The sequence below is a fragment of the Ctenopharyngodon idella genome, chromosome 17 (assembly GCF_019924925.1).
Source record: "Ctenopharyngodon idella isolate HZGC_01 chromosome 17, HZGC01, whole genome shotgun sequence".
In the NCBI taxonomy this organism is placed as follows: domain Eukaryota; kingdom Metazoa; phylum Chordata; class Actinopteri; order Cypriniformes; family Xenocyprididae; genus Ctenopharyngodon; species Ctenopharyngodon idella.
Genome location: NC_067236.1, coordinates 33,860,122 through 34,107,878, shown reverse-complemented (window position 1 = coordinate 34,107,878; position 247,757 = coordinate 33,860,122). Strand labels below are relative to the sequence as shown.

The window sequence follows — 247,757 nt, the reverse complement described above, 5'->3', positions numbered from 1 at the left end:
GTTAAGTTTCATAACTTTATATTTTTATTTAACTTAAACCCTGTAGCCTACTAACTATATGCTTATAACTAGAGTTTATTTCCTATTGTTCAAACTTCTTATACTTTTATAATGGCTATTATTGTTCATTTAAATATTATTGTTCAATAAATCATATTTTATTATATATAAATAATATGCCCTATTTGGTATTGGGAAAAGGGTCTGTGAAAGTTACATTATTACTCATTATATGGTGTCAAAGACTCTCTTCATGAGTGAGTCAGTAGGAAAGACTTTTATACTGAACAAGGTTGTAAACAAGGACATTATTTTTACTTTAAACAGATGCAACGAACAAATGCATTGACTAGCGCTGTCATGGGAAATCCCCTTAACCATTAAAAGGATACTAAGACAAAGATATCGCTTTTCTAACATTCAAACAAATTTTTTATTATGAATATAAGATTGACCCGAAGAATAAATGCTGTATGAGATGCAGGTAATACAATCGCTTAGTCGATCTCTCTCTCATAATACTCTACATAATACAGTAACCTTCAATCAAGCAATTTGGCGTTCCTTCGCTTCTAGTTTAAAGTGGTGTATTAGAATTAGTAACGAAGGCTTGGTCACAACTGGTAAAAAATGTCAACCTGCATATTGATTACGCTTGTCTTCGGCAGCTCGTTTGAAGGCATCTTGAGTAAAATGTATCATGTACAAAAGACCTGAAGCGATGCAACCTGTTTTACAGAATATGAAATTTTGTTGCGCATAACCCATATTGCATACAATGAGGCACTGGATGTAGTAATTACAGTTTTCAACCTCCAAAAAGCATTCTTGATTGTTTTTGAGATTAACATCTATTCTGTATATCAAAATGTCTGCCTTAAAGGACCAAAAAGGAAAATTCTGAGATCATTCCAATTGGAGAAGATATACTTTAAGCATTCATAGTTGTAAAACGTACTCCAGTAATCTTTAATTGAGTCTGGATTAAGGTCCTCGTTTCAGAATGACCTAAAGGAGCCAGTATATTTCTTCATAAATTCATCTTGACCTCTGTCACTGCTTCACTAAGGTTGTGGTGTATTGAAGCTCAGATGGAAACTGCACTGAGCTCTGTGTGTCTCAACTGGCTGCAAGCTGGTCTCTCTCAGAGAGCGTTGCAGTCACATGACAGTGAGGAACAGCTGCAGCGGGAGCGGGGATGTCCTCTGCAGCGCTGCAGGGGTGTGAGAGGAGACGGTAGGTGTGACTCGATGCATCATTGTGTGTAAAATGTGCTGCTGCTAAATGTGCACAACGTTTGCCTTTTATTAAGATTCTAACTGCAAATTGAAAATGCATAACAGCCATTTGATTTTACTCTTAAAATTGATTGACTTAGTCATAATAAATAAGGTTTTAATACAACGTTGCATGCATATTTTCATGTTGCCTGACAAAACATCAATGGTCACACTTTAGATTGAGTACTACTATGTACTTACATCAAAACCAAAAACCAAAAACATTTGTTAAGTACGATGTAATTGTGTTGATGTTGTAAAACACTTGCTGCTACTGATGTGGGACACGGGTAAGGTTAGGACAGGTTTAAGGGTGGGTTAAAGTGTTAGTACATAGTAGTTAAAGACCACAAGTGAGACCACATGAACTAACATGGAAAAATACTTCTAAAGCATTTATTAATCTCAGTTAATGTTAATTTTATCATTTACTGAAACATGTTTAAAATCAAAAGTTGTATCTGTTAATGGACCTGAGATAATTGAAGACACGATGATGATTTGGATGAATTGTTTCCTCAGAAGAACACTAATTGGTGACCAGTTTGGCACGGCAGTTTATGGCACTGAACACACTTCCCTCCTCTGGTATTGGATTGTGTTTTATGGTGTGATTCATTTCCCATCAGGCCTCCCTCCTCCCCGGCACTTCAGGCTAGAATTTATGCAGGCCGCATCACAGGGGCGGAGCAATCAATCACCTGCAACCCCAGCGGCACAAACACACTCAACAAGAGTTCAGCTCTACGCAAACACTACGGTAAACCTCTGAAAGCCTGTGACAGACTCCCTTCTTTTTATACATATATACTTTTATCCAAATGATTATTTCCGGCATGCCTGGATATCCCTCGAGGACGCTGCACACATCTGTGCCTCAACCTCTATGAATATTTCTGAGAAAATGATCACTCGCTTTTGTCATTTACATTGCTTCCCTTTGTAAAATTATGATTATCTTGATGCAAACGTTACAAATATCGTATAACTTATTTTGAAATGGAATACATGAATATAAATAAAAGATTCAGAGTATTTTTATACGACTACAGGAATCATGTGTCCTTCCAGCATCTCTTCCTGTATGTCTCTGTAAAGCAGGGAAACTTTGACCCAACTACACTTGTCCACATAACATACACTTTTACATTATTAAACAAACAAACTGACTATAACTTGAGTTTTATGACATTGGTAGACATGTGCAAAAGAGCCAAGCATGAAACAGACCGTGAAATCACGGATAAAACATTTATGACTCTAAATAAACAAAAGAAACAGAGAAGGAAAAAACACAAAAAAAGCTCAGTCTTGCATAATAAAGTAATTTGGAATCAATATTTCATGTACACATTTATTTATTTGGTAAGTAATCATGTAATAAGCAGGATAAAGTCAGTCAGTCTGGTTTATTTTGCAATAATTATGGTTCACTGTACTTTATGTCTTACATTTTCTACATTAAAATGACTTTATGATGAAGGGGATAATGAAAGGGCATGAGTAGTTAGTAAAAGTAATATTTGACAGGAAAATGTGCTTAACACCTTTTGTGTTCCTCATCAAAAATGACAGTGTAAATCGCTCGTTATGCTATATTTTCACCAAATATCTTTTTGTCAACTTGTTTAAAAATATAAAATAATGACAAAATAATAATAATCCAATAAATAAATAAATTGAATCCAATATTTGGTGATAATATAGCATAACAAGAGATATTTTTTTGTAGGCCTGTCATTTTTGACTGGGAACACCACAAGTGTGACTTTGTGCCATTTTGCACACTATTGTGATAAATTATACAGAATATTTTTAAATTTTATTCAATATTGTCAAAATTACCCACAAATATATGTTGTTTTTAGTCAAAAGGTTTACATCATTGAGGCTTATGATCAATCAGATCCAAAAAAGAAATACAAAACCTGTGCTAATTGAAAGAAAACAAATTGACAAAAAGATTGAATTCAATATTTGGTGATAATATCAAGTAATGAGAGATAAGCAATTTTTTGTATTTGGGGATTTCAAATCACAGACATCTCAGATTACTAGTGGCGTGCCTCAGGGCTCAGTTTTGGGCCCTCTTCTGTTTATTATTTATCTATTGCCTTTAGGGCAAATCTTTCGCAAATTTGGTATAAATTTGCATTGTTATGCTGATGACACCCAGATCTATATGTCTTAAAAGCCTAATTCAACATTACCACCTTCCTCTCTTTTGCTTTGCTTATCTGAAATTAAATCGTGGTTTACATGTAATTTTCTTACCCCTGGTTTCACAGACACAGCTTAAGCTAGTTCCAGACTAAAATACATGTTTGAGCTGTTTTAACTGAAAGTAACTTGTACTGATATATCTTAAAATATATCAGTGCCATTGTTTTGTCTCAAGATGCACACCAGTAATGTTTTTTTCTAGTGAACGTTTATAAAAGCTACTGACATGCGTTAACTGAACTAAGGCTTAGTCTTAACCCTGTCTGTGAAACCGGGCCTGGAGGTTAACAGCGAGAAGACTGAAATTCTGTTAGTAGACACTAAATTAAAATTGCAAAATTGTGAAAGTTTTACACTGACTCAAGACATATATAATAGTTCTAGTCTTTCAATTTTTAAATCACATCTTAAAACTAATTTCTTTAGATTAGCTTATTCTGATTTATTGACATAGCTTTTTGTGCATTATTGTTATTATTATTTTTTCCTCATTTATTGTGTATTTTATTAATTGTAAGGTGAGTGTCTTGAAAGGTGCCCATAAAAAAAGAATAATTAATTTGATCATTATTTAATTGACACGACACTTTGTTCTTGACGGGTAACATACTTCTGAACAGGTATATTCATATTTTGTTCGTCCAAAAGTTGCCTCTTGATTCACTTTCTCTCTTTCCTGTCATAACCATAAAAAATTATGCTTTTAGAGCCCTGATCACATCCCCATAATGCAGCATGTCAGTGTCTGTATTTCCTTGACTCATCCCTTCTGTGAAGCTGCTGAGTCATGTGCTCGTCTCACCGCGCTCACATAAACTCCACAGCTCAGGCTGACAGTCCCAAAAAACACAGATTACTGAACCTACATCTAAGCTGCAGTATCTCACCAGCTCACAGTCAGCACTGCTGCTATTTAGGGCACAGCATTGTGCTGTTCTGCCTTTATACACTTATACACATATCTCTGGTGAACAGAGCACTCCATTTCCTGACAGACATATTCTGAGTTAAATCCAGCTAATGCATCAGCCTTAAAAACTGAAAGCTTCAGAAAATATTAGTTGAGAAATGACTGAAGTATATTTCAAAAATGCATAATTGAGGACCAATGATGTGTGACGTCTTAACTCGGATGACGTCTCTTGATATGGCGTGGCTGAATTGAACACAAAGATTTGACACACACAAAGCTATTGTACACTTGTAATACAGAACTCGAGTTGTGTGGACTTTAATTTATTTTTGGAGTTTGACAGCCTTTATTTCATATTGAAAATAAATAGGCTGGCTTGGACATCTCAGTATTTGTCTTTCAAGACTCAAATACTAGAACACAAAGTAAATGATGACAGAATTGTAATTGTTAAGTGAACTTTTCATTAAACATTAAGAAATGGAAATTTCTAACCCTTCACTCAGAAATTACTATTAAATTTCACAAATAATTACAAAGAAATGGCAAGGAACACATTGAAATAAAATCTTCTTTTTTTTTTTGACTGACTGACTGACGGACCACAGCAGTACAAATACTATAATGTCTCTTAAACCAGAAATATTATATATATATATATATATATTTTTTATACTTTATTTATCCAGGAAGATCCCACTGAGATATCATAATCTCTTCTTCCAGGGAGACCTGGTCAAAACGGCAGCACAATATATATATATTATTTTGATACTAAAATCTAGTATCAAAAATCTTTACTGCTAAGCTGCTGTGATTGTTTGGCCATATACAAGAACAAGTTCTACATGCAAGGAAAAAATTAAATCATATCCAAAAACAGGTATAGGACATAGGGAGAGGCCTATATTTCAGCGAGCAACAGGCCTGATTTTGTTTTGCATGAGGTTTGTAAAAACTGTAAAACAATTTGATGTTGCTTCTTCTAAGAAAGCAAGTCGTCACATTTATTCATATAGTGCTTCATACAATACAGATCGTAAACAGGAAATTAACAGCAAAATTCTTATTTATTAAACAAATTCAAGTTCAGCTATAAAGCAGCTCTACAGAAGACCAATGTTGTAAGAACGTTTTGCAAACGTTCTCATTAAATTATGAAAACGTTATTTCTGAATGTTCTCTGAAGTTCCATTTTTTTGAAAAAAATGTTTTAAAAAAAGTTTCTTCTTGGTTGTACAAACATTAAGGAAACATTCCATTTTGCAAGCATTATGGGAACGTTACTTTTGAATGTTCTCTGAACATTCTGAAACATAGTAACAATAAAAAAACATTAGACATCCAACTAAAACCTTTTTTTTTTTTTTTTTTTAATGCTCCATGAACAATATATAAAAAATGGTCTTGTAGTCACAGATCTTTAAAACGTCTCAAAACACGTTCAGCTACTATATGAAGACAAAATGAGTGCCAAACACTGTTACATCCCAGCTAACTGGGAACATTTTCAGAACTTTAGCTAACGTTCTGGCAAGGTTCTCTCAAAGTTATATACCAACATTCTTCCGGTAGCATTACATAATGTTCATTCATAATGTTCAAGTTATCTGGTCTTTAATAACGTTCTCAAAACGTTCACACAAAAACATTATTTAAACATTGTTAATGGAACATTTTTACCTGAAACATTTAGTAGGACTTTCATCTAACATTTTTTAAATGTTGCTACTTGTTTCAGAACATTCAGAGAACATTCAAAAGTAACATTCCCATAATATTTGAAGAATGATACAATGGAATGTTCTCTTAATGTTCGCCTAATAACCCAAAACAAACGTTTTAAAACATTTAAAAACAAAAACAAAAACACTGGATGTTATGAACTTTCAGAGAATACTGAGTAATAATGTTTTCATAACTGAATGAGGACATATTTTTGTTTAGCTGGGATGCTAGGAGTTTGTTTAAATCACTAGCCCGATATACATAATAATAATAGTGATGTTTCACTCAGAAAACACCACTAATAAGAAAAGAATTCATATCACCATTGATGTAATCAAAACACAGCTGTGTTTAGGCTCAGTATTAACTGTAGCTAAATGAACTGCAGACCGAGGCTCTGATAGACGTCATTTGGAGGATACACAGCAACGCAGAGAAGTGAATTTGTGCCATCCACATGTGTTGGGTCTGCAGCACAGGCTCCTGTAGATCTGCTCAGATCTGCTCATCTGGGCCCTCAGCGGGAGTCTGGCAGCGATCTCTACTGCAGAACAGAGCTGAGAGGAGGGACAAACACATGAATCACCACATCAGATGCAGGACAGGAGGGGAGAGAGAGAGAGAGAAAGGAACAAAGAAGGAGGTGAAGATTTGAGCTTAAACAACTGGATGATTCCTCAAATCAAACCATAAATATAATTCAAGAAAAACTGATCAGTTTGGCTGTAACAAATTAGTGTTTTTTTTATGTTGATCCAAGGGGATATATTAATATATAAATGGTAAAATGTAAATATCTAGTTATATTTTATCTGTTTGAGAGCGCTCTCTCTTGGAGTTTTAAATGTTGAATGTGCTGTTCTTTATTCTGTGACAACAGTAAAATGCTGGCCCTGAAAACCGGTGTTTCTCTCATCTTAGTTCTGCTTCCTCTTCAACGTTTTCTTCGTCACTGGATTTCCTAGAACCAGCAGCTGCTCTGTGTTGGCCGCGGATCCATGTTTTAATGGTCTGAAGAATCATGCTCTATTTATTCTATCCCAATTATTACTGAAGCTTTTGAGAGAGTGAATGATGGAGCTTTGTTTTAGCTGCAGAACTGCTGACACACACACACACACACACACACACACACACACACACACACACACACACACACACACAATTCTCTCTCTGGTTTACCTGCAGATTGGCCGCTCAAATCAATAGAGTTTATGAGGTCTGGCTCTTCCATTCATCATGAGGGTGATTGGGATCACAAACAACAACATGTGGAGGGTCGAGAATGAGCAGCGTGACACATTTAGACTACGCAAGTTACCTTCTCTAAAGGGTGCATATTAGGCTAACGTAAGGTTCTCTCAAAGTTATGAACAAATAATTTATCCAGTAACGTTAATAGAAATGTAAGTGGTCTTTCAAAATGTTCTCAAAACATTAGCAAAAAAAAAAAAAAATTATCATTCATCCCAGATAACAAAAATATATTCTAAGAACCTTTTGATAATTTCCCCATTAAGTTATGAAAATGTTTTTTCCGAATGTTCTCTCTGAACATTCAAAACATCCAGTTTTTTTTTAAATGTTTAAAAATGTATTTCTTATGTGAACATTAGGAAAAAAAAAAAAATAAGTGAACGTGCGCAGCTAACAAAATTAAATTCTAAAAATGTTTTTTTGCAAATGCTCACATTAAGTTATGAAAATATTATTTCTGAATGCTCACTAAACATTCAAAACGTTCAATTTTTAAAATGTTTTAAAAACTTTTTTTTCTTGGTTATACGAATGTTAAGGGAACATTCCAGTTGATCATTTTACAAACATTATGGGAACATTTCTACGGAGCCCCACACATGACATGCAGGGGAAAAAAAGTAAAGCGTGCGCATGATTTAGCCAACTATTTTTTCCTGCATGTCATGTGTGGGGCTCCGTAGAAATGTTCCCATAATGTTTGTAAAATGATCAAATGGAATGCTCCCTTAGGCCGGGTTCAGACTACACAACATTTTTGTCTGTTACAATAGTCACTGTATCAGATTATGCAATTTTGACTCCTAAATTTTTGTTGTGTCACGGACAAGAAACATGTCAGACTGTTTCTTCCCGACCAATCATCGCTTGCTGTTGTCAATGCGTGATGTCATAGAGAAGACGGAGCTAGCAGAAAAAAGAACCGTTAGGATTTTTTTGGGCCGATACAGATTTTAACAAACAATTATCGTCCGATTCAGATACCGATATTTGCTACTTGCTCTCTTATTTAAAGTTTTGTCATTAAAACAGTGTTTTGATCATGTTCTAAATTAGAAAAGTTCAAAGACGCATTTATTAAGGTGTACTGTCTAGTTTATTGCTACATCATCAAATAATTTCTAGTGAACATGGATTGGATCCATTTAACATTCAGCAGATCATCATAAATACATAAATACAACAGAACAAAGATATGAAATAAACAGTGCTTTTAGGTAGGTTTAACAGTAGTTATTAGGTACAGAAATAAAGTAAACAAAAGTTAAATAACAGCATATTCTTCACTGTATAAATTAAATACATATTAATCCTTAAAGTTACAAAGTTATTTAGTCAAGAGTAGTGAGTGATTTTTTTGTCTTTTGTTGTTTGATTAATATTAAATCACAGACAGCAGCGCAGCTGGAATATTAGACTGCTGTCACTTTAAGAGCTGCACAGATCCAATATACTGATACACGTGTGTTTTATTTCTCAGCTGTTTACATTCATTTAAGACAAAACCAACTATGTCTACAAGGATACTCACCAAGAAGGCCATTTTGATATAATTTTGTTTTAAGTAGAAGAAGTGAAAGACAACTCTATTCAGTAAATTAACGCCCTGTCTGAGAAGCCATGGTTGTAAATCGATCAAAAATCAGCTGATAAATATTGGCGGTCCATACATCAGTGCATCTCTAACAAGAACGTGAACAGTCTAGCGAAGCTGCGTGTTAGCTTAATGCTAATTCCAGTACCTCCGCTATCATTTGCCAGCATTTATCCTTTTTCACTCTGTTGTGGTCGTCCCTCCACGAACCTTTCCTCCATGTCGTCCACCTAGCAGCACCAGGTGTGCCTCATTCGTCCTGAAAAGTGAAGCTGCGAGCTCTTTGATCGCCCCCTGGTGGCTGGATGCAGTACAGGTCATAAACCCCCCCGCCCCATGCAAAACAAATGGCACTTGAGTCAAAATAAAAAAAAATAAATTACACTTCCAATAAAATTTTCCGAAAGATGGTTTTGATCATTTAAGGTAGTTGTTATCACACTGATATTTGTTCAGTTGTTTGTTTTTGTGATAAGTTTGATTTTAGCTATCAATTTGATGCTATAGAAACAGGGCGTGTCCTTATGATTGACAGTTGTGATTGACAGCTTCTCTGAGGACTGTCGGAGCTTCGAGGGGAGATTGAAGATATATAACTAACTATTAATTTTTGATTTCTGTGTTATTTCACACTGACAAAATGAGCTGTTCAGCAGTAAACTGTACTAACCGACCTACAGGATCTGACGGATCACTGAGCTTTTTTTCGGTAACGTTAAATGTGGGCTTTATAAGCTAATTAATAAATGTTATTAGTTAAGATAACACGCCTAACGTTAGCCATGACGAGAAAAAGCAGGTGATCGTTATCTGGCAGTTACTAATTATTTTTATGGGTATAAAACTAAAACTAATGATAGCCTACTCTAATTAATCATAGAGCACTGTCTACAGCAATCCATCTCCTGTAGCGTTAGTTCAACTTGATTTAAAATGGCAGGACTGTTTCTGATATTTTAGAGTTGTTTCTATTGGCATATTAATAAGTTTATCTACTGAATTTGCTGTTTCAAAAATATTATTGCTCTAGAAACAAAATATTATTTTACAGGTAGAATTTTAAATTGTGTATAATTTATATATTTAAAAATACATCAATTACGATATGTTGTTTTGACCTAATTATCACTAGTAATTTATTTGAAAATGAACAACGTTCAAATAAATGTAAATTCCTCTTTGCCAGATGTAATTAGGCCATTGTTTAAGGCAAATGAAAAAAGGAAGGAAAATTAGAAAAATATAATAAACAATAGGTAATAAAACAAATGATCTGATCTTGATGATGCAGAAGTTTGATACCGCGACTCCGCCTCCGGCTCCACTGACGATTCCTTCTGCGCATGCCCAGGCTCCAAACTGACGTTTTTGCGTAACATGTCAACGGCCATCGTCGTACGTTTTACGTTCAGTTCATTACAATGGAAGGAAGCGGCGTCGCGTCGTCCATCTTTTTTTACAGTCTATGAGCAGCACTAATACTCTCTTCCGTTTACCCATGTTTGAAAGCCGTGTCCGGAAGAGCTTCTGTGCTCTTATTGGTCAATGTCACAAATGTGACGAAACCTGTAGTGAAAAAAATTAAACACGCTAGTCTTTCTGTCTGGACATCATGAAGAACATGGCATCGGTTGTCGTCCACTATAACACACTATACGAGATGAAATGATCGATTCTCGCGTCTCGACGGCCATCATTGTTTCTGAATCATAACAACACTCTATGCCAAACAGATCATGCCAAAACCGGGCTGATATCATGTAGACTGAACCCGGCATAAGAAGAAAAAAAAACTTTTTTAAAAAAGAGAACATTAAAAAATGTTTTTAGAACTCAATGAGAATGTTAGAACATATAACATATTTTTGTTAACTGGGTTCTTAATATCCGTATGGATACTTTATAGAACATACTTTTTGAACAGTCATGAAATAAGTTCTTTATCAAAAGTACACCCACACAGACAGTATGAAATTTTGGACACAGTGAGAGTGTCTGTGTTTTATCTTTCTCCAGAATCACTGGAACTGGGGTTTTGTCATCAGCGAGCAGGGAGCTGGACATGGAACCAGAGTGAGCACTGAATGCACTGAGCATCCGATCCAGTACTATTCGTTTCTTGCCAACATGCAAAGCCCTGGCTTCTTTCAGAACTTGCCCATATCACACTCACAGTTATGATGTAGTACTGCATATGTGCTGAGATTCAGAATGACAGCACTCTTGCTTGTGATATTGCTTAATAACACTGTGTACCCACAAATGCATATACATTTTTAGCTGCACTAAAAAAATGGTAATATTTAAATGAACTGGTTTTATTCAAGTCAAAAATTATTTAACATCACTGAACCAACCTATATACATAAGTTTATACCATCGAAACCAGGTAGAATTAGCTCTTGGCAGGTTTTAGCGTATTTTCATGCCAAAATGCAGTTGATATGTGACTGTGACAGAACATTAGTGGTAAGTCATTATTTTTTTGCATTTTGATCAAACAGGCTTGATGTCGTTCAGTCAGTGGGGGTCTTTTTAAATGAGAACAGACATGCATCAAGACATTCAGCAAGGGATTCCCTAGAGTGCAGAGACAAAAGGTGATTATGCATTTTTAATTATATAGTTTGGCTGTTAATCAGTATGGGGCTCCAGGAGTACAGCAGGGAGATTCTGGCAGCCTGCTGGAGGTGGAGGGCAAACGCAGGCCTGAGGGATCTCCACAACACTGGCAGCCTTCCAACGGCTCAGTTCACTCAAATTCACCGTGCTTCATGTTCACAGAGCGGCTCTGTGCCTCCGAGTGTAGTTATAGTTGTGTGTATGCATGAGTGGATCTAAAAAACTCTAGTGTACTTGGAAGAGGGTCCAGCTAACAAAACTTTATGGTTTTTCCTTGTTTTACAAGCACAATTCAGTCCTCAAATCTGCTCATTTAAAAGCTCATAAAATTCGTATTACAAGTAATATAAATTTTTTTAACATTAACTTAAAAGTAAATAATTAATGCTTTCCTGACCCATAAGAACACAAGATTTAGATCTGAAAAAATCCAGATAATCAGAGCACTACCTGACAGGATTAGGGTTAAGGTTCGGAACATCAGGATTAGGGTTAAGATTAGATGTATTTATCCAACGTCCTCATAATCCTGTTCGCCTCATCACATTTCATTCAACAAACAGCAACTCAAAAATCAAACATTATTTCTCACATTTCTGTGCAACACACCACTCATAAGATCTATTAGAAATGTAACCTATATGTACATCAAAAGATGTGTGCAAAGTCAATCAACATGTTCATATGTGATGATAAAGAAATTTCTTTTTTTTTTTTTTAATTTTAGAGCTGAGCCATAATATAGTTTACATTTTACGACAACACAAGCAATCAAGCAGTTGAGATTTGCTATACACTATAGTATATATCACTTTACATTAGTGTACTTTATGTATGCATATAAAGTTAGACATACTTATATATCCAACTTTACATAAAGAGCTGTTTGATAATATAGTTGCATTTTGTGACGATATAAACAATCGAGCAGTTGAGATGTTCTATATAGTATGTACAGTATGCAGATTATACAGTACCTAACTCTAATATGAGTGTGGTTTGAGCGCTTTACCTATGGAAAATATCTGACTCTGTCTATATTTCTGCAAAACCTGAAACATGTTGCTCCAGATACAATTTGCTGAAATGTCTACTAGAGTGATATTGTTTTTTCTCCTTTGCAGATGTGGGTTTATTAATAGCTAAAGCTGTAAATAATGTTTAGTTATTTTCCGTATACACACATTGTTTGGTATTAACCATTAAGTCCAACCTAAAAAAAAAACTAAGGCAAATGATATGTTAATTAAAATGTTACTCAAGGCTTTAAGTATATAATCAGTCAGTCCTGGTGTGTCCTGAATGTCACTATGTCCTCCGTCGGCTGCCAGTGCACTGACCTGAGCAGAGATGTGACATGAGAGGATTTCCAGAGGGCTTTTAGGTGGACTGTTCCTGCAATTAATGTAGTCTTTATGGATGAAAAGCATATTTTAGATGACTCTGTGCCCTGAACATTCACTCCAAGCCTTTGGTGTATTCACACATCCTTCATCTGTGAGGCTTGAGCAGTGCTTGTATATTTCTGTATCATATTAAGTAGTGCAGTACTACATCCCAGAAGCAGATTCAACGTAACTCGATGGAAAACATGTTGAAAATGCACTGTTCAATAGTATTATCCTATTTTTTACAGTGAAGGTTTAGTCTTTCTACATCAAAATTTCATGTTTAATTCAATGGGCCCTATTTTAACGATCTAAGCACATGGTCTGAAGCGCAGGTGCAGGTGCACTTAGGGTGTGTCCGAATCCACTATTGCTAGCTTAACGACGGAACAAATTGTCGGCACGCAGGTGCATGGTCCAAAAGGGTTGTACCTATTCTCTTAATGAGTCATGGGTGTGTTTTGGGCGTAACGTGCAATAAACCAATCAGAGTCTCATCTCTTATTCCCTTTAAAAGCCAGTTGCGCTCACAGCATGACGGATTCGCTATTTACATGGTGGAATTTGCAAGCGGAAAGACTGAGGGGAATCCTTTTATTTTTAGCATTTGGCATGTTTGTGTGCTGCTGCTGTGTGTGTAACATCAGAGTACGCCTATAGGCACATATTACTAACACATCCTTTAAATAAGACAAAAATACTGCGCCATTGACTTTAGAGCAGGTTTTTTTGGTCAATGGTGCAGTCGTTTTCAATTCCTCAAAATAGCAACACGCCAACAATGCACCTGAACACACCTTGTTTTCAGACCAGCACACCCATGGGTGAACAGATGGGCGCGAGTGCAATGTGGAGCTGGATGTGAAAATGATAACTGTGTCGGGATGAAACTAGCAAAAAACACTTGCGTCGCGCCTGCCGCCGTATTGTGCCGGGTGTATGATAGAGCCCAATGTGTTACTTGCCATTTCTTTGTAATTATTTGTGAAATTTACCTGCAAATTCTGAGTGAAAAAAGCACCCGACTAACAGGGAACATTCTCAGACCTGTGACTAACATTCTGGCAAGATTATTTCAAATTTATGAACATTCTTCCAGTAACTTTGATAGAATGTTCGCTATCTGATCTTTAATATTGTTCTCAAAACGTTATTTACACAGTACATCATTCATGGATCTTTTTTCTGAAACTTTTTAGTTCATAACATTGTTTAAATGAATGTTTGAATGTTCAGAGAACTTTCAAAAGTAATGTCTGCAAAATGATAAAAGGGAATTCCATTTTTTCTTGGTTATACGAATGTCAAGGAAACATTAATGTTCCCTTAACTTTTATATAACCAAAAACAAACATTTTTTAAACTGGACATTTTGAACATTCAGAGAACATTCAGAAATAATGCTTTTTAACTTAATGGGAAAGTTAGCAAAATGTTGTGAGAACATATTTTTGTTAGCTCAAGAATGTCTACGTTAATCCGGAAACATCTGAAAATAGCATTTTCATTTCAAAATGATCTTCATACACACTAGCATTTTCCAAAAGATTCTCATCCACATTGAAACATCAGAAAATGCTAAAATCACCTTGCATCAGATGCACAAAAAAAAAAAAAAAAAAAAAAAAAGCTCACTGAGATGATACTGAGAATAATAATAAAGTTCTTACGCTATTCTTCTGGCATGATCATTTTACTAGCAAAATATCTCACCTGTTACCAGCGCGTCCAGGTCGCACTGAATGTCTGGTCTAAAACACATTCATGTTTTGTCGCAGGACAGCAATTGAGAGTAAATTTTCTGTCATCCTTGCAGGAATGTAATATGAAGATTGTACAAAGTAACATTTATCTTTAGCCACGCTATGTATAGCACAAAGCAGGCACACGTCGTTATAAATATGCAGAATTATTTTTAAAATACCTCCATTTTCACAGCACACACTACAACTCGAAAATGCTGTTTTCAAATTGATCCACTTGTGAGAGCGTCAATGTGTAGATGTAGCCCTTTTTTTCACTGTATTTATCAACATAATCATTTGAAACAAGCAACAAAAAATATAGCAATAGCATTGTTTGAAAAAATATGTCTGTTGGGCTTGATGCAGGTTAAACACAGTGACAGGCACACTAACACATTCTGTTCAGTAAACATCAGTGAATCCAGATGTTTTAAACAGTTTATAGCTCCACTTTTGCATTTGATTTCATCATTTGGATGTAAATGTTACCGCCTCGTGAAATATTCATTGCAGTAGCAGTAGTAACCCAGAAATTACAGAAACGCTGTCAGCGTGAAGCACAACACGACCCTGCTCTGGCAATTTATGCTCAGATGCAGGATGTGTGAAACAGGCCTCAAGCTGATGAACTTCATGACATCAGTGATGTTCACACTGAAATGGTGTGACTTATTAACCTAAAATATCTTGTTGTGGAGTTGACTTCCTACAGCAGAAAGGGATAGAGGTCTCATTAGTTACCATTAGTTAATGAATTAACTAACATTAACTAATATTAACAAATGGAACCTTATTGTAAAGTGTTACCGAGAATTTTTGTTTTGATGGTTTTAATTCGCCTTTGAAAAGACATATAAAATTAATTAATATTCATAAAAGTAACTGAACTACTGATGGCAATATAACAATTTGTTGCTTTGCTTATATTGTAGGACAGGAATGTTATTATTGTATTTTCTTTCAAAAAGGTTATGTAATTTTCCTAAACAGATTGCACATTTGTCTTCATTTTACATGCAAAAGCATTTGAAACACTTTTTCTGGGTCGCTAATGCACACACACAGCACAGGAAATGCTATTTAATAAATTGTTCATACAACTACTGCGTCATGACTGCGTCATACAACTACTGCCTCTATAAGAGAGGTCACCTGTGGAAAACCAGAGCAAACAAATAATGAGGACCCTGGAGGAAGACGAGAAGAAAGGGAAAGATTTCAGTGCTTGAAAGAGTTGAGGAAAGAGCAAGAGAAAAGGAGAACAGAGAGGAAGAGGAGAGAAGATAGGACACAGAAGAGGCTCTAATGAAGTGAGTCGCTCTCACGGAACGTGTTATGAATGAAAGAGAGGCTGGGCTTGGGGTTCAGTCTAATGTGAGCAGATCTACAATGACCTCAATTTCAACAACAAAAAAAAAGGAAAAAAAAGAAGAGGGAGGAATGCCATTGGTCAGTTTTTCACAATCATTGCTGCTGGTCGCCGAGGACCCAACATAACCATCTGTGTTGTGTCGTACTGTCTCTGGGCCATAAAATATTGTTAGAGTGCTAAAAACAAAAACAAAACAAAACAAAACAAAGCTCACTGGATTGTGTTTTACAAGAAAATCTGAATCTGGAGAGTTGAGGCATGTTCTTATCTTAGACATATTGCTCAGGAAAATATAACATTTGTTGTGCTTAAAATGATCTGACTAGACAGAAACGACAGGCTTGGTGAGCAAGTAAATGCTGCTTAAGGATTCACTTCTACTTCATCTTCCCTGCTTGCAATGTACAGTCATTTAACCATGTATTACAGAAGATTTTTGTCTTTCAAACACATTAAAATGCACAAATTGTCATTTTGTATTTAATGCAGGGATTCCCAAACTATTTTGTCAGACAAACATCTTTGAATTAATATATTTACTTGAATAACTCAATAAGGTACGTTATTTGCATTACAGTTTTGTGATCTGCGAGACCCGATTGAAGAGTGCGGCAGTGGACAAGTTTGAATTTCTGAGTGTGGATGCGACAGTAAGTAATCAGCACTGCCTACATGCTCCGACCTTAATGAGAACAGTCCCACAAAAACAACACAACGTTCATATAGCATAGTCTACACAGAGAAAGCATATTAGTCAAATTCCTCTAAGCTGATCTCAGCTGGTTAATCCACTATAGACTTAGTTAACTGAAGCCCAAACAGCTTATTACAATCTCTTTGTTGGCACAGACCCCATTTAAGGTCCCGGCATTCGCATAATATACTGCTATGAGAAACCATGGGGCATGTCTTGTGTCTAGTCCAGAAATATTGAACTCCGGTCCTAGAGAGTCACTGTCCTGCAAAGTTCTTTCTTTCTTTCTTTCTTGCTTTCTTGCTTTCTTGCTATCTAGCTATCTGTCTAGTTTCATGGATATGTTAGAAACTCTCTTCCAAGCTGGACCTGTTGTTTCTACATAATTACAATAAACCTGACTATATCCTGAAGGCAGATGGCTGTTGCAGTAATATGAGATGTTGCCATCTGTAGCTGTAAGACTGAATACAGGAGAAAGTCATTCTGAGAAGTCAGATCAAAGCTGCTGGAGTTACACTGTATGATTTACACACATTATGGAACACACTCTCCTTTATAATATGTATAATATATAATGTTCAGTGGGAAAGATTTGTTGACTAGTAGTCTGAAAATATTACAAATAATAATAAGAGCTACATGAAATCTGCTTATGCTGTAATTTTCAAGCCAGTCTGGACCAGCCTCAAAGCACTGTTACTTTCATTAAAACTTATATATATATATATATATATATATAATTTCATTTTAGCTAGTTGCCAAGGCAACATTTCTCATGGAAAACTGAAGTATTGGGTCATCTGAGTTTACTGAGTTTACGCTGCCTCACTTGGTTCTCAGTCTGCACCTGAGAGGGGCCGGCGAACTCCCGTCACCCTCCCTCACTTCGCTTTTCTCATAGGATTCTACATTAGCCCTGGCCAGAGAGTTGGCCGGTAGCGGGGGAGGTTAATTGGTATTAATTTTGTAATTTATGAATATTTGGAATTTAAGGGCTCGTCCCAGAATCTCTGGCTTGCAAGATGGGACCTGAGTGGGCCGGGAACACCCAGGAGCTGGGTTTTGGGAATTGGAAGCCTATTATCATTATTATTAGTGGCGTTAGGAGTAATAGTAGTAGTAGTAGTTGTTGTAATTAGAATCTAAAGGTTAGGCTTAGAGGGGGTCTGAGAAAGAGGACATTCTCTTGGGAGGATGATGCTTGGCCAGGATTATCGGGCCATTACTCTTTGGGTTATGGTTTGATTCGCTGGTCCCGAGCCAATTCAGATTGAAGATTTTGTACTCCTGGGTAGGGATATGAGGAGGTTGGTCATTTTTGGAGTTTGGAGTTTATAGGGTGAGATCTGGGTAGGTTAAAATATGAATATGGTTGGGATTTTAATCATTATTTAATATATATTGACAGTATGAGTATGATTGTAGAAATAATTACGTTAATTGTAGTAATTAATATGTATTTATTTAAAGAGATTATGGGATGATGGAACTAAAGGAGTTCTTATGTTATAGATTGCAAAATGGACAGAGATGAGTGTTTCAAGAGCCTTATCAGGCTAATGCACAAGTATATAAAGATGGTCCATCATCTGAAAATTTTGAGGGAGACCGAAGAAGAACCCAGTCCAAGATCCTTGCAGCAGGTGGCAAGATGGCTGGGAGTGGTGATAGTTCTGGAGGCCCCCGACACCAACTGTACGGTGGCGTAAGAAGATGGCTGTGCGAGAGCCTCGAGATTTTGAAGAAGCATTATTTGACGGTGGAGGGGGTAGTGCAAGCACAGCTGTTGGGGATGGATCTAGCAGAGGGAGAGAGAGCGCTGGAAGTGGCCAGAAGATGGGCCAGAAGAAACTTGAGGAATAAGAGGGTCCTGGGAGCAGAGGAGAAAACCTTTTCAAATGCTCAAATCTGGGAGCCTATGATCAACTTCAACTGGCTATTGTGAGAGGAAGAATGTTGCTAAAGCCCAGAACACACCAAGCCGACGCCGACGAACTAGTGGCGACGAAAGCAGACTGCGGGGTTGGCTCACGTCGGCAGCGTCTGGGTCCAAAGTTGCCATGACACACCAAACCGACGCTCGACACCCGATGGCCAAGTAGCACGTCCGTTCTGCGCATGCGTAAGAAGAAATGCCTTTCCGTACCAGCAGGTGGCAGTAGCTGAATAGCCAATCAGAATGATCAGATGGCCCGACTGACCGACGAGCTCCGACGCGATTGTCGAATCGGCCGAAAAAAAGCCGACAAGGACAAACTTCAGCTGACGGTGCGGAACACACTGAGAAAACTTAGTCAGCCGACGAACAAAAACTGACGGCCGATTGTCAGCTTGGTGTGTTCCGGGCTTAAGAGATCTGAATTGGCATGGCATATACCACGGAGAAGGCCATAGAGACTCTTCCGGCTGACCTAACCCACTGGCAGCACTGGGCAAGGCATTTAATCTGTTAAGGAAGAGTCGCCTTGTTAACTCTGGTTACTGTACTGAATACTGAGACTGTTGGAGTTCAGTCTCACGAAGAATGACTTTGAGTTCCATAGCCAGTATTTTCTGCAGATTAAAGGTACGGCCATGGGCAAAAAGTTTGCACTGGCCTATGCCAATATTCATATGGCAAAGTGGGAAGAGACAGTATTCCCTAAATTTAGCTAACTACCAGTTCAGTACTGGAAGTATCTGGACGATGTAGGGGGACGGGATCTGTGAGGGTACAGAGGGAAAATTCAAATAATTTGTGAACAATTTAAATCACTCCTCCATTAAGGTGAAGTGGGAATTTAAGCAGAAGGATATTGATTTCTTGGACATGACTACGTACAAGGGTCCAGAGTCTGAGGAGACGGGGAAGTTAGGCTTTCTTCAAGACCACAGATACACATGCCCTACTTCACAAAAGGAGTAACCACGACCAACATGTTTTTAGAGGGATAGTTAAGGCAGAGTCAGGGAAGGAGATAAGATAGCATAGCGGTTAGAAGGAGCACGTTAGGGAGCAAGATCGGGTTCAAAACCAACACCAAAACAAAGTTTTGTTTTAGATAAAGGTATGGGTAAAACTAAACAGCTGGGAAATAGGTTAAGGATGGGAAACAGGTATCGGGAAGACAGTGAGTAGAAGTTTCGAGCTAAAACAGGTGTTTGTTTTTTTTTTCTGAAATCCGGATAGAGGTTGATACCATTCACGGGTTGGGTTGGCTAGAAGGAATTGTTTATTATAAAGGGTAGAAACTGTGCAGTGGTGGGAACAAGTACCGACTTGACAGTGGGACAAAGGTTGGGTTGAAGGGAGAATAATTGTCGGTATGAATCTCATAAGGTTAAATATTGATAGAACGGTTAGATGGAGTTGTGTCGCAAAGGATTGTGGCTAAGGGTATTATGGGTTCACCAGGAATGTGATAAGAGGGGAGGGAAGAAATAGAGTTAGTGAGGAAAGAGGTTACACCGAGGTGAGCGTGATGTCTGTTGAGGTGCGCATTTACCTTAGGGGAAAACAATTGGTAGAAGCTCGGTACTTAGATACCTGCCAATTGTGATCCTCGACGATACAGGCCCCCTGGATACCTTGCAGTGTTAACGAAGGAGTCATTTGGGAAGGGAGGTAGGTATCCAACCACTCTGGATCCATTTGGACAGCACACAGAGAATTAATTGGAACCCAGTCTTCTATCGATGACTAGCATTAGTAGGTTTTTTATATTAGGTTGGTAGAGGAGATGGTGGAACATTTAGGTGTGAGAACCATGCAATAATGATGGAATAATTAAATAATCGTAAGTATAGGGCTTAGATATTTGAGACACACTGATCCCCTATGGCGGGCCGCCTGAGAGGAGGGTGTCTGGTGTTTAAAAAGCTAAAACACCCAATAATTCAGGGATACATTCAAACCCGTTTTTATTCAAACCCACTGGAGATGGTCCAGACTAAGAGCTTAAAACAAACATGTCTCCCAAAACTAGCACTTTAATAAAAAAGGATGGATCCTGACCCTAAACGGAGACAGTCCTGGAGGAAAAACCTGATCTAACCCTGTATTGAAAACAAACATTCTAACTACCCCTTACAAGGAAAATGGACTTAATCCAAACTCAATTAGGCTACCCTGTACCTGGAACAAGCACTTTCTCAAAGCAGGTGTTTTCAGCGGGAAAGTTACTGTATATAAGCATGAATAGTTTTTGGAGGCATGGCATGAAGACACATAGCCTACTGCACACAGAGTTAAACTCTACATTACAAGTTTAGACAGTATTTGATCATAAAGCTCAGAGCCCCTCAGGTGGTGTGTGAGGGGTGTAGTGTGATAGATTTGGTCCTCAGTATGGTTTACGGTCGTCATTCCCCTCCAGGCTAAAAATAGCAGAAAAGCCCCAGCAGAGGTAAATCCCTGCAGATTAGTGACCGCAGCTTCATGGTCGCAGTGACTGTGTGACTGCATCATCTTACAACAAGAGGTGCATGCTGTACTCCTTAAATGTAGTGTGCATTTCTGTGCAACCGCACGCTTCTCTCTGGTCATGTGCTTGTGCTAGAAAAAAGAAAGACCAGTTTTACCAATGAACTAAATATTTGTGTCTATTTGATGGTGAACGTTGTTTTTACAATTTCTGTAATTGATCAATGACTAATAATGATGTTCAAAGTGATGAAAAGAAGAAATCTTAAAAAAAAAAAGTTTAAAGTGCAAGTGCTTTGTTTTTAGAAATGTAAACTTTCTACTAATGTGTACGGTGGCCAAGAGAGCTCAGTGCGCTGCAACTGAAGAAAACACTTACAAAATAGAAAAAAAACAAATTAAGAAAACATCATGTTTAACAACACATGTGCTGCAAATAATCACAACGCAACTAAATACAGGAATGCACTGCAAATAGCATAGACCACAATGGAAATGTTTCAAGGGGACACCAGCAAGTGACGAACCTGGCTGGGACATGCTTATTGTTCAACGTCTGCTCGTCAGTGGTGTTGTCAATGACCTGAGAAGACCTAGGAAAAACCCTGAAGCCTCCATGCTCAGTTGTTTCAGAAACAGGGACTCTTGCATTAGACCAGTCTGAGCTACAGCTACAGGACAGCCCAGACCTCCTAAGAGCAGAGCTACTATAGATGTAGCCTCAGCCAAGTCCACCGCACTACATCTACTACATCTATCATATCTACATATAGTAACTCTACCAGACCTAAATACAAGGTTAAGGGAGCAGCGTACAAAAGGGAGCATGCAAAGGAAGACTTCCTTAGCTTCTAAGAATAACCAGAGTAGGAGGAATATCAGGCTCACAGATGTAAGACTGGCTTTCCTGCTAAGACAGAACACAAGATCAAAAACCTGCAATAAAACAACAAAGCTCACTAATCTGGAGAGAAGATCTCAAAGAATGGCACAGGACACTGCCTTGGCCAAACTTCTTCCCTCACTTATCTATCAGAACTGGCGAGTTTGTGTTCGTGAGTTCACAACCCGGCTGATGTGAGACTCTATGTGACATTGGGTCCCTAATGAAGTGTAAGAGAACAATTGAAGTGTAAGGGAATACTAGAATAATCAAATATCTAGATTAACAATGAAACTAAAATTAGTAATAATCTCAGTCTAAGCTTTATAGTGATTTGGAAATGGAGTCAGATTAAGTATGGAGTTAAAGTAAAACTTAAACTAAATTCTAATAAATTAAGTGAAATTTACAGAACGTAAAAGACCTACACATTTTATATCTTCACCCACGCCGTTGGATTCCGTCGTTGGGCCAAAATGGCTTGTGCGGGATACACTTAAAGGGTTAGTTCACCCAAAAATGAAAATAATGTCATTTATTACTCACCCTCATGTTGTTCTACACCTGTAAGGCCTTCGTTAATCTTCGGAACACAAATTAAGATATTTTTGATTAAATCCGATGGCTCAGTGAGGCCTCCATAGCCAGCAATGACATTTCCTCTCTCAAGATCCATTAATGTACTAAAAACATATTTAAATCAGTTCATGTGAGTACAGTGGTTCAATATTAATATTATAAAGCGAGGAGAATATTTTTGGTGCGCCAAAAAAAACAAAATAACGATTTATTTAGTGATGGCCGATTTCAAAACACTGCTTCATGAAGCTTCGGAGCGTTATGAATCAGCGTGTCGAATCAGCGGTTCGGAGCGCCAAAGTCACGTGATTTCAGCAGTTTGGCGGTTTGACACGCGATCCGAATCATGATTCGACACGCTGATTCATAACGCTCCGAAGCTTCATGAAGCAGTGTTTTGAAATCGGCCATCACTATATAAGTCCTTATTTTGTTTTTTTTTTGGCGCACCAAAAATATTCTCGTGGCTTTATAATATTAATATTGAACCACTGTACTCACATGAACTGATTTAAATATGTTTTTAGTACATTAACGGATCTTGAGAGAGGAAATGTCATTGCTTGCTATGGAGGCGTCACTGAGCCATCGGATTTCATCAAAAATATCTCAATTTGTGTTCTGAAGATGAATGAAGGTCTTACGGGTGTGGAACGACATGAGCGTGAGTAATTAATGACATTATTTTCATTTTTGGGTGAACTAACCCTTTAACACTAAACCACTAAAACTGCAACCTGAAGACAACACACAAAGGTACTACCTAAAGAAGACACACAGAAACATGTTTCTCTTAATCAGTCTGAATTCAAGCCCCTCTTTTAGACTGCAGGTTATTATTGCTGCTATGACACTATGGATATGACACACAGCATTCATGTTGACTGAGTGTTCTGGTGTGTGCATAATCAGGTCGAGCAAATGACAGTCTGATCACTACAGCCTGCTGTTTCCCTGTCAGCAGTTTCCCTCCATCACACTCTCGTCTCTGTGGATACCTGACTCAGTCCTGTTCACAGACACACACACGTCCGTTAAACATAGACCCTCTTATAATGTGTCAGTGAAAGCTGTGAAGTATGCAGTAGTAATTTTAAATGAATCTTAAATTGTACACACAGTGCTTTGAATTGTGTAACAGTGGCCAACCCTTTCTCAATGGGTGAAATTAATTTAGGTTAGTTCAGGAGCCAGACCAGATCAAAACTAGTCAGAAAGGGTCAAAAATTCTGCACAAATAGCTCAAATGCCAACTGTTACACAATAAAGGAAAGAATAACAACAATACATTTTTTAAAATCACAAGGAAACATTTCACCAGTATATAGTGTTATAATTCCAAATCTCACACGTAACAATAATTCTTCAGTATTGCATAAGTCCTATGAATGACAGACAGAAAAAAAAAAACATCATTAAAGAAATCAAGAAAGCAAATTCTCAAAACAAACAATAAGAGAGGAAAGGATGGATATATAATAAATCAAACAGAAACATGTAGGAGAACTTCAGGAAGAAATCACAGAGAAACACAATCATGCTACCATAAAAGATATGGGACAAAGAGCTAAGAAAAACTCAGGGATTAAATACATGGGGAGAAATGAGGATACTAAATAAACAACAGGTGAATGAAATCAGTAACTATGGGAACAAACTAGTGAACTAATGACACAGGCAAACAGAACAGAAACAGAACATGCACGTTACTTTAGTTAAGTTTTAGATTAATTCTTGACTGTAACTATGAATACCAACCTGAAATATGTCCAGTGCCTTGTTTCAAAAACTGTGAAAGACTTTACCTGTGAATACTTACCTGAGTTATGTTTGATTCCTTGTTTCACAGACTGTGAGATCTGAATACTTACCTGAGTTATGTTTGATGCATCATTCCAAAGACTATGAAAAGGTTTACCTGTGAATAACCACCTGAGTTTCATCCTGTCCAGCTTCTGCTGAAAGCGTTCCTGCTTCAATTCTGTGTTTCACCCGTTGTTTCGTTTTCGATTCGCTCCAGTCAACTTGCTTGTCCTATGTTGATTTTAGTAAAACTCCTGGATTACAACCTGATCTTTCTTACGTTTTCCCCCCGCTCCCTTTTAAACTCTTTTTTACTTCCAATAATCGGGGTTTCTCCTTCCTCTGAAGTCATGCAATTGTTAAAGGTGCAGACCCCTGTTTTCGCCACAATTTCAAAAGCAAAATGCAAGTTTTGAGAAATAAACTCCAGTTACAATAAATTTTTTATAGAATATTTATTTCTACCTTTATTTCACTACACTTCAGAAAACAATTACAGATACATAAATCAAAATATAAAAACGAGTCTTAAATGTATCTAATTAATTTCTGTGCCATTTGTTTTAATATAGATCAGATTAGATCAGGAGCATTGTGCCTTTAAACCGCCCCTCTCCCATCATCCTCATTACATGCACACATAAAATCCCATTCTCTCCCCTTCATTATCACAGTCACGTACACGTGTGAACCCTGCTGAGTTTTACAGATGGTAACGCCTTATTAAAGCCAGTCTAGTAAATTGCTTTGTGCATTTCTTTACCGCAGCATAACAGGGTGCTGCAGAAAGCTGTACGTCACCAAACATCTACAAATCTCCACACACAGATTCTTCTATTAGCACAGGATATGTGATCTAAACAAAGACCAGACACATGGATGTATTTTCTGCAGTTTGCTTGTGATGGATGAGTGCTGCAGCTATTTGTTGACCTGATAAAGAATTCATTGGTTGTTAATGAGAAGCTTCCTCTCTTTCTCCTTCCCTCTTTGTGTTTTCAAGCGTTTGTTTTCCCTCTGCCTGAGGAGGAATTGAGAATATGAGCCCCATGCTTTAGTTTTATCCTACAGGAATCCCTAAATAAAGGTCTGTTTTATGCATATTTCATAAATATGTATTACATTTGCTCTTTAGCTGCAGTACAGACTGAGATCTTGTAAAACATCTGTTTAATTCACTTCAGTTTTTTTTTTTTTTTTTTTTTTTTTTTACAGTGTACTATTTTTGTGAGCAATATAAATTAGACAGGTAATGAATGGACTGTGGTGTGTCCGTAGCTGTGCCATCTGGTTATAGTGTAAGCTCAAATAGAGATCACTGATCAGCTAATCCTGATTACTGATGCCTAATACAGATGACTAAATCCTCCGACTGAGCACAATGAATTTCACATACATATAGCAAGACTCTGACCACATCCATCATTAATAACTCCTAGGACAGAAGGAGGACAGAAGGAAATTCAAAGAGAAGGGACAGACAAAGAAGGAGTTTTGTGGGATTGTGGGATATTTTTTGTCCATTTCATCATCAACCAAGCAAAAATTATTTCTCTTAAAGAAGTATTATCAAATCTCTCAAGATTTCAGGAATCATTCATGTCTGTAAACAAAGTTGAATAGTGTTAGATGTTTGTACAAATCATTAGAATAGATCTGAAAAATAGTAATAGTGGTGCTATTCACATCACTACTAAAAATACCCTCAACATCCCTGGACTACGCATTTTTTCTTTACTGCGCAATGTCACATATATTTATAATGCAAAGGTCTCGGGTTACTTTGAAACTGACCTCATGGGACTGAAAGAGAGAGAAAGGCAGAGAGAAGCCGAGAGAGAGAGAGAGAGAGAGAGAGAGAGAGTAATGCACAGGCTGCTGACACATAAACATGTTCAAAGGTCAAAGCATCACATGATCTTACACAACACACAAACCTCTTCTTAAAGAAATAGTTTCAACACGTTCTCACTCCCAACTCACATATTGACACTTGGTCAGGACCCAATTTTGTCTCTTTTTATTGGGTACCCCGTCATTTTTCGCCGTGCAGGGGACGCTAAAGGAGAGCCCTGTGTGTTAAAAGCATCAATATATGACGAGTTGGGAGTGAGAATGTGTTGATGGTTTACACTGTAAAAAAAATTATTTTGAATGATTTGAAGTTGTAAATAAAACAAAGAGTACTGGAGTAAGTACAGTCTTTCAACGTCAAAATTTCATGCTTAATTCAACATGTTACTTACTGTTTCTCTGTATTTATTTGTCAAATTTACTAGCAATATCTGAGTAAAAGATTTCAAAATAAATCCAAAATTCTTTCAGTGTACTCAAAGATGTTTTTTTTAGACTAATATTTTATATTCATGGATAATCTAGAACAGAAAGGTAGTCCTAATGATTTTTTCCCACATCAAGCTTTTTTCCTATTTTCTCACCCACTGAATCAATTGCAGTGGTTTAAAGGGTTAGTTCACCCAAAAATGAAATTTCTGTAATTAATTACTCACGCTCATGTCGTTCCACACCCATAAGACCTTCATTCATCTTCAGAACACAAATTAAGATATTTTGATGAAATCTGAGAGGTTTTTTATCCTCCATTAAAAGCAACTAAATTACCGTCATTAAAGGTCTAGAAAAGTAGTAAAAACATCGTTAAAACAGTCATGTGACTGCAGTGGTTCAACCTTAATATTATGATGCGGCGAGAATACTTTTTGTGCACAAAAACAAAACAAAAATAATGACTCGACAAATTCATCCCTGTCATTCTCATACGCTATTAACATTGCAGCGCTTCCAGTTTCTACGCCCGAGCGCCGGCTCAGTATTGGCCGGCTCCTGCGTCAGCATCACATGCATGTGTCGTGCTGATCACATGACCATTGTCGTTATTTTTGTTTTGTTTTTGCGCACAAAAAGTATTCTTGTCTTCATAATATTAAGGTTGAACCACTTGACTATAACATTATGAGCACCTTCCTAATATTGTGTTGGTCCCCCTTTTGCTGCCAAACAGCCCTCACCCGTCGAGGCATGGACTCCTCAAGACCCCTGAAGGTGTGCTGTGGTATCTGCACCAAGATGTTAGCAGCAGATCCTTTAAGTCCTGTAAGCTGTGAGGTGGAGACTCCATGGATAGGCAGTTACCATTATGTATGAGGCTGATGACAGTAGTGTCATCTGCAAACTTCAGAAGTTTGACAGAGGGGTCTTCGGCGGTGCAGTCGTTGGTGTACAGGGAGAAAAGCAGTGGGGTGAGCACACATCCCTGGGGACCGCCAGAGCTAACTGTGTAGGTGTTTGACATGAATTTCCCCATTCTCACTAGCCAGTTGCCTATCTGAAGTAGCCAAAGTGGAGCCCTGACTGACCTCTTGGGTGGAGCCTTGGGCTGAGGTGCAGCCGGAGGCCCGGAAGTCCACAGTGAAACCAGGGAGATGAGAGATCAAGGTGGAGCTGGAGGGACGACGGAGTCTGGTGCAGCCTTAGTTGTAGCGGACCATGGCAGAGCTGAGGGAGTGTAGAGCTGAGGCAGAGCTGATGTGCTGATAGGCTGAGGTGGAGCATTGGCCTGGAGGCCCGAGGTGAAGCCAGGGGATCCGCTTCACACTGTCGCCCCAATGGTGAGGAATGTCCGAGGCGGAGCCGACGAATAATTCCCTCGTGCGGAGGGAATCCAGGGAATTTGATGAAGTCAGCAGTGAGGATGGCGACAATAAGGTCATAAAAAGTAAGGACATTGGGTGGGACCAGGTCATCCATGATTTAGTGTGTAGTGGACTGAGGAGGGATGTGCTCAGGGGTGAGGACACGGATGCTGGCTCCATGGTGAAATTGATGAGCCAGAGCTCCTCTACTGGTTCTATGGTGGACTGTTTCACCAGCGCTAACTCCTCCATAGACCTGGAAATCGTCTCCAGCCTCGGGATGAATGCGGCGACCGGCTCTGGCTCCGGGGTGGACACTGTGGCTGGCTCTGTCTCCCTGGATGGAGGGGCCGGCTCCAGCTCAGTCTATCAGCACTTCAGCTCTGACTCAGCTCTACACATGTAATTAAGTATAAAATTACATTCAATTTGCACTTAAACATTCTTTTAAAGTATACAATAAGTACTGGTTTTGAAAGTATGCTAAAGTGTACTTTGTTTTCACAAGGGTTTATTTTGTGATGATGGCTGACTGTTACATAGTGACATATTTCAAGCTATCACATGGAGTAAGAATACTGTTAATTGTTTTTGTCTTTTTTTCCTTTTTTTTAAATTGACATTTGCGGTCACTAAGAACTGTCATTGTATGGAAAAGAGTTGTGTGAAGATTTTTCAAAATTTCTCTTTTTGTGCTCCATGGAAGAAAGGTTTGGAATTAGATTTTAATTTTGGGGGTGAACTACTCCTTTAAAAAGGAATCTAAAATCTACTATCAGTGTGTGTGTGTGATTATTTATGTGTGCTTGTTAGAATCCCTAAGGTCCCTGTGTGTGCTGACCAGTGTTTAAATTTAGCTGTTCCAGCACGCTGTAAGTGAGCGACTGCTCCCACGTGAAGCTCAGTACAGTGTGCATTAATCACAGAGCTGTTTACCCATCAGCATACCTGTCATACTCTCAGTATATCTCTGCAAGTACCTGCACTGGAACCCAATGAATCTACATTTACTTTTCTTACATATATATCCATGATCACATATTATTGGAGCTCTTTTCCAAAAACTAACAAGCTGCCTTGCATGACAGCGACCTTCTAAGACTGTGTCCTAACCAGGTGTGATGTCAAGATAAGCAATTTGTCTGCCTGTACCGAACACAAAACTGCATGACACAGCACAATTACAGCCAATCAGAAGATATTTAATGTGTAATGCACAGTTATGAAGAAGAAGAGTGAAATTAAAGATAATTATTATCAACATTTCCCTAGCTTGCTGCAATACATTCTGGGATTGTTTATCTGTGAAGAACAATTGTGATGCTACCTTAGATTTTGGCCACAAAATGTTGACAATGTTATTGGTAACAGTGCATAATCGGATTGACTGAAGTAATCGGTTAAATGTTAGTATTTCACATAAAAGGTAACATTGATATGTTTAATAAAGTAATTATTAAAAAATTGCCTTTACAATGATAAAAAATGTCCAGGGGGAAAACATTGTTGTCTTAGAAGGCAGCATATTTTTGCTGCTTGCTGTTTGGTACAGCCTTGTATCTTGAGAATGCGTGATTTTTTTAAAATGCTGACTAGGTAGGCAGCTCAATAGGCTTTGTCACAGGGCTTTAGGTTACATACATCTCTGTCTCTCCTGTTTCATGCAGTTATCATTTGCGTTTCACCTCTCTGTTTCTACCGAGTTACATCTGCAGTAACATTTCAGCTGCAACACTGACTCATATTTCAGGCTTGCAGCACTGTGATGTTGCAGGTATCGACTGTCAGAGCCTTCAGCAGAGACAATCAGCTGGTCTTTTCTGAGAGCAGTCGAGCGCTGGGGCCAATCAGATGAAGAATCCAGTGGACGTCAGAGACACCTCTGCTTGAGTCCCTTGCTGAACAGATATTTTGAAGGGAAAGTGTCTTATATTAAACTCTTGGAAAAACGTACCCACATAGCCTTTTAACTGTAATTTGCCTCCATTCATTTAAATTGGTATTTCATTTTAATTAGCCCATGTCTGTAACTTTGAGGTTATCAGTTTGTTAGTGTACTGTTAAAAGCTGACAAAATAAATCATTGTAGTGAGTATGTTTGGAATAGCATGCTAACATACTTACTATCTCTGCCGTGCATATACTTTCCAATGTACACTGTGCATAGTAATTTTCAGCATGCATGGGATACCCATGGCATAGTACATCTGCTAAAATGTGCAGTAGCAGTACATTGCCACTTGACCTTCCATTTTTGAATTTGATGAATCAACCAATGAATGAATACTATTTTCAGTTTCAGGTCAAGCTGAACGTATATATTATACATATAAAGCTGAACTTTCAGCATCATTACTCCAGTCTTCAGTGTCACATGATCAGTTATTATCAATTATTAGTGCTCAATTATTAATAATGATTATTATTATTATTATTTGTTGCAAACAGGTTTTGCTGCTTAATATTTTTTATTCTTTGATTAGTAGAAAGTTCAAAAGAACAGCATTTGCTTGAAATACAAGAATTTTGTAACATTGTAAATGTCTTGACTGTCACTTTTGATCAGTTTAATGCTTCCTTGATGAATAAACGTATAAATTTCTTCTCTTTATTTTTCTTTTTTTTCCCCAAACTTTTGGATGGTAGTGTATCACATTTTCCACAACTGTTTTCAACATTGATAATAATCTTAAATGTTTCTTGAGCATCAAATCATCATATTAGAATGATTTCTGAAGGATCATGTGACACTGAAGACTGGAGTAATGATGCTGAAAATTCAGCTTTGCCATTTCAGGGAAAAATTACATTTTAAATTAAAGCTGCAGGCAGCATTTACAGGGGTTCATGCGTATTAAGACCTTTATGCCATCTATGGTGTTACCCTGACAGCAACATAGTGTCAGCACAGATCCGGCCCACATCTGGTCCGTGTATAATCCACATGTACCAGATGTGGGCCAGATCTGGGCCAGACAATGTTGCTGTCAGGGTAGGGTCTAGGCCGACACGAAAGCATTTAATATTTATAGGCTTTTGGGTACATTTGGAGATGGCAAATTTCTTAATGATCCTGTTATGGCTATCCAAATGGTAAAGTTCAACAGTATAATTATTGACCTAAAAAATCTAGAGAATTGTACTGCAGTGGTTTTGAGGTTGAGTGAAACACCTAAGTTATAGAGAATGAGGAGATTCAACATATGCTAGGAATATGGTTTATGCGTGATACATAGTGCCACCCGGTGGCTGATTTCTTTAATACTTCACACAGACCGCTAGAGTCAAGAGTCAAACAGGCCCACCAAGTTTCCTTTTGATCGGCCTCCGTTAACCTGGTCAAACAGGTTCTCAAATTTCATTGGCCAATGGCAGCCATGTTTTTTGAGAGATGTGAAGGTCCTTATAGATGTTCATGGCACCTTCGACCAAGACACTGCATGTCAATTTTCAAGTCAATCGTACTAACGATTGCGTAGTTACAGCTATTTTCATGTTTTTTTCCTGTTATAGCGCCACCAAGTGGACAATTGCTTTACCATCATGGCAACTTGGACAGTGCATGCCAATTTTCAAGTCAATCAGACTAACTGTTGTGTAGATGTAGTGGTTTTCATGTTTTTTCCCTATTTCAGTGCCACCAAGTGGCCAAACGCTACAATTTTTTTACTGTGACCTCAGACTGAGCTTGTACACACATGTACCATGTTTGGTGAAAATATCTCATTGCAATCAAGAGATTCTGTTGCGAACCTGACTCACCAATCAAAATTCTTTTGATAACTTTTTGCCATGAGTGTTTCTAGATGGTGCATGTCAAGTTTTGAACAGATTGCACAAATGGCCTATGAAGAGTTCGAAAAAGTATATTTTTCAAATAATCGCAAATGTTTAACGAACAATTTGAACCAGCAGTGGTTCTTGAGGCAAAGTTGTTCAGAATGAGGAGATTCAACATGATATGAATATTGTGTGAATGTGTGATACGTTGCATGATATATAGGGTCTAAAACACAATTGCACCACCCAGTGGCTGTTCTCTTTCAAACTTCGCACAGACCCCTAGGTCATCCCCATTGGCCTCCGTTAACCTGGTCTAAGAGGTGCTCAAAGTTTATAGGCCGATGGCAGCCATGTTTTTCGAGATACACGAATGTCATCATAAATCATCAAGGCAACTCGGACAAAGACAGTGCATGCCAATTTTCAAGTCAACTGGACTAACAGTGGCATAGTTATGGCTGTTTTTATGTTTTTTTCATATTATAGCACCACCAAGTGGTAAATCTCCGCAATTTTTTTAAAGTTTGGTGAAAATATCTCATTTTGTTCAAGAGTTATGACCATTTAAGTGAAAGTTTTGACGTTCCGTCACGAGAGTGAATCACCGATCGAAATTCTTTTGATAACTTTTTGCCAGGAAGGTCTCTAGATGATGTATATCAAGTTTCGAGTGAATTGGACAAATGGCCTATGAGGAGTTCGAAAAAGTAGATTTTTCAGAAAATTCAAAATGACGGAAAAATTTTAATGTTGGAAATGAAATATGAAGATATGAATATGAATGAAGATATATTTTGTTCGTCTTGAGCCAAGGAATCCAATGATATAAGACATTTGAGTTTACAACAAATGGTCTAGGAGTTAAGGCGGGTGCACAATGTGCAATTTTGGCCACGATTTGGTCGTCTGAGACAAATTTTGCAAATCCTAAAAGATTCCTATAATCCTAGCCTAAAATCTGTAGTCTTTGATCACTAGTTTGACATGTTCAAAAAACAGCCGATTAATGACTGCTGCGATAAAATTTTACCTCAGACCAAATTCTGGCAGTGTCAAAAGATTTGGCACACAGTCCTGCAGTGTGACGTCTACGACGAACGTCAAATTGTCTTCGTTTTTCAAGATAAGCCGTGATCAAAATTAACGCTAGAGATTTCTTTGTTAGCCACCATTTCAGTCACTGAACATGTGTGGGTTGATGATGTAAAACTCTGGACAAGTTTTAATGCGTGCGTCCATTTTTAACGTGTGTTGACTGTCGTACAGTCTGACATATAGGACAGCTGAGATCCCACAGAGTGACATGAGGATCATGAACGTACAGTCTGACAAGCAACAATCATAAAGGACTATTATAAATCGCACAGTGTGCACCCGGCTTTATGAGCAGTTTTGCATTGTTGATCGCTGTAGCGCCCCCTATTGGCCAATCAGAGTCATACCTTGTCAGGCTCTCCCCAAATTGAAACCTACCATCTGGTCAGGTTTCAAGTCTCTAGGCCTTACGGTTTGGTCTGCACGATCAGTTTTACGGCGGAATAATAATAAAAATCTTAACAATTACAAAAGGGTTTTAGTGCCACGCGCTTGAACCGCTAAATATGTTCAAATAGAAAACAGTTATTTTAAACTGTAACTCAGACAGCAACATGGTGTGGCCCAGATCCGGCCCACATCTGGTACATGTGATTTACACGTGGACCAGATGTGGGCCGGATCTGGCCCGACACTATGTTGCGGTCAGGGAATAATATTTCACAGTATAACTGTTTTTACTGTATTTTGATCAAATAAATGCAGCCTTGGTGAGCAGAAGAGACTTAATAAATAAATAAATAAATAAATAAGGTGTCTATTTTATTTGCAGAGGTTCCCATCTCGCTTAAACAGCAGTGCGATTAACCTGTATTTTGGTGATATCAACATTACTGCTGTGAGAATTACAGCCTTGCATTGTGCGTGAAGTCCAGAGAAGGCTGAGGTTAGGAGGAACAAGATTCATTGTGACTTATAGCTAAAGACGCACACGTTTGAAAATTTATGCCTCACAGCTTGGCCTTTCAATCCTGAGGCCTGATGAAACTCTAGGATCAATGTACAGATGTCAAGTAAAGCGCAGGCAGAGGTGGATTCATCACACTCTGTTAGTCGGTCTGCGTTGGGTTCAGATGCCATGGACACCATTAATTGTGCTCACAGACAGAGGCCTCTTTCAATCATGTCTTAAAGCCAGCCAGAGGTAACACTTTCAGTTCATGGCAGCCATAACATCACGCTCAAAGTAACACACCTCATAAACACTCTGTACATGCTACTTATTCCACGTGGATCATCTGTTTGTCTGTTCACTCACGCTTGTGGGCACTTCATTTAATATACCATGCAAACAGACTTGGCTGCTTGTGCAAAACCCGCTGCCACAATGCAGTTTTGCCAGAGCATTGATATGTTGCTAAATTGCTCTTGGTGTTTGCTTACTGGCCCAAGTCGAAAGAGCCAACCCCGAGAGCCGATCAGACAAAAAACATGGAATATATTAGCAACTCAAACAGTCAGACAGTCATTTCATCAAACATTAGTGCAATTATGCTTGTGATGCCAAGGTCATGGGTTTGATTCCCAGGGAATGCATGAACTGATTAAATATTAATCTTTAATGCAATGTGATTCACTCTGGATAACTGCATCTGGAAAATGCATAAATGTAAATAATTATAAATGCATAAATGTGTAACAACTAACTCTGCATTAGGAAAACTGATTTCCTTGGGCATTATTCTTAAGGTGGAGTAGTGAAAACTTGTAATCTTGTGCAAACCACCCAAGGCTGATTACACAAATAATACATGCAAATTAAACTAGTCGAGACTGAATAAATTTGGTATTGCAAGTACAACAGTTCTGTCTAAGCAGTGGAAATGAAGATGTTGCACGTATCATCCCAAGTGTCACTTATTTCAATAGCTCTATATTTTTATGAAAACTATAAATGTACTCTTCATAAGTAGATATATCCCAGATATTCCTCAGTATCTACAGTGGAGCCTCATCTTTTTCATGATAATGACAGATCTTGAAGTGTAATGGATTATCGAAAAAGAAAAAACCGTAGGGAGGCTCTCGGTTCTATGCATCAGTTGTTGATTGGATTTTGAGACGGATTTTGAATTAATGTGAGATTGTGGAAGGGCGGGGTTTAAGCAGATTAATGATTGAAGAAGTCCAGCGAAAGTGCAATGTAGTGTTGTCAACGATACTGAAATATCTGAAACACTTCCAATACTCATTTTCCACAGAATAGATACACGATACCAGCTGCTCTCTCTCTCATCTCTCCGACAGCGAGTCAACACACAAACCCACCGTTTCATTTGCTAAAGATGAATATTGTTGGTGTTACAGGGCTTGAATTTCAGCGTGGGATTGCAAGTATTGCGTATAATTTTACTCATTCCTGCATATTTTGTGCTCACATCCAAAGTGCGCCACATAAAGCCGCCTCTCAGTACTAAATTGAGTTCTTTTTCACTGCTTATTGAGCTTAAACAGTCAAATACACACAACATAATGTCAATATGGCAGTTTTGGTAAGTATTCACATAAACACAGTCAGTAATGTTTGAAGTTAATGTAAACAGTTGAGAAAGAAAACACATGTGTAACAGTATAATGGATCCGCGCGTTAGCTCTTAAAGTGACAGCAGCCTAATAAACCTGCTGTCAAATTATGAGATAATATTAAAAATATCTATATGGCAGTTTTTCCCCATGGTATTGATGTCAAAATTGTGGTCAGTGAAAATGCTGAGTGGCTAGTAACTTTGGAAAACCACTAGCCACAGTGACTGGTGAGCAAAAAACTTCATGTCAAGCCCTGAATATGACAATTTGATTAAGCAATACAAGGTCAAAAAACAAACAAACAAACAAACAAAAAACAAAATAGAAAATACCTGGATGTACCAGTTTTGTTTAAATAATGTTTTTGCTTGATGTGCAGAACACATACTGGCTAGCTTCACAGACTGCAGAAACTATTGTGGGTTTGTGTGTGTTAGTACAACAACAAAGACAACACAACAAACATTAAGATCTTTCGAAGTTCTCTATTTATAGTAAGTAAACATTGGCTAATAAAATGTTTTATTTTTATCTTAAATGTAAAATTCGACTAATTCGCTAATTTAGCTTTTGTTGGTGAAATTAAGTTGTAAAAAGCAAATAAATAAATATATTGAGCTACATTAAGAAACATTTGGCTTATGTCTAAAGGAATTATATTGATTAAGTATGGACTTTATAATAAATATTCTTTTTACTTTGTTTGAATGCTTACGTCTTTGGGAAAATAAATTTGGCTGTAACAAATTAGAGTATTTTTTAAAGTTGGTCCAAGATATCTTTTTTTTTTTCTCAGTATAGTGCACAGCAGTCAGGAAGCACAGGTTTTTATTAGTGCAACAAAGAAGTTGTGTTTACAAGTTACTGGGCAGAACTAATCAGGTTTATTTTTGTTTATTGTGCTCCATTGTCAGTCAAATGGTCTCTTCTTTGTTCTTGGGCAAAATAAGTTGCAAATTTTGCTGAGCAACGGTAAATGTGACCACTTCTACAGACTAATACAGGACAGATTTGCCCGTCTTACCCATGCTAACATGTATAAAAAAGAAATGAGGTCCTTATATAAATCAGTTTATTAAAGGTGTGTGTATATATATATATATATATATAAAGGATTATTTTGTCAAAATTCAAGCTTGCGATTGCTGCTTATTACCTAATTTCTTGCCATTGGATATTTTGCAAATATAAAACTTCTGTATGAATTCACTTGGTGCCGTGCCTCTGTCTAAAGATGCATGAAGATAGTTTCTTTCATATCAAGTGAATACAAATCATTCAGTAGATTAACTGCGATACTAAGAGGGATCAGAGAAGCATCTGGAGATGAAATCATCTAGCATACAATTATAATTAGATATTATATCCATTAAATTACATATTGTGTAGGCATATCTATTTAAGAATGGAGGTGGAGGTTTGATTAGTAATAGATTTATAAGAACATGAGTTCTTCGCTTCAAAGAAGTAAATGAGTCTGTCTAATGCCCTTCCATTAGTCTATTATTATATCTGCCCACTGCAATACTCATCCGGGTTAAGACGGCATGAATCTAGACCTGTGTGTATTGAGACCAATGCAAGTTTGTATCTGTATCTATGCATGTACAGATGAGATCCCAGTATGTTTGGATTTAATTACTGGCCATCATTTGATAAGCAAAAACCTCAAAGCTAATGAGTGTTCCCACCTTCTCATCAATGACAGCCTGGAGAAAGATCAAAGAATGTGTGTGCAGTGCCAGGATTCTTGAAGAACATGAAACCCAATTAGAGCAGTGAACCCAACACAAACACCTGGCCTGAAATCTCATTACACAGTGATACACACATTCACATGCACACTGCCGAGAATCCCCAAATATCATGTCAATATCAAGAAAACCACCTCAAAGAAAACTGCATGCCTACCAGAAACAGAACAGAGCTTTGTTCCAAAACCTAATGAGCTGCTGACTACCTAGTAATGATCATGGACACCATAGATCGGTAGAGAATCTTGAGTAAGCCACAGAAACTGGCAAATGTAAGCAGGTATTTGTGTCATAGATCCTACCTGTCAGGTCATTAACACATTCAACAGAAACTGTCAACTTTATCATTAAAGGGGACCTATTATGCCCCCATTTACAAGATGTAAAATAAGTCTCTGATGTCCCCAGTGTTTGTGTGTGTGTGTGTGTGTGTGTGTGTGTGTGTATGTGCGTGTGAAGTTTCAGCTCAAAATACCCCACAGATAATTTTTTATAGCCTGTTAAAATTGCTAAAACATGCCGTTTCAGTGTGTGCCCTTTAAATGCAAATGAGCTGCTGCGCTCGGCCTAAGAAGGCGGAGCTTCAAGAGCTCGTTCTCCGGTGTCAGGATTCAGTCAGGACGCACTATAATGTCAGAAACTGCAAATATATGCTGCATGGAGATAGAACAGGTATAGTTGAGTTTAATTATGGTTATAACTTATATTGTCTTTTTGTTTTTATCCATTATATTAGTACAAGCCTGTTGTAGTGGACCCCGTCTGAATGATGGCCAAAACTATACAGATGAGTTTTATGATGTTTACTGTACTTTACACAAAATATGAAGCGTCCGTTTTCACTCTAGAAAATCACTGTAAGAGCTTAATAAAACACAGTGCAAGTGTGCATTAAAATATTATCCATAAACTCTCTCTCTCTCTCTCCCTTGCATTATCATCAACATACATAGCAAATTACACAGAAACGCTCTTATACAGACCTTATGCCTTTTCGGGCGGTCCTTAATAAACTGGTAAGTTTTATATCCGTAAATCAACTCCAATGAACTGTAATAAAGTGCTCTCACCTTCATTACTGCCGTATCCAGTATCACTCTGGAGATTGTAAGCAGAATCACGAACAGTTTACAGATCTATCCTTGAGTAACAACTTTTTAGCACAACCTCTGTATTGTGTTTATATAACATGTTAATCTTTTGTGCAAATCCAGCGTTGAATTGACCCTCGTTTGTGAAGCAGTCCGGCGTAAAATGACGGCATGGTTGGGAAGATCATTCCACCGGCAAAGAACAGTGAACAAGAATGTTCTTGAGAGTGATCTGTGCCTCTCTGTGATGGCCGCCAAGTGAACTGAGTTTCTTTTTGACTCTATGGACAAAAAAAATTTAAAAGATCTATAATAATGAAGAGTTCTATCAAAATCTCTTTGTAAGCAGCTTCTGCTCCAGACTTCACATCATCAGAGTTTTAGAGGGAGCCAGATTTGATGACTAATAGATCAAAGCTCTGGCATCAGTAAGAACTGGTCTTTGTCACGCATGAGCTTCTGGAAGTGTATCCTCTCTTATTAATATGCATCGCACTCAGTTATTCAAACACTAAACAGTACAAAGTAAATCCTGGCAATAATGTATTTTATTTATTTATTTTTTACAGTGGAGATGACAGCTCAAGAGGTTAAAGAAGAAACCAACCAGCCAGACTGAAGGCAACAGGAGTCACTGCACCACCAGCCTGCAGAAAACAGCATGCATATATACTCAGGGATTCAGGGACATAAACTGGCACTTTGGCCTTATTAGTCACCATCAGCACTGCTCCACTTACAGAAGACCACCTGGAGCGATTAAGCCATGGCAAAAATCCCACCGAAGGAGGTTGAGTCAGAGAAGATAGACTAAACGACTGAAAGATAAAAAAGCCAGCTTTAAATTGTGCATTCCAGACTGCATGGTCACATTTGAAATTTTAAATATTTATGTTGCCATTTTTGCTGTGCTACGTACTAAAGTCTACAATGAAAAATGTATTCAGAAATATTCCAGGTGTTTCTTAATTTTTAATTTATTTATTTATTTATCTCACCAAAAGATTTCAAACAAAACCCGTTTCTTTGGAATATTGGTATATATTTTTTTCAAGATCACTTTTCATCCTCTCAGTCTTTTGTTAAAATAAATAAATAAATAAATAAATAAATAAATCCCTTTAACAAACATTAGCCTGTCTCCTTAATGACATTGTCATGTTCTTCCTGTCCTTGCCTGCATCCGTAATTGTATTCTTCCCTACTATATTGTAGGTGAAAAAACGGTATATGGGACAAGCAGTGTTGGGGAAAGTTACTTTATAAGTAATGCATTACAATATTGCATTACTCCCTAAAAAAGTAAATAATTGCGTTACTTAGTTACTTTTTTATAAAAAGTAATGCTTTACATTACTTTTGCTTTACATTACTTTTGCATTATTACTTTTTCCTCACCTGGGCTGGGCTTGCTTGTTTGTTTTTTAACAACAAAAAAGTTCTATTTTTGGTAAATGTTAAGGTCCTTTCACACCAAAAGTGAAATGAATAAGCCTCAGGCTTGAAGGAAATGCATATTTACTCCTGTACAGTAGAGGGCGCAGCTCAAACAAACCTTTCAGCTGTGCTGCCATTCTGGATTAAAGAAGAAAAGGATACAGGAGGAGGAAGTTCAACACTCTTATTTTTAAATTTAATTTTTGCTTATTAGTATGGTTGAATTAGATCATTGAAGGTCAGCAGCAAAGACATTGGTTAATAAAGTGAGATTAAATACATAAAGTATATTTGTGTTATTTAACATAGTTATTGGAAGTTTGTGTGATTTTCTGAGTTTGCATTTCACTGTTTTTGTTCATTTTGAGGAATACTAAATATGTTTTTGTGCAAGTGAGATGAGTAAATGCATGTTCACATTTAGTCTAGAGCTACGACCCGAATTCCGGAAATGTTGGGACGTTATTTAAATTTGAATAAAATGAAAACTAAAAGACTTTCAAATCACATGAGCCAATATTTTATTCATAATAAAACATAGATAACATAACAAATGTTTAAACTGACAAATTTTACACTTTTATCCACTAAATGAGCTCATTTCAAATTTGATGCCTGCTACAGGTCTCAAAAAAGTTGGCACGGGGGCAACAAATGGCTGAAAATGCAAGAAATTTTGAAAAGATTCAGCTGGGAGAACATCTAGCAACTAATTAAGTTCATTGATATCAGGTCTGTAACATGATTATCTATAAAAGGGATGTCTTAGAGAGGCAGAGTCTCTCAGAAGTAAAGATGGGCATAGGCTCTCCAATCTGTGAAAGAGTGCGTAAAAAGATTGTGGAATATTTTAAAAACAATGTTCCTCAACGTCAAATTACAAAGGCTTTGCAAATCTCATCATCCACAGTGCATAACATCATCAAAAGATTCAGAGAAACTGGAGAAATCTCTGTGCGTAAGGGACAAGGCCGAAGACCTTCACTGGATGCCTGTGGTCTTCGGGCCCTCAGACGACACTGCATCACTCATCGGCATGATTGTGCCAATGACATTACTAAATGGGCCCAGGAATACTTCCAGAAACCACTGTCGGTAAACACAATCCGCCGTGCCATCTGCAGATGCCAACTAAAGCTCTATCATGCAAAAAGGAAGCCATATGTGAACATGGTCCAGAAGCGCTGTCGTGTCCTGTGGGCCAAGGCTCATTTAAAATGGACTGTTTCAAAGTGTTCTATGGTCAGACGAGTCCAAATTTGACATTCATGTTGAAAATCACGGTCCTCTGGGATGAAGAAGAGAAGGGAGACCTTCCAGCGTGTTATCAGCATTCAGTTCAAAAGCCAGCATCTCTGATGGTATGGGGGTGCATAAGTGCATACAGTATGGGCAGCTTGCATGTTTTGGAAGGCACTATGAATGCTGAAAGATATATAAAGGTTTTAGAGCAACATATGCTCCCCTCCAGACGACCTCTATTTCAGGGAAGGCCTTGTGTATTTCAGCAGGACAATGCAAAACCACATACTGCAGCTATTAAAACAGCATGGCTTCGTCGTAGAAGAGTCCGGGTGCTGAATTGGCCTGCCTGCAGTCCAGATCTTTCACCTATAGAGAACATTTGGTGCATCATTAAACGAAAGACGACCACGAACTCTTCAGCGGCTGGAAACCTATATCAGGCAAGAGTGGGACCAAATTCCAACACCAAAACTCCAGAAACTCATAACCTCGATGCCCAGACGTCTTCAAACTGTTTTGAAAAGAAGAGGAGATGCTACACCATGGTAAACATGCCCCCGTCCCATCTATTTTGAGATGAGCTCAAAATAGTTGGGATCAAATTTGAAATGAGCTCATTTTGTGCATAAAATTCTAAAATTTCTCAGTTTAAACATTTGTTATGTTATCTATGTTCTATTGTGAATAAAATATTGCCTCATGTGATTTGAAAGTCTTTCAGTTTGCATTTTATTCAAATTTAAAAAAACATCCCGACGTTTCCGGAATTCGGGTTGTACAATAACCATCATGTTCACACAAAACGCCTTGGTACTTATGATTTCTCTCAACGGACAGGAGAGCTCATTCGGACAGGAGAGCTGTCAGTCAATAAATGTGAAAAAGTAACTTGTGTTACTTATTTGAAAAAGTAACATATATTTTGTTGTAAATTGAAAAAGCTTTAAAAAAGTGTTTTACTAGTAACTTGAAAATGTAATCTGATTGCGTAACTCAAGTTACTTGTAATGCGTTATCCCCAACACTGGTGACGAGATAAGTATTTCTGAATTCTTTTGGCATACTCCATTCTTACTCTTTAACACACATATTCTAATCTCACATAACTATTTAGAATGGATAGTGTGCACATGGGGATGCAGGGTTTGTCTCCAGCAAAACTTTACAGGCATCATCTTCCAGAAAGAGACATCATTTTGGAGGGAAAACAGCAGCACAAATGTCGGTAGCGATGGATTTGATGAATTTTGTTATTAGTTTTGTGTCGCTCTAAACATTTTTATCATAAAAAAATATTACGTTTGAAAATGAAGTTGAAATTAAATCGAGGTCCTCATGTAAGCTCATCAAACATTCATGGTAATTTCAGCTTCAACTTCAGTGATTTGTTTTAGGTCAGGCATAATGGAAACATTTTCCTGCCAGAATTAAAAAAAAAAATAATTATTAAATCTGTTAAAGCTATTAAATCTGTGGTCATGTCTGGCCCGTGTGATTTATTGTAGCAGCATTGGCAACAAGAATCTTTTACTCTGAATTGTTTGCAAAGTTTGGCTGCACAGTCTATTTTAATAGGGCTCATTCACCCGTTTTGATCATACCGTGTCAAAATATGTGGGATTATGGGATTTGGATTGTTTTCAAAAGCATAATACTATAATAGCAGATTTCCGAGGCATGTCAATGACTGTGTGCTGTACTAATGTTTGAGCTGGGCCAGAGTTGGAAGAGCAAGCGTGTAAAGATTATTCCTTTAGTCTGTTCTGTGTTCTGTGACTCCAATGGGATGATAACACAGCTACTCGGCTTTGTCATTTTCAGCTCTTTCACTGTGCAATAGTTGATTAATGTGTCCGCTCTGTATGCCCACCACCCCCTCCGGCCTCCACAGCCTACTACAGCCTGCCTTTGATTAATGGCTGACTCAGGGATACGAGGGATGGGCTTGCAAATTACCTCACACTACTTTAAGAAAGAAAAGCAGGTTACACCCTGAGAGGCTGAGGTGAAACATGCACAATTTCTCTATTTTTAGTGATGCACGAGAGCTCAGCACCTCAGTGTGAAAGCACACCAACCCTTTCCACATCTGCAGATGCAGATACAGAAACATGAGACCTGTGAGATGGGTATATTGTGCTCTAGCCCATCATTGTCCCCTTGCACAGAATACTCTCAGATTTGTTTGTGTGTGTCAGCGCTGTCTGAGCTATTTCAGGTGTGGCAGCTTTAGCAGAATCAATACTCCAAAAGCGAGAAAGACACTAGCATTCACCTTTCTCTGCAGTGCGGAGGAAAAGAGCTACTGTTCTTGACGACAATGATTATAGCACAGCATAGATAATGCATAGCAGTGGTACCTTTGGGAAAAGAAGCGTGCTTGAATGTGCACTTGTAGTGTACTTGTAAAGTATATATTAAAAAAAAAACTACTTGCAAATAGTATAATATTAATGAAATAAAAGGCCATTAAGTGCAATGAAAGAGAGTACACTTTCATGAATATGTTTCTTAACACACTTAAGTACACTTTTAAAAAGTGCCATAAATGTTTGTCAGTACATTCAGCAGTACTCTTTAACCACATTTCAAAGGCAATTTAAGTAATTATGAAATTACATATAAAAATGTACTTAAGTCCCACAGAAGTGTGTCAAAAAAGCACTCTTAATTTCAACTAATTGTATTTAATATAAATTTAAATGAAAATACATTTTATTTAATTGTAAAGTACATGCAATTAAGTGCCCAAACACATTACAATCACTTTTTAATGTTTAAAGTATATTATTTCCATAACAAGTACTCTTTTTAAAAGTATGCTAAACTGTAATGCTTTTTTTGTTTTTTTGTTTTTTTGCAAGGCTATTTTGCAATTCAAAATGCTTTTTAAAAAAATCTATTCTAAATATAGCTGCAAGCAGCGATGATGGACCCAAGAGAGACAAAAATAATGAGAACAAAATATGTACAGAGTTTGGTGACTGTAGGTAAGACTAACCCCCCAACTTTTGTCAAAAGGTGGCCGTATAGAGCTCCTCCTTCCCGCCCATTTCTAAGGCTTTGCCCGTGTCTACTTGCCAACAGCTTTGATGTGTGTTGAGTTTCATGCACTTTTGAAGCATGCTAAGAACTTCAAAAACACCCAAGAATATTATAAAAGTTTGACGTGTTGCCATGGCAACAGTATTTAAGTTATCAAGAATCCTTTCACAGCTCTACATCTGCCATGTCTTGACATTATTCTGACAAAGGTTGAAGCAATTTCAAAATTCTTGTTGCCAGTTGGTGGCGCCATGACTTTGACTCACAATAGTCACATCCATGTCAAAATCAGAATCCACTTTTATTGCCAAGTACAACATGTATAAGGAATTTGCTTTGGTATGCAGGTGCCTTAAAAAGAAATAAGAAATAATAATAAGAAGAATCTATCTATCTATGTGATCGGCCTCATACAATGAACACACAGCTGAAGTTTCATCAAAATTAGTCAATGTTTGCAGAAGTTATAACACACTTCCTGTTTCCCTTTTTTCACCATAAATACGTTGCCTCATCATGGCCAAACAGTTTGAGATATCCAACATCCGTCTGCAATTTAGCATCCTTAATGTCTTGACTTCATGTTGAAAAAGTTTGGTGTGAACTGTATGCCGACCTTTGGAGCAGTATTCAAAACTGAGAGCTTGGTTCAAAAAATCCACATTCAAACAAAAATAGCTGACTTCCTGTTGGTTGGAGCTAAAGACTAAATTAGAAAGTTCATTAAAAAAGAAAGTTAAAGAGAACAATATATATACCGAGTTTGGTGACTGTAGGTAAAACTAAACCTTAACTTTAGTCAAAAGGTGGCGCTGTAGAGCACCTCCTCCACGCCCATTTCTAAGGCTTTGCCCATGTCTCCTGGCTGGAAACTCTGATGTGTGTGTCAAGTTTCATGCAATTTGAAGCATGCTAAGTGCCTCAGAAACCCCCATAAAGAATTCTAAAGTTTTTTGCGTTGAATCTTTTCATGCATCTGCGGTGTCTTGACATTATTCTGACGAAGTCTGAAGCAAATCGGGTAAAAATAAGAGGGCTATTTCAAAGCATTTTGAAAGTCACACACTTCCTGCTGCCAGTTGGTGGCGTCATGACTGACTCACAATAGTCATGTCCATGTGATCGACCTCCTACAATGAACACACAGCTGAAGTTTCATCAAAATAAGCTTACAGAGCCCCTCCAATTCAACCATATAAAAGGGTGTGCCACATTGCGAGATTTAACATGCATAGAAACCATGACAACCAAGGAAACAGGAACTAAATAGGAAATGGGAAACCAGGAAAAAACGGAACAAAATAATCTTCAAACTAAGAGTCTCTGAACACAAACAAGCAAAACCATGACAGTACTAAAGCAGTGACATCAGTGTGCACCTTATTGGGTGATGCATACTATATAAAGTCAAGTAGATGTGCCCAGAATATGAACGCACCACACTTACTTGCAAGTTAAGTATTTTCTCAATGAAAACTATTATAAAGAAAATGCTTAATGTGCAATTTAGCGCATTGTGTTCATATTCTGGGCACATCTGCTTGCCTGTATAGTATGTATCATCCAATAAGTTGTATATTGCATTTGATCTTTTAATACCACTGTCTTAGTACAGTACATTAAGCCACATTAAGCAATTTTCGTGTGAAGCGTTTTGAATGTCCCACTGGTTTTAGTGACTGAAATACTGCAGCAGGTGCTGTTTATGGCTCACATGTGCCCAAAACTTGCAGTATTTTTCTCATATTGTTTTTCTTTTTTTAAGAGGTGATCTAAATATTTGAAACAGATGGAAAATGTACAGGCCTTTGCTGCTCCAGTCACATGACTGAAACTATGAATTGAAAATTATGAATTGAATTTGAACAATGTTACTAGAGCTTGGTTAATAGTGAATATGTGTACCTTAATATTAAGTGTTACCAAATATTTTTAAGTAATTCTTATATATCTGGGAGGCCAGATTTATTAGGTTTATATATAGTTTTTTTGTTGGTTAATTTTAATTCATTCTCTCTGTTTGTTCTTGCATGTTTTATTTATAGTCTAGTCATTGTTTTCTTTGGAAAATACAACAGGAGAACAGCATGTACAATTTTTACTGTCTTATATGGTGCTGTCACTAAAACAAATTCCTCATATGTGTAAACATACCTGGCAATAAAGCTCATTCTGATTCTGATTCAACCAACATTACCAACACATTACCATTTTTAATGTGTTACATTGCAGTATTCTGAAAGGATTTTAGCATTGTGGATGATTCTAGACAATCTCTGCACTGAGCAATGCATATTTAAAGTCATTTTCATTATTTCAAGGAGAACATGCTAATGAACAATGATTGAAAGATGGGAATGGGTGGGAAGTGTATGGGAAACTTGTCTGGATCATAATTTTTGCAATTCCATTCAGCAGTACTAGTGGTGCAAAAATTCACACACTGCAGCTTTAAGATAAAAAAAACTGCTGAATGAAAAGATCCATAGCAGTATACAGTGTCTCGATTTCCTGCTGTACACCATAAAACCACAGGGTTTCCACAAAGCCTGCAGATTTCCTGTCACCACAATCTATTATCATGCTGCTTGTTCCTATTTTGGGAAAGACTGTCTCATGTTCATATATGTTACGTTTATCTGACTGTGTCTGTTCCCCTGTGAACCTCATGTTCATTACATTGTGTCTGTTCCCAAAGAAAATTGGCTAAGAGCAAATGAAACGTGACCTTCCTGAATAAAGATAAGACCACAGAGAGAACAGTGAAAGAAAAACTGTGAAAGAACTGTGCCTACCGAGTAAGGTTTTTTAAACTGTTTGATGCCAAGAACCCCCAAAATACGATGATTCAGTTGACTGTGAGTCTGTGAATTTTTGCTGATTTTTTTCAGTTAAAAAAAGCAATAAACATTTAATTAAATATCAAAAATTTTTCAAGAACTCCTGGAGGTCCCTGAAAACCCCTGACATAAGTAACAATATAACCCCTCAAAAAACATATTAAAATATATATTAATATTCACAATTATAATCAATTGTTTAAGCCCTGCTAAAATGTTCCTGGGAAGCAGTGAAAATGCATGATGAAGTAAGAGAAGAAGGGATGAAGCAGGGGGTTCTAGGGCAAGGTCTTATTGAGGGGTCGGTTGGCAGTGCTGGCGGTTGTAATTAATCTTCAGGTGGCCAAGGAGGTAAAGGCTTAGTGTCTTCATTGAGGCTTGTGCTTCCACTCTTGACGGTACACCCTCAGGGCCCCTGGGCTATCCTTCATTCTTATTTATGAGTTTCTGTCCTGCTGCGGCACACCGACACATCAATTCCTCAAGGTCGAAGAGGAGACACAGCTCACTCTAACATGCTACTGTACACTATATACAAAGAGAAGGCCATAGTGTGCCTACTGCTGCATTTCTAATGCAATAACTGTGGGAAGTCACTGGAATTGAGGGGCAACTGAGGTCTTTTAATTCCAGACCCCCTGGGTCCTACAAATTCAACTACATTACATTAAGTTTATAAAAAAGACCTTAAGGGACCATAGTGAATGTACAAGGACACAGTTATCTACAAGGCACTAAACTGAATTATGACTAATCTTTCACATATTGACGTAGACAGTACAACAAGGCTAAAGAAGGAATCAAATGTAAGAAGCTAATTTCATGCTCATGAATGACTGTTAAAATTGTAACATTCAGTTGCTTATGTAACCCCTCCAGTTCTACTCGCACCACTCCAAGGTGTCCTCCATTACACTTACCCCCTCTAAACCTCACTCCCATCCGGGTCATGGCACCAATGTAACACCTCCGGTTCTATTTGCACCTCTCCGAGCAGGATTCGAACCGGGGTTTCCAGCATGGGAGGCGGACACGCTAACAAGGACGCTGAAGACCACAGCCTCTAGCGTTGCTCGCTAACACACCTGTTGAGGCCAGGGGAGTGAGGTTTACCTAAACAGCTCTCACTAGCTGGCCTCTATTACACTTACCCCCCCTAAACCTCACTCCCATCCGGGTCACGGCACCAATGTAACCCCTCCGGTTCTATTTGCACCACTCCGAGCGGGATTCGAACCGGTGTCTCCAGCATGGGAGGCGGACACGCTAACAAGGATGCTGAAGACCACAGCCTCTAGCGTTGCTCACTAACACACCTGTTGAGGCCAGGGGAGTGAGGTTTACCTGCACAGCTCTCACTAGCTGGCCTCTATTACACTTACCCCCCCTAAACCTCACTCCCATCCGGGTCACGGCACCAATGTAACCCCTCCAGTTCTATTTGCACCACTCCGAGCGGGATTCGAACCGGTGTCTCCAGCATGGGAGGCGGACACGCTAACAAGGATGCTGAAGACCACAGCCTCTAGCGTTGCTCACTAACACACCTGTTGAGGCCAGGGGAGTGAGGTTTACCTGCACAGCTCTCACTAGCTGGCCTCTATTACACTTACCCCCCCTAAACCTCACTCCCATCCGGGTCATGGCACCAATGTAACCCCTCCAGTTCTATTTGCACCACTCCGAGCGGGATTCGAACCGGTGTCTCCAGCATGGGAGGCGGACACGCTAACAAAGACGCTGAAGACCACAGCCTCTAGCGTTGCTCGCTAACACACCTGTTGAGGCCAGGGGAGTGAGGTTTACCTGCACAGCTCTCACTAGCTGGCCTATATTACACTTACCCCCCCTAAACCTCACTCCCATCCGAGTCACGGCACCAATGTAACCCCTCCGGTTCTATTTGCACCACTCCGAGCGGGATTTGAAACAGCGTTTACGGCATGGGAGGCAGACACTATAACAAGTACACTAAAGACCACAGTTTCTAGCGTTGCTCCCCAACACACCTCTTGAAGCCAGGGGAGTGAGGTTTACCTGCACAGCTCTCACTGGCCACTGTTAAACTTATTTTATTCATTACTCTCATAAGAATCTTTAAGGAAAGGTTTATTCTTTGATAATACATGACTGAGGTGTACTTGAGCAAGGCACCTAAACCCCAATTGCTCCCCTTGGCGGCGCAGCAAATGGTTGCCCACTGCTCTGGGTGTGTGTGTCCACAGTTTGCAGTGTGTGTGTGTGTTCACTACTCACTACTCCTAATGTGTGTGCACTAACTTGGATTGGTTAAATGCAAAGGGCAAATTCCGAGTATGGATTACCATACTTTGCCTTCATATGTCACTTTCTTTAAAAAAAAAAAAAAAGATGAAAAGTGGGAGGACAGATAGACCTTGGTGGTGGAACCTACTGAAACTTTGAGGTCCTTAAGTCCATTCCACACAGTCTAAAAGCTTGTAACTTGATGGAACTACTCATCTCCAGGAACTAAAACCACCAGAAGGTGGTGGCAAATCATTGTCTTAATGAGTGTGTCATTGAATCATGCAGTCAAACGATTAGTTCAAAACGGCAGATTCATTCAAGGACAAAGCAAGAGACTGTCTTTATGAGTGAGTCATGGATTCTCACAGTAAAGAAATGTGTTGCTCAGAGACCCGTAATGGATCGACAGTGGATTTGTTTGGAACTATTATCTGGAAAAGACTGGAAGAGTTTGGTTCGTGTTGTTCATGTTGAGAAGACGCTGTTTTCTGCTGCCAAAGCAAAATCCACTTTCAAAGGATGAGATTTGTATGGTAAAACCAACACCATCTGTACTGTTTGTATCACTGTGAATCAGGTGCTGACAAAGCCTCCAGAGCTAAAATTCAAATTTGTCAATGGGTGTTTGGTTTCCGACACATGCAGTTAGCGGTCAACCAATCACAACAGACTGGTCCATTAGACCAATCAGAGCAGAGCAGGCTCTCGGAAAAGAGGGGATAGAGACACCACATCCTTTGTCGAACAGTTACAGACACTGTGAGAAATGCAATGTATATCATGAGAAAATTAAAGTTTTTTTTTTTTTTGACCTTGGGATGCATGTAAACCTATTGTAGGAGACACCAAAATTAGGAACGTTTAAAATAGTATAAAATGGGCACTTTAAAATACATGTCACACCAGTGGTGATGACATGCTGAATCATAGTTATACTCAGTTCAAAGAGTGTTAGAAAGCTTTGCCTCATCCCTAATTTGGCATATCAGACCACTCTGCCATTTTCCTGAATATAAACAAAAGCGCATCCCATTTAGTATACTACAGCATTTCATAGTATAGGCAGTGTTAGTATTTTAACACTGAAAAAAATGCAGTGACTTGCATTTTTGGAACCAAAAAAAAACCTTTTCCTGGGGGATGAGCTAAACAAGCTAAAACTAGCAGCACAAATCAAGTGCATTTGAAATGTAATTTCTTTCCAATTGAAGGTGGAAAATGCTTCTGTGTAGTAAAAACATTAAGAATCCCTTCTAAAATTCATACACCACATGGCAGAACACATTTAGGAGTATAGTTTGAAGTGCAAAAAAAAAAAAAAAAAAGGTCAAATGCTATTTCTTTTTGCATAAGCAATGTTACAGGTATGAAGGAAATGATGTTAAGAGCGTGTGACTGGGATGAGTTCTCAGACAGCGATGACAGCAGTGTCCTTGTTCATGATAGATATGGCCTGGGGGAAGAAACTGAGCAGATTGACTCTGGATTTTAATGCTCTCAATTTTTGTTTCCACTCAGAGGGAAGAAGCTGGAACAAAAGTGTCTACGATGCAAAGACATGATTTTCTATAGACATGTATAGTATAGTATCTGTAAGGACAGCAGTAGTGTAGCAGTAGGCCTATATTGAAACAGCCAGGCATAGAAAAGGAAATAACTGGTTCGGTTATGGAGAATTAATACCAGAAGCATTTTTGGCAGGCCAATTTTTTAAGTTGTCACAAAAAGTATATTTGAACTGATCTTTCTATTGGTTGACATTTGGTGCAGTAGAAAGGGGAGTAATAGAGGATGACTTGGATGTATGCTTTGAAAATGGTAATGAAAGGTATCCAGATGTTTTTAGGATACTGATGGAAATCGAAGGGGTGGAATCTAAAGAACTTGATAGTGACAAATGTAGAGATGAAATGTAGGGAAGAAAAAAAAGTGTATTGTGATCTCTTCATCCAATGTAAATTCAAGCAATCAGGAAGATATCTTTCACGTTTAAAGAGTGCATACTTATTTTTTCCTTATGCCTAATTATCTTAATTTTTATATGCCTCTTCTTTGCCAGAACATAACTTCCCCAACACTTCTGTGCACAAGTGATTTATCAGAAATCATGAATTGTCCTGACCAGAAACCATGAAGACCAAAAAAAAAAAAAAAACATTCAGAGGCACTATTTCCTACAACATGAGGCCTGTGTCAGGGGACATGATTGGTTACAAGCAGACCTAGTACGACCTGCGCAGAACAGTGAAGGGTACAAAAAGTTCACAGTTTGAATCAGAACTATCTGGTATAACTGGTGTATCTATGCTGTGTGGTGGATAGGTGCGCTGCCTCCATGAGATTTCATGTCAAATTGTTGTGATACTTCTGATTAATTATGGGAAGCAGGTGTTACAGACTCCCCTCGGTCACATGAATGCGTCACTTGTGTTGCCCAGGGCTTCACTGACGTCCACACAGAGGACTCACAATGACAACACATATTGTGATGCTTATTCTCAGAGCACTCGCAGATGAAAAAAAAAAAAAAAAAAAGTGTTTACTAAATAGCCTGTAATCCATCATCATAATTATGAAAGGAAAATAAATTAAGTTTTTTATTACTGGCTAAAGTATTATTAAGTTGATGCACATATATGCAAAACGATATATCTGAGAGTCCTAGAGATTATGTTAAAAGGTCTATGCATAAGCTTGATGCATGTGCCCACTTTCTATTTTTGAGGCAAAAGGGGTTTTAATGGTAATTCTGCAATTTAAAAAAGGTTCTGCAATTAAGCAGATAACCTGTCATGCATGTTTGTACTAACAACTTGAATGATGGGTAACACTTTATTTCGATAGTCGACTTTAGACATTCTACTAACTATAAGTCCCTATGCAAGTACATGTCAACTTATGTTGCCTTCACATGGAAATTTCCTACTTCCCAATTTTTTAAGTTGTGGTTATGAGCTTGGCGCATTCAAGCGCTTTGTTGTCGGTAAGAACATGAATCATGGAGGACACCAGGTTTATTCTTGCCTATTTATTGGGTAAATCTTATTAAAGCCAAAATGATGTTTAGCGTCCCATTTATTGACAACCATATAAACATTCCATGGACCAACGGGTGAAATGCTCATGACAAGAAAGAATACCACTTGGCAAAGACGTGAGGCACAGGAAGCGGCAAACCGTGGCACCTCCCACATGGTTTACAACATTGTCAATGATCTTTCAGGATGGGGGAGGTCCCTGAGTTTTCCGGTCAAGGACCGAGCTGGAAAGCTCCTTCTAACTCAGGCCGAACAAGATCAATGTTGGGTTCAGCACTTCCGAGAGGTTCTAAATCAGCCTGACCCACTGATCCTATACGTCTTCGACGGGGAGATAGCTCAAGAAGATCTCGTTGTAGACACTGGCGAAATCATGCCCGAAGAAACAAGATCAGCGATCCACAGGCTGCGCTTGGGGAAAGCACCGGGTCTGGATGAGATCGCCCCGGAGATGCTCAAGGCGGGAGGCGATGTGATGGTCGAACATGATTTGTTTTCTGGCTCTCTTCAGTGTGTGCTGGAGGTCGAGGCAAGTCCCAGACGAGTGGCGAAATGGCGTCATTGTTCGGTTCCCCAAGAAGGGGAGTCTCAAATTGGTGTGGTATTACACTACTGTCTGTCCGTGGAAAATTGTTCTGCACCATCCTACTCCGTCGACTCCGAGTGGCCCTCGACAAACAACTCTGAGAAGAACAAGCGGGTTTTCCTGCTGGACTATCATGCTGCGACCAGATCTTCACCCTCCGAAACATCATCGAACAATGTGTCGAATATCGGAACCATTAATTTTGTCGACTTCATCAAAGCATTCGATAGTATCCACTGTGATTCCCTTTGGTGCGCCCTGAGGCTGTATGGCGTATCGGAGCCATTTGTCAACATATTTAAAGATCTTTATCTTCGGTCATCATGCTGCATTAAGAACAAATCGGGCTGAACATATTTTTTCAACATCAAGACGGGTGTCCGACAAGGATGTATTCTGTCCCCCATGCTGTTTCTCGTAGTGATGGACTTCGTTATGAAAAAGTCAACTGATCATGTTGGGGTTGGCATCCCTTGTACTGACCATGACCGCTTGGCCGACCTGGACTTTGCGAACAATGTAGCGCTACTTGCAGAAGACGATCCGCAACTACAAGTAGCCACGACACATCTGACCCAGGAAGCAGCAAAGACCGGGTTGCGAAAAATTGAAGTCCATGCCGGTAGGCCTAGTCGACCCAATGGGGTGTGTGACTGTCAGCAACTCACCCCTTGAGAGCGTAAATAACTTCACGTACCTTGGAAGCGTTGTCTGCAGGAACGGAGACAGGATTGGAAAAGCCTCCATGGTCTTTTGCCGGCTGCAGCTCGACCATTTCCATCAACGTCAAATTTCGGCCATAAGACTCTATCCATTCTGTCAACTGTCCTCTATGCCAGCAGAACCTGGACCATGTCGGCTCGTGTTCGGAATAAGGTAAACACCTTTCATCATCGATGCCTCCGCTACACTGACCAAATTCAAAATGAAGTGGTGTGGCGACAGAGTGGATCCGACAGGCTGGACGTCATAGTTGTGGAACGTTGGCTCTGTTTGAAGGGGCCTATCTTCCGCATGCCACAGCAGCCCCTTCCCTTAAGTGGCTATGAACTGAATCCAATCAGGCGGTAAACGCGGACGTGGTGCACTTTCATAGCCGACCTTAAACTCTTCGATATGTCATGGGATGAAGCCGCAGCCACTGCGATGGATAGACGTCGATAGAGAAAACTTGTCGCCCAATGTGCTCGTGGGCACGGGAGGAACTGAGTCTAAGTCTAAGTAATATAAACATTTACTGTGCTATATATCTCAGCTTGCTGACGATTCTATTTTTGGTCAAATACAGGTTATTTTCGCTGTGTATAAAACATACAATACTCTTCAAATGATTATCCATATATGTAAATATGCACTACTTTAATTACAAGACAAGGGGCCTCATTTATAAAGCATGCATATGCACAGATTTGATCTTAAACTGTGCATACCATAACTCCATGCCAATGCTTTGACGTGTTTGACAGGGTCTGAACAGACGTACGCACTTTTCCTTGTCAGAGTACTGCAGGTTTTTGGAAATCTAAGCTATTCTTGCAGCTCGCCATTCTAAATTAAAGGATTTGGACGATGACTAGTGATTTTTTAAATGTAAATGACATTAATTAGGTATCGTTTACAAGGCAAAGAACTGAAACCATTCAGTTGCACGCAAGTTCAAGATCATTTGCGATTTATAGATTTCACATCTGAAAGAGAGGCGTATGCACGTTTTCTGTTCGTACATTCATTCTATGAATCACACGTATGCACAGTTGAGAAATTATCGTAAGATCAAATTTAGGACTGTTTCTATGCAATACCATTCACAGCAGCAATCGTTCTCCCCTCCACCTTGTTTTGGCACACCCAACTTGTGCACTTGGGTATCAAAATTATCCCCGAGCTTCCCAGTGGTAAATATGACTTGAGAAGACGCTCATGTCCGATTTTTATCTAGAAAACTTGTATTTACAGTAATTTCGATAGCATGTGAAGGCAGCATTATTCTACTAAACCTAAGTTTACACTCTTAAAAATAAAGGTTTTAAAGAGGGGGTTTTCATAGCAATGCCTTGGAAGAAACATTTTGGCTTCCAAAAAGAATCTTTCAGTGAACAGTTCTGAAAATAACCATTTTTTTTAGTGTGAAGAACATTTTAATAATCTCCTTTTCCCACTATAAAGAACCTTTTGTGAAATGGAAAGGTTCCATAGATGTTCATTCCAACAAAGAACATTTATTTTTAAGAGTGTAACCCTCACCTACTGTAACAGTTTACTAATACTCTAATGAGAGTTAGTTGACATAAATTTACTTAGCAGTAAGTAGAATGTCTAAAGTGGACCATCGAAATAAAGTGTAAACTTTCTGTAGTCTTCCTGTACCTCAAACAGTAGAGCATGGTGCTAACAACGCCAAGGTCATGGGTTCAATTCCCAGGGAAAGCAAGAGCTGATAAAATGTACAGTACCTTAAATTCAATGTAAGTTGCAGCATCTGCCAAATGCATATATGTAAATTATATAAACGATACTTCTCATGTGTCTTGTCCACTCACAGCATCAAGGGAATCATGCAACATATTGTACAACAAATATAATATGTTTATTTGTTTAATAAACAGATTTTTGAATCCTTTTTTGGAGTGGTTGACAAAACTGATGATGCAGCAATCAAAGGTGACTGGTCATGGCATACTGGAGACAATCAGCAGAAGAGAAACATTGAGGCAAGCGGATGCAAGGCAGACACACCGTGCTGTGTTGGTGAATAAATGATGAACTGTGGGCGGTACTATTGGCCCGGCCTGCTGAGCTTGACAACTCTGAACACTCCGCATGCCACTGTACGTGACTTGTTTGCATTCTAACAAATAACTAGACTTTCTGTCCTTTCCACAAGACAGACTCTTACAGCTCTTATGAAGCCTTTTTCTCTGAAAACCTATTTTCTTTTCTAATTAATTAGTGTGCTTCAGGGGGGTTTCTCTCTTGTTAATTAATTTATGCTTGCTGTGCACACAGAAAATTTTAATGTCTACTTGAGGCAATAAACCGGTAAAGGGAGCTACAAGCATTGGTGAGTACTGTGATGTCATGACCCAGAACAGGGATTTAAATGTGCTTGATTTACAAAAGAGTAAGTTTCTCTCATGCTCCTGTCAGGTTAAAGACAAAACAATGTCTGTGCTGTCTTGTGCAGTAAACAATGTCCCATGTGAATTTCAGTGTGAATTGATCTTTTGAGGAAATGCGCATGCATGATAGTGTTGACGCAGAGGCAGTGGCCTTTCCTCCTTCAGAAGGTGCTGTCAGCACTGCGATCTGTGCTGTCTGCTGACATTTTCACAGGATGCTCTCATGCCCTGCATTCAGGCCTCATCAGCATCTACATCTGACACCCAGACCTGCACTGCTTCCCTTTCACCCTCCAGCCCCACTATCATCCTCCCTTATCCTCTACTTCTCCTCTCATAAACAGTGACAGTCATCCACTGCTGAATTCAACTGAATTCACTCACACAGACTGATTGAAAACAGACTCCTGATGTGCAAGCATAAACAATACAACAAATACTGCTTGGGCATAAACATAATGCCAAATATATTTCTCACTACAGTGGAGCTACGGTGAGAAATATATTTGGAAATTTTCGGTACGCACCCATACTCAATATACCGGCACTTCTATATTTTAATCTGGTCACACTTTAGATTAGGATCCAATTCTCACTATTAACTAACTACAACTTTTGCCTCAATAAACTCCTAATTACTGCTTATTAATAGTTAGTAATGTAGTTGTTAAGTTCAGGTATTGGGTAGGATTATAGGATTTAGAATATGGTCATGCAGAATAAGGCATTAATATGTGCTTTATAAGTACTAATAAACAGCCAAAATCATAGTAATATGCATGATATTAAGCAACTAACTAATAGTGAGAATTGGACCCTAAACTAAAGTGTTACCTTTAATCTGTAGCGTATCCTTACTTTTTCTTGCATACCGGCACTTCTCAATAATTTTCATCAACAGCATGTTTTCACTGACGAAAATGAGATGATAACTAAATAAAATCCAGGTTTTGATGACAAAAATCTATTGACATTTCCATCAACGAATAAGATCTGCTGGTCTACATAGCATACACTTGCTGCACATTTAAAAATGTCAACATCTGCAAGAAAGAGAAGAACAGATATATAGAGAAAATATCACATTTTATGTCAAGAAAAACACTTCGTAAACCACCGTGCACAAAGAAAGCCACCTCTCAAACAGTATGAGTGCTGAATTGAGTTCTCTTTCATGTCTTATTGCATTTAATTTAATATTCATTTAAATACTCTCGATTATAGTGAACATAAACAGCTGGGAGAAAATCGGATGTGTGACTGGATCATTGAATTAGTTTGTCACAGTAGCCTAATAATAAACCTGCTGCTGTCTCAAGTATGTAGTTTCTACGACACTAGTGGCACCTAGCAGAATTACATAAATATTTCTAAACCACCATGCAAATGCCCCTTTCATGCGTCGCACCTAAAACATCACAAACACATGAAGATTGAAATTGTATTATTTTATATTATTTTTCAGTATTATTATTCTTTATTAGTATTCATAATCAGTTGTATTATGTATTTTGTGAAGTTTGAAGTGCATGAAAATGTGTGTGAGGATTACATGTCAGAGACTTATTTTAGCCACATGATGGAAATGATGGAAAATGTTGACTGAAATATTCTCTACAAGGAAGGAGGACTGATGTATACATCTATTTTAAAAATGTTTGTCTACCTTGTAAGGATAACGTAAGTTCCTTTGTCAGCAAAACGCCTAACCTTTGTGTATGGACTCAGAGAAAGCTGGGCATGAAGACAGCATCTCTCTAGTTAATTTTTTTTCTCTCCTTTGTCTTGACAATTAATAATAAATGAGATATTTCTTGACAAAATAACTGGTGTTGGGTCCTGTGATTCAACAACGGGGATAAGAGCTTAATTCTACACACAGCTGTTACGGATGCATGTCTCATTAGGTAAAAATAGCCTGCTTTCAATAAAAGGTCCAATATTTTTAGCTGTGTTGCTGTGCATCATGAGTAAACAATTCAGAAGACTAACACTGTGTCTAGAGCGAACGTGTGCGACTCTCTTAGAATAAACCCATTCAACGTATCTGCACTGTACAAATAGTGCTTCAGCGAGTGTACATTGGATGTATGCTTAAAACCAGAATGCATTGTGGGTATAAACAAGTGAATGGACACCCAATATAGTGCACCTTATATTGTATAAGGAGCAGTTTCGGACACAGCTCTAGTTTCCTATAGTGTATGCCTGTTTGTTCCCTTAAGGCTGGCTCACACTGTGCAATTTTGGCCACGATTTGGTCGTCTGAGACAAATTTTGCAAATCCTAAAAGATTCATATAAATCCTAGCCTAAAATCTGTAGTCTTTGATCGCTAGTTTGACATGTTCACAGACAGCCGGTTAATGATTGTTGCGATCAAATTTTTACCTCCGACGAAATTCTGGCAGTGTCAGAAGATTTGGCACACAGTCCTGCAGTGTGACTTCTCCTACGACAAACGTCAAATTGTCTTCATTTTTCAAGACAAGCCGTGATCAAAATTAACGCTAGAGATGTCTTTGTTAGCCACCATTTCAGTCCTGCGTGTAATGCAGCTCACAGTCACTGAATGTGTGTGGGTTGATGATGTAAAACTCCGGACAAGTTTTCATGCGTGCGTCCTTTTTTAACGTGTGTTGACTGTCGTACAGTCTGACATAAATGACAGCTGAGATGACACAGTGTGACATGAGGATCATGAACGTACAGTCTGACAAGCAACCATCGTAAAGGACTATTATAAATCACACAGTGTGCACCTGGCTTTAGTCACTGATTATGTTCACCTGTTGTTCATTTAGTTACCTCATTACTCCCTGTGTTTAAGCCCTTAGTTCTCCCCAGTGTTTTGTCCTGCATGAACGTTGCATGTTTGGTTAGTATTTACTTTTCCTGTTCCTGTATTCTCCTGAGTGTCAGTTAATTAATGAATATATGAGACCCGTGCTGGAAAAATGAGTCACAACGAGCAAATGTTCAAAAATGCGTTATTTTCACAATCTCTATTAAAAAACCTTCAAAATGATGAATGGTTTGTTGGAGCTACACCTGTTTGAAGTAGACAGAGTCAGCAAAGTCAATTTTGAGAAAAGTTAAGGCTCCAAAACACAATCACAATCCCCTGTGGTGTGTGTGGCAATTGGTGATTGGTGCATGTGATTGGAAGGGAGGATTATGGGAAGTGGAGTCCAGGAACTGACAGGAACAGACAGTGATCGTGACATAACGCCCCCCCTTCCGGAAGGCGCGTCCTCGCGGCGTAAATGGCACAGATAGGGAGGGGGGGTGGGTACATTGGAGACCTGTTGGCAGACTGGAACGGGGTCTCCAATGCAGGTCCAGGAACTCGGGCAGCCACGGCGGGTCAGGTGCCACGGGCAGCCACGGCGGGTCAGGTGCCACGGGCAGCCACGGCGGGTCAGGTGCCACGGGCAGCCACGGCGGGTCAGGTGCCACGGGCAGCCACGGCGGGTCAGGTGCCACGGGCAGCCACGGCGGGTCAGGTGCCACGGGCAGCCACGGCGGGTCAGGTGCCACGGGCAGCCACGGCGGGTCAGGTGCCACGGGCAGCCACGGCGGGTCAGGTGCCACGGGCAGCCACGGCGGGTCAGGTGCCACGGGCAGCCACGGCGGGTCAGGTGCCACGGGCACCCACGGCGGGTCAGGTGGCTTGGGCACCCACGGCGGGTCAGGTGGCTTGGGCAACCACGGCGGGTCAGGTGGCTTAGGCGGCCACGGTAGGTCAGGTAGCTTGGGCGCCCACGGCAGGTCAGGGTCCGTAGCCGGCCACAGCAGTTCACAGGCGGTTGAAGACCGTGGGCGTGTAAGGTCCCCACCCGCAAGCTCAAACAATTCGGAGGCCGCTGATGATCGCGGCCGTGCAGGGTCCCCACCCACAAGCTCCCCACCCTCAGGTATATGGCCCCCCCCCAAAAAGTTCTTGGGGAATTCAACGGAGGCCGTGGCGGTTTCGTGGGTAAGGAGCTCGGGTGGCGCCGGCAGGGCGAGGAGCTCGGGTGGCGCCGGCAGGGCGAGGAGCTCGGGTGGCGCCGGCAGGGCGAGGAGCTCAGCGACGGCCTCCGTGGCCGTATCAGGAAGAGCGGGCTGCTCTGGGACGGCAGCGGACCGCTCTGGGACGGCCTCCGGGCTTACAACGGGCTCTGGGACGGCCTCCGGGCCTACAGCGGGCTCTGGGACGGCCTCCGGGCCTACAGCGGGCTCTGGGAAGGCCTCCGGGCCTACAGCGGGCTCTGGGAAGGCCTCCGGGCCTTGAGGGATGGAGGAAGCCTTCTTCCTCCTCCTCCTCCGTTTACATGGTTGAGGCGGTGGCTCTATGCCTACCTCCTCTGAGGGCGCTGCAGCGGGCTCACGGGTTGGAGCGGACTCGCGGACTGGAGCTGGTTCTGGAGTGGACTCACTGGCTGGAACGACCCCTATGTTCCCAGACACTGGCGGGGCGGCCATCTTGCCCGTGGGCACTGGCAAAGCGGCCATCTTGTCCATAGCATCCAGAGAATTTGAGTGCGTCGCAACCGGCGAGCTTGAGTGCGTCGCAACCGGCGAGCTTGAGTGCGTCGCAACCGGCGAGCTTGAGTGCGTCGCAACCGGCGAGCTTGAGTGCGTCGCCACCGGCGAGCTTGAGTGCGTCGCCACCGGCGAGCTTGAGTGCGTGGCAACCGCCGAGCTTGAGTGCGTGGTAACCGGCGAGCTTGAGTGCGTGGCAACCGGCGAGCTTGAGTGTGAAGCGGCCGGCAGAGGCTTAGGAATGCCAGCCGCTCGTACTGAAGTCAGCGCTGGATCAGCCACACTGGAACGCAACCCACTCCGCTCCCAAACAGATCCAGAGACGTGATGTAATTCTAGAGGATCAACGGAGACTTGACTTGGCTCTGGAAGATCAGCGGAGACATGATGTGATGATGTTGTGGCCGCCATTTTGTGCAGGCTCTCTTTAGAGGCAGCCATTACATGGGGGGACGAGGTGTCGCGTTCCTCCGCGACACCCACAGTAAAAAGTGAACCAACAGTAAGCAGGGCAAAGTCCAGAAATTCCACGAACGACCCTCGGGGACCATTAATAAGTAAGTAGTCCTTCAATGGTTCGTTTAATCCATAGCCAAAGAAGTCAATGAGGGCACAGTCAGGCAGGTCAGAGAAATAGGCAATGTCTAAAAACTTCTGAATGTGGTCCTCGAGTGTACAATTACCTTGCCGAAGGCGGACGAGACGTATTGCTGGGTCCATGCTAAGGTTGGAAGCGCTCGTAGAAGCTGCTGGATCGTTTGATGGCGAAGTCTTCTGTAATGATGGGTCGAATGCGTGAGGATCCATTTGCAGCTTGTTTATTAAAAGTACTTACAGAGTAGACAGGGCAAAGGCAGAGACACAAACAGGGACAGGCAATGGTCGAGGCAGGCGGCAGACAAGCAGAGTAAAGTCACAGGCAATGGTCAGGGCAGGCGGCAAACAAACACAGTCCAATAAACAGTCCAATGGCAACAGAAATACAATCCACAAGAAAACGCTCAGAAGTGATCACCGGGGCAAATCAAGACTTCGCAAAGGGTGTGTGTGTGTGTGTGTCTTAAATAGTCCAGGTAATGATCTGCAGGTGTGTGTGGCAATTGGTGATTGGTGCATGTGATTGGAAGGGAGGATTATGGGAAGTGGAGTCCAGGAACTGACAGGAACAGACAGTGATCGTGACAAAAACACAATCACCTAGAAACCAAAACTTAAAAATCCCCGTTAATAACACCTAATTTTGCACACACCTTGTCAAAACCCATATCAAAATATATACATTCAACTTTTCAATATTTTATATTTTGTGTATATATGTATATCGGGATTGCGCGCTGTCTGAGGCATCTTTGTGCGCGCTCTTCAGATCTGTCAGTCAGCGCGAGTAAGATAGATTTGTTTACAAAACAATCACATTTCATTGGTTTAGACTCATGCCATCAAAAATTCACTATGAATATTCACAAAGTTGGAATGCTGCGCTTTAAAACGATACCAAACTTGGACTAATGAAGAAGTTGCTGAGGGGAAGTGTGAGTGCTGAAGCGAGCAGAGAAAAACAGCATTTTTCATGGTCAAAGGAAAGGTACTGCTCTCAGAAAACATACAAATAAAGATACTTTTAGATGTTTAATTGCTATTTGAAGCATTGGGATCACTAGATGAGAGCTTAATGAACTCACTTTTGTGAAAACCTCAAATTTGACCGTAATTAGCCTGTGTGCATTCCGACTCATTTTGCCAGTACGAGTCACATATATTGAATTCTCCATCGCAGTGTTTACTGACCAGTAACAAGTGGGGGTAGACCAAGAATTATAGTCATACTGAACACTGTGCTTCTCCATTTGTGTTTGTTGCAATAACTTGCAATAACAAAGTCATCTTCAATTTGACTGACTTCTCCATGAGGCACTGACACAGAGTAGGTGTAAATCTACTCAAGAGGGGTAATTAGTGGTTCAGGTGCCAGTGAGTGTATAGTGTGATGAGGGGTTTCAAGCGAGAAGTGATGTGATAGCATGCAATGATGCCGTCAGCATGGCTTCTGATTCCATTTGGAAGCAACGGGGTGTCTGTGGAACATTCCGTAGCTGAGAAGATGGACATTTTTCATAGACCGTGATGATAAATTTCTGCTTTCATTTAGCATGGTAAATGTAGAAACTTTTTTTTCTCTTTTAATATACATTATTTATTTACTGATAGTGTTGTTGAGGCACCATCAGCACTAGTCGGACCCTACTGGCGGCCATGTTGAATTGGTGTTATGCAGTTGGTGAGAGAGATCACTCTTATTTCCTGTTCAGCTTAGTAAACCAGAGAAAAATTAAATGAAGTGACGAAAGCAAGCAAACGACAAAGTGCACACAGATAGCTCATCTAATTGTACCTATTCATCTTACCTGAGCATTCCAATTCTCAAATATTTTCATAATGGCATAGCTGTCTGGAATGAAGCAAGTGAAGACGAGCTGCTAAACATTCATACTTTGAATGGTTATCAAGCACTGCTTTGTTTGCAGTTTGTATATCCACAGTCCTAGTTCCAGTTTCCCTTTTGGAATGACGAATATGACTACTGCCACCTGCTGGTATAGACAGATATTTCCTCTCACGCAGGTGTAGAATATACACGCTAGTTTGCCAATGACTGTAGGTTTTGCAGTGTGTTCAATCGCAACCTCTGGGCCAAGATGCAGGCGACATGAGGCTGCAACACGTGGCTTTTGTCGCCGCTAGTTATTTGATCTCGGTTTGGTGTGTCATGGGCTTTAGGACCCACACAATCTACAGGATGAGCACCCCCTGCTGATCTCACCAACACCCCTCCCATCAGCAACCTTAGTTTTCCCCAGGAGGACTCCCATCCAGGTACTAACACCAGACGAGAACTGGAGGATGACAGCTGTGTTCAATTTTTCAATGTCAAATTTACAAGATTGACCATTCTACTTCGAGACACTGGAAGCTAACATGAGGAGACTTGTTCTGTTATTTTTGCCCTTTGTTTGGCATGCATTGCACAGGAAACGTATTGATTGGCATAGGAAGAGAGAGAGAGGAAAAATCAATAGCTTTTACATGAATGCACGACAAGCAGTATCTGCCCTGTTCTATAGTCAGACCTGAAGAATCTTCTCACGAGCTCTTGGATGTCATCCACAGACAGGTGAGGTCAAGCCTGTGATCATCACCCAAACATGTAGAGAAAAGTGAGGTGTTAGCCACCAACTATTCTGCTCTGTATTAAACAGCAGGTTTCAATGCAGACTGTTTCATGTTAGAATTGGGGGTGTTTTACCACAATCAAACGTGAGGTTGTCTTATTTCAATGCAGATAGCTACATGAATAAAAATAACACATCTAAAGCAGATTTCTATATGCATATTCTGTATGTACAGTATGTCTGCGTGTAGCAATCTGTGAGCAGGAAGCCATTGATTTAAAAGACAGACCCAAGGTTGACAGAGGCAAGTTAGTTAGGAAGAATGATAAATGAGAGGTTAATGACTCAAGGACGCCAGGGGAGGGTGTCTGGTTTTTGTCTTCTAGGTCATATGGACAGTTCAACTGAATAATGACATACGGCACATAAACTATAGCATAGCCATTTTGTAGAATTTTTTTGAGTAAACAGTAACACTTATTTTTAAGGTGTCCTCGAAATTGGTACTGAGTAATATTAATTAACATGTACTATAGGGATGGGTTAAGATGAGGGTTTGGTTTATGGTCAGTGTCCTATAATTCTTCATAATTTACTGTTATTAATAGAGTAAATACATCTAACATGGAACACAGACACTTGTAAAATAGAGTATTACCAAAAATGTCTTGAGATATATAAAAGATTAACCTCTGAGAGAGACTCTTGTCCTGCAGTTAGAGATTACTGTATGTTCTGATGATATACTCTGCAAATTCAGGGAATGTTCTAGACTTTTTGGAGCTTGACATACCAAAATGAGTTTATCCAAATATCCTGAAATGAAAACAATGTATGAATCCATTTTGACTTCTAGTGAAATTTGTTGTCACTGTGTCTGTTATTTTTCCAGACTGCCAAAAATGACACATTCATGGAGTGTTGAATGTTGAAGAGGAGACCGCTGAGTAAACTGAACTCAATCTATAATTTATGTCCTGAATAACCAGCCGGTGTATATTTTGTGATAATGACTGCACATTATCCTGCATATTAAGCAGCAACTTACCAGTTAAATAAATGCATGTGGAATGTGAACAGATCGTAAATGTACTTTCAAGGACAACTCATGGAAAGGCAATTTAGTTTTTTGCCAGTAAAGGTTTGTAGCATTATGGATTTTTTTTTCTTATGTTAGTGTATGTAAAAACAGAGAACTATCAGAAAGTCATGGAAATAGAAATAGAAATTGTTATTATTTAAATCAATCTTTACTCACTCTTTACTTGTTCAGATATCTATATTTCAATCTCAAATACATAAAATGGAGCATATCAGATGAGATACTCCAATAGACATGTCCTAATGTAAAACAGTGGAACATGTACGACAGTATTGTTCCATCAGATATTCATTCAGCTCAGCACAGAGAATGTAAATGAGATGTTCCTTCTCAGACACAACTCATATTAAGTCACTGCAGACTGAAAAGCCATGCTGTTGAATACAACTTCATTATTCCAGGAGCACTAAAGGTCAAAAGAATCTAATTACAGTACAACTGTTCATGTATATTTGTTAGGGTTTACATTTAAAATAGAAATAATTAGCATATTATTTCATTTTACCAGTCTAATTTAAAGCAACAATCAAGATTGTAATATGTTCACTTCAAATTACGCCACACAATTCAGTTTCTAGTCAAATGTACCTCACACTGACCCATGTAGAAAGAGAGAGACTTATTATTATTAAATAATCCATATTTTCTGTCATCTTTGACTGTTATGTGATTTTACACATACCTAATAACATCCCGCTGGTGTTGCTGGGTGTTTTTATAGTGAAGACGCATACAGAGAACTGCACTGAAACAAATTAGACTTATTCTTGAGACATGGGAAACACACAGTGACCCATAACTTTCCCTGCCAGTAATATCAGTATTCCTAATGTGATTCGAAAAAGAAATCGTTTGAGATTTTTAGAGAATTTCTCACACTTCAAGCAGTTCCTATTAATAGAAAGTAACACTAATAAACACTAACATAAAGATACATTATCACACATAATGATAGATTAAACTTAAGTATCCCACTTCTTGCTCTATTGACCCTACAGTACTTCTGATGAATGCATCTTAAGCCAAGATATTGTACAGTTTGTTTTCTGCAAAACACTTCCGGACAACTGAACATCCTTCTTTGTTTTTCTAGGACCAAACCGAAGCCCGAGGCATTGCTGGTTTTGATGTGGCCGATGTCACTGCTCCCTTCCAAAACACTAAAATACTCTGCTGTGATTCATAGATGACATCATTTGTGAGTGTCTGTGAGCAATGTCAAGACAAGGACAAGAGGGCAGGTCGCACTCATCCACCACCAAAGGGAACACACTCATCTCAAAGCACTCATGAAGCAAAATTACCCACAGGTACCAATAAACCACACACCAAAACCAACACACACTGATTTTATTGGAAGCTGGCTGCATTCGCGCACACTCCGTTCGTGGTTTATGCACTGAAAAATAGGTATTGGTTACTGTTTTAACCTCCATTCCCTGATGGAGGGAACGAGATGTGGTGTCAATGACTGACACTAGGGGTCATACTTGGGAGCCCCAATCACCTCTGATATTTTAAGAAATTTGCATGCACCACTCCACCGGATATATGGGTATAAAAGGGGCCAGCATGCATCCACTCAGGGTTTGGCTGAGGATCCAAGACAGCATCCCAGCCATTTCAGCGGGCAGTTTAGCATTGTGGCAGGAGGGACACCACGTCTTGTTCCCTCCATCTGGGAATAGAGGTTACAACAATAACCGAGACGTTCCCTATCTGTCAGTCACTTCAACATGGTGTCGATGACTGACACTAGTGGTCCCCTGGGTAAAACACCATGTTATGAGATTTTGACAGTACAGATGTCGACAAGCCTCCACGTGCCAGTTAACAAATGCACTCACAACATCGCAACCTGCCCAACATAAGCTGCGTAGTCCTTCATACCATGCAGGGACAGAGAGGACAGTACTTAACGTGGGAATAGGTTGTTTCAGCCAGTCTTTTGACCTTTTTGACCTTTTTATTTTTCTTTTCTTTTTAATTCACAACTGTGTGGACCTGAGGAAGTGCTGAGGAAGCATTTCCTTTTTCCACGCAGAAAAGGAACACACATCCTGCACTAAGGGAGGTTAACATGTGGAGAATACATCACATGGACTTACCCACCGGGAAGTAACACATGGAAAGAAGTCTCTGCAGTAGGTCCTACCTTAAGAGGGAGTAACACAAGTACAAGTACAGTGACTGACGGCAGAGATGGAGCTCTGCCTAGGGGAAGACACAGGTTTACCGTCAGGGAAACCATATCGTGGAGGATACCTCATATGGGATTGCCATCAGGGAATCACTACATATGGAGCACTTAGCTCAAGTACGTGGGCTGACCCAAAGAGGCATGCATCATGAGTACTGGGTCTGGGGTGGACAAAGAAGCACACGTTATCACCTCAGGGAGGGGAAAGGCACTATATGCAAGTAGTACACCCTGGCCATTGCCCCTAACTTACCTGTTCGTGTCCAATAGCACACGGGGCAAAACTGGCTCAACCCGGAGATTGTAAAATCTCGTGAAGGTATTGGTTGTAGCCCAGCCTGCTGTTCCACAGATGTCTTTTAGAGTGGTGCTATTCGCTAGAGCCCAGGAGGATGCAACACTTTTGTAGAGTGTGCATGCTCTCCTAATGGGCACAGCACGCCTTTGGCCTGATATGCCAAGGCAATGGCAATCCAGTGGGCCATCCTCTGTTTGGAGACAGCCTTCCCCTTCTGCTGTCCTGCAAAACAGTTAAAAGAGCTTCTCAGAGCTTCTGAAGCTCTGCGTAAACAAAGTAAGTTACTTACTAAGTAAACACGCAAGGCATGTTCTGGACACAGCAACGACAAGGCTGGGTCTGCCTCATCCTGAGGCAGCACTTGCAAGTTCATCACTTGGTCCTTAACCATCTGGAGTCTGAGGCTGATTTGGGGTCCTGGAGAAGTTTTGACATTTGTGCTTTTTTCAGTTGTTTATAAACATATTAATGACAAAAGTGTAATTACACTGTATTCTGCAGAAATTAGGCTACAATAATATGTGAGCAACAAGTATGTACATGTTTGTATTTTTGAGAGAATTACATATATGCGTAGTTTTTGGAAAAAAAAATAAAAATAAATAAGTCACTGAAATAAGGCCTCAAAATACATACAAAAAAAAATTTGACAAGATTTTTGGGAACTGTATATTTTAGTCTAGAGTTTTTGCTTCAAAATGATGTGGAAATTATCCTGCCTACTCAGACGCATAAAACAATGCATTGATTTTACATTTCAAAGACACTTTTTGTTTACACAGGCCGTATGCGAAGAGACGTGAATCTTCATGAATAATGCTGTGATTCACACCCTGAGGAGATTAAGACCCTGCCCCTAATGAGCCGCATAATGAGCCATTCAGTCAGGAATGTGACTGAGTGAACTAAGAAAGAATGCAATGACAAAAGAAATATATAATTTGTTTGAAGTTTATTTAAAATATAATTAACTATATAAATGAGAGTCAAAGACACATTTTTGAGTACACAGTTATACCTGGAAATAAATCATGTTCAAAGATATAAGTGAACATCACATACCTGGCATTTGGTGTTTCTGCACTGGAGAAAAAAAAAAAAAAAAAAAAAAAAAAAAAACATTCTTGCTTCCAGTCAGTGATCTCGGTATCATATTCATGCAGTCCAATGTGGGCCAATATCTGGTCACTATGATTCTCAAATCTGTGAGATAAAAGAAAGAAAAAAAAAAAAACCCTCTGTATTAACAGATGTATTACATTAATATAATGTCCACTCTTAACAGAAAACATGATTTTTGTGATTTCATGCATGTACGTATTATTGCACATCATGTGAAGAAAATTTTGTATAGGCCTATATTTTTAATTACAGTACTGGTCAAAAGATTTGACACATTACTATTTTTAATGTTTTTAAAAGAAGTCACATGCTCTTCAAGCCTGCATTTATTTGATCAAAAATACAGAAAACACAACAATACTATGAAATATTATTACAATTTAAAATAATGGTTTTCTATTTTAATATACTTTAAAATATAATTTATTTCTGTGATGCAAAGCTTTCATCATTCCTTGCGAACGAAAGCTTCATTGATGTGGCACTATATAAGCTATTTTACAGTAAACTCTTCATAATCTGTCCAAAACAGGCCAAAAGAAATATTGTCTATACATTCATATTGCTATGACATTTTATGTATCTTATTTGTTATATTATAGAGCCTATAAATGTTAATGTGCAGTTTAATATGTTGCTAACACATTTTATTACAGTGTTTATTACATATTTCAGTCGATTTCACTCATCTCAGTGTAGCAATATTTTCTGAGAAAAGCCAATAATCATTCACACAGAGACACAGAACATGCAGGATTCATTAAAAGTGGTATTGGGAACTTTGGGCATGTAGCCCAGCCAGGGTCTTAGGATCATGTGAGAGTATGCCGGACCGAACTCAAGTCATGTTTCGCTGACAGAGAATGCCTGCAGGTCCCCAACCCTCTTGATGGAGGAGAGCGAGGTCAGGATCACTGTCTTCAATGAGAGGGCCCTAAGCTCGACTGACTCCAGCTGCTCAAAATGAGCTCTCTGTAGGCCCAGCAAGACCACAGAGAGATCTCTGTGGGTCTTCCCCTTGGGAAGAACACCATTTCAAAGCATACTGCGCCTTGTAGAGGGGGCTCTGGCTTGAGTGATAACGTCTTTCACTGCTAGCGATGGTCTACCGCATTCCGTCCAGGGGCCAGACTTGGAAGTTCCAGAGGTCTGGGCGAGGGTGCCAAATTGTGCCACATCCCTGAGAAAGGAAGCCCTTCCTTAGGGAAATTCGCCATGTAGGAGCTGTTGCAAGGAGCATGAGCTCTGAAAACCAAGTCCAGGTGGGCTAGCATGGCACAACCAACAAAACCTGTTCTCCATCCTCCCTGACTTTGCACAACATCTGTGCAATCACGCTCATTGGGGGAAACACATAGGCCTCAGTCAGGGAATACCACAGTGGTCAATGGGAGGACTCCTGGGAAGCGAACAGGTCTACCTGCACTTCGCTAAATCACCTCTAAATCAGCTGGACTGCCTGGGGATGGAGTCTCCACTCCCCCTTAAGTGTCCGCTGTGCGGTTTCATCCCATGTGAGTTTGCATGGGATGTGATTGGCCCGCAGCGACTTCAGTCACGGATGACTCCAGAGGAGATGGCGGGCGAGTTGGGACATGCTTAATGAGCCAAGGCACCAAGCCAGTTTATATATGCTACTGCCCCCATGTTGTCTGTCCAGTCCGACATGTGCTTGCCCTGGATCAACAGTCGAAACCTCAGCGGGGCCAGCAGTATTGCCAGCAATTTGAGGAAGTTGATGTGCCACTGCAGTTGAGGTCCAGACCCCAGCCAGTCTTGAACATGTCTGTTGTGACAACAACACGCCTGACAATTTTTCATTGGAATGTCTTCAGGGAGTTCAGCACTGACTGAATGCGCTCCTTCATGAGTCCCAACTCCATCCTGAGAAAAGAGATGCTCTGAATTAGTTTGATTCAAACATTAAATTTTTATTTAATTTTAATCCAAAAATTTTTTTTTCACAAAGGCAAAAACATTCAAAGTACAAAGATTTTTTATTATAAAGACCATAAACCATACTTAATATATTTTCTTTCTGACACCAACCAAAATGTTACTAAATATTAGGTCTAAATATTACGGAGCCCCGCACATGACATGCAAGAAAAAAATTTAATTGTGTTCACGATTTACTAATTCGTTCCCTGGATTTACTAAATCATGCAGACGATTTACTAAAACGTGCGCACGATTTACTATTTCGTTCCCTCGATTTATAAATCATGTGTATGATTTATAAATCGAGGGAACGAAATAGTAAATCGTCTGCATGATTTAGTAAATCCAGGGAACGAATTAGTAAATCGTGAACACAATTTAATTTTTTTCTTGCATGTCATGTGCGGGGCTCCGTAATATTTAGATATTTAATATTTATATATTTGCAATTTTTTTCTTGCATGTCTATTTACAAAATAGTAAATCGTGCACACGATTTATCTTACTATTTTTTTTCCCTGCATGTCATATTATTTTTTGGGCTTTTTACAACTTATTTTCACCATTAAAAAAAATAAATAAATAAATAAATAAAATCAGCTATAATATGAAAGAATTTTCACTTAAGATAAAAAGTATGTTCTGTGTATATATACCTCCTGTTTATTTCAGTTCTTAGTCTGATATTGTCAATGTTAAGGTTGGTTTGCTTTTCTCTTGCATTCCAGAGTTTTTGGTTTTGTTTAGTAAAATCTCTTCATTGCCTGCAACAACCTGTGACCTGTGTCGTTTCACTTTTTTTCAGTGTACACTAAATCAATGAGACCTCCCTCCTATGGTGTCTTGCTAAATAATGGACCGCATACTGGCATCCATGTGTGGCCAAAACATGTATCACAAAGCTGAAGCGCCTATCTGCAGGTTTACATGTGTTCTACTGACCAGACAGCTTCTCTGCACACTTCATAAATCACACTAGACAGTGAAAGATTGGATTCACCGGCACATTTCCCAGGCCCATCCTGATCGATAACAACAATTTCATCTGTTCTCTTGATACATTTAATTCATACTTCACTTTGTTCCCTTGCTATCTGTGCCTTGTTTTTTGTAATATGGGTTCTTAATGGAATGCCAGGAGGCAGCAGAAGAAGGTTTTTCAGTAAAAAAATCCTGGAATCAGTGGAATCCTGGAAGGTCCCTCAAAGACACAAATGGCCAGGTGAAGAATGATTCCTTGTTCATGCAGTGTCACATGATTTTCATTCTGTTTCAGTGTTTTTGCAGATGTGCATGTGCACAGGACATTATGTCAGCAGATATTGTCCTTGAAATTTTGGCTCTATTTCAAACCCTAGTGAGCTGTGCTACACTGTCTACATACCCTTGTGAAAAAGAAGTACACTTAATTGTATTGAATGTGCACTTGGAGTGTACTTCAAATCTTAAAAGTACATATAAAAAAACCAAAACAGTACTTATATATAATTTTAAAGGAATAAATGGCCACTTAGGTGTACTTAAAGAGAGCACACTTTCATAACTATATTTCCTAACATGCTTAAGTACTTTTAAAACTTTGTAATTATGTCAAATTAAAGGTTTTACTTTAAAGTATATTTTAAATCATTATGTTTTAATAAGCTTTTGTCGTACTTTAAAAAAGTACACTTATTTTGACATTTACTTGATCACTTGATTCGATAATTTTAACTTCAGTGTGTTATTTAATGTGTCACATTTAAAGGGGACCTATTATGCCCCATTTTACAAGATGTAAAATAAGTCTCTGGTGTCCCCAGAGTGTGTATGTGAAGTTTTAGCTCAAAATACCCCCACAGATAATTTTGTATAGCATGTTAAAATTGCCACTTTTTGGGGTTGAGCAAAAACGCGCCGTTTTAGTGTGTGTCCCTTTAAATGCAAATGAGCTGCTGCGCTTGGCCTAAGAGGGCGGAGCTTCAAGAGCTCGTTCTCTCCTGTCAGGAGTCAGTCAGGACGCACTATAATGACAGAAACAAATACATGCTGCATGGAGATAGGACAGGTATAGTTTTGTTCAATTACGGTTATAACTTATATTGCCTTCTTTTTTTTATTCACTATATTAGTACAAGCCTGTTGTACCGGACCCTGTTCGACTTTACCGATGAGTTTTATGATGTTTATTGTACTTCACACAAAAGATGAAGCATCCGTTTTCACTCTAAAAAAACTCTGTAAGAGCTTAATAAAACAGTGCAAAGTGAGCATTAAAATATTATCCATAAACTCTCTCCCTTGCATTATCATCAACATACACAGCGAAGTACACAGAAACACTCGTTACAACTAACAGTAAACAAATATATAAAGACCTTATGCCTTTTCGGGTGGTGCTTAATAAACTGGTAAACTTTATATCCATAAATCAACTCCGATGAACTGTAATAAAGTGCTCTCACCTTCTATCCAGTATCACTCTGGAGACTGTATGTTTTGTATTTTCCCTTTGTATTGACATTCGTTCACAAAGCAGTCCGGTGTGAAATGATTCACGCAGACATAAATGAATTTCGGTAGAGTTGAGGGAGCATTTTCTTCGAAAACAAAATGAATGCACCTCGTCTTCAGCGGCTCAGATTTAGGGAGTAAATGGAAGAACTATGTGGATTAATCCATCCAGCTACAGAACACCTAAAATGCTTGGGAGACGTTCTCGTCAGTGCAGCAACGGCGGACTCGCTGTGAACTCGCTCAGGGCGGTTCTATGTTAAAACGGCAGTGTCTGTCAACATTTGTGGGCGGGGCCTGTGGCTAATGTGACGTCACACTGCCAGGGATCTGGAAACGGCTTGTTCTGAGACACTGCTTATGATTTATGGGGATTAAAAAAGGAGTGGTTGGATTTTTATCATTATAGGGTGGTTGTGTACACACACTGCCAACACACATTTATAGCCAAAGTGAGTTTTGCATAATAGGTCCCCTTTAAAGTTAATATATGTTAAATATACTAAATTGCAACTTCATCATTAGAAATGTGTAATTACAAATATATCTAAATACATGACATACAAGTGTCAATAGAAATGACATTAAAGGTAGGGTAGGTAGTTTCGGAGAGGCTAGCAATATCAAGCTAGCTTTGAAAGTATAAGATCCCACCCTCCCTTCAAAGTGCTCTCCAAAGCCATGCCTCCTACAAAACAAATGAACGCACACAGAGTCTGCAAAGCTTCACGAGAGATGGTGTTAAATTACCTCAGCTCTGACTTGTACCACCTGACTGCTGCAGATTAATTTCGGCATTGATAGCGTTGCCAAATAAACGCACAATTCCGAGTCCAAGGACATGAACAGCTCTGGGTCGAACGTCACAGATTGCCATCTCTTAATTACGATAGTTATGTTGTGAACGCAGCATAAACTCTCTGTTTTGGTTCAGGAGGAACTGTAAAAGGTGGCTGCTGTTCGTTTGTGACACTCAGTTGACTGTCTGTCTACAACTCTGCATGGCCTTACAGAACGCGCTGATGACGTGTGATGGCATGGAAATACATATGTTGACAGGCAGGTAGGACATCCTATTATGGCATTCGAACTGAATGCAATGATTGGATGAACATTTTTTTGATCCTGAGACTTCCACAGAAGATTTTTTAATATTTAGACCACTTCTGTTATTGATTGCTCAGGATGTGAAGAGAGTTTCAACCAGAATAACAAAAAAGTGTTAATGAAAAAATTTGCCTACCCTACCCCTTTAATGTATATTTTAGTTTACTTTTAATGCTTGTCAGTACATTCAACAGTACACTTTAACCATATTTCAAAGTCTATAAAAATATGTACTAAAGTCCTACTAAAGTGGGTCAGAAAACACTTTAAAATTCAGCTAACTGCACTGAATATACATTTAAACTACAATACATTTTCATGTAATTGCAAATAATGTAATTAAGTGCCTGAAAACATTACCTTCATTTCTACCTTCAGTATATTATTGCCTTAGTGCTCTTTTTAAAAGTATGTTAAACTGCACTTCTTTTCACAAGGGTAGGCAGATGTACACATCGACAGTGATTTGATGTGACAAAGTGACAGGACAAACTGGCAAAAAACGCTGTCATAGGCAGGCTCTTCATCTGTGTTTGGAGCAGAGCCTTAGTGAATCATCACGCAGCCTTTCTTATGTCCCACATACTATAGTAAAATGCTCTCCAGTGACAATCAAACCGTTTTTATGAAAGATTTGACGTATTTGAGCAATCTTCAGTATATGGGGTGAAGATGCTATTATTTTCATGTTACTGGAGATTTATAGATTGAAAGGGGAAAAAAAACCATCCAAAAATAAAAATTCTCATCATTTACTCAAGTCATTAATTTCTAAAGCGCTTTATACAATATAGACTGCATAAAGCTTCACATAAATAAACAGGAAAATAACAGTGTTGCAAAATTCATCAAGTATTTGACTTCAGCGATAAAGTAGCTTTACAGAAGACAATAGTGTCACTTTTCAGCTCAATGTTAATTCAATTCAGTTCAATGACAGTGTCAATGTTGCAAATTTGATCCATCACTGTATGAAACAAATTTGATTCAGCTATAAAGCAGCTCTACAGAAGACAATAGAGTCACTTTTCAGCTCAATGTTAATTCACTTCATTCAATAACTGTCAATGTTGCAAAATTCATTGTTCAGAAGTTCATCATATGCCAATGTTCACCATATGTTTTTCAAAAAAATCGAGCATCAAGCATAAAATATGTTATTTTGCACAATGTCCAAGCTGCTCTATTTCTGAGACCTAAGAGCAGTCAATGAGTGAAATGATCAGTGGCCCGTTGCATAAACTTACGTCTCCCTGGTCTGATTTTCAGGTTTTGAAGTCTCTTGTAATGAGCTGCTGAGCTGAATCAGGTGTATTTAATGAGGGATACATTCAAAATGTGCAGTGTTGAAGGAACTCCCAGAACAGGGTTGGAAATAGACAAACAGTTCAATGAATTCTCCTGACCCAAAGTCTGATAAACCCTCTGATGCTGCTTAATTGGATTTGTAACAAGAACCAGATTAATTAGATTAGTAACAAAAAAAGTATTTTAGCCACAAATTGAGTTTTCCTACTAATCTGTTTAAACAAATTACAGCAGTTTATGATGCATCAGCAGTATTAAGCCCGTTCACACAGACAGAGGTTTAATCACTGGAGGTTGTTGAGATCTGCAGATCTGTATTAAGATGTAGATCACCATCTGCATGTGCTTCATGTCGCTCTTCATTCGCCATTTCACCAACAGTCAATCGCTGGCAAATTGTTACCATTTAGAGCCTTGCGTTCATATTCTGAGCTCATCTGCTCATCTGCATTATGAATTTGGTCTTTTCATACTACTGTTTTGATACATTAAAGCAGTTTAAGTGTTTTTCATGTTAGAACGTCCTGCTGTTTTAGTGATTGAAATACTGCAGCAGGTGCTGTATATGGATCACAAGTGACCAAAACTTGTATTCCATTAACATAATTTTGTTTTTCTTCTTTTGAGAAGAGATCTAAATATTCGTGGATTGAAACAGATGAAAATTTGGCAGGCCTGTGCTGCAGTTCTATGGACGTTTTGCCCTTCAGGTCTCTGCGGCAGTCACATGACTATGAATAGTTAGCCAAATGTTGACATCTTGTCAGTGACAATGATCCTAACGCCTACTGTTGCTGTAGTCATGCGCCGAGGAAGGGATTTTGAATAGTTTGGGCCAAAAATGACAATGAAACTCCATTTCATCTTAGTTTTAGCAAATACATTATAAGCCACCATAAAGCTTAGCAGCTTTCACTAAAAGTCTTGCTGGGATGTATAGTAACAGCTGAGAATTTGACATTGTCAGGTGAGGAATGAATGAAGTCAAGAATATATAAGAGAAAGTAAATGTCAGGAGAAAATAAAAACACTTTTGTTCCACTGAAATGCAGCAAAAAGCTGATCTCCGACCAGGTTAGTGGGTTCAAGCCTTAAGTGAGCAATCAATCAGCCCCTCATGGCCACTGCCGGGACAGACCGCCAACATGAGCAGAGATATAATATACACTGCAGGGTAATAGAGACACCAACTGAAGATGGATATAACAGAGGTCAGGGACTCACTGGATATTTCTCTCTTTTATGGAAGATACATAGGAAATAAAGACTGCAACACTTATTCTGAGGCTCAGTCCCCTATTAACACCCTTTAATGGTATTGATGTTCATTATTGGTCCTGCTGACCGTGTTCAAAGGACAAATTCCAAGCAGCTTGTGCAGCTACAGCTCACTGACAGAAAAAGAAAAATAAGACTGTTTCGGCTGTAAACACATTTTCTGTAAACTGCTTTCTGCTGAGATAAAAATGGGACCCCTGAGTCCTTAAAGATACACTGTGCCCAAGGACTAATGGCACAAAGATGGGTTTAAAATAGCATTGTTGGCTTTAAAAAGAAACAATGTTTTGTCTGATTCAGCACTTCATGGGAGGTTCCCACTCCACCTTAGGGCTTAACAGAGATTTCTCTGTCAAATCACACAGATTCAGATTCAAGTATCTTTACTGGCAATGGTAAAAGGCTTTACATTAGCAAGGCATTGGTCACATTAAATAACAGACATACACATTTAACCCTTGTGCAACCTAATGGACTTTTTTCTTTTTTTTTTTTTTTGCACTGGTGTGTATTTTTATTGGAATTTTACTATTTCACCCCCATTTCCTTTAATAAATCTATTTTACACTAGTAACACACAATAGTTCCTCTCAGGACCTTAAAGGGTTAGTTCACCCAAAAATAAAAATTCGGTCATTAATTACTCACCCTCATGTCGTTCCACACCTGTAAGACCTTTGTTCATCTTCAGAACACAAATTAAGATATTTTTGATGAAATCCGATGGCTCAGCGAGGCCTGCATTACCAGCAAGATAATCAACACTTTCAGATGCCCAGAAAGCTATTAAAGACGTATTTAAAACAGTTCATGTGAGTACAGTGGTTCAACTTTAATGTTATGAAGTGACGAAAATACTTTTTGTGCGGCAAAAAAACAAAATAACGACTTTATTCAACAATATCTAGTGATGGGCCATTTCAAAACACTGCTTCATGAAGATTTGAACTTTACGAATCTTTTGTTTCAGTGGTTCGGAGCGTGTATCAAACTGCCAAAGTCACGCCCCCCAGTGGTGAACCATTGAAATTTCGAAACACTTATGACGTAACGAAGCCTCGTTTACTGAAATCACATAACTTTGGCAGTTTGATACATGCTCTGAACCACTGATTAGAAACAAAAGATTCGTAAAGCTTCGAAGGACAAAAATATCCCCATAGAAACCCATGCAATTTTTAATCCCAGGGCCATTTAACTATAAAATGATGCAGTCTCTGTTAATAGGCAAAGTTTCAAAATTTAAAATTGTACTATTTTTTACCAAATGGTGCCATTTTCTCAGGTTTGGCCTATAAAGCAAATACTCACTTTATTCTTGTTTTCTGCTTCTGCATATTATAGAGCCAATTTGATCAATTCTGCAGCTATAATTGTGTGTGTGTGTTGGTGTGGATGTCAAAGTGTGATTTGTATTTGTGTACTAAAAAAATTGTGTGTAATATTTGAGAGAGAAAAACTATACTGCAAATCACAAATCCAACCACTGTGTGTACCAGTGGAGATTTTTTGAGATATCAACCTCAACTTATTTTTAGATTTATGGCTTTGATTTTTTTATCAGATTTAGAGTTCAACATGTTTTATAAAATATATATTTTATATAAAATAAGGTTCATAAATCATTTTCATAAACTTAAACCTCTATAACTTTTTTCTTAAACTTCATAAACTTTTTTTTTCTTCTTCTTTAAAATGAGACCAAACTTAAGTCTGAGCTCCCAAGCTTCAAATCTTTATGACAGTTTTTTGACACGGACATTTTTGTCCTCGATGGACCAATGTGTAACTTTTTTTTTTTTAATTGACACACAAGGATTAAACACAATAAGAAAATTTAAAAAATAAATAACAACGTGAAGAAAAAGGCAAAAAAAAAAAAAAACGTACACAAATGATTTGTTTTATTGTATATGCTTCTTTACAGTGTTGATGTATTTTTCCAGTCTGGGGTCCTGTTCATGAAATGGTGCCATTTATACCACATTATTATTAATTAACTTTAATTTGAATCCTAATTCGCCTACTTAAACTACGCCCTATAAGCATGTACTCTTTTTGAGAAGAAAAATAGACACTTTTAAGAGTGTAGCAAAAGTGTTTTTTTTAAGGTTAGTTATAGGGTGGGTCAAGCTTTGGTTTTTGTTTATTATTTTGGCCTTGTCTGCTCCTGAAGACTGAAAGTTTGTTCTACTTTCAACAATAAATGACCAGTTTCTCGTCAGTGTTGCTAACTATTTTCAATGAAAAGTAGCTAAAGCCTGATCAAAAAGTCACTAAATGTCTCTAGATGACGTAACTGTCGGCAGTTTATATGTGTTTTCTCTCTTAATCCGCGCTCACGCACTGTCATTTTAATATAATGTATAGCCGAATGTCCAATAAAGCTGTTCTCATTTACATGTTTTCTGTCAGACAACAGAACAAGTATGATATACAGTCAAACCAAAAATTATTCAGACACTAGGTATAATTTTTTATATTTTTTTACTAGTGGGTGCAGGACTACCAGTAAAATTGATAAAAATTTGTTATTATCTGTTGCATCCTCACCCTAGATGGGTTGTAACTATGTAATACTCTTCTGACATAGTAAACTTGTTCAGATACAGCATTGCATTTTTATCTCATGTTTATTATCTTTGAGCTAACCATTATCGACAGCATCTTATTGCTGAATGAGATACAAGAAAAACAATCCCATCAGTTTTAAATTCTTATTGCCTGGACCGGTGTGTTGCGTGGACGGCAGCTCAGTGTAATTAGCTGAAGCAGTTCAGTGACTGTGAGTGTTGACTTTGAGACAATGTCTCTCTCTGTACACGTGTTCTCCTCTCACTTAGGCTTCGATCGATCGGATCCAGAGTTTCCTCCAAAGCCACCGATGCTCTCAAGGTCTGCCCATCACGCCAGCTGGCTCTATCGATTTCCATCAGTGATGAGCAACCGTTAGCATCATGGAAAATGCCGAGCAAAGAAGCCGTTTTTACAAATCTGCAGTAGGTCGATTAACAGACATGTACCTCAACACGGATGTGTTCTTTCATGGAAGTCTTTAAAAATTCATGAAGGAACAGAACAAGGAATATATTTCAAGATGAACATGGTTGTGAGTTTCATAGAAATTCAACAGAAGTCATATGAATTTTCATAGAAATTCAGCAAGTCATAACCCTTTGCCTTAGCCTTGTGGAAAAAGTACACTAGAATACTTTTAAAAAGAGTTCTTATTTTGGAAATAATTTACTTTAAAATAATATCTTTAAGTGAGAACTGAATATATTTTCAGACACTTAAAAGGTTAGTTCACCCAAAAATGAAAATAATGTCATTAATTACTCACCCTCATGTCGTTCCACACCTGTAAGACCTTCGTTCATCTTCAGAACACAAATTAAGATATTTTTGATGAAATCCGATGGCTCAGTGAGGCCTCCATAGCCAGCAATGACATTTCCTCTCTCAAGATCCATTAATGTACTAAAAACATATTTAAATCAGTTCATGTGAGTACAGTGGTTCAATATTAATATTATAAAGCCACGAGAATATTTTTGGTGCGCCAAAAAAACAAAATAACGACTTATATAGAGATGGCCGATTTCAAAACACTGCTTCATGAAGCAGTATATTAACTTTATATTAACATATATTAACTTTAAATGTAATATTAAATAACACACTACAGTTACCTGAGTACTTTAGTATGTAAGTCAGCACATCAAAATAAGTGTACTTCTTTGTAATAATGTCAAATTAAAAGTTTTACAATCTTTAAAGTGTGTTAAGAAACATAGTCATGAAAGTGTACTCTCTTTAAGAATTTCCTTTTATTTCATTAATATTAAATTATCTGCGTGTATAGTTTTTTTTTTTTTTTAAATATACTTTTAAGAATTTGAAGTACACTATAAGAGCACATTCAATACAATGAAGCGCATGAAACACCATCAGTCCAGCCAAACCAAAGTATCAGCTTCTATGAATTACTGTTTGTCATGTAACTGTTCTCTGAATGAATAATTTACTACCTTTCCAGGACATGGAGTAATCTGCATTGCACACTAGACACATATAATCCAAATCTGGAAAGTATTACATTTCCTTAATTATGATTTCCTCCATACAATGTGGCAGCGTAATTCCATATTTTGCATCACATTTTCCCTGTGGGATTTTGAAAAATACATCCATCCATCTTCTTTACCCACATTATCCTCTGTAGGAACGTGGGTGAGTCAGAAACTCAGCATAATAAATGTATTACATATATACTCAATTGAAAATTGGATATATTCTGTCTCCACAGATTTTTAAAGCAGTCTAATTTAGTCTCAGTGATCTGTGGACATGCAAGGCTGAAATCAATGCCAAACAAGATAAAAAGCAGAAGGGTAGACAAACCCTCGTATTAATCAGCTTGAACACTGTTATTGAACTAAACTGAATCAACATTGAACTAAATTGAGCAGAATAATGACACTATTGTCTAAAAACTGCTTTACTGCTAAACTGAATTTGTTTCATAATGGATAAACTTTGCAAAATTGACTATTTTGACTACATTTAATCAACATTGAACTAAAATTGAGCTGAATAATGGCACAATTATTGTTTTATAGTTTGAAAACTTTGAAACTGTTATTGAAGTGAATTGAATCACCAATGACCTGAAGCTGCTTTACTGCTGAAATCAAAGTCATTTGACTGATGGATTTTGCAACCCTTATTTTCCTGTTTATTAATGTGAAGCTGCTTTGAAACAATCTGTATTGTATAAAGCGCTATAGAAATACATGTGACTTGACTTGACATACAACATGTGAAGTATGTTTATCACATTGACATCTGTCAATCATTATCATGTCACTGGCAGTTTGGTTGTGTACCGAGTTCATCTAACTTGAAAGTCACGCTTCAGTTATTTTATATTGTAATAATATTTCACAATATTACTATTTTCACTGTATTTCTGATCCAATAAATGCAGCCTTGGTGAGCAGAAGAGACTTCTGTTGAGAAATCCTACTGATCCTAAACATTTGAATGGTAATGTACATTTCTAAATTCTTCCCACATATGAAAGTGACACAGATGTGAACTGAAAATGTCAGATTCAAAGCAATGAATCATCCAAGAATGGATCTGTGTCACATGTGAGGGGACACATGAGTTATGAAGATAATCATTGATCATTGTAATTTAGCTGGTTTTTAGGCTAGCTTAACTAGTGACCTCAAAGCTTTATAATTACATATAGATACTGTTCATATAGAGGCACAAAAGAGGGAAGAAATATAACATTAAGAACACTTCCATTGTGTTCTGAATGGAATCACTTAAATGCACATCCTGTCATGATTGCTTATTACCAGTGGCGCAAAAATAGGGTATGTGGTATATGAGTGCATAGAGGCGCCGCACGAGAGGGGGCAAAATCATTCTTTGAAAATCTCCTGTGTAAATTTTAGGAGGATCTATTGACAGAAATGCGATATAATATACATAACTATGTTTTCAGTGGTGTATAAGGACCTTACATAATAAACCGTCATGTTTTTATTACCTTGGAATGAGCCATTTCTATCTACATACACCGCGTCCTCTTATATGTTAAGTCGCCATTTTGTGCATGTTTCTACAGTAGCCCTAAATGGACAAACTGCTCTACAGAGTGCGTTTCGTCACTATGTTGTTGTTCTTCTTTTTCTTTGTTGGTGTTTCTAGTGGCAGCTTGTAAAGTCACTATGTTGAATACACACGAAGAACTAGTAGTAGCAGTAGTCGTCTGGTTTATTAGAAGCAGAGACCGTTCTTTGTTAGAAGTAAGAAGAAACCTCATTGCTTGACTGGCTACTCTCTGCTGTCTCAGACGACAACATCTTGTCCTGTGTGAGGCACCGTAGCTTCTCTATGTGCTTACATTTTCTACTCACCGTAATTTAAAGGCCCACTGAAGTGCCTTGAAACGCGTAGCATTATTCAATGTGTTGACATAATTTCCACTGAAACAGGAAGACAGGGCGGGACATATCAAAAAGCTCCTCCCCTTTTTTAAAATAGCCAAGTGTTTTGTTTATATCACAGCTTGGCTCACAGTTCACAGTTCCATAAAGCTGCAGTTTCCTCCTAATCTCTAACCGTTTCTCCTCCATATCGCTTTAAATTACAGCATTCTGTGCAGAACTCAAATGGGTCGATTATGTTTTGTGGTCTGCGCCGACCTGATCACATGATCCGCTCTGTGCTCTCGTGTCTCTGGACCGGAGCAGAGAAACCAGACTTTATTTGCCCCAATGGAAAGCATATTTACACTGTTCTGATTCCCTATCCCCTATATAGTGCACTATGTGCCATTCACCATATAGAAAATAGTAAATGTGTGAACAAGTGACCGATTTCAGCTGCAGCCTTAGCGTCTTTTTATAGTGTAGGGGGCGGGACTTCAGATTCTAGAGAGCATTTGATTGGACAGAAAATCTGATGAGAAGCTGAAGTGCAGCGTGATGTCATCAAAATCACTGTAAGTCATTAAAACATTTAACATTGTTGCCTGAGAGGGCAAACTGATTAATATTAATATCAGTTCATTTCCAAATGTCTCTGGCATTTAAAAAATAAGTTGCAGTAGCTGTAGCCTACTATTTGTGAATGGGTGCTTGATTTACATTTGAGGGAAAGGGTGGAAATCATTAAAAATGTCAGCTGAACCTCTCACCACAAACACAACCTACAGTAGTTATTGTGAGGAAACACAGACGGGTCAGAGGTCACTCTTCCGCCGGAACTTGACTTGCGTATGGCAGTCATAATAGTTTATAAAGTTATAAATATGGATATTTTTCTTACAAAAATGCATCGCTTCGCTTCAGAAGGCCTTTATTAACCCCCTGGAGCTGTGTGGATTACTTTTATGCTGGATAGATGCACTTTTTTGGGGGCTTTAAAATCTCGAGCCCCTTTCACTCCCGTTATAATGCTTGGAAGAGACAGGATATTTTTTTTAATATAACTCTGATTGTGTTTGGCTGAAAGAAGAAAGAAGTCATATACACCTAGGATGGCTTGAGGGTGAGTAAATCATGGGGTACTTTTCATTTTTGGGTGAACTACCCCTTTAACTATGATTTAACCATATGGGGTTTGAACCAGCAACCTCGACTTGGTACTTGAATTTGTCCTGGGACTCTTTAACACCTCAACACAATGGAGCTGTCTGCCAACAAGCAAGGTCATTGACTGACTTAACTGAATTGACAATAACCCAGCATTCAATGATCAAATTTGAAAACAGAATTAAACAAGCATCAATTGCCTTTGGCAAGCAGAAATGCCCAGTCATCCAAAATATCCCTCGACTGTGTCGCTTCCACAGCAGCACTGCCATCTATCAAGCCATCTGCATCACAGCGGTCAAAAGTGACCTGCAGATAACCAGGATTCTGGAAAGGTTCCAGATAGGACATCTCCAGTGTATCCTTGAGTCTCCTGACAGGTTTGTACTGTATGTCTTCTGTACAAATCCTCTAGCAAGCCAAAATTAGGATCACAAGAGCTGCAAATGATGTGCGAGAACACAGAGAGGCCTGTGAGGACTGATTCCAGTCTTCAGTGTCACATGATCCTTCAGAAATCGTTCTAATGTGCAGATTTGCTGCTCAAGAAACATTTCTGAAGAAAAAGAAATCAAAGAGCCAATCACACAGTCACCGCCTGGACTTTACGTGAAACTCACACTCAGTCTTTGCTTTGCACTGCACATGACCTGGACCGAACTGAAATGTGCAGTTTTTGAAGGTGCCATCCGTGTCAGATATAAAATACGTTAATGAAATGTGAATCTATCCAGCAGCTCTTGTGATTTCAGTCTCAATTCAGTTAAACAGTAGCTGTACTCGGATGACTGAAAATGGCTGCCCAAGTGCATTTATAAAATGGCCACAGAATGAACTGACATATCTTGAAAGGGACTTTGGTGTGGTGCAATGAATTGTACGTTTTCTTCATTTTTTTCACTGGTATCCAGAACATTCCCATTTATTATTAAAACGTTTTCGTTTAACAGCTTGCTTTTTGTTTTGGATACAACACAGCAAAATATTAACACACACTGTCTCACACACACACACACACACACCCAGAGCTGCTTTTCCGAGGCACACACACTCAGAGCTGCATTGCAGTGCTCCCTCAGACAGCCAAAAACACACTCGACAAAGGCCCTGTCCCAGCAGCCCTTGTGATCTTCCTCCGAGTCTGCACTTTCGTGACGTAACGCCGCTTTGACAAAGGAGTGTTACGTGCAGACTCAGAGGAAGACCACAAGTGTTTAGGGTGCCATTTGGGACAGGGACAAAGTCTCAGGATTTGTGCATATAATTACTACTAACCTACTTCAGATGGCTACAGAGGGAACAGATAGAACTTCTCATTTTCATTCATTTCTTTTGTATTTAGGGTTAGGGTTAGGGTTTTAGCAGTAATTAAGAATGTGGTGTGATAATTAGCTTCACTGGTTATTAAAGCTGGTGCCCTTGTCTTTTCTTCCCTGTTGTGTGATGTACATCAGAGTGAAACGGCTTCTTGATTTTGTCTGTGGGGATTTGATTGGATGGTTGTGGCTTCCTATTGGTGGATCTCATGTGAGTGACAGGTTGCCCCGCCCTCAAAACAGTAAACACATCATCGGAGAAAAGAAGAGATGCTGCAAGAGGGAGAAGATATTTTGATTCAAGATTATGAGGCACATAATTAAAAAAAAAATGATGTGAACAGATAAATTATTTATAATAAATACTGCAATATTTCATTTAAAAAAAAAAAAAAAAAAAAGATATGTCCCTAACTTCCTGTTTCAGTACAGGACATACTGTATGTCAATGTAAAAAAAGTGGTCTTTTCTTGTCCCATTTTCATTTAAAATCAAAAGGAGCCAAAAAGCAACATTCCTAAAGACATCTTTCTTTAAGGGGGAAAAAGGGCTTGGCACGTGACCATGAAACAAGTTTTTAATGAAAAAATGATCATGTTAATGGTCATATATCATGAATTCAGACAGACTAGAGGGTTAAGGCTCACGTGGGTTTATTTTAACTCTTATATTGTCAGAAGCAGAGGGTAAAAAGAACAGTTAGAGACATACAAAAGTACAGGAAAGCTGACTTGAAAGCGATACTGCAGAGGCAAAATGAACCAGCTCAGCTCATTTCTGCACCCTGTGAACTGTTCTGTGGCCGCTGCCATGAGACGCCGCTGAACTCTTTGAAGCGCGTGTGAAATCTGTTTCCTTGAACACGGCTGCCCCTTGGTGGGGAAAAACAGAAGCACAGAGGAGAGAAAATGCTGAGAAACAAAAGCACAAAGCTTTTTTTGCTGCGCTGTAAGTCAACATAAATCAAAATTTAGCCTTTTTATTACTTTCTTAATACATTCCTGGTCTTTTGTAAATTATTCATCTGTGCACATTATTCCAAATAAAATGGTTTGACTTCATAATCCATCATCATAATGTAATAACTTGCTCCACCTCTGAAGTGAGCTATTAATCAGTGTGAGCTATTAATTATCATAACTCATGGTCAGTCGGTCATTGTTTCAGGCTGCAGCTGTAGGTGTTGAAGTCTTGTTAAAGTCTTGTCAAGCTTCACGCAGTAGGCTAATTTAAGCTGGTTAATGTTGATGTGATAAAGGTTAAAGCAATAAAAGCAAATATTTTATTGCTGCTCTACAACATCAAATCAATTCACATCAATAAAATTAAGTCATGTCCTTCATTTTTTCTTGCTGAATATCCTGTTGTACTCAGAAATATGTCACATCACAGAAGCAAGTCGTGATGTAATTGAAGTAGTGACAGATCTTTTCTTCCATATTGTGATACACATCCAAATGTGATGGATTATCGAAAAAGAAAACGACAACTTTTTTTTACAGTGTCCTTGTTACATGTAGTTACTATAGTAATAACTATAAATTATGCGTAATTGAATGCAACTAACTCTAAACACAACCTAATCCTAATCCCAACCCTATAGTAAGTACCCAAGAAAAGGGCATGGATTTGGGATCACTTCATTTCACAGTCCTGTTCCACTTGTACATACTATGTACTTACAATAACTGGGTAATAACTGGGTAATAACCCTGAACCTACCCCAGTACTTTCTTAGGAAAGTACACTGTAAGTGAACATACTGTAAAATAAAGTGTAACCACTTTATTACTCTGCATTGATTGTTGATTGGATGTTGAGATGTAGGCGTGGCACTCAAAACCGGACGCAGATGAGCGTGAGTTTAAGAGGACTAAATGTTTAGGGAAGTCCAGCATACTATTAAATTGCTAACAGTGATTGTAAATTAATTGCCTAAATTAATACATTATTAGCTAACTGCATTCTCTGAATTGTAATGTTGACATGCACTCTCTGTAAAGCTGCTTTGAAACAATATGTATTGTGAAAAGCGCTATACAAATAAATGTGAATTGAATTGAATTGAATACTGTACGTCACCAGAGAGAAATGTGTCATTTTCACCACAGTTTTGACTAAAGGAGTCATGACATGACATCATATTTGCCTTGATCTTTTGACATATTAGAGGTCTTTGTACCATTAAACATCCTGCAAGTTTCAGAGCTTAAAACATCCTCCTCATTATAAACGAAGCAGTTTTTAATCAAGCTCCAAAAACAGCTTGTTTAGATATTAGCAGACTCGTGACGTCACATGAGCAAATTCATCTGTAAATGACTATTATTATAAATTTAATATTATAATGTATTATAAATGTATTATAAATTTACAGACTGCAGCTTTAACATTATAAGTGAACCTCAAGGAACATATTAAGGTAATAATGAAAAAAAAAAATGTCATGACACCTTTAAACATTACAGTCAATTTTTTTGTTTTAAAGTGAAAGATGTGCAAGGATGAATCTATATAATATGCATTTAGAAAATAGATAATGTTAATTTTAAGGTTACAACAAAACTATGACGTACATAGTGGATTTTCTTTTCCTAAAGACCCAAACAGCCAGAGTAAAAATGCTATAGCCCCCTGTAAGGTTTAGTCCAAGGTCATGTGCATCTGCGCTCGTGGACAGAGGAGCAGCGTAACAGCTTGATCACTGCGATCAATCATGTTTAAGAGCCGGTAGGGCTGATATACAGTCTGAGCCTACAGGGAGAATCTGTTACTCACAGCTAAAACACACATACAGCACTGGACCTCCACAGTCACTGCGCTCTTCAGCAGAGACACTGGAGAGAGGGAAGACACACAACGGCCATATTTATGCATCAAAACCCACAAACAAAAATGCTAAAGTGACATCCTGCATTTGCCTTTAAGACAAGACACTACAGGCAAACCCTTTTTATGCACTGGTTGACATACCTTTGTTTTTACAGCTAGTGGAAAGAAAACATTCAAAATAGACATTTTGCACTTTATCTGAGTCTGTAGATTTAAATTCACATTCACTTCAGCAGCTTTAAATACACTGAACTTTAGTTTTATTCATATTTATGTTCTGAAGGTTTTGACAGAGGGTTTGTTCATATATCATTTGCCTTATTTACTGTATATAAAACTTTATTCCTAAAAAAAACGTGGTGATTTTTTTTTCTGACTGTTGACTGTATTTTATGATTTATGGAGTGATGAAAAAAGATATATAAAAGACTGAACTCTAATATGTCAACAAAATGAGACAAGAATGGTGAACCTGGCTTTATCCAAATGTTCAGATTTTGATGATTTTGTTTGTTATATTTAATTAGATATGATTAGGTGATATTGATTGGTTCAAATCAGGGCTCTGAAAGAAACAGGAACAAACAGAAACGGAAATAAAATCAAGTTTAATTGTTTTGAACAGAAACGCTTATTTGAAATTGCCATTAACCGGTTAATAACGTTATTTTATCTTTCCGTTTAACATTTTAATTTGGCAGTCAACCAATCATGAGCCCAACGCCGGTTTCTGTTTCAGTTTCGCTTTAAATGAATTTGTTTTGGCTTGACGTTTATATAGCCTAGCTGCTGATATTCTTCATTCTTGTTCTGTTCTGTTAACATCAGAGGATGTGTCGTGGAGTGAGGGGAACTATAATAACCTATAGCTGTTTATAGTCTTTATAATGTCTGTAAACATTTCACTTCATTTACCAGTAGGTTATGTTTCATTATTTCTGAATCTGTAATAATAAAATGCAATTTATACACAACTTATCTCTCAAAAACACAATTTTATGTAGAATATTTTTTAACAGCAGCAAATAACTTGAAAAATTACTTTACTAGTTTTTCCTGTCCTTTAATACGTTTGGCCAAAATCATGTGTTATAAAAGATGATGCTGTATTGGCTAGGACTAGAATATTATAATAATAATAATATTAACTGGTATTTTTTTTCTAATCAAACATTAATGTTACAGAATTGCATGAACAGAATTGTTAAAATACGTTTAAAAAATGTTACATTATTTTTAGTTTTTAAGCCCTGGTTTAAATATTTACCTATTCATTGTCTTGCCTTAAATAAGACATTTCTCCTAATCAATAATACAAACTGTAATGGAAAAAAGAGAGTAAAAATTAACTGATTAACTGCATGTTACCTTACCATATACACTGAATAAAACATATTAGTCACAAACTTAAGTTCCAACCCGATCAAACACACCTGAAGCAGATAATCAAGGATCTCTTATAAATCACAGGTTGTGTTGAAGAAGGTTGGAAATAAACTCTGCAGGACAGCAGGGCTGAAGACCTCTGATAAAAAGGACAAAGCAGTAGCTAAGGATTGGCATACAGCCATCAAAATGCCATCCCATAATGTCTGAAACATCACTAAAAACCACAGCTGCCACTTATTTGGTTTTGTTTAGAGAGACCTAAAATGTTTTTTTTTCAATCTGCTGATAAGAAAGACTGCTGAGTCATTTTATAATGCAAACTGAAGCGTTGAAGGACTGATTGATGCCGTTGCTCAGATGTTTAAAGCAGGACGTATACAGCAGCAAAATAAGATCACAGATCACTGCATCGTCCTGCCCTCTTCTCACACACACACACAGAGTATGTTTGCAGTGGACCGACAGCAGTGGTGTGTGTACACTGGATTAATGATTACTCCAGCACGGCTGACATTGCACTCAACAGGAAGCCAAAGGCATGAGCAGATTCTGAGCCAGATATAGAGATGGCATCTGCTCACCGCTGCGTCACATCTCACATCTCCCAAATCATCAGGGTAGAGCTCAAAGGTGACTTCAGCAGTGGCCCGTCCTCAACGCACACATGTGAACAACTGCTCACAGCACACTATTAACCCTACTTTATAAAGCCTACTGTATCATATTTGATATGCTTTAAATTATTAACATGATCAAAACTTTCTGTCGCACACAATCTGCTTCAGTCCTTCTGTCATCTAGACTAAAAGATCTTTTAGTATAACTGTACAAACGTCCTCTTTCAGCTCGTGCTTCACGTGTCTTTCTGCTGTGAAATCTGCACTGATATTTTAAAAACATAAGAATAATTTTTTATATATTTAAAGAGAATCATTGAATAAAACTGAGGTGTTTTTCTTCCATAATCTCACTGTATCAGACTGTGAGCCTGTATCAAATATGATACTCGGCCAAAAAACAAACTTTATTTTTTTAGAAAAATGCTTAAAAAAAATGCAAGAACAATAAAGATGACTATTTCTTGCAATAAATCGATTATTCTGAACTTGAGAATTGAGCAAACAGAGCAATAAAATTCTGTTTTTGAACAAACACTGCCAATGAATGTAGAAGCATTAGAAGAAATATCTGGAAGTTTCACAATCTGTCCAAAAGTAAATCTAAAAGCATTCTTCTCTGTATGTTCAAAACAATCAAACATTAAAATTGAGACGCCAGTTCTTTTCAGTGTCAAAACAATGGCAAATTGTCCAAAGCTTCCATAACTGTGGACAAGTACAGCGTGTAATGTTTGAAAAGACAGACTTTACAGACAAATTTACACCCATTTCATCTGAGACTCCCATAGTGCTACTGTAAGAAAAAGATCCACAAGTCTTTAGACCACAAAACACATACGGGATCTGGATCAACATGACATAAGGTTCGCTGATGCATAATGTGACCATGTTGTATTTGTAGCTTGTTGTTGCAATCTTTGTGAGGCATGCAAGATGTTCATTGGTGAGTGTTCATGGTTGAGAGTTTATGTTTGCAATTTGAGCTACAGTAGCTCGTCTGTTGGATCGGACCACACGGGCCAGCCTTCGCTCCTCACCTTGGCCGCCCATGACCCTGTCACCAGTTCACCACTGTTCCTTCCTTGGAGCACTTTTGATAGATACTGACCACTGCAGACCGGGAACACCCCACAAGAGCTGCAGTTTTGGAGATGCTCTGACCCAGTCGTCTAGCCATCACAATTTGGTCCTTGTCAAACTCGCTCAAATCCTTACGCTTGCCCATTTTTCCTGCTTCTAACACATCAACTTTGAGGACAAAATGTTCACTTGCTGCCTAATATATCCACCCACTAACAGGTGCCGTGATGAAGAGATGATCAGTGTTATTCACTACTGTCAGTGTTCATAATGTTATGCCTGACCTGTAAACATCTCTACGACTGCCTCATTGTGAGATCAAAGCATCGAAGAGAAAGATTTTCAGATGCAGATACTCGACTATCATCCCTCAAGAGTCAAGCATGGGTTCATTCATCACAATGAATGCATTCAGATCCCTTGAGAGCCGAACACGGTCTTTGCAAGCACTAGATTCTAATCTCTTTAGAGAGAATCAAGCAATAACAGAGCCTCTTACTGCGAATAAATTGCAGTAACTCCCTCAAGAGCTGAACGTGCTCCATGTATACACTAGATTTCTATCCTTTGGGAGAAAATCAAGCAAGAGCAGAGATCTTACCGCAAATGCAATGTGATGAGCGCTTCCAGCTCGTTTGAGAGTCGGATGCTCAAACAGACTCTTGTCGTACATGCGCATACAGACAAGCGGCTTCTGAAGACAAAAAAAGCTGATGACGTGTAACTCATGCGCCCTTTTATACTCACCGGCACTCTGCGTGTGACATCGTGGACTGCTGTGTGCCAATGATTATTGGCTTTTGTTTACACGTGCCTCAGACGCCGGTCACAGCGATGGCATTCCCCATAGCGTCAATACCAGACGCAGCGTTGAAGCAAAAGTATTGTCTGCACTGAATACATATCCACTCATATTATTTCCATCACAAAAGTTTTACGAGTGAATGCAAAGTTTCTCAAGGAAATGCAACAGTTTTGCAAGAGAAGGCAAAAACATTGGAATATAATTCCCCATCACCACTTACACTCCGAACAACAAGTGTACACTTATTTTATATACTAAAAATCTAAATTTGCTAGTTGTTCATTTTATATGTCCATTTAGGGATAAATATAAATTAAAAAAATAAAGGAGCTGCTGGGGAAAAGACCACATCTAACATTGAAAGCTAATATAAAAGTGCTTGAACACTTGACATTTGGTAGCCAAACTGAAACCTGTTTCTGATTTTGATATCACATAATCCTGAATGTCTTCTTGCACCAGAACAAGTGTTTCAAATGTACTTACGAGAGCAAGGAGATGTATTATTGTCATTTATTACCTATTCATTATTCCATTTACCACACAGTAGCACAGGCACATTTAAAACGGTTAAACAATATCTTAATGTTCCCTTTAAACAAAAAAGATTCTGACTTACAACTAGCGACAAGCATATCACTACTCTACATACTCAGAAATGTGGTTAGATCACTTCAAACGGGGGTTGGTTTTCATCATGAAAGCATGTGACATGAAAAACATGAACGTCTAGGCCTGGGATGCACATGACAATTTCATAATTCATTTGTTTTTCTCTGACAATGATGACATTCTCTGGCAGTATTCCCCGGCCTTGAAGGCAGACATCAGTGCATCAGAGCTGTCTCTACAGCCATAAAACAAACCATATGACCGTTGATGCCACTTAACAGAAAAGAAGCTATAAATTATGTTACAAATGACAGAAGTAAAACAGTCTTCTGAACACTTTATGCAATTTTAAGGCAGGGTTTTAAGCACAGATATAATTATGTATATTTATCACAAATTGAAAATTTTATTATTATTTCAATCAAATGCATTAAATGCAACACATAAAACGGAGCACTACAGACTTTGGTCACTTTTTCGTAATCCATTAGCTAACAATCAAATGGGGAAATAATATTGCAAAGTATAACATATGCTTTTTGTTAAAGGTTCCTCAAGAGAAAACCAGTTTAAAATGTTGACACAGCTAATTCAGGCTGTTATAAACTGTAACACTTTAAATAATTACTTCAATACAATATGTTAGTTATGTGTAAACATTCATGTTACACCAAATATTCTTATAAAAAGCCAAAGGCAACATAAAAAGCAAAACAACTCAAGGCAGAAATTAACAAGGTAGTGATTTTAATATATATATATATATATATGTGTGTGTGTGTGTATATATATATTTTTTTTACTAAAGTTAAAGAAGAAAAAAGAAAAAAATAAACTGAGAATTTAGCTAATGTGTCATGCTCCTCAGACAGCTGCAGTACTCCCTAGTAGACAAAAGAGTTTATGTTATACATATTTGTAGCATGAGTGCATGTGTTTATGTAGTCGCTCTGGCTCTGAGGACAAACTGAAGTGCGTTAAGAACCTCAGAAATAACATCACGCGTTTATCCAACAGTATAAAATTAAACTAAATTTGTAGACTAGTATGACCATTGCTGCATGATATTTTCTTTCACTGGCGATCAGCTGATCTCCTCTCATTCTGGCACTGCATGTGAATTTAACATCCAGTTAAGGCACAACCCGTCGTGAACTGCAGCGCGGCACTTCTCATGGTCTTGTCATTTCTCAGGGCAGCTCTGTAGATATTTCAACACTTCAGATGCACTACATTATTAAAATTTGTCTTTAAGAACTTTATTTTAATAATAAAAATAAATCAGTAAAATAGGTTGTTGTTTTTTTTTGCATGTGGTGACATTTGAAGAAACAAAATGATGTTAAAAAAAGAACAAGTTTAGAGATTTTTTTTTACAAAATCCTTTTCTGAAGGATTTTTACAAAAAATATATTTTAATAATTTCACACACTAAAATTCTCTCATGATGCTGATGGCACTTATCGATCAATCTAGAAGGGATATCAAATATCTGCAGGAATTTGAACCTTAAATTTTCTACATCTTCAGTAGGAATCTTTTGAAATTATAATAATGATCTGTCAAATGGCAGCACACAGGAATAAGGCTTCGATTAAGCTTGCAATGACCGAAAATCCCATCTATGGTTAGAGAAGGCATGATCTTTTCAAGGCTCCAGCCATGTTGACAGGCCACGGTGTGACACATGTCCTCATTTCTTCATATGATACGTCATGCGCATCCCTCTGATCGCAGGGGTGAGGGATTTATATCAGATTCTCCAAAAATACGGTAAAGGTTTAACACTTGTGCTTCATGGCAAGCTAAAAAGAGAAAAGAGAGAGAGAGAGAGAGAGAGAGAGAGAGAGAGAGAGAGAGAGAGAGAGAGAGAGAGAAAATTTACTGTATAATAATGTCTAAAAAGGTCAGCGAGCTCAATCATAATGGTACACAATCTCCTGCCCCTTGCATGATTTGTTAAAAAATATGTTGGTTAATTTGATAATGCATTAATAAGAGTAAAATACATTTCCATACACTACTGTTCAAAAGTTTTTTTTTTTTTTTTTTAAATAAAAAAATAATTTTTATTCAGCAAAGTGCATTAAAAATGCATTAAAAGCAGCAAAATGCATTAAATTGTTTAAAAGTGACAGTAAAACATTTATAATGTTAAAAAAGGTTTCTATTTCAAATATATATTGTTCTATTCTATTCATCCTGAAAAATCCTTTCCGACCCTAAACGTTTGAACAGTAGCAGTGTGTGTGTGTGTCTGTGCAGTCGCCACATGAAGGCAGCAAAGCAACACAAATTGTTCTTCCAGGAACAGGCCAAATTTTACCTTGTGTGCAGTTTCAGCAAAATGTTGGGCGCTGTTCATCATCTGGCCCGTCTTCTCCTCCACGTGTCCCAGTCTCTCGCCGCGCTCGTTCAGCGCCTGACTGGCCTTCTGCACTGCACTGCTGACACTGTCTGCCGCCTCGTGCAGGATACTGTTACCTACAGAGATGAAGGAGACCAGGTCAGAAAAAAGACTGACAGAACATACAGTAGAAGTAACTGCACTATACTTCTGAAAAGAAGTACACTTCAGCATACTTCTGAAGAAAAAAAAAAAAATGTACTGACAAGCATTTAATGGTAAATTAAAATACACTGTAATGTAATTAATATTTAAACTTGTATGTCATGTATTTAATTACACACTTTTGTAATTACACATTTGTAATGATGACGTTGTAATTCAGTACAGGGGTAATTCACCACTGGCAAAATGGGCTTTCAATAAAACTTGGCTGCCTATACACAGTAGAAAGGCAAAACAAAATGTTGAAATTGGTGCTACTTGACTAGAAAAAAAAAAGGCTGTTGTCTTCCCTTTTGCCAAATAGGTAAGAAAACTTCAACACCCATGATGCACTGGGTATGTTGCCGTCCAGGGTCACTCCCACCAGTCTGCTATGAATACGCTTGACCAGAGTCCGGTGTTGCCAGATTGGGTTGATAAGAGGTCAACCAACTGATCGATTCATTTTTGGCTGATTAATCGGCGCTGATAACCAATTAATTGAACAAACTTTCATCTGTAAAAATGGCTCATCTTACCCCGCTCTCTCATATACAGTACAAAAACAGCCTTTAGAGGTGAAATAAACTATCACTGACTCCACATGGAGTTTGTTTTGACGTGAGACTGTGCGCTGCACAGAGCGGGACACTTCAGATGCGGATTTAAAACAGACAATGAAACGGTATATATACACACTACACTGCATGTTTTCATATTATAAAGTAATTAATTTTTGACTAGATTCTGCATTAGTGGAGAATGTTTGCAGTATGTACAGCAGTATGTTTGCCATATTCAATAAGTTTTGGGGCAGCGCCACCTTACCAGCTTACCTCAAATACTTGCTTTAGTAGGAAATACTTCTTAGCAAACTTTTAGTCATAATTGTGTCGACTTGTATTGTTCCCAAGTGCAAGAATTCAAAGAGTAAACATTTAGCTGGAGTGAGTTACTTTGGGTTTCCAGTGAAAGATTGGCTGAAGGCTGCAAAGAATCATAAAAACGGAGAAAACGCCGCAACGAATAATCTGAAAAACTTTTGTGTTTGTAGTCAATATTTCAAACTGGATGAGCATGAACACAGTGAAAAACTGAAAGAAATTGCTTTTCTGACAGTCCTGACCAACCCCCCGAACGCCATCGCATACAAATAAGAAAGCTATTGCCATAGTGTTCCATTTTTACCATAATGCTGTTTAGTACGATACAATTTTCAGTGATAAACCTTACAATAGTCGATCTGACTGTCTGTGCGCAGAGATACAAAATTTTACGAAAGCCCCGGAGCTGTCAAAAACTGACAAATAAACATGAATTTCTTGGTCCAGATAACACGGAGAACGAGTAAACTTTGTTCACTTTACAATACTTTAAATGTAATATCAAATAACACATGACAGTTCAAATTATAATGAAGTACTTTACATGTGCTTTAGCATGTTAAAGGAACACTCCACTTTTTTTGAAAATAGGCTCATTTTCCAACTCCCCTAGAGTTAAACAGTTGAGTTTTACCGTTTTCGAATCCATTCAGCCCATCTCCGGGTCTGGCGGTACCACTTTTAGCATAGCTTAGCATAGTTCATTGAATCTGATAAGACCGTTAGCATCTCGCTCAAAAATGACCAAAGAGTTTCGATATTTGTTCTATTTAAAACTTGACTCTTCTGTAGTTACATCATGTACTAAGACCAACGGAAAATTAAAAGTTGCGATTTTCTAGGCCGATATGGCTAGGAACTATATTCTCATTCCGGCGTAATAATCAAGGAACTTTGCTGCCGTACCATGGCTGCAGCAGGCGCAATGATATTACGCAGCGCCTGTGACCCACTGCTTGCACAGGGAACGTGCCTTGCAGCCATGGAGACATTTGTGAGAGACGCTGCGTAATATCATTGCTATCCTAGCCATATCACCCTAGAAAATCGCAACTTTTCATTCTCCGTCGGACTTAGTACATGATGTAACAACAAAAGAGTCAAGTTTTAAATAGGACAAATATCGAAACTCTTTGGACATTTTTGAGCGAGATGCTAACGGTCTAATCAGATTCAATGAACTATGCTAAGCTATGCTAAAAGTGGTACCACCAGACCCGGAGATCGGCTGAATGGATTCGAAAACGGTAAAACTCAACTGTTTAACTCTAGGGGAGTTGGAAAATGAGCCTATTTTCAAAAAAAGTGGAGTGTTCCTTTAACACATTAAGATAAGTGTACTTTAAAGCATGACAAAAGATTATTAAAACATAATGATTTAAACATACTTTAAAGTAAAACTTTTTTTAAATTGCACTAAAAGTACTTAAGTGTCCATAATAGGATGTTCATGAAATGCTTCCAGCATTATGAATGCCCACTGACCACAACATGTCATTTATTCCAGTATCTATCCATGGAGTTTTGAGAATGGAACTGGTCCTGTAGTGACATCCCCACGGTTTTCGTCCCACACCTGAGCAGCTTCACCGTATTTGTTTTGCACTGGTGTGAGACTTAGACCGGAGGGGCCAGCAAGGCTCGAAGTTACAGAAATACAGTGTTTTCAAACAGGTTTCCCAAACAACTGCCATCAGTCAACAGATAAATGTACCTCAAAATCATGCCATTGGTTGAGCTAGTGTTGTTGTGTCAGGCTGGTCTGGACGCTCAAACAAACAGAGCAGTGTTCTGATAGCACCAGAGTCACAGTGTCACACAAGATTCAACCTATAGCTTACTCTATACTCTAGAGCGGACTCTGAGGTATGAGAACGTGAATAAATCACCACTTTTAAAATAAATGTTCAAAAAGAACCCTAGAGTTCTTGAATTAATTTTAAAGAAGCCTTAAGCAATGTCCTAATATATATAAAAAAGATTTTTTCTACTGATAAAGTACATTTACGAGCTGTTCAATTCATAACGTTTTATTAAAATTAATAAAATGACCCCATGGTGGGAACCCCTATTATGAAGCACCTGACAGAACGCTTTAAGCTTCTATATAAAACCTTTTAACCTAGAGTGTGACTAAAACATTCAAAGCCATTATATCACGTTCAACTCACTCACAATCAGGTGTGTTCATGTTTGCTCAGCTTTAAATGGATCAGTGAACTGAACCCTGCCAGGCAACAGAATCCAGGCCTCTGAACCCACAGCAACCGCGACTCTATTTCCCACAATAACACAGTCCGTCCTCTCTGTGAGTCAGACCACGACTAAAAGAATAAAGACAAGAAGCAACACTAAAAGCTGTTATTTATTAAGTGGGAGGAATAACTGGCAGGAAAGAGAAGTAAGGGTGCTTCCCCCAAGACACAGTTAAAATAGCATCAGCACCGTCCTCGACAGAAGAACACTTTAATTGTAGCATACAAATGTAAACTGTCTGAGCTTTAGTGGTGGTACTGCATTCTAGAACATGTTCTGATTAAACAAATATACAAATAATCTAGATCTATCCCCACATCAATGCCTTTTACCTTAAAGTGCCTCTATTAGGCTTTTTTTGTTGATATGATCTTACATGCAGTGTGTAATACAGCTGCTTGTGAATGTAAAAGGTCTGCAAAGTTTCAAAGATCAGATAAATGGATTTATTGTCTCCCAAAAGAAAGAAGCAATTCTGAACTGCCTGAAACGAGTCATCCGTAATTCCAGTCTCACATCCTGCTGGGACTTGCGTAGGTTTGTTACAAATTTGCATAATGCCAGCCTACGGTTTTCATTGGCTGCCTGGGAACAACGTCTACTTTGCCTCTCAAACACTGTAGTTGTATCAGAGACTGGAAGAGTTTGGTTCGTGTTCATGTCGAGAAGATGCTGTTTTCTGCTGCCAAAGCAAATCCACTTTACATGCACTTCCAAAGGATGAGATTGATACGATAACACAGACGCCAGCGTTACTGTTTGTATCACTGTGGATCAAGTGCTGAGGAAGAGCTGGAGCTGAAATTCAGATTTGGTAATAGGCGTTATGTTTCAAGTCTGAAAACCTGATTTATGTGATTATGATATACTAGCAATAATCAAACATCAGAACAAGATGCAGAGAGTAAAATTAAAAAGAAAAACAACTGTGTAGATGTATTCCTACTTTCAAAAACACGCCGTTTTGTGTGTGTCCCTTTAAATGCAAATGAGCTGCTGCTCCCGGCCCCCGTTCCAGAAGAGGGCGGAGCTTTAACAGCTCGCGCTTCGGTCGCTCAACAACAACAAATCTGGAGAATCTCACGCAGCCAAAATGAGGATTGTCAGTAACGGTGTTCATCCTTACATTGTTCAAACCGGAGTCGACACTGATGGAGAGACTCAGGAAGAAGTTGGAAGAAGAATGGTGTAATATTTTTTCTCCAAACTATCGCTTGGACAGAAACGCTCCTTTTTTATCAATCGATCTTGCCAGGGTCAACTTCAGGCTATCCAAGCTAACGAGACTCTAAATAGTGTTCAGTGCTCGTCTGTGCAGCCAACGACAGAACAGTTAGCATGCTTTGATCGAACTTTTGCCATGGTGTTAGAACTGGTACACCGCTGTCGCTTGCGAAAACAAAATGGCCGCGCCCTGAGTGGAAATGTGCAGATTATATTATAGGCGGTAATATTATAATAAGATCCCCTTCCTACGTCACAAGGGGAGCGAAATCTTGTTTTTTCACATTCTTGCAGAGAAAGGCTTACCAAAACAAAGTTACTGGGTTGTCCTTTTTCATGTTTTCTAGGTTGGTAGATGCACCGGGGACTCGATTATAGCACTTAAACACGGAAAAAGTCAGATTTTCATTATATGTCCCCTTTAAAACAATATTATCAATATTCAATATTATCATTAATAGTAATTATATATATATATATATATATATATATATATATATATATATATATATATATATATATATATATACACACACACACACACACACACACACACACACTGTGTTCCAAATTATTATGCAAGTGACATATCAGTAGGATTTCAGTACAATAAACAATTAGATTTTAGTTTTTCTAAGAAAGTGTTTGTTTATTTATCCATGTCTTTTTAGATAACTGGTATCAATCTCAGACAAAATAATTTGCCAGGTCTACTTAGGTAAATGGAAACCCTACTTAGAGGTTGTTCCACATTATTAAGCAAGTCACAGTTCTCATGCAATATGGAGAGGAAGAAAGATCTTTCTGAAGATGAAAAGCATGAAATGGTGCAATGTTGTGCAAAAGGCATGAAAACAACTAATATTTTGTGAAAACTGAATGCAGATTATTGAAGTATCAAGATTTGTGAGTGATTTAGAGCACAGCAGAACTCGGTCAGATAAAGGCTTATTAAGGAAAGTTTCTGTCAAACAAAATTGTATTAAAAGGGCAGCTATAAAAACAGAAAAACAGGTATTTGAAGCTGCTGGTGTCTCTGGAGTCTTGAGAAGCTCTCCATGCAGGCTGGCAGTTGTGTGTAAAATTGCATTTTAGCCACCACTAACCAAACCTCACAAAGAGAAACATTTACAGTGGGTGTAGAAATACATTTTCAAACAGTTTTATTGCTGGGGTGTTTTTTTTTTTGCAGCATGGGATAGTTCATAGTGCATTGTATTTCAGAAGGCACTATCCTTCTTTTTATACCATAGCTGAAGATGGCCAGTTATGAACTCCACATATCTTGCAGAAGTCATTTTGACACCATCAGAGACCCTAAAGGGATCTTCCATCTCACTTCCCAGTATTCCAGTCCAAATCATCACCCGCCAGCTCCCTGCTGACGTCACAGTCTTGTTGGAACGTGGTGGCCATTCACCAACCATCCAGAAATCCATCCATTTAGACCATCCATTGTAGTACGGCATTCATCAGTGAATAAATCTCTTTAAAAATTAGTCTTTATATACTTCTAAACCCACTGTAAATGTTTCTCTTTGTGAGGTTTGGTTAGAGGTGGCTGAAATGCATCTTTACGCACAACTGCCAGCCTGCATGGAGAGCTTCTCGAGACTCCAGCAGCTTCAAATATCTGTTTGCTGCTCAACACTGGCTTTTTTATAGCTGCCCTTTTAATACAATTAACTTGTTTGACAGAAACTTTCCTTAATAAGCCTTTATCTGACTGAGTTCTGCTGTGCTCTAAAACACTCACAAATCTTATGATAATTCGATAATCTCCATTCAGTTTTCACACAATATTAGTTGATTTCATGCCTTTTGCACAACATTGCACCATTTCATGCTTTTCATCTTCAGAAAGATCTTTCTTCCTCCCCATATTGCATGAGAAGTCACCAGCCACTTAGGTACACCAGTTCAACTGCTCTTTAACGCAAATATCTAATCAGCCAATCACATGGCAGCAACTCAGTGCACTTAGGCATTTAGACATGGTCAAGATGGTCTGCTGAAGTTCAAACTGAGCATTAAAATGGGGAAGAAAGGTGATTTAAGTAACTTTGCACGCGTCATGGTTGTTGGTGTCAGACGGGCTGGTCAGAGTATTTCAGAAACTGCTGATATACAGGGATTTTCACGCACACAAATCTCTAGGGTTTACAGAGAATGGTCTGAAAATATCCAGTAAGCAGCAGTTCTGTGGCTGAAAGGGCCTTGTTGAGGTCAGAGGAGAATGGCCAGACTGGTTCAACTGATAGAAAGGCAAAAGTAACTCAAATAAGCACTTGTTACAACCGAGGTCTGCAGAACCTTGAAGCTGATTGGCTACAGCAGCAGAAGATCACATCGGGTGTTATTTAAAAAACACACAAAAAGAGCATAGTGAAGGAGAGAGTGTACAGTATGTTTGACTGGGGCTTCTCACCTCCCAACAGTTTGGAGTGGCAGTTGATAAACTCAGGTTTTCTTTCGGGAATGTACCGCTGACATGTGTGATGGAGGATCTGGACAAACACGCACTTCTCTCCAGCTGAACCTGCTATCCACTGGTCAGATCCATTCTCAAATATCAAGTCAAACTCAGGGCAATCCTAAACATTTTTGGATGAAGGGAAGTAGTCAAAGATCAATACCATCAAAACATCTCACAAAGATGGAAATGGAGAAAGAGCCCAATCTACTCACTCGGGTGGAGTCGATGCCGTTGACCTGCCGCAGCTGACTGATGGTCCACTGAGATCTCCTTACAAAAGATGAAGAGCCCTCAAACTGCTTCACTTTTGTGAGGAAAACTTGTGCTGGTTTCTTATTGGTAACTGAAACGAAAAGTAAAACACACTACCGGTCAAAAGTCTGGAATAATTACACACAAAAAATATTATGCTGAAAAATAAACATTGATAATAAGTAATAATAGTTAATAATAACTGAGCATCAAATGTTAGAAATTCTAAATATTAGAATGATTTCTGAAGGATCATGTGACACTGAAGACTGGAGTAATGATGCTGAAAATTCAGCTTTGATCACACACGATTAATCGTAAAAAGATCGCAATCTCGATTCAAGCACCCACACAATCTTATTTTATTAATGACAATGATTCTCCCGCATCTATTAAACCTTTGACAAAATCATACGCTCAAATCTGTGTTCGTGCTGCCAGAGCCAGAGAGAGCCGTTTTGAATCACACATTAGTTATTTCTGTGTTACAAATATTCACATTATCACAGAAGTACTGAGATATAAGTTTTAAGTTAGTATTTAAACACTGATGTCTACGATAGCGATCAAAATAGAGCAAACTACCTTTTGAAACGAACTTGGCACGTCAAATAACGGTTGTATCAATTACATCTTTCACTAGGTGGAAACAACTGACGGTTAAAAAAATTTATTTGTCATTGAATCATCCATTCAAAAGATTCATTCAAACAAGTGTGTCTTAAGTTGTATTTTAAAAACGTGTACGAGTCAGCATCCCTGACATACATGGGTAAGCTATTCCAAAGTCTAGGTGCTACTGCCGCAAATGCACGATCCCCTTTCCGGCTTAACTTGGTCCTTGGAATTTTAAGTACATTTTGAGATGTCGATCTCAGTGTTCTTCCCGTTTGATGTTCAATTAACAAATCTGATAAATAAGACGGTGCAAGGCCATGCAGAGATTTTTATAGGACCAGGGACGGAATGATGTGTTCACGTTTTTTAATATTCATTAATAATCTCGCAGCAGCATTTTGAACCTTCTGCAGCCGTAGGATAGAGGCTTGACTAATTCCTTTGTATAACGAATTACAGTAATCCAGTCTTGATGATATGAGAGCATGAATTGCAATTTCGAGACTCTTAAATGTCAGACAAGATTTAATCTTGGCCAGATTTCTCAGATGAAAAAAAGCTTGACTTTACCACATGATTTATCTGTGCGTTCAACTTCAGAGAGCTATCAATAAAAACACCCAAGTTTTTAACACATTCTTTAAAGTTCATTGACAGTGGGCCAAAATGTAACTCTGCTGCGCCCTTAGCTCCTCTGGGGCCGAACACTACAACCTCCGTCTTGTTTTTGTTAAGATATAAGAAATTAGAAGCCAGTCATGCTTTAATATCAGAGAGGCAGGACATTAGAGGTTCTAAACTATTTCCACTTCCATTAAATATATTTGTAAGTCATCCACATAGCAGTGAAATACTATGTAGTGTTTTCTAAAAATATCCCCCAATGGGACCATGTAAAGTGAAAAATGCGTGGGGGCCAGGATAGAGCCTTGAGGCACACCACATATAAGCGATGTCGCTCTCGATGTCTATGATCCAAATCGTACTGCCATGCTTCTATCAATCAAGTACGATTTAAATCAATTTAGGGCCTTACCCTGAAACCCTACATACTCTTCTAGCCATGAAAGCAGCACCGTATGATCTATTGTATCGAAGGCTGCAGTTAGGTCTAATAAAACTAACACTGCTGAATCACCAGCATCCACAGTCACCAATAAATCATCGAAAACTTTTACAAGGGCTGTCTCCGTGGAATGATACTTTCTGAAGCTGGACTGGTAAAGTTCACTAATCTTGTTCTGTTCTAAAAAAAAAAAAAAAACATGTAGCTGACTAAACACCACTTTTTCTAAAATTTTTGACAGAAAAGATAGATGAGAAACTGGTCTAAAATTTGTCAAGTCAGTTGGGTCTAAGTTGGGTTTTTTTAGTACAGGTTGCACAAAGGCCTGTTTCAGCATGCTGGGAAAAACCCCTGAATCTAAGCTTTTATTTATAATCTGAACAATACTAGGTCCAATAGCCTCAAAGTTTTCTTTCAAAAACCATGGAGGAACCATATCAACAACTGACCCAGTAGGTTTCAACCCACTTACAATTTCCCGTAAACGCTGAAATGTAATAAGTGATTAAAAACAGCGGTCTGTGTAGCAGAGCCTAAAAAGTCATTTGCAGAATCGTCCTTCTAAGATTCTCAATCTTTGTTTTAAATGAATTAAGAAAGTTTTCGCATATTGATGGGGATGAATCTACATTTAATATAGGAGGGTTTACTACTGTATTTATAATATTAAACAATGTTTTAGGATTATTATCATTGTTTTCTATTAGCTCGACAAAGTACTTAGATTTAGCGGTTTTCACAGTCCTCTGAAAATTTTAAAATTTTTATGTATATGGAGATACATAACTGGTGCAAAATCAGCAGGCTCTCTAGCCGTATCAAAGAGCAGTGTTTACAGATCCCACCACACCCGGTTCTGCAGAAGTGAGAACACCCGGTTCTGTAGAAGTGAGAACATCCGGCCCACAGCAGACTGTTTGAGGAATTTCTGATCCTCAACTGTTTGTTTAGGCCTCTGTGTACAACACTCCCTTTTCCTCCCTCTCATTCCCTCCATCTGTGAGAGGTTACTCATGTTAGGGTCATTTCTGATCCATCGGCCCAGCTTTCACCAGGAGACTGTGATCCAGCACTCCAGACTCTTCTTCACGAAACTCAACACTGCACAGTAGTTCAGGGATGCGTGTCTGTATCCTCAGCCATCTCAACACACTCAATATCTTGAAAAATCTATTGTGCAAATGTTTAGTAACCTAACTTTACAAAAAAGCCATGCACATCGTCTCTATCACAGCTTAATTTATTTTCCGAGTAAATCTACGCAAAATTGATACCTTGCAAAAGCAAGAATTGCATATGGACAAATGGCACTGACATTACCAAACCGGAGCTGTTTACTTTGCCCGAACCAGTCAAATGACAAGGAACGGTCGACCCAAACATGAACATTTCCTCTCGTTCCAAACCTTTATGATTTTCTTTTCTTTCTTTAGTATTTTGAAGAACAAACACATTATTTTTATTTTTGGGTGAAGTATCTTTTTAAGAACAAGATTTGTCATTATGACAACAGCCTGACATTAAAGGGTTAGTTCACCCAAAAATCCTGTAAATACGAATCTTTTGTTTCGAATCAGTGGTTGGGATCGCTTATCAAACTACCAAACTGCTGAAATCACATGACTTTGGCCCTCCGAGCAACTGATTCGAAACAAAAGATTGGTAAAGCTTCATGAAACAGTGAAAATCGGCCATCACTAGAAAATCGCCCATCACTAGATATTGTTGAAAAGTCGTTATTTTGTTATTTTTGCCGCACAAAAAGTATTCTCGTCACTTCATAACATTAAGGTTGAACCACTGTACTCACATGAACTGTTTTAAATATGTTTTTAGTACCTTTCTGGATCTTGAGAAGTTCGGTGACATTGCTGGCAATGGAGGTCTCACTGAGCCATCGGATTTCATCAAAAATATCCTAATTTGTGTTCTAAAGATTAACGAAGGTCTTGCGGGTGTGGAATGACATGAGGGTCAGTAATTAATGACATTATTTTCATTTTTGGGTGAACTAACCCTTTAAGTGGACAATGTAATGAAGGATTTCCAGGAAATATTATTATAGGAGACACCTGCATATTATATATTTTTTCTGCATTTCAAAACATAACATAACATAACTAACTAACTAACTAACTAAATAAATAAATAAATAAATAAATGTGTTTAACAATGAAATTATTATATGATCACCAAAATGTGAGTAAAATATATACATACACTTATGCAGTTAGGCTATTTTAAGTTTTTGTTTCCATCTTATTTTTCTTATTTTTTCTGTGAGTGCATTTTAATGTTATGTTAGACCATTGTAGCCAAAGATGATCAATTTGGCACGCGAATACTGAATTGAGTTCTCTTCTTGTGCTTGAATGGAGAAACGCACACAATTATGGTCAAAATATCCTTGTAAACACGGTCGGTAATGTCTTAAGTGAAAGTAAACAATCGAGAAAGAAAACGCATGTGTAACAGTATATTGGATCCGTGCATTAGCTCTTAAAGTGACAGCAGCCTAATAAACCTGCTGCCGTCCGACTTATTAATGTTAATAAAAGAACAAAAGACAAATAAAATTACTCACTGATCTTAACTGAAAATCTTTTGTAATTCTAATAAGGATAAATCTATATTTTATTTATAAAAAGAAGACTATGCAGTTATTTTACATTTGACTTCAGTTTCTGAACTTTGATCAGTTGTATTAATTTGTGCTATTGCTAATTTGCTTAGTTAACTGTTTACTTGTCTTTAATAATGTTTGAAATGTATATTAGTTATTAGTTGGTTGTTCTTGGTATTCAGCAGCAACAGAAAGTTTTGCAAAATGCAAATATGTTTGACTTCATTTTTTTTACCATATTGGAATCAAAACTAGGAATCGATAAGCAGAATCGGAATCAGAATCACTCAAATTTAAACGGTAACACTTTAGTATAGGGAACATGTATTCACTATTAACTACGACTTTTCCCCTCAATAAACTCCTAATTTATTGCTTATTAATAGTTAGTAAGGTAGTTGTTAAGTTTAGGTATTGGGTAGGATTAAGAATGTAGAATAAGGTCATGCAGAATAAGTCATTAATATGTGCTTAATAAGTACTAATAAACAGCCAATATTCTAGTAATATGCATGTTAATAAGTAACTAGTTAAAAGACCCTAAAATAACGTGTTACCATTTAAACAATACCTAACCCTAATGACGTTGCATGGAAATAATGGTGAGACCACAAACGAGACGTTTCAGGCAAGGGTTTTCTGTTGAAGAAATTCACTCTGGCTAGACTTTGTAACAGATTGTTTACATGCACAAACAGCTATGGTACACATTAAGAGGAAAGGTAAAATCAAAAAAGCATGACAGGTGCCATTTACAGTGAGTGTACTTTTCACTTGTTTTAGTTTCTCTCTTGGTGAATAGATCTTTCATTTGTGATTCATTCAATTCTTAGTATCAACAGGCCTTTAGACAGAAAAAACATTCTCCTGAAGCTCAGCAGTAGATGATTTCCAGAAGGCTACTATTAAATGCTTTCAGTGGGTTTCCCCCTTAACAACCCCAAACATGTTTATAAAATCTTCAGGACTCCTTTGATACCTAGAGTCATGTGATGGTCCATGCTGAGCACTGAATACTGAAACAGACCGACTCCTGCAGCACAGTGTTGCTGTGGATCTGTGAGCTGGAATGTTCTGGGTGTGTTTTAGAATTGGTCTGAATGGAAACACAAAGGTCAAGCTGGAGATCCTGGTGATGGGTCTTATTTTCCGCTCTGGACACTAGATTTATTACGATTGGCTAACCACATTTATGCCTAACATATCACATAAACTTAGCTCACTTGAACAGAATATTTGCACAATATCTAGAGATTAAGTGGTCAATATCCTCTAAGAAAAAGTTTACAATCATGCACATTATAAATCATATTGGGGCGGAGGTGAAGTGAATGTGGCTTTGGGTTGAGGATATGATAAATTAAAATAAACAAATCTAATCCACAAAAAAACTGGCGAAATGGAATGTAAACCAAGCAAACACACAAAGTAAAGCTGAACACACACTGTGGGAGTTTTTCCAGTCTTGGATCGCTTATAGTGACTATGGTGGCCATTACTATAACACCAAAAACGGATTCATTGAAGCCAAGATAAAAACTGTAAAATAATCCCAAACAAACAGTGACAGATATTAACTCAAAATCAAGCCCGCCCTACATTTTCTCTTGTTCCAGAAGCTGTTTCACTCGGATATAAACGTCACAACAGTGAAGACAACACTATAGCAACTTCTGTTTAAATGAGACACGCCTATTTGAACAGTGTGTTCATATCAGGAAACAAAATGGCTTTTTATTTCTAAATTATGACAGTAGGATTTTTACATCACAACTATCATTATACAGTACAATTTCCAAAATGTTGACAAGACTAAGTTTAATATAACATCTGTTCAAGTTATAACATGAAAGTAAGGTTAATAATATAACTTAGATTACACATTTTTCAGTTTTACTCAAATTAGGGTATAATAAACAACAAACACTACTACCTCTAGTACTTTGTATGGCCTCCATGATTTTTAATGACAGTCTTCTAGGCATGGAATGAACAAGTTGGCCACATTTTGCAACATCTATCTTTTTCCATTCTTCAAGAATGAGCTCTTTTAGAGACTGGATGCTGGATGGAGAGTGATGCTCAACTCGTCTCTTCAGAATTCCCCATAGGTGTTCGATTGGGTTCAGATCAGGAGCCACTGAATCACTTTCACCCTGTTCTTATTCAGAAATCCAACAGTGGCCTCAGATGTGTGTTTAGGATCATTGTCATGTTGGAAAAGTGCATGACGACCAAGGGCACGGAGTGATGGTAGCATCTTCTCTTTCAGTATAGAGCAGTACATCTGTGAATTCATGATGCCATCAATGAAATGCAGCTCCCCGACACCAGCAGCACTCATGCAGCCCCACATAAGGACACTGACACCACCATGTTTCACTGTAGGCACCATGTGTTTTTCTTTGTGACGCCATACAGTTTTGAAGCCATCAGAACAAAAACATTTATCTTGGTCTCATCACTCCAGAGTATAGAGTCCCAGTAGTCTTCATCTTTGTCAGCATGGGCCCTGGCAAACTCTAGACGGGCTTTAGGAGAGGCTTCTTTCGTGGACGGCACCCATGCATGCCGTTCCTCTGCAGTGTACGCCGTATTGTGTCACGGGAAATAGTCACCCCAGTTTGACTTTCTGCTTCTTTAGATAACTGCAGTGAACTTGCATGCCTATTATCTTCAACCCTTCTCATCAGAAGACGCTCCTGTCGAGGTGTTAACTTCCGTGGACGACCTGGACGTCTCTGTGAGATGGTTGCAGTTCCATCTTTTTTAAATTTTTGTACCACTTTCACTACAGTATTCTGACTGATAAGTAAAGCTTTGCTGATCTTCTTGTAGCCTTCACCTTTCTGCTGTAAAGAAATGATTTTCTTTCTCAGGTCTTGTGACATTTCTCTTCCATGTGGTGCCATTGCTGACAGCATGAAATGGGAAGGGGTTTTAATACCCTTTTATAGTCAACTGTCTGCTGGACACCTGTGTAATGAAGAATTAGACTCACCTGTGCTTGAATTCTTGTTAAATTAGACATTTGTAGTATAAAATTTAGCTTTGCTCCAGAGACTTTCAGTGGGGTGTACTCATTTTTGCATCACCCTAATTTGAGTAAAACTGAAAATTTTGTTCTCTAAGTTATATTATTAACCTTACTTTCATGTTATAAGTTAAACAGATGTTATATTAAACTTAGTCTTGTCAACATTTTGGAAATTGTTTTTGTGTTCTTTGAGATATTGTTTAAAATGTTACTTTTCAAAGGGGGTGTACTCATTTACGCTGAGCACTGTAGTGAACCTCGGGAAACATTATAAAATTTAGAAAATGTAGTTCATGACCCATTTAAGTGAGTATTCTTGTCTCACTGCACCAGTGAAGATGATCAGAGATGTGTTCATGCCTAGAGAAGATCTTCAGAAAATGCCAAGAAGATGGATGTATGTACAGAGCAGAGCTCAGCAAGAGTTCAGGACTGATGAATAGGAACTCCACAGATGAGGCAGAATCAAACAGATCAAATGAGTCTGTGGAACAGCTCCAACCAAACCATTAACCCACCAAGACCTCAGGCTGAGACTAATAAACAACTTCCTGGAGCACAAACACATTATTTGTGGGCATTTAAACAGCACAGCAACTGAACTCATTCACTCCCACTGAAAACTATAGAGAACATTTTAAAGTAGACCTTAAATTATGACTTTCTTTGTCTCAAAAGTTCAGGCTTAAAGAAAAATATTAAAAGAATAACACTGTATTTAGAATGGCTAAATATAGGCGTAAACAGGGTCTAAAACGTTTTGTGACTGGACCACTGAAACCACATGTAAAGTTAGTCTGAAACGCATGTGACCTCACATTGACAGTGTAAACATCTGTCCTGATGTGTCCTGGACCATGGTGCACAAGTAATCACAGGAGACACATTTGGACATGTTTATACCAGGTGTAAATGATAATGCATCTTACAGTGGAGAGTTACAGTAGATATAAAGCCCCCGTTTACATTATTAAGAAGCGTTTATTTCAATTTGATCACAAGTGGATGATGCTAAATACAGGTGTAAACGGGGTCTTAAACGTTTTGAGCTTGTCCACTTTCAACCACTTCCAGAGGTAGTCGAACACTGGATTGCTTTCACAGCTTTTCACATGTGGTCGAATGTGTTCAAACAGCCGCAAAAGACCGTCTACTCTCCAATGCGTAAACATTATGGGAAGTGCTTTAGCTAGACGGGATTTAAACTTTATCGACTGAAGACCCAAGTTTGGTTTGAAGATGAAAAACGTACGAAGCACAATTGGTCTCTCATCATCCATGACTTCTCACACGCACTCACAGTGTTCAGCGTGTTTTTGCAAAAATGTATGTTTCCATGTTTTTCTGTTGTCATCTTTCATGTTCATATGCAAAATTGCGTTTATCTATTCACAATCCAAACAAGATCGAAAGATCTGAAAAAACCCATACATTTACCCACCCATAGACCCTCCCAGGGTCAGAAGTGGTCGAAAGATACGGAATAAAACACGAGGTGTAAACGGGAATGTGTCTCCCTCGTCTGCTTGTGATCAGATCGGCCAAAACACATCTTAATACCAGATGTGAACAGGGCCAAAAAGTCTACACACCCCTGTTAAAACAGCTGGGTTTTGAGTAGAGATGCACCGGTCGACCAACCATCAATAGGAATTGGCCTTTTTTTTGTTTTTTTTGGCAAATCTCTGTTCTGGATTTGCACATAAACTGCATTGCAATCATTTCCCAAAATGTTGTTTGTGTGGAAGTATTACAAAGTCTGTAAACAGGACGTTAACCGAGGCCAGAGACGGGACACGCTGAGGATGGAAAAATATAAATACTGAAATAGAGGTGAAGGGAACTGATTGTCTTCAGAAAAGGTTCAATGGCTTTTTCTTTCCCTCGTATCTCCGAATAATGCTTATTAAAGTAGTGTTAATAAGTGCAGCGCTGCTTTGTGTACAGCGTTTAATCAATGAAACGCTTTATCACGGCTGTTTCACGGGCTTAATTAAAGCCAGAAACACAAGAGTCTGTTCAGGTGAGCAGCACAAAAGAGCCCGTCGATAAGCTTTTGCGACAGTGAAATCTTGGACTAAGGACAAATTCAGGAGGATGAGAAGAAGAGAGAGCAAAAGACAACACTGTTCAGCAGTGAAATATTCTGACATCACCGTTCCTGTGTCCTCCTTCCTGTCCAGGGAAAACACTGAGCTGATGCTCATTCATCACAGGCCGTACAAGAGCCCATAAACAAATATTACAAATATAAAGATGCTGTTATTTTCATTAAATAAACCGTGCAAAATTACTGAAGAGAAAATTATTCTAGCACAAATTAAAACATATTACATTATCACATGTTACTTTCTTTAGTAATAACAGTGAATTGTGCAAAATTACAAGCAACTAGCCCTAAAACAGACCCTCTAAAGTAAATGCATAGTTAATTAACATTACTCAGTACTTATTTGTGTAATTACAATGTAACAATGTTACCTTAAAATAATGTGTAACTAAATGTGTGTTTTTTTTTTTTGTTTTTTTTTATATAACATCTGACAAAAATATCTGTTTTATGTCTATCATGTCTGTGCGTGTACAGAAATTTGCCATGATAACATCATGCCCTGCATTCTATTCATTCCTTTAAAGCCACAGGGACCAACAGCTCCAGTCAGACCGCTGTGTTAACACTCGCTTTACAGCCAACGATCGGGTTCATAGTATGAGTTTGGCTTCTAAATGTAATGGTACAGCTGAAAATGGTGTGAAGGGAGGCAGAGCATGCTTGATTGAGAAAGGAAACCCAACACAACAAACCTGAGAACCTCGGGTTTCCTTCTGCCGTTTTGAGTCCATTACTGTTTTTTATACCGTTTTGTAACTCTTCCTGAAAACCCTCAAATAATGTTCCCAATTTCTTTTTCTAAAGTGTGTTTTTGCACCATTTTACTCAAAGTATGTAGAAACCAGTGTTATTTTAGTATTGAGATACTATTAAAGTTTTATTAATATTTTAAAATAGATTTTTTTAATATATATTTTCCATTTTCATTTTAGTAAAAGTCATTTTCATTAGTTTTTGTTTTTATTTAAAGGGGACCTATAATGCCCCTTTTACAAGATGTAATATAAGTCTCTGGTGTCCCCAGAATGTGTCTGTGAAGTTTCAGCTCAAAATACCCCACAGATCATTTATTATAGCTTGTCAAATTTGCCCCTATTTGGGTGTGAGCAAAAACACGCCGTTTTTGTGTGTGTCCCTTTAAATGCAAATGAGCTGCTGCTCCCGCCCCCTTTCCAGAAGAGGGCGGAGCTTTAACAGCTCGCGATTCGGTCGCTCAACAACAACAAAGCTGGAGAATCTCACGCAGCCAAAATGAGGATTGTCAGTAACGGTGTTCAGCCTTACATTGTTCAAACCGGAGTCGACACTGATGGAGAGACTCAGGAAGAAGTTACAACTTTTAGATGTTTCTGAATGGTTAGTGGATAAATTTATGTAGTTGCTGTGGAGTTGATTCAACTCATCCACTAGTATGTGCCGTCATGTTAATCTTTTGTGCAAATCCAGTGTTGAATTGACCCTCGTTTGTGAAGCAGTCCGGAGTAAAATGACGGCATCAACAACACTCTACTACAACAACTCTTCCTCTTCTCTAAAGCAGCCCAACATGGCCTCCCCCCTTTGTTGTGTGTTCTCAGGGGTGTAAACTAAATGAAAATGTGAAATTTTGCCTAGTTTCACAATGACCAAGTAAGAATAATGACTTCATTTCTACTATATTTGCTTCTAAAGCCAGCTTTTCAAGCAACACATCTTTGGATGCAAACTGAATTTAACTGAACTCAGACAAACATTTTCTTGCACAAAAAAATATACTGCAAAACAAAGCAAGAACATTGGCTTCTATTATCACTCAATCAACTGTGTGTGAATGAATGCAGTGATATACAGCACACTGAATTTGAGGAGTTGTGCTCTAACAATGCCAGTTTTGACTCAACTATTTATAAAGGACAGATGCATGCTGGAGTCCTATTATCCCACCAAAAGAGATCAATTCAAATCTTTGTTTGACAAATCAACATGACACTGACTTCACACTAACACACCCGGGAATCTCACCCACCAGGACACAAGCAGCGGATGAAGCCTGGGACGTCCTGTGGGAGTCGCTGCTTAAGCGAAGAAGCTCAGAGAGAAACGTCTGTCTAAATCTCATCTAACCTTTAGATGTGTTCTGAGTGAACAGCAGGCCGCCGGGAACACAAACCGTCCTGCTGCTCCAGCAACTGACACGCATAACAGCCTTTCACCGACTGACTGACTTTACCTCGTTTGACCATATAAAGACAGTGTCTTTGTATCTACAGTATGTCGGTGCATCCCTACTTGACAACACTGTTTAGTGTCGATTAATGCAGAACCTGAGGTCATAATGTGGGTGCGAGTTCATTTTCAATAATTCACTTCATGGCGCGGCTGGAGTATTATGAGAGAGAGAGACAGATCGACATTTATTCTTCAGGTCAATCTTATATTCATAATAAAAAATAAGTTTGAATGTCCTCTGAGAAAAGCGATATCTTTGTCTTTGTAACAGTTAAGGGGATTTCCCATGACAGTGATAGCCAATGCACTTGTTGCTTGCGTCTTATAAGGTGTTGTTTAAAGTAAAAAGCCTTGTTTACAACCTTGTTTCAGTCCCTTTCAAATTAAAGTCAAGCAAACAATTCATTCAAAAGTACAAATGCAGAGCTCAAGCTAGTGGGATACAGGGTTAAGTTAAATAAAAAAATGAAGTTATGAAACTTAACATTGCCTTTAGACAAATCAGTTTGCTCTAGAACAAATAATGGATTAATATACTTCTTGATATAGCTAAAACAAATTACACCGATTATTCACTCATAATGTTATGCCTAAAGTGAATAACACTGATCATCTCTTCATCACGGCACCTGTTAGTGGGTGGATATATTAGGCAGCAAAAGTCCTCAAAGTTGATGTGTTAGAAGCAGGAAAAATGGGCAAGCGTAAGGATTTGAGCGAGTTTGACAAGGACCAAATTGTGATGGCTAGACGACTGGGTCAGAGCATCTCCAAAACTGCAGCTCTTGTGGGGTGTTCCCGGTCTGCAGTGGTCAGTATCTATCAAAAGTGCTCCAAGGAAGGAACAGTGGTGAACCTGCGACAGGGTCATGGGCGGCCGAGGCTCATTGATGGCTGGCCCGTGTGGTCCAATCCAACAGACGAGCTACTGTAGCTCAAATTGCTCCAGAAGTTAATGCTGGTTCTGATAGAAAGGTGTCAGAATACACAGTGCATCAGTTTGTTGTGTATGGAGCTGCAGAGACACAGACCAGTCAGGGTGCCCATGCTGACCCCTGTCCACCGCCGAAAGAGCCAACAGTGGACACGTGAGCATCAGAACTGGACCACAGAGCAATGGAAGAAGTTGGCCTGGTCTGATGAATCACGTTTTCTTTTACATCACGTGGATGGCCGGGTGCGTGTGTGTCTCTTACCTGGGGAACACATGGCACCAGGATGCACTATGGGAAGAAGGCAAGCCGGCGGAGGCAGTGTGATGCTTTGGGCAATGTTCTGCTGGGAAACCTTGGGTCCTGCCATCCATGTGGATGTTACTTTGACACGCACCACCTACCTAAGCATTGTTGAGACCATGTACACCCTTTCATGGAAACGGTATTCCCTGGTGGCTGTGGCCTCTTTCAGCAGGATAATGCTCCTGCCACAAAGCAAAAATGGTTCAGGAATGGTTTGAGGAGCACAACAACGAGTTTGAGGTGTTGACTTGGGCTCCAAATTCCCCAGATCTCAATCCAATCGAGCATCTGTGGGATGTGCTGAACAAACAAGTCCGATCCATGGAGGCTGCACCTCACAACTTACAGGACTTAAAGGATCTGCTGCTAACATCTTGGTCCAGATACCACAGCACACCTTCAGGGGTCTAGAGGAGTCCATGCCTTGATGGGTCAGGGCTGTTTTGGCAGCAAAAGGGGGACCAACACAATGTTAGGAAGGTGGTCATAATGTTATGCCTGATCGGTGTATATCTCATGTTTAACCACTATCTACATAAGAGCCAGCAGCAAATTCCCAAAGGACTGGCAGAGATAAAGTTTCAAAATGAAAAGCCCAATCTTTCCTTAAAAAGACCTGATGCACAAACATTAACTACAGAAAAATGATATGAATTTCAATTAAATATTTGTATTGATTGACTAAATCTAGTCATAATAACTATTTAGAAAATTACTGTAAATGAGTAAAAGAGCTGGTCTTTGCCAATTAGCAGTGAGGTGTGAAGTGAGATCGGAGCATATGTCAGTTTCATGGTCCTGGTGGGCAGAGGTCTGAACTACAGGGCTCCTGTGGCGTCAGTGTGTGTTTGTGTGTGTTCGTCCAGCTGCTTCTTGTGAACACATTCATTAGAACAATTAACACAGACGTCAGTCATAAAGCGCATTTGAAATATGCAGCTCATTCTCGTTGCCTCACAGTTGTGTAGTATAACGGCATCAACAGTTTCAGAAAATAATCACCTTTTAATTTCTGCTGATTAAAGAACAGATGACAGTCGTATCTACTGTGATGAACCGTCTGACTTCACTGACAGGTGCAGAATCCACAACACTGGTATTAAATGTATTTATGCATGCATTTTATTGAGTGGTTGATTTAAGACAACATTTTTACTTCTATAGCACTTTACACTACAGATTCAAAGCCGCTTCTTATTAATAAGCAGGAAAATAACATTGTAATCTGTTCAGATTTTAAAAGTCCTGTAGTGTATTTCAATTTTTAGTTATTAATTCACCCTGACTTGGTGGACTGAATGAATTTTCCCAGTTCTTTTTCAGTGAATGCTGTTGTTCTCTGGGAGCTTTGAGTGCTGAAAGTCACAGTTTGTTTTCAAAGTACAAGGATTGAATTGCATTCGCTTAGGAGTTATTAGACAGACACAGACCAGTATGTTTCACAGTCGGATAAGAAACACTCTACTGCAGCACAAGAAACGGTGAAGGTTTAGGAGTGTGTACTTCATCTGAGAGTTTTCTTTGGAACAATTATTTTGACTATACCACCAGATGCAATCTCACTATGATGTCAAAATGTATAAATAACATAAAAATTTCCCAGAATCTGCACAGAAATACCAAAAGTAATTTCATATTGTCACCTGTTATGCATGTTGGACTCTTAGAAATGTTTCTGTTTAGCATCACGCTCTTGTAACTCGGGCCACACTGACAAAGTGCACATAGGGAAACGGTTCAGATGCAAAAAGAAACTGAAGGACAAAGCAAGGAAGAACAATACTAGGAAACATCAGAACAAAGACTGAAGAAACAAAAAACTGAGCATGTGCCAAAGCAAGGGCTGTAAGGATGAAGTAAGAGCTTGAAAATCTTTATTTTCCAAAATATATATTTTAGCAGACTTGTGTGATTAGTGAAGGATTTGATAAAATGTCAACAGGACAATTATTGAAGGACTACCACAATTCTCATAATGTAGACTGAACTCAACAATAAGAACTGAATTTTCAGTTTCATGAAACTGAAACACTTTAGGTCAAAATATTTTCTATGAATATCCTTCTAAAGAAGACAGTTAGCTTAGGAATACAGCAGGTCTTTTTCATTGAGCTTGTAGTCCAAAAGCTGGTTTGTGAAGTATGAGAAACATGGATCAGAGACACTTTCATAGCGAAACAAAAAGTATATTCATGCCAGACATGCCAGCATTCCAGAATGTCTGCTGGACAAAGACACTTTGTATGTGTTATCTGCTCTCTATCCCAGTACATATTTGGTGAGGACAATTCTTGAAATGACTAGACTTGGAATTATAAGAAATGGAGGCATAATTCTGAGTTTTTAAAGTAACTGTGAGACATTAACTTTGAATTATGTTGTAACTTTTCTCAAAGTTGCAAATGATAAGATGACATTAAATTACAATAAATTATTCTAAATTCAACAATTGCAAGGCAATCTAAATACTATAATTTTATACTAAATAAAAAGTAATATATTTTTCGGGTTATAATTCAGGATGTAACACCACAAACCATAATACATAATCAAATGGAAAGAAAAAGAAGTCAGTTCGTGAAAAATGGTAGATGACAACAACAACAACAACAACAACTTTCAGTGAGAAGTTTGGTTTCTAAAGTTTAAAAATGAAACATTTCCAAGAAATAAAAAAGACATGAAAGGCACAGAAACAGAGATGGTTAAGAACCACAGACACTCAGGAACTAAAAAAGCCGCACTTCCTCTTCATAGGCAGGGCGACTGGATGACAAAAGCCAAAAGTCATGTGATGGTGGAGGCTGATTTTGCACATTCAGTTTTTGTGGTGATGTTTATCACTTTAATGAGGTCCAAGCAAAACTCAGTCCATCTTCTTTGAGAATGATCACTCAAAAGCAGCTGATCCCAACTGAACATGGACCTTAATTTCTGGCTATTAAAATGTACTTTTCCTTAAAATGAAAATATTTGAAGTTGCTCTAAAGTGACTACAGTAGATAAATATGTAGACAATGGGACTGGTTCAACAACTCAGCTATCTCTAAAAAAAATCTCCACTAGATTACTCAACCTGCTTAAACTAGGAAGTCAAGGAAGCATTTCATCTGTAATCACTGGGTTGATCTTACGTATCATCTGACAGAGAAAACCACATGCTCCACAGCTTGTGATAACTGTTATTATTATTATTAAATATAATATTACAGTACTCAGTTATTTATTAGTTACTTAAAGTGCCCCTTTTTCAGATATTACCTTTTAATGTAGTGTGTAATACAGATATTTGTGAATGTAAAAATCTTTGCACACTGAGTCCGAAATTTTCGCACGTTAAAAAATAAATTCGACCTCACGTTGTGTCAATCACATTTGCTTCTGAAACTTTTGTCCGTCATAAAAAAATTTTGGATCGGGTTAAATTCTCTGCATTTTTTCCTCATCCATAGCAAGCATTTTGAGAGGTGTTTTGACAATTCAGAGCCACCGTACAAATGAACACCAAAAATCCAGACACAAACTTTTTTTTGTCCATATGGTTCAACTAAATTTAAAAGGGTTAAAATTTCTAAATAAATTAGCAAATTACTTGCATACATTCTCATTTTTGAGGACCAATTCTGTTTTAATTCATTTTGAGAGAATATTTGGAGGATGATTGCAAAAATGTCAATGTGGTGTAACCGTAACAACTTTGTAGCAAATAATTGATCTCGTTTAAAAAAGGTGAAATTCTCAATAATAATAATAAAAAAAAGCTTGAAAATAATTCCAAATATTAGGTTAGTTTATATTACATCTTTAATCGGCATCATAGACTAGGGATATTTGACTAAATTGGCCCCTATAACAGAAAGGCTGTCAAATGGTGTAACCGGTTATACCGGTTATACCATTTCAATTTAAAATCAAATTTGACAGGCATTATCATGGACACCTGTGTAAGCACATGGCCTTGGTGGGAATATTTAAAAAAGATAATACTCATGTTACATGATCTTTTTGCACAATTTTAACAAAATGGCTCTTTGAAAGGTGGTTACACCAGCTTGACTCTTCAGGAACTTGACTTGACTCACATGATTCCCCAAATTAATTATAATATCCAGAACAATGGTGTTCCATTTACTTTTATTTACTGAGAATTATTACTGATTGAGAATTTTCTAAACAAGATCAATTATTTGGTACGAAGTTTTCACGGTTACACCACATTGACATTTTTGCAATCATCCCCCAAATATTCTCTCAAAATGAATTAAAACCAGAAATTTTAGACTTTGTCCTCAAAAAAAGAGAACATATTTAAGTAATTTGCAAATTTATTTTTAAATTTTAACCCTTTTAAATTTAACTAAACCATATGAACACAAAAAAAAATATTATATTGCTGATTCATAACGCTCCGAAGCTTCATGAAGCAGTGTTTTGAAATCGGCCATCACTATATAAGTCGTTATTTTGTTTTTTTTGGCGCACCAAAAATATTCTCGTGGCTTTATAATATTAATATTGAACTACTGTACTCACATGAACTGATTTAAATATGTTTTTAGTACATTAATGGATCTTGAGAGAGGAAATGTCATTGCTGGCTATGGAGGCCTCACTGAGCCATCGGATTTCAACAAAAATATCTTAATTTGTGTTCTGAAGATGAACGAAGGTCTTACGGGTGTGGAACGGCATGAGGGTGAGTAATAAATGACATTTTCATTTTTGGGTGAACTAACCCTTTAACTATATTACTATTGTTTATTCTGATAATTATTATTAAATAATTCAACCATTTATTGAGGATTAGTGTCTTTAATCATGTTGATGTGGCCGCCATTTTATAAAAGCAATAAACCGCTCCCTTTAACCATAGTAAAACCATTCTCTTATGCATACTGATACATCCCGTATTATTTTCAAGAAGTCTTGTCTCCTTGCCTTTGTCCAATAACAGTGCTACATTTCAATAGTAGTGAGGTCAGGACTCTTCTATGTTTTCTCTTGTGTTTTTGACTTACTCAACTTCCTTTGAATCAGAGTTCACAGAAACACACACACATTCTGCAGAAGAGTTTCCCGATGTGGTTTGGAATTCATTAGTCCGCCGTGACGGAGCAGCGGAGCCCCACGACATTTACTCCTTCCACCGTGATTCACAGTTGGATCGAGACTTCGCGTTGGCATCGGGAGGGAGGAAACGCCTCCACTCGACTCACGGCTGCCTCGCACTCATTGTAGTAATATTTTTTGGAAAGCCGTTGTTTCCTCGTGTTAATCATAGACAGTTCAGGAGCACAGGTGTTATCAATCACAAGCACACATGGTATAAATCCTTCTGTAGTCTTGCAGAACCACACTTCTGACTATAGACGTGAAGTCTGGTTCACTTATCAGCTTATTCTAGACAAGAACTCACATAGAAAGACGTCTGACTGACATTTAAAAATAACATATTATGCTTTCTTTAATGTTGCTGTTTGACCATGACAAAGTCCCTCCAGCGGGAGTTCTTCTCTATATCAGTGTCAGTGTTTCTGAAACGCCTCCATCTTGAGTTTTCTTCACAATATTCCTCATTTAAATAATTCATACGCAGAATAAAGGGGCGGGGCCTGCTTGAGTTAGTTAGTAGTGTGTTGAAACTGGCGGTTATGGTAAGGGGCGGGACACTTCCCAAACGCCAATCACAACACACTGCCCCAGCCGACCAATCAGAGCACATTGTGCTCTTCAGAAGGAGGGGCTTCATAGAGACAGGAACTAAACAGAGCGTTACTGACAGACTGGGAAGAGAGGAGCTGAACAATGGAGAATATGAGGAAAATAATCAACCTGTTCTAGTAGAGCCAACATCAAGACTTTGAAAGAGCGTAATATGGCCTCTTTAAGTAAGTGATCATTTACATCCAGCCAGTTTTATTGCAAAAGGGTGATCAGGACCCCGATGAGAAGAGGTAACAACCGACTGAATGTATTATTGGAGAATTCAGCAGTCAAACAAAAGCTGCATATCGCAACTGTTGTTGTTGCATTTATAATGTATGAACATAAAATACATTATAAATGAGACCTGTTAACGTCAACTTCATTTGAACTGTAACTTGACATCAGAAACATCATGATTTTATACAAAATTGGACCAAAACTTATACCACTGATCGTGCAGCACTATATTAAAGAAAACACCAATCATTAATAAACCTGATTTGAGGAATCATTCATATCTGCAGCTCAAAGGTGTTGGAGAAGTTATGTGCCATAGTTTAATAGTGATCAAATCACTAAACTGCAGCAGTAATGGTGAAACAGCACTAATGAGGGAAGACTTTACCTGATAGGCAAATGAATGTGGTGTAGTCACCCTGGCCTCCTGTAGCCAAGAATGGGATCTTCTTCTTCGTCCTCCTCCTCACCTGCACGGCTGCCAGCATCCGTTCATCGTTCGGAAGAAAGACCGCCTTGTTGAGGGCCGATTTGGCACTCATTGTAGCCGATGGCACAGGCCGGGTGACAGCAGGGCTCTCTTAACTCTGACGACAGAGAAAATGAGACACAGAGGCCGTTTCTCAATATGCGTCAAAATTTGGTTCAAGAACGCATGAAAGTGCCCAGATGTGTTCTTGATATTGAGGATGCATCGACTGCAGACTTGAGAGAACTGAAGCGTTAAAAATCCCAGAAGTAATTGCAGATGGACGATATACGCTACTGAAGTAAAGATATACTTGTGCAAAAATGTAGTCAAGTTGAGAGTATAAGTTGATAATATCTTTGATACTCAGTACAACTACAAAGTAGCCAAAAAGTTACCCAAGTACAGTAACTAATCACATTTTCTCAAATACTTTACACCTCTCTATTTAACTACATATATCACGTGTTTTGAGCTTTAATGTTCTCATCTGAATCATGCAACTATCTACGCAGCGCAACCGAAAACCAAGTTTAATTTTGCATTAGTGTTGCATGAATCACCAGCACACACCAAAAGTGTGATAAGACGTCTAATCACGACACCCATTTGAATCTATAGAAAATGTAGAAATAAAGAAAATGAAGAAAAGAGAAGAAAACACTGATATGCACCAACATAAAATAGAAGGATTTTTAAACTACTTATGAACTGTAAAGTATTTGGATGCAGCCTGTATGAGGCGTCTTCTGAACATTCAAGCATGAAAACATATTCTAGAAGAGCCTCAAAAAACTAAATCAAGACTTAAAAAAAGGGCATAACATGGCCCCTTAAAGTAAGGGATAACTGGTTATATTGCAAAATAAACTCCGACAGGGTGATCAGGACACAACAACCGACTGAATGCATTACTGGAGAATTCAGCAGTCAAACAAAAGCTGCATATCGCAACTGTCGTTGTTGTTGCATTTATAATGTATGAACATAAAAGACATTGTAAATGAGACCTGTTAACATCAACTTCATTTGAAACATAACTTGACAGCAGAAACATCATGATATCATACAAAACTGGACCAAAATTCAATTCTGAATACTGACCTAACATTACAAAAAGTTAAGACAGACGACTGTCTTCAAAAACCTTCAAGAACCAAACCCAAGCCTGCGGAAACACAAATGACAGCTGGACACTAACAAATTCAGTCTGTCAGCAGTCATTGTGGACTGGCATATGTGAGGCTGAACGAACTCATGATCGCTTGTGTAACAGAACAAAGACTCACAGTTACAGTCACAATGCCTGAAAAAGGGCACAAAGCTCTTGTTAGCAAACAGCAAGCCTGAAGGCAATGGTTTTATTTGTCATGAAAAGGTCAGTGCTGCTGTTGTCTCACCTAAATGAGAAACAAATGGCTTTCAGAAATCAAATTTGTCGTTTTTCCACTTGATGTCAAACTGGCTCGGCTCTTTTCACACCCTCAAAACACATGCATTCCCTCTGTCAGACCATATAGTGTCTGAGCATCCTGACTCCTGGTTTTGAGAACATATTGTAATGTGCAAAAGCACTCTTTTTAGGGGGTCTGAAGCCACGTCTTTCATCTCAGCCCCACACAAACCCTTAAACCCTTACAAATCTGTAACCTCTCTTTATATTTATTTCTGTGATCAAAGCTGAATTTCCAGCATCATTACTCCAGTCTTCAGAAATCATTCTAATATACTGATTTGATGCTCAAGAAAAATTTATGATTATTATCGATGTTGAAAACAATTTTTGCTCATTTTAAAATATTATATAGTGTTATATTGTATTTTTGATCAAATAAGCGGAGGCTTCTTTCAAAAACAAACACATTAATTATTCCAAACTTCTGACTGGTACTATCAATGTACATAATAAACCGAGAGAATACTGAAGGAATTCTCCAGGAAATATGAGTCAACTACAAAACACTGGATAAAATAAAAATACAAACATTCACAGAAAACTCAGTTACATAAAAATACAGAAAGAACAGGACTTGCAAGTTAGTTTGGCCTCTTATAAGCAACAAGCACAAGAGGCAGAAGTACTGGAAAGTGAAGTCAAAGCAGTGTTTGTTTCCCATCAGCCAGTGAAGGGGCTGTGAGGATTTTACACCACAGAGCGGAAAATATGACGATCCGCTCAGAATCCAGAGCAAGGAAGGAAAACACATGAAGCTTGAACTGAAATCCTTAACCGAAAGCAAACAACTGATCCAAAGCAGACAATTAATGGCACAGAGACAGAGGATGAGTAATCATTATCTCACTCACGGATGGAGTATTTTAATCTTTCATCAGGGGTCAAGCACTGAAGGTACATACGCACTTATTGTATCTGTTAGTCGTCATCTTCTTCTCTCCAAAGACTCTTATTGCGCCCATAGAAGAAGAATGTGAGGCTGTTTCTCCACAACAGAAACAGTATTAAGATGAATCTTGGTGCATGCCGTCACAAGCATGACCTGAGGTCACATGCAGCGTTTTGGTCATTGCCTATTTTGAATTTTGTTGTAAAATGCTGATTTTTTTCAAATATATTAGCGTATCGTTACGAAACTCAGTATGCGTCATCGGCACCATGCCCTGGAGGTACTCAAAAAGTCAGAAAGCACCACCTTGTGGTCAAAAATGATCTTATAGGCGGCCCATAGAACCGTATGGTAAAAAAGTTGTGAAATTTGGCACATTAATCACAGCAATTTTGGAGTCCTTAACTCAGTCCCTCTAGCGCCACCAACTGTCTGTGTTTGTGCTAATAACTTTTGAACCATAAGGGCTAGCAACAAAATTCCTTGGCTCAAGATGATTCAATTGCAACCAATGACATCATTTTCCATCATTTTCTGAAAATGCTGCTTTTTTTTCGAACTCATCCTAGACGTTTATTTGATTTTCACCAAAATTGGCTCAGACCATTTTTGAATAGTGCGCAAACGAATTTGACGAAAAGCACACAAAATGGATGTGAGGCTGTATGTATATCTTGGTGCACGCCGTCACAAGCGTGACCTGAGGTCACATTCAGCGTTTCAGCACAGCACCACCTACTGGTCAGGAGATATGAAAAAATGGCTATTTTGCATACCGAGTCGAATGATACCCATTTTTCCCACGTTGACCATTTTGGGCGTCACCTATTTTGACGCTATATTTTACAAACATATTAGTGTATCGTTACGAAACTCAGTATACGTCATCAGTACCATGCCCTGGAGGTACTCAAAAAGTCAGAAAGCACCACCATGTGGTCAAAAACTATAATGAAATTTCAAAAAATGCTATTGATTAATTGATGCTATAGCTTTTGATTAATCTTAATGAAACTTGATTAATCCTTTTGTCATACCAAGAACAATAATACCAATTATGCCATAGTTGGACAAAATTGTTGTCTGCCATTTTGAATTTCTTTGAAAACCTACTTCTTTAAACTACTTTTACACCGCGTCCTATCCAGATGTGACGCGACAAGCGATAAACTCCGTATGTACTTTAAATAATGTTTAAATTGTGTAATATTTATGAAGTACTTGTCCATTTCATTGTGTCGGCTGTGCTCTTGCCGACAGACCCCGCCCACACTCTCTTCTGATTGGCTGTGGTTTTTGATTGATTTTATTGCTTCTCATTTTCGCGTCGTGTCTAGTGTGGACAGTCAAATTGCTCGTCGCTGGAATCTTATCGCATCGCGTCTGGTTAGGTCACGGTGTTAGGCTGTTGTTCCAATTTTCACCAAAATGGTCTCAGATCATCTTCAGACCATGTCAGCAAAAAGTTATTAAAATCTTTTTGATTGATCAAACCGTTCCTGAATAACGCACCAACTGATGGCATGATGCCAAGCTGACTCTGAGGCTGTAACTCTGCAAAGCTTCGGCATATTCAAACCAAACTTTGTAAATGTCATTGTCATCTCACACTGACCACACCACATCAATTTTGGTAAAAGCGCCACCAATTGGTCAAAAGTCATAAGCAATTTAATAATATTACTAGTGATTCTATTTATACTTTTACTGAACCACATAAAAATGTCTTTGTTTACTCATTATTGCAGTCTAATATCTCCTTAGTTTGTCCCTTTTCTAATTTTCCATTTTTATGATTCAATTATTCATTAATTGAACCGCAGGGGTTTGAGAAAGCCTGAATCAGCGCAGATGTAATAGACTTCATCTGCTCTATATCACCTCTTTACTCATTCAGAAATCACTTTGGCTTTTTCTCTGACCCATTCCCAACTATTTCTCTAAAGAGTTATTGACTCTAAAGGAGCATTTACCATATAAATGTTGCGTCAAGTCAACATAATAAATTTATGCTCATATAATTTCTGCTTTTATAAAACACACTAATGATGTTTTGCGGTGACACATTATACTTATGTGGTTTCTCAGGATAAACTGAAACATCTGAGAGGGATATAAAACCTTCTACACTGGTGAGAATGGTTGCTGTTCACTTGGAAATGGTGCATAAATACAAGGGCTGTGTCCATTTGGTGTGATGATTCAGCAGTAAGTGAGAATTATTGCCAAGAACCCAATAGACAGCCATGATTCAAGACACCCGATGTGGACTACATTATATTTAGACCAGAGTTCCTGAACAATCCCCTCATAAACCCTAAATCAGACCAGAAGCATCGGGAGCCCAAAGAAAGAAAAAGGCCAACTCAAGCAGTTTTAATCACACAGTAATGGAGTAGGATTGATAGTTCTGGACAGGGTTTGATCATCCTGTATTTTTGCCTATTGCCGTCAGATATCACCAGAGGAAAAAGTCAATGCTTCTGTAGAAAATACTCAGGACAATTTATTTCTCACTAAGAACTGTGTCAAGTTAATGTCATTTGACAGTCCAAGAAAAATTGCAACTATCAAATATGAAATGCAATAACAATCTGTATTTTTCTTAGATAATGAATTGAAATTCTGTATTAGATATGTTATTCTGTTGATCAAAATATCAAAAAGTAATGCCGCACAGGGGACACTACGTCCTTATTGACTGAAAATGACTAAAAACATCAAAAACCGACATGTTTGGTGAATTATGGGGGAAAGAAGCATTAAACTACATTTGTAGTGAACATATTAAAAATCTTTTACAAGCTTTAAAAAGAAAGCATCAAGTGATTCAAAGAAACACATTCACTTTATATAATTAAAACAGATTTGATTTATAACTTTAAATAATAAACATTGATCAGTGCTTACATAAAACGCATCAAATATAGTCAAAAGTGAACTGTCCCTTTAAGTATATTCATTTATGTCTGTACATTTTTTTGACAACTTCGCAATACACATTAATACGTTTTTTTGTTTTAATGTTAACTTTTGTTAAATCATTTTAACCATTAATTTTATTTTAAATAATTTAACCAAACTAAAATTACAACTAAATTTACATATTGACAGGTGAAGGTGATTTTCACTGTCAAAAACAGAATTTGATCATTATTTTGCATCAACTGATTTTGCATTACACCTAAGAAATACACATAAAAACAGCTCTTTTTGCAGGGATTATAATCTCGACACAACTCTCTCTCTCTCTCTCTCTCTCTCTCTCTCTCTCTCTCTCTCTCTAGACACTTTTTGTAATGTATGTCTGTAAAAATGTACATTGCTAAAAATAAATTAAATTATAAGTAACTTTTTTCTTTTTTATTGTAAACCTACCAGGTAGGTATTTTCAAAACACGCCATCAGAATATCATTTTGGTTGCAAATTTACAAATTTTGGTTTATGTTGTGCTGGTTATTTGGCACACGACAGTCATCTTATAACAGAGTCATTGACGAATAAGGTTTTTAAAAGTGTAAAAAAAACAACAACTGTATCTCCAACATAATGGAGATATAATTAATTTTTACGCTTTATTAAGTGTTAACAATGAGATTATGTGTTTTTTATAATCAATTAACACTGCTTCTGTCATTTTTTACAAGATGGACAAAATTTATCACCAAAAAAGTCATTCGGTTTTACCAAAATTTCGGTTTTACCGAATGACACTTTTGGTTACACCGAATGACGATATTTTCAAACAATGCTAACAGGCTGATATCTAGCAAAAGGACAATCAAACATTTTATATTTAGTACAAGTTTTTAAAATATTACAACATTTTCCATGTTTTATAGCGGTTGTACCGAATGACCTGATGTTTCGGGACATGCGTATGAACAAGTGAAAACATCAATTTTTCAATAGTTAAGAGAGAGTTAGTTACTTTGCTTCACGACCATGTGGTCCTTTGCAGGTGTCTGAATGATGTCACATCCTGTCACATGATATTGACCGCATGACTTGATCCAAAATGGTCCCTTTATATTGGTTACTCCAAATGACATCAATGAAATTAATTTTTCCGGACATTCTTTCTCATAACAAAGCAACGACTTCTACACATAATTTTAACACCATTTTGCACTATGTTGATATATGATGTTATAAAATCATGCCAGAATAAAAAATATATACATTTATTACATTTTAAGATATTTTAATCACAAATGAACGGTTAAACCGAATGACCTTTTGATGCTTCAAAATCTTTATAATACCTTTATGTGTAGCAAAATATAATTAAAACCTTTTGGATTCAATAAAAGAGATCTAGTTGTACTACCTTACATACTTTGGATGTCATATCTGTGTTTTTTACTATTATTAAGAATTTTGGACAAAAAAATGAACCCAATCAACACTTAGCAGTGTGAATATAGAAGCACTGCCGATGCCATCGTAGAAACACTCTATTCAAAGCCAACAATGATGGATTTCTTCCACAATCACATGTGTCCGATATCAGGGTTTAGGGAACATTCGGCCGGTCATGTGAGGCTACTGAAATGACTGGAGGTTTTGAACTGAAACATATTATTTCAAAAACACAGAGTATTAAATCAATGCTAAATTGATTCTATTTTTGTTTGTATCCTGTGATGAAACCAAACTACAACCAAGATACAACATTGACGTGAAAAGGTGTAGTGTTTACTGAGATTTCATCACTTCATCATACAGCAGGGCTGCTGTGCTGTCCAGAAAGGCAGCTGACCAGATGTTGAAACGCAGCCGGTCACAGTGTTTGTTTAATGATTTCTCAGCAAACATTTATTCCTTATCTCAGAATAAAAGCAGCAGCGATGTTGCCTTTCTGTACTAGTAAAGTCAGAGTGGATTCTTGTAAGAGCTGAAATACTTGCTCCTGAAGATCGTGAATCACTCTTCAATCTTCCAAAGAAACTGAAAGAGCGTCGCCTGTTTGTGATTGTCGCCAGACACACAACAGACATCTTGTGTTAGTTCCATTGAGAAGTTTTCTGTTTCTGAGTGTTTTTAAGAACGAGATTCGCTTTCGGTCACATATTAAACACTGACAGGAAAAACTTCACACTTGTAAGTGTTCCTCCTCTCTCACTACTCTCAAACATCAGTAGTGTGAATGTCTGCTGCTTTTCTTACCTTTTACTGTGAGTTCAGCTTTACTCTCTCGTGTCCCGTCCTGTTTTTTCCATCTGCAAACGTGCAAAGTTTGAACGCGCGCTTCTCCTGTCACACACTGGATCTGCAGTGATTAGTGTTCACTCTGTAGTGTGCAGTGAGCGTGTCTCGACGGCACAAACCGCAGCTGCTTCACTGTTCGGCTGTGGAAATGTGAGTGACGTGGATCAGCTGCTGCACGCGCGCGCGCGCTCGAGGCTGTACCTGCTGCTGCAGTTCACTTCCTTAACATCACCCCATTTACCACTACACTGACACTTTTCATTTTTAAACAATAAAAAAATCAGTCCTGGCGTTTAGAGAGAGAACTATTAGACAGCGATCGGAATCATGGAAAACCAAGAATAAGTGGGAATTTGTGTGTGTAGTTTTTTTTTTTAGGTTAAAGGTTAAACTTCCTATTTGACTGACACTTTGTTGAAGAAGAACCAACAAATAATAATAATAATAATAATATATAATATACTCGAGTCGTAGTTTTTTTTTTTTTTTAATTATCTTTGTTAAAGGCACAATATGTAAGATTTTTAGATTAAAATATCCAAAAGTCACTAGAACAGTGTTATATATTTTGTTGACTTGTGTACTTACATTATCCCAAATGTTTCCAAGAATGTTTAAATCCAGAGAAATAAGCACTTTTAACCAGGACACGGACCGTGCTTATCAATGACATCATACCCGCGTTACCCTCGATTTCCGGTTTTATTTTGTAGAAACTATGGAAACATCAACGACGCTTTATTATATTATGTGTTTTATTAGACAGGTGAGCAACTGTTCGGATACATTCATCGACAGAAAATCAATCATGTTATATTGCTCAACACAGTCAGTCTTATTGTTTAAATCTAATTTTCTTGATTTACCGCGAGTACCGTGTTTTACCATGACTAATATCGATCTATCTTACTGCAGCGTGTCTTATAGCAGCCGCCGAGTGAACGCAGAGTAGCATTATAACAACTTTCAACACACAAATGTATCTAATATGATAAACAGCACTGTGTTACCCCACATACGCTTGACCGGAAGAAGTGGAAGCGCCGACTGTGGCATAATAAAAGTCCCTCTGCTCACGCTCGTCTCTCATTAGAAATCGCTCCGGCGGCCTCGTTTCTGCTTTCACAGCACTCGTTCCTGCTCTGCTTCATACAGTAACGTTAATAATCTCATCCATGAACATGATTTCTGCCCGAGTCCCGTCGGATTCTTTTCCACAGGCTGTAAACGTGAAGACAACACATCCCATGATTCTGCGAAATCAAGGCGTCATCAAGCTACGCCTTTGTTTTGAATAAGCGACCTCTAGTGGCGACACTTACATAGTGCACCTTTAACTAAGATTCAGCTGTAATATTTTCATTTAAATTCAATTGATAAAATGTGTTATTTAGATGATATACTGTATCAATAAACATTTTGATCTCATTACACAACATTAGGAAATAATTAGAAAAGACTGTTGTTTATTAACACATGCTATTATAAATTAGTATTTAACAAACCCAAATATATAGACTACGAGTTTAATTCATAGCCTATATTTGGCTGTTGTGAATCATTAAATTTGTTGAACAGGATATCAATGAAAATTAACTGAACTTTAAACTGCCCTATTATTCTATTTTAAAGGTTGTTTTGTCGTCTCCTACAACAGATTCACATTCATCCAAAGTCAAAAAAAACTCTTTAATTTTCTCATAATATCCACTGCAGCATCAGCTCTTTTCTCTCAGTGTCTGAAACGGTCGATCAAGGATTCGGTCTCTCTAAACCCCGCCTTTCCTTGAGTCTGCTCTGCTCTGATTGGTCCAGTCTGTTGTGATTGGTCTGCTCTGCATTATGTAAATCTGTATGTTCAGCAGGAAGTGAGACTGAATTACTGACGACTCGTTTCAGTTCAGAATCGCTTCTTTCTTTTAAGGAATCAATAACTTTATTAATCTGCACTTTGATCTTTGAAACTGTGCAGAGCTTTTACATTCACAACACTGCATGAAAGATCATCTCTGATAAAGCATTATAGGGCACTTTAAATGTACCCATATTTTAAAGCTTTGTATATTTTCTCAAAACACACTGTTTGCGTTAGAAAGAGTCATCATCTCTGACTCTCTCTGCACACTCGTTTCACAGGGTTAATACACATATTCAGCCAAAGACGGCCAGCGATATCTAAACACCTTAGAAGAAAACTTTTTTTATTTTTTGCATTTTATCCACATTAATCTGCAGTAACAAATGAAACAGGTCCTGTCACAATAATATCTGTTTACATTTAGCGAACAACTTTATAATGCAGAAATGACAATGTTTAGGTCAAAGGTCATTCATGATGAGGTGTGGCCACACCCACCGGTGTCATATTACATCAGACTTCATCATATAAAGAAAGTGTTCCTTTAATTCAAGATAATTATATGATCTGACCATGCATTGAGCTCAAGAGTTTCAAGTATTAGCCTATTTTGTACAACGTTCATGAATGTGTCAGCATCCCCTCAGGAGCTCATGTGTGATTTCAAGCACTTTTGAATAAGTTATTTATTTATTTGGTATTATTCTAGGAAAGCTCTCGCTCTTTCATTGCACTTCCAGTCTTCACCACTAGAGCTGGGTTGTTGTGAGCATCTAATTCTTGTAAGTTGAGTGCATTTCTGAAGAAAGGTACATTTATTTGTATGCTATATGTTAATAAAATTGCTGTTTTTCTCAGATTTTAGACTCTGACTTCTCAAATAAGCTTATTATTGGTTTATATTTGAGATATTTAGTTATCTGTTAACACCTATTAACCTTAAATATTTCAGATGATTAACAATCAGACAAAATTATAAATGGCACTCTACATTATCCATAAACCATGTAAAACAAACGCAAGCAGCGATCATTTAGATTCTGTAGTCAAATATGAATTGTACCTATATATGAACTTCTTTACAAAACTACAATTTTAAAATGTAGTGACAGCAGCCATCAGGTGTTCAGGCCACGTTTAAAAGCCTCCTCATGAAAGTGGTTGAATTTCTAGCACTCTTATTAAAAATGTATTTAAAATGAATGTGTTTTGCAGTCAGTTTGGCATAACCAGCATGCAAAATATCATGTCAAAGTGAACATTTTTATGAAAATGCAGGATTAAACAAAAATGGAAATTAAGTAGTTTTTCTTGTATATTTATTTGACTGCTCTTACAGTACATAAATATCTCCAGATCAGAGGAGGTCTTTGGTTAAAGCTCTGTCACAGAAGACCAAGAACATGAACTAGCTTGTTGTGCCATAATTATGGTCATTCAATGACAGAATAAAATATTCATACATCAAACTCAAAGACAATCTGATACTTCATAATCATGAGTTAAAATAAAGATTACGCAGGAACTTCGGTTTCAGACTTCGGCTCTCTTCACCCGTCCTGCAGCGGATTGGTGAGGCTTGTTAACATGTGTTTTAAATAACAGATCAATCAATCATCAGCACCATAACATGACAGAAGCGTGTTAGAGGAATAGGGAAATACCCAGCGCTGCAGTTTTCCACAAGCAGTGTACAAAATAGGGGTTAAAAAACTCTTTAAACAATGAGCAAATGCTTAAACAGAATGTTGTTTGTTCACCTCAGTAAATTTATAAGCGGTTACATTTTCTGTTCATTAATATGCCGTTACCAAAATGCCTAAATAATAACATTTAAAGGGATAGTCCACCCAAAAATCATTCACTCATCCTCATGTCATCGCCATATGACTTTTTTTGAGATGAACACAAATGAAGATTTTTAGAAAAATAACCCATCTCTGTGAGTCCATTTAATGCAAGTGAATGACACTAGACTGATTTACAGTTGAAGTTAAAAATATCAGTATTTTTCTTGCATACACCTATGGTTTTGCTTCAGAAGACATTGACTCCTCCACTGGGGTCGTGTCACAGTCACTGTGTGAGGTTTTCCCAAGCGTCAACCAATCACTTACAGAGATGGAATATTTTCCTAAAAATCTTTATTTGTGTTTATCTGAAGAAAGACAGTGGGAGCAAATGATGAGAGAACTTTCATTTTTGGCTGGAGTATCCCTTCAAAACCTTGATTTGTGCAATACCTTTGATTCAGAATTCATCTACAAGTTGTAGAAATATAAAACTTTCAGCACAAGCCGTGAAGGTTTTTCAAGACTGCTCTCTTGTGGTGAAGACGGGTCACTGCCGCCTGCATGGCTGATGGGAAAACCACGTGAAATAAAGGCCTGTTGAATCATCCTCTTAAGATTTTAAATAAAAATGATTTTATTTATTTATTTGTCAGGTAAATGGCATTTTTACAATCTTAAAACAGCAGGCCATGCAACGCACTGCTGACATCTGAGAAAACAAAACCAAATAAACAGAAAAAAATAATAATAGTCTTCATTTCTGGCTCTGAAACCACCTTCATACGGGAAACATCATGAGACAATACTGACAAGAAGTGATGCGCTACAGACGGCAGAGAACTGCTGCCCTTCATTAGTGTCTGAGCGCTCGATAGTGTTGAAGTGTATGACACACGCTCTTAAAGCCTATATGTTCTCGCAGCAGTGGATATTTATCAGTTAAGGCAGGAGAAACTAAATAAAAAAAGCTCCTTCTCACTGGAGACATCAAGAATGGCACAATCTACATGAATTTATTCCAGCCAGGAGCTTGAGACGTTCTCCACTTCTTCATATGCACTTATATATATTTCTAAGATCGACAGGCACCAATCCTCAAATGTCAGAAAAATGGCTTTTTTTCCCTCTCTTCTGGAAAAAATACACTTCCAAAAAATGACAGAAAAAAGCAGCAACAAAATAACTGTACAATTTCTGTTTTAAAACCTGTGTTTTTTACATTAGATACAAAACAAATCTAATACTTCATTTAGCTATCCTTCATTTTGGAAAGAAATAAAAAGAAAATCGCATGATTTGTGACCTATCGCTGGTGCGTATTAAAGAAATGCTTTTGAATAATACTATACTGGTTCACAATAAAGAGTGAGGAATAAAATATCAGACTTCATAGGAAAATAATAATAATAAAAAGAAACTTCCTACAGTGGGAAAGCAGATTCATAACGTTCTCCTATGTTGCTTCACCGCAAGCTGTTTGCTACAAAAAAGTGGGCGACTCTCCTTCTTCATAGTGTAAAAAAATATCTGTGTCATTAAATGTAGTGTTGAACACATGACAGGACAGAAACGTCAAACCTAACGCTAGAAGTGCTTAGAAATGACAGAACGAATGGATTTTGTAGTGTCTTCTACTCAACGGTCAGAAGCAGCAACACTGAAGCTAGTGTAAATCCTTCTCTACGACATCACATTAATGTGACAAAATTATCATAAAAGATGGCACAAATGAGCACCGCGACATTCAACAATTACCCAGAGAGATGCAACGTAAGTTAGTGACAAATAAATAATTGGCATTTTCGCTGGCGTACTTCTATTCAGGGTGAAAGGTCATAGCTATTGCTTCATCTCGACAATGAAATCATTTCTGGAGGGAAGCAGTAAACCGCTGCACGTTCTCAGAATGTCCTCGCTCGGCACTTCGGCTAGTGTTATGAACGCGTTCATGCGCATAAACAGAATTAAAAGAAACAAGTTTTCAACCTATTATGATGTGGCCACGATGGAGTGGTTAAAGGAGAAAGAAGAAGTGTGAAAGTAAAAGAATAAAGCGGCGCGGAGCGGCGAGCGGCGCTCAGACCCAACCGCTGGTCAGCTTGTAGAACATCTCCTCGTCTAGAGACTCGTTCTGGTCCTTGGCGCGCGTGGACAAGAAAATGTAGCCGCCGATGAACTCGTGCACCACTTTGCAGTCCACCTCCGCACAGATGAACGCCAGACTGGGCTCGTCCGCAAACTCCACCGTGACCTGCCGTGGGAACAGAGCAGATGCTCATGTGTGCAGAAAGAAGGGCTCAAGGTGATGTGTGTGACGCATTTGGATGTTTGATTTGCACATTTGTAAGGCCTCTAAATGAACAACATGATCAACACTGATAAAGCTGCTGCACACAATCTACTACACGCCTTCTGACGTCTGATTGACAGTGAATGAATTATGAATTCAACTGTAAAAGGACATTCCCATCACATATGATTATAATTTAAATAGTTTTAAATGTTTCTTCTCATTAATGTTCATTAAGATGTTATACTTTCTGTTATTTAATTCAGGTTTATTGCATTATTTTAGTGTTGTGTGTGTTATCTTATGCGAGTATTAGTCATGTTTTATGCGATGAACGTGGCTTTCGATTATGCCACTAGCATTATGACAGTGGTTACCAGTAAATTTTAAGGTAAAAAGTAGATTTTGGTACATTACATCACTTATATATGTTTGTAAAGCATACAGACACCAATACGCCATGTGTAATTTCGGAAATACTGTAACCATATTTTTACGGTGAATTTCTGGCAACCAAAGCAGCCAAAGGACTAAATTTAGATTTAGACTTAATTTAACATTAACACTTGTCCGGGACAAATGAGCACAGCACACACAAAGAAACTCAGTTAACATAGTGCGGTGAAAATTCAGAATGTGGAGTTTTTATATTTATAACATATGATACAGTTAAGCAACATCACACAACCAAGAGTGCTTTTTTCCTGAATACCATCACGATTGAAGATGTGGTTTCATTCGACAGTTCAATAAACAAGCAGTTAATATTAAGTCACTTACAATTTATACGCAATATTGACTGTTTTTGTTCTGTTTCAGCAGCGAAAATAGTTCCCAACAAAGATCACGGCAGAACCACAGCGCATCTCACAGCAACACTTTACTGAAAGATTCAGCGTTTTGAACGAATCGGTTGAGTCAAAGATTCAATGACTCACTCATTAAGACGGTCACTTGCCGCCACCTACTGGAGGTTTAGTTTAATGTTTAAAAGTATAATTTTTTCCCCCAACATTTCTTATTTGTATTTTCCAAAAATATTTAAAACAATCTCATAACATTATTTAATGCAGTTGTAATTTTAAGAATTGAAAATAAAAGATGAAGCATACATTTAAAAAGATTAGGGATAAAATGCCCTTTATAAGTGTTAAAAGTAAATATGTAGAGTAAATATCACAAATATGCAGATTTAGATATGTCAACACTAATGAGAATATTGTTTCTGGATAAGTTATATTTACACCACAAAAAAAAAGTTATACTTATTTCCGGACAAGCAACTTTTTTACTTGGACAACTGAATGACCGATTTACTTGCCCAAAGAACAAGCACATGATGAATCTTAATGTCGAACCCTGAACAGGATATTTCATAGTGCGATATGTCTATTAAAATGTCTATTATTCCAGTACTGTAATTCTGAGCCAAATAACACTGTGTGAAATAAGACCAGTAGGTCTTCTGCAATCAAAACAAGCATATTAACAGGTTAGTTCACCCAAAAATGAAATTTCTGTCATTAATTACTCACCCTCATGTCGTTCCACACCTGTAAGACCTTCATTCATCTTCAGAACACAAATTAAGATATTTTTGATGAAATCTGAGAGCTCTCTGGCCCAACGATCCAACGAAACTACCAATTTTCAAGGTCCAGAAAGGTAATAAACACATCATAAAAGTAATCCATGTGACTCCAGTGGTTTAACCTCAATGTTATGAAGCGACACAAGTGCTTTGTTTGTGTAAAAAGAACCATAATTTACCACTTTATTTATGCAGTACTTTGTTCACGCAACATCTGCTCTCACATCAACACATGCTGGAGGTTCATATTTTGTAAATGTGGTAAATTATGTTTTTGAAAGTGTCTGAAAGTGGTAGTTGCATAGGCTGTCAGTGGAGGGACAGAAAGCTCTCAGATTTCATCAAAAATATCTTAATTTGTGTTCTAAGGATGAACAAAGGTCTTATGGGTGTGAAACGACATGAGTGTGAGTAATACATTTTCATTTCTGGGTGAAGTAACCCTTGAACAACACAAGCCATTGTTACAAATTATGTAATTAGACCATTTACATTTACCTGAAGAAAAAGATTAATGTGGAGCCTCGTTCACAACAACAGTCAATGACATCATGGGATGAAGGTGTAACATAAAGAGCATCTTACCATCTTAATCTCCCAGTTGACGTTCCACTGTTTCATGTTGCTGAAGCGCCAGGTCTTGATGGCGTCTCCTGTGCTGGCGTCCATACGGATCAGTCTGTTGTAGGTGATGCCGATCAGCTCATCTTTCTTGCCCCCCTGAAACCTAATTTGATGAAATTTCACAATTAACAACGGAAATCAAGAGAAAGACATATTACAGTAACATGTCCTAGAGCTTTCTATCCCTTCAACACGGACGTCTGTTTTTATTGGCGCTCAAACATTTGATCAAGATATCTGACAGAAACATTGGGTTTTCAAGAAGACACTTACTTGGCAAGAAAATGGGTGATTCCAAACTCTGGCAAGGACTGCCATGCCTGTATGAAGCGCATCTTGGCCTCAATGAGGCTCATCTGCGCCACATTCTGATGAGCTTCCAGAATACGGGCGGAAATCTGAGGATAATGCATATGTGAACATTAATAAACAAGTGCTACAAGCCATCATAACTTAAGCAGAAGTACAGAGTGAGTCATTAGGAAACAACCCCAGAGAAGAATGCAACACCAGACACTTCGATATGACACTGCTGCATCCAATCACCATTAATATCACAGTGAACATACGAGACGCCTCCTGTTATTCAAGCATCCCTTATGATCTGTTACACATGCGACTTAACATACATACACAGAAGCCATTGCAATCCCAGCTACCACTGTTTAGTCCCCATTTCCCCACAACATGAAACATTTTCACATAAAGAAATGAGTGACGTCACTGGAGTCTCCCACTGATCAATGACTTGCCTCATGAAAGTTTCTATCAGAGCAGATCAGCTGACATGCTACAAACCGCCTAAAACGGTCTTTCAATTACACAGAAGCCCCTTTCAAATAACTATTTCTGTAAGATTTTAAATATCCTATTATACAAATAATGTGCTGATTACAGGAGCCCCATGGGGACATGTTGATGGAAAAAAACAAGAGATGGAAGGAAAAATTTTAATGCTTGAAAAGTATTGCACTCCTCTGAGAAACTTTGCATTCTCTTGCAAAACTATTGCATTCCCTCATGAAATGTTACATTTTCTTGGAAAAACTATTGCGTATCCACAAAGAAGTTTGCATTCGCTCGCAAAACTATCGCATTCCCCCCAAAAACTTTACATTCTCATGCAAAACTATTGCATTCCCCAATGAAACATTAAAATTCTCTCACAAAACTATTGCTTTCCCCCAAAAACCTTTACATTCTCACGCAAAACTATTGCTTTTCCCCAAAAACCTTTACATTCTCACGCAAAACTATTGCTTTTCCCCAAAAACCTTTACATTCTCACGCAAAACTATTGAGTTTCCCCCAAAAACCTTTACATTCTCACACAAAACTATTGAGTTTCCCCCAAAAACCTTTACATTCTCACGCAAAACTATTGCTTTCCCCCAAAAACCTTTACATTCTCACACAAAACTATTGAGTTTCCCCAAAAACCTTTACATTCTCATGCAAAACTATTGAGTTTCCCCAAAAAATCTTTACATTCTCACACAAAACTATTGAGTTTCCCCCAAAAACCTTTACATTCTCACGCAAAACTATTGAGTTTCCCCCAAAAACCTTTACATTCTCACACAAAACTATTGAGTTTCCCCCAAAAACCTTTACATTCTCACGCAAAACTATTGCTTTCCCCCAAAAACCTTTACATTCTCACGCAAAACTATTGAGTTTCCCCCAAAAACCTTTACATTCTCACGCAAAACTATTGCTTTTCCCCAAAAACCTTTACATTCTCACGCAAAACTATTGAGTTTCCCCCAAAAACCTTTACATTCTCACACAAAACTATTGCTTTCCCCCAAAAACCTTTACATTCTCACGCAAAACTATTGAGTTTCCCCCAAAAACCTTTACATTCTCACACAAAACTATTGAGTTTCCCCCAAAAACCTTTACATTCTCACACAAAACTATTGCTTTCCCCCAAAAACCTTTACATTCTCACGCAAAACTATTGAGTTTCCCCCAAAAACCTTTACATTCTCACGCAAAACTATTGCTTTCCCCCAAAAACCTTTACATTCTCACGCAAAACTATTGAGTTTCCCCCAAAAACCTTTACATTCTCACACAAAACTATTGAGTTTCCCCCAAAAACCTTTACATTCTCACACAAAACTATTGCTTTCCCCCAAAAACCTTTACATTCTCACGCAAAACTATTGAGTTTCCCCCAAAAACCTTTACATTCTCACGCAAAACTATTGCTTTTCCCCAAAAATCTTTACATTCTCACACAAAACTATTGCTTTTCCCCAAAAATCTTTACATTCTCACACAAAACTATTGAGTTTCCCCAAGAAACTCTGCATTTGCTCAAAAAACATTTGAGTGTAATTTTTCCTCCCATCTCTTTTCTTACTGTCACCATGTCCCTTTAGGGGCTGTAGAAAACAGCACAGTGTCATCTAAACTAATATCACAAAACAATAATTGCAATACTAATAATAATGATAATAATAATGATATTATTATATTTAGGGATATAATCATGCTTGAAATTATATAAAATAAGACTGACAGTTTTGTGAATTTTTCTAAAATATTCACGAAATGAAAGCTTTTACAGCAGTCACACACTCAACATCAGTCAGGCAAACAGCTGTTCTAGCGGAGACACCAGTGACTCAAAACATGATCTTTAAATGTTAAAAACAAACTTGAAATGTGAGCTTTTGGGTTGAGCTACAGCAATAAATGGTAAAGTGGTTAATGGAAGGATTACTGGAGTAAGACACAGCACCAGTGTTAGTGAGTCACGGACATTTACCAGCTGTCAAACGAGTGACTTACCAAGTCCCTGACAAAGCCTGGCTGAGGAGGGTGGAAACAGGAAGAGGAACACAGAGAGGAAACAAGGGAAAAGCAAATAAATGAACAATGCCGTAAACAAGCAGAATAACAATAACCGTTAATGTACAGAGAGAAAGGGGCAGGGTGCACATGTGAGTATACAGCAGGGGAGGTTCACTTTAGGCAGCTGGACAGGAGAGAGCAGGGAAACACGCATGAGACGCCTGCACTGGGATCACATTAGGTCCAGGCGGATTGACCGTACATACTGTGCAGACGCAGAAATGTGTCAATTAACAGAGATCCTGCTATACCGTTGAACTAAAACCAAGCAGAAGACTAGTCTACTCTACAAACTGTGTGGAAGCTGGGCCTAGTGTAGATTCATCCTCACTGATTATAATGGGAACACTCAGTTCAAGCTTTTTCTGCACTGATGTAAGACTGATTCATTTAATAAATCTTATGGGTTATTATGTTGGTTTAACAAAGCCAACATGCTGATCAACTGATACAGATGTCAAGCTATGACCACCAAACTTGGCACAGAGCTTCAAGATGCTCTAACTCGGTACGCCACATCTTCGCTAACAGATCTGACTTTCGAAATTCCAGTGTTGGACTTCCAAACAGGCCCAAATTTCCATACATTTTCACTGAGAGGGTCATACAATAACTCTTATAGAGTATTTATCTATTATTGGTCTAATCACCAGCAAAGCCTAGGACAAGGTGCTAATTCATGCTAGAAACATGCTAAGAAACGCTAGAAACTTGCTAGCAACAAGATAATCACACTAGGAACGTTCTAAAAATGCTAGAAACATGCTAAAAATTAGCTAAAACATTTTAGCAATGTGTTAAACTATGCAACACTCGGATACATATAAAAAATAAGCAAAAGCATGCTAACAAAATATAACAACATGCCAGCAAACATGTTAACTATGCCAAGCAACAACTATAGATGTTTTTTTTAATGAGGTTTCTTAGCAGTCTAATGGTATCTGAAGTAGGGACTTGGTATTCTTTTATTGAGTTTGTATTGAATTAGTAAAACCTTCAAGCTTTTAAAAGTTTTTGAAACTTTCAAACAAGCCTTTTCCCACTCTTCTATTTTTTTTTATATCTTTTAGTTTGTTCATCAAGCTCAAAATAAAAAGACAAATAATGAAATATAAAGAAATAAAAGTAATGTGCTTTAATCTTTTGTGCTGAGGCTTTTAACACAAATCTAGAAACTGTAGGGTTTTAAACATATAAAAGGAGTCCAAAGTTCATGGCTGAGCTGTAGTTTATGATTAACCTGGACGTTTTTTCATCCCACTTCAAACCATACACCCTTGACTCCACAAGGTGGCGCCACACATGCTTAAAACCCAAGAACACTGGAGAGACCTCCCCACCATTTGGATGACTACATCCGCTTTGCTGGTCTTGTTGAGTTTAACAAGTCTGGAAGTGAGAAAGTCATCTATCCTTGTTTCCAAAGCAAGTGCTTTCTGTCCCACGTCCTCTGGGAGTAAAATCCCAGAGGAAGCCTTTGAAGAAAAGATATGGAGCTTGTATTGCATGGATAGTGTTCAGGAATCATCTGAACTCTAACGTCGCTCTCACATTACAATCTGCTGTCTTCTTCCCAGACTCCCTCTCCACATTCCCAGGCATGGCTTGTTTCCTGTATGTTCTTCCCGCCTGTTTCTGAAGACCCCACCCCAACTCCTCAAACTTTCTTCCAGCGATAAGCTGGTGGGGGAGCAAGTGAGATGGGAGGACAGGAAGCCCACCATCCCCCAGCATCACAGAGGCTGGATTGAGTCCAGGGCCACTGTAAGACGACACCAGCAGCACACAGGAGCCGTCTGTTGACTCCCACACACGCTCCCTCCCTACATACTTTCACTTTTCTCTTGTTTTTGAATCAAGTATTACAAAAAAGACATTCTTTTGAAAAATTTCACCAGATCAGCGCATACGTTTAGAAAAAGCTGACTAGTTTGTTTGTAAAAACATGTGGTAACACTTTAGTTCAGGGTCCAATTCTCTCTATAAACTAGTTGCTTATCATCATGCATATTATTAGGATATTGGCCGTTTATTAGTACTTATAAAGCACATATTAATGCCTTATTCTGCATGTCCATATTCTACATCCCATAATCCTACCTAATACCTAAACTAAACAACCTTACTAACTATTAATAAGCAGCAATTAGGAGTTTATTAAGGCAAAAGTCATAGTTAATAGTTAGTTATTAGTGAGAATTGGACCCAAATCTTAAGTGTGACCAAAAAAAAAATTTTTTTTTTACCATTACCATTTACCAAGTACGACTCAGTGCTATAAGTAATATTTAATATACTGCTGTTTATGACTATGTATTGTTATATACTGCAGGTCTGTATTCTGCGGTAGACCGATCTCTCTCGTAGCCACTCATTTACCTGCTTGTTCCTGTATTTCTTCAGGTATCGTGGTGACACCAGACACTCAGGGTTGATGTCGGTGGTGATGGGCTCTATGATCTGAGGATCAGGGTTCATGTGCTGCATCTTCAGGAAGGACAGAATGTTCTGGACCTCCAAGTTGTAGGAACTGTCTGCCATCGTCTTCCCCTTGGAGGCCAAACGACAAGCTGCCATCCACTGAGCGTACTGCTTCTCCTGAAGGACGGGAACAGATGACAGAGTGGCAGTGTTATTTTACTATCATTCAGATACTATTATGGTACTTTTAATATTTTTAATTACTTGTTTAATTACGACTTAAAATCTGAACTGATTTTAAAACTCTAGCATCATACACTTGCAGACTTTGTAAATGTTACAGAGAAAAACTGTTCATCATACACTAAACGACTGAGGATTATAAACTACCAGACTTTCAAAATCGCATTACAAACTCACACAGAAACACACGCTCGTTCTAGGAGACGCACGACAGATGAAACAAACATGGATGTACAGGAGATGAGCGCAGTAGTTGTAGCGACTGAGTCGCACAAGAAAAAATAAGCCGAGCGCATTTGGATGCAGTCTTTAGTGGGCAGATGCGGTCAGTACGGCACAGTCAGTTATTTTACCTGTGCAGATGAGTCAAATATCAAAGCTAATTTGTTATGTGTGTTCTGTTAATTTACTTTTGTATTTTATTGCAACACTGATGGATGAAGGACAGCTGAGGTTTCAGTAGTGACGCGCTGTACACTACCATGTGTGTTCTGAAATCAGCTATCAAACATGTTTTGATTTCCTCCAACTGCGCCATAGTCTGAAGCTAAAACAACTGGGTTCTGTGACCATTATGCACTAGGCAATTTTCTGTGAAATCTGTCAGACCATAAATCTGTAGACTGACGCAGACCTTCGGCAACTATTGTCGACTCATCCAGACTGCAAATAAGGGCAAAAATCTGAGTAAAATTCATGTAGTTTTGAAAGTTTTATGTTATTTCAGTCAAAGTTTATTATATTTGAAGTGTTTTTATTTTTTTTTAATTTTTTTATGGCTTTACATTTATTTAAATATAATAACCCTGCTGAGTGTGCTGGGGTCGGGTCACGTTTTGTATAATTACTTGAAGTAACAAGTAAAGCAAAGTGTCACTTTTTCTTTTTAAAGACACCTGAAGATGTGAGGTGATTTATTATACAATAATAATGTGTGGATATACAATAGAAATCTCACTCACAGTATCACACCGCAGCCAGATCTCATTCATACCATCTGCTACAGGAATTAGCAACTTGATGTTGAATTTCTGACCGGAGATGTTCACATCTGGTGTGACTTCACAGCCTACAGAGAAACAGCAGATGAGAAACAGTGTGGCAAACACTAGGGCTGGGGGAAAAATCGATTCACATATGAATTGCGATTCGCATCGGTTTTAAAAACTTTAAAAATCGATTTTCTAAAGTGTTACACTTCTTTAACGTCGCAGTACTTTATTGACACGTTAGAGTATTATTAATCACAAGAAGCCGTGAAAAAGGACAGACACACAGCTGAAGCGCGAGCAGTTCTCTTTCACAGCTTATTGCGTTTGCATGGTCACATACACACACAATTATGTCAAAATGCACACTGTGTGGAGTATTCATGTAAACACAGTCTGTTATGTCCTAAACGGACATAAACAGTTAGGAGAAAATCAGATGTGTAACAGTATATTAGATCTGTGCATTTCTTAAAGGGACAGCAGCCTCATAAACTGTAGCCATCTGTTTTAGTAATGTTAATAAAGAAAAAAAAAAAAATCACTCACTGCTTTTGACTGAATCATTTCTGAATATTTAATATGAATAATTTTATTATTTAATTTATTTTTTCATTTGATTATTCAATTTCTGTAGTATTTCTTACTACATGTTAAATAAATCTAGGCTACTGTACCTCAAAAGTTAATTATTGTGTTTGTCCTATTGGTTGTTATTTGCTTCTTATCAATATCATAATATCAAAAATAAAATAAAATTGCCTGCTTGCTTAATTACCGAAGACTGCCAGGCATGTGTGTAATGATCGCAGTCAGCTTAAATGGCATTTGTTTTATAATATTGGGTTGAATAAAATGAGAAGAAAAAACAAATAAATTTCAAGGTTCACATTATTTCAGTGGGATTTTTTTCGACCTATTAAACTGTCTTCCGCATAGACAGTAAACTAGAATCAAATCTATGCATACATCAAATCGAAATTTGATTCAAACTGGAGAATCGATTTTTTTAATCATATCACGACCTCAAGAAACGATTTGAAATCGTGAGGTACCAAAAGACTCACACCCCGAGTAAACACGCTTTCCACCAGCGCATCATGTGTCTGTAGCGAGCGCTCACCTCTCAGGTTCATCTGGTGCGCCGGCGTGCCGTGGGCCTCCTCGCGGCTCTTGTAGCAGGAGATTGTGATGTCCTTGAACGTGCACCAGTACTGCTTGTATCCTTTCAGAGTGAGCTTCTTTGGTCTGAGGTATAAGCAAAAGTTAGTCAAAAATCAAAGGAGAATGACTGATGAGAGATTATTCTCTTCTGATGAAAGTAAAGATCAGCTCTTCCACATACTCTCTTTCAATCTGTTATTCAGGCCATTACAGTAAAACAAAAAAACAAATGAAAACATGTTCATTATAAAAAATATAGAGAGTAATTTCTTTGCCACTAGTGTTCAACCACTTCCCTTTGCCTTCCATTGTTTGGTCAAACAGGTCCAGTCGACTCACAGCATTGTTTGAGCCAATATTATGTCACATCGGACCCATCTGGACCACTCATAATCACACTGTAATTCATTTTGTTGCTAATAGTGTTGTGTAAATGACAGAATTTACACTTTAAACAGACTAATACATAGACAGTCTATATGCTTGTTTATTTTTTATTTATTTTTTATCTACAATAATAAAGGCATTTGAGACCAAAATCAATAGACATTTTACCAACTTCAACTCACTTGAAGACTTTTACATTGTCGGCCAGTTCAGGAATGGATGTGATGTCACCCTGAGAACACAAAGTGCATTAATAAAGTTATAAATAAAGTTGCAATGTCAAAACCTTACAGATGTCTTACATTCACAAACCACAGAACAGCTGCACGTTGCCTAAGTTAAAAATAACAAGAATACACATTTGAATTTTATTTATTTATATTTTGTTGGAATGTCTGTTATGATTAAACTCCAATTTCATCTGCAATATAGTGCTATCCCATCAACACGGAGGACACGACTCGTTTAATATGACCAAACCAGTCTGAATAATCGACTTTATATTCCTTTATTTGAATTTGATCTAACACTTGGAGGTTATATTGGAAAGTAAAGCAGTGCAAAACATTGTTTCATTTGTGCAGTCTTTACTAATTTTCTAATGTTTCACAACCTTGTCTAATTCTAAAGCTTTTTAATGTGACACGTTTGTATTATATTCTCGCATTTCTTTAACAAAGATGGTCAGACCTTTGGTGGTCAGATGTGAAGTATTGCACATACACTTTCAGGTGATGAAACATGCGTCAGAATGACATGCTTCATCATTCCTGATTAATGAGGTTGTTGTGTTGTGATGATAATCTGTCAGTAAATCATGCCAATCCTGTGCTATGGCCACTGCACTGATACAGCAGAAGTTATTTTCAAAGCAGAAGTGTGATAAAGGCCTATAGGTGTGTGCGGCTGCCATATCTCAGTGTAGTTTGGTGGAGTGTTTCAGCACCAGCGTGTTGGACGTCTTTCCTCCCTCCAGGGTGATCTCCAGGTCTGAGAGAGCTGCATCGACCTCATCCACCTCCTTCTCACTGTTGTTCATGTGATTCTCTGAGGACATGATGGACAGCTTGTTGATGTGGTACTGCAAATAAAAACACAAATCAAAATAATAAATTTTCCCACTTAAAACTGAATTTGTCAATGCAAATTTTAAAACATTTATATTTATAACTTTTATGTGTTTGAGAATTCTAACATTTATTTATCATTTTCATTAATTGGTTTTAAATTGTATTCACAATGTCCTCAATTTCAGGGCTGCAAACACTGTAAAGCGTATTTATTACAAAATAAATGGAAAATTAAACGGCTAATACAATATTAACTTTGACCTCTTGAGATGGACCATTTTTAGCCCTGCTCTATTTTGCATCCAACACTGTTACTGGATGATTTTCCAAATAAATATAAGTCACTAAAATGTTCATGTTAAATGTCCAAATATTTTTTAGGTTTTAAAATGTGATGCATTTGTGAAATGTAATATTTATTTCATATTTTCTTTCAAATGTTCATTTGATTTGGTTTTAAATTGTATTCACACAAGCAGCAAAAATTGATAAAAAATAAATGGAAAATAAAACCGTTAATACAATATTTACTTCAACCCAAGTGTTATTTAAGTTTTTATTTTAGTTTTAATAATATTTTGAATTAGCCTTTATATATATATATATATATATATATATATATATATATAAATATATAAATTATATATATATATATATATATATATATTATATATATACACATACATACATATATATATATATATATGTAGTTTTCATGTTAATTTTTAAATTAATTTTTAATTTTTAGTCACTTTATTATGTGCTTTTGTCATTTTATTAGTTTTTTTTTGTTTGTTTTTTGTTTTTTAAACAATACTTAGGTTTTAATCTATTTTTATTTCAGTTTTAGTTTTAGTTTTTATTTATTTCCAGCTAATAATTTTAGTGCTTATTTCAGTTTAATGCCAAGGCAACATTTCTCATTTTAGTTTAATTTTATAACTATTAAATGAAGCGAACTAACATATTATAACTAATATTTATATTTTATTTTATTTCAGCTTCATTTCAATTAACAGAAATGTTTTTATTAGTTTTAGTTAATGATAATTATCCTGCTTTGTCCTCCTGAGATGAACAAACAACATTTTTTGAAGGTGAATCAACTTCACTTTATTTCCTGCATGAGATAAAGCCTGTGACTTCATTCTTCTAATTAAAATTAGCTGTCAAACGATCCCCATGGTACTACAGTGAACAGCTGGACTACAGAAGCACATTCCACTGATACTTGCAAACGTATACTGATGACGGATCCTCTTTCAAAATGGAGGCCGGAAGGCATTTTCATGTCATTTCTCTGCTCGGATGAGAGTGGTTAGTAAGTCAATGACATACCGATTTCTCTCAACAGTTAACAGACTCGCTGTAATGTTATCTAAACTTAGACTTGCTGATGTCTGATGTTGACGAGCTCTTCTACCCAGAGACACGGATCAGAGGCAAAGCCAGTCTCATATCCACTGACACAACGTGGTGCGGACTGATGGGGAGGGACAGACCTGACTAATTTAAACTCTCAGTACATAAACAGAGAAAGTCGACACCACCGATACATCTCCAGAAACCCCTGCTGGAGTAACCAACACCTCCTTAGTACATCAGGCTGCTGGAGACTCTGGGTGGTCTTGCATGTCCCACCTCCCCATAACAGACGCCCACTCTATATTTACATGATGTGAAGACAGTGAGGCGTCCTGAGGTGTTGTCACTCAACATTTATGAGGGTCTGAAATAGCAGGGTCATCGTTGGCCAAAGGGCCAGTGAAAACAAACGCAGCACTGTACAAATGTGGCAGCCAAACGTTTGCACATTGCAGATGCTACGCAGTCAGGCACAGAGCCCATCCAATTCATTAACAGCGCAAGAGGACCTGAGTGAAGACTGCAGACTGTCAAACGCTGGGCTTACACAGCAATCCTAACAGACGGTGCGTTCACATAAATTCTGCCATGGCTCTGACGTGCACGTACCTGCAGGGCGGCGAACATCATCATCTCTTCCTCGGTGCATTCGATTTCCTCCAGTAAGATGGCCCACTTGGCCTGTTCATAGAGCTGGTTCACCCTGATGGCATCATACTGCAGGGGTCAGGAGAACGTTAAAAACACCTTATCACATGCTCTATTCAAGAAACACAACAGCACATATATGTGAGTAAGAGCCTAAATTAAATCTGTTCATCATGTAAAGTGATCATGTCTCTTCTGAAGACTTGGATTAAAGCACTCAATTCATATGGATTTATTTTATAATCTCTTTATGAATGTTTTGGGTGAATAGACTAATTGAAATCTCTCAGATTTCATTAAAAGTATCTTCATTCATGTTATGAAACTGAATGAGAGTTTTATGGGTTTGGAATGACATGAGGATGAGTAATTAATGACAGAATTTTCATTTTTGGGCGAACTAGCCATTTAAGTACGCTCAGTCAGCACATGTCAACCACATAATGTTTATTTTAGGTTTCAGACATTTAAATACACATAAGTACTAGCAAAAAAAATATTTATAGTTTGTTAAATACACACTGATGTCTATGGAAGCTGCATTAATAATCCTTTCAATTATAATTTGTCTACGTGTTTTATTCATTTCAGATGAACATTGTACTGGTAACTGTAGTTAACTCTACTCTTCTCTCAGTTCACCGGTCACTCACTATCAGTGGATGAATTTACGTGATGTAAATCCGACAGATACAATTCTCTGAATTGCGGTGCAAACTAACATGTCGGCGCCAATCGCGCACTATAGATCAGCTAACGTGATCATTATAAAGGTTTTTAAATGACAAAACACATTCACATGTGTTTGAGAATTAGAATATCAGGTAGTTGATGAGAGTTAACAATTTTGTGAAAAGGAAAAACTAAATAAAATCTGTCATACAGCACTATTGTGGCTGCGGTGTGTCACGTGACAAGCATGAAGCGTCGCCATGGAAATAATAAGATGATGTTTTCTAAAATTATTGGTCGTCTTGTGTAGGACATGCAATAAGTCAGGAGAGGTGTCATATTTTGCTAGAGAAAGAAAATATGGTCATATTTCTGCAAAAGAATTGCTGAAATTTGAAGCTGGTTTGTAGCATACCAAGAATACCGACTACTGTAACTGTTATTTAGTGTTCAATTATTGTAGTTGGGTTAGGTTTTATTGTGAATTTGTTATGTAAATTTGTTGTGTTTTGTATTTACTTATATTTACACATTTACACTATATTGCCAAAAGTTTTGGGACGCCTGCCTTTATGCGCACATGAACTTTAATGACATCCCATTCTTAATCCGTAGGGTTTAATATAGAGTTGGCCCACCCTTTGCAGCTATAACAGCCTCAACTCTTCTGGGAAGGCTTTCCACAAGGTTTAGGAGTGTGTTTATGGGAATTTTTGACCATTCTTCTAGAAGCGCATTTGTGAGGTCAGGCAGTGATGTTGGTGAGAAGGCCTGGCTCACAGTCTCCGCTCTAATTCTTCCCAAAGGTGTTCTGTCGGGTTGAGGTCAGGACTCTGTGCAGGCCAGTCAAGTTCCTCCACACCAAACTCGCTCATCCATGTCTTTATGGACCTTGCTTTGTGCACTGGTGCGCAGTCATGTTGGAACAGGAAGGGGCCATCCCCAAACTGTTCCCACAAAGTTGGGAGCATGAAATTGTCCAAAATGTCTTGGTATGCTGAAGCATTAAGAGTTCCTTTCACTGGAACTAAGGGGTCAAGCCCAACCCCTGAAAAACAACCCCACACCATAATCCCCCCTCCACTAAACTTTACACTTGGCACAATGCAGTCAGGCAAGTACCGTTCTCCTGGCAACCGTCAAACCCAGACTCGTCCATCGGATTGCCAGACAGAGAAGCGTGATTGGTCACTCCAGAGAACACGTCTCCACTGCTCCAGAGTCCAGTGGCGGCATGCTTTACACCACTGCATCCGACGCTTTGCATTGCACTTGGTGATGTAAGGCTTGGATGCAGCTGCTCGGCCATGGAAACCCATTCCATGAAGCTCTCTACGCACTGTTCTTGAGCTAATCTGAAGGCCACTGTGTGCCTCAGCATGTGCTGACCCCGCTCTGTGATTTTATGTGGCCTACCACTTCATGGCTGTTGTTCCCAATTGCTTCCACTTTGTTATGACACCACTAACAGTTGACTGTGGAATATTTAGTAGTGAGGAAATTTCACGAATGGACTTATTGCACAGGTGGCAACCTATCACGGTACCACGCTTGAATTCACTGAGCTCCTGAGAGCGACCCATTCTTTCACAAATGGTTGTAGAAGCAGTCTGCATGCCTAGGTGCTTGATTTTATACACCTGTGGCCATGGAAGTGATTGGAACACCTGAATTCAATGATCTGGAGGGGTGTCCCAATACTTTTGGCAATATAGTGTATGTATAGCCTACTTTAAACTTTTAATATATTGTTCAATTTAAAGAATTTTATTTTATTCTTTTTTTGTTCAATAAAAAAAGCTGTTCTTTAATGTCATCCACTGTTGTTTTGTGGCATTTTTTTAAGCATTGTTTAGGCACCGGTACCATTTTAAAAAAATCAATTTGGCACTGGTATTGTAAAAAAAAAAAAAAAAAATGATACAGCTCTGATTTGAAGAATCATTCATGTCTGGATCACAGATGTGTAGCACAAGACAAAGTTTAATGCATAGTGTTAGAGGTTTATAGTAATAATGAAACATGACTAAACATGACTAATTAAAAGCTTTTACTTTAAACGCTTCCCACAGACATCTTTATTGTGGTTCTATAATAGGCAATTAGACAGTCAGTGTCATGTTACTGGCATTACACTGAAATAAGCATGATAACAATGTTGAGTTTTCAAACATGCACTATGTGTGTGCTAAAGCGCAGAACACACTGACCTTTGGGTTGAGGTCAAAGAAGCTGTGATACTTGAACCGGAGCAGAAGAACCTCGTTCTCCTTCACATCCTGCTCCATCAGTGATCTGGAGGAGTCCAGCCACCTTCACAAAGACATTCAGAGGAACACAAATGAAAGCCTTCCTCAATCACAGAGTCTTCACAGATCTGATCTGTCCCAACTTACCCCTGGTTGATCTTGGCCTTGTCCAGGAGGGACTGTGGTTTGTACATCTTGACCACAATGTCTGGTGAGGTGATGGGCTGGCTGACAGCGAGGATGCCGGGATTGCCTTCGGACAGCGGACTGTCTCCAAACCATGCTGAGGTGGGGGACAGAGGGCTGCCGTCCCGAGAGTCATAGGTAGGTGTCATGGTCTTGCTGTAAAGTCCAGGACTAGAATAGATGCTCCCTGAAATTAAACACGGCCATCAGTGAACGCCTAAAACGGGTGGCACCCAATTCTCATGAAAAGCTAGACGGAGGGCTGGGCGGAATGACATTTATATCATACAACAACTGAATATGTGCCAACCAGTAGAGAGCGATTTAATTTTGTAAACATGGTGTAAATGCAGGTAGTTTGTGAAGTTGCAGCTTCACCGGGGAAATTTCCAGGGTGACAGGGGAAGTCATCATAGTTGTGTGTAAACTTCTTTAGTAATGAACGGAAACTACAAACAGCTAACACCTTCGCGTTTGCTTCAATAGCAAACAAAAAAAAACAACAGTTTATGACTTATTGAGAGATTGATTACTTTGGTCAGAAGAGAGAAAGATAAAATTTGTCGTCACTCCCTCAGCCATTGTATTAGAATCTCTCACAGCGTTAACTAGTTTTCTGTAATTTAATGCCAAAGTAATATAATACAAAATACAGTGTTACAAATGTATATTATTAAAATAAAAATAGAAAAAAGCTACACTGTAAACCCTAACACTCAAAATAATTAATTGGTTTGAGTAGGACAAACTTAAATTAGTACAGTTAAATTAACTGTTATGAGTATTTATAACTTTCTTTTTCTTTCAAGTTCACAGAACTGATATGTTTTAAGTAAACTGAACTGTTTCATTGTTTTGAGTTTTATGAACTTATTTCTTTTATTTTAGACAAACTTAAGTTTAACTGAAGCTGGGCTGGGATTTCTATTTCCCAGCAAGCTTTGCTCATGGCACTCAAAAGGGAGAGTAAATGCTAAAATTAAGTGTTATATAATGTGATTAATGTTTTGTTGTTACCATCATGGTGACAAGTGGTGCATGTGGCTTTGTTTGAGAGCAGTTAAGTTTTCTTTATATTTCTGCACTCATTCAGTAAGTGCTATACCATGCTATTTAGGGCTGGGTATTGACAATTTTCACGATTCGATTCGATTTCTATTCACATGCTTCTGATTCGATTCGATTACAATTTCGATTCAATTTGATATCGATTTAGTATATCATGTAGTATATCAGTTACAGTACATGGCAAATTTTCTAGAGGAAAAAAATGGATTTCGTTAAGCTGTACTGTATATTTTAACATACCTTCAGATGTTTAGTCATGTTTATTTCGCGCTGTAACTGGTATTAAAGCGGAGGAGAGGATGTTCACATTCGCTCCGTGCTGCCGCTTCTCTTTAACTGAGGCGCTACAGCGATCTGTCACGCCACAATAAACAGCGCCAAAATGGTACTTATTTTTTAAATCTCATAAGATGGATGTCATTTGAAATCTGAGACTGCTTCATATCAAAAGTAACAAAGCACAAAGATTATTGCAATTTATTGGATGGGAGTTTTGCTACGTTCTGTTCATTCATCAACTGAAAACAGACTAGACTAATAGATTCTTGGGATTTAAGAATCGATATCGGTTCGTAAAAATGAGAATCGATTAAAATCAAGAAATCGATATTGTTTACCCAGCCCTAATGCTATTGTTAACATGTTAGCAAATTAGCATTTTCTGAATTAGCTTGTTATAGCTAGCCACGTTTACTCTGATAAAAATAATTACATTGAGGTTACATGATAATTTTAAGTTAAATGTATGAATTAGTGTACTCGAACATTTCAAGTTAAGAACAATTAAAATGTACAAAAAAATCTGCCAGTTCTGCTTACTTTAACTTTAAATTTCTTAACTGACTGCATCAACATTTTTGAGTTTTGCCAGCTTATTCGGGTTTATAGTGTAGATTTACAATAACAGTGGAAACGTATCATCAGTCTGTGAAAATGGTCCATTTATATAAAAAAAAATATGCATATATTGGCTTCATATTGCCATTTTGAGCGTTTTGTTTTCAACTCAAGTCCTTTATAATATTTCTACACTGATGTCATGTGTTATAAATAATATTATTTTTTGGTTTGCCTAATTTCTTGTTTCTTATTTATCATTATTTTCTGAATAAGAAGATAAAGAATTGCAGATTATAATATTAAATGAGATTAAATGGTCATTTAATAATGGTCATTATAAAACAAAACAATTTGTTTTTTGTGAAAACAACTATTGTTACCACAATAATTATTTAAGACTAAGATTTTGTCATACCGCCCACTCCTAGCCAGATGTGTGTAACCAAATCCAATGACTGAAAATCAACTCAACACATGAAACTGTTCTTCACACAATCATTCACATGACTGCACATTTCTGATCAAGGCAGCATGCAGAACACACTAAAACACAGAAGTCAACTTTGCGAGTGCACACAAGGCAGCCAGCACAACCAGCAGCATGAGGGGTCCGCGAGGTGACTGACATCTCTATGAACCCAGTGAATCAGGAGCCGAGCATTCAGCTGGGTCTCAGTGCACCATTACAGCTGTTATTATCATCATCACATTCAGGACATTAGTGCAGCATCATTCTTTAAACACTCGGTTCTGGCCTCCAGTCAATGCCTACAGTATCTGCATAAAACCCTCAAATTGCACAGATCCAGTTGGTTATTAAATGGAGACTTCTGGATGTTCGTTGGTCAATGCAGTATTCTAGCGGTGCAAATATTGATATTGTATCGGCTGTTCACCAGCTACTGTGTATAAGCACCCATAGAGACCAACTATAACCTTAATTTATATTGATAGAGTTGGAACGATGACACTTAAATCAACAAGATTAATAAAACAAAGCTTTAATGAGTGTAAGTGTCCTTAATATATGCTTACTATGCAGCAACCTTATATAATAGCACAAAGGTAGAAGAGGCCGTGGTATATTGTGAATATAATCACAGCTGAAGGAGTTGCACTGTTTATCTGTGAGATTTGTCAGTTTATGTATAATCAAAATTCCTGAGCATTAAAAATGGGCAAGAAAAGGTTTGTAAACACTACAAAACACTAGGAAGTTAAAAGCATGAGCATATCAGAAAGCCTTTTACTGTATTAATCAATTAACACATTTGATAACTTAAAATGCCAATCAATTGAGATATGCCTCATAAACTGCTAATTTATTTCTAGATGGGACTTTCTGCGAAGCAGAACTATCATCTAAGCCATGGGATCAATAAAACACCTTTATTTTTCCATTTCCAAATGAACGCATTACATTTAAAAAGAAAAATGTGAAAATGAAATGTGAATTTTTTTTTAAAAGAAATGTAAATTCAGCAAATTTCAAATATATATATGAATAATTTTAAACTGGCAGCCCACACAGAACACCTGACCTTAGACATTATCTCCAAAATCAGGTTGTGTGAGCAATAATGCAATGCAAAAATAAACTAACTGTGCAAAGATGCAATTTTATGGGAAGACACAATCATTCCTCAACTTTTTAAACTTGTTTACTCTCATAAATCAGACAAATCACAGTTACACAACACATTCTTCTCTAAACGCTCAAGTCACCGATCACAGAGTGAGTAAGAAAGAAGCGTTCAAGCAAAACCACTTATGTGGCAGTGGGGGGCCAGAGTCATGTAGAGGGACAGGAAGTGCTTGTGGGGTGGTAGAGGTCATGAGAAAAGAGAGAGGGCTGGTGGGAGGGCTCACAGCCTTTCTCAGAAACTCGGAGGAAGGTCACTATAGGGGTTTCCACTCCCATTGGGAACTGAGGAAACCTGCCTATCAGCAGCGTTAGGATGTTTACTCGACTCTGTTTAGGAATGCTAAAATAACTCCCAATCCACAAACAAACACCACACTGATGCTTCAGCACTGTCTGTGGGCACGTACAAAACAATTGAGTGTGAAGTGTTCACTCGTTCTTATACCAAATGTCAAACTGTTTTGCTAAGCAATTAGATAATTACGGTGTTTGCAAGGCAGCAGTGTCTTATAAAGCTTTTTTTAGTTCTTCATAATTTTCTGAATTTAGAAAGGGAGACCGGCACTGCAGGCTGCAGATACACAAACCGTAAACAAAGCAGCGTTTTGAAACATCTATATTCCACTCGGCTCCAAAGTTAGACATCAGCCTTCTTAGTATTCCTCAATCAATTCATTATAAATCATAAAATTATAAAAGAATGCCTATTTTCCTATTCATTTTTTGTAAAAATTGTATAGGGTCACTTATGACCCAAGGTGTGTATCAGTATACGTATATTATTTTTCTGCACAACAATAATTGAATTTTTGATGATGGAATAAGCGCAATTCACCTTTATTCCACAAGGTTGTAATGTCTGATACTCAATGATGAAGTGACGTTTCATTCAGACAGAAAACGAAAGAATAGGCAAAACATGAAATTGCTCAGCGATTTACTGCAGAGCAAGTACTGAACGCAATCAAATATGAGCGTCACTGTCACTTGATGGAGGATCTGGTGAAACTATCAGCGATCAAAATATTGATTTTGAAGATGTAGAAAATGATGAAATGGGCTCATATCTGCAATCTCAAACATATTCTCAAAACTATCATTGGCTGAATGTACTGGGAAATGAGCTCTGACGAGGACAGTGATGGTGGCATAAAACATCTGCTCAAAATGAACCCTTCAAGCTCAAAAAGGTAACAAAATCTGCTTTATTTTATTCTTCTGTAATGGTTATTCTAATGAGTTTTATATTATCGCGACAGGTGGAGATCCATCCGTGTTAGATATAGATCCAGGTCGCTAAAGACATGTATATGTAAGAATGATTGGCGAAACATTCATGCATTTAAGGGTTAAACTGTTCTCTCTCTCGCCCGATGCTAATTCTACGTGCAAAATCAGCCTAAAAAACCCCAACGGCGTCCGACTAGAGCCATCGGTGCAGAACACACCAGAAAAACTTTGTCGGCTGATGCTTAAAAATGGACCGATGTTTCCCGACGGCCGATCAGCGGCTTGGTGTGTCCCGGGTTTAAGGGCCAGTCACACTGCACTTTTCATTCCACTGGCTTCCATTCATACACATGCCAATGTGGGAGACCGGAGACGCAAGCTCATGCAAATTTCGTTGCATTCCAAAGTTCAAATTTGGTCAACTTAGCAAGATCGCCGTGAACTCTTAGCAGAATTAAAATAATGCAAACTTTAAAGATCTGCAGAATTGCAGTAAATTAGATACATTTTGGATGAATTACATGTTATATGTTTTTTAAAAAGACGCCACAGGGTGTGACATCATGTGACCGTTGAGGTGTCCGCAGGCATTTCAAATGCTCAAAGTCTAATGTGGCGGCGGCTTTAGGTGTCCAATCCGATTTGCATACTGAGTGTTCTTTCTTGCGTTTACTATCAATCTCCCAGTGTATTTGGCTTTACAGCTTTTCTATCATTTGACTTTACCAATATATTTTGTTGCCTTGCAAGCACTGGTATCTCCTTCCAAATGCTCCAATGAAATAAAATGTAGTAGGAATGCTCCTGATCAAACTGCATTAAAAGTGACACAAGTTCAGTTCAAACACATGCTCTCCTCCACTCTCTTCTCACATGAGGGTGTTTTCCTCATTAAAGCTCCACAGGGAACAGCCATGTTCCAATGCAGCCTAATATGGGTAATACTGTGTAAGCTGTTTGTTTTTATAACCAATTATGACGAGCTCCTGATAAAAGCTTGAATAATCAATATCATTATCATTATATTTGCTGAAAAATCCTGACCTGAGCATCCCTACTGTTTAGTGTAGCTCCTTGACCTGACCTTTCATTCTTTTATCTCTAATATCATATAGATTTTAGGACAAAGTGAGACCATTTAAACAAGCCAAACTGTGGACCGATTAGCAAATGTAAGGGAATGCACTGTTTGGGCAAAGCTCATCTCATGACCCTCATCAGCTGAGGTGTCACTGAAGCAGAGAGTCAGGTGACCAGAGCCAGGGATTTCTGCAGTGGTCATGTGACTGCTCCAGCTGTGGTGAGAGGAGGTGAAGGAAGCAATGCAGGAAGTCAGAAAAACAGTGAACCTTACCTTTTACCGGTCCAATGTATAGTATCTCAGAGGCTTGAGGAATGGGAGGAAATGTAGAAAAGAAAAAAACAAAGAGAGAAAGAGGGGGAATGAAAGGATATATTAAAGAGATTAACAGCTTAGAGGAAAGGAAAGTGTTAACATGCAAAATGAGACAAGACATTAGACGTAACAACAGTTTCAAAAAGAGAAGAACTAAAATCTCAAAAAAAGAAAGAAAGATGCTCAGCAAGGCTGCATTTATTTGATCAAAAACAAAGTAAAAATTGTGAAATATTATTACAATGTAAAACAGCTGTTTTCTATGTGAATATATAGTAAAGTGTAATTTATTGCTGAATTTTCAGCATCATTACTCCAGTCTTCAGTGTCACACGATCCTTCAGAAATCATTCTAATATGATGAATCGCTGCTTAATATTATTGGAATAATATTATTCTAAACTGACTGGTATATGGGACACCGATTTTTACCCTATTTGTGTAAAAGTGACCATCAGTAGCACTGGAGAAAGTTCAGATACAGAACACAAATGAAGACCTCTACTTCCAGAGCAGATTGTGTCGGTTGAAAATCCGTAGAGGAAGGGGAAATGAACAAAAATACTAGTGGGTGGAGCTTGTGCCCTGCTCATGCCGTTATCAAAGCAATTCTTATCGCAGCCTTAAGTCCCTCTGAGAGGGAATCAAGCGGTGGGTCTTCGGCTCATTTCCTGTTGTGGGCCAGAATGGCTCATGGCAGCTCCCGTTCCGTTTTCTCCTTCCTAAAAGAGCCTTTGTGCAATAAAAACCAGAGTCTTTATAGCCCCTAAACATCGGGACTCCTGCACTAATTTAATGAGGGTCAGCGTAAGGTCACATGGTAGTAATGAAGAAACAAGTGGAGAACAGATCCAAGACATAGTCAAGCTGCACAAGCGCTTTGAGTTTGCATGGGGGATGCATTGCGCTGGGGCCCTGGGACAATAGACCCTATTCATGTAGACCTGATGAGATGGAGTCTGTCCTCTGTGCATCTTAAATGGATTTTAGCGCATCATGTGTGGGGTACTCAGCGATGTAGCTGACTGCTCTGTTTCAAAATGGCAGAGTGACCAAATATGTGCGGAATCTAAACCATTCACGCTCCGAAGTTAGAGCGAGAGCAGCAGGCCTGCAAATGATACGCTGAGCTCAACCCACACATTTCTCATTTCAGCACTATTTCAACATAACCCTTTTGTTTTCCTGCTCTTCAACCACACGCACCATTATGGAACTTCACGGGTTCCAAACCATCAAACACTGTCAACGCTGCAAACAAGCAACGCACTGTGACACGACGATCAGAGCTGCTTAAGTCAACCATCACTTTCTATTGCTCATATCTTGGGTTTGCGATTCGAACTAACCTCAAATCCCAAGTACTTCAGCATGTAACCCCACCTGCACCGTGTGTGGTACAGATATGAACGATGCCTCAAGTTGTGTGGCTTGTTGAAGAGAGGAGTGTTATTATTATTATGCTAATGTCAAACTCAATAAAAATCATTTAGGTTGAGATGCTTGGCCACTTATGACTGTTGTTTTCAATCCTGTTTTAGGGAACACAACACTGCACATTTGCACATCTCTAGGATACAATGGGGACGGAATTTGTTGCGGAAATCATAATTCTATTTTTTTTTTTTTTTTTTTTTTGTCTACCCATATTAATTTTTCAAAAACAATGGTAACCAAATTAAGGCATAAAATTCAAACTATTTAATTGTCAGTTGTATTAATTCAATTGTGTAGACATACTTTTTGATTATAAAAATAAAATGAACCATTAAAACAGAATCCAGAAAAATAAAGGAAAAACACAGATGTTTGGAAAAATAAAACTGACTTTGCAGGCAGAGTTTGCATAAGAAGGTACCTCACAAAACGGATTTTGGACAGACTTGGCTACAATACTAATTTCTCATTAAAAATGACAACAAAAGCATAAATGTGGAAGTACAACTTTCAGACACCAGTTTATTTTTTAGCTCAGATATTAGAGAATCGAACACAAAGAACTGTGTGATACATCTGTGCTTCCTTCAAAAATCGATCAGATGAAGGTATCTCAGGGTTTGAGACGATCATTAGATGCGGACGTGCCGTTTTTCAGGTTTCGGACGCAGCCACTTAGTTCATGGAGCTCTCTCCAAAAAATATGATGATCTGAATCAAGTGTGTTAAATAAGGTGCAAGACATACAGAATGTGCAGTGCGGCTGGACTTCAGGACTAGGATTGAAAACCAATGACTTATTATGTTCCATGATGTGGTGTATGTAGGCAGCTCACGAGGTTTTGGAACAAAACAACTATTTCCTAAAGTAAACCTCATAGAGCGAGTCGTTATTTAGGTCTCCTCGTGTCTGACGTGACAGAGAGATCACTGCAGTAACATTCTCAGAGTCCAACGACATGACGGACATGTGAGACGTACCTGATCCAGGAGTGAGCAGCGGTCCTTCCAGCTCCAGTGCCTCCTCCTCTGCCTCCTCCAGCTTTTTCTTCTTCTTCTTGGGGTCGCGGGGTTTGCGCAGTAAGGAGAGCTCCTCAGGATGCCTGATGTCTGTAGAAGAAGCACTCATTGTAATTAAAAGTGTATTCATCACTGAACCTCACCCAAGACACAAGAAGTCTCAGACTCTGAGGGTAATTTCAACAGGATAAAGACCAGACAGTAATGGAGACTCACTCAGTAATAAGTTTCACTAAGTCTAAATGAAAACATATTTTTAAAACAAGCCTGTGTTACAGAATGTCTGAATAAATAAAATAGTGAATGATTTCAACTGCCAATAATTCACCCTCCAGTGTATGTGCACTGGCACACCGAAGTGATTTGATAGCGGGTTAATTCATTCACACGAAAGACACTTCCCAAGCTGACCTCAAATTATGCTCAAGGAGAACAAAAACACATCTGTCCAACAGGCAGGGCCAGATGAAATCCATTTTGTTTTTTTCACAAATTCCATTTTATAACTCTCCGTTTTAATTTTTCTGGATTTCATTTTTCTGTTTCAATGGTCAAAAAAAACTTTAGTCATAAAAAAGCATGTCTAATTAATTGAAATCATTAAACATACAATTTAACAATAACTAAAGCCCTACTCGGACAGGGATAGGTTTTCTAAACGGCATTTGAGTTACAATTCTTATCGCTCGACGTCTGTCATTTTATGTACTGATTCAGACGGGACTTTATCACAGCGTTACAGAAGCTTACGTGCTGTATTTACACGCATAATTTATCACGTATATATCTTTCAATCCATTATTTATTGATATCATTTTAATTTATTATTAAAGCCCTATTTAAGTAAACTTCATAAGTTGTACAAGTGGCTGTTTATAATAAACTCACACATGTGAGCAGTGAAATCTAGCATCTTACTCTTTCTCAACTGACACTGTAATTAAAATGAGCCGCCTTTACTATTCCCGGCTCTATTTGTTAGTTTTATCATTTATTCTTTCGTAGGATACTATCCATATTGAAATTAAATGAAAGTACTGGTGCACATACGGTAGCTCATGTAGGTCAAAAAGCTCATGAGGTGAAGCGTTAGTATAATACAATATTGGCGATCACAGACATTCGCATTCGGATCGAATTAGATTTCTCAGAGGACTGCTGAGTTTGCAGAAAGTAGGTAATTTGCTCTGGAATTTTTACAGAGGTTGTGTGAGAAAAACACAGACATGGCAGATTCAGAGGGGATTAAAATCATTAAAAAGTACATCTGTGAAAGGCAAATTTCTCTAACGACCCCCTGTAAAACTAGTCCCGTCCAAATAGGGTTTAATTAAAAGTTTAGTGTTTACATCCCTATGAAATCAGTTTAATTTTTTACAAATTCCGTGTCTTCTGTTTAAATTGTTTAATTAAATTATAATAATTAAAAAAAAACATGTCTAATCGATGCATAAAATTTAGTAATTTATTTATATTTTTACAATAAGGCACTATGAAATGTTTCATTTTTTTTTATTTATATCAAGTTTTATTTTTCTTCTGGATTTATGATTTAGTACAAGTTTTATTAACAAAAATGGTGGTACTAAAATGAAGGCATAAAACATTTTAATCATTTAACAATAATTTTATGATTTATTTTTGATAAATAAAGTGCTACAAAACAAATGTTTACTGTTAAAATCAAAACAAAGAAGAAAAATTTGTGTGATACACTTAAAAAATAAGTTTTAAATGTATTATTATTAGAGACACTGAACGTGCAGAATTCATATTTGAATAGCAGTCTTTTGTGCTTTAATATTCAGACACTATATTGTAATGTGATTAAGTGAGCAGCCCTACTTTTTATTTGTTCATCCAAAATTTGACACATTCTGTGACATTCGGCATTATACAGTAAATTCCATTTTTATGACTAGATTTTGCAATTCAGCCTGCGTTTTCCGCACCAAATCACAGGCCCTAAACAGTGACATTAGATGTTTAAAGAAACCTTGAGAAGATGACTCCAATAAGTATAAGAATACATTTTGCTTACAGAATAAAGCATATTTGAACAATTGCCAGTGACTAGTGCTGACAGTTTTGCCATTAACTGACTTTTTATTGCAATTCTTGCACTTTAATTCTCCACTACTTAGAGCGTTATGGCAGGACGACTCACACTCCCTGGATTTTCCACAGTCCTGGAGGAAACGAGTGTGACGGAGTGCGAGTGTGTGTTGGGGAGGGGCTTCACGGCTTGGCAGGAATGGCTTGTTTAGTTGTGTTACTAAAGCAAAAGCATTCCAGAGGTTTTAAGAACTACCAGATGGTAGTTCTCTCTCTCTCCGAGTCTGCCCTTTTACAGCCATATGTGAGCGAACTGTAGCAGGTCAGTGGAGTGCTGGGAGTGAGTGAGCGCCTCCTCTGAAATTCCAATCAACAAACAGAAGATCCTTCAGCAAACGCTCCCAAATCAAACACCCATTACTCACATGAAGCTCGTAGAGAACACTCACACATTTCTCATTTCATTTCATCTCTGACAGGCAGGACTTGTGTGAGGTGAAGCGCTCTGGAGAGACGCAGTCCGCTTGCTCCAGGAGGTAAATAACAAACACGCTCCTATTCATTTTAAGCATCACATGAAAAAGCAGCAGTAATCTGAGGAGAACACGCCCACCAGACCCTCAAAACAACTGATACCACCAGAGAGAGAGAGAGAGAGGGTTATGAAGCCAACGTTCAACAATGATACAGCCTCTGAATGACCACACGGACTAATTCAAGAGCTACACGTCACATCACAGGTATTCACAACCATTCCCAAGGCCTAAAGTAAAAGTAGACATGTCTCTGGAATATCTTTAACAAATAACTGCAACAACTTTTCAAAAATATTTTTTCTATGAATCTATTAGTCTGCATCTATAACCTATTTTGAATCATATTTTTGTCCCATCCACTGCTTTGGTTATCACTATAGGTGCATCCCAATTTGCATACTTGTGCACTATTCTGTGATGTATAAATAGTGTGACTAGTGTGTTTACACTGAAGATTCCTAAATAAACAATGCACTTTAAATACCTGGATGATGCACCAAAGCGTGGAATGATGGACACTCAACTGTGCAGCTTTCCTTACATAGCAGAGGGGGAGGAGCTACCAGACTCCAATTCCCAATGACAAAATAACCTTTTATTTTACCATATAGACGTTTGAGTACATAGTGCATATTTTAAATGCATAGTGCATTTGGGCGAGTCGACGTAATCGATTACGAAAATTCGTTGATTTGCGTGGAATGCGTTGGTGCGTCGCACTGTTTACGTTCCTCCCTAATCCCGCCATGTTTCACACAAAACAAAACTCTAGAGCAGATGCTAAAGGCTAGTATGGCAGCACTGCTTAAAGGGGTCCTTGATTATGATTTGACTTTTTAACTTTAGTTAGTGTGTAATGTTGCTGTTTGAGCATAAACAACATCTGCAAAGTTACGACGCTCAAAGTTCAATGCAAAGGGAGATATTTTCTCTGTTTAAGGACTACAGCAAACGGCTGGTAGGGACTACAACGAGCTTCTTCCTGGGTTAGTGACATCAATAACCCTAAAGTTCAGTAGCCCCGCCCACTGATTTGAGCACGACAAGTAGTAGTAGTTAAATAACAGATGTGACGTTAACACTGGATCGAGCAACTAAGCGATAAACTTGCCTTTGAAGAGTGCAAAATGTTCTGCAGTGCCAGGCTGTGGAAAAACACAGTAGCTGCAGTGCATTGAAATTAAAAAACAATGCTGTGTCGCACTTTTTTACTCACATAAGTGTGTCGCACCCTTCCTGTCGGATCCAATATAGAGATTGGATCCGACAGGAACGGTGCGACACACTTATGTGAGTAAAAAAGTTTTTACTGTGTCACTATTGCTTTGTTACAGATAGTTTGATATGTACAGATTATACGTCTAACCAAAATCACCAGTGACCAGTGATTTCTGATATGTAATGATTCATGTAGGCCTACAATCAGATGTTTTTGTCTCAAAATTGTTTATTGTCAGTAAATCAAACCAATGACTAAATGGTCAACTTCACATTAAGTAGGATGAAAATAATCTTATTTAAACGTTGATTAAATTATATATAGAAAGCGATCAAAGAACGTTCCCTTTACCATCGCTGGAGCTGTCAATCAAAAGAGTGTTCTGGACTCCCACCAAAACTCCCGTTAGAACCAACAAATCTCTTATTTACATTGTGTTCGCACTGTTATTATGATGAAAGCATTCGTTAGTGTGCAGAAAACGAGTTACAATGATGAGATCACTGCATTAACGCACTCAACATGACTGTGATCGAGCCGCACGTCTCAAACGTACTTTCTGCACTTGGTTACTAAGCATTTAAAGTGCTTGTTGGTTGTTTAAAATATGGATAAACTTTATTTTTTTATGTTGGTATTTTTAGAATTTGTACTTTATGGTTTTATAACAAAACTTTTATTCCCACTCACTTTATAATCACTCATCTAAAAAAAGCTGTCACTCATCTTAGTTCATCACGACCTCACAAAGTTCTGTTTTAATCAATGAAGCACTCTACACTACACAATGACTCTCTTTTTTACATCATGTCTACACTTTGCTTGTTATGAGATGATTCTCGAGAGTGCAGAACTCAGCACTAAACAAATACGTTTTGTGCGGTCACTGAATCATGCCTAACTTAACCACCTCTGATTGGCTTCACTGTTCAACACTGCAAAAACATTTTGTAAATAGAAACCTTTGCAGAGCGCAAACACAAAAACTCACTGGATCGTTTGCCAAATCTGTTTTGCCAATATGCTTAGCACTCTCTAGCACCCCCATAGAACCGGGCCTGAGGGATCAGATCAGAATGGTATATCATTCACAAAACACCAAAAACCTTTTCAATGCTGGATTTTCTAGAAATCCACAATGGAATCTCTTCAGTGATTCATATTCATTTAAAAGTGAAATTCCCAAGCACATGTCCTCTTCTGTGGATGAATAATGTCTGGCTCTCTCTCAGCACCGGCAATCTCTGGCTGCATGACCAAGTGATTTCCACTAATAAAGAAGAAGCTCCCAGTTTCTCAGGCAGCTGAGACAGAGAGAGGGACAGACAGCATATGTGAGCTGGATGATCACCGTCTCACTGCCTGTCTGCAGCTGCTGCCAGCTGGACTGCTGTAAACTTCCCGTCCCTCTAGCCTTCCTGACACTGCTCAGCACACTCTACAAGACATACAGTGGCCCCAGAATGATCTGGACAAATAAAATAACTTGTATTACATAACAAAATACTAGGGGAACTCACCAATAAAGGGGATATTATAGAGTGTACAGTACATTAGACTATAATAGGCTATTTAATTTCAGCAAAATTTAAACACCAACAATTATGAAGCACAGAACAATTTACGATTGCAAAAAATGTAAAAGGTAACATACCAAATTATTTTAAAAAAACATGACAACTTGCCCCAATTTGACATTTAATACAGTTTCAACCTTCCAGTCATATCTACCTTCATTATATTCATTATATACTGACTGTCATAGGGCTGACCAATAAAAAAAAAAAAAAATGAAATGTGCTTTCACACCCCAAAAGACCCCACTAGACCTATTTAAGTAACCAAAAAGTGAACAGTTTAAAAAAATAAATAAATAAATAAATAACAACTGAATTAATTTTGTAGCTTTAATAAGAATCAACATGTTTAATTCCTTCATTGAAGACTATGCAATTTATTTAATTTCTGCAGTGTTTCTTCTGTTAGATACCTGAAAACTTGCACTATTTCATTTGTTTGTACTATTGTATTTATTTGCCCTATTGTCTTTATTTCATTACTGCCAGTTTACTTCTCTTCAATAATCGCTTGACTAGTATTAGTTTTTGCTGTGGTAAACAAAATTGCCATCCAAAATTGTGAAATCACTGGTAACTAAAAATTTGCTCCAGTTCCAGAGGCCAGCAAAAGAAAAAAATAAATTTATTGTTATATACTATTTTGTTATAATGAAATACAATTACTCATGGTCCCACCCCATTAACCCCTATTAATACTTTACAGTTCTCTAAAAGATGTAAAAATGAACAAAAATCCATTTAAAGTCTGTTTAAACACAACTTTTGCAATAATTTAAATAATCAATGGAACAGTTGAGGACCTAAACTTGTTAAGAGGAATAACAATTGGGATCATGAAATTCCTTAAAATTCCCATCCCTGCTATCCTACATCAACTGTTTGTTTTTGTTTTGTTTGCATTTTTTCCCATTTCAAACCCCAAAAACATTTTGTTGGATGTTTTGTTTTAGAAATGTTCTAGTGATGTAGTATTCAAGTAATAATTCAAGTAAATACCAACATTTCATGCCGTTTTGTTTGTGTGTTTGTGTGTTTGTGTGTATGTGTGTGAGAGAGAGAGAGAGAGAGAGAGAGAGAGAGAGAGAGAGAGAGAGAGAGAGAGAGAGAGAGAGTGTTCCCATCAATTGAAATCAATTTGAGAGAGGAGGTAATCAGGCTTCTTTCCTGGTCAAAAGACTTTTTTTCCGCAGATATTCAAAAGAGAGATGATTCAACATCTAAGAGCTCAAAAGGCCTTGTTTTCCATATATGGACACAACAAAAGTAACACTGCCAGTTACATTGATAAGAATAGTTTATAAAACAAGATTTGGAGCAGTTCAAGGGCATGCTAGGTCTTAGAAAAGACCAATCATGGCAACTCAGTGTGTTTAACAAATAATAAAGACCAAGAAATGTGGTCAAGTGCACCTTTATCCAATTCATTTATCAGATAATGGCGTTATCGCAGTAGCCAAGCCTCAAAACAACTGCGGTGCCACAGTATTTTTCAAATGCTAGTACCATGATGCACAGTAGTAAATACTAAAACATGGCTTCCAAACATTATAAGTAGGGTGACCACCTGGCCACGTGTGAGACAGATACATTTACTACTATTATGCTATGTAAACATTGATTTACATTCGTTGGCAAACTTGGCATATGCGCTGATTAATGTTTCTGCCGATGGGTGCCCGCACTATAATGTTGCACTTGTGGCAAACATTAAAAGACAATTCTAGATTCACGAGTGCACATGCAGGGGGACAAAGTTTGAGCACGCACATGTAATATCTGAGCGAGAGAGAGCGCACGTCCAGTGTTGTGCGAGAAGGGAATCCGCCTGTGAGCGGAGAGATTCCTGCTGGTGCATTTGATGCGCTCTCGCGTTACAATAATGCGCTCTCGACATTTGTCATTATAACACCACCATAGAATTAAAGTGAGAAGAAAGTCGTATATGAAAGTTGCAATTATTTATTTTATTTATTGGTTAAAATGAATGGAGAATATCTCGTGTTTATCCGTAGGTGCTCGACCATTTCCTTGGGTGGTGCTCGAGCATCCATGGGATCGGCGCATGTTCGTTGGAAATATTTGTTGTTATGATGGACGATTACATGCTTTAAATCATCAATTTGGGCAGCTTTGAGCAGCCCTTGAAGTTATTATCCAGTATGTGAGATGAAATCCTTGCTGGTGTAGATGTGTTTACCGACTTTGATGAGGCCCACACTTAGCTATTCCTTCGTGCTCCTTCAGTTGTCATCAGCGGGAAAACCTCTCTCTACAATTGCATTGGTTGGTTATTTTCACAGCTAGAACATGACGGCTACACAAATAGATTTTTCAATGCTAGTCACAGTTTTTATTATATTTCTTACTGTGGTATTGTAATTTCATGGATGAACGGGACACGGGACAAAGCTCCCAATTTCAAGACTGCCCCGCATTTTGGTCACCCTAATTATAAGTGGTATCACCATACTATTTGGTAACTGAATACCAATATATGCTGTATTATGTAATACGTTTTATTTGGGAAACTACTAAAAGAGAATTATAGAACAGAAACACTGAGATGTCGCAACCTAAAGTATAAATCTGAAAAATATTTATTTCATTTTTTACACATTTATCAATCAAGTTCAATTTTTTTGATAAACTTTGAGAAATATTATGTATATGAATATTATGTCATTTTCTTTTTTCGTTTTTTTTAGCAATGCTATTCATTCATGTTTTACTGTCTTTAAATTGATTAATGTCATTGACATACTGGCTTTATATCAGTCACCCTGCCCCCCACAACATGTTTCTTGTTGCATAATGCAGTATACAATATTGTAAATTGTAAAACTTTTAGGGAGTTCTCAGACACGTAGATCATTTGCTTTTTTCCAAAACAGGGATTCAAATTGTTGCAATTTCTTCTTGGCTCAGTTCACTTTCACAAGGCAATGGACCTAAATGGATATCGCTATATTACTTTATCATTCAGAGCAAGAAACAAGGCTTCATCTGTATTTTTATGCACTTTGGACAGTTCTGAAATATGCATTTCACCTAGTCTTTGCTCTAGGTTAACCCACGATGCATTTTGAGAGGCATTAGCAAAACAAACACTGCTGCAACACACAACATACGTAATTACCCATCATACATATGTTGTGATACAGCCTGGTTCATTGGCCCGTTGGGTCAGATGGCTTTCTCACCACAAGGGAACCACTCCAGAGTTCGTCTTCAAGCGGGACGAGACCAACTCTTTCATCTCTGACCTATTTTCGGAGTGGAGCATGATTGCCATGTTCATATATGCCTAAACAAACCGAACTAATGGAGAAAAACGAGGCAGGTTCCAAAACAAATGCTCCAAATGAGCCAAAAAAACGCCTTAATATATATTTTTTAAAAAGTTTTCACCGTTTGCAAAGGCTACTGGTTTTTTAAGAAACACAAGCCCTTGGATAGATCAAGAGAAAACACATCCACACTTTAAAACAATTGTGTTTTCAATCCATTTCGTGGTTCCTTCAAGCTGCCACTGTATTCTGATTTAACACCATCTCTCCAGCCAAACCGTACGTCTGTTCTCGGCATTAAAGGGTGAATGTGCTCTAATGTATATCAAAATAACACAATTATTGTGACTTATTGTTCTTCATGACCAGTGGGAAGATTGAGTTAGGCTAATGGATAAAGCTGTGTATATTTTAGGACAGGCACTCACTGAAGGTTTTGCAGATGTCAGACACGGCCTTGAAGACACGGTCAGAGAAGTTGACCTTCACCCTCATGTGTTTCATGTTGGGCAGCTGCAGGCGCAGCAGCTTGTGCTGCGGTGTGAAGAGCAGCCTGGCGTCGGCCTGAATGCCATATTTATCAAGCGTCCAGTGGGTCTTTAGCAGCCAGGTCTTCTTCTTTTCCCACCACAGTGCATGATCTGACCAGTCCTTCTTCACATCTGCATAAAGACAGAGAGAGAGAAATATGACAAGGTTAGGATCTACACTGATAAGCACTCAAGGAGGGCTAAAACTGGTCTCTAATTTGCCTGCACATACAGCAATGCAAGAGTTGAGAGAGAGGTCAACTAAAGAGAAACACGGTTAAGTGTCAGATGTGTTTGTGTGAAACTGCACTTGCCAAAGTGGAGGGCTGCGTTCTGGCCGGGATGAAAGCAAGAGGCCAAGCATTCATCAGGAGGCTCGTGCACACAGGCCGAAAATAGGTGACACGCTGAGAAGTGTTTGTATGTGCGAGTAAGGAGATCAGGGTCAACCCTTTCTCTTTGTTCCAGATTCACATTGTAATCTGAGTCTGATACTCTAAACCTGCTTTTCCTCTAACAGCTGCACACAAACAACACAGGATTGAGCTGCGGGCATTCGTGGAGCTACAGAAGAAGAATCCAATTCATACTAATCAGGTGACATATTACATACACCAATCAGGGCTCTGCACAGTCAAAGTCCAGTTTTATAAAAACACTAGTGTTGGAACTGGAATGTCTAATTTCAATTCAATATCTGTTCGATACCACAGGGAAATATTGTCACGAAATTAAGGACATAAAATGTGAACAGTATCTAAGTTAATTTACATTCGACCCTAGTCAAAGTGCTTTCTGAAACTCTGCTGTCTGAAATTTAAAGGGTTAGTTCACCCAAAAATGAAAATTCTGTCATTAATTACTCGCCCTCATGTCGTTCCACACCTGTAAGACCTTCATTCATCTTCAGAACACAAATTAAGATATTTTTGATGAAATCTGCGAGATTCCTGTACCTCCACAGACTGCCATTTTTGACGCTTCAAAAAGTTCATAAAGAGATCAGAAAAGTAACCCATATGAATTGAGCGGTTTAGTCCAAATTTTCTGAAGAGACTCGATCACTTTTTATGATGAACAGATTTAATTTAGGCTTTCACTCGCATATAAACCTCAAATACAAATCCTCAAATACTCAAATAGTAAACAATATACAATAGGATATTATACTATACATAGAGCACGTAAATGTCTAGGTTAAAAAAAAAAGCTATAATTTGCTATAAAAGCACACATATTCACCTCTGCAGAAGTGGTATGTAGTTTGCGGTGAGCAGTAAAGTATGCATTAGTGCAACTGGAAGGGAAGCTTGAATTTTCTATGATAACAGGTTTAACTATCTCATTTACAGACGCGTTCTCATTCAACTCTGTGTGCAATGCATGAAATGCTGTAATCATCTGTCCACAGACGTTTTGGAAATTATGGCAATATGAAAAAGCATAACTAGCACACGTTGCATCCCCAAATGCGCATTAAACTCAGAGCGTATGCAGAGATTTTCTTTGAAATGAGACACTCTGCTGAAACACAAATAACGCTGCTCGTATGTAAACGATCACAGTGCCGCGCTTCGCTCTGAAGCACGCAGTGCAATGGACTACATACTTATAAATAAAATACACACACTGCGGTGTGTCAACTTGCTGTTGGAGAGAGCGAGAAAGCGCAGCTGCTACAGGGTGTATTGATACTGCGGAAAACTGTGTAAACAGTTTCAAATACTTTAGTATCGATATTTATGGGTGGAAAAATCTATATTTTTGACAGCACCTAAAGACACTAATGCTAATGTGACAATAATAATTAGGTCTGGGTATTGACACGAATTTCACGATTGGATTCGGATTCACAAGACTGTGGACCAGTGGAGTCTCTCCATCAGTGATGTCAGCAGACAGGTATGCATGTGAGCAGACAAAAGAAACTGTTTTCCCCTCAGCAGCCCACTATCCAGTTTCTCTGCCTTATTTTTTGTCTGTGTGACTGGGAAAGTAAACTTTTAGTAGTTTTTAACTTTTAGAAGATTGTGTTTTCTGAGAGTCAGGGACTTTTGGTTTCTGTGGGTTTTTAATTTTTTGGTTCAAACACTAGGACATTTTTTCACCCAAATAAGACTAAAAAATGAGTTCAGGGTTATTTTTTGTTAGAAGACACAGAAAAGTTTGAAAGGATTATGAGCCGAGACGTTTATTTCTGAAAAGGACAAACTAAAGCCACTGTGATATAGTTTGTAACTTTCTTAATTTATTAGTACAAAGATTGTGACTATCCATTTCTGAACACATCTCTCGAATCTTCTCTCTGACTCGGTCCACTTCTGTCACAGCAGTGACCATTTTTCTACAGACAAAAACGCACTGACTCAGTTTTTCTCCTCCACACCCTAAGAGAGAAGCTTCACACTGGTCTCATTTCAATGACTGCATCTCGTTCACTAGCCAACCGTGGTGTCCATCTCCATAACAACATAACACAGAATAAAAGACAACAGAACATGTTAAGTTCTCAATGACAGTCTACAATCATTTCTGAAGAACTAGGAAAATATTTAGAAGCCAAAAGCTTTTTGCCAAAATTGCCAATTAGTAGAAACAATCAAGAGAGAAGCACCATCTTTTATGCTCCTAATCTGTTTAGTAATTTTGAGGATATACTGTACTCGAACATGCCTCTGTATGTTCACTGCTGAGCGCAGCCAGTGAAGTGTGAGGAGCTTAACAGAGGTGCAGAAGACTAAAATAAACTTAGTTAAAGACTGAAATAAACTTTCACTTCCTCACCAGATGAAATGGACTTATATCAAAGAAAGAAAAAAGTCTTAAGATTTTTTTGGCCATACTGCCCAGTAACAAGGTTGAAAAACATAAAATAAGGACAAACATTATCACTTTTTTGGGAAGTTGTTATACCCTGTGTGAGAAAAATCAACAAGTTTTAGTCTAATGCTTGTGCAGTAAATCACTCGCATATGTGAACAAATTTCATGCTAGGCGACTAAAAAATGTTTTTAATTAGCCAATGGCCAGTAACTTGTACGATTTCAGTCGCCTGTGATTGACTTAGAGGCAAAAAAATAAGTTTAGCGCAGATATAATTTCATTGCTCGCTGAGCTTTACGCACCGTTGTTTGGTTGAGAGCTCCCTCTATCGTTTTCTCTCACACACGCGCACTCATTGTGAGGAAAGAGAGCGACTTTTACACATGCCACGTAAAGAGAATTGACACGCTAGATCAAAATGCAGGGCTCGACAGGACTGCCCGATGGACAAGAGTTGACAGAACTGTCACTGTCCCGATCGTTTAAAAACGATGAAACGATGAAAGTTTATCATTTGCACATGTTTTTAGCAAGAAGACGTGAAAGATAACTCACATGCGTCTAACAGAAAGCCCAGAAAGGATGTAAATACTGAATTGAGGTTTTTGCGCTTGGACGGACAATTTTTACATAAAATTATGTCAAAATGTCTATCTTGGCGAGTATCCTAGTAAACATAGTCGGTTATCTTAAGTGAACATTTACAACAGTTAAAAAATAAAACGCATGTGTAACAGTATCATCTGTGCATTATGTTTTAAAGTGACAGCAGCCTAATATTCCTGCTGCTGTCTGTGTTTTTAATATTAACCAAACACCAAAAAAAAAAATATTGTAAATTTAATAAGGATTAATCTATATTTAGGCTAATTTATACAGTGAAGACTATGTTATTTTACATTTGATTACTCAATTTCTGTACATAATCTACCTAATCTGTATCTAACTACTGTTAGATCTACCTGAAAAACCTGAAGAGCAAAGTTTGTTTAATTTGCATCTATAGTGTTTATTCTATTGTGTTTATTTGTGCTGTTGTTTGTAGTTTGATTATTTGCTCTTATTTTATTACAGACTGTTTACTTGTCTTTAATAGCGTTTGAAAATTATATTTATGTAGAATTTTTTTCATTTGCATAGCTTTTGCATTTCATGTAAATTTCATGTTCATGTCTGGTGAGTAAAATAAAAAATCTCCTGGCCAATGGCGACTCAAGCTTCAGTGTGTCCATAGAGGGTTGATGCAGTAACATTAATAGCATTTTCAGGAAAACTAAAATCCTCTCGGGGTCAAAATGACCTGAACACAACCAGAGAGTAAAATTAATTTGCATAGGGTTTTAAATTGTTAAGTGTAAGCAAAAAGATTATTGTGCTGATACTAGCAAAATCTATATATTAAATGTGTTAAATAATGTTTGCAGTCTTTCCTTCCTGTGACGGGAAGGGTATGAAGACAGATGCAGATGGACGCTCCCTTCACGGGTGGAGCAGGCAGCTGGTGATTTTGTAAAACACTTCACAGCTCGACCCCTACAGTATCCGGCCAAGCATGTGCCAAACATCCCTGATGAATTTAAATGTAATAATGCCAGTCCATTTTTGGGACTAGTATGATTTCATCTTTGACCGACATCCACACGAGTCATTAAGTTGTCATGCACAAGCTATGGAATAAACACGCTCATAGATTCAAACACACACACACACACACAGTGTGTGTCTTTTTCCAGAGGATCCCCAGTGTATTCCCTCCTCAGTCTGGATTGTCATTGGCTGTCCCGCCCCGGTCCTGCCCTGCCATCAGACAGAGTGCTGGGAGAACAGCCATTCATTGACTATCCATCAAACAGCCTAAATAGAGGGCTGTAATTTAATTAGCTGCCGGCCAATTGCATTTCTTGTCTAAAAATACAGCCTGCCAGCAGATGACGTAATGCTGTAACAAAATGAATCCATGCTAAGTAAAAGGACGCATTAAACAGCGCTGGAGACCTCCAGTACTGCAGAGAGAGGGGGTGTACTGCGACCCATGAAGGGTCTGGTCCAGGAAGAAGAAAACACTGAATCACAAATGCACTTCCTGTCCATTCGATAGCATAGTGTAACACTGTTGAAAGAACGCAGCTTCCTTCTTTCATTTATGACAGTAAATTGCATGTGTGAATGGGACATTATAATTAAATAAACAATGAGTGTTCTCCTTGAATGTAAAGTACTGTGATTTTTACTTGCTCACTGGAACATTTTCAGTGGAAAATGCACTGAAAAAAATTGGTGTTATATATATATATATTTTTTTTTTTTCAATAAACACCGTTTCTTACAAAAATGACAACAAATAAGTAAGCAATAAGGTACGTGAGGCTGTGCTGTATCGTGAATAAGTCACGGCTGAAGAACAAATATTAAAAGGCAAGAATATGTATCAATGCAACTTTCATGAAGTAAACTTTCACTAAAGCCTTCCTTCCGCTGGAAAAAATAGTCCCTGACCGTGAACAGCAACATAAGTTACATTATTACGCCATTAGATGGCGGCAAAGACTGTCTTTATGAGTGTGTCAGTCAGTAGTGAAGACTTTTATATTGAAAAGACTGAATTGTTGTGAACACGGAACAAGACGCAACTGACAAATGCTTTGACTAGCGCTGTCAGTCACGGGAAAACCCCTTAACTGTTAAAAGGACAAGATACTACATCAAACATTTAAACAGATGTTTAATTATGAACATAGGACCGACCTGAAGGAAAATGCTAAATCCGAATGCAGGTAATAAACTCACTCACTCGATCTTTTTCTCACAATACTCTTCTACATGATACAGTAAGCTTCAATGAACAATATCAACTGAGAGCATACAGTTTACGTTGTTAAGAGTGGTTGCTATTGGTGTTGTGTAGTGATACACAGAACCGTTGGGTGAAGCGGTCATAGCCGTGTTTTATCGTGAATAAAACAGCTATCAAACTGTTTTATAATTTGTTTTAAATTTGCTAAAATATCTGGAAATCTCTCAGCTATAATTTAACTATGTGACAGCTATAAACTTTAGAAACACTTTTAATGGAAAATGATTTTAAACAATATCCTGACTTTCATCTATCTGTTAGATGACGCTATCTTATTTAAATCAACAAAATGCAGCAGAAATCGCAAAGCAACACTGTTCAAAACATCACGGAAAAGTTAAATGTTTAAGTTTGTAAGGCATAAAAACTAGGGAGGTGTGCAATGACTAATTTCATCGTTGTTTAAATGCAAATAGTCTAAAACAGTCAAAAACACACATATGTGATAAATTTGAAATAATCGGTCAATCAGGGCTGCATGATTATAACAAAAATCATAATTATTGATCGTTTCTCTTGATATTGCAATTGCGATTTTTATGTTCGCAATTGCAATATATAGTGAAAAAACTGTATTAATAAATGAAATGTTCAAGGTGTCTGAATAAATTTTGCTTGACTGTAGCTTTCCGTTTCATTAATAGTTCACTGAGACAGTCTGCCACATGCTTATTTACAGAAAGCAGTTAAAAAGCACTTCCTTTATAATCATTGAACCTGTCAATCACTTCAGTGTAGTGCTTCAGTTTATGAAAACTCCCGTTATAATCAATAAAGTTGCCTACACTGCACAATGAATTTCTTATTCTGCAGACTTTGACTAAAATGGTCACAAATGCAACAGAAAATAAACATCAAAATGTAATCGCCACTCGTGAATCGGTAATGTCTGATTCGAAATGGACCCTCTGAAGTCTATTATGTCATTGATATTAATCAATCATTTTAATTTATTTGTTTCTGATGGCCCTCTTGAATAATTACATGAAAAAATGTAAGCAATGTGCATTTCATTGGCGAAATACTTTAAGGCTGCATGCCACTGTTTTAAAACTTCATCAATATTTAATGTTTTAAATAAAGGAGCGAATTTCCCTGGTATCAACTACTGAAATTTCTGTATTGTGACAATCCTAGTTCAAAGACTGTAAAAGAAAAGAAGTTTCTAGATTGGCTTAAAAGTTTAGAATAGCAAAAGGTGTGACAGAAACCGTTTCATTCCTTGAGGCAAAATATAAAAAGATGAATTAAATAAATAATGCTGCACTAGAAACTAAGAAATACAATCAAGAAAATTTCCTCAACATTCACATACACTGTAAATGACTACTAAAATAACTGCCAGCAATCTTATTTATGTTGCATATTCAAGAAGCACAAATAATTAAGAGATGTACTGGGAGCAGTTTGGACAAATAATATTTGTAGAACACTAAAAGCCCATAAATAATGTACATTTCCATACATTATGCTAAAATAATATGATTATTAAGCTTCTAAAGCTAGCCTTGAAAGCAGACATCAAGCTGTTTCCCCTCCCAGAGGGGTTCAGTGTAAGTAAGCAAATCTAAACACTAAATCACAGCTAGATTTGATCAATGCAACAGGAAAGCTCTGTGCTGGGTAGGGCTGCTTCTTAGTGTAACTACTTCCTGTATCATAGATTAGAGCACTCTGAAGACCAACGGAGCTGGACAAATACACATGCTGCAGTCAGCTTACAACTACCAGGAAAAAAGAATGTGTAAACAAACGAATTTGCCCTTTACCTTAACATAATGACAATAATTCATTGCTAAAATTCACTACAATGATTCAATGTTGGCAAGAGGCTGAACGACATGGACAAGGACGGCTGGAAAAAAATATATATCTTGACAATAGCTATGTTTAATTCGAACATAGTGTTTACACGAGCTCTTAAAGTGACAGCAGCCTAATATTCCTGCTGCGCTGCTTAATCAAACAAAAGACAAAAAAAAAATTCAATCACTACTCTTGATTCAATAACTTTGTAACTATAATAAGGATTAATGTATTTAATTCATACAGTGAAGAATATGCTGTTATTTTACATTTGTTTACTTTATTTCTGTACTTGAAAACTACAGTTGAACCTACCTAAAAATACTGTTTATTTCATATCTTTGTTCTGTTGTATTTATGTTGGCCTGCTGAATGTTAAATGGATGTTAAATTTTAAATGTTAAACCAATAAACTGGCTAGTACAACTTAAAGGGTTAGTTCACCCAAAAATGAAAATAATGTCATTTATTACTCACCCTCATGGCGTTCCACACCTGTAAGACCTTCGTTCATCTTCAGAACACAAATTAAGATATTTTTGTTGAAATATTAATATTATAAAGCGACGAGAATATTTTTGGTGCGCCAAAAAAAAAAAATAATGACTTATATAGTGATGGCCGATTTCAAAACACTGCTTCATGAAGCTTCGGAGCGTTATGAATCAGCATGTCGAATCAGCGGTTCGGAGCGCCAAAGTCACGTGATTTCAGCAGTTTGGCGGTTTGACACGCGATCCGAATCATGATTCAACACGCTGATTCATTACGCTCCGAAGCTTCATGAAGCAGTGTTTTGAAATCGGCCATCACTATATAAGTCGTTATTTTGTTTTTTTGGCGCACCAAAAATATTCTCGTCACTTTATAATATTAATATTGAACCACTGTACTCACATGAACTGATTTAAATATGTTTTTAGTACATTAATGGATCTTGAGAGAGGAAATGTCATTGCTGGCTATGCAGGCCTCACTGAGCCATCGGATTTCATCAAAAATATCTTAATCTGTGTTCTGAAGATTAATGAAGGTCTTACGGGTGTGGAACGACATGAGCGTGAGTAATAAATGACATTTTCATTTTTGGGTGAACTAACCCTTTAATGCATGTGTTTTTGAACTTTGCTGATTTAAAACATGATCAAAACACCATCTATATTAATGACAACTTCAAATAAGAGAGCAAGTGACAAATATTTGTATCAGAATCGGCTAATAATAGTTTGTTAAAATCGGTATCTGCCCAAAAAAAATCCTATCATCGGTGCATCCCGACTATATTCAACAACAACAGCTCGTTCAATGTGTCATACATCATTACGCCATTTCTACGTCATTGCACATGCACAGTACTTTCCAGTTTCGGGTTTCAATCTAATCAAGTGTTTACGTCCTCTCGATCAGATTAGAAAAGGTTTAATCCAGCCCTTACAATCAGAATGAAATTTTAATTGGATTTGGCCAATTCATTACAACTGAAGTGCTTACATGTGACTTTTTTATTCCGCCTGTGCTACGAGTCTGATAACAATCAGATTATTAGGGTCCACGTAAACACAATCGTTTCATAATTTTTATGATATTTTACGTATCTGCTATGTAATGCTTCAGAGGGTGATATTTCATCCAAACCAGCCACTGCAGCAAGTAAAAGTGAATAGAAACGTCACTCTGAGCAGCTGAAGAGTGTGTGAAGATTATACTGTTCAGTAGCACACTATCTGGGGGGGGGGGTTTCTGTTCACGCCAAACTCATGCAAAAGTTAATCTCACGTATATCAATAATTAACATGCGTAATGGCCCTGGTTTTACTTTAATTTAACATTTGCGTAGTGTCAAGCAATCTTGTTACACACACAGTTAACGACATGTCAAATGACTTCAAATTAAATGAAGTCTTGTAGATTTAATCAGACTGCATTATATTGTATTACATTATATTCAGGTCCAGAGTAAAAGTAAAGTGGACCATAATTAAAGTTGAAAAAAATAAATATTTTAACTTTTAAAATATTTTTTTACAGCATTAAAGACAAACATAAGGGCCTATTTAATTATACAGCCACACGTAAAAATGTCAAATCGCAATTATTTGTATGACAATTAATCGTCAGCACAAAATTCATGATTGTGACAGGCCTACTTCAAAATATTGCCCAGTCCTATTGGGCAAAACATCCACAAATCTCTTGATACAAGGAAGGAAAGAGAAGGAAATGATGCATCCTCTGATAAATCGTGCATTTCCTTGCAGTCTCCACATTCCTCTGGCTGAAGCTCTGCCATGATTACAGTAGGACAGTACAGGATATAAGTATTCTTTACTTTCAGACGATAACCTTTAGTTATATTTTAGACTGCTTTTAGTCACCTGAAAAACAAAACTATACTATTCCATAATGGATTTTGGTCAGTTAAAGGATTAGTTCACTTCAGAATTAAAATTTCCTGATAATTTACTAATTTACCCCCATGTCATCCTAGATGTTTGTCTTCAGTCAAAAAGAAATGAAGGTTTTTGAGGAAAACATTCCAGGATTTTTCTCCATATAGTGGACTTCACTGGGGTTCAACGGGTTGAAGGTCCAAATGTCAGTTTCAGTGCAGCTTCAAAGAGCTCTACATGATCCCAGACGAGGAATAAGAGTCTTATCTAGAGAAACCATCGGTCATTTTCTAAAAAAAAAAAAAAAATTATATACTTTTTAACCACAAATGCTCATCTTGCACTGCTCTGTGATGCTCCACGCATTACGTAATCATGTTGGAAAGGTCACGTGATGTAGGCGGAAGTACTGTGGTAGGGCGAAAAACTCCATCTCATTTTCTCCTCCAACTTCAAAATCATCCGATTTTACCTTTTTTTGTAAAGGCCGTTTGACTTAGTCTTTGCACGTTCGCTTTGTAAACACTGGATCGGTACTTCTGCCTACGTTATGCGTGACCTTTCCAACGTGATTACGTAATGCGTGGAGCATCACAGAGCAGTGCAAGACGAGCATTTGTGGTTAAAAAGTATATAATTTTTTTTTTTTTTTAGAAAATGGCCGATGGTTTCTCTAGATAAGACTCTTATTCCTCGTCTGGGATCATGTAGAGCTCTTTGAAGCTGCACTGAAACTGACATTTGGACCTTCAACCCGTTGAACCCCAGTGAAGTCCACTATATGGAGAAAAATCCTGGAATGTTTTCCTCAAAAACCTTCATTTGTTTTCGAATGAAAAAAGAAAGATATAAACATCTTGATTAACATGAGGGTGAGTAAATTACCAGGAAATTTTAATTCAGAAGTTAACTAATCCTTTAAGACAATAACCTTTAAGTTATATTTTAGACCCCTTTTAGTAACTGGAAAAATAAAACTTTACTATTCCATACTGAATTTTGGTCAGTTAACGCTCTCTGAATAGTAATAAACATCTGAAAAAAGACTTAACAGTTAAAAAAATACGTCAGTCATTTATGACAAAGCCATTAAGTATGAAAACAATGAAAGAATCTGTGCGCAGCAGCAAAAAATACCAGGATGACGGCAACATCCAGGGAACAAGCCAAACGTCCGAAGTCATTTCCTGTTTCCTCTCCCACGTCACAAAACTGGGCTCGATATGCATGTGAAACCCCACCTAAAGCCCTTCTGCCCATAGTGGAGAATCTCGATCATCATTTGTCATCCAACCTCCGTTACGGTTCCTCGTGACTAACCAAACGTTTGGAACAACTGACGGTTCGGTCAACAGGGCTCAGATAAAAGTCCTTCCCAATGATGTCATCTTGAGCTCGCTTACTTTTTAGGGTTTCCGTTTCACATTCTAATAATATACGCTCCCTTCACCAGTATTAGTGAAGGAGAGCATGTGTGTGTGTTTCTTCACTGCCTTAAGAGGGCAGGGTTTCTTTTGGCCAGCACTCACAGTATGACACACTGCAGAGTCTTACTCTATTATAGACTCGAAGCGTTTGCCACAGAGTCTGTACAAAATGTGCCCTGCTTCATTTATGATGTCTCCACTTACTCTTAAGAAATATTATGATTTAAACAGCACTGCGAAAGGAAAAAGAATGAAGGAGGGGATGGTACTATATTCAGTCTCTGAAACATGACTTGTGTATGATGGAGAGACGGCAGACCAAAACTATCATTTTCAAAATCAATTGCAGATGGGTTGTCTGAACGACTAGTCGGTCTTGTGCCTGCTTCATACTGCATGTGAAAGCAGTGCGCTGTAGTAAACTACAAAACGTTGTCTTTTGAATAGAAAAACACTAGTACACTTTATTAAAAATTCCTTTAGTAACATAACTAGGTTTCCGCGAAGCAAACGTTGACGACATTGCGGGATCCATTCATAAAAACTAAATTTACTGTATAGCGTGTAATGTCACAGATTTTGTCAAATTTGATGAATAAATAAAAAGCAGGTCAGTACACTTAAATCAAATCGCGATACTGACTAGCGTCTGTGAATATTAAACCGCAAAAAGTGTCTCTGTGTGAATGAATGGCGCAGACGCGCGGTTTCATTTCTCATACACACACTGAAGCATGCGTGACGCTCGCCGTGTTTTTAGCCTCTGCCGCCTCACTATATGAGGACGTGAAAGCATGAACTTCATCTCCGGGGCCACCCTGAGAGTCACTTCATGAGCATTTAACCATTTCGTTTGAGAAAAACTATCGTCATATCATAAACACACAGAAACTCAAAAGGTCTTCACTGCAATCCGTCAAAATAAAAGTTTGGTTTAACTTGACAAACCTACATAACCATAAAATGCTTATCAGGAACGGGCCATTGAGATTACAAATTTGACAGACAAGACATGTAATTTACACTGACAGATGTGTATGGTGCTTTAGAAACATGTGATGTCAACCCTCAGTTATGGGCAGAACATTATCTAAATAAAAACTCTAATAGTAATTATCAGCATTAAACACATTCTTGCTAAAATAAGTGCTAAAGAAAGAAATCTAGAAAACAAATGAACCATCATCCAGATATCAGTCTCTGACACTTGACTTCCTCGTGTATCTTTTCTGAAGCACATGTTGAGTCAAAATAAGGTAGTGCAGCAGGTACAATTCCAGCCAAATCAAATAAACTTTATACTTGCTGTACCTCTGAACTGGCAAAACTGAAGGTCAGTGTCAAATATAAGCCATCATGGCTCCTGATCATTAATTATTAAATAGAATCTGCTGAAATGCTGTTTCAGGAAATGAGCACTGTAATCAATGAGAGAGTGCTTTCCTGGCATTTCCATTTATTCCATTAGAAAACCTTCAGATGTTCAGGACAGAGAACAGATGAACATGGGCGGCTATATTGAGGGTGTTGAAAGGTATAAAGGGAATAAACTTTTTTGCCAGGATTTAACCAAGAAAACAATTACATCACGTTGAGTAGGCGCAAAGCTCATGGTTCATGATGAGCAGCTACCTGACCACGGATTATTTCCATTCACAGCTTTGTTTTTCTTTGTCTGCGTGCAAACACTCTCCTCCTCCATCCTCCGGTCAAACAGTCGCACAATAACTAACATCATCACTACAACACACACTACACAGCATGGGCTCTTGTTCACACAGACCAGAGTAATCCTGGGAATGGTACTTGGTCCAGGGTTATTATAGTTACCTGAAACTAAAGCCATGAAAAATGTTACTTGAAAAATGTTGCTTCTCATTTTCATTTAGTTTAAACTGATGCAGTAAAATAACTAAAACTGAAATAAAAATTACTAAACTATATAGACATATGTAAAAAAATATCTCATAATAGTATCTCAACGATACTAAAATGACACTGACTTTCCTTGCGTTCAATTTACCAAATCAAAGCCTAATTTGAACATAAGAGAGGTGAAATGTCTTTTACTATGTGTCTCTGTCCAATTAATTGCACAGACTCTGTGCCGACAGAATTTCATGACGAACTGAAAATATTTTTGCACTTCCCATAACAAAGGTCTCCGCGGCATTGCTTTGGCAAAGCATCTTGCAAACTAGCTAAAATCGAAAGCGTGATACGATTTAGTGGCTTTAGCAAATCACAAAAGCCTGCAAATTAATTAAATAAGTATCTAGTCTGTTGCGCTGCATATTTCAAAGGGAAGTGCAAAGACTTTTTACTCTGAAAAGGGGTTGGAGCTCTTATTTTTGAACTCTCAAAGTGCACTAAATTGATGCATTTAACCTTAAAATGTCCAAATCTTTTGTTCCCCCCTTGGGAGGGTCTGAGGTCCTCTTCCACAGTTTCACAATATCCCTGAAAGTTGTGGTGCTAACTTAGTTTTCAGTCTTTTTTTCCCCTCAACATCAGATCTCGAGGCCACGACTTCTCATCGTGTGACCACGACATAAGGATGACTTTACCTCGACAAAATGACCTCGTGGCCACATCATATTACCACATTCCCATGAGTTGATACAACATGGCCATGACAAAACTAAGTGAACCGAACATGTCCCCTCCCGGTCACCGTGAAAAAATAACAGGAAATATAGATTATGTAGTATAGCCGAGCTCAGGACTCTTATTTATAGGCTAATTCTGGCAAAAGTGTTTCTGCAAGCATTCAAGTGAGTGAAGCAAGTTCATTAATTTGTTAGAAACGGACACGCTATTTGGAATTGCACAACTGTTGAAGTAAAGTGAACCTGTTGCACTTTTTCTCTTTTTAATTCATGTTTAAATGAACTGCACTGTAGTGTGAAGCTGAAACATTCAAACACATCAGTTCCAAAGTGTAGTGAAGACCAAACAACACACTTCATTTCAATACGCTATAAATGTAAATGAAGGATGTGCAGGACAGGCATATCAAGTCAAGGGTACAGAATGCATTTCATGAAACAGGAAGGTCATAAACGCCAGAGGCGTATGGCATCTTTGTCTTCTTAAAGCAGGACAGACTGGTCGAGCTTACAGTTATCTTACAAGAGTAAAATGAAAGTCACAAAGAAGAGTCATTCGACCCCTTTCCTCCAATCACAGAGCTCATGAAAACATGTGATGACGGTCATTTGAGAACAATTTAGAGGCATCTGTTCTTTATATGCACCAATGTTACAGCAGGATGAAGGGAAAGATTAGTGGCAAACAGCTCAAGAGAAAAACAAACAACAAATTTTATTCCTCCAGTTAACCCTGCCATGCAAGACACAGCTTCTTCATTCCTCAAAACAATTCTCACACTATGATGGTTTCACCTTATCCATTACTTCAGATCAGAGCTGCACGATTAATCGTTAAAAGATCCGTGATCTTGATTCAAACACACAAGCGATCTTATTCATAAATGACAACGATTCTCCTGCGTCTATTAAACCTTTGACAAGTACGATACAGCGAACATTCAGATCTGAGTTGGCGCTGCCGCTGACCCAGAGAGAGAAACAGCTTTACAGTCTTTTCAACCACACAATATTGATATTTCTGTGTTACAATAATTCATATTATCGCAGAACTGGGATAAAAGTTTATAGTTCAGATATAAACACTGATGTCTACGGAAGCGATCAAAATAGAGTAATTCACCTTTTGAAAGTAACTTGATGCTTTAAATAATGATTGTATCAATTACATCGTTACACCAGTAGGTGGCGACAAGAGACTGTTAAAATATGTATTTGTCATTGAATCATTCAAGAGATTTGTTCAAAAAAATGCTGATTCATCCAGTAATGAAACAAGTGAAGTATTTATGAGTCATTGAATCATTCACTCAAACCGTTTTTTTTTTGTTTGTTTGTTTGTTTGTTTGTTTTTTGTTTTTTTAATAATTCATTCAGAATAATTAAACATTTTTAAATAGACTGCAGAAATTAACATTTTGTTATTTTGTCTGTTCAGAATCGCGGAAGAATCGTGATCTCTATTTGAAACAAAAAACTCCTGATTCTCAATTTATCCAGAATCGACTTCAGATTCCACAGTATGTCAAAATAGAAAATAAGCATCAACATATGTGCATATTATCTATTTGGCATACCAAGAGCACAAAGCATCCAAGAACTCACTGTACTGCTGATCTGTTTAACCCTGTACAGCATGACCTATGAAGTAAGAAAAATCTGCTTTTTCTAAATGGAACAGTTTACTGAACATTTAGACAAAGTATTTAAAAGAAAACCTGCTTGTGTTTTTTGTTTGTTTGTTGAGTATCATATTTGATACACCAGGCTTTTATGGCTCATATAGTCTGATACAGTGAGAATATGGGGGAAAAAAACTGCCTAATTTTATTCAGAGCCCCAAACTGAGCAGAAATATTCAATTCGGTGCAGATGCTGATATTAATATGGACCAAAAGTAAAATGAAATTCTGATGCTTGTAAATCAATGAGATCTTTATAACACTATAGCAGATACTGACATACAATGCATATAAATATCAATATCTGCCAATAATATGTCTTAGTAAGATGATATTTAGATGCTTAGTTTTATGATCAAATCTCTGTAGTTTTAAAACATATAATGCAATACAATGATGATTGAGAGATTTTGAGACCTTCATCAAAAGATGATGATCATATTTGACACTCACGATTTTTCTATAAAATGATGTCTGGATAATCAAGTAAAGCGAAGCTGCTTCAGTCCAGTTGAAATATTACTAACAATATCAAAGTTATTCTTACGTTTACTTGATAAAATCAGCACAGATTTCACAGCAGAAAGACACGTGAAGCACGAGCTGAAGGAGGACGTTTGTACAGTTATACTAAAAGATCTTTTACTTTATAAAGTCTAAACTATCAATCAGACGACAGAAGGACTGTAGCAAAGTTCAGATCATGTTGATCATTTAGACGCCTTAGAAAATGATAGCTTTAAGGTTAATGAGCCAAAAGACAATATTTCTCAACACCAAAAGACATTAACGAAGCACAGAGGAGTACAACAGCATTTTTGTTAAGCTCCAAGCAGCATGTTTGTGTCACAGCCCTGAGAAATGCAGTTTAAAGTCTCTCTCTCTGATGGGTTAATAGCTAACATGTGCTCTAAACTAGCACAACCTCTCTCATACCAGCACTACACATTCCTGAAGAGTTTACAGGGTTAATGCATGAGCTTGGCTAACTAGCTCCTAATGACCATGACTAGATGAGTTTTCTCACACATTTACCCTCAAACAAAGCTGGGGTTTTTACATCTTTGGTCAAAGATGAAGGTAGAGCCACAGGAGGTCCCGGTGTGCCTCCTTCACCAGCAAAGAAGAAAACAACAGATGCCACAGCTGAGAGTTTACAGCAACACTTTGTTTTCAGACACTGTTAAGTGCCGACTGCGTTCAAGGAGTTGTCTCACCTCAGTGCTTCACGAACACACCGAACAACTCAGAAACACATCCAGAAAAATGTAGCTGCTAATAATGTAAGGGAGGTTCAGTGGACATGTGTTCTCCATCTTCTGTCTTCATGGAGTGGGAAGAGCATGGAAAACAAAGGCTGTTTTGTTCTATAGTTACAAACAACAAGGATGAATTGCAAGGAAATTGTCAGGAAGCAAATTATGCCACATTTAATATCATTACAAACGTTTGTTTTCTAACCAAAATAAATTAGTCTTAATATATGACACAAACGCATCCATTTAATAATGCAAAAGAATAATCGTTTTTTCATTAAATCTATAGGCTGATACCGGATATAAAACTGATTTATGAATCCACGCCCTTTCTATCAGTGGATTCTGAATGACTCATAAGCGATTTCAACAATATCGTTCCTCTGTGTCATTACCGCTAAAGCTGTCTATTGTCATACAGTCTTAAAATAAAGCTTTCAAAACCCTTTTTTTTGCAGTGATGCCATATAAGAATCAGTTTTTACCCCTAAAGAACCTTTCAGCGAAGCACAAAGAATCATTTTAATAATTTAAAGCACTATAAAGATCCTTAAAAAAGAGAATGTTGAAGGTTCTTCATGCAACCATCAATGCTAGTAAAAACCTTTATTTGCAAGAGTGTAGAATTAGGATGATTATTAAAACAACCCTTAAAGGGGACCTATAATGCTCCTTTCACAAGATGTAATATAAGTCTCTGGTGTCCACAGAATGTGTCTGTGAAGTTTCAGCTCAAAATACCCCACAGATCATTTATTATAGCTTGTTAAATTTGGGTGTGAGCAAAAACATGCCGTTTTTGTGTGTGTCCCTTTAAATGCAAATGAGCTGCTGCTCCCGGCCCCCTTTCCAGAAGAGGGCGGAGCTTTAACAGCTCGCGCTTCGGTCGCTCAACAACAACAAAGCTGGACAATCTCATGCAGCCGAAATGACGACGGTGTTCAGCCTTACATTGTTCAAACCGGAGTCGACACTGATGGAGAGACTCAGGAAGAAGTTACAACTTTTAGACGTTTCTGAATGGTTAGTGGATAAATTTATGTAGTTGCTGTGGAGTTGATTCAACTCATCCACTAGCATGTTAATCTTTTGTGTTGAATTGACCCTCGTTTGTGAAGCAGTCCGGCGTAAAATGACGGCATGACAACAACACTCTACTACAACAACTCTTCCTCTTCTCTAAAGCAGCCCAACATGGCCTCACCCCCTTTGTTGTGTGTTCTCAAGGGCGGGGTTTATGTAAATTTTAGGGTTAGTGATGTCACCAACCTGGGAAGAAGCTCGTTGTAGTCCCTAACAGCCGTTTGTTGTAGTCCTTAAACAGAGAAAATATCTCCCTTTGCATTGAACTTTGAGCGTCGTAACTTTGCAGATGCTCAAACAGCAACATTACACACTAACTAAAGTTAAAAAAGTGAAATCATAATCAAGGACCCCTTAAACAATACAACTTAATGACAGCTAACCACCACAATACTGTTGGTAGGCTTTGAACAAATATCAGCTAATTAAAACAGTCTGGTCGATATCAGTCTATTATTAGAAAGCACCATGAATCACATGAAAGTTTACAGAGGATGTCTGAATGCAGTGTATGATGAATTACAGTTGAATCTGTGTGCTGTAATTCAGTTTCCAGTGAATAATCATGTGTAAGGCGACCATGAGTCAATGAAACCGCAGTAGACACGAGCATCACTCGGCTCAGCAAACTCAAATGAAGGGTGGAACCCGTGTACGTACCAAGTTTCTCCACGAGTTTGAGCATCACACCGCCGATGTGAATTTCCCCGGTGACTCGGAGAGACACATCCCGGTTGAGGTCCGTCACATGCATCTTCAGTTCCCATGTCCCATCCGCGTAGCAGCCATCCGGCATCCGTATACCGTCCAACGCCATCCTTTAGAAACAGTGGCAAAACATCACAACCATTATGATCTACTTCAGCAACAAGTGTCCAACAGGCCAAAGCAAAGCCCTCGAGATTGAGACACAGATCTCAAGAGATAGCGAGCTGCCCACCTAGATGACATTTCTGGACATTATAGAGAGCACACACACCACATTTTGAGTTAATGTGAGCAGATAAAATAATACTTCATCAAGTAAATGTGTAAATAAACGACTAAATAAAAGCTCTCAAATGGATAAGAGTATTAGAATTACTATATAAATATTAGATATACACTGTAAAGTTTGTCACATTTAAACTGAATGGAATTAGTGTTATTTCTAGATGTGTGTGTGAACTAAATGTAGTAGTTTAATAAATGACATAAACCTGCAGCTCCTGCGACTAACGGTCAATCTCTGAGCTAGGGCTCGGGTGACGTCAGCAGCCCCGCTCCAAATGCCAACTAAATAAAGACAGTCGGTCAGTGAGAGAAAACACACAGAAACGACCGCGAAAGTTAGTTTACTCGCTTTCTGGCCGAATACGAGAGTAGGTTTCCGAAGCGAAGTAGCCAGTCGGGTTCGAGCAGTGCAACGGTGAGGGTTTTATTCAGAGTTGTGGAGTACGCCAGACAAATCCTGAGAGGAGTGAAATCATAGCGTTCACTAACCTTCACAAATACGCCGAAGCAAATCCACAAAACACCAGTTCACTTCCCAGAACTTCAACAGTCTGCGCGTTTTCTTTCCTTCAGCCGCGTATTTAATCCTATCATGAGGAAGGTTCCCGAGAAAAGAAAAATCGCCAAAGTCCAGCGACGGAGCTCCTGAAGGGTTTTGCGTTAATGGAGTCCAGTGGCCGTTCTCTCTCCCTCACACACACACTCTCTCTCTCTCCTCGCGCCCGCCCTCAGATAACGTCACTCACGCTCCGCTCGCGCTTTCCGCTCCAGTCCATCACTGCAGTCGCCATTCACCTCTACATGACTGACGTCTTTCTTATGGATACTAATGTCAGTTATTTTTTATTAGTTCATTAAAAAAATTACGGAACCATTTGCTTATTTTTCTTTGTGACTGTTTTAAAAAGCTGAAAACATTTATTTCAGGGAACGTTCTCTGAACTAATGCGTTCTCTCACAGTTATGATCTGACGTTCTTTAATAATGTTCTCAAAACGTTAACAGAAAAACATTATTTAGCCTACAGGCTACTTCGTTCATGGAACGTTTTAACGTTTATTTTGGATTTCTGGCTAACATTTTTTTTTTAAGTTAGCTACTAGGCTATACTTGTTTCAGAACTTTCAGAAGACATCCCATAATGTTTGCAAAGTTATCAAATGGAATGTTCCATTAATGTTTGCATTTAAAACATAAATAAATCAAGTTTTGAACGTTCAGAGAACATTCAGAAATAACGTTTTCATACCTCAATGGGAATGTTAGCAAAACGTTCTTACACTAAAATATTTTTTTCTCCCCAAGTCCTGGGTTGAGCCTTTTGGGTCATTTTTGGGTTATTTTTACAGTGTCTGGGTAGTGTTTGTGTTACCCAGCTCTTGGGTCAGACGTAACCCAGTGTTTGGGTAGTTTTTGTGTTACCCAGCTCTTGGGTCAGACGTAACAACCCGGCGTTTGGGTAGTTTTTGTGTTATTCAGATCCTGGGTCAGACGTAACAACCCAGTGTTTGGGTAGTTTTTGTGTTACCCAGATCCTGGGTCAGACGTAACAACCCGGCGTCTGGGTAGTTTTTGTGTTACCCAGATCCTGGGTCAGACGTAACAACCCGGCGTTTGGGTAGTTTTTGTGTTACCCAGATCCTGGGTCAGACGTAACAACCCGGCGTTTGGGTAGTTTTTGTGTTATTCAGATCCTGGGTCAGACGTAACAACCCAGTGTTTGGGTAGTTTTTGTGTTACTCAGATCCTGGGTCAGACGTAACAACCCGGCGTTTGGGTAGTTTTTGTGTTATTCAGATCCTGGGTCGGACGTAACAACCCAGCGTTTGGGTAGTTTTTGTGTTATTCAGATCCTGGGTCAGACGTAACAACCCGGCGTTTGGGTAGTTTTTGTGTTACCCAGATCCTGGGTCAGACGTAACAACCCGGCGTTTGGGTAGTTTTTGTGTTATTCAGATCCTGGGTCAGACGTAACAACCCGGCGTTTGGGTAGTTTTTGTGTTATTCAGATCCTGGGTCAGACGTAACAACCCAGTGTTTGGGTAGTTTTTGTGTTACTCAGATCCTGGGTCAGACGTAACAACCCGGCGTTTGGGTAGTTTTTGTGTTACCCAGATCCTGGGTCAGACGTAACAACCCGGCGTTTGGGTAGTTTTTGTGTTATTCAGATCCTGGGTCAGACGTAACAACCCGGCGTTTGGGTAGTTTTTGTGTTATTCAGATCCTGGGTCAGACGTAACAACCCGGCGTTTGGGTAGTTTTTGTGTTATTCAGATCCTGGGTCAGACGTAACAACCCAGCGTTTGGGTAGTTTTTGTGTTATTCAGATCCTGGGTCAGACGTAACAACCCGGCGTTTGGGTAGTTTTTGTGTTACCCAGATCCTGGGTCAGACGTAACAACCCGGCGTTTGGGTAGTTTTTGTGTTATTCAGATCCTGGGTCAGACGTAACAACCCGGCGTTTGGGTAGTTTTTGTGTTATTCAGATCCTGGGTCAGACGTAACAACCCGGCGTTTGGGTAGTTTTTGTGTTACTCAGATCCTGGGTCAGACGTAACAACCCGGCGTTTGGGTAGTTTTTGTGTTACCCAGATCCTGGGTCAGACGTAACAACCCGGCGTTTGGGTAGTTTTTGTGTTACCCAGATCCTGGGTCAGACGTAACAACCCGGCGTTTGGGTAGTTTTTGTGTTACCCAGATCCTGGGTCGGACGTAACAACCCGGCGTTTGGGTAGTTTTTGTGTTATTCAGATCCTGGGTCGGACGTAACAACCCAGTGTTTGGGTAGTTTTTGTGTTACTCAGATCCTGGGTCAGATGTAACAACCCAGCGTTTGGGTAGTTTTTGTGTTACCCAGATCCTGGGTCAGACGTAACAACCCGGCGTTTGGGTAGTTTTTGTGTTACCCAGATCCTGGGTCGGACGTAACAACCCGGCGTTTGGGTAGTTTCTGTGTTATTCAGATCCTGGGTCGGACGTAACAACCCAGCGTTTGGGTAGTTTTTGTGTTACCCAGATCCTGGGTCAGACGTAACAACCCGGCGTTTGGGTAGTTTTTGTGTTACCCAGATCCTGGGTCAGACGTAACAACCCAGCGTTTGGGTAGTTTTTGTGTTACCCAGATCCTGGGTCGGACGTAACAACCCGGCGTTTGGGTAGTTTTTGTGTTATTCAGATCCTGGGTCGGACGTAACAACCCAGTGTTTGGGTAGTTTTTGTGTTACTCAGATCCTGGGTCAGATGTAACAACCCAGCGTTTGGGTAGTTTTTGTGTTACCCAGATCCTGGGTCAGACGTAACAACCCGGCGTTTGGGTAGTTTTTGTGTTACCCAGATCCTGGGTCAGACGTAACAACCCGGCGTTTGGGTAGTTTCTGTGTTATTCAGATCCTGGGTCGGACGTAACAACCCAGGGGTTGAGTTATTTATCGCGGGGTTTTTGCGCCCTCTTCAGGAGAGAGCAGTGCAGCTCTGTCAAATTGGTGCATGTCTTCAGTAAAATACAGGTTTGTGTACATTTAATTTTATCTAAAAATTCGTTATTGTTCTGTATATCGTTTAATTCTATGCAAAGCAACATACAGGGGTGCGATGTGAGTCACCTTAAAGAGTGTCGCGTCGCTCTTTTCACATGATGGAAACGCCTGATGCCGTGCATAAAATGTTGTTCTCAGAATTGTACACAGATTATTTATGGACAGGTTATGGAGTCAGTCACAGCTTTTTTCAGCTACGAGTGAAACGCAGGTGTCGGTCTGAAGTTATCAGTTCCCCCACCGAACGCGAGTCATCTCCGGCACGAGATCCAGAGCCGTTACGGTGGAAACAGGACAACAGACACTGGTCCATTACTTGAAATAATTAATTACTTAAATGTTTAATTTTTACTTCTAACATTTGTTAAACGAGCTTAAACGTAGGCAATGTGTATTTATTGGGTTGCTTTTTTGTAGAACATGTTTTTCTTAGCTGGAATCAGACCTTGGAAAAATTGTCACATACTGTAGCTGCAGATTATTATTCCTATTAATGTGTGAAATTCACCATTAAAAAAAACATTGTTAAGCAGAAAAATAACAAAATGCAAATCTACTGTTAGATCTTGTTTTCCAGTCATCATTCACTTTCTCATAGGCCTATAACTATTTCTAATGAATACTGACATCAGTTAACTTTCCTTTAAAAAAGGCAGACCAATTGTCAGTTTTGAATGGGTTATTTGTGTTTAAATTATTGCCATCTCTGATAACAAAGAGTTAACAGTAGCCTAATAAAATACACAATTGTCGAATTAGTTATTCAAAGCTTTTCCATGGGAGTGAATCCAAGAGTTAACAGGCCATCTGGAATATTATTTCACTACTGGAGTGTAGGAACTGCCTTTTATGGGAATAAAATGTGGTAAGATACCTATGGTTGACTAGAACTAGTACAAATTACACTGAATAAGCCCTATAATCCATTTGTCTATCTATCTATCTATCTATCTATCTATCTGTCTGTCTATCTATCTTCTCTGCTAATTCTGTATTATTCAGGTTTGCTATCTAAAAGATTTGGTTCCATCAACATAACTATAGTAGCCTGTGATGGAATTAAGTTTTTTCTTTTAAGCTAAAACCAGAATATGCTTTTTCAGATGTAAAAATAAAAATAAGGATAAGCCTTTCACCCAAAAGCATTTCAGTATTACAAATACAGCTCAAACATGAGTTGTCCAGCGTAGAGGAATCTGGGCCTCAGCCGTGGACTGCATCAGAAGAATTTATACCCTCTCTGCTCTGTTCTGGCAGGGGAGCCATTGCCTTTTTAGGCTGTGTTTTAATTACCGTGTAAACAGGCCGTGAGGCAGAGCACAGGGAAATGAAGAGGTGTTTCTGTGTGTGTACGAGCTGTGATGGGAACTTACTCAATTTGACCTTGAAACTTTAGAAATGTTTCTATAAAAGTGCTCTTGTATTGTTGAGGACGTTGTTTATCAGGGCTTCAGCTCTTTGAAGCAGTACAACAGCAGCAGCGGTGCTTCCTGTTAATGTGAAATGTACAATTTTTATATATATATTTGCTCATTATGATGTAACAATGATTGTCTCTAAAGACATAAAAAGAGCAAATATAGGCCATTTACTCACTCAAAGCTTATGCAAAGTGAATGCAAATCTGCTGGTAGCTGTAAAAGGAGATGCACTGAAACAAAGATGGGCTGCTGGAAGATGAGAAGTGTCAAATGATGGCTGCCATCTAGTGGCCAAACTTTGTCTGAGTCACAGGTGCTAAATGCAGTGTGCTGAAGGATGCTCATGTAATACGTGTTTTAACTCTCATTACTCGCCAGAAGTGCAATTACATTGAGATCATAATCAGATGCAGATTTACTTATCCCACACACTTCATCATAGACACTGACCAGTTTTCAACAACTTTATTATTATTGTTTTTTTTTATTTGAGCACTGAAAAGAGCAGCAAAGTTCAAACAAGAGCAATGTTGCCCCGCTATGAACTAATACATACATAAACGTTGTACCCAAAAACAGGTAAACTTAAGCTATTTATTTCTCTGTTTTACTTGAGAAACCCTTAAGAAAATGACTGCTGGTGCAGATAACCAAACATGGATAATGCCATATATATATATATTATATATATATATATATATATTTGACACAGGAAAACACAATATTTGTCAGATGTCACTGATATAACATGCAACCCATTTCACAGATAACCACACACACTCACACTCTCTCGCTCACACACACAGGCACACACACACTCACTCATTCTCACTTGCACAAACACAAAAACGCACACTCACAACACAGACACACGCACACAAGAACAGTGATTCCCAACTTAAATGTTGAGATGTTGACAAGACTTTGCTTTGTGTATAAACCTGTAAAACAGAAACATAAAACTTGTGTAGTACATATATGTGTTATCGTTATCGATTAATGTTAACTTTCTCTTTATTTTATGGAGTTAATCTTATATAACAGACCTCCAATGTCCGATTCTCATTAAAACCTCTTTATCTGGTGATGTTTGCATTGTTTTTGTTCCTCTTCTGTAGGTCACTTTGGATAAAAGCATCTGCTGAATGAATAAAATGTAAATTTTTCCTACTTAGTGATTCTTAAATCGCACCACATAAAACGGCAAATCATTTACCACTGTTGAATGATTTCATTTATAAATAAAAATAGGCAGTTTAATAACAGTAACAGCAAAACTCACTAAGATCCAGTGTAACACGAGTTAATAGGAACACGTTTCTGTAGTTGATAAAGTTTATGATGGGCACGTGGGATACATAAGACAAAAACAGGCTGGGAAACACAGGTCTAATGGGTAAAAAATAAAAAAATACAGATAATGCCACTCTTGCCAGTCTCAATCTAAACCAATTCACTTCTTATTGTCCTTCACGTCTTGGACATTTCTGCTCTTAAAGTGCAGGTGAACAGATGAACCAAACACCAGTATCAGTAGCATCGACACTTTTCATAAACATGTGACCTATATGGACATATAAACAGAGGAACAGGAACATGAAACTACACGACAGAACAGTCTCGAGCCCCATCGCACTTTAACCTGCAGACATGACATCTATAGAGTCTAGCCTAAATACCATGTTTTCCATGAGCTAGCGTCTACATGTTAATAGTGTTGTTATTTGTGGCACATATAAACACTAAAACTACAGTACGAGTGAAGGGACAATCTTCCCGAAACAGATTGCAGCCCATGCCAAGTTTTGTGAGATTCAATGATGGAATGATTTGGCTATAAAAACTGTGCCAGCAGCAAGTGGAAATCTCTTCCCAAGCCATCCATAATCATTCATAATCATGTGCACCGAGTCAATAAAATAAATAAATTATCTAGTTGTGAGGGCACAACGAACCCTTCTGCATAAAAATACAACTGTGTTAACAATAAACATTTAGTTATGCATATTGTTAAACATGTTATTGCATTAAACAGACATTGATTTCTCAGGTCAAAACAAAGGTATCTATAAAACGTACACATTTAAATAAGTGCCGGTCATTATTAGGGGTTTATCATGTTCTGCTGACCAATAGAGCCGCGTGAATGTCTGTGCGTGTCTGCTGCATATACTTCCTACGGATCTTCTTTGGACTTACATTATATAAAAAATATTACAGTTTCCTAATAATGCAGCTTTGCATAGTCCAGCCTCTGTCCGTACGGAAGGCTTAGGAAAGAAACTCAGAGGCACCAAGTGTTCTTTAAAGTGTCCTAGGATGGATCAGTCTTTATTGTGTGAGGCGTTTCCTGCCTGCTCTGTGCTCTGTTGTTTGTATATGAATGTCAGGAGGAACAGGGCGACGTCGTGGGAGGTCCAATAGGCCGTGTGTGAGGTCACAGCTGACCAATAGCGGCTCTCCACCAAACCCTCCCGAAGCTCGAAGTCCATGCGATGCTCCATCTCAACTGTGACACACAACAACCAAAACCATGAGCAAATGATGACAAAACCGTCATTTCTAGGTGAATTACACTGAGATTTAAAAGATTTTGCAATGTTTTTTTTTTTTTTTTTTTAAATAAGTCTCTTCTGCTCACTAAGGCTGCATTTTTTAAAATCAAAAACACAGTAAAAACAGTGAAATATTATTACAATGTAAATCAGCTGTTTTCTATGTGAATATATAGTAAAGTGTAATTTATTCAGAATTTTCAGCATCATTACTCCAGTCTTCAGTGTCACATGATCCTTCAGAAATCATTCTAATATGATGATTTGCTGCTCAAGAAACATTTATGATTATTATGTTTGTGGAAACCGTTGGCTGTACACACCTGCTGCATCAAATAAAGAGGAGGAAGAGGATGGAGATATGGCTGAATATGCAAAAGTGCTTTGGCTGTCCTCACTGTCACCCATCCCAGAATCCCCGGTTGACGGCAGGCTGGGTGAGCGAGAGAAATGGGAGAATAAAATCCCGCCGATGCCCTTTCCGATACTCGCAGCACCTGCACAAACACCAGGTTACAGGTTAGCAGACAACACGGCTCATTCGGACTGTTACTGTGTGCCATTTTTATCATTTTTATTTTTTCTGTGAACCTCTTACAATGTTAGTCAAAGTTTTTAATTCCAAAATGTATTTTATCACAGTATCTCTCACTAATCCCTACCAAGTAAATGTTTTTTTGTTCACTGCTGCCTATAAAGTCCCCATGAAATCAAAATGTTCTTGTTTTTTTATATGGAATATTTTGGTCAATTCTTATTTTTTTTATGGAATATTGCAGTGCATTTATCGGTGCACATCATTATTGTTTTAAATTCATGTTCCTCATAATCTTGAATCAGAATATCTTCTCCTCCCTCTTGCAGCATCTCTTCTCTGATGTCGAGGGCGGGGCAACCTGTCACTCACATGAGATCCACCAATAGCAAACCACAACCATCCAATCAATTCCCCACAGACAAAATCAAGCCCCGCCCTACATTTGTTCTTGTTCCAGAAGCGTTTCACTGGGATATACGGCACAATGGGGAGAAAAGACTATTGCAACTTCTGTTTAATGGCGATTTTAAGACTTCTATGTAAACACATGAATAGAAAATGCAGGAAAGCTGAATGTATGTGGCAGAAAACAAAGCTAGAAATCCATTTTAACATTTCAGGCATTTTCCCAAGGTCCTTAAAAATTTGAGTTATCAGGCCTCTTCTAAAGAAGTGCAATCTGGATAAGTCGGTTTTGAAAAACTATAGACCTATCACAAATCTCCCCTTCATTGGCAAGTTAGTAGAGAAGGTTGTTTTCAATCAGATGAGCAAATTCCTAGACTCAAATGACTATTTGGACAACTTCCATTCTGGTTTCCAAACATATCACAGCACAGAGACGGCATTGATTAAGATATTAAATGCTGGTGCCGGCAAAATTTCAGTGTTGTTGGTATACCAACAACATACTCCTCAACAGACTGGAAAAATGGGTAGGACTGTCTGAGATGGTGCTTAGATGGTTCAGGTCATATTTAGAAGGAAAAGGGTACTTTGTGAGTATAGGCAGTTACGAATCTGACTGAACTGCTATGACACATGGAGTTCCACAACGTTCAACCCTTGCGGCTCTACTGTCCAGTTTGTATATGCTCCCACTAGGCCAAATAATTAAAAATAACAATGTTGCTCATCTCAGTTATGCAGATGACACCCAGATCTACCCAGCTCTATCACTGAATGACTTCAGTCCCATAGACTCCCTGTGCCAGTGCTTAAATGAACTTCTGTCATGACAACTCGAGTGTTTGGCACGGTAATGGATATGGCAATGTTGATATGTGTGGTCTTGGTGGAACAGATCTGCTATTCTGCTGCAGCAGCTAGTTACCGCTACTGTTATTGCTGCTGCTGCTGGTATTGTTGCTGCTTTTGGTTATTACTGCTGCTGTTGGTTATTGCTGCTGATGGTTATTGGTGCTGTTTTTGGTTATTACTGCTGCTGTTATTACTGCTGTTGGTTATTGCTACTGCTGCTGTTATTGCTGCTGCTTTTGGTTATTGCTGCTGCTGTTGATTATTTCTGCAGATGTTTATTGCTGCTGCTGTTGGTTATTACTGCTGTTGATGTTTATTGCTGCTGCTGGTAATTGCTGCTCCTGTTGGTTATTGCTGCTGCTTCTGCTGTTATTGCTGCTGTTATTACTGCTGCTGATGTGTATTGCTGCTGCTGCTATTTCTGCTGATGTTTATTGCTGCTGCTGCTTCTGCTGATGATGATGTTTATTTTTGCTGCTGCTGCTGTTGGTTATTGCTGCTGATGTTTATTGCTGCTGCTGCTGCTGCAGAGCAAGTACGGGACTTGCTACTGCCAATATACACACGACACACTGCTGTGAGCAAGTAAGACATGCTGCTGCATTACAATATAGCATACATAAATTATCCATAGCAGATCTATACAGGTAGAGCTGGGGAAGTTGGAGGGTTTCTGAAAGCGCTCTGCAACTGCTACAGCAAAAGCTGACCAAGTATTTGAACATTGAGCAGCGAGCTCATTGGCTACTGATGCAGAAAGAACCAATCAGCTGTGCCTTATAGAGAATGATGTGATTACAACCAGATTGAGTTAAGGACCTATCAGCCTGCGCCATCTAGAGTTTCATGACAGAACTTTGTATTTAACAGCTGGATGTGCCAAAACGTTCTTCAGTTAAATAAAGATAAAACAGAGGTCACTGTATTTGGCAATAAATATGAAGTATCAAAGGTAAATGCATACCTTGACACCAGGGGTCTAAAAACTAAACATGAAGTCAGGAATCTTGGTGTCATCCTGCATTCTGATCTTAGCTTCAGAAGCCATAACTAAACCAGCCTACTGCCATCTAAAAAACATATTAAGAATCAGATCCTTTGTGTCTAAGCAAGACCTAGAGAAGCTTATTAATGCATTCATGACCAGCAGTGTAATTACTACAATGGACTTCTTATTGGCCTTCCCAAAATGACTATTAGACAGTTGCAGCTCATACAAAACGCTGCTGCCAGGTTCCTGACCAAAACCAAAAAAACTGAGCATTTCACTCCAATTCTTACACTGGCTTCCATTTTTATTCAGAATACTTTTAAAAGTACTTTTAATTGGTTAAAAGTGTGCATTTCCTGATTAAGCACGGTTTCTGCTCTGTACCGATCGCACTGCACTGTTCTTTTTTAAAATCCTCTTTTTACACAAGCTGCAGGTTTGCTGTTGGCTCTGATATAGTAATGACTTGTTCCATCGTTCAATAACGGCCTCTTTGTGAAGCTGCATTGTCATAAAACTACCAGCACTGAAATGTGCCGCTCAAACTGTTCAGATCAGACTGAAATGTGATTGTGTGTTATGTATGAACCCATCTGTCTGATACAAGAATGTTCCAGAATGAGTTGTTTTCACAGCTCAGTTTCAATAAAGGCTCTATTTAGACTGGAGGAGATATTATGAGTTCTGAAAGTGACAGTATAGCTGCTTTCCCACTGTCGAGCCGAATCATTCTCATTGCTTAACTGTTCCATTCTGTGATGATCCGGCCCAGCCGGTACGGATATGGTTCCATTCTCCACTGTGGGGCTGATAACGGAGCTTGCAAAGTTAGCTTTAATAACGCGCTTGGCCAGCTACAGAGAAACTGGTAGACAGGCAACAGACAAGTGACTAATCCTGAGTGGCGACATCTCTACACGCATTCTACCAGCACGGTTCAGTACGGTTAACCGTGCCGAGAAATCCAGGCTGGAACGGTTTGTAATCGTGCTGTGCCAAACCAAGGTCAAGTGGAAAAATAACTGGTACCGTTCAGTTTAACGGTTTATGTCTTCATAGCACATCAGAATCTTGCATTTCAATTGAATATGATGTCTCATGTACCTAGTATGCTGGCCTTGCCCAGGTTGGTGATGGACTCTCCGTAGTAACTACTGGCCAGGACAGGTGAGGTGCTGGGGCCGTTCTCCGTGTCTGACGCTACGTCCTTACTGACGTTTATATATGTGGGTCTGATCTCATCATATGGAGTGGCGTTGATAGTGTTACACCTTTAAAACAACGTCAAAATCAACATTCAAAATCATATCAAATGATATCAAATTTCTGGAAAATGCAACCTTTAAGCTAGTGATTTCTCAACCAGGGGTCTGCGGCCCACAGCAAACTTCCAAACATATTTAAATTAATAATAATAATAATAATAATAATAATAATATAATATATACACCCTACCGGTCAAAAGATTGGAATAATTACGATTTTTTAGTGTTTCTGAAAGAAGTCTCTTCTGCTCACCAAGGCTGCATATATTTGATCAAAAAATACAGTAAAAACAGTAATATTGAGAGAAAATATTAGCCTTTTTAAATAACTGTTTTAATGTACACTACCAGTCAAAAGTTTGGAAGCATTACTATTTTTAATGTTTTTGAACGAAGTCTCTTATGCTCATTAAGGCTGCATTTATTTCATAATAAATACAGAAAAAACAATTATATTGTGAAATATTATTTTAATATACTTTAAAATATAATTTATTTCTGTGATCAAAGCTGAATTTTCAGCATCATTACTCCAGTCTTCAGTGTCACATGATCCTTCAGAAATCATTCTAATATGATGATTTATTATCAATGTTGGAAACAGTTGTGCTGCTTAATATTATTTTATAACCTGTGATACTTTTTCTGGATTCATTGATGAATAAAAGGTTAAAAAGAACAGCATTTATTCAAAATATAAATCTTTTCTAACAATATAAATCTTTACTATCACTTTTTATCAATTTAACACATCCGTGCTGAATAAAAGTATTAATTTCTTTCAAAAAAAAAAAAGAAAAAAAGAAAGAAAAAAAATTACTGACCCCAAACTTTTGAACGGTAGTGTATATTGTTACAAAAGATTTCTATTTTAAATAAATGCTGATTTTTTTTTTATACTTTTTATTCATCAAAGAATCCTGAAAAAGTATCACAGGTTATAAAATAATATTAAGCAGCACAACTGTTTCCAACATTGATAATAAATCATCATATTAGAATGATTTCTGAAGGATCATGTGACACTGAAGACTGGAGTAATGATGCTGAAAATTCAGCTTTGATCACAGGAAATAAATTATATTTTACTGTATATTCACATAGAAAACAGCTGTTTTAAATTGCAATAATATTTCAAAATAGTACTGTTTTTATTGTATCTTTGATCAAATAAACGCAGTCTTGATGACCAGAAGAGACTAAAAAAATCGTAATTATTCCAAACTTTTGACTGGTAATGTATACAAAACTCTAAATTAATAATCTAAATTAAAATGTTAAAAAAAATAAAATAAAAACATCTTTTTCTCTCTCTCAATAACTTTTTTTTGTGTGTTCTTGAACATTCTGAAATCACAAACTGAACTGTGGTTAATAAATTTAACAAATCAACACTCCCAGTTTACAATACAGTTCAGCAGTTAAAAATTACAGCAGAAATACTGAAAATATCTTATTGTTGGGGCTCAAATTTAGTGTTGGACAACGAGACAAAAAGATTGAGAACTACTGCTTTAAACAATTATACAATTAGGACAAAGAAAAATAGGAAATAAAGTGTAACATTCATGCAAATAAATTTTCCTGACAAGTACAAACTATACTCAAACAATAACATTTGAAGACTCACCAGTGTATTTGGACAGGTGCGATATTGCTATAGTGCTTTAAAACAAGAGGCTCCAGTCGATAGGCCTGCCAGACAGAGAAATATATATATATATATATAATTACACAAAACGCCAAATCAGTCCCCTCTCCTCAAATGAACAGCAAAGTCCCAGAGTGAATGTAGTGACGTCTTCTCACCACAGGATCTGTTGGGTGGAAGATGTTGAAGAGGCGCCGGCAGATGGATTTGGGCATGATGTGGTCCTGGTCACCGGTGTTTCCGGGCCGAATCCCTCTCAAAGCCAGGAACACAGCCAGAGGAGAGCCCATGCAGAAGAAGTTCTCCACCTGCAGTAGAATTATGGAGCTTTATTACATGGACATTTCATTTGAGCTGATCACCATGTTAATGTCACTACATCACCTTGAACTTTAACGTAGGGAAGGGTGCAGGTGTCGATGCCTTCAGGCCCTGAAGCTGATCTTGCAGTTCTCGTAACCTGTCACAGACACAAGACCTTTTACAAGACTCAACAACAGTGCATGATGATATAGTCACAGCTAGTGTTTAACGATCTCATCTTCTAGCCGTGAAAAAAAGGCAGTCAACATCATTTTTCATCATAGTTTTCATTAACAAAATTGTAAACAGCACTATATAAATTTAAAGTTTGACTTGACATGATTTAGACATGTGAAACAGCGGCACCTTTGTCTGGTTAGTTGCACTTCCTCCAGCAGGTGGCGCTCTTCATAACTCGTCCAGTGTAAATCGTCCCCCAGCAGCTGATCGTGATGTTCTTGCAGACAGAAGCGCACAGGATCCCAGCCGGTCATGATGTCAAAGGTGATCACGCAGCCCAGAGAGTGGGAGATGATGGACACTTTGCCGCCTTTCCTCTCAAATTCAGGGTTTCGTGAGCAGAAGAGAGAATACAGGCGGTTGAGCTCCTGCGTCAAACCTTTAGTGATCTGGAAGGATGAACATTATCATATATAACAAAATACTTGATTTGTCAGCCATAGAGGAACAAATATGAATTATAACTAATGTTTAACCACTACAAGAGCCAGCGGCAAATCCCTGAAGCACTGTTTTCGGCGGGTACACGAGCACTGAACGGCCTGGAGCTTGCATCTCTAAAAACTAAAACTGTCAGCAGGTGGCAGTAAATGTCTAATTGAGCAAGTCATTAGCCGCGTCTCATTTCGAAGGCTGCGTCCTCCGGAGGTCGCACCTGAAGGCTGCATACGTCAGAGGCGGTCTCATTTAAGAAAAATAACCATTAGATTGCAAAGTAAGAAAGAAATTACAGTATTTAACATTTCACGAGGAATATCAATTTTATTACAGTTACATCCTAAGACATCCTTGACGTATGCAGCCTTCAAATGTGACCTCCGGAGGACACAGCCTCCGAAATGAGACGCAGCCATTGAGTCACTCATTCATTCGAATCGTTCAAACAGCGGATTCATTCAGGAATGGCTCTCTTTATAAATGGGCCATTGAATCATTGGTTCACCCGATTGATTCGTGCAAAACATGTTTATTCAGAAACGAAGCATCGCTGTGTGTTGCTTGGAGACGCAGAAACGGTTCTGCTGTGGCTTTATAGGTAATATTTTCGTTGGCAAAATTGAGCAAAAACACAATATTGTGTATAATTTCTTAGTATAAAATTAATATCACATTTGCACTCGTGCTATTCAGGACAAAAACTACATACTATGATATAAACATAAGACAAAAACTTGAATCTTGAATTTATGGGTAATTCTAATTGCATTTTATAGTCTGGAACAACACAAGGGTGAGAAAATTATGACAAAATGTAATCAAATGTAAAGCGTGGTTCACCTCGTCTCTGTAGAGAGGGCTGGTGTAGTACATGATGTCCATGGCGCTGCTGTTGAGTAAATCTCTCAGGCCTCTCACCTTATCTGGTGTGATAGACTCCACTGTGTCTGTGTTTAAAGAGGAAAGCGCTATTAAAATATGAACACAAACTATGCGTAAACAGCTCATGTGTTTTTTCACTCATCATTTCGTTATTAATGTTAATGCATGTCATTGTTTGAGCTGCTTTGTTTACACAGCTGAGAGAGGGATGAACTATATAATATTCTCTAGCCATCATCTGAAACAGTATGTGTGTGCTTGTGAACAAAAGGTAAAAGGACAGTTTGTGATCAGAGCAGCTGTTCAGAGTGAACGCAGACAGACACGTCTGTCTTACCGCCGTCCAAAGCGAGTTTAGAGCGCCACTCGACCGGCAGGAACTCCACATGCTCCTCTGTTTGCTCAGCAAAGTGCTTCTCCTCCATCTTCCTCACAGTTTCCCGCAGCCTGAACACACACACACACACACACACACACACACACACAGGAGTACATAGAGAACGTCACATTCCCCTTCAAAACCATTCCATACAAGTTTGATTAAACCATCAAAATTTTAATTTTGTAAAAATGTTAAATATGAGAGAAGAACAAAACACTAAACTTGGTTAAGGTATTTATCTGACAAAATTATTTGGCAAAAAAAGGCAAACTACAGCTACAGGTTTTATTTTACTATGTAAAAAATATATATATACACACTACCAGTCAGAAGTTTGGAAACATTACTATCTTCAGTGTTTTTGAACGAAGTCTCTTATGCTCATCAAGGCTGCATTTATTTCATAATAAATACAGAAAAAACAGTAATATTGTGAAATATTATTACAATTTAAAATTATGGTTTTCTATTTTAATATACTTTAAAATATAATTTATTTCTGTGATCAAAGCTGAATTTTCAGCATCATTACTCCAGTCTTCAGTGTCACATGATCCTTCAGAAATCATTCTAATATGATGATTTATTATCAATGTTGGAAACAGTTGTGCTGCTTAATATTATTTTATAACCTGTGATACTTTTTTCAGGATTCTTTGATGAATAAAAGGTTAAAAAGAACAGCATTTATTCAAAATATAAATCTTTTCTAACAATATAAATCTTTACTATCACTTTTTATCAATTTTACACATCCGTGCTGAATAAAAGTATTAATTTCTTTAAAAAAAAAAAAAGAAAGAAAAAAAATGACTGACCCCAAACTTTTGAACGGTAATGTATATTGTTACAAAAGATTTCTATTTTAAATAAATGCTGATATTTTTTAACTTTCTATTCATCAAAGAATCCTGAAAAAGTATCACAGGTTATAAAATAATATTAAGCAGCACAACTGTTTCCAACATTGATAATAAATCATCATATCAGAATGATTTCTGAAGGATCATGTGACACTGAAGACTGGAGTAATGATGCTGAAAATTCAGCTTTGCATCACAGAAATAAATTATATTTTAAAGTATATTAAAATAGAAAACCATAATTTTAAATTGTAATAATATTTCACAATATTACTGTTTTTTCTGTATTTATTATTAAATAAATGCAGCCTTAATGAGCATAAGAGACTTCGTTCAAAAACATTAAAAATAGTAATGTTTCCAAACTTTTGACTGGTAGTGTATATAGAAAAACAAAAAGCTGACAGAAAAAAAAGCATATACCGAATAGTCTACAACATAATCGGTTATTAATATTTTGTTGGTTCTCTCTTTTTTTGCATGTATTCATATGACAGCCTGGCCAAAAATTATGTCGGCACAATTTGACTTTAAGCACAACTTCTTTAACAAATTTGTAATGATATTTGAATAAAGGCTGATGTAAATTTTCCTTGAACAGACACTATGACAGACATAAACACACATATTGACTGAACCAGGAACTCTGAACATCTTTCATGAACCAGAACAGATTAATCTAAACACTTTCCAGTTTACACACTCCAGCTCATCACCGAAGACTCATTGGTCATTATCAATAACAGCACTCCTGAGGACTCACATGCCAGTGTTTTTGATGATGCGATCCTTGTCCATCTTCTGTCCAATGCCATGAACCACAAACACAACGTGTGTGGTCTGAGGGGGTTTATCATCCAGCGAGGCCTCCTCCACATAACCGCGGTGCAGTCTAGTGCCACTGCTGGAGGCTGAGGACAATGTCAGGACACACGTTAAGAGAGACACGGCTGCTTTACTAATACAGCCACAGCTGAAGGACACTCTTACCCTTGTTACAACACCATCATCTAGTAATGCAACGAAATTTTCAAAGTAATGGGCATGCCGAAAGGTCTTTACAATTGTTCGTGAAAGCTGCTTGTTAAGATGTAGCTATGTTAGGGGTTAGTATTTGTTGTAGCATTGAGTAACTTTCGGCACGCTCATTTCTCCGACCTGCAGCTATTCCAGTCTCGAAATTTCAGCGGCCGAAAATAAATTTTTTTGGTATTTTTTGAAACTGTGACGTTAAATTAGCACTTCTTGAGTGTCTGTTTCGTAAATATGTCAGGGTTGCCAAGTATGCGGTTTTCCCGTGGAATTGGGCTCCTTTTAAAATGTTGATTTTGTTTCCTGTGGATTAAAGGTTTATTTAACTGAGATGCCATTTTATATTCTAACAATGACACAACTGTGCCAGATGACGAGTTTTGTGAGGAAGGGCATTGGTAGGGAGCTCCTTTATGAAAACAGACAGTGTTTATGAGTACTATTATATAGTGATAACGCATACAGTGAATGTAAAATATGTATTTTAGGTATGGAAGTGGCATATTTTGAGTTTTGATACTTGGGATAGGGTCATGGGGACAGTTTTGTTTCACAGACCTGGCAACCCTGAACAACATTGATAAGCAACAACAGGTAAATATGATACGATTTCTTGATTTCAACCGATTGTTGTTTTGATGAACCAAAAACTTTTAGTCTATGCTGCTTTCAGTTGATGTGTGAACAAAACTTCAGTAAACATTATTTGTAGCGCCTTGCCATCCAATAATCACCTTTGTGCTTTGTTACTTTTGAGATGAAACAAAGACTCAGCTCTCAAATGGTCAACTTCATCAGGAAATTCAAACAATAAATGTGGTTTTGACACTCTTTCACATGTGGTAACGGATCACTGTTCAAGCGGCACATGAACTGATCATCTCCTCTTTACTACAAGTTACAGCACCAAATAAACATGAATGAACATCAGAAGGAATGTTGAAAGATACACAACAACTTTCTGAAATGAATCATGTCTCATGTAAACATCACACATGGTCTCTTGTACCTTAATTTCTTTTTATAAAAAGATGAATAGATAATAAATATTATGGACATTGGCGCCATATTATGAGAAAAGCTTTTGTTCTTTTCTAATGCAAGTCTTTGGAGGTCCATGTGTTTGCATAGTTTTAATAGTAATTTTACAGGAATTATCCAAAAATACATGTATAATGACACAATGAACCCAGAAACCTTACACACACAGAATTTGGTGTGGACAGAATGATACGACTGGGATTGATTTGCTGTGTTCATGTACAGTTTTGCAGCTCGAGTGGATCGACTCACCTTTAGAGAACCCCAGCTTCTGTGTGACAGTGCGAGCAATCTTAGACGTGGTGGCGTCACTGTATAGATACACCTCATCATCGCTGTACCAGTCAACATGACTGCGGCTCAACTGCAGACTGTGAATGGCTGTACGGTGATGGGGAGAAGGACATGTGGACAACATTAAGGAACATTCATTACATTCACTGACATGGCTATACAGTAACACACCTCACAGTTCACAGAGTAAATGACACAAAACTACAGGAAGCAGTGCTTTTCAGTGCACAGACATGTCCGGTTTTCTCTGAGGATCTGATTTGAGGTGTTTTAAGAGTGCCACAGCACTGAATGATAGTGATTAGGCAGTAAAGTATCCTGTAAAGAGCACACTGAAAAGCCGCCTGTCATTCTCTCTTACAAACAGAGAGATATGAACAGAGAAATGAATCCGGCTAGTGGATCAAATCAGCAAATGTTCACCTGATGTTAAGAGCAGCCCTGCTTCACACTTCACATGCACAGAATATGAATTGAGAATATCTCATGTTTCTGTCCGCAGGGTAAATGTTTTTAATATTACGAAATATGTTCCTGGTTCAAAAGACCCTAAGCTATATGAGTAGCATCTGTGGCATATTGTTGATTACCACAAAAAATAATTTCATCCCTCCGAGCTTGTGTAGTTCACTTACATTAGAAGTCTGTGGGAAAATACATTCTGGACGGTCTTAAATGTGCAGCTTGTATTTTCGTTAAAATGCTTTTATAATATATATATTCTTTGGTACAAATATATTATGCGTTGCAATGCAATTCATTTGAGTGGACTTTTCTTTTTGTAAACAGTACTTTGTACACCATGTACAGTATTCTTGCATGTATAATACAACATTAAACAGGCTTTTCATTAAATATTAGATATGAATGGATATAAGACATCTCATGTTAACAAATATAATCTTTAAAGGTGATGAGAGTAATTTTTGGGATGTTAAGATATTTTCTCCTGTGTCAACTTTCACCCAAAAATGAAGATTATCCCATGATTTACTCACCCTCAAGCCATCCTAGGTGTATATGACTATCTTCTTTCAGATGAACACAATCAGAGTTATATTAAATATCCTTGCTCTTCCAAGCTTTATAATGGGAGTGAATGGGGCTCGAGATTTTGAAGCCCAAAAAAGCGCATCCATCCATCATAAAAGTAATTCATACGTCTCCAGGGGGTTAATAAAGACCTTCTGAAGCGAAGCGATGCATTTTTGTTAGAAAAATATCCATATTTAAAACTTAACTGGCTAACCACCGTATGCAAGTCTAGTTCTGCCGGAAGAGTGAACTCTGACCCAACGCATGACACACTGACAAACGCCGAAGTGCAGAGGATAGAGCAAAACAAAACACCGGTCACGAATTAAGAGTCTAAAATTATAATTTTTAAAGAGAACATCCTACGTCATGCGTCGGGTCAGAGGCCACTCTTCCGCTGCAAATCGATGCGTACGGCCATTGCCGGAAGCCAGCTATTATAGTCTATAAAGTTATAGATATGGATTTTTTTTTTTTACAAAAATGCATCGTTTTGCTTCAGAAGGCCTTTATTAACCCCCTGGAGCTGTGTGGATTACTTTTATGATGGATGGATGCAATTTTTGGGGCTTTAAAATCTCGAGCCCCTTTCACTCCCATTATAAAGCTTGGGAGAGCCAGGACATCATTTAATATATCTCAGATTGTGTTCGTCTGAAAGAAGATAGTCATACACACCTAGGATGGCTTGAGGGTGAGTAAATCATGGGATAATTTTCATTTTTTGGGTGAGCTATTCCTTTAATATTCAGAAACAAGACCTGTTGAGCCAGAATATGTTTACATGCACTTTAAAAGTCTCAGTTCGATTAAAGCAATAATTAATCAAAAGCACTCTTTAGTCGGACTGAAAATGTACTAGTCTGGTTTAAAATCGGACTAGCAGAGACAATGCGATTGTAACTCGCTTTGTCCAGCATGTGAACAATGCGAAAGACAGTGGTGACATGTGACATTTAATCTTTCAAATATTCGATGTAAATGTACAGTCAGACTCAACCAATAGCGTGAGTTTGGGGGCGGGGGTATCTTTTGACCAATGGCAGAAGGGGGGAGTGTTCAGGAAACCTCTTTGAAAACAATCATTATTTTCACAATTGTTTGGTGCTGGTAAGAAGTATTTTAACACTAATTTTACCCCATAGACGTCTGCCATCTGCTGTAAGTGTATTAAAGGGTTAGTTCACCCAAAAATGAAAATAATGTCATTTATTACTCACCCTCATGTCGTTCCACACCCGTAAGACCTTCATTCATCTTCAGAACACAAATTAAGATATTTTTGTTTAAATCTGATTAGCCAGCAATGACATTTCCTCTCTCAAGATCCATTAATGTACTAAAAACATATTTAAATCAGTTCATGTGAGTACAGTGGTTCAATGTTAATATTATAAAGCAACGAGAATATTTTTGGTGCGCCAAAAAAACAAAATAAGGACTTATATAGTGATGGCCGATTTCAAAACACTGCTTCATGAAGCTTCGGAGCGTTATGAATCAGCGTTATGAATCATGATTCGGATCGCGTGTCAAACCGCCAAACTGCTGAAATCACGTGACTTTGGCGCTCCGAACCGCTGATTCATAATGCTCCGAAATTTCATGAAGCAGTGTTTTGAAATCGGCCATCACTAAATAATTCGATATTTTGTTTTTTGGCGCACCAAAAATATTCTCGTGGCTTTATAATATTAATATTGAACCACTGTACTCACATGAACTGATTTAAATATGTTTTTAGTACATTAATGGATCTTAAGAGAGGAAATGTCATTGCTGGCTATGCAGGCCTCACTGAGCCATCGGATTTCATCAAAAATATCTCAATTTGTGTTCCAAAGATTAACGAAGGCCTTATGGGTGTGGAACGACATGAGGGTGAGTAATAAATGACATTATTTTCATTTTGGTGAACTAACCCTTTAAGTGTATCTTTGGTTTCACAAACTGAGGGACGACTGAAAATGATTCTCGGTGGTAACTGACGGCATGCCACAGACGTGTTGTATTGAACCTAAACATTCGTTTACTATACAAAAGATGAGTACTACTAGTTTTGCACATTTCTAAATTCATCCAGTTATAATCTGTGCTCATTATGATGGGTGTATTCATAAATCTCTGAGTGAAGAGTGAGTCTGTACTCAGAGCTGCTCTTGTGCACAAGTGTCTACGGCTGATGATCGCCATAGAAAAGCAAACAAAGGCGGACTAGAGGCCTAGATCATCATGCCAAAATACAACCAACAGCAAGTCCTTTACAGTGATGAATTTGGATAGGAAGAAAGGACAGATGATTGACAGGTTCTCTTTAACCACAGTTTCTATAGATTGGAGTCAAGTGAAAGTCCCTCTCTCAATCTCATCTGTATAAGTGAGGACATGTAGAGGACAGAGGGGTGATCAAATCTGCCTTGAGTTGAGTTTTCTGATAGACACACATGTATTTCCCAGGCACACAGAGGACATCTTTCAATCGGAGCTCTAATTGGAACCTTCAAAGTGACATTTCATAATCGCATCAATCATAACAGTGACAGGGCGACAAAAGAGTTTCCATTTTTGAACAAAACATTAAAATATTAATAGAGGGAGACCATATTAGCACCATCTTATTTTAACAGATATGTTATTTTATGAATGCAACAATTGGGCAAAAGTGGGTCAGAAGAATTTTTTTTTTTAAATATAACTTAAAATAAAAAAATTGAAAGTAGCTATTATAACCAAAAAGTATAAACAGCAATCGACTATATTTTGGTCCAATGGCTGATGTCGATGGTCATTATTATCTAGAGTGCAGAGTGGCTGATATAATGCTAATACATATACAAACTATTAAATGCATATATGGCAATACAATATGACAAAAAACAAAACTGTTAAAACTGAAATTAATATCCATTAACAAGATATTTTGGAACTGACACACAGGGCAACAAACTAATTGTGTTACTGTGCCAACGCAATGACGATCTAAAAATCGTCTGAATAACTGGCTTACTCTCTGGGACTTGTATGACACTATTGCAAGAGGATCAACATATCTGGGTTTGAAATCACTTGAACAAACTGTTTCCCAGAGAAAACTCAATGGAATCATGTAGTACTACTCTACTGACCTACATACACAACATAAGCCCATTATGGGGCCAGGAGCTGAACTAAAGGCACTCAGGGGTCCGAATAAAGGACAGATTATATGTATAAATATGGCTGAAAGATTATATATGGAGATAAGAATCTGTGGAATAAATGATATTGCAAAAAAAAAAACATCCCCAAGACATAACATGTTGTGTTATATGTGCAGCATAACTGGAGAAGTGGCGTATTAGAGCAGGACCAACTTAACTCCGAGGGATTACGAAGCCAACTAAGGTTAACAGGGCTTGTGTTAGAAGGCAGCCTGTCAGGATTTTAAGCGGCAATAGGCGCTAGGTTTTCTCCATGTATTTTGAAGTGTATGCCTCTGTGTATGCCTCTATCCCCTAATTTCTGTGAACAAGCAGAATATCACAAACAAATGCAGATAAAGCAGCTTTTGTTTAAGAGAACAAAATAAGTCACTTCCAGAAACATTTACCCACAATATCAACAGAAATTTAAGTTCGATATTATGTTCTCTTTTTTGTTCAATATAAATTACTTGCAGCTTACAGAACACAGACAAAACAGTCTGAAAAAACTGCATGAAATTAGTGACAGAATGACAGCATTATTTGTAATTGTAATTGTTTAGACAAAATCTCATGACTTTTTTTTGATTCACATCAAATAATTGATTTGGTAAATGTGTTTCCACTGTGGTTCATGTATTTTCACAGAATATAGAGGGTGTCAGTGACTGACATCTGATACCTTGATCTAAAATCAGCATATCAATTGGACAGGATTAGTTTTTAGGATATATGTCTGTAAATTAATTGTCGACGTCTGACATTTTTACAAACCCGATTCCAAAAAAGTTGGGACACTGTACAAATTGTGAATAAAAAAGGAATGCAATGATGTGGAAGTTTCAAATTTCAATATTTTATTCAGAATACAACATAGATGACATATCAAATGTTTAAACTGAGAAAATGTATCATTTTAAGGGAAAAATAAGTTGATTTTAAATTTCATGGCATCAACACATCTCAAAAAAGTTGGGACAAGGCCATGTTTACCACTGTGTGGCATCCCCTCTTCTTTTTATAACAGTCTGCAAACGTCTGGGGACTGAGGAGACAAGTTGCTCAAGTTTAGGAATAGGAATGTTGTCCCATTCTTGTCTAATACAGGCTTCTAGTTGCTCAACTGTCTTAGGACTTCTTTGTCGCATCTTCCTCTTTATGATGCACCAAATGTTTTCTATGGGTGAAAGATCTGGACTGCAGGCTGGCCATTTCAGTACCCGGATCCTTCTTCTACGCAGCCATGATGTTGTAATTGATGCAGTATGTGGTCTGGCATTGTCATGTTGGAAAATGCAAGGTCTTCCCTGAAAGAGACGATGTCTGGATGGGAGCATATGTTGTTCTAGAACTTGGATATACCTTTCAGCATTGATGGTGCCTTTCCAGATGTGTAAGCTGCCCATGCCACACGCACTCATGCAACCCCATACCATCAGAGATGCAGGCTTCTGAACTGAGCGCTGATAACAACTTGGGTTGTCCTTGTCCTCTTTAGTCCGGATGACATGGCGTCCCAGTTTTCCAAAAAGAACTTCAAATTTTGATTCGTCTGACCACAGAACAGTTTTCCACTTTGCCACAGTCCATTTTAAATGAGCCTTGGCCCAGAGAAAACGCCTGCGCTTCTGGATCATGTTTAGATATGTTGCCAGTTGACCTAATAAGTTGCAAATTGGTCCTCCAGCTATTCCTTATATGTACATTTAACTTTTCCGGCCTCTTATTGCTACCTGTCCCAACTTTTTTGGAATGTGTAGCTCTCATGAAATCCAAAATGAGCCAATATTTGGCATGACATTTCAAAATGTCTCACTTTCAACATCTGATATGTTATCTATATTCTATTGTGAATAAAATATAAGTTAATTAACAAATCTCATAATTACATTCCTTTTTTATTCACAATTTGTACAGCTTTTTTGGAATCGGGTTTGTATCATCAATTAATGCAGGATGAGCGATGTATGAGACGAGTGTGTCTACTGTACACTGCCGACAAAGGTAACTGACCAATCACAAAATATATTTTTGTACATATGTAATTATGCAGAAAATTTTTAAATATGAGCATATATATGGGATTATTAGGAGAAACGGATTTGAATACAATATACAACAAATAATGTTATACAAGCCTGTAATACTACATTGCATTAAATTTCATGGTTGTATATCATGCTTTATGCTACACGCAACAGTCAACGTGAAAAAGTTTTTCTCGCGTTATTTTCTTGCGTTAGTTATTAGTGGTGTTTGCTAAAACTAAAGATTCAAATGAATGATTCCTTAAATAATGTCTTGAGTCGGCATGAAATGGAAGTTGCAATCGTCTTTTCTTTGGTATTAACGTATATATTTGAGTAAAACAGCTTCTCAAACAAACAAACAAAAAAAAAGTAGGGTGGAACTTGATTTTGTCCATCAGGAATTGATTGGATCATTGTCATTTGCTAATTGGTAAGATCTTGAGTGACAGGTTGCTGGAGGAGAGGGAACACGTCATCAGAGAAGAGATGTCGATGCGAGAGGCACATGAATTTAAAACAAAATAATGATGTGCACAGATAAATCATTTCTTATAAACACTGCAATATTCCCCAAAAAATAAGGATTGTCAATGTTATTTCATGGTGATTAAGTTTGTGAACTATTGGCTTTTTCTTTTAATTCAAACTAGATTATTGGAGTACATTTTACAAGAAAATACTACTTCTACTTTAAAATTTTACGTTTAATTCAATGCGTTACTTCTTTGTAATTATTTGTGAAATTTTCTAAGTGAAAATTGTTTCAAACTAAATCCTACACCATTTTTTTTTTTTTTTTTTTTTTTTTCAGTGTAGAACTGGGCACAATTCATATAACTTTTGACACACTGTATGTATTCAAAACCTTGCTTTGAGTGTTTTGAAAACATCAGTAATAATAGTAACATCATAAGGAAATACAGCAGGGAAAATAGGAAAAGTGAACACTTTTAAAGAACATGAGAGCCAAAAAGCACACTTTAACACTTTTGTGAAACTGGGTTTAAAGCTAATGGGAGGGTTTCTAATGAGCAAAAGGCGGAAAAGGAGAATCAGCATCTACAAGGAGTAAAAATGGAGGGCTGTAGTACCTTGACATCGCTTTCGCTTGTGACTTTTAGCACTCGTCTGATATCCGCTCCATTTGAATAGAAAGGGGAGGTAGAATGGGGGGAAGTGGGAAAGAACTAACAAACCAAAAAACAGTGAGTGGTCACGTTATTGGCAATGTCACCTCTCTATCACCCTACACAACAATATCAGTAGAACACACAAACTCTTAGTTTTAATAAAAACCAATTATGAGACTGTGTTGTACTGTGTAATATTCAGCTCAAAATACAAGTAATACCATCATATTGTGTTAGTCCAACAGCACTTAAGCATGGTATCACATGAAAATCATGCTTTTCTCTTGCTCCGTTCTTTATAAGGGTCTTTTTTAAAAGGATTTTAATGTGAATGCGTGTGATATTACCCAGGACACATTTCTCATATCATTTAAGTTTCAAATCAATGAATGTTGCAATAGTAAAGACAGTGAAAACACAAAATCACTTTGTCTGCTGTCACATAAATTACAATATTTGCATAAACTCCTACATTAAATCCATTAACATAGTTGGTCTTTTTCTGCTAAATATGCAGTGTAATAAATGGCAAGGAGAATATCTCCAGTATTGGAGAAAATATCAGAAACGTTGCTGATATTATACACACAGGAAAATTCCAACAGCTGTGGATCATGTAAACTTTTTCTGGCTTAACCAGAATACAGACCTTAATCAGAAAATGATGTGCATGTAAACATGGTCTATTTATAAATGATTCGGTAAAACAAATGCTATTTTATAGAGAGCAATCACTCCTCTGTGAGGCTGTATTATATATTGTCCTTATTTCTTACACACAAACCAAAGCAGAGCTTTTCTCTACCTTTTCAATAAACTCAAGCACTCACTCCTCTCTCATCAGATTCATCTCCACACACAGTCCAAGCGTTATTTGAGTCATGAAGGTCAAGCAGTTTGCATTTTAAAACCATATTTATTACACTATAATGTCTCAAACACATAACAGAAAGATGTGTGGCATATAAGGCAAAAGTTTTGCATAATTCTTTGAATGTCTCAGGACTGAAAATAAAAGAAGCTACAGCTGAATGATGTGATTTAGACTGAGAACAACAGAGGTCCTAGTACAGAACCCTGTGGGACTCAGTTTTACAGCTTCATTCAATAAAGTCTGCTATCCCGGTAGGACAAAAACTGTAAAAGTGCAGATGAAGAGATTTGGACAGACTGACTGGAGAGGATTAAACAAGTTCTTCTGGTCCTTTACTTGTGATTAAAAGTTAGATTCCAGTGGGAGAAATTCATTCAGCGTTCATGTGACTCAATGTTTAAATACACACTGGATGTAATTGTGCGTGACCCACATTCAGCTCCTCGTGAGTACTGTTAAGTTCCCTACATGACAGCGAAAATAAAATGTGATACTTCTTTTTGAAGAGAAACTACAAATGTAGTGTAGCTTAACAGAAAGGAGGAGTAGGATAAGGATGGCAAATCTACTTAATCCCCTGTTGTATCGTCTCAGTGTGAAGAGTCACAATGACTCAGCAGCACATTTACATTGTTTTTTCTTTTCGCAAAAGCGTAATTTGATGACGTTCTCAGTATCAGAATCCTCTCTTCTGCTGTCATGACACGCCCCTTCTGTCTCTGCCAGTCTAAATTCTCCTTTATCCTCAAGTCGACTTGTGTCTCATTGAAAATCTCTACAGACACAGTCGTGTTTGAACTCAATTCCTGTCTACACTCCATTATCCTATTCATCGTATTTTGCAAAATGGAAGAAAGCTGATTTCTAATTCATTAGCTGCCATGATCACCATGATGGGTACTCAATTGTGGGTTGCATATTTATCCTAACTCTATTTAGTCTCCATCATTGCTCCCATTCACTTTTCAAAGCTAAATGACAATAAATGTAATGTAAATGTTTAAAAAAATCTTAATTCGGAGCACGCTCTGTGTGCTGCCATCTTGTCGATGTTCAATCCAGAGGTTTATCTTGCATACATAACTGTAGACATCATTATAGAATTCAAATTAACTGTTTTTATGGATAGAAAGAAAACTGAAAAAGTACAGAATGCTTTTGATGCAAATGTTATCATGATGTGTTCATGAAGATCATCTCGCAGTCACAAACACAATGACACACAAACATACACACCGTCATACACAAACAGTCATTTTCCTACAGATACTGACAATAAGGGCAGGTGTGACCTTGTCACGAACAAAACCTTTTGCTGATGGATTCTTCATTGGTTTCTCAATACTTCTAAACTAACGAACAGCCTCACATTCAGGAGGAATGCTCTCTCTTTACAATTAACCTCTATAGACCGAGCAAATTATGTGGTAGTAGTGAATTCTCTCACCATCTTTCCTGTCCACAGTCTTGGCCAGCGCGTCAGTCTCAAAAGCGTCCTGTACCTGTTGTCCTCGGAAACAAGCAAGGTGTTCTTTCTCTATGAGGTCGCTCTCATCCTCCTCTACAGGCGTCCATGTGCCGTCAATGAACCACTGGCCTCTCATGACAGGGATGCACTCCTGTTCTACAGGGTGGGAGACGCAAAACAAAAGAGAGAACAGTAAAGGACACAGAAAAAACAAATCATTAAGAATGATTTTTTTTTAATGCTGTAAATAAAACAAAGATTATTGAAGCATGCTTTACAAGTACTATTTAAAAAATATATCATGATGAATTCAATGTGTTACTTGCCATTCCTTTGTAATCATTTGTAAAATTTACTAGCTAACTGGCTAAGTTATTCCTACACCAAATTTATTTCAGTGTACAAATCTTGTAAAAGATTTACACACTAAATTACTAGCAACACACCTCACCTGACACACCGAAGTGATTCACCTTCACCTGAGATGTTCATACAGTTAATAATTATGCAAAGAAACTAAACATGTAGCCTTTAAAATTATGCACCAAATAGAAGTCCTTATTTTCTGTGAAAGTTTAAGTTAAAGCAGTCCACAAAGATGTCAACTATGTTACTTAAATTGTTCATCTGTTTTTTGTTAAATATATCAAGACCAAGACCAGATTAGCACTCCTCAAATTCATCTGAAAGATCCACAATTACTGCCTGAGAAAGGTGTTATTTTTAAACAATAATTACATTAAGAATAATAAGACACTATATAGAGCTGTTACCAATCAGCTGAAACAACAAAATTCATCTTTACACTGTAGAGGTGAAACAGAAGTTGCATCTGAATTGGTACAATTACAAATGCATAAATAATTTTGAGATTAATGTTTTAGAAATAACATTTTGTGAACATTTGTTTGAAAAAAAAAAAAAAAAAAAAAAAAAAAAAAATCAATATCACGTTTGCAATTGTGCTCATATTTGTGAAAACGGCCCTCTTTCTTATGATATTGCTTAATTATATCATATATAAATATCAAGATCTTATACAAGTACTTTTTTGCAATCATATCTTGAATTTTGTGGGTATTTGTATTAATTTTGGTGACATTTTTGACACAATTCCTTCTGACCCGGCACAACAGTAACAAAATAAATGAAATTAGAAATAAGTTATTGATTGCATTTGAAGCAGGAAGTTTTACATCGAATCAAATTAACGACGTTAACAAAGAAATTAGACGATGCAACGGCAATTTAGCGATATCCCCGAGGTTGTGGTCTTGAAATAAAATCAGAGTCCTTTTAGTCTGAGACCAAGACTTTCAAAAAATGGTCTTAAGACCGGTCTCAAGTACTAACACACCAATAATTAATATATATATATATATATATATATTATATATATATATATTCATATTCACAGGTGCTGGTCATATAATTAGAATATCATCAAAAAGTTGATTTATTTCACTAATTCCATTCAAAAAGTGAAACTTGTATATTATATTCATTCATTACACACAGACTGATATATTTCAAATGTTTATTTCTTTTAATTTTGATGATTATAACTGACAACTAAGGAAAATCCCAAATTCAGTATCTCAGAAAATTAGAATATTACTTAAGACCAATACAAAGAAAGGATTTTTAAAAATCTTGGCCAACTGAAAAGTATGAACATGAAAAGTATGAGCATGTACAGCACTCAATACTTAGTTGGGGCTCCTTTTGCCTGAATTACTGCAGCAATGTGGCGTGGCATGGAGTCGATCAGTCTGTGGCACTGCTCAGGTGTTATAAGAGCCCAGGTTGCTCTGATAGTGGCCTTCAGCTCTTCTGCATTGTTGGTTCTGGCATATCGCATCTTCCTCTTTACAATACCCCATAGATTTTCTATGGGGTTAAGGTCAGGCGAGTTTGCTGGCCAATTAAGAACAGGAATACCATGGTTAAACCAGGTACTGGTAGCTTTGGCACTGTGTGCAGGTGCCAAGTCCTGTTGGAAAATGAAATCTGCATCTCCATAAAGTTGGTCAGCAGCAGGAAGCATGAAGTGCTCTAAAACTTCCTGGTATACGGCTGCGTTGACCTTGGACCTCAGAAAACACAGTGGACCAACACCAGCAGATGACATGGCACCCCAAACCATCACTGACTGTGGAAACTTTACACTGGACCTCAAGCAACGTGGATTGTGTGCCTCTCCTCTCTTTCTCCAGACTCTGGGACCCTGATTTCCAAAGGAAATGCAAAATTTACTTTCATCAGAGAACATAACTTTGGAGCACTCAGCAGCAGTCCAGTCCTTTTTGTCTTTAGCCCAGGCGAGACGCTTCTGACGCTGTCTGTTGTTCAAGAGTGGCTTGACACAAGGAATGCAACAGCTGAAACCCATGTCTTGCATACGTCTGTGCGTAGTGGTTCTTGAAGCACTGACTCCAGCTGCAGTCCACTCTTTGTGAATCTCCCCCACATTTTTGAATGGGTTTTGTTTCACAATCCTCTCCAGGGTGCGGTTATCCCTATTGCTTGTACACTTTTTTCTACCACATCTTTTCCTTCCCTTCGCCTCTCTATTAATGTGCTTGGACACAGAGCTCTGTGAACAGCCAGCCTCTTTTGCAATGACCTTTTGTGTCTTGCCCTCCTTGTGCAAGGTGTCAACGGTCGTCTTTTGGACAACTGTCAAGTCAGCAGTCTTCCCCATGATTGTGTAGCCTACAGAACTAGACTGAGAGACCATTTAAAGGCCTTTGCAGGTGTTTTGAGTTAATTAGCTGATTAGAGTGTGGCACCAGGTGTCTTCAATATTGAACCTTTTCACAATATTCTAATTTTCTGAGATACTGAATTTGGGATTTTCCTTAGTTGTCAGTTATAATCATCAAAATTAAAAGAAATAAACATTTGAAATATATCAGTCTGTGTGTAATGAATGAATATAATATACAAGTTTCACTTTCTGAATGGAATTAGTGAAATAAATCAACTTTTTAATGATATTCTAATTATATGACCAGCACCTGTATGTATATATATATATATATATATATATATATATATATACACACACACTGATCAGGAATAACATTATGACCACCTTCCTAAGCTTCCCTGGGTAAGAGACGCACCCGGCCATCCACGTGATGTCATCCTGCTTCTAACACATCAACTTTGAAGACAAAATGTTCACTTGCTGCCTAATATATCCACCCACTAACAGGTGCCGTGATGAAGAAATAATCAGTGTTACTCACTTCTGTCAGTGCTCATAATGTTATGCCTGATCGATGTATGTATTTTTTTATAGAGTGGTTTAAAACTATTCAATCCAGACAGGAGAATTAATACGGGTTTGATTTATTGTATTTATTTGCATAAAAATTGTTTGCAATGTTAAGAATTCTCAATAAAATTCAGATCTTACTTCACACCTGACGTGAACAAAACTCCAGGTGTCACAGACACCAAAGTATGTGAATAATTCAGTGGGCAGGGCAGCTGCTTTTCGTGGAATGATGCACATGTTTTCAAGCACACAAGCTCAGAAGTGTTCACTAACACTAGGAGCATCTGAGGATTCTCAATAGCAAACTGTGTGTGTTCCATTTAATCACATAACTATTATGCATCATTTAACCATTTTTATGATTTTCCTCACTCTTGCAGTGCATTTTATTGATATTTGTCTTCACGAGTTAGACATTGGAGAATGCCTCCATTATAAGATTTATAATGTCACATGATGTCGTGAAGCAGTCATTTTTCATTGCTTTTGCTTTGATGATAACACTTGTTGGATTTGTGCTGGTCAGACATCGAAACATATGAAACCATGATTATTCAATAAACCCTGCTCATTTTTATCATCACCTCTTCTCCTGCTTTCTGCCATATTTCACTGCTTCCTCAGGCTGAGAAAAGACTTTTAGCTAATACAGTTTTGGGTACCAGACAAAATACAGCTTATTTTATGATTTTAGGTATCAGACAAAACTCTGCTGGCTGGTTTAGGATTCCAGACATCTTCTGATGGGATCCGCTAAAGAGACCAGATCCAATATTCCTGGTGTGGAGATTTAACATACTAAAATCTAACTTGCGACACTGACAACATACTAAAACGGTTCTTTTGTCAGTAAAGCCAACAAACACAACTAGACCAGATTACAGACCACATCCTGCAGGGATAATTCTTATCTAATGTATTACAGAAATAAATAGTCTGCACTTTACTCGGGAGATACTCTGTAATTAGTCGAATGAGGACTAAAAGTCAGGACTGGGGATTAAAAGACAATAATAATTTTATCGATTTAACTGCATTGACACTATCAGATGAGAACAAAATCTGAACTGAATTGATCTGAATAATGACATTATTGTCTTCTGTAGAGCTGCTTGACAGCTGAAATCGAATTTGTTTCATAATTGATGAATTTAACAACATTGACAGCTGCTTTGAAACAGTCTGTACTGTATAAAGAGCTTCAGAAATAAACGTGGCTTGACTTGAATCCATCAATGAGCAATACTTACGATTCCAGTACACTGGATAGCACTCTTTGTTTCCTCACGTCCACTTCATAGAGTCCTCCTCGGACGCACACGGCTTCTATAGCGATGTCAACACTTTCACATGTCTCCTCGCTGGGCTCGCGCGTCTCCAGCGATGGTTCGCCTCCATCGGGACCATCATCTTTGAGAATCTCCTCTCCACCACTGCTGCTCTCCGGGTTTAGCTCGCAGAATCTGCGATACATTATTTCTATCCGGAGAGAGTCGTGTCCCATGAAAGGCTTCCATGTCTTTTTGTCCTCTTTGTAAAACCACCTGACTTCCTCCGGTCCCAGCTCCGTGACCACCTCGAACCGGCGTCTGGAAGAGCCGGACCGTTTCCGGATGTCCAGCAGACGGTCCTTTTCGTGGTAGTGTGAGGCCGGGCTTGTGCAGTAATTCGTATTGCCGGTGTGGAGGTAGCTGATGACAGAAGTTGTGCTCAGGTCCAGATGGCCTCTAGGAAGGATGTCGGAGGCAGGACTTTTGAGCCTCAGCGTCATTCCGTCCCGTGGTGAAGGGTGTCTGTCATTGTTTGGCTGCAATCCGTACATCCCTCTCCCAAAGGACTCATCGTAGAGGCTGATGAAGTCATCGTTCCAGTCTCTATTGCCAAAAGACAGTTTATTGCCAGGATTGTTAATAAACCGTGTCTTCTTCTTAGTAAGACTGCTCATAACTCCTTGCTCGTGGAGCCCAGGGCTGTCCCAACCGGAGCTGACCTCTGTGATGTCATTTAACAAGGGTCATGACCTCATATCAAAAGCAGACACTCTATTATTTAAGAACTAAAATGACACGTTGTCATGTGACAACAGCTGCTTCTCTAAAATATATGTTCTTCCAGTAACATTAACAGAACGTTCATTCAAAGTTATGTTAATGTTTTCAAAATGTTAGCACAAAAACATTATTTACACATCATTCAAAAGTAACGTTCCCATACAAAATTATAAAACGGAACGTTCCCTTAACGTTCGCATAACCAAAAGAAAACGTTTTTAAAACATTTACAAATCCTGACACGTTTCAGAGAGCATTCAGACGTATTTTGGCTAAATATTTTTGTACGCTACCTGACAATATGACGTCATACCACAATAAAAAGTACTTACCCCTTTTAAACGCACATTAAACGACTGTATGTCATGCTATGTATCTGTTTTACAGCGACACGGTAAAGCAGAAGAACCGGTCTGACAGACTCCTCTGATTCCTGCACTGAAATCCGCACTACCGGATTTTGCTCGTGCAAACCTGCCTTCGGCCACAGCGCGTCACTTCACAGAATCACGCTCTTCCGCTCTGTTTATCCATAAATGAGTCCGTGTCACAAATAGAAACATAAGTCTGTGCACTATTCCAGCCAGTCTGAGGGCAGCAGGGAAATACGCTGACCTGCTGGCTCACTGACAAGTGCAGGATGTACGAGCTTACGTCACAGCCGACGTAGTGCGTGAGCAGTCACGTATGAGCGCATACTGGGCAACCAGGAGGCTGTTCACCTGCCAGAGCGCGCACGTACTCGTGAACGCGCTCGAGGCTGCACATGTTCTGTGGATTGTCTTGAACTAAAATGAATTTGGCTAAATGTAATCTAAATTTAATAACATATATATTTTGTGTATTGTAGTTTTTCTACAGGTCGGCTGTGATGCACAGTAATTATCTCAAATTATGAAATATTACATACTGCACATGCTAATGTGGGAGTTAAAGGATTAGTTCACTTTCAGATGAAAGCTTTACTCACCCTCAGGGGCGGCGTTAGGGGTGGGCTTAAGGCCCCGAATGTTTTTAGTTAAACCCTGAATATTTTGCTAAGAGCTTAAAACTTAAAAAATGAATCAATGTGAATACGATTACAGCTGCCACGACTACCTAATCAAGAGAAGTGCATATTAAAGCATTATATTTATATTTTCTCGCTTTGCATACTTACAAAGTGCTTTCGCAGCGTTGAGCATTGTAGCCAATCAGAGAGATGTCTGTTGAACGCATCGGCCAATCAGGGGAGTCTAAATGAGTTGCTGCGCTGAAGATCTGCACTTTCGCAATCCTGTCATTATAGCCAATAAACTGTAGATCCAAATAAAGGATTCACTGATATGTATTTGATATTCTTGATGCTGCTCTGTTGGACTCCATTACCACTCTGTTGTTTGGATGACTACAAGTTCAGCGGTCTAACACAGCGCTCGTTCAAGTTACGAAAAAAACGGAACTGGCGTTGCGTCAGTTAAGCTTTCTTCGTAAGTTGAATACAGAAGGCGGTCTGGCGGAAGATAGATATTTTACTTCATAACTTGTTTAAATATGGATTTTTTTTACACAAACGCATCTCTTCTTTATTAAGCGGAGCCGTGTGGAGTATGTTTATGATGGATGGATGCACTTTCTTCAGCTCATACTCATTGATCCCGTTCACTGCTATTATAAAGCGCGGATACGTCATTTATTAATATATCTCCGATTGTGTTCATCAGAAAGAAGAAAGTCAGATACACCTAGGATGGCTTGAGGGTGTAAATCATGGGCTAATTTTCATTTGAAAGTGAACTAATCCTTTAATGTTATTTAGGTTAATTGCTATGTATTCTATTTTTTAATTAAATATTGTTTGAACCTTTGGGTTGCCATCCAGGATCCTTAAATAACAAACCTGCTGTTATTATTTCTGTAACAACAGAGAAGCCATAGGCTTTTTGCATAACAATTAAACACTTCTCAATTTGTACTTCCCTGTCTACGTGTGAATTTTATCAACGATGCATCCACAAAAACGCTTTACACAATCCCATAAGTGATTACAGATAATGAAAATTAGTGGAAATCTGCAAATGCTAAGAAGTTTGAATAAATCAGTTTTACCAGATATTGAGTGAATTTATTATTAGCTCAAACTTTGGTTGCATCCACCTTCTTTGCTAAGGTAATAACAAAAATGTCCACAAGATGCCGCTGTTGTCTTGCTACTGGCCATTCATCAACTGATTTTTTTGAAGTGTTTCTCAGTTCCTCTGCCCAGGTTGGTTTGAACCTGCTGCCCAAGAATGTGGAGTGCTAAATTTAGATTGAAATCAAAAATATCTTGAATCAGAATATCTTCCTCCCCCTCTTGCAGCGACATCTCTTCTCTTCTCTGATGATGAGGGCGGGGCAACCTGTCACTCACATGAGATCCACCAATAGCAAACCACAACCATCTAACCATCCTACATTTGTTGTTGTTCCAGAAGCATTTCACTCGGTTATATACGGCACAATAGAGAAGAAAAGACTATCACAACTGCCATTTCATGCAGACTTTAAACCATTCATCAATTAAAGGTGCAGTAAGCAATTTTTGAGAAACGCTGTTGAAAGTGGATTGGGGGAGGAGAGAGAGTGAGGAGGAGAGAGAGTGAGCTAATCAGCAGTAGGGGCGTGTCCCCTCATGATGGGGGAGGAGAGAGAGTGAGCCAATCAGCAGTAGGGGCGTGTCCACTCATGATGGGGAGGAGAGAGAGTGAGCCAATCAGCAGTAGGAGCGTGTCCCCTCATGATGGGGGAGGAGAGAGAGTGAGCCAATCAGCAGTAGGGGCGTGTCCACTCATGATGGGGAGGAGAGAGAGTGAGCCAATCAGCAGTAGGGGCATGTCCACTCATGATGGGGAGGAGAGAGAGTGAGCCAATCAGCAGTAGGGGCGTGTCCCCTCATGATGGGGGAGGAGAGAGAGTGAGACAATCAGCAGTAGGGGCGTGTCCACGCATGATGGGGGAGGAGAGAGAGTGAGCCAATCAGCAGTAGGGGCGTGTCCACTCATGATGGGGGAGGAGAGAGAGTGAGCCAATCAGCAGTAGGGGCGTGTCCGCTCATGATGGGGAGGAGAGAGAGTGAGCCAATCAGCAGTAGGGGCGTGTCCACTCATGATGGGGAGGAGAGAGAGTGAGCCAATCAGCAGTAGGGGCGTGTCCACTCATGATGGGGAGGAGAGAGAGTGAGCCAATCAGCAGTAGGGGCGTGTCCACTCATGATGGGGGAGGAGAGAGAGTGAGCCAATCAGCAGTAGGGGCGTGTCCGCTCATGATGGGGAGGAGAGAGAGTGAGCCAATCAGCAGTAGGGGCGTGTCCCCTCATGATGGGGGAGGAGAGAGAGTGAGCCAATCAGCAGTAGGGGCGTGTCCACTCATGATGGGGAGGAGAGAGAGAGAGCAAGAGGGAGATTTGAAGAATGACTGTAGAAAGAGAGATGGCTGAGAGACATTACAAAAGAGAAAAGGTCAAAGGAATATCACCGGACAGAGAAGTGTTATGATCAGGCAAGAGCTTTAGGACCTGCGTTAATATTAGAAAGGCTTTCTAGTGAAGGAGTGAGGGAAGGCCTGAAAACAGACAAGGCCAAGTCACTTTTATTTATATAGCACCTTAAAACAACATTTCTGCTGACCAAGGTGCTTCACAATAACACAATAAAAAGATAACAGTCATATAAGAAACAGTAAATATGAAAATCAACAGCATAAAACATAAAACCAAATAAAATCAAAACTAAGATTTTAACTCACTAAGACTAACAGATCTAAAAATTATGAATAGGCCTGAGAAAAAAGATGACTTGAATACAGATAGGGAGGAGAAAAATCTGATTGACTGAGGTAGCAAATTCCACAGCTTAGGGGCAAATACGGAAAAGGCTCTATCACCTTTAGATTTCAAGCGAGACAATGGAACGGCTAATAGTTTGTCAGAGGATGATCTGAGAGTTCTTTGAGTAGAGTATGGACAAATAAGGTCTGAGATATTAACTGGAGTCAGACCATGCAAGGCTTTAAATACAAAAACTAAAACCTTGTAATCAATTCTAAATTTGACCGGTAACCAATGTAAGTGTGCCAAAGTAGGGGTGATGTGCTCACGTTTTTTCTTTCCCGTCAAAAAGCGAGCTGCAGCATTTTGAACTAATTGCAGTGTTACAGTAATCAAGCCTTGTTGAAATGAAGGCATGAATAACTGTCTCTAGGTCACCAAAAGATAGAAAAGATTTCAATTTCTGTAAACCCCTAAGCTGGAAAAAACTATCTCTAACAACAGAGTTTATTTGCTTATTTGCGAGTCAACAACAACACCCAGGTTCTTTACATAAGTGTGGATATTTGCATGCAGAGGACCTAAACTGGGAGTCAGACCATGTACCAAATGAGGTGAACCAAATAAAATGACTTCAATTTTGTTTTCATTTAACTGAAAAAAATTTCCACCCATCCAACTTTTGATGTCATTTACACAGGCTAACAAATCAGATAAGGATTTAGACCCAGGTTTTATTGACATGTACAACTGGGTATCATCCGCATAAATGTGATATGGAACCTTATGAAATTCAAAAATGTAACGTAGGGGGAGCATATATAAGGAAAATAAAAACGGGCCTAAAATGGAGCCCTGCGGCACCCCGCCCGTAACAGAAACAGGCGATGAATGAAAATGACCTATCTCCACAGAGAAACTCCTCTCAGTAAAATAAGACTCAAACCACTCTAAGGCTGAGTCACAAACACCAACCTCAGTTTTTAACCGGTTTAAAAGAATGCTGTGATCCACTGTATCAAACGCCGCACTTAAATCCAATAATACCAAAACTGCACAGTTTCCAGAATCTACAAATAATAACAAGTCGTTAACCACTCTTAACAAGGCCGATTCAGTGCTATGCTTAGATCTAAAACCGGACTGAAAAGGATCCAATATATTATTCTCAATTAAGTAAGGGGATAACTGATTTAAAACAGCTTTCTCCAATACTTTCGACAAGAATGGCAGTTTCGAGACAGGTCTATAGTTGTAAGATCAGATGGATCCAGATTTACTTTTTTAAGCAGCGATGAATCACTGCATGTTTAAAACAAGATGGAACAGAACCTGTCTGTAAGGAACTGTTGATAATAGAAATAATATTTGGTGCAACTGAGTCCAACACTTAGTAATGTAGTTGGTTTAATGCAAGTGGTCGATCTTAAACTGGACACAATATTCAACAATTCAGAATGCGAGACAGGGTGGAAAAGTGGAAATTTAGCTGGATTTGAAGGTAAATACCAAACCTTTTGGGATGAATTCATTACAATCTGAGATTTCACACAGACACAGAGGTTGCGTTGTTTCTGCTTCATACGTGAGTAACTGTTTCACAGAATCAAGATATGCTGTGGATGTAATGTTAGCTATAGTAACAGGACAGTTTTGAGTGTCATTGTTTGTCCGGAGGTGCTGTGATTTTGTTTGGAACGATAACGGTCTTTTTCTAATCTCGCGCGCTGCGGTTTCAAAGTGTGTTCAACATGTTTTTTGCTGTTCTTGTTGCATTTACACGCTTTAACCAGCAGATGTCCTCAGCATGCTATGTTTGAGTGAATAGCTAGTGTAATCGATCTAAACTAACAGTGAATTTAGCTGACGAAGTCAATATAGTGGAATAAAAACAACGCCTAGTTTTTTGCACTGCAACTTCAAAGGAAGCAAGACAATGTTGTCGAAACTAGCGCTGGATATCTGAGGTCATTTTATGTTACACTGTTTGCTAGCCTGACATTATGATCTCATCGTTATTACTTCTCACCATTTATTCTGAGGGTATGACCGATTGTTTTCCATATATCCATTTTCTTTAAAGTATCCTTGAAAAGGGGGTTTGACTCGTCAAACAGCGGTGGCTTTTTCTGGACCTCGGCGATTAACTTCTCCGCAATGTCTTCAGCCATTTTACATGCGCGAGCCCTTAAATTAGAATGGATTCTGATTGGCTGTCAGTGTTTTATCATTCAACAGCTGGAAAATATCGTTCTGAAAGTGATCCCAATGATATCGTTTCTCTATATCATTATCGTTATAGCTGTGGTGTGAACACTGCTATTCTTGTATATTTAGAACAGTTTTTAGAACTATATCTTTATTGTTATGTTTATAGTTATTGTTCTTGGTGGAAATGGGCCTTTAGAAACACTACAAAAGACAGAATTCATCTACCTTTAAGGCCCGTTCACACCAAGAACAATAACTATAAAGATAACAATAAAAATATAGTTCTAAAAATCATTCTAAATGTAAAAGAATAGTACTGTCCACACCACAGCTATAACGATAACAATCTAGAGAAACAATATCGTTGGGATCACATTTTTTTCGTTGGGAACAATTTTTTTCCAGCTGCTGAACGATAAAACACTGACAGCCAATCAGAATCCATTCTAATTTAAGGGCTCGCGCATTTAAAATGGCAAGTTTGCCAGGCTAGCAAACAGTGTAACATAAAATGACCTCAGATATCCAGCGCTAGTTTCGACAACATTGTCTTGCTTCCTTTGAAGTTGCACTGAAAAAGACTAGGAGTTGTTTTTATTCCACTATATTGACTTCGTCAGCTAAATTCACTGTTAGATTAGATCGATTACACTAGCTATTCACTCCAAACATAGCATGCTGAGGACATCATCAAATATAGTTATCTTTACAGTTATCGTTCTTGGTGTGAACGAGGCTACATTCAGACTGTCAGTCCAAACCTGATTTTTGTGCATATCTGCAAATCCGATCAGATTTAGCAAGTGTGAATGGCAAAAAATCTAATGAAATCCGTTTCGAGCTACATTCATATGAGGTTTGAAATCCTATTTCTGGAAATCCATTTCAGTCTGACTGCTCTGATCGGATTTCATGTGGTTTATGTCACTTTCCCACGCCACGTAAAACATAAACGCCAGACGCTGTTATCGGACACTGAAAGTCGCTGCAGAAACAAGGTTGTCTTGTTGCAAAGTGCCAGACGGGCAGAAAATGACAATATAACTGAGAAATGTTTGGAAACCATCAGAAGCGAACACGGAATAAAGCCGCTCATAACCAGCTTCCTCATAAGATGCAGTAGTCCAGTGTAAATAAGACAACATCTGTATTGCAAACCCCTCCAGATTGTTGTTGTTGTCTTTGGCATATACCTACCAACTCAACGTCATCACCATAGAAAACAATGCAGATATTCTGGAAAACAAAAGAGCGGCATGGACACACAAATCGGATTTGAACAGTTGCGATACACAATGTCAATAATTTTAGATCAGATTCCAATCGGATAGACAAATAATGGGATTTGGACTGACAGTGTGACCAGGTTGGTTTGAAGGATGTGCAGTCCTAAAAAATTCTCCAGCATCGAGCCCCTGCTCTTGGACTGTTTACTACAGGTGCTAACAGTCAGCTGTCATGAAACCTACAACTCAGGCTCATGTGGGAATGTCAAGGGGCCCTCGCGAATGTGTAACCCAAGCCCGTTGTTCTTATAGCCATGTTTCCAAGGAAGCTTCAGTTATGCCTGTGTGTTGCTCCCCGTATATTGCTCTGCTGTGATTTGTGTTCAGTCAGAACATGGTTTGTGGAGCTCGTGATTTCCATGCAGAGAACAAAATGGATGTGTCTGCTTATACTGTTTACATGGCCTGTGAGATCGACTTTAGTTCAACTGTCCAGCTAATGGTCTACAAGTGTGCAGCTGTTATCAGACTGCCTGCGATGTTTATACACATACACCATTATTACAACAACAAAAAAGGGCTAGCTTCTGCTGATATATGAGTAAAATAAAACTAAACACATTGCTTTTGTTTACTTTAATCCCCAAAAGCTGCATTAGGTTACACTAATTGATTTACGATAAATGTCTGGTGTTTTAGGGCACATCTGGTATGAATCTGCGAACGGAGCAAGGGAGAAGCTTGTGAATATGCAGAATTCATGTTGAATCTTCCTGTTTATAGCATGTTTGTGCATGTCAAGAGCATTTGATCGTAGGAAAAAAAAAAACCTCTTTAATATACAACAAAATCAAATTGTGTGTTTATGAAAGTGGCGTTTTATGTGTGTGATGTTGCATGTGTGCCGGACATCGGATCTGTTGCTCGCCACATTCCACGCTTGCAGGTGGTCTGTCCACGCTCAGGGTCTAGCAGGGGATTTCATATTTCATAGGAACGCAGCATGCTCTGGACAGCATCATTGAGTCCACATGGAAAGCAGAACGTTCTGCTGTGAACACTTGGCTCGAAGCCGCTGCCCGTCGGCCCCCCTCTAGTGTGCACTCGCTCGTCCTCACTATTACAAGCTGGTCACGCAGTTACAGATGCCGGCAGATGTCTTCCAAGCTAACAAAAACATGTTATAATGCTTTGCTGATGTTCCAATTAAGTTATGAAAATGGTATTTCTGAATGTTTTCTGAACATTCAAAACTGTTGATCTCTATTGCATAAAAGTGAGGGAAAACTTCACTCATAAAGCATTACACCATGAGAGACAATATAAACAGGATGGAGAGCTACAGATGTTCACATCACTGACGGAACTAAGTGAAAAAAGCTGTTATGTAATACAGTATATGCTTTGGAAAATTCAGAAAACATGATCTGTACAGTTGATATAACAAGAGGTGACATGCATATGGTGTTATGTGGTCTCTTCCACCCACAACTGAGGTGCCCTTGAGCAAGGCACCTAACCCCCAATCACTCCCCGGGCACCGCAGCAAAAACAGCTGCACACTGCTCCGGGTGTGTGTTCACAGTGTGTGTGTGTTCAATACTCACAATAGTGAAATGCAGAACACAAATTCCGAGTATGGGACACCGTACTTGCCACGTCACTTCACTCGTAATGAAAGGTTTAGAGACAGTAAGTTTACATGCACTAATTTTCATCAATCGGAATAAATCTAATCTGATTTCAGATTCTGAAAGTTCTGTTTAAATGAACCCTAAACTTTACAATACGATTCACATATTACATGTATTCTGAACAAACTTCAGCGCATGCACAGCGTCCAGTTGCTGCGTTCAGAATTGTCGTTTTAGACTCGATTACATAATCTAAAAAGAAATGTCGGAAGACCTTTTAAAGCAAATATTTAGTAAATAATCAGTCTCCTCCACTGACCAGTTTGTTAGACGAAAGATAAAATTAAACATAGGCACGTACATGTGATGTAAAACGTAGATAAATATACAGTGCTCAGCGTAAATGAATTTGAAAAGTAACATTTTAAACAATATCTCAATGAACACAAAAACTATTTCCAAAATGTTGACAAGACTAAGTTTAATATAACATCTGTTTAAGTTATAACATGAAAGTAAGGTTAGTAATATAACTTAGATTACACATTTTTCAGTTTTACTCAAATTAGGGCGATGCAAAAATGAGTACACCCCACAACAAAAACTACTACCTCTAGTACTTTGTATGGCCTCCATGATTTTTAATGTCTTCTAGGCATGGAATGAACAAGTTGGCGACATTTTGCAACATCTATCTTTTTCCATTCTTCAAGAATGAGCTCTTTTAGAGACTGGATGCTGGATGGAGAGTGATGCTCAACTTGTCTCTTCAGAATTCCCCATAGGTGTTCGATCGGGTTCAGATCAGGAGCCACTGAATCACTTTCACCCTGTTCTTCTTCAGAAATCCAACAGTGGCCTTAGATGTGTGTTTAGGATCATTGTCATGTTGGAAAAGTGCACGACGACCAAGAGCAAGGAGTGATGGTAGCAGTACATCTGTGAATTCATGATGCCATCAATGAAACACAGCTCCCGACACCAGCAGCACTCATGCAGCCCCACATAAGGACACTGACACCACCATGTTTCACTGTAGGCACCATGCGTTTTTCTTTGTGACGCCATACAGTTTTGAAGCCATCAGAACAAAAACATTTATCTTGGTCTCATCACTCCAGAGTATAGAGTCCCAGCAGTCTTCATCTTTGTCAGCATGGGCCCTGGCAAACTCTAGGTGGGCTTTAGGAGAGGCTTCTTTCGTGGACGGCACCCATGCACGCCATTCCTCTGCAGTATACGCCGTATTGTGTCACGGGAAATAGTCACCCCAGTTTGGCTTTCTACTTCTTCAGATAACTGCAGTGAACTTGCATGCCGATTTTCCTCGACCCTTCTCATCAGAAGACGCTCCTGTCGAGGTGTTAACTTCCGTGGACGACCTGGACGTCTCTGTGAGATGGTTGCAGTTCCATCTTTTTTAAATTTTTGTACCACTTTCACTACAGTATTCTGACTGATAAGTAAAGCTTTGCTGATCTTCTTGTAGCCTTCACCTTTCTGGTGTAAAGAAATGATTTTCTTTCTCAGGTCTTGTGACATTTCTCTTCCATGTGGTGCCATTGCTGACAGCATGAAATGGGAAGGGGTTTTAACACCCTTTTATAGTCAACTGTCTGCTGGACACCTGTGTAATGAAGAATTAGTCTCACCTGTGCTTGAATTCTTGTTAAATTAGACATTTGTAGTCTAAAATTTAGCTTTGCTCCAGAGACGTTCAGTGGGGTGCACTCATTTTTGCATCACCCTAATTTGAGTAAAACTGAAATGTTGTTCTCTAAGTTATATTATTAACCTTACTTTCATGTTATAAGTTAAACAGATGTTATATAAAACTTAGTCTTGTCAACATTTTGGAAATTGTTTTTGTGTTCATTGAGATATTGTTTAAAATGTTACTTTTCAAAGGGGGTGTACTCATTTACGCTGAGCACTGTATACGCATCATCAGTGGGGTTCCTCAGGGGTCAGTTTTAGGACCCTTACTATTTTCTGTAGGCTTCCTCTGGGCTCCAACATTCAGAGATATGGCATAACTTATTATGTTGAATTTTATTTTTTTCAGTGTACTTGGACAAGAAATCCTCGATTGAGAATGCCCTAAATTGTTTTACTGATATAAGGCATTGGCTGGCAGACTTCGTTTTTTTACACGTACACTACAGTTGAACGCACAGCCTTACAAAGTATACTTAACTTGACACATACACGTACACAGACTATCTATCTATCTATCTATCTATCTATCTATCATCAATCAGGATGTCCCATCACTAACATACTGCAAGAAACACATGTTTTGGGTGGGTGTTGGGGTTGTCAGCAATTATTTGAGAAGATCCAGGCACTGTGTGCAGCTCTAAACATTCCCAAATCAATGTCATCACCACTCATGAAAGACAATATAAACAGGAAATTATATAGTTGTGACATGAAATGTGCCTTTTAAAATAAAAGACTCAGACTTGAAGCATATTCTTTGTTAATTTATAGCCATACCATTAACTTGGGGATGGTAGAAGGCGGAACGAATTGGTTATTCCCTTGGCTGATAGGTAGTATTAAAACTCACTGGAAATTAACTGCAGCCCATTGTCTGTGATAATGGATCGCGAGATGCCCAAACGGGAAAAGAAGGGGGAACAGAGGCGAGCTCCCCACGGATGTCCATCCAGAGATACTCCCATAGTTTGGAGGGCGAGTCGACAGGCAGCAAGGGTGGCTGGAGTTCCTTTTTTGCCACTAAGCAGACAAGAATTAGCTCTCTGTTAATCCCTGGCCACCAAACCAAGTTTCTGCATCTCTGCTTCAGTTACCTACCCCCATATGACCCTTGTGTGCCATTAACAGAACCTGCCCCCTAAGGGGTAGAGGAATGACTGCTCGGTGCCCCCATGCAATGCATGACTCACCCTAACACCCTTTCGTATGTAGGTGCTGAGGGAAATGAAGAGTGGGACTGCTGCAGACTCCCGCTGAAGTTCTTCAAGAGACACTGCGGTCTGTCAGGGCTCATGCACTAACTGCACAAGGTCACTGTCTATGTCTGCTGCCTGGCTGTGCTGGTGGATTCTTCACAACAGAACTCATAAAGTGTTACCAAAACTCACTGTGGGTGTTTGGCAGGGCATTGCAGTTGCTAAGGTGTCCTGAGTGGTTTCTAGGTGGTTGATTACAGGTCCTCATCAAAAGAGTCCACCATCAAGTCTCTGTGATACTCTGGTCTCACTCGGGTGTAGTAGAATAAATATTCCAGCAATGAGACAGTGAAGGCCTCCACCAGCTCCTCCTCATTTCTCATGACTCATTCTCTGAGGGTTTGTTGGTTCCCACTCTGTTTAAATGTCCTTCTGAGGGATTGTAGTCAAAAAAAGCAGGCGTTTGCCGATCTCACTGGCTATTTTACATTTGTGCACATTATAATTTCTCATCTAATGTTCTTAGAGCGCTGGAGTGGTCAGAGCTTCTATGAGCTTTGATGTGTCCTCTGTAACTCCCCCAGTGCCTCTGCTTCCAGCACCTGTGGGTCAGTGAACGCGCCCTTCTTAGTGTGTAACAAGCCCATGAAGCAGTTCAAGTCCTCTTTCTTACATTGCAAACCTCAAACAAAAATGTTCTAAGAATGTTTTGTAAGCATTCCCATTAAAACTTTTCATTTCTCAATATTCTCTAAATGTTCAAAACGTCCAGTTAAAAAAAAAATGAAAAAGTTTTTCTTGTTTATGTGAACGTTAGGGAAAACATTAAGGGAACATTCCATTTTGCAAACATTATGGGAGCATTAGATGAACGTTAGAAAAAATGTTAGATGAACATCCAACTAAAACGTTTCACAAAACAGTTTGAACATGAACAATGATTAAAAAATGTTTTTGTGCTATCATTTTGAGAACGTTATCAAACACCAGATAACTTTGAACAAACATTCTATTAATGTTACTGGAAGAACATTTGTTCATAATATTGAGAGAACCTTACCAGAACGTTCTAGTAATGGCTTAAAGGAATAATTCCCGTACAAATCCTTTACACATTGTCAACTTGTCATGTTGTTTCTAAACATTTATACCGATTTTTTCTTTCTTCAGTGGAACAGAAATGACAGAATGTTCATGCCGCTCTTTTCCATATGAAAGTGAATGCGGACCGATGCTGTCAAGCCCCAAATACAACCTAAAGCGATGGTTCACATTTCAAAAATGAATAGTCAATGTTGTCTGGACTCTATTCTTCACAATATCTTCTTTTGTGTTCTACGCAAGTTTTGGAACAACATGAGGGTGAGTAAATGGGATGGCTGTGACAGCATAGTTAGGGCCTGGTTGGTTTTAAATTAATATTAATACAATCATAACGTAATATTGAAGGTTCAGTGGAGTTCTATATTGACTCAGTTTTAACCCTTTCATGCATGAATTATGATAACCTCAGTCAGGATTTTTTTTCCTATGGGTTTATTTATTTATTTATTTATTTATTTTATTACTCTTAGAGCATGAAAACAAGATTTGAAACTTAATTTGTTTTTTTACATTATATTTTTCAAAGAAATTTCCAGATGGACAGCGTTTATGGTTTAAACTGAAGAAATACTGTATCAAACATATAACAGCAATATTGTGTGTATTTTACAAACCAGTCAATAAAATTATATAAAATCATGTGAAAACTAAAAAATATATACAAAAAAATATAAATGCAAAATATTGCAAACGCAGTTGAACTTCATATAAGTTGAGCTTCACGTATCTTTGATGGAATCACGTCCTCATGTTCTATATCAGAGATCTCTACAACCTGTCAAGGTGAAACTGTGGAAACCCAATTCAGATGCTCCTCCAGTCTACCAGAGTATGTCGATTTACCCTTATAAGCTGATAATTCTGTTCAAAATGGACACATTTCTACCATAGCTCTCCTCTGAAAAAACCTAGAGATCAGGTGTTTTCAATCTCATCTGAAGTGAGCAGTGTTGGGCTAACACATTACAACATGTATAAAGTAATCAAATTACTTTTTGATGTTACAAGTAAAGTAACGCATTACAAGTAACATGCATAATGCAATCACATTACTTTTTGATGGAAGGAGTAAAGTAACGCATTAAAGTAACATGCATTATGTAATCAGATTAATTTTTTCACGTTACGAGTAAAGTAATGCATTACAAGTAATGTGCATTAGTAATCAGATTACTTTTTATCTAATAAATAAAAGTAATGCATTACAAGGTACGTGCATTAGTAATCAGATTACTTTTTATCTAATAAATAAAAGTAATGCATTACAAGGTACGTGCATTAGTAATCAGATTACTTTTTTGATGTTACAAGTAAAATAATGCATTACAACTAACATGCATTACATAATCAGATTACTCTTTGATGTAAGGAATAAAGTAATGCACTACAAGTAACATGCATTACGTAGTCAGATTACTTTTTGATCTAATGAACAAAGTAATACATTACAAGCAACAGGCATTACATAATCAGATTACTGTTTTTGATGTAACGAGTAAAGTCACGCATTACAAGTAATGTGTGTTATGTAATCAGATTACTTTTTGACAATACGAGTAAAGTAAAGCATTAAAAGTAACATGCATTAGTAATCAGATTACTTTTTATCTAACAAGCAATGCATTACAAGTAATGTGCATTATGTAATCAGATTACTTTTTGATGTTACGAGTAAAGTAATGCATTACAAGTCACATACATTACATAATCACACTGCTTTTTTGATGTTAATGCAAATTACATTCTAATAACACAAATACATTTATTTACAGTCAAAAAAATTACTGCAGATGAAGTATTTTCAAAAACAACAGTCACAGTAATAGTATGAATTGTAGCTGAAATATAGCTATTGATGCATGATGTCCACTATAGTGGACAGAGGAATCTAAATCAATCTAAAATCAATACTTGGAAAAATTAACTGTGATATGACTCATTAGATATTGCTTGATGCTACAAGAATTTTTTTTTTTTTTTTTTTTACCTGCAAGAGTCTCCTAGGATAGAAGGAATGGATGGATATATTCCGGAGCAACTTGGCATTTCTGACTGGCCATCGGCCATCTTGGTTTGGAGGGAAAAAAATCGACATACAACTGCTTGCCACTTGGTGGCAGTGTATAGGATGATGCACTAGTGTCCACTGTAGAGGCTGATGTGCAACTATGCCATCAAATCCCATGCATATGCAAGAAAATGGGCTTTTGAATAGCTGTCCACTGTAGTGACCTCTATGTGTGAAAGGGTTAATATAATCATAACATAATGGAGTTCTATATTGACTCAATTATAAAGAACCCTTGATGCCAGAAAGGTTCTATACAAGAAGAAATGTCTTAAATGGTTGCATCTTCTAAGAGTGTGGTGATTGTTTTGGAGGTCAACAGCACTGATGTTGGACAAGAAGCTGGGAATGCTATATGAGTGCGTTTCCACATGAGGGCAGCACAGTACAAGAGAGTCTGGAGAACAACACACAACACAGAACAGGAACAGAGCTGTGTTTATGCTCAGTAATCTCCATCTGGGCCACTTTCTCTTTTAGATACAACAGCCAGAGTTATGTTGCTATGAAATAAATTTATGCTGTGTGTTAGACAGTTTGAAAGAGCATCAATGGCCGACCTGGGCCTCTTCAAACATTCACACACACACACATAAACACATGGATCCAAGTTAAGAGGAAGCCATGTATGCTTTTTTTTCAGGGGAGGTGAGGGGAGGGATGCGGGGTCCGCAGGTCTGGTGACCACATGTCCCCTGTTGGCTTTGTGTATGGTTATTATTGCTGGGTTGGGTTTCCCACTAAACTTCTATACAAGGTCTGAAAAGAAACCTTCTGAAAACATTGTGAGAGAGGTAGGTGAGGACAGGGGTCTGTCTGGAGACCCTTTTGACCCCTGTATACTACAATGAGTATGACATTACCTTCTCTCATCACCACACACACACACACACACACACACACACACACACACACACACACACACACACTCATCGGACATTGATCAACTTCCTCTTTTACCAACTGTAGCAGACAAGACAGGTTTCATCATGAGAAAAAAGCGAATGGCGCTCCTGGCATTCAACAGTTTGTAAAATGTATAAAAATGTTTTTGAAATTGTCATTTTACTTTTCAACACTGATAATAATCATAAATGTTTCTTGATCATCAAATCATCATATTAGAATGATTTCTGAAGGATCATGTGACACTGAAGACTGGAGTAATGATGCTGAAAATTCAGAGGAATAAATTACACTTTACTATATATTCACATAGAAAATGGTTATTTTAATTTGTAATCATATTTAACCTTTTAATATTAAATAATTTAGCAATTTGATCAAATAAATGCAACCTTGGTGAGCAGAAGAGATCTAGAAAACATAAACATGTCTATCATTGAGAGGTGAGCGACACAGGAAGTGTTGCGTGTTGTTCAGTGTGTTTAAGTGTGTTGAGTCTGTCCATCTTATGTGCCTGTCAGAAACATGAAACCACATCAACATTATTCATGCACTCTCATTCAGCACACGTTTTGCTTGCTTATGGACATGTTAGGAGTCAAAAAAACCCTGGAAGTCGAAGGTCACTCTACTGAGTAAAAGTGCAGGAGGAAATGGTCCTCTGCATGGGGCGTGTGGGGAAGATATCCAAAAGATATAGTGACAATGGTGAAAATTTACAAATGTACTATAGCCAAGGCCTTAAAGCAGAGGCCAAGAACCTTTTCAGCTGGACGAGCCATTAAAGGGATAGTTCACCCAAAAATTAAAATTCTGTCATCATTTACTTTCCCTCAAGTTGTTCCAAACCTGTATAAATTTCTTTGTTCTGCTGAAGGAAGATATTTGGAAGAATGTTTGTAGCCAAGCAGATCTCGCCCCCCATTTACTACCTTAGTATTTTTTTCCCTACTATGGTAGTCAATGGGGGATGAGATCTGCTTGGTTTTGCATGGTGTCTAGGGCATTTCTGGGCAGCTGGCAGGGTAATCTGGACGGTTTCTTGGCAATTGTTAGGTGATTGCTAGGCTGACTGGTTTGGTTAGGGTCGTTGTGCATCACAACTCTAGACAAATGACCTGCAGGAAGTCAAATCTTGACATAATTTGTATAAAAACATCAAAGCACATCACCAAGTTCCTCTTGATTCATTTACTGTCATGTTGCATAACAATGTCTCAATTCATTCCTACACATTCACGGCTTCTAGAGTTGATGCATTCTGAAACAGTTCAAACTGTTAAGTGTAGACAACCATCTATTTCCACTCTGTTATTTTTACTCTCACTTACAGTGGAAAATTCTTGTGCATTATTGCCATCATGTGACCCTGTCTTCATTCAGATATGTTTTCGGGATCAACCAGACATGCATATTTGATTTTACTTGGACGCTCCAGTCTGACGCTCGCCTGATTCAATCACATCTAATGAAATGTACTCTTGCGCTGACTTTGATCCTCCCTCTCTCTCTTTTTCTCTCTTTCTCGTTCCATCTTGTCTGCATCTCCATTCCTTTATATATTTAAGGACCCAGACGCCTTGACTCTGATATGCTGAAATTGATTCACGGGATGCTCCTGTTGTACCATTGTGGTGTCTTGGTAGGTTCAGGGAAGTAGATTAGCCTGGCTGGCAGAGGGCAGAAAGCTCTTGTTCTCTCGGCTCTTAAAGGGGTCATGAATTGAGAAATCAACTTTTCGTTGAGCTTTTGATATATAAGCGGTCATTTTACTATAAGAATATCCTGTAAGTTTCAGAACTGAAATCTTCCTTGTTAGTCCAATAAAAGCTTTTATTGACACCAGACCCAGAGAACGACTGATCCTGGAATGTGTCTATAGATAGATGAAACTCCGCCTCCACAGAAGAAATCAACGCCTACTTCATCACTGCAACGTTAGCCCCGCCCACTGGTGTGTTAGTGAGATGAGGAGGAGAGAAGAGCGATACAGGACTAAAATAACATTACCTTTCAAAGGATCCTAATGCTAGAAATATGGTTATTTATTTTCAACAATGTGAATGTCTCAGTTGAGCTTTATTTATTTGTATTCGGTACATTTCACTGTGGATTCTTTGGCAAATTAATCACATTTCGGCACAGGCTTTAAAAAACAGACTTTTACGATATAGACTCGACAGTAATGCAACAACACGTCAGTAACTGTGTTAATTCTAATGCCTGATCTGATATTAATGATTCATGTACAGTCAGATGATCTTTGTCTGTGTGTCAGTAAATCAAACCAGTGACTAAACGCTCAACTGCACCTTGTTTCTCTTAGTAGGATGAAAATAATCTGTTTTTTAAATGGTGATTAAATTATATGTAGAAAGCGATCAAAGAACGCTCCCTTTACAATCACTAGAGCTGTCAATCAAACAGAGCGAGTTTATCAGTGACTGAGTTCTGGACTCAAAACTCTCGTTTTATTCAACAAATCTCTTAGTTACATCGTGTTTGAACTGTTAGTTATGATGAAAGCATTCGTTAGTGTGCAGAAATTGAGTTACAGTGACGAGATCACTGCTTTCATGATCTCAACAACATGTCTGTGATCGACTACAATGATCATCACTGCAACCTTTCATGCCACGATCTAAATATAATGCCATAAATCTAAATGTAATGCAAAACTTTTCACAATTAGTTAACCTTCAGAGCTATAATAGTAAAAACGTGTTTTTGGGAGAGTAATATTTAGCTATTTCAAATGGAAAGATGTCAGCCAATCACAGCAGTGGGCGTTTACGCTGAAGTCTCACAGCAGACACGCCCCTTAAAACAGAGCGTTCAAATCAGAAGATAAAATCAGGGTAGGGTAAAAATGCCTTTTATTTCTAAATTATGACAATTTTTGATGTAAAAAGCATACTTACATTATAAGTGCACCCCAGGAAACATTATAAAACAATGCAGTTCATGACCCCTTTAACCTTTAGCACCTCATTGCTGTAAAGATGTCGGAGACTCTCTTTGTTCTTGCCCAGTTGGTTGTTTGAACCAATCCTGACATTTGTCTTGGAATCGGAAGAATCATTTTTGCAAAGAACTTTAGTTTTAAACTTATTGAATGCCATGTTTTTAGAGCCCGAGATGCTGCAAAAGACACGAGACACAAGCTCCATGATCAAACAGGCCCGTCTAGCGCTTGTTTATGCTGAGAAACAATGGAAAAGTAGTGCAGTGGAATGGAAAAAATGCGTTCTGTGTGAAAATGTATTGCAGTTTATGTCTTCATTGCTATATTCATTTGTATATGTATAAATATATAGCCATACATGGTCCATGCATATACTGTGGTATATTGAAAAAATATAAGCACTAGTTTCCCATATATGGAATTGTATTATGTAATATATTGCATTATATTTTCCAGTATATTCCCAAACATATTTGTTTTGTAAGGGTGACCTCACATCGCTCACCTCTTCTGGGAATTGCACCTGCAACCTTGCAGCAATGCACACATTCACTGATTATCATAATGCATTTAAGATGTCCTCATGTGGGCATTTGGCATTTGCTTTTACATTAGCAATTACCTCCGAATGTGGTTTGAGTGAGCGGATCGCAAAGGGTTTTGGACCCACTTGTATTTATCTAGCACTGTCCATGTGATTCGATGACCCTGGATGGATCACCTGTTCCTGGTCTACAATGTTTTCACCTTTTTCTTCTCTTTTTCAGCCACACACATGCACGTGTAGGTGCATTTCCCACGTCTATCAAATCTCTGTGGAATTCTAATCTCTCCCAACTCCAAAGGAGCCACACTTGAGCTGTGACCTCATTTGGATTGCCAACAATTATCCTATTAGTGTGAAGAGGTGTACCTCTACATCTAAGGCAGTACTGGGTGCAGGAGGTGGGCTGCAAAGATCAATGGTCTCTTCTTGGTTGACAGCACCCAGACAAAACCCTCTCTCAGACAGGCCAGCCCTCCTACACCTGGAAAAAGGAATCACTGCAAAAGGAATTGCGGGGAAGCGGCCAGCACTTCAAAGCAGAGCCGACCACCTGCGCCAAGAGCACGCCCAACCGATGCGCCGTGCATAGAGAGAGATGCATACCACAAGAATCACTGTGTAATGTCAAAGAGAAGCAAGATTTTAATCACATGACAAATCTTATCTCAACAAACACTGCAGCACGTCTTACAGTAAAACACCTTAACATCTACGCACAGAGACGATCACTCAAAGGCACCTCAAAGATACACATGCAGCACCAACCGCTGTTCCTGGGAACCTTGCGATATGACTGCAGTAGGAGCTGTTTGAAGCCAGCTGTCACAACCTGACAGGCTGTTGTTTTAGGGGCCTTTGGTATGGCCAAGGGGCCGAGGGGAGAAAAAAAAAGCACCAGGAATTTGTGCAAGTCAGGACCTAACAGTAAATCCTTCGTCCACTTCCTGTCCCTTGCTGCAAATCGGGAAAAGCAGGATCACCAGGGGAGGGACCAGGGAGCGGCCCATCCTGCACGCGGTACTAGCATGTGGGTACTCTAGACGTCACCAAACATTTCAGGAGAAGCCTTCAATTCAACACAACACAATTCTCTGTTGAAAAAACCTGCATATGCTGGCTTGGTATGTTTTGAAGCATGGCAGCTGGTTTATGCTGGTCCTTAGTTGGTCATGAGCTGGTTTAAGCTAGTCCTGAGCTGGAGCTAGTTGCTTAGGACCAGCACTTGACCAGCTTAAACCATCTCATGATCAGCTAAGGACCAACTAAGGATCAGCATAAACCAGCTCAAACCAGCTGCCATGCTTCAAAACATGCTTCATGCTTCACCCCTGGTAACCACAGTTCCAAACAAAATACCATAGTTACTAAAGTTAATATAAATGGGGGGAAATGGCATAGAGAGACCTGGGCAATATCTAAACACCAGAATATCCAGGAGACATGAGGGTGGACTATTTTGACTTAGACCTGTAAGCAATTACCAAGCAGAACATCCTAGCAACTATATAGCAATGCACTAAAAACACTGTTGCATAGGAACACATTGGTAGTTTTACAGACAGGCTGGGCCACTGAAAAGGGGAGACAACTGAACCTTTTGTCCCGAGCCCGGGCTTGAGGGGCACCTTAATGGATAGAGTAAGGTGGAAAGCAATCGTGATTTCAACCAAGGGGCCCAATTCCAACGAGGGTCTCAATGTGATCACACCAGGGGCCTGTGATGCATGTTTTGTACCAGACTCAACAGTTTCTTACTATGGCCCTGCAGACAAATTGTACAGTAACAATAGCTATAACTATTGCTCCTAACATCAGAGGAAATCGTGGTAATGAACAGTACACTAACAAGCACACAATAAAGGGATGCAATGAGCTCTGAATGTGATGTAGAAAATTAAAGCACATTTAACATGCCCCAAAGATTATGAGTACATAACTGGAAGCAGAAGTGAATGTTGAGTGCATGGTGTTCCCAGGACAGACTCTGACTCCTCTCTGCTGTTCAAAACACATTAACACTGACAGCTGCTTTGTGTGAGCAGACGCAGAGAGGAAACAAAGATATAAACACATAGACCCATGCCCTGTGCTGCAGAGGACAATCTAAACACAACAGAGCCAAATCCCCCCCACCACCCAACCCACAAGCATACACAGCCACACACCAACTCACATATACAAACATGTAATCTAATAAGACATCATTTGGAATTATAGCCAAAAATATCACAGTTAACACAGACTTGACGTTTTTCTAAGCGCTTGGAAGATTCTTGAAGGCTTACCATTACAAGCACAAGACTAAATTGAGAAATATATCTGACAATATTTGATGGAATACAATTAGGACACCTTTAGAAAACGAACCCAAGCCTTACGCAAACACAAACTGAAATGTTCAGCCCGGTTTTTGTGGTGTGGTCTGCACCATTGGTAGGTTAAAGTCTGTGTTGGTTTTCAGCCGATTGAGCAGGTTGAATTGAGTTGCTGGTGAAAGAGACCACTCTGATTGGCAGTTCAGCTTAGCAGACCAGTGCGTAAAAAAACGAAAGTGAGAAAAGCAAGTAAATGTCAAAGTCAAGAGTCACACACAAAAGGCTCTTCTAATTTTACATATACATATTCAAGCATTCCAACATGCAAATATTTTCATAATGACATGGCCATCTGGAATGAAGAAATTGATCAACTTATTGATCAACATTATTCATATTCAAAATGGTAAGCAAACACTGCTTTTTTCACGGTTTGTGTATCCACAGTCCTGGTCTCTGTTTTTGTTTCTGAATGACAAATGCCACCTGCTGGTATAGACAGTATTTCCTCTCATGCAGATGCAAAACATACATGCTAGTTGGCCATTGATTGCATTCTTTGCAGTGTGTTCAAGGGCGCCTTTTATGCCCAGACACAAGGCGACAACACAGTCGGCTTTCATTGGCGCTAGTTCTTTGATGCCAGCTTGGTGTGCCACAGCTTTTACATTACTGTACCAGAAATCAAAGAGGCGATAGTTTCCTTCAAATGTCTGTGCCACTGAACTGAACACTTTATTATTGAGCTTGCGATTTGCATGACAAAACTTTAACTTTGCTCAGCAATATTCTCTTCAAACTTTTGCTTTGCCAGAAAAGCATAGAAAGCCAACCATCCTAGCTCGATATGCATCGCCAGCTATAACCATTTGTAGGTTGATTCCCCTGAAATGTGTAAAGGGATGGTCACACTAGACTTTTCACTCTAGTGACTTTCATACACGTGAATTCTGAAGACAGGAAAAGCTCATGCAAAGAATTTGTTTGTTTCGAATTTGTTCAAGTTTGGTGAACCCTAAAGCGTGACATCATGTTAAGCTTGATTTAGTCATGTGTGACACTCTTCTATCCAAACATTAATACGTCTGTATGAATTTCTCGACCAGCACGATGACATTGGCTAAACCATCTGTTTGCTGACCAGTGGCAAATGGGAGTGTTCAGGAACCTATTTGGTGCTTGCACATAAACTACACACTTAAGCTTTAAATTCCTTCGAATTGAATCAATCACTTTTCTACATTAATAATAAAAAAAAATATATTTTTTAAAATAAATTTAAATGTGAATGTCTGGGATTACATTGAGACTCTTTGCAAGAGAGACAGACAGAGGGAACGAAGACGTATGGTAGTATCATTTATAGTGTTTCCACTTGCCTACAAATCTCGAGTATTTAGAGCACCAGACGCAGCTGGATTATCTGCACGGCCTCCACACGCTTCTCTGGCCTCTGACCAGGCCCCGGAGATCAGACCGGGCCCCGAGCGTACTCCTCTATGGCTTCCACCCACAGTGCCTGACAAATATATTTTGCCGAATTTGTGTCTAATCCACACTTCCATGTAGGGATCCCATTACGGCTTGACTTGAGTGGCCCAGCTGTTCAAACACAGTGATTAATTAAAGGAATTCAGTTTGTAAAACAATCCAACACCCCCCCCAACACCCCTCATGAGAGCCCGGCTGGAAGCATTGCTGCAACTCCAGCAGTGTCCGATTGGCTGGTCTCCTTGCATTAAAGCCGACGCTCCCCAAGGTGTCCCACATTAGCAAGACAAACACTTCAGAGCTGAGTGGGGGAAGGGGTTGCGTGGATGGGTTTGGACAGTTTTAGTGATCTGGACTGGGGCAGGTGAGCTCTCATGTTGCAGATTATGAGCCGAGGTCACTCTCGTGAGCAGTGCAGGTGTGCGCTATTCATCACACTGGGAGTCATGCTTAAAATCCCATTAGACCTGAATGCGTGCTGACCCGCTTTTATAATAGCCTGCGGCACGGCTGCTCCGAGCGCCCCAGCGCACTCCGCATCCTGAAAATATTAAAAGGCCGACAGGCTGCCGCACTAAATACATGAAGAGCCGGAGATGGGGCTAATGATGTGCACAATTAAACTTGCTGTGTGCCTTTGTAAGTATGCACTTGATTGTGAAGTAGTCCCCTACTAAAGATAAGGTAGAGTTGTTTTTTTTGCAATATTAAATTCTTTCTAGTATCCCACTTTAATATGTAGTCAATTTTAAGTAAGACATTGGTTGATTGACTTCTTAAAGAGTGTAAATGCTGTGGTGCTTTCCTTCTGCCTCAACCTGTTGGGGAAACATTCGTTATTTTTGAAATACTGTTTGGCGCCACTATTGGAGCAAGGAATTACAAATGAGAGGCTCATTGATCGATAAACCATGAATCACATATACACACACAACCACCGGTTGTGTTCATCAATTTATTTATTCATTTATTCATTTACTACATTGATAGTAATAAAGTGTTAAAGCACCTGGTCTATTGAGTGTTTTGAAAAGAAAAGAAAATTAAAAAATTGAGAACATTTGCAAACCAGTCTGTCAAATGATCATAATGATCATTCATAGCACAACCTCTAGGTGAGTGTTTCTATTCTCACAGTGTTCTAAATGTAAGTTTTTTTAATTATTTCTAACCATAAATGGCGTGACACCAAGCCAACAGATGGCCCATGTAGGGTTGTTAAGCATCTTTTGGCCAAGATTTTGTGGGGTGTTCCGTTCGTTGGAACTAGTCGGACCCCTGCTGGGTAAATTGAACATGTTGAATCTGTGGCCATCAGTCCATTGGTGAGACAGACCACTCTTAGTAAACCAGTGCATGATAAGAAAAACTTAACTTATAATAATTGCTGAAAGTGGAATTAATTTAAATCTAAATGGAACACTGATCACCATAATAGTGACAACAGACTTCAACAACTTTTGTACACACACCGTTTGTTGTGGTCTTGCTGGAATCTTACCAGTACCCAAATGACAACATCAAGTGTGCAAAACATACCTATGCAGTTTTTTGTTTTTGAATGATGAATACAGACCACTGCCATCTGCTGGTATGGAGAGTTATATCCCTATTTGAAAGGGTAAGAAATATATATATATATATATATATATATATATATATAATTTTTTTTTTTTTCATTTTTAGCATAAACTCCTGTAATTTTGATCTATTTTTAAGAAATCAAGACTTAACATCTTATGTAATTTTGCTTCTCAAGTAAGTGTATGTTCATTTAAAAATGCTTACATATTTGTACTGGAAAACAAGACAAAAATACTTGGTATAAAAATCTTTTTTTTTTTTCGTAGTGTATCCCTAAAGACATTTCACATAAAGGTAGTGGTCATTCAGTTTAATCTGTTGCTTAATATAGATACAATTGGAATAAATTAATTACAGCATTAACCTAATTTTACAATTAAACCATGGCAACCACACCATAGAAGATAGAAAAAGGACATGATAATGAGACTGAACAGACATGATTGTGACACTTATGAGGTTGTATGTAATAGTGGGACTTTTTCCAAGCCATTTTTGTCTTAAAGGGGACCTATAATGCCCCTTTCACAATATGTAATATAAGTCTCTGGTGTCTCCAGAATGTGTCTGTGAAGTTTCAGCTCAAAATACCCCACAGATCATTTATTATAGCTTGTCAAAATTGCCCCTATTTGGGTGTGAGCAAAAACACGCCATTTTTGTGTGTGTCCCTTTAAATGCAAATGAGCTGCTGCTCCCGCCCCCCTTTCCAAAAGAGGGCGGAGCTCAACAACAACAAAGCTGGAGAATCTCACGCAGCCAAAATGAGGATTGTCAGTAACAGTGTTCAGCCTTATTTATGTAGTTGCTGTGGAGTTGATTCAACTCATCGACTAGCATGTGCCGTCATGTTAATCTTTTGTGCAAATCCAGTGTTGAATTGACCCTCGTTTGTGAAGCAGTCCGGTGTAAAATGGCGGCATGTCAACAACACTCTACTACAACAACTCTTCCTCTTCTCTAAAGCAGCCCAACATGGCCCCACCCCCCTGTGTTGCGTGTTCTCGGGGGCGGGGTTTATGTAAATTTTGGGGTTTGTGATGTCACCATCTGGGAAGAATCTCACTGTAGTCCCAACAAGCCATTTGTTGTAGTCCTTAAAAAGCGATTTTTGTAACAGAAAATATCTCCCTTTGCATTGAACTTTGAGTATCGTAACTTTGCAGATGTTACACACTAACTAAAGTTAAAACAGTGAAATCATAATCAAGGACCCCTTTAATAATGTCTCTTTCAAGAGTGATTTATTGCTCAAATTTAATTTGATTTCCTCT

At 38.3% G+C, this 247,757-nt stretch overlaps 3 protein-coding genes across 52 annotated transcripts; all 3 read right to left on the bottom strand.

Moving 5' to 3' along the window:
* Positions 1–92,167: 92,167 nt before the first annotated feature.
* stxbp6 (syntaxin binding protein 6 (amisyn)) lies at positions 92,168–129,011 on the bottom strand. The gene is made up of 6 exons (XM_051866940.1): positions 128,754–129,011; positions 121,158–121,356; positions 101,884–102,014; positions 101,624–101,789; positions 94,607–94,764; positions 92,168–94,085 (listed from the first exon to the last, which is right to left on the bottom strand). Exons 2-6 carry the CDS (start codon positions 121,309–121,311, stop codon positions 94,062–94,064), a joined length of 633 nt encoding a protein of 210 aa, XP_051722900.1. The 5' UTR covers positions 121,312–121,356; positions 128,754–129,011; the 3' UTR covers positions 92,168–94,061.
* A 4,045-nt stretch (positions 129,012–133,056) lies between these two features.
* fermt2 (FERM domain containing kindlin 2) lies at positions 133,057–188,706 on the bottom strand. 50 transcript variants are annotated; one of them, XR_007925763.1, is made up of 20 exons: positions 188,469–188,706; positions 187,647–187,804; positions 168,955–169,188; positions 159,811–159,939; positions 157,351–157,383; positions 151,175–151,400; positions 150,989–151,091; positions 148,068–148,175; positions 145,970–146,104; positions 145,206–145,255; positions 144,596–144,720; positions 143,446–143,552; positions 142,199–142,417; positions 139,142–139,774; positions 138,476–139,099; positions 138,310–138,350; positions 138,226–138,267; positions 137,225–138,184; positions 136,913–137,054; positions 133,057–134,697 (listed from the first exon to the last, which is right to left on the bottom strand). XR_007925763.1 is itself a non-coding variant. In XM_051866916.1 (16 exons), exons 2-16 carry the CDS (start codon positions 187,801–187,803, stop codon positions 134,524–134,526), a joined length of 2,055 nt encoding a protein of 684 aa, XP_051722876.1. In that variant the 5' UTR covers position 187,804; positions 188,469–188,706; the 3' UTR covers positions 133,057–134,523. The 50 variants fall into 50 exon arrangements, 1 of the variants encoding a protein (XP_051722876.1); XR_007925767.1 differs by lacking the exon at positions 138,226–138,267 and having other exon boundaries at positions 137,225–138,225; positions 138,476–138,517; positions 138,560–139,099; XR_007925769.1 differs by lacking the exon at positions 138,226–138,267 and having other exon boundaries at positions 138,476–138,517; positions 138,560–139,099.
* Positions 188,707–193,386: 4,680 nt separating this feature from the next.
* On the bottom strand, positions 193,387–222,371 carry ddhd1a (DDHD domain containing 1a). The gene is given in 15 exon segments (XM_051866901.1): positions 193,387–195,445; positions 195,815–195,988; positions 199,385–199,551; positions 201,176–201,240; positions 201,355–201,504; positions 201,581–201,656; positions 201,866–202,128; positions 203,018–203,124; positions 203,397–203,506; positions 205,068–205,215; positions 206,630–206,758; positions 216,370–216,546; positions 220,927–220,954; positions 220,956–221,668; positions 222,060–222,371. Coding segments are annotated over 14 exon segments (2,445 nt in total). The 5' UTR covers positions 221,622–221,668; positions 222,060–222,371; the 3' UTR covers positions 193,387–195,260.
* Positions 222,372–247,757: the final 25,386 nt, after the last annotated feature.

Coding starts and splice junctions, on each gene's coding strand:
- stxbp6 (XM_051866940.1), bottom strand. CDS start 121,311: ATGAGTGCCAAATCGGCCCTCAACAAGGCGGTCTTTCTTCCGAACGAT. Junction 101,790..101,883: donor ACGGCATCGACTCCACCCGA/GTGAGTAGATTG, acceptor AAAAATGTTTAG/GATTGCCCTGAGTTTGACTT. Junction 94,086..94,606: donor TTGCTGAAACTGCACACAAG/GTAAAATTTGGC, acceptor TTCTCTTTTTAG/CTTGCCATGAAGCACAAGTG.
- fermt2 (XM_051866916.1), bottom strand. CDS start 187,803: ATGGCGTTGGACGGTATACGGATGCCGGATGGCTGCTACGCGGATGGG. Junction 144,721..145,205: donor GACAATGTAAAAGTCTTCAA/GTGAGTTGAAGT, acceptor CTTATACCTCAG/ACCAAAGAAGCTCACTCTGA. Junction 143,553..144,595: donor GCACCAGATGAACCTGAGAG/GTGAGCGCTCGC, acceptor GTTTCTCTGTAG/GCTGTGAAGTCACACCAGAT.